The 282,800-nt window shown below is 52.1% G+C and overlaps 5 protein-coding genes, 1 long non-coding RNA gene and 1 pseudogene across 13 annotated transcripts in view; 3 read left to right on the top strand and 4 right to left on the bottom strand.

Annotated features, from left to right (window-relative positions):
• The window catches only part of MLLT6 (MLLT6, PHD finger containing), a 20,590-nt gene extending 2,197 nt beyond the window's left edge, over nt 1–18,393 (bottom strand). For 2 of the 6 annotated variants that reach the window (XR_002311254.2, XR_002311253.2), the window contains exons 1-18: nt 17,884–18,390; nt 16,576–16,655; nt 16,043–16,097; nt 15,680–15,789; nt 14,599–14,702; nt 14,251–14,344; nt 11,671–11,844; nt 10,665–10,760; nt 7,944–8,163; nt 6,790–7,404; nt 6,154–6,335; nt 5,812–5,920; nt 4,554–4,620; nt 4,198–4,343; nt 3,516–3,713; nt 3,324–3,412; nt 1,395–1,485; nt 1–228 (exon numbers count right to left, since the gene is read on the bottom strand). The exon at nt 1–228 is cut by the window's left edge and continues 129 nt beyond it. Coding sequence is in view for 4 of the 6 variants with exons in the window: in XM_020879579.2 (XP_020735238.1) it covers nt 1–228; nt 1,395–1,485; nt 1,839–2,188; nt 3,324–3,412; nt 3,516–3,713; nt 4,198–4,343; nt 4,554–4,620; nt 5,812–5,920; nt 6,154–6,335; nt 6,790–7,404; nt 7,944–8,163; nt 10,665–10,760; nt 11,671–11,844; nt 14,251–14,344; nt 14,599–14,702; nt 15,680–15,789; nt 16,043–16,097; nt 16,576–16,655; nt 17,884–17,992 (3,117 nt within the window). In the remaining 2 variants the exon portion in view is untranslated. Of the gene's footprint in view, nt 229–1,394; nt 1,486–1,838; nt 2,189–3,323; nt 3,413–3,515; nt 3,714–4,197; nt 4,344–4,553; nt 4,685–5,811; nt 5,921–6,153; nt 6,336–6,789; nt 7,405–7,943; nt 8,164–10,664; nt 10,761–11,670; nt 11,867–14,250; nt 14,345–14,598; nt 14,703–15,679; nt 15,790–16,042; nt 16,098–16,575; nt 16,656–17,883 lie in introns of those variants that run through there. The other 4 variants (XM_020879579.2, XM_020879580.2, XM_070479370.1 and 1 more) reach the window with 4 other exon arrangements.
• Nucleotides 18,394–42,894: 24,501 nt separating this feature from the next.
• EPOP (elongin BC and polycomb repressive complex 2 associated protein) lies at nt 42,895–46,147 on the top strand. Its single transcript, XM_020879582.2, has 2 exons — nt 42,895–44,513; nt 44,612–46,147. Exon 1 carries the CDS (start codon nt 43,372–43,374, stop codon nt 44,509–44,511), a length of 1,140 nt encoding a protein of 379 aa, XP_020735241.2. The 5' UTR covers nt 42,895–43,371; the 3' UTR covers nt 44,512–44,513; nt 44,612–46,147.
• Nucleotides 46,148–92,495: 46,348 nt separating this feature from the next.
• Nucleotides 92,496–92,932, bottom strand: LOC110128680 (small ribosomal subunit protein eS19-like; annotated as a pseudogene).
• A 16,314-nt stretch (nt 92,933–109,246) lies between these two features.
• On the top strand, nt 109,247–180,402 carry SRCIN1 (SRC kinase signaling inhibitor 1). The gene is given in 21 exon segments (XM_070479367.1): nt 109,247–109,460; nt 117,447–117,509; nt 133,095–133,396; nt 143,182–143,202; nt 147,204–147,399; nt 148,004–148,202; nt 148,632–148,725; nt 149,246–150,096; nt 151,324–151,416; nt 151,669–151,712; nt 152,003–152,190; nt 153,310–153,485; nt 159,772–159,902; nt 160,021–160,168; nt 160,492–160,672; nt 160,674–160,739; nt 161,187–161,421; nt 163,239–163,393; nt 163,689–163,841; nt 168,810–168,956; nt 176,978–180,402. Coding segments are annotated over 21 exon segments (3,702 nt in total). The 5' UTR covers nt 109,247–109,336; the 3' UTR covers nt 177,113–180,402.
• On the bottom strand, nt 135,748–138,581 carry LOC139039110 (uncharacterized). Its single transcript, XR_011492303.1, has 2 exons — nt 138,075–138,581; nt 135,748–136,253 (listed from the first exon to the last, which is right to left on the bottom strand). It is a non-coding gene; the product is annotated as an uncharacterized lncRNA (long non-coding RNA).
• Nucleotides 164,400–167,909, top strand: LOC139039109 (uncharacterized). The gene is made up of 3 exons (XM_070479368.1): nt 164,400–164,483; nt 165,607–165,746; nt 167,041–167,909. The coding sequence occupies exons 1-3, from the start codon at nt 164,477–164,479 to the stop codon at nt 167,818–167,820; spliced, it is 927 nt and encodes a 308-aa protein (XP_070335469.1). The 5' UTR covers nt 164,400–164,476; the 3' UTR covers nt 167,821–167,909.
• Nucleotides 180,403–189,802: 9,400 nt separating the features above from the next.
• ARHGAP23 (Rho GTPase activating protein 23) lies at nt 189,803–263,676 on the bottom strand. Of its 3 annotated transcripts, XM_070479364.1 has the most exons (24): nt 263,569–263,676; nt 238,071–238,232; nt 235,540–235,567; nt 234,235–234,330; nt 233,950–234,028; nt 233,732–233,786; nt 229,585–230,749; nt 227,764–227,919; nt 227,431–227,542; nt 227,219–227,276; nt 225,150–225,293; nt 219,734–220,051; nt 218,384–218,445; nt 217,986–218,116; nt 217,314–217,435; nt 215,214–215,369; nt 209,481–209,559; nt 206,828–206,901; nt 206,480–206,569; nt 205,688–205,813; nt 199,521–199,562; nt 198,900–198,996; nt 196,868–196,899; nt 189,803–192,303 (listed from the first exon to the last, which is right to left on the bottom strand). In XM_070479364.1, the coding sequence occupies exons 1-24, from the start codon at nt 263,629–263,631 to the stop codon at nt 191,278–191,280; spliced, it is 4,473 nt and encodes a 1,490-aa protein (XP_070335465.1). In that variant the 5' UTR covers nt 263,632–263,676; the 3' UTR covers nt 189,803–191,277. The 3 variants fall into 3 exon arrangements, with proteins under 3 accessions (XP_070335465.1, XP_070335466.1, XP_070335467.1); XM_070479365.1 differs by lacking the exons at nt 234,235–234,330; nt 235,540–235,567; nt 238,071–238,232; nt 263,569–263,676 and having other exon boundaries at nt 233,732–233,832; XM_070479366.1 differs by lacking the exons at nt 233,732–233,786; nt 233,950–234,028; nt 234,235–234,330; ... (1 more) ...; nt 238,071–238,232; nt 263,569–263,676 and adding an exon at nt 231,842–231,944.
• Between the last annotated feature and the right edge of the window lie 19,124 nt (nt 263,677–282,800).

The raw sequence follows: 282,800 nt of genomic DNA, 5'->3' as shown, positions 1-282,800 counted from the left end.
ACTTGTGTTGTTGCCGAGTGAGGGCGCCACCAGGGCTCCGGCGGGCAGCAGAGGTGGGGCAGATGCTGTGGGCAGCAGGCCAGGGGTGCCCGCAGACAACAGCGGGGTGGAGCTTCCGGCCAGCAGGCTGGCCATGGGCAGCTGGGAGCCCCCGGCCATCTGCAGCCGCTGCAGCTCCCGCTTCTGCTGGATCTGCTGGATCATCTGGTAGACAACAGTCTGGTGTTCCTGCGAGGGGGCCAGATGGCTTACTGGCCAGTGGTCCCCAGGGTCATCTTACCCTGATTGGCCTGGGCCCCATCCCATCTCACTAGTACTATGAGGCAAGAGACCCAGGAGACAGTCAAGGTCCCATCTCTAACTCCCTACTCTGGGCCTCAGTCTCCCCATCTGGACAAGAAAGTGGTTGCACACCATCAGTGTTTGTCAGCTGGGGTACAACCAGTCAAGTGCAGGAGGATTATCATCCCTCCCCCACCCCCACTAAGTCAATTCCTCAGTCGTTATGACAAACACAAATGTCCCCAGGGGTGGCATGACCCCAAGTTGAGGAAAACTGAATGAGGTTAATAGTTTTCAACTTCTCTATTTTTTTTCACTCATTTATTTTTGCTTTGAATAGACAAAGCATTCTCAGTGTTCCAAAACCCAAAATAATTTCTCAAGGCTTAAGAAATCTTGCTATCTTATTCCTGCTACCATCTGGTCTCTGTAGGTAACCAGTCGAGCTAGTTTATTGTATATCTTTCTCATGTTCCTTTATATAAAAATGAGTGCTTTTCTATTTTTTTTCAACTCTCTCCTTTTTATTTTTAAGTTTTTATCTTTTGGCTGCATCGCATGGCAGGTGGGATCTTAGTTCCCTGACCAGGAATTGAACCTGCACCTTCTGCATTGGCAGCAAAGAGTCTTAAGCACTAGACCACCAGCGAAGTCCCAACAACTCTCTTCTTTCTAGAAGGAAGAATTCCTTTTCTCCTAGGAATTCTTAGTAGAACTCAACAAACAAGAAAGACCTAAAAGGGGCTGCTCTGGTTGAGGACGTGTCTGTCACCTGCTCAGCCACCTCTCTGTGCAGACCCTGAAGTTCCCCACTGAAGAGCCTTGGGGCTGGGACTGGAAATGCTCAGTAACTGAGGGCTCACCTCCCTCCAGATCCTCTTGCTGGGATGTGATCTAGGGCCAATATAGCATTCCTTCCCCAGCACCCAGGGGTCCCCAAGAGGAACCCTTATGCCCTCTGTCCTCACATGATCCATAGGGGCCCGGCCCCACTCCCACAGGGGCAGTCTCTCCTTCCCAGCCTGGGGCTCCCTCCCCAGCCGGGGGCTGCCCTCCCCAGGCCGGCCCAGACCCTCTGAGACCTTTCGGGCAGAGCTGGGGTGGGGCATTACCGGGGTCAGCTGTGGGGAGGCCAGGAGCTGCTGGAGCTGCTGCAGCTGCTGTTCCTGCTGCTGCAGGAGGTGTCGCTGCTGCTCGGTGAGGCTGAGGCAGGGGGACAAAACAGACCATGGGGAGGGCCAGGGCAACACTGCGCCCTGCCCCCGAAGTTCCCACTCCCCCTCAGGCCCAGGTGGAGAGAGAACAGGCTGAGCTCCGAGAGGACGGCGGAAGGAGACACGTGAGCTGGGAAAACTTCCCCAGAGGGAAACGTCAGCTAGGGCACAAGGGGTAAACAGATGACTTTTGTCCCTGAAGAGCTGCCATCCAGAGGGCTCTCATGTCTGCATCCCAGGAGAAGCTGGGGCTGAGCCCTCCTGAGGGACTGTGGGTGTTGGTGGGGGGTCCCTCCCAGAGCCAGCCTCCCCGTCCCCTTCCCCAGCTGCGCTCTCCCTCACCTGTTGAGACAACCTGGCAGCTGTAGCGTGGGGGCGCCGCCAGCCTGGCTCAAGCCTGCAGGGTTGGGGGCGGCAGCCCCATTCAACCCCCCCAGGAGCCCATTGAGCGGCAGGGCCCCGCTGCCCGCCAGCCCCCCCAGCAGCCCCTCAGCCATGGGCACGGCCCCCAGCCCCGCTGCCCCGGGTGCCCGGCCCAGCCCATTCTGCGGCTGAGGCGGGAGCGGGGCAGGGCCCCCAGGCAGGGCCAGGGGCAGAGAAGCAGGGCTCTGCTGGAGCAGGGGCAGCGGTGGGGGCGTGCTGTGGAAGGACAGCGACGAGCTGCTGCGGCTCGGGCAGCCTGAGTGTGGGTCCTGGGGAGGGAGGGGGAAGGGAGGGGTCAGAGGGGCAGGGGGCCAGCGTGACCCTTCTGGCCCCCGGCCCAGCACCCACCAGCATCCTCACATGGTCACCCCCACTTTACTCCCAAGCAAAGCCACCCAGGAGGAAGAAGCAATGCCCAGGGATAAAGGCTAAGAATCCAAACAGTCTTCACAAATCACTTCCTGGGGCCCCAGCACCCACCATGATGCCCGTTTAACACTGAAGAGTGAAGTTGGTATAGTGACCACCTAGTGAATCAGACCCAAGCTTCAGTGCTTGACCTGTACTAACTTGCTACTGGTGTTTATGGGTGAAACCACTGGGTCTTAGACAGGCTCAGTAACTCTGCAGGCAGTTGAACTGAAAGACGGGCTCAAATCCCATGCCCGCAATTTAATGGTTTTGGTGGCTCTTCTGTTTCAGTTTCCTTATTCATAACACGGGGCTAATAGGAGAACCTATTCCGTAAACGTCTTGTGAGGACTAAACACACCAACGCTTGAAAAGTCTCAGGCCAGGACATGACAAAGGGCAAGGATTCAATTAATGTTTGCTGTTATTATGATTATTATTGCCCAAGTCACACAGTAAGTGGTAGGGAGAACAAGAACCCACTTTGTTTAATTTCAATAATAACCACAGCATAATAATAGCAACTGCTACCCCAACCACCACCAAATTACACAGGGATTGTTTTCTGTGTAGCTAAAATAAATTGTAATAAACTCTTCACAAACACTTTTCAGAGCTGCCTTTCCTAACCACCTTACACCCAGAGAAAAATACCACCCTCCATTCTTTCTCATACCCCTCAAATGATTTCCATCTTAGCACTTATCTCTATTTGTAATTATTGATTTTCTTGAATTGAGCCTGTCTCCAAGGGCAGGACTCTGTTCAGTTTGCTCACTGCTTGCTTAGCCAATGACTGGACTTAAGTAGGCACCTCCTAATTATCACTTATTTAGTAAAGGAATGAATGGGTCAGTCGACCAAATTACTCGGCCAATCGCTTCACTGCCCAGCCTCCGACAGCCCAGCAAGGTGGAAACGCGACTAGGAGGCCCTTGAACCTCCCCGCTCCAGCCCCTCCCCCCGCCCCTTGCCCCTCCCCATGGCGCTCACCTCGGAAGACGTGGACAGCGAGTTGTCCAGGCCCAGACTGTTCTTCCCCGGAGGGCTTTTGCTGGTGCTCAAGGAATCGCTGCTGCCGGCTTAGGAAGGGAGATCAGAGAAGGAGCTCAGCGGCTGGAGTCCGGGCCAGTTCCAACTGCAGAGCGGAGGCCCCCATTCCCGGCCTGGGTGGGGGCCCCTTACCTTGGGGAGGCAGGCCATAGGGCCCAGGGACAGGGCCGTTGGTGGCAGGCAGAGCGGCAGGCAGGGCGGCGAAGGGCACAGAGAGTTGCACGTTGAGAATCTGCAGTCGCTCCTTCTTGGCCGTAAGGCTCAGGATCTGCTCCTGAAGCCGCTGGTTTTCCTTCTGCAGCGCGTGCAGCGCCTTCAGCATCTCCACGACTGCAGACAGAGGGCGAGAGCGCCTGAGCCCCGCGGGCCTGGGAAGGAGGGGCGATGGCTGGGGCGGGGCCAGGTGACCAGGGGCGGGGCCTGGCAAAGGAACCAGGACCGAGACCTAGCAGAGAAGGCTCCGGCTAGCCAGAGACTCAGGTGAGTCCTGGGGAGCCAGAGGTGTGAGGACGACAGGTGGGGCCTAAGGCTCAGGGTTGAAGCCCAGTGCTTGGAGGGAAGGGGCGGTCGGAAGTTGGGGCTTAAGTTAGATCAGGGCCACGAGGTCGTGAGGGCCAACAGCCGGGCGTAGAGGGGGCGGGGCCTGGAGCAGGTCCCAGCGACGGTTAAAGGCTAGGCCTGGGCTGGTTCACAGTTAAGGCAGGGGCGTGGCCGCAGGAGGAACCTTAAAAGACCTCTGGGGACCTCGGGGAGAAAGGTGACCGAGTTTGGGGGTCCTAGGACAGTCACCCAGCCCGATGTCACCCTTGCTCACTGTTGACGCCGGCCTCGCCGTCGCCCTGCTTCTCCAGCAACTGCTCCATGTTGGTCGTTCCGGGGGCCGCTGGGTCTAACTGGCCGCCCCCGCAGGGTGCGGACGCCGTCTGGTCGAAGAGTGCCGGGAGGCTGCTGATGGGGGACCTGGGGTCAGAAGGGAAAACGGGCTCAGACTAACCTTACTCCCCCACTCCAGTCTCCCTGCCCTTCTCCCGCCTCGCGGGTGTCAGTTAGTTACCCGCTCTGGATCCCACCTCTCCGCGCGCCTGCCTCTTCGCACCGCGCCCCCCCCCCCCCCGACCTTGGATTCCTCCGCCCAACTCCCAGCTCCCCCTCTGCCCCCCTCTCCCTCACATGGAAGACAGACTCTCCTGGGGTGAGGTCCCCCGACATCGGAAGCTGCAGTCCTCCAGGTCTGGCTCTTGGAAGGAGAAGGGAGGCAGGGATCAGCGAGAAAGATGTGCAGTCGGCCCCAAAGTCCCCGCCTGGGAAGTGGGTGCAGATCTGGGACCTTACCGCCGACCTCTTTCCCCAGGATCTCCCAACCCCCAGACAGGCAGTTCTAGTTCTTGGGAGCCCTGGTTTGAAAACCCAGCCCCTGGGGAGGCAAAATCATGAAATCTCTTCCTCCTCCTCTAGGCATAAAGGCTCCTGCATCCTTGCTACTTTCAGCTTCTCCTCCCAACTTTTTTTTCCTGGGAAATTTATAACTTCATAGTCATAGAAACTTGGGGCCTAGACAGTCCTGAGTTGAACTTGGATACTTGCTATGTGACCGCGGGCTTAAAACTAACTTCTCCGAAGTGATTGTTATGAAGTAATAAGGTAATAAATGTGAAGTGTTAAGCTGAACAGTTTAGCTGCCATGTAGCAAGCCCTTAATTACTGTAGCTATTATAATCAGTTTTATATGACTTTTATATTAATAAACTCACAATTAGATCGCAAAACCCTATGTTGAGCCACAAAATTCCAATTTGGGTTTTGGAAAATACAGTCATCTACTCTGTACGTTCTTAATTTTGGAGTCAGATTCGCCCCCTTTAAGGCTTACCTGAAGTGGTAAGCCCCGCCCCTCAACCAGCCAGGTGGTACCTCTGCACCAATCAGCTTTCTAGGGCTGTGTTCACTCTACTTGGAGAGGGAGGAGTGCTTGCGATCCGCCCCCTTAACTCCTGAATACCCAGAGAGCCGGTTGCCAAACTAGTGGGATCTCTATAATCGCCATTCTCGAGAACTCACTACGCGGCCAGCAGGGAGCTTTGCTACAGTGGTATAAGAACTAGTCTTGGAGCCAGGGAGTCAGAATTACAGCTGCTGCTCTGCCTTTGCCTACTTCAACAGCCTTGAGCAAGTCATTCATCTCTCTTGCCTTTTGCTTTTGTGAGATGGAGTAGTAGTAATTCTTCCAGGTCATGCCCCAACGCCTAAGGGGGTTTTGATGTGAAAGTGATGTACCCTGGTTTGTTGTATATGGAATGTTTTTTGCAGGGTCAGCAATGGCCAGAGGGTGGGGGATAGCCAGAAAGCCCTCTAGTCCTTTCTGGGTTGACAAGCCGGTGACGGGTGCCCCTTCGGGAAGAAAGGGCAACAGGGTCAGAGACTCACGTACCTGTGTGGCTGCTTTCGGCTTGGGTGAGGAGGGGGTTAACGGCACCCATGGGGGTTCCAAAGATGTGGGTAGAAGGGAGGCTAAAGGTAGAGCCAGCCAGAGAAAACACCTGAGGGAAAGGAGGTAGAGTCCAGCCTGGTGGTTATTCCTGGATCTAGAGCACAACTGTGGGCACCGGGGTGGAGGGGACCAGGTGTGCTGGGGAGGAGAGAGGACCAGAAAGAGGGAGAAGTTCTGGTGGTGATCAGGCCCAATCTCTCAAGTTCCCATGGAAAGCTGGGGTCCTCGGCAGGCTGTCCCCCACCTGCCCAGGGATGGAGGAGCCCAGGAATAAGGCCTCACCTGAGTGGTGGAGATAGAAGCAGAGGAGGAAGGGAGGGTGCTGGTGAATGGGGAGCGACTGAGGCGGGGCAGGGCCGAGGTCCCCGGGGGCCCCAGGAGGCTGGAGGAGAGGGGGGTGCTGCAGACAGCCCGCAGCATTCCACCACCGTGAGAGATGGGGTCCTTATTACTGGTGTAGATGCCTACAGGCACAAGAAGGACACAGAGGGAAGCTTAGAATCACCTCTCCCCTGCCCCCTCCTCAGTCAGTTCTGGAGCAGCCAGTCCCCAAGGCCGACACTCCCCTGGATCTTGCCACACACCAGTCTCACCCTCCTGCTGCAAAGATGTCACTTCTTGCCTGAGTGACATCTGCTTGCCAAGCCTGCTTATTCTACTTCCCTGCTCAAGCCTGAAGAATTCCCAGTTTTTCTAATTCCCCAACCCAAACTTGGTTAAGTTCTGTTGGCAGTCTCTCCCACCACAACCATGCAGGAGATGGGTATGGGGGAGTGTCTCAAAGGTGACTGTCACCTCCATCCTTTGTCTTCTGGAGCAGTTTCTGTCACATTTCCTTCTAACTGCACGTTTATGCCTCTGTCCCCTCACTAGACTGGCTGGGCCCTAAGACACCCTTGGTCCCCAAGGGTCACTAACCTGCCCCCAGCAGGGGGGACTCCAGGCTCAGGCTGGGCAGGCTCCCGGAAGGCCCAAAGGTACGGGAAGCCAGACCACCCAGACCAGAGCTGACAAGGGAACCTCCAGAGAAGGGTGAGGCAGCAGTGGCGGTGAAGCCAGCCAGCTGGGCACCGGGCAGGGAGGGAAGGGCTGGGCCCCCAGTGCCCTCCTTGTTGCGGCTGCCCTTGGGACGGCCTGGCCCGTGTCGGCTCCTCTTGCTGGCTTTGTGCTTCTTCTCCTTCAGGCCTGTCTCGGGGGTCTCCTCGGCAGGCACAGGGGTGGCACTCAGTGTGGGCATCCGCTTGTGGGTGCCTGCAGAGGCGCCGGACCCCGAGACATGGGGAGACTTATAGTCCCCAGGGGATGGGGCCCGGGCCCGGCCTGAGCTGGAAGTGGTGGTGGAGAAGCGCATGATGGGCCCGAAGCCAGAGAAGACCACCTTCTGTTCAAAGAGGTCAGCCTTGGGGGGCTCGGGGGCTGAGGGAGAGGGAGGGGCTGAAGGGGGGGGTGCAGTGGGCTTGGAGTACTTGTCTTCTTCTGGCTGCTCCAGCTTGGGGAATGCGGAGAAGTCAGGGGAGCTCTGCAGGGACGAAACTGCAGAGAGGGACACGGAATTACAGCTGGACCCCAGAGCCCCTGCCTTCCTCCTGCTCCCAGTGTGTACTAGAGGGGAGAGCTTTGGTGGGGGGTGGGGAAGCTGGGTTTCCTGTCCCAGCTCTGCCACTGTCTCTGTGTCCTGGGACCAGTGTATCCCCACCTTCCAGCTCTTCTCACCTGTGAAAGTAGAAGAATAGCTCCCACCCTACTGACCTCACTGGATGACTACAGAGATTACAGGAGATTAGTGTCAGTGCTTTAAAAATGGTACTTGACAGCATCAGTGAGGGAATAATGAATACATTATAGGGGTTGGAGAGGTGGGCCCTGAGGGAGATGGGAGGGGAGTTCCACCCTGAGAGAGGAGGAAGTGTTGAGGAGTCACTGGCTGGGGATTCCTGCCCCACCAGGCAATTTAAGAAGCAAATGAGATGCAAACCAATATGCAAAGGGCCTCGCTAGAAAAGCTCATAGCCAAAGACTGTCCCATTCCCACCTCCTCCCCAGCTCCCACATCCTGGGGTGCCCATACTCACCTGCAGGCTGGAAGGGTCCTCCAGACGAGGAGGAAGAGGAAGAGGAAGAAGAGGAGGAGGCAGAGGTGAAGCAGCTCACACCTTTCCCACTGCTCAGCTTCTTCCCCTTGTGACTCAGGCTATGGCTGGAAGACTTTTTCCCCTTGGAGTCCCTGCTGCCTTCAGAAGTCTCTTGAGTGCTGGCCTCGTGGTGGGAGGAGGAGGAAGCCGAGGAGGAGACCTGAGGGAGGGAGGAGAGGAAGGCTGGAGCCAGTTCCGGGGGTCTGGGCTCACCCTGACTTGGGAGTGGAGCCCCGAGGACACAGGACCTAGGGCTCTATTGGGAGAGCTCAGAGTTAGCTTCAGGAAGGACTATGGGGCAAGGAGATAGATGGTGGTGGGAGCTCCGAGACCAGGGAGATGGAGAGGCAGCTCTGTAATTTCTAGAGGTGAAGAGTTGGGAGCTCTGAGCCCAAGAAGCTGTCTGTCCTTCATCTCATGCAAAGGAGAGATGAAAACAGTCCCAGAGTCTGTTCACAAGTATGCATCTGCTCAGTCATTCAGTTTAGAAACACTTAGGCCTAAGAGGGCTGGATTTGTGCTGGAAAGTGGTGCGTGCAGGGAAGAGGGACTCCAGGGAGAATGGGCTACCCTAGACCCATTCTTGGGCCCTCCAGTCCCCGCCATGCCCTCCCTGCTCACCCCCCAGCTGCAGCCACCTGGCTAACACTCCGCTCCCTGGCTACTCCCCGGCCTTTCCAGACAACCTGAGCTTCCATGCCAAGCCCTCTGCCCAGACAGCCTAGCCTCCCTCTTCCTGGGAAACATCTTCTTCAAAATTCAGCTCAAAAGCCCCCTCTTCCGTGAAGTCACCCGATAGCTACCTGTGGTGGAACAAATCATTCTGTCCTCTATTTCCTGGGTGCCCTGTACCCACCCACATCAGCCATGTCAATAGTTGCCACATTGTATTGAGAGACTGTCCCCCATGTCAGAGGGCGGCAGCAGTGGCTGGAAGAGCAAGGGGCTCTGGGGTCTGTGAACCTGGTGTTTCCTACCATGTATGTATGTTCTCCACCTCACCGAGCTTCAGTGTCCTTCTGGGGCTAATTATCCCTCTTTGGAGAGTTATGAGGAACACAATGGCAGATACATAGTATGGGGTTGACGATGATGGTTCTGATGGTGCGGCTGCTAGCAATACACTGCAGAGAGTGTCCTGTGGTAGTTGAGAACAGGTCTTCAAGCCAGACTGCCTGGGTGCAACTCTTGACTCCACCATTCCCTAACAGTTTGCTTTTAGGCAAATTATTTAACTTCTCTGTGCCTCAGTGTCTTTATTTATTAAATGGGGTTAATAAAATACCTACTTCATTGGATTATTTTGAGGCTTAAATGAGCAAATCCCCATACATCCCCTCCATCCCCCTGTTCCAGAAGGGAGCCTGGCATGTGGTGAGTGAGTCAGGGCTCTGTAGTAACAGTCAGGGACGGCTTTTCCTCCTGGTCTCCACCAGGTATCCAGTACATGAACAAATGCCAGAGGGAGGATGGAGAGGAGGATGAGCCACCCTGTGCTGCCCCTTCCTGGGCGGAGCCCTCGGCTCTGTCTTTTTCTTTGTTCTTTTCAACAGCTGGAGTTCTGAAGGGAGCCAGATGTGGTTCTGAAAGCAAAGGAGGAGAGGGCCCGGGGGAGGGGTGGCTGAAATGCTGGGGTGGGTGGAGGGGGATGGGCAGAAGGCTCCAACATGTCCAAAGGGAAGTCCAACCACTGGGGTAACTCCTAGATCTCTGGCCCACTCCTTCCCCATGCCTGCAGACCCCAGGGAGAGATCAGAGGGCAAGGACAAGCTTTTCCAGGTAAGCCCTGGGCAGCTGGGAAGGGAGAGGGTTACTGGGACAGTTGCCACAGCAACATCACCCTGGAAACCTGATACCCGAGTCTCCTGCTAAGATGCCCAGAGCCCTGGCAACCTCCTGAGGCTGGTGGAGGTGAACGGGCAATAATGGCGACAGGACGAAGCTGTATCTCCAGGCCCCTGTTTTTCTGGGGGTGAGGGGAGAACTGGCTGGAAGGAGGGGCTGGAAGGAGGGGCTGGAAGAAGCTGCTGTGGCTTGGATTAGCAACTCCCTGGCCTCGGGTAAGGCCTGCCAGTTGTTTATCCAGATGGTGCCCATTTCTGGAGTCAGGCCTGCCATGCCATGCCCCTGCTGGGAAGATGGGATGACCAGGGATCTCAGGGTATGGTCCATGGGTCTGCCCTGCAAGCCGCCACGGGCCACACTTTGAGGCCCTCCAACCTGCATGGAGTGGGCTTTTGGTTAGGTGACCAGGCTCTGAGCAGCCTCCTGATGTGTGTGCGGGGGTGGAAAGTGAGGGGGTCCTCTGCCTCTCTCTGGAGAAATGGGCCCCAGAAACTCGGAGAACTGCCCTAAGTACTGCATCTGCAGACAGGAACCCAGAGCCGAGGCCCTCTGTCTGGACAGAGGCAGATGTGAACATCTGGCAGCCTGCAGGAAGGCTGGTGCCCCCCCACCCCCACCCCTCCTGGTTGGTCAGTGTGACTAGCGGGGCTGAGGGGCAGAGGCCCCTCCTGGTCTAGAACAGGAGTAGTGTGGGGTGTGCCGCAGAGTCATGAACGTGAAATCGCAAGAGTTTCCCAGGGCTGCACGCCCCAGTCCCTCACACTGTGCCTCCCTCCCGCTGCCGTGGCCGCCCCTCCTGGGTGTAAGCCGTGCTACCTTGTCAGCAGCGGGGACCACAGGTGGGGTGAGGATGCTGGGTGACTCAGGCCGCTTCTTGTGCTTCTGTTTAAGGCGTTCTTTGTCCTTTCGGCTCTGGGGAGGAAGAAGGGACCAGACGCTGATGCTGGGAAACAGTCTTGGTGAGGATAAACATAACACACGCATGAGGGGAGTGGGGTCCTCTTAGGGACAAGGCTCTGTGGATGCCATCTCCCCTCCATGGAGGGACTGGGGGACTTTGGCTGGACAGGAGTGGCCCCGGCAGGTTCCTCTGAGAGCTGACAGCCCCTCTCTACCCCCATCCTCCGGTGTGTTGTGCTGTGCTAAGCTCAGGTCACGTCTGACTCTTTGCGACCCCATGGACTGTAGCTCGCCAGACTCCTCTGTCCATGGGGATTCCCCAGACAAGAATACTGGAGTGGGTTGCCATGCCCTCCTTCAGGGGATCTTCCCAATCCAGGGATCGAACCCAGGTCTCCCGCATTGCGGGCGGATTCTTTACCATCTGAGCCACCAGGGAAGCCCATCCTCACTGCGTGCTAAAAAGAACCTATCCCATTATCATGCCAGTGACACAGGACACCTCACACGGAGGCACACACCTGTACAGGTGTCCCCTTGGGACACGGAGCCGTGCAGAGGGACAGAAGCCAGGCACACTGGGACGTGCAGCCCCTGGGGACGCAGGCACGTGCACCACAAACACACACGGCTAGACGTGTGCAAATGTACAGGGCCATGTGTTGGGGTCTCTGGGGAGACTGTCATGTTGTAGGAACAACACAGAGGAACCACACAGATACAAACAGCCCCAGGGAAGCCAGGCCTTCACCTCACCCTCTGTGACCCTCACAGGTCACTTCCTCAGCACCCCCTCGGTCCTCAGTGGCCTCAGGAAGGAAGGGGGCAGGCACCATCGCCTCTGGGATACCTGTGGTGGCTTTGTGCAAGAAGCAGGTGTTTGTGAATGTGGGCAGGAGGGGCAAGGGGAGAAGACGCTTACCTTCTTCTGGCCCCTCTCGTGGTGGGAAGGGTGCTTCTCCTGCTGGGCGGATGGGGAGGCCGACCTGCTCCTCCGGCCAGCAATAAAGCTGCTGCTGCCTCCCCCTGCACCACCCCCTCCTCCTCCTGCTCCTCCGCTGCTGCCCCCGCCCCCGCTGGAGTGCCGGGATGTCTTCTGCAGAGAGAATTGAGAGGAACTGCCACACCCTCCTCTCTGTAGCTCAGAGAAAGGTTCTTGAAGATTAGGTGATCCTGGGGGCCAGTAGCCCCCACTGCCACCCTGCCTGTCACAAGAGGACCCTGTGTCCTTAATGACACTCTGCTCAACAGAGTGCATTCCCTGGCCTGAAATCCTAGAGTCTGCCCAGCTGGCTTACCCAGGGCACAGATTCAGCAATTGAGGCCCCGAAGAGGTGGGGAATCTCGGCCCCAGCCAGGTACCAGGCATAGATGGAGGTGGGCGTCAGGCCTGTGTCTCTCTCTCCACCACTTCTTTCCATGGTGCCCTCTTGGCCCTCTCAGGTGCTCGACCTCGGCCCACCTCAACCTCCTTCCCTGGGGTGGAGGATGTGCAGTGTGGCCCTCATGGGAGCCCCTGCTCCCCAAACCTCATCCTTCCATCCAGACACTATGCTCCAGCCATCACCCCTTCTCTTCTTTTCCTGGCCCTCCACCAAACAGTGGTTCCTTTTGTCCCAAAGGATCTGCTGCCCTTAAAAATAGGGCAAGGAAATATCCATAAGGAACACCCAAACAACCCCTGTGCTATCATTCCTCCCAGCCAGGGCCTTGGACTCCCCAGTGCCTGGTCTGATGTCTTTACCTGTCCTAGACTTAGAGCTGTTCTAAGATCACCCACAAACTCCCAACTCTCAAATTCAAGGACTAGTTTCAGGCCTCATCTGACCCAGTGGCTCCCCAGCAATGGGCATCACTCCTACTCTGCTAAGCTCTAAACTCCCCATTTCATGGTTCTCTTCATACCTTAGCCCCCAACCCCTAGCCTTATACACCTGGGGCTGCCACACCTATGGGGGCCTGAAATCTGAACACAGCCACCAAATCTAAACACCTTCACTTTGACACCTGCTGTATTCCAAACCAAGCTCGCTGCCTTGTCTTAGTGTCCTGTGAGTCATCCAGTCGTGTCTGACTCTTTGCAACCCCACGGACTGTAGCCCGCCAGACTCCTCTGTCCATGGAAGTCTCCAGGCAAGAATACTGGAGTGGGTTGCCATTCCCTTCTCCAGGGGATCTTCTTGACCCAGGGATTGAACTTGGATCTCCTGCATTGCAATGGGATTCTTTACCACCTGAGCCATGAGGGAAGCCCCCAAGTTGATGTCAAACCCTGAACCAAGGTGACCTTATGACTTATCCAAACCAGGACACTTTTGAAAATGAAAGAAGGAGCTATTAATAATTACACCAAGGCAACAGGCACAAACTGGGACTCTCTGGGGCAGACCAGGACGTATTCTCAAAGTCCACTCCACTGCCTGAGGAGCTCAAGCCCCATCTATCCAACATTAAGAGCCAGGATCCTATGTGCCACCCTCAACTCCTCCTTCTCAGCCACCCCCACATGTAGGCAAGTCTATCTAGAAATAATTCTAGAATCCAGCCTCATCCCTCCATCCCCCCTCTCTTGCAGCTGTCTCCCAGTCACCAGCCTCAGCCCTTTGGATCTGGCTTCACAGTGGCTGCCAGGGTAATCTTCCTAAAAAACAAATCTGATCATGTTACCCTCTTGCTTACAAGCAGCCTCCCAAGCCTGTGGCCTGGGGGTGAGGTCCAAGCTGCTTTCCTAGTCAGGCCACAGGCATACCTAGTCAGGACACCCTGAGACATGCAGGTCTCTCCACCAACATGGGTTAGCACTCCTTCTCCCACCTCTCCATGGGCCCCTGAACCTGAGGCAGAAGCAAGTCCAGCTCTGGCCCTGCCTGAGCTTTTTCACCTCATCTCTTGCCTTGTCCCTACCAAACATCCTGTTCTGTTGCTTATGAATGGTCTTTCTTATCTTGGGACTTTGTCCATGCCAATCCCTCTGCCTGGGATTCCTGTCTTTCTTGGCAGGCTCCTGAGGACCTTCAGACTGTTTTTTCTAAATCCCACATACCAACTGTGAGATAAGTCACATAACCTTAGTGGGTCTTAGTTTACTCATCCGTAAAATGGGTAAATGCAGTACACCTAGTTCTTAGGGAGGACTGCAAGAGCATGCACACCCACATGCACACGCACATCCACATGTAAAGAGATTAGTACAGAAGCTGGGGCACGGTAAGCCCCACAAATGTTGGCTCTAATTGTTAGCTCAGCTTAAACACTGCCTCTTTCTTCAGGCCTCCTGGACTCTGATAGGCAGGGTCTGAGCTCTGTCTTCTGGGATGGACTGCTTTGGCTCAACTCTGATTCACACCCCTCAGGCTGTACTTAAATTTATTCCTCATCCAACGGTGAGCTCAAGGGCAGGGACACAGTTCCTTCCTCCCATGTCTGTCAGCACCAGGCACCCTAGAGTCCACACCCTCAAAACCATGGCTGACCAACCCACTCACACCCAGAGGAAACTCACCATCTTGCTGAAGTGGTATTTGCAATAGCCACAGTACTTGACATTGTCAACCTCCAGCACTTCTTCCTCACACAGCAGGCCTGCCATTTGGGCACTAATCGAGAGAGGTCAGCCTGAGAAGGATGTGGTCCCAAACCAGACCAGCCACCTCCCTTGCACCCTCCAAGACCCCTGCTGGGGCAAAGCCAAAACCACCCAAGGAAAGTACTGCCATCATCTCCAGAGACAGCAGCTAGGATGAACCCATTTGGCAGCCATCCATAGCAAATCTCAGGAGAAGGTTGGGACAGCTGGCCAGGGATCCCAGAGAACCCTAAGGAGTGGACGCAGGGAAGGCAGGGGTCTCACCAGGTGACATGGAAAGCTTGTCGACATCCATGGCGGTTACAGGTCATGCAGGCTCCTGAAGCCGCCTTGCTCTCCCGGCCCTGCTCTTCACAGATGTAACATGTCTGCAGGACACAGGGCAATCATCCCCTCCTCCCTTCTACTTGAGGGATCCTTTGGCCTCCCTGCTCAATTTCATCCTCTCCCCATGATCCTACATCAGACTATCCGATAGCACTTTCTGTGATGATGGAAATGTTTGAGACTGTACGGTCTGATACAGGACCCATGAACTACATGGGTTATTGAGCCCTGAAAAAGTGGCTAGTGTGACTGAGAAACTGAATTTAAGTTGTATTTAACTAACTTACATAACCATTTGTGGCAAGTAGCTGGTACACTGGTTAGTGCAGTCCTTGGATGGTGAGTCCTGTGAGGCCAGGGACTGTGTCTGCCTTCCTCCCCAGCGAGCTCAGCCTCGCCTCTGGGCCTTTGCACATACTGTTCCTTCCACCTAGAACCTGGCCCTCTCCTCACTTCTCAAGGCTGGCTCCTTCTCATCCCCCAGGTCTCAACCAAAATGTCTTTCCGTGACAGCTTTATCTAAAATAAACTCCCCCCACACCCCCTGCCACCCCCGTGCTGGTATTCTTTATTTTAGTACCTTCTTGTTTTCTTCACCGCACTTACCACACATTGCATTTACTTTGCCTGTTTACTGATATCTATAGTCGTCCCACACAGGAGTGGGAGTTCTGTGGGGCAGGGAACACATCTGTCTTGATCAATACTAAACACTGTGTGTCCAGCACCTTGCCCCAGTTTTTGCACATAGTAGACCCTCAGTAAAATGTGCTCAGTGAATGAATAAGTGAACTGCTCGCTCAGATCTCCCCTCAGGCAGGACTACAAAAAAGCCTGCTATTTCACCTGAGCTCGAGCGTGAGTCTGTCAGTGGAAGGTGCCTAGCCACCTCCTGAGTTCCCTGAAAGTGTAGGTTGGAGAGAATCAAATTACACTGGGTGAAGAGAGGGTTGGAGAGGGACCCAAGAATGGTTAGGGAGGAAGGGGCCTGGCATGGGGCACAGCAGGGGCCGCTGACCTTGTTGAAGCGATCATGAGGCACGTACTGCAGCACGATGGGTTCCATGGTGAGCACGTTAGCAAACTGCACCTCAGGGATGTAGAGGGCACACACCACGTGGGCCCAGCCTGGGGCGGTGTGGGGCCAGCCTCAGCTGCGATGGCCAGTCAGAGACCCTGACCCCTCACAACCCCACACTGCAGACGGTCCCCTCCTCCATGGCCTTCCCATGAGACTCTCCACTGCCAGCCAGGGAAGGGAAGGGAAGCCCGGCCTCTGCATTCCACCCCTGCCCACAGGCTGCTCCTGCCTTCCCAGACCCTGCTCAGGGGGTCTGTCTGACCTCAACAGATGAGCCCTAGGGCTCAGCAACCCCCTCACCTCCATTGTCCGTCCTCTTCAATGCCCCGTCTTTGTGTGGGCACAGCTCACACCTCTGCCAATACAAGGGGGCACAGGGATTTGGGGGATGGGCTTTTCCAAAAGGGGGGGTCTGCTTGGCTGAGCCCTCCCTGAATACATTCAGAGGGCCCCAGGATGTAATGATTAGATGTCTAAGGGGGAACTGGTGGGGGTACAGAGAAAACAGGTTGACCATGAGTGATAGTTGTTGAAGATGGGGGAGCCTCATCACCAGGAGATGAATTATAGTATTTCCTCTACTTCTGTATAGGTTGGAAACTTTCCATGATAAAAAGCTCAAACAAACAAGAAAACAAAAACAAAAATGCCTGTGGTGGGGCAGAGTGAGGGTTAAGCAGAGGGAGAGATGGGGTTGGTGATAGAGGTGCGCAGGAAACAGGAAGTCCTGTGTGACACTCCCACCCCAGCCTCAGCCTCAGAGCCCCCTAGCTCACTGGGGAGGGAGGGGATGCTCAGGTGTATATGAGAGGAGAGGGAAGTTTCAAACTCACCACCCTGGCTGCTCGCTCCTGAGATTCACATTTCCGGCAGAACCAGGGTCCTGTTGGCACCTGGACGATGCCATAGCAAGCTGGGGGTGAGGGAGGAGAATCACCAAGCAAATCTGTCACCAGTGGTTTTTCTCGGAGTAACTGGGGTAGGGGGTGACTCTTAACAAACCAGAGCCAGTTCCAGCCAAGGGGCTGCTCCCTGCCCGGGGGTCACTCACAGACAGCAGGACCACAAGGAATGCCCAACAGCACACGCCCAGCTTTCAACCACATAACCAAGCACTCAGGCAGAGGTGGGAAGTCTGAGACCTTGACTTTAAACTTCTAGAAGATCCCACCCCGCCCCAATGCCCTTTCGGTACCCAGCTTTCTGGTTCCCAGCTCTTACCAGGATCAGTCCTTATCATCAGTAACGGAGAATATTAGAGGAACAACATTTAGGATAGTCAAACACGTTTTGTTGTTATGGGGGTGGGGGGGCATTTCTTAAAGGGCCAGTAATAGAAGAGGCGGGTAAGTGGAGGGTCTAAGGGACCTCATCTTCTGCTTGTAATTATAATAGGAACAGGTCAAAAGTCAAGGCCGAGGGCAGGTGCACGGCAGGTAACCAATAGGAGAGTGGCGGGAAGAGCCAACAGCGACAGGATTAAGGGCTGTCCCAGGAAGGGGGGGGCCCAGCTGGCTGAACCAGACAGGCGGGAGATGCCAGCCTGCGCCCTCGGCAAGATTCCTCAAGGAGTTAACTCCCGAACCATGTGCTGCTGGGGGAAACTCCAAACCTCCCTCTTCTCGATTCCCGGCCCCCTGCGCAACCTCTCTCTATCCGCAGCTCTTCCCGGGAGGATTTTAGGAGTCCCCTCTCCCCTGGGACCCTTCTCTTCCCTTCCCAATTCCGCTCCTCCCAGTATCCGGAAGCAAGAGGGGAGGATGACCCCCCCTTGACCTCTCCCTCCCAGAGCCGGGACCAAAATAACCGGGCGGGAGGGGACACCTCGCAGGTAAACATTCTCCTAGCAGCCCCGACACCGGCGGTGTGGGGCGCGGAGAGTGCACTCATTGCCCTCTAGACTGTCCCCAAACTCCCTCAACTTGGGGTGGGGGGCGCGGGACTGGAACAATAGGCAAGAAAACAATGCCTGACCCGGTCCTCCAGGACCGGGCGGGGGGAGCCCCCCGACGCCTCCCTTCTCTTCAGGTGGGGTGGGGGAGGGGCGCCCGAGCCCCAGGAGGTCTCGGGAGGGCGCGGCCGGGGGCGCCCTGCGCACGCCGCCCCCAGGGTCCCGCCGCCCCCCACGGCCACCCCCGTACCTTGGTGGACAGCCACGCTGCACGCGTGCCCATCACAGTAGACCAGCGGGTTCTCGGCCCAGCCCCTCTCGTCCGAACATACGCAGCAGCCTCCTACCATCTCCTTCATACTCCCATGAGCTCCCTCCGGGGCTGGGGTGGGGGCCCGGCCGGCGGGGGTCGGGGGTCAGGGGGGGAGGGAGGGAGCGGGGGGCCGCGCGCCTCCTCGCTCCCTCCTCCTCCTCCTCCGCCGCCGCCGCTTCTTTTCTTTGCCTCCTCCTTCCTCCTCCTCGGCGTCCTCCTCCTCCTCCTCCTCGCTCGCTCTGTCTGGCCGCCCCCCCCGCCGTGCTCTCGCCCTCATGCCCCGACGGGCCCCCCCCCCCGCAACAATGAGACCCGCGCGCCGGGCTCGCCCCCTCCGCGCCGCGCGCCCAGCTACCAGGGCCGCCCGGCCTCCGCGCAGCCCGGGCCCGGCGGGGGAGGCGCCGAGTGGCACATCGCGGGCGCTCGCCCGCCCCGCGCCGCCCGCTCACGCGCCGCCCCCCCGGCCCCCCTGCCCGGCCGCGGCAGCCATGGCCGCGCGCCTCCGCTCGCTCGCTCCCGGCCCGCCCGCCGCCCGCCGCCCGCCGCCGGGTAAAGTCTTAGGTTCAGGGAACAAAAGCCTGGCTTGGTAGGGAGCTTTTCGCTCGCTTGCTCCGCGCTCATTTTCCCTCTTTCTTTTTCTTCCTCTGGCTCTCGGCTGGCGCTCCTGAGCCCTCCCATCTGCCTGCCCTTCGGTCTCGGCCCCGGGTCTCCGATTCGCCAGCTCCTTCTGCCCAGGTCTTCTCTGCGACTGTTCAACCCCAAGGAAACTTGGAGATGGAGATCAGGGGAAGGGGCGCTAGAAAGAGCGCGAGCGACGTCGGCTCCTCACCCCTTGGTGTCCGGGGTAGGGGGGCTTTTTGGATGGTCGTTCAATGGCTGTTTTCTTGGAAGCCTGTCTGGAGGGCAGACACTTACACGCAGACATCTGTTCATTTCATTCTACAAATTTTTATTGAATGCCTACTATGCGCAGTCGTTGGGACAGAGCAATGAACGTACGAGTATGCCTGCCCTCGGGGAGCTTCCGGTTCAGCTCACACACACACACACACACACGCCCTCGTAAGCACAGCGAGGCACCCACAAATACACACACTCACTCAGCTTCATACAGCCACACTATCCGACCCTTCCAGAGGGGCACAGACCCCGGGTCCAACCCCTCAGGCGCGCTTAGAGACCTAAGCGAGTTAGGGAGCCACTGCTGCGGAAGTGCTCGCGAACAACCCAGTTACACTTGAACTCTATGCGTGTACCAAAGACACAACATAAAGTCACACACAACGCCCCCAGAGGACTAAAGTCCCAGAAATTGGGTCTGGGAAAGAAGTGAGGGGGAGTCAGTCCGAAGGCTTCATCCCCAAGACCGCTGTGGGCAAGGGGGAGGAAACTTGGCCCCCCTACTTCCTAAAGGGGGACGGGTGGACGCCCGCAGGGACCAAAGGTCACACTCCCGCAGCGCGAGATGGGGTGGTGGAGGGGAGAAGGCAGTCCTGGTGGCTTCAGCGACACTTCAAAGACGTCGGGGCCGAGAACGCTTCCTGCGGGGGAGGGGCAGACGGAGAGGAGAGGGGGAAATCGGCAGGAGGACTAAGGGTGGAGGAGGCTGCCCCCGCTTCAGCGCAGGCCCCCCGGCCGACTCTTCCGCCGGGACCGCCTCCTTTTCAACAGCACCTGTTCAACCGGAACATCAAGGGGCCCGGGCCGCCATCACCCCTCCCTTCGCGTCTATTTAGTACTTTTCATCCGAGAAGGGGGGTGAATCCTCGCCCAGGAGTGGGGAGTAGGGCGGGGGAGAACTTGTCCTTGACCTGGTCTGTGGCGTCAGGGATTTAGTCCCTTAATCCCGACGAGGCTGGAGTTTGGGGAGGTCGGGGACGCTGAGTTCTAGGCTGCAGTCCCCACCTCCCCTTGCTCCTGCAGGGACATAGGAATCCAGAGGGCTGCCAGGACGTAGAGGCTCTGTCTAAATGGGCGGGGAGGGGGGTTGGGGGAGGCCTGTCTCTGCCTCTTCCGTGTCTGGGGGAGGGGGCCAAGAATCAGGGTATTGTTGGGGATCCGTCCGAGGGTCGGGATCCCCGCGAGGACTGCTATGCGTCGATATCTTCATCTGCTTTGTGAACTTCGCTCATACGAAAAGTTAAAACAAGACACAGACGAGAAGTCTCACTTAGGAGTTTCTGACGAATTGCCTTTTCTGACAAGAGTAAAACATCAAGGAAATTAAACGCAAAAATATCAGCCCAAGCCTTGCGCCAGTTTTTGGAATATTTGAGTAATTGCTTTCGGAACCGATTTTGGCCGAGGTGGCCAAAACCGAGGTGGCCGACCGTAGTTTCGGGTTTCGCTGGACGAGGGTCACTAGAAGAACCGTCGGTCCCTGCGTTTAGGGATGGTCGACTTGGGGACTGGGGACAAGCAACCTTTGTTCGGGTCCTCACCGTTTGTGGGTGCACCGCCCGAAGCTTGTGGGATGGACGGGTTGTACGTTTAGTTTAGAGTACTAGGAACATGGTTTCGTTTAAGTCACCCACAACCCTTTAGGGTGTTAATACTCTCCATTTTATTGATGGAGTAACTTAGGTTCGTCACAAATGAAGTGACTTGCCCAAAGTCACACTGTCTGAAAGCGGCAGAGCGGGGATTTGAACCAACTCTGTTCTCTGCTAGAGCTGGGGCTCCACCACCGTGTGTTCCCCGAATGCCAGTGTCGAACTGGGATGCCCGCCCATCATAAATGTTCGCGTCTGAGGTCTGGGGAAACCCGGTGCCCCGCGGGCTGGGTGGGATTCGCAGGGGGTAATCCCAGGGCTGAGCTGTCAAGCTCCTTCTCCATCTTCCAACATCTTCCAGAGCACCTACTATGTGCCGATTGACGGAAAAATGAGCAAGAACAGCACTCGGCCAACAAGTGGTTCAAGTTCATTGCGCTCTCCTTGGCGTCACGGAGCACTGATCTGGGATGTCAGGCTAATCCTGGCTGTGCAGTTTTTGGCGTGTGACTTCACCTTTCAGAGGCTCAACTTATCCCTCTTAAAAGGGGCGTTAACCCCCTCTGGCAAGGATTGCAGTGAAGATCTAACGAAAATCCTTTTGTAAAGCGCTAGGGCACACAGTAGGCGATCAATCCTTGCTCTTCCCCCTCTCCACCCCTCTAAGGGTTCCAGGGCAGCGGGTTCCCGCTCTGGCTTCCCGCCTCCGGCACGCTCACCCGCCTAGCGCGTCCCGCGGCTAAGGGACTGGGGCAGAGAGGACCAAACAGAAAATTATTTCCGCCCGCTCGGCCCGCCCCGCCCCGCCCCGCCCCGCCCGTCCCCGGAGCCAGAAGGGGATTGTGGGGCCGCCGCGGCCGCTGCCGGAGCGGAGCGGGGCGGAAGCGCGCATCGCGCTGCTGATCGGGCCCGACCGCGCCGGCCCCCGCACCTCCCGGCCCGGGACTGCGGGCTGTGGTCGGGGTGGTCCTGGGATCCGAGGCGGCTGCCGCCGGTCGCATTTCCACGAAGCCTTGTTCGCTCGTTCCCGGAACCTAGCGGGGGAGGCTGAAGAGTGTTGAGGTTTCGCTTCTCCTAGCTGGCCGGGCGCTTGGTTTCGCCGGTCCCGGGGGCGCGCCCTCCCCACTAGAAAGCCCCGGGCTCCGGGAAAGGATTGCGCTGGCGCCCGCGGGTTTGCATTTTATTTGCGTCCCGTTTGCTTATCATTTTATCCCCCGAAAGCAAAGCTTCTGACCTTGGGGGCGTTCAGAGAGGTTAGGTTACTTTTCCGAGATAACCCAGACAATAAGAGGCCTCAGGTGGTTTTCTTGCGGTCTGGGAGAGCCTGGCCTGGCCAAGAAGAAAGATGGGACCCTAGAGTCAGAAAGACCTTGGTTTGGTACCCAGCTTAGTCGTTTACTGACTTTGACCATAGATTAGTAATGCCTTATCTGGGACCCTCAATTTTCCCATCTCAGAATGGGGACACAGTACCTCAGGGTTGATGTGAGCAGTGACAATGTCAAGTGCCTGGCATAGGGAAGGGTGATTTCCCCGTCAAGGGTTATGACTGCCACGGTCTCTACAGCAAGCTTGGTTGGGGTGCGAGGGTGGGTGAACAGGTTCTTTCCTAAGTTAGACATCCTGTGCAAGAGGAATAGAGGCTCGATTTAAAGAGGAACTGGTGGGAGTGAGGGGATTCCCCCAAGCATTAGGCGGCCAGTCGTCATGATTATTGTAACAAATAGTGACTCTACCCTGGTGGAATTTTTGGCTTTTCAGATCTTTCTACGGGAAGAACACAGTGCTTAGTGTCAAAGCCTACCTCTGCCATTAACTGGCAGTGTAACACAGATTCTCACTGTCTCTATTTGCCAGTCTGGAAAATGGGGATAATTGGATCCTCTCCTCCAAAGTGCAGGGCTTTGACAACTCCAGCCAGCCAAGGTCCCCGCAGGTGTTTTAAGAGCTTTGAGCCCAGGAAGTTCCTTTGGTCACTTAAGGCACAGGGGACTTCCTTTAGGGAGTTAAAATGGGTAGGAAGGGAAGAGGTTCATGGAATAAGGTAGCCATCTGCCCAGACTTTCCAGAGGTATTTGGAACCTCGTCCAGCCCTGCCCCTAACCAGCTGGGTGACCTTGGGCAGAGCAGTTGCCCTCTCTATCATTTGGTTGGGTGACTGGATCTTGAAAATCCCCTTGGAATTAACATTCTGTGGTTGATGAGTTTGCTGTTGGGGAAATTTCCAGGCTGAGGGGTGACAAATGAATAGCACATTTGCCCTCCTGTGTTCTTTTTCACCAGTTCCTCCTGAAATCTAATCATTCCTCCTGTTATAATTGCCATCAGGACAGATGTGGGAAAAGTTGTATTATTCTGTCTTTCGGCAAATTCTTCATTGAATCATTATGGGCAGGCCATAGGAAATACACAGTACCTGGGATGGTGGGAATGACAGATATAGACAAACAACTTCAGTTCAGGATGATAATGGCTGTGATACTGCTAAGAACAGTGCTAACACCGGCAGGAAGGAAGGAACTGTATTTATGGGGTTAGGGAAAGCCTGAGCTAGGACTAAGTGAGTGAGGGAGGGTTTGCAGGCAGAGAAGGGACAGAAGAACTTTCCAGGCAGGGGGGGAACAGCATGTTTAAAGGCACAGAGGTGGGAACTAGCAAAGGTGGGAACCAGTATATTGGAGTTGTACATTGTGGACACCCCATGGTGGTATGTGCAGTAGGAGAACAGGAGGGAGGGTTAGCGAGATGGCCAAAAACCAGATTAAGGGGACCTACGTTATTTTGCTAAGGAGTTTGGATTTAATCCTGAGAGCAGTGGGGATCCAGTAAGGGCTTTTAAGTAAAAGATGCTTAGCCTTATTTGCACGATGGTTGTCAAGTCTGGGATTGGTTAGGGTTGTGGGGAGGTTAGATGGATTAGGACAATTCTCAACCTTGAGTTCACGTGATTCCCCTGGGGGGTCTTGTTAAAATGCAGAGTATGACTCAGTAGGTCTGAGGTGGGGGTTGAGACCCAATATTTTTAGCCAACTCCCAGGTGGTGCTCCTCCAGAGAGCACAGTTGAATAGCAACTGGTAGGAGACTTCAAAGGATCCAGTTGAGAGATGAGGGTTTGACTCCGGCAGAAGCAGAGGGGAAGAGCAAAGGGCAGCAGATGAGGATGTAAAGAGGTAGAATGTTGAGACTGTGACAGGAACTGTTTGGCAAGGCAAGACCAGGAGGATGACTCCCAGAGGTGCAATGTAGAGGACTTGCTGGTTGGAGCTCTCTGCACTCACTGTAGAATTCAGGAGTGGGGGTGGGGTGGTGGAGCTGACAAGGAACTGCTCTGGGCCTGCTGACATCAGGTGTCTGTGACACGTGGGGTGGTGATGCTTAGCAGGCAGTCAGTTGTTTGGGTTTGGATCTGCAGTCTGGGTTGCAGAGACCCGGAGTGAGAGGCCCAGAAGGCTATCCTGAGGGGCAGGGAGCTCACGTCATGGAAGTCAGAGAGGAATTTTAAGAAAGAGGAAGTGATGCCAGGTCACATGCCACTGAGAGGTCAAGGGAGGAAAGGCTTCTTTGTGGAGGAGAGGAGGGGGTGCCTCCTTGATGACTTCCGCCTGGAACGTTCCAGGCACTAGCGGGGGTGGAGGCTGACCACAGTGGGTCAAACATAGATTGAGGGGTGAGAAGGAGGAAATAGTGGATAACAGTGCTAGGGGGAGGGACGGGTCAGGAGGCAAGAGTGGACAGCTGTGGTGTAGTGATGGTGATGACGACAATAGCCATGATAACAGCAGCAGCTCACTTTTGACGAGCGCCAATGTGCCAGGCACTGTGCTAAGCATCTAACAATCTTCTTGCAACGACACTGAGATAGATTTGATTCCTGTTCTCATTTTATAGGGAAGGAAACAAGCTCAGAGTGCACAGCCAGAAGGTGCAGAAGCAGGATTTAGACACTGCCTTTAACCATGTGGTCAGTCGAAATTATCAAAACGGGCTGCTCTGGGGACTAGCTAGCCTCTTCTCCCCAAGCCTCTCCCTGTCTGTCACCTCCTACTAAATCACTGTCATTTCTTTAATCCACTACCATTTGTTGACCCCTACTATGTGCCAGGTAATGGACCAGGCACTGGTGATGCAGAAAGGATCAAGGCAGGTTGCAGCCCCTGTAGGTGCCCGGGGTAGAGGGGAAAGGCTGGCTGGTGGGCAGGCAAACATCACCGTGCAGTTCGATATGTGTTATGATGGGGAATGGACCTTTTACAGAGGGAGCCCAGGAGAAGAAGTTCCAGTTTCTGTCTGGGGAAGTCAGTCAAGACTCTTTGGAGGAGGCAGGCTGAGCTATGACTTGAAGATGACCAGAAGTTTTCTGGATAGCCAGGGGAGGGAGAACATCACAGGCCAATGATGAGCGGATGTACATACCCTGGTGCCTCCAAGGGGTACAAGGGTTTCATGAAAGTGGGGTGGGAGGGAAGGGGTCAAGACACTTTACCTGTGGCTCAGATTTGACCCCAGGAACATGAGGTCCCGTGGAAGATGCTGAGCAGATGTACATGTTGCAAAGTTCAGTAGCCACAACACAGTTGGTGGTCAGAGGGGTAAAGGTGGAAAACAGAGTGACTTCTGAAATTAATGCAAGTTCTAGAATGTAAGTTCCACAGTGCAGTGATTTTCTTCTATTGAAGTAAGTTATTTCCAACATTGTGTTAGTTTCAGGTATACAGCAAAGTGATAAATATTCTTTTCATAATATTTTGTCCCTTATTACAAGCAATGAATATACTTACCTGTGTTATACAGTAAAGCCCTGTTGATTACATATTTTATGTATAGTAGTTTGTATCTGTTAATACCATGCTCCTAATTTATCCCTCCCCACTCCTTTCCCATTTGGTAATTATAAGTTTGTTTTCTATGTCTGTGAGTCTGTGTCTATTTTGTTAATAAGTTCATATGTGTCATATTTTATACTCCACTTATAAGTGATATTGTAATATTTGTCTTCCCAGGTGGCGCTAGTGGTAAGGAACCCACCTGCCAATGCAGGAGATGTAAGAGATACAGGTTCAATCCCTGGGTTGGGAAGATTCCCCTGGAGGAGGACATGACAACCTACTCCAGTATTCTTGCCTGGAGAATCCTGTGGACAGAATCCACACCCTCTCCAGCATTTATTATTTGTAGACTTTTTGATGATAGTCTTCTGACTGGTGTGAGATGATACCTCATTGTGGTCTTTATTTTTTTAATAATTAAAAAATTATCTTTGTTTATTTTTGGCTGTTTTTATTTAATATTTCATTGCTGCATGGGTTTTTCTCTAGTTGCAGCAAGCAGGGGCTACTCTTTGTTGTACAGGAGCTTATCACTGCCGTGGCTTCTCTTGTTGTGGATCACGGGCTCCAGGCACGTGGGCTTCAGTAGTTCTGGCTCCTGGGCTCTAGGATACAGGCTTAATAGGTATGGTGCACAGGCTTGGCTGCTCCATGGAATGTGGGATCTTCTCAGATCAGGGGTTGAACTTGCATTGGCAAGTTCTTGCATTGGCAGGCAAATTCTTTACCCCTGAGCCCCCAGAGAAGCCCTTCATTGTGGTTTTGATTTGCATTTCTCTAACAATTAGCAATGCTGAGCACTTGATCACATGCCTGTTGGCACATCTGTATGTCTTCTTTGGAGAAATGTCTACTTGGGTCTATAGGGCAATGATTTTTACCTGCTGTGTTTACTGATGTAACCGAAACACCTGGATCAGTGTTGGGCACATAGTGAGTGCTCAGTTAATACTTGATGAGTGAATGAATGGGTAAATGGATGAGTGCTGAAATATTTCTGGGAGTGAGGAAGAGGTCCTGGACTGGAATGTTGGTGGGGATGGAGAGAGGGAATGTGTAGGGGGTGAAAATGAGAGAAGCTGGTTGTTGACAGTTGGCAGTCATGGAGTGGGAGGGTGACTCCCAGGTTTCTGCCTCAAACTACTGGACTCCTGAAGAAAGGAGGAGGAACAGAATTGGGAGGGAGTTGATGGATTCAGGTTGGGCTTGCTGCATTTGAGGTTTAGTGGACCATCCCAAAAGAGGATTGGTTTTGTGTATCACTTTAAAAATTATAAAATGCTTTTGAAGCATATGTAATATTTTGCCTACCTCTTCTGCCGTATCCTTGATATTCTGAAAAATATTCAGAGATATCTTTGAGCATTGTCAGCAGTAGATAGTAACTGAAGTCCTGGTGAGGGTAAGGTCAAGCTGGAAAGCTGTGCAGGTGCAGAGAGCAGAAAGCCAAGGCCAGAGGCTCAGGGAATGCTGGCATTTAAAAGGGTGGGGGAGGAACCTCAAGGAGCATGAGAAGGAAACTCCAGAGATGGAGAGGGACCTCCAGAAAAAGTGGTGTCATGGAAACCAGGTAGGAGAGAAGGGGGAGGGAGTGGCCCACAGGGCTCTCAGAGAGGGGGCAACTGATCCAGCGTGGTGGGAGAGACATCCGCAGATTGGGTGAGAAAGGAGAGAGAGTGTGAGGGGAGACATCCTTCCTAGGGGCTGGGATGGGAGAGATAGGAAGAGAGGACCGCAGGGGAGGAGGACGCAAGGTCAGGGAGGTATGGCCTGCCGTCTCCTGGACAGTCTCTAGTACAAGGGCTCAGGTGGACCAGAGGGGGCATGTTGCTTCTCCCAGGGAAGGTAGGACATGAAGGATGGGCACAGATGAGTGTGTGTCTGTGTTTGTGTGTGTGTAGGCTTTTTCTGCTTGATCAGCTCAGTTCAGTCACTCAGTCATGTCCAACTCTTTGCGACCCCATGAACTGCAGCATGCCAGGCCTCCCTGTCCATCACCAACTCCTGGAGTCCACCCAAACCCATGTCCATTGAGTCGATGATGCCATCCAACAGTCTCATCCTCTGTCTTCCCCTTCTCCTCATGCCCTCAATCTTTCCCAGCATCAGGGTCTTTTCAAATGAGTCAGCTCTTCGCATCAGGTGACCAAAGTATTGGAGTTTTAGCTTCAACATCAGTCCTTCCAATGAACACCCAGGACTGATCTCCTTTAGGATGGACTGGTTGGATCTCCTTGCAGTCCAAAGGACTCTCAAGAGTCTTCTCCAACACCACAGTTCAAAAGCATCAATTCTTTGGCGCTCAGCTTTCTTTATCATCCAACTCTCACATCCATACATGACCACTGGAAAAACCATAGCCTTGACTAGACGGACCTTTGTTGGAAAAGTAACGTCTCTGCTTTTTAATATGCTGTCTAGGTTGGTCATAACTTTCCTTCCAAGGAGCAAGGGTCTTTTAATTTCATTGCTGCAATCACCATCTGCAGTGATGTTGGAGTCCAGAAAAATAAAGTCAGCCACTGTTTCCACTGTTTCCCCCATCTATCTGCCATGAAGTGATGGGACTGGATGCCATGATCTTAGTGTTCTGAATGTTCTGCTTGATAGCATGTAGTTTTTCCTGAAAATTTTTTTTTAGTTCTCTATTTTTTAATCAATGTTTTATGGTATAATTTACATATAGTAAAAATGCACACATCTTATGTGTATAAGTGATGACCTTTGGCAAATGTACGGAGCCATGTAACCATCACCCCCATAAAAATATAGAACATTTCCATCTCCCAAGAAAGTTCCTTCATATCCCACAGCAGTCATCCCCCCAGCTCCAGGCAACACGAATCCAATTTCTATCACTAATAGATCTTGGTAGATTCATTTTGCTGGCTCTTTGTGCGTGCGTACTCAGTGTGGTGGCTGACTCTTTGAGACCCCATGGACTGTAGCCCGCCAGGCTCCTCTGTCCATGGAATTTTCCAGGTAAGAATACTGGAGTGGGTTGCCATTTCCTATTCCAGGGGATCTTCCCGACCCAGGGATCGAACCCATGTCTTCTGCGTCTTCTGCATTGGTAGGTGGATTCTTTACCACTGAGCCACCTGGGAAGCCCTTGCTGGCTCTAGAACTTCATAAAAGTGGAATCTTAGATTCTTCTGTGTTCAGCTTCTCTCAGTCAACTCTGCATTTTCTTTCTGAAACAGGAAACAAAGCCATTGCTGAGCAGGGGGCTCAGGTGGAGAGCAGAAGAGGAGCCCCTTGGGGCAGGGGGATGGAAGGGTTGGGGGACAGCAAGTGGGCAGTGTCCCCCAGTTGTGGCAGAATCCGAGAAAGCAGCCACATGGATTTGGGTTCAGATATGAGGCTATGCTCAGGGTGCTAGGATTCTGGGGTGCAGCAGACCTTGGTCATAGCCGGGGTAGGGTGAAGCCTAGGGACTGGGGTAGGGTGAAGATGAATCCTGTCGCCTGGACTCAAGATAGGATGGTAGGAGTTGGGATTCAAAATCCCAGAGTCATGCCTATCATTGCCTCACCAGCTGTTGGCCGACCACCTCTTCAGTGGAACTGTTTCCTGACCCTGGTCCAAGCCCTTAGCCCCTTGAGGTTGACTCTCTGCTTGCCCTCTTTTTTTTTAAAAAATTTATCTATGTATTTATTTGACTGCTCTGGGTCTCAGTTGTATCATGCTGGGTCCTCACAGTATGAAGTAGATCACACTGGGATCTACTTCCATGAGCAAGGATCAAACCCCGGCCTCCTGCACTGGGAGAATGGAGTCTTAGCCACTGGACCACCAGGGAAATCTCTTTGCTTGCCCTCTTGTGGAGATTCTTTATCCCTACTTACAGGCTCTCCTTCACCTGCCTATTTCCCCTCAGCCTCCAAATGAGCTCAGGCCACCTCCATCCAAAAGGCCACCCCCTTCGCCTTGTCTGTCAGCCCCCTCTGTCTTCCATCCCCACTCTGCTTTGTTAATCAGGAAGCTGGATCAAGAACTTCATCTCCGTGCACACGACTTACAGTGACTCTCTGGCTCCCCATCTCCCCTGCCGAAATTGCTCTGCCGAAGGTCACCAGTCACCACCAGTCTTGGATATTTTCTGGAGGTTATGGCTGCCCAGTGTCCCCCTGTCTATTTCAGGGGACGACCCTAGATCTCTCGTATACCCCACCTAGGCCAACTGCTTTACCGCCAGCCTTCTCCATCTCAATTGATGACCACTAGACCTTTACAGTTGTTCAAGCCCACAGCCTGGGATTAGTGCTGGTTCCTCTCCCACATCCACTCTCTCAGCAGATATTGCTGCTCTGCCTCCACAATATACACGGAATTCAATGACTTCCCACCCCGCTCACCGTTATTCTTTCCCTGGGATTATCCTGGTAGCTTCCTAACCAGTCTCCCTGCCTCCATCCTTGCCCCTACCATCTATTCCCTACACAGTGGCCAGAATGATCCCCTTAAACTGTGTACTGGGTCACTTCTGGGTTCCAAGTTCTCCAGGAGTTCCCACTGTACGCAGGGGGAGGGTCAAGTCCTTAAAGGGCTGACAGTGTTCTAAATGGTCTGCTGCCCCCATCCCTCTGGCCTCATCTCCACTCTTCCCTTCCTTCTCGTGCCATGCCACATCACTTCCTTGTTGTCCTGTGCACACCAGGTACATCCTGCCTCCTCAGTTTGACTCTCCATGCCCACCTTATTTAAACTGCAATCTGTACCCTCCCCCGCCTCTCCCAATCTTCCTTACCCTTTTTTTTGTCCTTAATCTCCTATATTACTCACATATTTATATCTGTTGTTTGTTGTCAATCTTTCTTCTCTGATCTCCATGCCATGAAGACAAGGATCTTTGTGGATTTCGCTGCTGTTTGCAGGGGCCTAGAGCTGTGTCTGGCACAATGTTTACAGCAGGAACTGAAGGAAGGGATGCTGAGCCTCTGTCTTGGTGCCCTGGACACTGAGATGCAAGCACGTTATCCAGCCCTGCCAGTCTGAGGCCTTCATGCTCCACTCTAAGGAGCGAGTGACCAGGACAAAGGCTGCTGGGGGGCCAGGGGTGGTCCCCTCTTGATGGCTTTGCTCCTGGTGCCCAGTAGGTGACATGTCCTGTATCCATTCCCACGGAGTGACAGCTCTGCTTTTTGCTTCTCAGGCTCCACCTCCAGGTGATCCCCTCCACTTCTCTGTTTTTGCTAAGAAGCTGAAGTCAGTTTCGCAGACCCATGATTGATTCATCTCAGAGTCACAAAGGCCAGTAGCTCTTCCCTTACTGTCCAATGAAACCTCTCCATGACATTTGCTCCCCATGACTGCCCTGCATGTCTCACTCTCTTGAGATTCTCAGCCACCTTTGCAGGGGTCCTTTCCCCTTCCTGTCCTGAGGTGGGGTGGGGGGTCCTCTTCTGGATCCACAGGACCCTCCCTGGAAATGCTCACTCCTGCCAGGAGTTTCTCCCTTGGCCCGTGGGCCTGTGACTTAGTCCTGACAGCCCTCCAGCCCCCGCTGGCCTTTTCCAGGTCTCCTTAGACCATACCCACTTAGATTTGGCTCTTGGTTCAGACCCAAATTGAACTTGACCTCTCCCCATCCCTTGACCCACCCTTCCTCTTGTAGGTCCCCTCTTAGTCAATAGCCTCGACCTTCTCTCCTGAGACAAAACCCCGAAGGTCCTTCTCAACTGTTTCTCTTCCTTTTTCTCTGAGTCGGCCCCAAGTCCCATAAAATCTACCTTGTCTACACCTCTTAAGTTGAAAAGTTTCCCTGTTTCCCCTCGACACAGCCCTTTTTCAGACCAGAGCCTTCCTGTAGCCAACCTTGGCAGCTGCTTCCCCGCTGGCCTCTCAGTCCATCTTCCCCATCACTCTACCCTTTCCGTGGTTCCTGGAAGCCGCCTGGGGACCACGCTCCTGCCCTGCAGGTTCCAGGACCCCACCCTCAGGCAGCTACCCATCCGCAGGGGAGTCCACACTCCCAGGCTCCGGAGACAGACAGACTCTAGCCGAGAGAGCAGACAGCCCACACACCCTTGACATCAGTCTCTGACCCATTTGGGCTGAGCAAAAGAGACAGCTCAGCTCTGTGTTCCCACTCACCCTGGAACACTCAGGGAAAACAGGCCTCGGCAGAAGGAATGCAAGAGTGTCCTTGTTTTGAATGAAACACCAGTGAGGGATAAGTTAAGCTAATTATCGAGTCGTGCCAGAAGCCAAATTACAGACATTGTCACGTTATAAACACCATTTCTCAAGAGAGCGGCTTGGAGACATCTGGGCAGCTGGAGCCTGGGCTCCTCATCTTCCCCTCCAACCTGCTCCATCCCCTCCTGCATTCGTGCTTAGAGCTGGGGCTCCCAGCTGCGCTCCTCCCCACAGCCAACTGGTTACCAGTGCTGCTGATTCTCTTTCAATACCTGTCCATGCTCATGGTTACTGCCTTTCTATTGGTCTTTACTAGCTCTTACTGTGACCTTGGGTGAGTGACTAAATGAGTCCTCCATTTTTTTCGTCTGTAAGATAGACTTTTTCTTTTAAACACAGGGCAGGTTTCACTTATGGGCTTCCCTGGTGGCTCAGATGGTAAAGAATCTGACTACAGTGCTTGAGATACAGGTTCCATCCCTGCCTCAGGAAGATCTCCTGGAGGAGGACATGGCAACCCACTCCAGTATTCTTGCCTGGAGAATCCCATGCACAGAGGAGCCTGGCAGACTACAGTCCATAGGGTCACAAAGAGTCAGACATGATTGAATGACTCAGCACACACAAAAGGTTTCACATAGATCAAGTATGCACCTAGCATAGGGTCAGTTCAAGCTGAGCATTCAGAAAATACTAGTTCCCTGTTCCCTTCATGCCTCCCCATCCCTCCTGCTGATCGTGTGATTTCCTTTCCTTGAAAGTGGTCCACAATTCCCCATCCTACAGGATAAAGTCCAGATTTCTTATCAAGGCCTTCAGCTCTTTGAATTTGGTTCCTGTTCTCACCTCTGTTCAGCCACACTGATCTACTTCATTTATTAAAAGCACAATCATTCTAAAGTGTTAACCCACAGATTACTTACTGGCTTTAAAGGAAGAAAATGCAACTTTTCCCAGAGAGATGGGCTGTCCCCAGTGAGTCCTACCCATCAGCAGCATTCTATCAGTAAGAGCAGAGCTCAGGCACCGAGGACACCGTAATGTGTGCTCATGGCCCAGGAAGTGTTTTTGCTGATGTAGTCAACCTGAATCTAATGGAGCCTGTAAATCTAATTTCCAGTTTACAGGAAATACAGGGTAAACACCACCACAAGGAAGCAATCAGAGAAATCTAGATGGTGGGACATGATGTCTGTAATTTACCTGAAATGCTTTAGCAATTCAACAACTCGATGGCATAAGGGGGAAAAAGATTATTCTAGATTTAAATGAGATAGAAGAGAAATAACCAAATGCATTTGGTTATGTAGACCTTTTTCAGATCCTAGTTGGGACGAACCAGAAAGCATTTTGGGGGGACAATCAAAGAAAACTGAATATGGGCTGGGTATTAGATGATACATGGAATTATTATTAATTTTGTAAGGGGTGATTATCATATTGTGCTAAGAAAACTTCCTAAAGTATTTAGGGGTAAACTATCATGCAAACTTGAAAGCACTTTAAAATATTTTGGAAAATACAATAAATATGTTAATAATTACAGCAGCCAGCCACTATTGGGAACAGCGAAAGTAGAGTTATCATATGATTCTGCAATTCCACTCTTAGGCATCTGTCTGGAGAAAATTCCAGTTTGCAAAGATACATGCACCCCTATGTACATAGCAGCACTTTTTACAATAGCCAGGGCATGGAAGCAACCTAAGTGTCCATCGACAGATGAATGGACAAAGAAGATGTAGTATAGATATTACTCAGCCAACAAAAAAAGAACACAATGATGCTACTTGCAGCAATATGGATGGATCTAGAGATTATCATGCTAGGGTTAAGGTTAGTGAGGTAAGTTAGATAGAGAAAGATAAATACCATATGGTGGCTCAGATGGTAAAGAATCCACCTGCAATGCAGGAGATCTGGGTTCGATCCCCGGGTTGGGAAGATCCCCTGGAGGAGGGCATGACAACCCACTCTACTATTCTCGCCTGGAGAATCCCCATGGGCAGAGGAGCCTGGTGGGCTACAGTCCATGGTGTTGCAAAGAGTCAGACATGACTGAGCGACTAAGCACATCACTTATATGTGGAATCTAAAAAAATGATACAAATGAATTTATTTACAAAGCAGAAATAGATTTACAAACAGAAAACAAACTTGTAGATACCAAAGGGGATAGTGGGAGGAAGGGGAGAGAGAAATTAAGAGTTTGGGATTAACATATACACACTGTTCTGTGCTGGGCTTTCGTCGCTCCATCGTGTCCGACTCTTTGTGACCCCATGGACTGTAGCCCACCAGGCTCCTCTGTCCATGGGGATTCTCCAGGCCAGAGTACTGGAGTGGGCTGCCATGCCCTCCTCGAGGGGATCCTCCCAACCCAGGAATTGAACCAGGGTCTCCTGCATTGCAGATGGATTCTTTACCAGCTGAGCTACCAGGGAAGCCCAGATACACACTGCTATATATAAAATAGGTAGATCACAAAGACCTACTGTATAGCATGGGGAACTATACTCAATATCTTGTAATAGCCTATAATAGAAAAGAATAATAACCAGAAAAGAATCTGGAAGAGGAATATATGTTATATATATTACATATATGTTATAGATATATGTAACTGAATCACTTTGCTATACACTTGAAACTAACACAACATTGTAAATTAACCATACTTCAACTAAAAAAATTAATTCCTAACATAAGTAGTCATCTAGGTAATAGGGTATATGGGAGTTTGTTTTACTATTCTCTACTTCTCTTTAGGTTGAAATATGCATAATAAAGATTTTTTAAATATATTTGAGTACCAGTTATGTGGTAGTCACTGAGCTAAGGCACAATCTAATGTGGCTCTTGAAACAGAGTGTGATACATTTCAAGGGAGAGGAGAATAGTACTAATAAATGAATAGATGACAAGCTTTGAAGGAAAGGTATACAGGTCTTGAGTGGAAAATGGTGATGAAAATTGACCTGGTCACGGTCTGGAGTGGTGGGGAGCAGCTTCCTCCCAGGAAGGGGTGAATGAATCAGTGGAGCTCTGACTAGAAGCAGGTGTGGGCCAGGCACAGGAGGAAAAAGGAGAGTAAAGCGTATGGTCAGAGGGAATCATATGCGCTGAGAGCTGAGGGAGCTGGTTACTTGGGTGCTAAAGGGGGAGGGATCTGAGTGGCTGAAAGGAGAGTGGACAGCACAGGGGAGCTAAAAGGTGAGGGAACCGGTCCCCCTGCCCCCTGCCCCCCAGGAGGCCCTGTGGGAGGGTTATCGGGTTACTGCTGTACCCTACCTGTGAGCCAAGTTAATGGTTTCATTCTTCATCCCAAAGGCAATGGGAAGCCATCAGCGGGTTTTGAGCAGGGGGGTAGCACAATCCAGTTGGGTGGCTATATACAGGATAGGGCAGGATGTGGGGGTGCTGCCAGGGTATGCCAGAATGGAGATGGGGATAAGCAGACCTGGGGTGTAGTGATCACCTGACACCAGGGTGCCAGGCTGACACCCGGTTTCTGACTGTGGAAGGGGGTGGAGGGAGGAGCCGTACACTGAAACAGGTTTGCTGGAAAGCGGAACGTGTGGCAGATGGTTTGGGACAGGTTGGGTCTATGGAGCTTTTGAAATGCCTGAGGTGGAGGCCAAGCGGGCATGGCGTTTCTTGGTCAGTGCGGAAAGGCTGGATGGTGCCTGCGCAGCGGACACAGAGAGAGAAGAGGGAAGTTCTGGCTAAGCCTTAAGGAACCCTGATGTTTGCTTGGGCCAAGGAGGGGAGAGGGAGCCTGGGCTGAAGACTGAGTGAGAGGGAGCAGCGAGTGAGGCAGGAGGACACCAGGCAAGTGTGGAGCCCAGAAGGTGAGGGACTAGAAAATTCCTGGAAAGAGGAAGTGGCCAATCGTGGGAGGTCAAGACCGGAGGGCTGAGGAGAGCCTGCCAGTTTTGATGAGATGGAGGCCACTGGAACCTCAGCAAGAGCTATTTTGGTGGCTGGTGGGAGTGGAAGCAGATGGAAGCAGGTTGCGAAGGAAGTGGGAAGTGCAAAAAGGAAGACAGTGTGTAGACAGCTCTTGGGGGAGTTTGACTGTGAGGGGTTGGAGAGATGGATGGGGTAGGGGCTATGGGGTCAAGGGGGAGATTTAGCTCCCTAGTGGGAGAGACACGCTGATGGAGTTGGTAAGAAAAATAATGAGGGGTGCCTCTCAGAGGGCGTTTGGCACTGGACCAATGCCAGCCCCCCTTCAACTTAGCAGGAGGGACCATGTTGATGGCTGGTACTTGGCAGCACACGGGCAGGCACTTGCTTGCCTCTGGTCCTTGCCCTCACTGCTTCCTCAGCTGGAATTCTCCCCTGCCTCCTTTGAGTACTTTTGTTCATCCTTTAAGAGCCTAAGTGGAAGATTACCATCTTCCCCTGCCTCTATCAGTCCAAGGACCACGGTTGTCCTTTGATTACTATTTCCCAGATTAGCCTAGAATGTCCATCTCTCCCTCCAGACCCTGTCTTCTTGCCTCTGTGTTCCTAGGATCTGGTATGGGGTTTGCTACAAGGGAGGTCCTCAAGGAATGTGGAGGTGAATAGATAAATGAACTAACTACAGACATGCAGAGGAAGTCTAACAGGAGGAGGGCAAGCCCAGAGTAATGAGGTGGAGGAGGAAGGATGTGGAGCAGGGGTGGAAAAGGGAAGAAACAGGAGAGGGGACAAGGCTAAGCTACTGCCAAGAGCCCTTGCATTTATCACTAAATATATGGGTTTCTCTTTTAATCCTCACAATAGCCCCAGAAGGAATGTTGTCTGGGGCATGTTACCTGGCTCCTCCTAGTTAACTAGAATATATCCTCGAGGTGGAGTGGAGTCTGTCTTGCTCACGACTGTGCCTCCAACATAGGCACATAGATAAGGTGTCAGATGAAACAGAGGATATCCAGTTAAATTGGAATTACAGAGAAATAGCGCTTGCTTCAGTAGCACATACACTAAAATTGAATTACAGAGAAATAATTTTGTTAGTATGTGTTTTGTATTTTTGTGTGTGTGCTAAATTTGGCAATCTTGTACATAGTAGATGCTAGTAGATGCTTAATAAATATTGCTGAATGAACATTGCTTGATTAAATGACACCATGGGAATGCAATCAGTAAATTCCAGACAGTGGGAAATCTAGATGACCGTAGGATATCTTCACTGAATGGGTAAGTTTCAGGGAGAATATAAAAAGAGAGAAAGGAGGAATTTATAGATTAAAAGAGAATTAAGAGACATATCAACCACGTGAAACCCTTCCTTGGATCCTAGTTCAAATAAACTAAATAAATTGTAGAGAAAAATATTTTAAGATATTAATAATTAGAAATTTAAACACTGGCTACTTGATGAAGTTAAAGGATGACAATTCTTTTTAGATTTGATAATAGCATTGGGGTTTTTATTTTCAAGAGTCCTCATCTTGTAATAATATGTACTGAAATATTTTGGAATGAAATCATATGATATCTGGAATTTTCATCAAGATAATATAGAATTATATTCTCTATCTTACTTGTGGTACTTATAGGTATATTCATTTGTGAAAAGTATTCATTCAAACTATACACCTAAAATGTGCATTTTATTATATGTAAACTGTACCTCAGTGAAGAAGGAAATGAATGAGGATAAGGATGAAACAAGATTGACCATCAGTTGATTAGTTTTGAAGTTGAGTGTTGGGTACATGGAGGTTCACTATATTCCTCTGTAACTTTTGTATGGGTTTGAAAGTTTCCATAATAAGTCATTTTTAAAATTGCATAAAGGAAGATGCTATTTTGGGCTTCCCTTGTGGCTCAGTGGTAAAGAATCTGCCTGCAATGCCGGAGCCGCAGGAGATGGGGGTTCAATCCCTAGGTCAGGAAGATCCCCTGAGGGATGGCAACACACTCCAGTATTCTTGCCTGGAGAATCCCATAGACAGAGGAGACTGGCAGGCTACAGTCTATAGCATTGCAAAGAGTTGGACACAGCTGAAGCAACTTAGCACACATGCATTTCTATTTTATATACAAGGAACTAAAGCAGAAGCTGAGACTTCCCTGGTGGTCCAGTGGCTAAGACTCCACACTTTTAGTGCAGGGGGCTCAGGTTTGATCCCTGGTCAGGGAACTAGTTCCCATGTGCCACAACTAAGACCTGGTGCAGACAAATAAATAAATAAATAAATATAATACAAACAGAGGCTAAGTAACTTGCTCCCAATCACACCACTGGTAAAATGAGGAGTCTGGAATATGAAGAGCCCATTTGACTGCAGAACTTTAGCTATTAACCTCAGCAAGTTTCCAGAGTGAAGTGTAGATGTAGTCTAAGGGATGGTATAACCCTCTTGGTTGGCACAGTCTGACTTAGGGAATTCTAGAAGCAAGATGGACAAAAATGGTGGTGGCTGTTAAGTAATGGGATGAAAAATGTCTTCCCCCTTACATTCATCACCTTGAGGCAGACGAACCGTTATCAGCATCCACTTGGGACCCAGCTGACACTGACATTAGTCAGCACATGAACTCGGCCAAGTCACTTAAAATCTCTGTCCCTCATTAATAGACATTTTGAAAATTTCTTTAAAAGTTAAACATAAATTTACCCTAGGATGTTGCAAACCCACTCTTTATTATCTACTCAAGAGACATGAAAACATGTCTGCACAAAGACGTGTACACCAGAGACTTCCATACTCCCAACTCAGAGGGCCTGGGTTTGATCGCTCGTCAAGCAACTAGATCACACGCCACAACAGAGAGTCAGCATGCCGCAGCTAAGATCTGGCGCAGACAAATAAATAATAAATATTTTTAAAAAACTTGTATGCCAAAATTCATAAAATTACTTATAATAATAAAAAGTAGAAACAAGCCAAATGTGTTTGGATCAACAAAATGGGGTATATCCATACTTCAGCAATAAAAAGGATACTTCAGCAATAAATAGGAACAGACTACTAATATATGCTACAACACTGATAAATCTCAAAATGGTATATTTTTGTAAAAGAAGTCAGATGCAAAAGACCACTTGGGGCCTTTGCATTTCTATGAATGTCCAGAAAATGCATATCTATAGAGACAGAAAGTAGTTCCCTTGGGGTGGGAACAGGGAGGTACTGCAAGAGGGGATGAGGGATCTCTTAGGAAATGTAAATTTTTTATAACGGAAAAGAAAAAAATATAAAATCATAAGTGAGACATTAACATTTTTCTGAGAAAATTTTATCAAGTGCAGAAAAAAAGAATAGGAGCATCTTGAGTGATATCATTAATAATTTAAATATAATAGATTTATATTTGTATTAATTTATATTAATCATATTTAAAACCTTGCATCTCATACATTGTTATTAGATTTCCATAGGACATTTAGAAAAGCTGGAAAAAGATAAATATTACTAAATTTCAAAAAAGTAGAATTCTTTCTTTTTTGTGATTCAGTTATACATATTCACATATATTATTTTTGAAATTAGGGAATGTGAAATTGAATTGTTGTTATGGTTGTATAACTGTAAATTTACTGAAAATCATTGACATAGACATTTAAAGTGGGTTCCGGATAGTATGTAAATTTTTTAAAATTAAAAGTATCTACCTTATGTGTACTATCTCACACCAATCAGAATGGCCATCATTAAAAAGTCTACAAATAACAAAAGCTGGAAAGGGTGTGGAGCAAAGGGAACCCTCCTACACTACTGGTGAGAATGTAAATTGGTACAGTCACTATGGAAAAAAGTAGGGAGATTCCTTAAAAACTAAAAATAGCATTGCCATATGGTTCAGCAATCCCATTCCTGGGCATATATCCAGAGAAAACTATAATTTGGAAAGATACTTGCACTCCAGTGTTCATAGCAGCACTATTTACAATAGCCAGAACATGGAAGCAACTTAAATGTCCGTCAGCAGATGAATGGATAAAGAAAGATGTGGTATATATACACAATGGAATACTACTCAACCATAAAAAAGAATGAAATAGTGCCATTTGCAGCAACGTGGATGGACCTAGAAATCATCATACAAAGTGAAGCAAGTCAGAAAGAGAAAGACAAATACCATATGATATCACGTATATATGGAATCTAAAATATGTCACAAATGAACTTATTTACAAAACAGAAACAGATTTTAGACATAGAAAACAAACTTGTGGTTACCAAAGGGGAAAGGAGGTGGGGAGGGATAAATTAGGAGTATGGGATTAGCAGATACAAACTACTATATAAGAAGTAGATAAACAACAAGGTCCTACAGTATAGCACAGGGAACTATATTCAATACCCTGTAACAAACCATCATGAAAAAGAGTATGTACATGTATGTATAACTGAATCACTTTGCTGTACACTAGAAACTAACACAACATTGTACATCAACTATTATTCAATGAAAAAAAGTTGTTGTTCAGTCGATAAGTCATGTCCGACTCTTTCCAACCCTATAAACTGCAGCACACCAGGCTTCTCTGTCCTTCACTGTCTCCCGGAGTTTGCTCAAACTCATGTCCATTGAGTCCGTGATGCCATCCGACCATCTCATCCTCTGTTGCATCCATCTCCTCCTGCCCTCAATCTTTCCCAGCATCAAGGTCTTTTCCAATGAGTCAACTCTTCACATCAGGTGGCCCAAGTATTGGAACTTCAGTACCTCCTAGAATTATTACCGGGATTAACATAAAGTTCATAAAATTAACATAAAATTCTTAGGACAGAGGTTGGAATGACATCAGTACTATAGAAATTACTATTCCTCACTGTACCTTCCTCTGGTGAAAGTGGACAGGTCCCTCGCTCCCAAATCCTTGAACACAGGCCTTTGGATGAGACTCAGATGAGCCACGGAAAGGGAAGCCTGGCATCCAGGTCTTGAGGGGCGCTTCCTATCCCTTATTCCTAAGGAGTCATATGGGGTCCTGTATCCGGCCTCTGGGAAGGAGGACAGGTTTCTGAAGAAACCGGTCTTCTCACCCAGGCTGGGGATGGGGTCGAGTGTCCTCTACCGTAGGCAAGAGGAATTGCAACAGCTGGGCCAGCCCACACATCATTTCCACCCTCCTGCTAAGGTCTGTGAGGAAGTCACTGTTGTGTCTTTTCACTGATAGGGACACGTTGAGACAGAGTGCCCAGGTAACCCGCCCAGGGTCTCAGAGCTGGCACCCCTGGTCCAAGCCTTCTGACAATGGAGGTGCCACGACTCCGGGTTCTTTTAGCTGGAGAGTTACTCACTACCTCTGCTGTTTCACTGCTGGGCTGTATTCTGGGGTGTCTGATTCAAGGAAGGGGAAGAAGGGAAAGTGGAGGTGGAGGGAATTCCCTCTCCAGGGATGGCCTCAATGATCCCTAATAAAGTAATGATCCCCAATAAAGCTCCTAAATGCAGATTTGTGGGACTGGTGACTTTCAGAGTGGGAGAAAGGAGACCACTGATCTATTGCTATATAAGATTTATTCATTTATTTATACTAAAATTTGTGTGTGTGTTCTCTCCTGTCAACACTGTACTAGGCACGATGATGCAAATATAAGTGAGGCTCTAGGCCATAAAAAAGAGTTTCTCAGAGGTGGGAAACTCAAGCCCACTGGTGGGACCCAAGCCCACTCCCCTGGCATCTTAGCTTCAGAGTATGGAATAGGGTCAGATTGAAGCACATGCCCCCTCATCCATAAACAAAAGAAATCTGGTATTGCAGTCTCCAGGGTAAAAGTTTTCAGCACTGTCCACCAAAAGAGGCAACCGTGAAGATCATCATCCTTCCAGAACTTTCCTCCAAACCTGGCAGGATCCCAGGATCCTCCCTCATGGCAACTTCCCTGCAGACTTCCGCAGAAGATGCTAAGCGGTGAGTGCTTCGAGCAATTGAACATCACGGCTCCTTGTTCCTCAAATACTAGCCTTACCTTGGGGTCTTCACTTCCAGCTTCTGCAAAAGGGTTGTAAGGGAGGCAGAGCTTCCTGATCCCTTTCTGCCCAAATGTTACAGGATGACATGTCAGGGAAACAGTACTTCTGTTGTCATCACCAGAAGGACCAGGATACAAGCTGCATTATTTGTTTCCTTACAGAAACTCTCTCTTACCCCTGCCGGGGAATAAGATATTTCTCTCTCTGACCACCCTTCAGTTCAGTTCAGTTTAGTCACTCAGTCGTGTCCGACTCTTTGCGACCCCATGAACCGCAGCACGCCAGGCCTCCCTATCCATCACCAACTGCAGGAGTCTACCCAAACCCATGTCCATTGAGTCGGTGATGCCATCCAACCATCTCATCCTCTGTCGTCCCCTTCTCCACCCCAACACAAACATACCCTTATTCCATGTCATCGTATCAGTCTCTCTATATTTCTGGGGATGGGAAGCAGTCCAATGACCCTATTTTTATCAAGAGAGGAATATTTCAGGGATTCTTTCATTCACTACAAATATTTATTGAGCACCTATTAAGTCTGGGCACTGTTCAAAGCACTGAGGTTGCAGAAGTGATCAAGACAAACTTCTCATCAGCTCATTTCCAGACTAATGGGAGAGACAGACAATAAAGAGAAACACATTCACAGATTTTCATATAATAGTGAGCTCTACAGAAACTAAACAAGGGTAGGAGGATGGAATGTGCTGCGGGTACATGGTCCTCCCTTATCAGGGTTTTTAACGGGATTCACTTTTTCTTTGCTTTACTCTCCGTAGGGGAGATAAGAGTGAGGGTCTATGTATCTCCTCCTCTGGTCTCCTAAACCCATTTTGGCAGTTCAGGCCTCACAAAGCATAATCTTGGGATTTGAGGGGGTACGGCAGAGCCAGCCCCTCAGAATGTGCTCAAGGGGCCGGCTATAAGTTAAGTGAGAAATGGAAACAGGTACCGAGAAAGTCTATATATCGTCTTTCATGGGTGTAACGATACTCCTCCTTTCCAAATTTAATTCTTCCTTTTTTCATCTTGCACACACACTCACTGAATTCCTATTCATTCAACGTTTTTTGAGCCCACTGTGTACCAGGCACTGTTCTAGGCGACCGAAACAGAGAGGTAGGGAACATTCTCTGCCCGCAGGAGTCCTTGCTGTGCAAAGCTGCTAAACAACCTCTTTTCATCTTTTCTTTCAACTTCGCTTTGAGATTCACCTCTGTTTGACTCACGCAGCCTCAAGGGGGTAGATGTGAATGTTCCCATTTTACGGATGCGAAAACCATGACTGATGAGGGAAAAAATGACGGGCTTTGCGGCTACTAAACACTGGGACGCCACTGCGCCACGTGCAGCGGCGCATTTAGCCCGTCGGTATCCCACCCGCGCACGCACCCTCTTTTCCTCCCTCCCAGCCGCCGCAGCGCCGGGTCCACGTGTGTGTGTCTGTGTGCGGAATGGGGATGGGGGCGGTGCCGCGGGAGGGGTGGGGTCCCGGCTAACGTCACAAGCAGTGCCGCCCAATCAGCGGCGGGCTCGCGGCCCCGGCGCTGGTATTGGGGCAGCGAGGGGGCAGTTCTCTATAACGCGGTCTCCGGGAGCCAGCGGGGAAGAAAGAAGCCGAGCGGGCGGAAGGCGCCCTCCCCGCCGCCTGGGCCCCGGCACCGGGTGCCGGGCCCGGGGTCCTTCCCGCCTCCTGCGGCCGCCGGCCGCTTTGTTTCCCCAGCCTCTGCGCTCCGGGCAACTCAAGAGGGGCTCCCGCCGAGGCTGCACAGGGCTCGCGGCGGCAGGAAGGGCGGCCGACCGCGCCGGGACTCACGGGGACCCAGGAGTCCGGCCGCCGAGAGGGCCGCGTGAAGAGATCGAAGAGGGACCCGGAGCTCCGTGGCCCACGGGCGCGGGCCGGGGGCGCTCGCGAGCAGAGACCTCCCCGTCGAGGGGGGGCGATGTTCCCCTCGCCCGTGGGCTCTTCGGGCAGTCAGGGCATCCCGCCGCTGGGACCAGGGCCCCCTCAGTGGGCACCCCCTCGGAAAGTTCCATGGAGACTCTGTGCCCCGCTCCCCGCCTCGCAGTGCCGGGGTCCCCACGAGGGTCACCCTGCTCCCCCACACCCCGGAAGCCGCGTCGGGGGACCCAGGAGTTCTCTCCTCTGTGCCTGCGTGCCCTTGCCTTCTGCGCCCTTGCCAAACCCCGGGCGTCCTCTCTGGGCCTGGGGCCTGGGGAGCTGGCGCCGCGGGCTCCGGTGCTGCTGGGCCCTTGCGCCCCGCTGTGTACCGGAGGCAGGGCCCCGGATGGCCTGAAGCACCTCGCGGGACAGGCCGGGCGGTCCAGCGATCCCAACTCCCCGGCCCGCCAGGATGCCGACGCCGCAGTGTGCCGGGGCCGCGGCGAGGAGGAAGAGGGCGGAGGCAGTTTCCCGCACTTCAGCGCTCGCTTCGGCGTACCTCCCGGCCACTGCCCGGCGCCCCGGCGCCCTCGGGAATCTCCGACCAGCTCCGTCTCGGCTCCGCCTAGGCCAGCCCTGGCTCTCGACTCTCAGCCTGGCCCCGCCGCTAGCCCGCATCAGGAGCCAGGTTCTTGGTCTCCGCCGCCACCTGCGGGCCTCTCCTCTGAGCCCATGGGGCCTGGAGCCGCGCCGGAACCGCCCCCGCCGAACCAGACGGCCGCAGTCGATGGAAACCCTCCGAAGGTCGCCCCAGAGGCACCGGCCTCCAGCCCCTCGACGGCCAGCGAAGCTCCGGCCGCGCCCGGCGATCTCCGCCAGGAACATTTCAATCGTCTGATCCGCCGCTCGAAACTGTGGTGTTACGCGAAGGGTTTCGCCCTCGACACTCCGAGTTTGCGCCGGGGGCCCGAGCGGCCCCCAGCCAAAGGGCCCGCCCGAGGAGCCGCCAAGAAACGCCGGCGGCCGGCGCCCCCCCAACGCAGCGCGCAGCCCCGCCGACCTACCCCGACGCTTCCCACCACGAGCACCTTCAGTCTTCTCGACTGCTTCCCCTGCCCCCCGGCCCTGGTGGTGGGGGAGGACGGAGACTTAGGGCCGGCATCCTCGCTTCGCCTCCAGGGAGACGCTAAGCCCCCGCCTGCCCACCCGCTGTGGAGGTGGCAGATAGGGGGTCCCGCTGTCCCTGAGGCCCCCGGCCTCAAATTCTGGGGAATCAACTTGAAGCAGCCCTGAGCGTGAGACCTCTTCTGCCAAGGGGGGAAGAGTGGGGGCCACAGCCAGACTGCGGGCTCGAGGATAGAACGTCATTTCTCACCTTGCCTGTCCTCTTTAGGTTTTATGGGCTGTGGTCAGAAGGACCTCAAATGACAGTGATCTTCAAGCACCTAACTGGTTGCAGTGACACCCCCTCCCCCTCATCCTTTGGAGAAGAACCAAGGACTGGAGTCGGGAGAAGGCTTAACCGAAAAAGGCTTAAAACGTAGATTCCAATCCCTCCCTTCTTCCATCTCGGATCTCTGGGGGCAGGGCCTTCACCCCAGGGGGAGTCGAGGAGGCTACAACTCAAAGAGGAGGAAAAAAAAGAGGGAGAGAGACCTTGGTGATGGACAAACCGGTTGTTTCTGTGGGCGAGCCTGGGGATGGGGTGGGGGCTGTGGTGGGGGTGGGGAGGTGATTGGCAGCTCCCTGGGGGCATCCTCTACCCCCACCAACCAGGCCTTTAACCCTTCACTCCCCTCAGGCCTTCCCTAGCCTCCAAGCACCACTGTAGCCTTGGGGACCGAAGCAGCTTAGGTAAGGGTAAGATCACCCTCTCCCGGTTCTTTTCCTAGGGTCCCCCAAGTCAAGTGACCCCTAGTTACTGAGGTCTTCATTCTCAGCCACCAGTCTTTCCCCTTTGTCCAGTTTGGGAGTTTCCTTCAGTATTCCATTTGCTTTCAGGTTATAAGATCTGATGGGTAAAAGAGGACACCCCCACAACCCTCACCCCACCACACCACCCACCCCCACCCCTGCCTTGAGTCTGCCGCCACCTCTAGTTTAATCCTGGTATTAGGAGGGGCAAGGCTGAGGAACCTCCTGCCCTTCAGAAGTACAAACTGCCTGGGGAAGGAGCCAGAGACCATCCCAGGGAAAGTAATGGAAGGTGGAAGAAATCAATAAAATCAGACCAAACAAGTTGCCCTTCCTTCCAGGTCCTCTCCACCGTTTAAGGATGGAGGGCGTGGAGTTAGAGGGCACGCCTAGGGCCATTCTTTGGACACCCAAACTCAGCCTCCTTCAAGGCTAGAAACAAGACAAGCTGCTCTTTGTGGAGGGGGTAGATGAAAGGGCTCTTGGCCTAACCACAAGGTCCAGTGGGGTGTTTGAAGGGACTAAGTTTGAGTCTGGATGGGAACTGGGTTGAGAAACCTTTAGCATTCTCCCCCCACCCAACTTCAGGCATTTCGGGAGTTGTCAGGGACCTGATGGATCCGAAGGAGGCAGGGCCGGGGATTAGTTTTGAGGTCAGAAGTTCTGTTTTCCTGGGGGAGGGGAGCGAGTCAGAGGGGAGTGGACTTACTTTCTCCACCCAGGTGAGGTCTGGGGAGTTTAGCTCTTAGGGAAATTCCAAGTTTAGGTTTGAGGGGAACCTTAGGGTTGCCGATCAGTCCGATAGTGAGGGACCCGGTGACCCTTCTGTCCACACTAGTGAATATTGTTTTTTTCCCCTTTTCCCCCAAGAAGGGAGGAGGGAGGAACAATTCCCATATATGATACTGGGGAAGGACTTGTCTCCTTTTCTGTGAAAATGCTTTGTAAAAAGTTGTTAATGTTTGCATAGAGCAGATTCTTGGGGGAAAAAAAAAAACTGTTTTGGACCACAAAAGTTTTGTTTGTTTTAAAAGCTGTCTCTTTTAATTTTTTTGCTGGGGGTGGGAGTGGGGGTGGGGTGGGTGGGTGTGGGTTGGGCAGTGCTCTCTTTCTCCTCAACATCTGGCCTTTATGAACCCTGCTGACCTCCCCTCCCCCTCCAGCTGTGTTGTGGGGAGGAGGGAGGAGGGTGGGGGAGTGCCTTCCATGCCTGTGCTTCAGGGGTATCCATCTTATCTTGCCCCCCAAGAATGGGGAAGACTGAGGAAGAAGGCAGATGTGAGGGGTGGGGAAAGAGTTGCTGTGAAGTGGGGGTGGGGTGGGGGCATGCGCAAGGTTTGCAAGGAGAAATTGAGAAAGGCAGACTCCAGTTTTTAAAGAGCTCCTTGCTTTTCGTTGGGTCAGTGTGGGCCCTTTCGATCAGCCTGGGTGGGTGCGCGAGCTCTGGGCGAAGGAGAGGAGCGTTGGGTCATGAAATACTCTTTGGGGACACTTCCTTCTTCTCTGAGGAGTGGGCGAGGATGCTGTTCCTTTGGTTTTCCTCCTCCTCTAAGTCGAAATATTAATCTTCACCCTGGAAAAGGGCTGGGCAGTGAGTTAAAAAACACAACTTTGTCCAGACCTGGAACTCCTCTCCTTGCAGAATGGAGACTCTCAGAAGCACCCCTAGAATCTTTCTAGACAGTTTAGAGAGTAGGGCTTTTCCTTGGCTGCTCCAACAAACTGCCAAAACCTTGGGGGGCTTGAAACAGCAGAATTGTATTCTCTCACAGTTTTGGAGGCCACAAGTCCAAAATCAAGGCGACTGCGGGCTGTGCTCCCCTTGGAGGCTCTAGGGGAGAACCCTTGGCCTCCTCCCGCTTTGGGTGGCTCCAGGCTCCAGGCATTCCTTGGCTTGTGGCTGCCTTCCTCCAGTCTCTGCTTCCGTCTTCACACGGCCTTCCCCCTTCCCCTCTTCTTTTTCTTGAAAGAACACTTGTCGTTGGATTTAGGGCCCGCCTGGATAATCCAGATGATCTCTTCTTGACAACCTTAATTTAATTACCTCTGCACAGACCCTTTCTCCAAACAAGGTCACACTCACAGATTCTGGGGGCAGTGGGGTTCCGTCAGGGACTTACCTTTTCAGTGCCACCATTCAGCCCACTACCGAAACTTAAGTCCCAGGATGGAGAAACTTGCTCAGACTTCCCGGGTAAAGGAAGCGTGTGCTGGGTTGGTGTGGGGCACAGCCCCGCTAGAGCTGGGGCCACGAGCCTCCCTGAACTGGAGCACCCTGAGGAAAGGTGGAACTGGAGCCCTTGCTTTCCTGGGGTTGAACCAAGGATGCTGGGACTCTCCCTTCTCGGACAGAGGCGGGGTGGGCGGAATCTCCCCAGGAAGGCCCCAGGGAAGCTCTCCCTCCCTCCCTGACTTCCCCACTCTCACTGCGTGTCTCAGTGTCTCCAGCCCCTGCTCCCTCCCCTCTTTCCGTCCCTCCCCTCCCCCAGCTCTACCGACGGCCACCCTTGTTTTTGCCTGGATGTGGAGGTTGAAGGGTCTTGACTTCTGCCTGGGTCTCTAAGTTCCCTTCCTGGGTTGTCTCAGGTCCTTTAGTCCTAGAGGGTCTCTACCTCTCAACAGCTCTGGGACCAGTGTCTGCCCCTGGGCCACCTGCACGACCCTGAGAGGGGGTGCTTCTTCCAATTTTCTTTCCAAGGCACCTTGCCTGCCTTTAATATAGCTCTGCTCATCATCTTCTCTCTCCTCCTGAGAGCCTCCCGCTGCCCCACACTCTCTGCCTCTTGCTTCTTAAATCTTTGCGGCTTGATTCCTGCCCCCGAAACTGCTCTTTCCAGGGTCACCCATGACAACCCCCAATCACACATCCAATGGTTGCCTCTCAGCCGCCCTGGCCCCTGAATCACTCCGTGACCTGTGACGCTGCTGGACGTGCGCCAGGGTCTCCTGACTTTCTCTCTCCAAAGTCCCTTCTGTCTTCCTGGCCGCCTCATCTTCCTCTGTCCCCAGGAAGCTTTAATACGAGGCAGACCTATGACATGAGGTGACATCTGCCCTCTGTCCCCGTCTCTCCCCACATGACTTTTCTTGTCTTCTCCTAAGTCTTCCGCTGGCACAGGCATAAGTCGGTGACTCCCAGGTGACTGTACCTGCCCCCTCCCTCCAGTCCAGCCCCCTCCTGAACTTTGGTGCCACGTCTCCGCATGGACGCTGGCAACTCCCACTCATGCAGCTCACTGTCTCCACTCCCGGCTCACATCAGTCCCCTGGGCAAGTCCACCTTCTGGTTACAGCTCTCCTTATCATCTCAGCACCGTGAATTCTTCCCTGACTTCTCCCATTTGACCCACTTTTATAAATTCCCAAGCCTCCCCCTGCTTCTAGCCTTGCCACAGAGCCTATCAAAAGGAGCTTTTAGTTGCACGGGAAAAGCAGGACACATAGTCCCCTCCTTAGGATGTGTATCTCTTATTCTCTCCCTCATGGTGCCGCTCCCATGAGTCTGGTCTGGACTCTTGCCCACCTAACTTGTTTCTGAATCTCTGGTTCTTCTCTGATACCCTCGCATCATGTTACCTTCTAACTCAGTGGGTCCCCTGATTTATTAAATGCAGCCTCCTTGGCCTGTCTATTCTGTCTGATATGGCTCTAACTCTCCTGTCCAGCCCATCCCTGTTACTTCACTTTATACACCATGTGGTCCATCACACCAGAATGCCCTTCCTTCCCCAACCACCCACTCATTTTCATTTCCCATGTAGGATGCCACCTCCTCCATGCAGTCTTCCTTGATTCCTCTAGTTGGATGTGATCTGTGCCACTGCTAGACCTTCTTCATTCTTTTGTGTCTGGGGAGAGATAGTGAAGTGTGGTGGAAGAATATGGGCTTCAGAGCCAAACACTCCTGCTTTTCCTCTCCGCGGAGAGCCGGAAGCTAGTCGGGCTACTCTAAGGGAATCACCTTTCATTTCATTGCTTTGACCTTCACTGGGAGTCATTGACATGAAATGGCGGCCACTTGGAAACCACTCCTGTGAGTAAAAACTTCCCAAGAAGACACTGTTCAGTATGCCAAATCCCCTGACGAATTTTAAGATAGAAAATTAGGGTATTGATAAGGTTCTAATTGTGATTTTTCTTGCACCCTCTACAGTTATCCTGTGTATCTTGCTTCATTTTATTTAGGTCCTGTACACAGCAGCACCTAACGCATACTTGTCCAATGCAAAGTGGATATTACAAAAGGGTTATCAAACGGACTGCACCCAGCTTGACCAGTGGAAGTTGGGAAGCCTGCAGTTCCAGAAATATCCACTAGATGCTGCTGTCTGCTAGCGTGAGAAGGAGGAGGGACACAGGCGAAGGCTGGGTGGGGAAGGGCTCATTCTTCCAAGCAATTGAACGCCTCCCGGTGCTGGGGCTTGGGGAGAGAGATGTGGAAGACTTGGCCTTTGCACTCAGGAACTTAGCCAGGGGATTTGCAGGCATTATTTTGCTTTTATAACAATAGGTAGATATTATTATCTCTGATTAATAGACAAGGAAATGGAGGCTCAGGAAGATTAATCAACTTGCCTGAGGTGGTGCAGAGAGTGCAGCAGCAGTTTCACTCTGAACTGACTGCCTGGGTTTTTCTGCACGGAGGTTATCACAGCAAACACGTACATGGCTTGAGCCAGGTACTGTTCTAAGGGTTTTATACTTAGTCACTCATCTAATCCTCAGAACACGATGAGGTAGGTACCATTATAGTCCCCATTTTGCAGATGAAGAAACTGAGGTACAGAGGGATTAAGCCCGCACAGCTACAGAATTGTGCCCTTAGAGTTTGTGCTCTTTTTTTGTGTGTGTGCTCTTTTTAAAATTTATTTAGTTATTTGGCTATGCCAGGTCTTAGCTGCATCACATGGGACCTTCAGTCTTCCTTGAGGTATGCGGGATCTTGAGAATGTGAAATCTTTTTAGTTGTGGCATGTGAACTCTTTAGTTGCAACATGTGAGATCTAGTTCCCTGAGCAGGGATCGAACCTGGGCCCCCTGCCTTGGGAGCAGGGTGTCTTAGCCACTGGACCACCAGGGAAGTCACTAGAGTTGGTGCTCTTAATAACCACCCTGCTGCCATGTTTCAACACCCCAGTAGCAACCAGTTACAGACTCGGGGTAGTTCCCCCACCATTTGGAGACTGTTGAGCTCTGTTCCAGAAACACAAAGGCACCCCATGGAGCTTTTAGTTGCATGGGAAAAACAGGACACATAGTCCCCTCTTTAGGATGTGGGCTCTCCACAGACGTGCTGGGCTGAGTGGATTACACTCTCTGGGCTTCAATTAGAATCAGAAGAAACTGTAGCAGGAAGTGACTGTCAGACACAAGAGGGCTGTTATTCATAATTTTTTTTTTTTTTGCAAAATGATAGTACTTAAAAAATAGAGGTAAAGTTATCTACTTATTAAATTTTTAAAATTTTCTGTTGTGCTGGGTCTTCATTGCTACTCTCTGGTTGCTCAGGCTTCTCATTGTAGTGGCTCTAGAGCGTGTGGGCTTCCGTAGTTGTGGCACATGGGTCGCACATGTGGGATCTTCCTGAACCAGGGATTGAACCCATTTCCCCTGCACTGGCAAGCGGATTCTCAACCACTGCCCCACCAGGAAGTCCCCAAGGTATCTACTTCAAAGTGCATAAAAAACCCAGCTTGATTGATATTTACACATGGATATACCTGTATGATCACCACCCAGGTGTAGGTGAGTAACATTTTCCAGCCCTCTAGGAAGCTCTGCCAGTCAATAATCACCGGAGATAATCACCATGCTGCTTCTATTAACCAGAGACTTATTTTGCCTGTTTTTGATCTCCATAGAAATGGAAGGTACTTTCTGGGTCTGGCTTCTTTTTTTCAACCTTATGCATGTGAGCTTCATCATGCTGTTGTGTGTGGCAGTGGTTTATTCTTTTCATTGCCGTGCAGCAGGGTTTCATTGTATGAATATTCTACAATTGATGTATTCTGTTGATAGATGTTTGGGTCATTTCCAGTTTTTCGCTTCATGCATCAAGCTGCGCAGCGCAGTTTTAAATGAATTGGGAGAGACAGTGAAGAGAGCTAACATTTACTCAGGCATTAACTGTCCTGGACAATGGGCTATGAACTAGAGATAAGAAATGACAAAACTCCCATATTTTTCTCCCCAAAGCTCACAGCTTAGGAAGGGAGAGAGAAGAGTGCGCAAACAGTCATAGGACAGCGTGACCAACATGGAGATGAAGACCCATGTGGCTGAGGGGACAATGGAGCGAGTCAGGGAGGACTTGCCGGAGGAGGAGGTTATGTGAGTGGAGGCATGAAGGGTAGGGAGGAATTCATGGCTTGAGTGAGCTCTCTTGAACAGATCCTATTGCCTGGAACACAGGGCTTATATGACAAGCGATGAGGGCAGTGGTGAGCAGAATGGTAGGATCCTGACCTATGTGTGTGTGTGTGTGTGTGTGTGTGTGTGTGTGTGTGAAAGAGACCAATCATCAATAATCATGCAGCTGAGACAACTTTGAAGGGGATTAGTATAAGAGGCTGTGCCAGGAGGGCTTGCCCTGGTCAGGGAGACAGAAGAGGCTTCTCTGGGGGAAATGAAGCTTGAGATGAGCTTGGAATGATGGCTAGAGGTTAACAACAAGGAGAAGGAAGGAAGAGTGTTCCAGGTAGAGGGAACAGAATGGATAATTGTCCTGAGGCTGGAGCAGGGAGCAAGGCACATCAAAGAGCCAAGTATAGCCAGGGCCGAGTCAGGGGAGAGGCTGGGCAGAGGCAGGTATGGTCTTGGAGGCCAAGGTAAGGATCCTGGCCTGTTCTGCCAACACCAAGAAGATAGACATGGGTTTTAAGTAGGGCTGTGACAATCAGATTTATGATGTTTGGAGAGGATCACTGTGGCATTGGTGTGGACAAGGGGGACAAAGGCAGGTGTAGGAAGGCTGGTGAGGAGGCCACTGTCAGAGTCCAGGCAAGAGATAATGGTGCCCAGCCTTGGAAGGATGGATGTGGGGGGGTGTAGATGTGGAGCGAAGTGGATGCAGGTACAACTGACTGGATGTAGTGAGGGTTAGACCCAGGGGATGAGGGAGAGGGAGGTGACGAGAGCAAGTCCTGAGACTGTGGCTTTAGACGCTGGGTTGGCAATGAGACAGGAAACATTGTGCTGGGTGTGAGCAGAGGGAAGCCTCCTGAGCTCAGGTTTGGGCACGTAGAGTCCAAGTGGCTAAGTGGGTCTGATGGTCAGAGAAGCGGGCAGGGCCAGAGATGCACTCATGTGAGTCACTTGGGTGTCCTTGGGAATGGAGGCTGGGAGGCTGGATGGGGGCTCCGGGAAAGACTAATAAGTGGGGAGAGAAGAGGGCTCAGGGCTGGCAGCCTCACGTGGCACTGGAGAATGGTGTGAAGTGGGCAGAGGCAGGGAGATGAGTTTGGAGCCTGTGAGAGAAAAGGAGGGGGGTTGCGGGGAGAAGGAGAGGAGAGGCCTTTATAAAGCAGAATTGTAGGCCTTGTAGGGTGAAGCGTGGGGTGAAGGCCGGAGGAGTCTAGCTTGAATCTCAACTTTTGGCCCTGGTGCCCAGCTGGGTCTGCTGTTCAAGAGAGAGGTTTGGGCTGGGGAAAGAAGTGTTTGGAGTCATCAGTGTATGGTGCTGTACAAGAATGATCAGGGAATGTGTGTCTCGTAGGAAAGATCCAAGAATAGAATCCTGAGGGACATTAACTAAGATGACAGAAAGGATGGGGAGGGGCGCCACGGAAGCTTTGGCGACCCCTGCTGGTCATCCACCTAAGTCTGCGCCCGGAGGCTGCTCAGGTGGACTTGCTTCCCAGGTCCCCCCGCCAAGCCTGGCTGTGGGATTTCACCCCACCAGCGGGAGGCCAAGGGAGGCGGTGTGAGCCCTTCCCTGCCTGGGCTGTAAGACTCTAGGTGTATCCTCCCTACACTCCCTTTCTCCTTCCTGAGGCTGGAGCCCCACAGGGCGGTCACCCAGCTTTGGTCTTGAGTCACTGATAAGCCCTAGGGGGCAGCGCAGCTACACCACAGACAGAACCTGGGTCTCCAGATGACTGCGAGGGAAGTTCCTCACTGACCTGGGATATTCACTCAGAATGTGAGCCAGCCTAACAGTTTTTATTAGGCTAACTAGTTACATTAGCTGGGTTAGGCTAAATTGTATTAGCCTATTTAAGTTGTATTAGTTAGGTTAAACTCCTATGACAAAGAGACCCAAAAAAGACAGCAGCTCAAAGAATGTAAGGTTTCTTTCTTTCTCTGGTGGCTCAGCCAGTAAAGAATCCGCCTGCCAATGCAGAAGACTCCGGTCCGATCCCGAGGTCAGGAATGTTCCCTGGAAAAGAGAATGGCTACCCGCTCCAGTATTCTTGCCTGGAGAATTCCATGGACAGAGGAGCCTGATGGGCTACAGTCCACGGAGTTGCAAAGAGTCAGACACTACTGAGCGACTAAAGTTTTCACCTTTTCTTTTCTCACTTTTCAACCTAAATAGTACAACAGAAAAATAGAAAGCCAAACGAATACAATATAGCTTATCCTATCTAATAAGAGAACCAAGAGGAAAGTGCATCAAGAAAGAGACTGTGGGAAACCATGTTGAATGCTGCATGTGCGTGCTCAGTTGCTTCAATCATGTCCAACTCTGCCTCTACCACTTTGTGACTAGCCTACTAAGTTCCTCTGTCCATGCTTCTCAGACAAGAATACTGGAGTGGGTTGCCATGTCCTCCTCCAGGGGATCTTCTTGACCCAGGGATTGAACTTGCATCTCCTGTGGCTCCTGCATTGCAGGCAGATTCTTTAGTGCTGAGCCACAGGGGAAGCCACACAAGGATCAGCTCAAATAAGGGATGCAGAACATCCACCAGCTTTGGCAACCAGGAAGTGACTGATGACTCTAGTGACCCCTTCCAGTGCACCACTAGGGGGCAGGCTGGGGGATGGATGGATGAAACAGGCAGTAAAGAAGTAGATTCAGCAAGTTTAGACATCTCTTTGGAGGAAGCTGGATGTGAGGGAAAGAGATGGGGAAGGATCTAAAAGGGGACTCAGGATCAAGCATGATTACAGTGGAGCTCGGGGAGAGGGTAGGGTTAAAGATGCTGGAAAAATGATGAGTGAGGGAGTGGGGCCTCTGCTGATGGGGAGGAGCTGGGACCCAGAACTTGGTGACAGGGCAGGAAATGTGTGTTCTCAAACACGTGTGTGTGTGTGTGTACATGCACATACATGTGTACACTCAAGGCACGTTGGCAGCTGTGGGAGAGGGAGGGAGTACTTTCTGGAGAGTTTCCATTTTCTCTGAGAAGCGGGACTAGGTTAAAGAGTAGAGTGTGGGGCGGCGAAGAGCTGGGCGGAGGACTGAGGGGATCAGGAAAAGTAAAGTTGAGAGATGGGATCTGCTAACAATGCAGAGACAGCTGGAAACTGGGAATTGCTGGAGATACCAAACTTCTCAGATGTGGGAGCTTTTTCTCCGGCTGAGCTTGGGCTCTGGGGCTGGGGTCCAGGATTGCAGCCGGCAGGTGGGTGGGCCCAGCACAGAGGAAGTGCACAATGCCTTCAGGGGATGGATGGGACAAGGTTGAAGGCCAAGTAGGGGCAAGATCTCAGCAGAAGTGTGAGAGGGTGAGGGTGCCCAGCGGGCACAGGGCAGCTATGGAGGGAGCAGGGAGTGAGGGATGGAAGGAGGGGAGGGTGGCCAGAGGAGGCTGCCTACTTTTGGGGTTCTCAGGGCTGCCCAGGAAGACAGCAAGGCTTGAATTGGAGAGGCATTCTGGGAGTTAAGAGCCAGAGTCTTTGAAATTTGAGGGATATGGGCAAGGTGGCTGATGGCCTGAGCCTTCCCTTGGCCCACCACACAGACATTACATCAGCAGGCAGAATAAACAGTGACTTCTTGCATTTGTGTCATGGAGCCTAACCATTTATGGAGGCTTTCATTTTCCTACCTGTGCGATTTGGCATTTAACAGAGGAACAGCTGAGAGGGATTAAGATTCTAAAGGCCCCACAGTGCGGCTGCCTTACCCACTTTCTGTGATCGCCACAGACCCAGGTCATAGGACCTTGTCTATTGCCATGAAAACAGATGGGAAGTGTTCGCCACCTTTGGTTCTTTCCATGGAGGTACAGGGTCTTGTGGGAAAATAAGGTATAACTGCCTACAGTTCTAAAAGGTGGACGCCCTGGAGAAGGGAGGGGAGACTGGAGAGAGGATACATTCCCAGGTTGGGAGTGATCTGGATCTCATGACCCGAGAAGCCATGAGCCTCCTTTGGTGGTATTATGTCTAAGAGGGTGGGGACTCAGAAGCAGGAGCTGGAGGCAGTGGGGCTGTGGGGAGGCCCCTTGGTGCCCCTGTGGGGAATTGTTTATGGTTTATGGGGACCTGTATGCCTGTCTGCAGGTCTGTTAGTCCTGTGTGTGTCTGTGAGCGGGTCCCTCACAAGTTCCTGAGTTGTGGAGGTGTCTCTAGACGTGCGTGTGGGTACGCATTGAATCTCAGCATGTTTGAAGGAACAACGTAAGTTCCTGCGTCAGGCTATCCTGAACGCATGGAGCATGCATTTCTCGGCCAAGCACGGCTCTACGTGTAAGGATGTGTCCCTTCTGCACTGAGGCAGAAACTAGGTCAGCATGCGGCGAAGTGGAGCTAGGAATCGATTCTCCAGTAGTAACAGGCTGAGTGGGGAACGGAGGCAGGGTGGAGGAAGGGGAGAGGGCAGAGAAAGGTACCGTTGGAACCTGGGAGCCTCCTAGCCTCTTTGTAACACCTGCCCTTGGGGGAGGGCACCAAAGAAGGGAGTGTGAGCTGTGGAGGACCTCACCACTCAGGGACCAGGACTGGGGGTTGGGAGGCAGGCCCAGAGGCAAAGATGTCTCCACAGCCTGGGGCTGGTGGGATTGGGGGGGTGCAGATGTTGCATGGAATAGCCAGCTGCCTGGGGGTTTGGTTAAGAAAAATGTCTTTTTCCCTGGTGTTCCTCCTGCCTGACACCACCAGGTCTGCTGTAGTAAGAACCCATAGCAACACACCTCCCTCCATCCCTTCCTCCTCTGCCTCCCCGTGGGCATAAAGAGAAGCTGCAGGTGGACCCGGAATAGCCCCTCACCTGGGTGGGGAAGAGGGCTGAGGGTCGTCTGATCAGTGGGAGAGTGAGGTTAGATTTGGTTAAGAAAAAGATGGTCAGCATCTGCCTCCAGATATTATTGGGGGGTCTTGGGGGACCTGGGGAGGTGGAAGTTCCATTTTTTCCCTGGGGAAGGGCACAACAGTGCAGGGCACCCTGCCCGGGGCCTGGTTGCATGGGAAGGGTCTCTTACCCCAGGGAGAGAGCATCTTTACTCCTCTGGGACCTGAGTCCCCACCAACCAAAGGAGATGCTCTTTTGTTGGCTCCCCTAGTGCTAGACACCCCTTGATCTGGGATCCCTAAGCCCATGACTCCCCACGTCCTTGTGTATAATGGGATCAGGGAGTGTGAATACCAGGGCCCTGGGGAGGTCAGTGGGCCCTGCCAGGCCTTTCTAGGGAGGATGTGCTCGCCCGTGTCAGGGCCCCGTGCCTACCCTGCCTCCAGCTTCCCACTTCCTCCTCCGTCTGAGCTGTTGCAGCAGCAGCAGCAGCACCTTCTCTCTCAACACCTTCCAACCCGGGGCCCAGCCAAGTACCACCCAGCCCACGGCAAGCAGGCACACAGCAGCCCCAGAGCTGGCACGCTCCTTGGCTCCTGCCCCTCCCCTCTGCAGGCTCCTCCATCCCCTCCCTTCCTCCTTTCTGCATCTTGGAGCGGCTGTAAAGAGCCCCCTGCTCTGTCAGGGCCCCACTTCAGGTCTCTTTCGAGCTGGGGCTTTGTTTCCAGGGCCATGCTAGCCCTTGTGAGCTCCATGTCAATCTGGGCACCAGTGTGGCATCACCTTCGTCCTTTATGGTCCCAAGTCAGTGCAGACCCCTGTGACTACTGTGGCTCCATCTCACTCTGGGCCAAAGCAGGCTCCACTTGGAGCTACTTCCTTGTGGGCTCCATGATATTCTGGAACAACATAGGCCCTGTATTAGTTAGTTCAAGACCACCCCCCATCAATGAGCAACCCCCCCCAGCTCCATGTCACTCCAGGTCCCCTGGGTGCCTTAGGGTGGACTGCTGTGGGCTCCTTGACATTCTGGACTAGGAGTTCAATGTTAGCTTGGGCCCAGGCAGGTGCCATATTGTTCTAATTCCTTGATCTACTGGACACCATGGATAAGCACTATTTTTATTAGCACCCTGGGCCTCTCAGGACTACTGTGGGTTGTTTGTCCATTGAGCCAAAGTGAGCTCCATGTCCTTCCTTGCAGATCATGGTTGCTCAGTTTGACTAGTAGCACTGGCATCACCTAAGACTTGCTGCAAATGCAGAATCTCAGGCCCCACCCAGACCATCTGAATCAGAACCTGCATTGTTAACAAGACCTTTGATGCATTTGCACATTAAAATTTGAGCAGCACAGTTGTCAAGTTCACGTCAATCTGGATCAAAGTGGAATCACACTGACCCAATGCTATGTGAGCTCCATGACCCCCCAGGCCAATGTGGGCGCCATATTAAAGAGCCCCCAGTGCCACATGGGAGTTAAGGTGTTCTCCTTGTGGGTCCCCAGGCCTCTGCTTCCTCCGTCTCTCACCTTTCTTTACTTCCTCCTTGAGACCTCATCTCTAACCAACATCCTTCTTCAAAACCAAATGCTCGTTCCTCTGTCCTGAGTCTCTGGCCCCCTCCGCACAGAACCCAAGCACAGAAGGCTTTTGTCATCCTCCTCTCTGAGCTGGGCTTTGGGGATCCTCCTGACCCTCCCTCCCCACCAGCCTCCAGCCGACCTCAGGCCACCCGAGCTGGAGGCTGCTGCTGTAGTTTTCCATCCCTGCTGTTCTCTGCCTTATACACACGTTGCACGGATAGATCCAAAGTCTATATCTATATATACTTCTCACCCCCCCACCCCCGGACGGCGTGCGTCTCCTTTGCCAGGCTGTGGTCGTGCAGTCTGTCGCTCGTTAAGGCACTGTCTCAGATTTGCATCTTTAATATTTTATCCAGGAAGCGCTCCTGGCTGGGGCCCTGGGAGCTGGTGTGAAGCCGACAGAATGTCAGGCCCCGGAATGGTTGCTCACGGGTGGTGGCGGTGGGACGAGCGTCTGGGGGACAGGAGAATGGTGACGCCAGTTCTTGGCTGCCGGTCTAGACGTCAGTATTAAGGTGGGGGTGGGGAGAACACATCAGAGATCAGCAGCTCCAGCCTGCACAGAGAGCTGCCTTCCTGGGGCAGAGCCATCGACCTCTGATGTGAACTTGCTGTTTAGGTTCAGTGACTCCTCCAGGTCTTGGTCAATTTCAGTGTCTGGGGATTTCCCAGAGGGGAGAAGCCCTTACTCCATGGGGAAGCCACAAAAAACTCATCCTCTTTTCTGGCTTCCCCCAGACCCAGGGTAAACCACGGAGGACGACAGAGTCAGAGGGAGGAGCCGGGCAGGAGAATGGCAGGTCTGGCTGGTGCTGTGTGACCTTGAGGTGTCATTGAGCTGGCTGGTTTCTGGGAGTGACAGGGAACAATCATCAGCATCTTCCTCCCCTCCCTGGCATGTTGGAGATCTGAGTTAGTAGCAAGCAGTGCAGAATATTGACAGCGATCCCTTCTGTTCCCAGATATTTGTAAAGAATTTAGCTGGCAGGAGGGGGAGAGGAGGAAGAAAGATGAAGCTCTGGCCCTAGGGCAGATGGAAAAATCTGAAGATGGAAGAGGGGGAGGGGAGAGCAGACAGACACAGGCCTTTCATTCTGACCCTTACGAGGCATGAAATGCCTGATTGTGCCTGTGTCCTGAGGGTTCAGGGGGGCCTGGAGGTCGGGAGGTGGGGGGCAGGGGAAGGAGAGCCTGCTCCATCCCCTAAGCCTCTGGGGAACAAGATCCCCACTCTTTCTGCTGCAGTCTGGCAAGGCTACTCTAGACAGGGCTTCTCAGAGAAGGAGGATGGGGCGTGGTCCCAGGCCCTGCCCCCCCACCTCTTTGCCAACTCTCCGGGCCTGGAGGTTTGTCTGTGTGGGACTCAGCCCTGGTTGGGGGCAGGGGCCAGTGTGTGTGAAAGGGTGTGTGTGATTATCCCTCAGCCTGCAGCTGGGACACCCCTCTGCCCCAGAGCTGGCTGTTCCGCCCCCAGGGGCTGCATGGGAAAGTTCTTCCTGGTGTCTTGCTTCAGTTCTTTGTGCTGCCACGTCAGAACAATTACTCTCTATTTTGCTCTCTGGGGGGATTAGAGCCCTCAATTCCTGAGGTTTATTCTGCCTCCTCTACCCAGGAAGAGGCATCATGATCTAATAGGGAAGCCTGAAGGCCTGGTCTGCTTCTCTGGTCCATACCTACATACCTAGAGGGCTTGACCTCTCTGCAAAGTGATATCCTCCAGTGAGCATCCCCAGCATCCATTCACTAATAAGGAGCTGGGAGGGAAGCTTACATGGCCTCAGACGCCCACAAAGGACAGCACCAAGCTGCACACCAGAGCACAGACATTTTACATGTTAGGGAGCCCTCCACTTCCACAGTGCCCCCTATCTCCATCAACAGTTTGCAAACGCCTCTTACCTTGGGATTTTCGGTCCAAAGGATATCACATAAAAGCAGAGAGAAACTAAACTGAGAAAAGTATAGCTGCTGTGGTAGAAGTCAGGGGTAGTGGGCCAGGGAGACCTGCCTGCCCTGCTCCTTGGAAACCTTCCCAACCGCTCCCACCATCCCCTAGGGGCTCCTGAGAAGCCCTGCAGGACTCCCAGCGCTTGGCAGAATGCAGTTAGAAAAACACTGATCTGCAAATCTAGTTTCTTAACTCTTGGAAGCTGCCAATCAAAGGGAATGGGGGCCGGCAGAGATAGGAGTGTATGTGACAGTCCCACAGGTGACAACTTGATGACAAAGGAAAAAGACGTAGAATGATGCTAAAAAGCAGACATGCAAAGCCTGAAGGGCTCAAGGCTGGGGTCATTTAGTTTTGGGGCAATCTTGATTGCTCCTCAAGAATCTCCGGGGCCTGAACTCATGCTCAGAGTAGGGGCCTGGTACATCTGGGAGTCTGCATGCTTGGTGGAAAGGAATTAGAGAAATTTGAGAAATTGCTCCCCACAATGGTTAAAATATGAAAATATGGAACAATGTGGATCCTTGAAGGTGAGCCCTGAGCTCACTGAGTATGTTGATTCATTCAAAGAGCTCACGACAGTGGTTCTCAGCTGGGGTGATTTGGGTCCCCCACCCCAGCCCAGGAGACATTTGGCACTGTCTGGAGACAGTTTTGGGTTTTCACAACTGGGAAGAGGGTGCTACTGGCATCTCAGGGGATAGAGAGAAACCAGGGATGCCGCTAAACAGCCTATAATGCGCAGGACAGTCCCCTCAATAAAGAATTGCCCAGCATATCAATAGTGCTGAGGGTGAGAAACCTTGGTCTAGTCTCAAGATGATACCAGAGTCTTTACTGTATCTATTTATCCCCCCACCAGAGTATGTTCCCAGAAGCTGGAAATAATGCCTTCTCTTTGTCTAGTGCATCGGCCTCTGGACTTTATGCAGAGTTAGGTGTGTTATGCTGTGCTCAGTTGCCCAGTTGTGTCTGACTCTTTGCGACCCCATGGACTGTAGCCCACCAGGTTCCTCTGTCCATGGGAATTCTCCTGGCAAGAATACTGGAGTGGGTTGCCATGCCCTCCTCCAGGGGATCTTCCCAACTCAGGGATCGAACCCAGCTCTCCTGCACTGCAGGTGGATTCTTTACCATTTGAACCACCAGAGAAGCCCAAGAATACTGGAGTGGGTAGCCTATCCTTTCTGTAGGGGATCTTCCTGACCCAGGAATCGAACCGGGGTCTCAGGTATTGCAGGTGGATTCTTTACCAGCTGAGCTACCAGGGAAGCCCCAGACATAGTAGGTGCTTTACAAGTATTTATTAGGTGAATGTGCGAATAAATGACCTTCCTGGACATGGTGAGCAGTCCTCTTCTTCTAATCCAGAGCCCAGTTTGCCTTGGAGAAGACTTATGCTACTTCTTCAGTTTAGTTGATAGATCTTGCAGGGGATCTTGACCCTGGGCAACCTGGGGAGAAAGCTGGGGAGGGCTCACCCAAAAGTGCCTGAGCTGTTGACTCAAAAAGAACAGATGCTCATTCGCAATGCAATTTACATATCATTTGCATGTTGCTTTGAATATAATTTACATGCTGCTCCTTTAAAGTCAAAAGGCCCAGATCTGGCCTGGGCCTGCCTTTTCCACCTCTGTCCCTCCACTCTTTTTGGCTCACTCTCTGGGGAAACATTCACCTGTTGGGCCCATATTTGCTTAGATTCCCCAGGGCCTGACACAAAAAACTTAGGAAACCCATTCATGGTGAGGTGCAAAAAAAAAAGAAAAAAACCAGCAGACCCCTTGCATTTTGCCCATTTCTTGTGGTCCAGATTCTGGCCTTTGGTGTCCCACATGTTTGAGTTTCAACTCAGCCTCTGCTGCTCCACATACTGCATGATTTTGAGCAAATTATTTAACCTCGGCCCTTCAATTCCCTCACCTGTGAAATGGGAATAATGATGGAGTTAATGGGATGATTCAATGAGAGAATCTATTAAAGTGCCAAACATCTGGTAGGCACACAAGAAATTGTGACTGTTATACTCACTATTAAGCCTGAGTTCTTTGAAGCAGCTGTCACCAGGAGAGGCTGCTTTTCTGAACTTCTTGCTCTGCTGCTGGTCCCTTAGCTGATCTCTTTTTCCTTTTTGAAACTCTCCCTGCTCTTGGCTTTGTATTCTGGATTTCCTTCCACCTTGCTGGCCACTCTTTCTTATTCTGAGTCCTTCTTCCCTGTCTACCTCTAAGGTTTGGAGGGTCCTAGGGCCCCTCACCTTTTCTCCCTGGGTGTCCCTGGCTTCAACCACTGGCCCCCTGGCAGGAACTCTCAATTATTTTTCCAGCCTGGAGACTTATAGTCCACACCTACATGGCATCTCCACTTGATGTCTGAAAGGCATTTTAAAATCAACATTGTGATTTCTAATCCTTTTCCTTTCCCAGGCATCTCTACTTTGGAAAATGATGCTGTCATCTCCCCAGTTGCTCAAGCCCAGAAGCCCAGAATAAGTCTTTGATTCCTGTCTCCCTCATCCCCTGTTTTAGTTATCTCTTGCTATGGAACACATTATTCCCAAATTCAGTGGCTTAAAGTAATAAGCATTTACTATCTCAAATAATACATGTTTCTTTGAGTCAGGGATCTAGAAATAACTTAGCTGGGTTCAGGGTCTCTCATGAGGTTGTACTCAAGGTGTTAGTGAAGGGGACTTCTCCTGTGGTACAGTGGTTGAGTCTGCCTGCCAATGCAAAGCACATGGATTTAGCTCAGTTGGTAAAGAATCCGCCTGCAATACAGGAGACCCCAGTTCGCTTGTTGGGTCGGGAAGATCTGCTGGAGAAGTGGTAGGCTACCCACTTCGGTATTCTTGGGCTTCCCTTGTGACTCAGCTGGTAAAGAATCCACCTGCAATTCGGAAGACCTGGGCTCGATCCCTGTATTGGGAAGATCCCCTGGAGAAGGGAATGGCTGCCCACTACAGCATTCTGGCCTGGAGAATTCACAAAAATTTGGACACAGCGGAGTGACTTTCATTTCACTTCACTTCCGAGAAGATTTCACATGCTGTTAAGCAACTAAGCCTGTGCACCGCAACGACTGGAGCCCGTGTGCTCTGGAGCCCGTGCTCTGCAATAAGAGAAGCCCCCACAGTGAGAAACTGGCACGCCGCAACTCGAGAAAGCCCTCACACGGCAACGAAGACCCAGTGCAAAGAAAAGCAAATAAATAACAAATAAAATTTTTAAAAGATGTCATTGAGGATGCAGTCATTAAAAGGCTTGCCTGGGCTGGAGGATCTGCTTCCAAGGGGACTCACTCACATTTCTGTTAAGTTGATGCTGATGGTTGGCAGGAAGCCTACCTTCCTTGCCATGTGGACATCACAGAGCTGCTTGAGTGTCCTCATACCATGGTGGCTGGCTTTCTCAGGACGAGTGATCTAAGAGAGAGCAGAGAGCAAGACGCAGTCCCTTCTCTGATCTTACCTTGAAAGTCTCACACTGTTACTTCTGTCATGTTCTATTCATTAGGTTGGAGTCACTAAGTCCAGCTTGCATTCAAGTGGAGGAGAATTAAGTTCTGTTTCTTGAAGGGAAGCATGTCAAAGAACTCACGGGTGTATTTTAAAATGCTACCTGAGTATATCCTGAATTATCTACTTCTCTTCATCTCTACTGCCGCCATTCCAGTCCTAATCACCCTCATCACTCACCTCTGCTATGACAGTGGTCTCTGGACTGACTTTTTTTGGAAAAAAATTTTAAAACTTTTAATTTTATATTGGAGTACAGCCGATGAACAATGTTTTGATAGTTTTAGGTGCATAGCAGAGCGGTTCAGCCATACATACACACGTATCTATTCTCCCCCAAACTCCCCTCTCACTCAGGCTGCCACATAACATTGAGCAGAGTTCCTAGTGATAGACAGTAAGTCGTTGGTGGTTATCCATTTTAAATATAGCAGTGTGGCTACGCTGATTGACTTTCTTGCTACTACTCATGCCCTCTACAATCCATTCTCCACAAAGCAGCAGGAAGACTGTGCGACAGTTTCACTCCCATATGGGGGTTCCAGTTAATGATGATGAACTGCATCTCCTTTCCCTTTTAAGATCCCACTAAGATGGTAGTAAAGAAAGAAGGAAAGTATAAATCCATAAGGACAGAGAAAACGATATCTCAGCAGATAAAGGATTTCAGCAACGTTTTGGAAGATTAGAAGTGGATTGAGGAATAGTCATAGATTTAGTGATGAGGACAGAGGAAGACAGATGATAATAAGGGATAAGGGGATTCAGAAGTATCAGTGCAGGCAGAGGTGAGTCATGGGGTGGATGAACAGTTGACCTTCTGTGCAACTGCTCTGCACAGAAAGGCAGAAGATCAGAATTTTCTCACCTGGAGAAACTGAAAGGCTCTGAAGAAAAATTCCATAGAGGAATATTTGGAGCGTTTCCAGCAAAACAGTTGGCTCTTTGCCCAATCACTAAAAAGCAAAATCCACCAGTAAAAAAACCCTTACCCCTGCCTATGGCATTTCCAGTCTGCTTTTTAAAGCTTTTCATTAAATAGAAATGGTTGAGCAAAGATCACCTGATGAATAAAGAAAACTCTGTGTCCTAGGAAGGACATCAAGTGGAGTCAGAAGTGCACGAAATTTATTGTGGGTAGTGCTGGTGGAAAATCTTCAGACTGTGATGTAGGACTGACATGTGAGAAAGAAGTGGCAGAAGGAGACAGGACTGGGGAGGGTTAGTTTCAGTCTGTGGTGGGACACACAGTCTCAGCCAGAGCTTCAGAGTGACAATTGCCCACTAGGGGAGACCCTGCTGGGCTGAAATGTCCCAGTGGTAAAACCCCCTGCTGTGCTGGGTAATTGGTTGGAGTTGCCTGAGGAAAGTGTGTCCTCAGTTTAAACACTGCAGTTGATTCAGAAATTGTGGAAGCTGAAGTTTTTCAGCTGACAGCCCTCGTCAAAGAGGGCTTTCTTGAAGTGAGATCTGAGTGGTATATTTCCATGGCTGCTACAATCCCAGCATGAAAGAGAAAGACAAAAAAGGAAGAAAAGCTGAGGAAATGGGGAAAAAACCCAAACCAACTTAAACACACCTCTCCCGATAATTAGTATCCTCTAATAATTATTTTAAAAAGAATAGAATGCAGTGAAAAAGAGCTATAAAGAACAAGAGAGAGTTCTTTATTAAATAGACAACAGAATGGTTGGGAAGTAAAACAGACAAAAATCACTTGGAGAGTAGCAGAACAAAAAGACAAAGAGACGAAATTCAGTGAGCGCCACTATGTTCTAGTCTCCAATGATAACCAGCAGACAGAATCCAAAGTGCGTGCACTTGACAGACTCCCAAGAAAAGAAACAGGTGGGGAAGAAGGTACAGAATACTTGAGTGGACCAGTCCAGGAGGTTCAATGTTCGACTGATAGGGGTTTCAGAAAAAGAAGGCAGATATGAAGAGGGAAGGAAATAGACAAAAAGTTAATACAAGAAAATTTCACAGACATGAGGGACATGAATGTCTGAAATGAATAATCTGAACTTCCGCGTTGGCCTAAGATGGAGTAACAGGGAATAGGTTTATTCTCCCATCTGTAACACCTGAAAAGCCAGACAAAACATGAAACAATAAAGTTCAGATGTTAGAAATCAGGACAATGATTCCTGAGAGAAGAGAAAGCTATAAGCTCTACAGTTGTCCCAGCCTACTGCCTGGAGTGTTTCCAGGCCACAGGACACGGAAGGGTAACTCAAGTAGAGCCTGGTGGTCTACTTGAGTTTTAGTAAATTTATACAGTTGAGTACCTGAGATGGTAGGTTTAAACTCAACCATTTCAATAACTGCAATCAACATACAAGGTCTAGGGCTTCCCTGGTGGCTCAGTGGTAAAGAATCTGCCTGCCAATACAGTAGACTTGGGTCCTATCCCTGGGTTGGGACGATCACCTGGAGAAGGAAATGGCAACCCATGACAGTATTCTTGCCTGAGAAATCCCATGGACAGAGGAGCCTGGCTGGTTAAGGCCCATGGAGTTGCAAAAGAGTAGGACACAATTTAGTGGCTAAACAATAGCAACAATACATTGTTTAGATAACCTAATTAAAAGGCAGATGAAAGGAAAGACCCAACTATATGCTGTCTATAGGAAGCCCACTTAAAGTCACAAGTAGATAAAAAGTAAGAAGATATACTATGCTAACACTAATCAAAAGAATGCTGAAATGGCTATATTAATAAAGGATCGTCATGCTAATACTAATCAAAAGGGCTATATTAACATCTGATAAAATAAATTTCAGAACAAAGATCATCACAAAGGACTAAGAGGGCCATTTCATAATGATAATAGGGTCATTTCAACGAGAGGACGTGTGTTAGTTCTTAGTTGTGTCCGACTCTGTGCAACCCCATGGATTGTAGCCCACCAGGCTCCTCTCTCCATGAGATTCTCCAGGCAAGAACACTGGAGTAGGTCGCCATTCTCTTCTCCAGCGGATCTTCCAGACCCAGAAATCGAAGCCAAGTTTCCTGCATTGTAAGCAGATAATTTTTTAATTTAACCATAGTTGATTTACGATATTATATTAGTTTCAGATGTTCGACTTCAGGTTCTTTTTCATTATAGGTTTTTACAAGACATTAAATATTGTTTCATGTGCTATACAGTAAATCCTTGCTGTTTATTTTATATATAGTGGTGTGTATCTATTAATCCCATGTTCCTAATTTATCTCTCTGCCTCCTCTTTGCCCTGGTAACCATAAGTTTGTTTTCTATATCTGTGAGTTTGTTTCTGTTTTGTAATTAAGTTGATTTGTATTATTTTTTCAGATTCTACATATCAGTGATATCACACAATATCTGTCTTTCTCTGTTTGACCTGTTTTACTTAGTATGATAATCTCAAGGTCTGTTCAGTTGCTACAAATGGCAATGTTTCATTCTCTTTCATGGCTGGGCAATATTCCATTGTATATGTATTCACTACATCTTCTTTATCAGTTCACCTGTGTTTGGACATTTAGATTGTTTCCATGTCTTGGCTGTTGTAAGTAGTGCTGCTATGAACATTGGGGTATATGTATCTTTTTAAAAAATATTTATTTATTTTTGACTGCGCTGGGTCTTAATCGCAGTACACGGTATCTTCATTGAGGCGTGTGGACTTCTGTCTAGCCGTGATGCAGATGCTCCAGAGCGCGTGGCCTCTGTGGTTGGTGGCATGCAGGCTTAGTTGTCCCACGGCATGTGGGATCTTAGTTCCCCAGTCCCCCTTACACTGGGAGGTGGATTCTGAACCACTGAACCACGGGGGATATCCCTGAGGTATATGTGTCTTTTTAAATTAGAGTTTTCATCTTTTCTGGATATATGCCCAGGAGTGGGGTTGCTGGATCATATGGTAACTCTATTTTTAGTTTTATAAGGAACCTCCATACTGCTTTCCATAATGGCTACACCAATTTACATTCTCACAAGTAGTTTAGGAGGGTTCCCTTTTCTTCACACTCTCTCCAGCATTTATTATTTGTAGACTTTTTGATGATGATTCTGATTGGTGTGAGGTGATACCTCATTGTAGTTTTGATTTGCATTTCTCTAATAATTAGTGATGTTGAACATATTTTCATGTGCCTGTTAGCCATCTATATGTCTTCTTTGGAGAAATGTCTATTTAGGTCTTCTGAGGAGGACATTATTCTAAAGGTTTATTTGCAAAGCTTCAAAATACATAAAACAAATACTGATAGAAATGGACATTTATAAGTACAGTCAGAGATTTTAACATTCCTCTCAACAAGTGATAAAATGAGAGAAAATCAGTAAGAATATGAAAGGTTTGACCAGTACTATTAACTAATTTGACATATATACATAATACATATTTATGTTATGCTTGGGCTTCCTTGATGACTCAGTCAGGAAAGAATTTTTCTGCAATGCAGGAGACCTGGGTTCAGTCCTTAAATTGGGAAGATCCCCTGGAGAAGGAAATGACAACCCACTCCAGTATTCTTGCCTAGATAATTCCATGGACAGAGAAGCCTGGCTGGCTATAGACCATGTGGTCACAAAGAGTTGGACAAAACTAAGTGACTACCACTGTCTTCATATTTATATTATATAGTTTTCTATGTGTGTATTAAAAGATGCTCGCTCCTTGGAAGAAAAGCTATGACAAACTAGACAGCATATTAAAAAGCAGAGACATTACTTTACCAACAAAGGTCTGTCTAGTCAAAGCTATGGTTTTTCCAGTGGTCATGTATGGATGTGAGAGTTGGACTGTAAAGAAAGCTGAGCACCGAAGAATTGATGCTTTTGAACTGTGGTGTTGGAGAAGACTCTTGAGAGTCCTTTAGACTGCAAGGAGTTCAAACCAATCCATCCTAAAGGAAATCAATCCTGAATATTCATTGGAAGGACTGATGCTGAAGCTGAAGCTCCAGTACTTTGGCCACCTGATGTGAAGAGCCAGCTCATTAGAAAAGACCCTGATGCTGGGAAAGATTGAAGGCAGGAGGGGAAAGGGATGACAGAGGACAAGATGGTTAGATGGGATCACTGACTCAATGGACATGAATTTGAGCAAACTCCAAGAGATGGTGAAGGACAGGGAGACATGATGTGCTGCAGTCCATGGGGTCACAAAGAGTTGGGCATGACTGAGCAACTGAAAAACAACAGCATGTGCACTGTTATATTATCTGTGAAAATGATTATTCCTTCTATTTTAATCATTATACCTGTTATATAATTTTCTTGTATTATTGCATCGACTAGAATTTCCAGTACAATGTTAAGTAGTGGTGATAGAGACATCCTTGTCTTGTTTCCTATCTCAGAGGAAGGCTTTTGATAGTTTGGCATTTATCAGATTAAGGATATTTTCTTCTCTTCCTACTTTGCTAAGATTTTTTTTTTTAAAGACCATGAATTGGTGTAGAATTTTTTCAAGTTCTTCTGCATCTACTGAGATAATCATATGGGTTTTGTACTTTATTTTGATAAAGTAACTATTTGATTTTCTAATGTTAAATAAGTCTTGTACTCCTGGAATAAACTCAATTTGGTAGGTATGTACTATTCTTTTATATATTATTATATTGGCTATGCTAATATTTGGTTTAAATTTTTTTCCATTTCTGTTCAACAGAGAGACTGACTTGTATTTTTCTTTTCTTTGTAATATCTCTATCATGTTTCAATATCAAGTTTATAATAGCCTCATGTAATGGATTGGGAACTGCTTCTTTTCTTTCTCATTTTGGAAGAGTTTCTTGAATAAGTTTTATATCTCTCCTTTAAATATTTGGAAGAATTTACTAGTGAAGCCATCTGGGCCTGGGGTTTTCTTTGTGACTAGGCGTTCAATTACTGATTCAATTTCCTTCATGGATATGGAACTAGGCAGATTTTTAAATTTATTCTTGTTTCAGTTTAGGTAAGTTGTGCTTTTTAAAGAATTTTCTCATTTTTTCCAAATTTACAAATTTAGTCATATAGTAATTAATAACACCCTCATTATCTTTTTAAAACTTTTTAGTGGAGGCACAACATGCAAAGTGCACACATCTTACAGCTTGATGAATTTTTCCCTTGGTATATGGTGTAATCACTCTTGGATCAAAATGTAGAATTTTTAAATTTATTTGTTTTTTGGCCACATGCTGTGCAGTGTCTGAGATTTTAGTTCCCTGACCAGGGATTGAACCTGGGCCCTCTGCAGTGACAACATGATGTCCTAATCACTGGATAACCTGGGAATTCCCTTCTTTTCTATTATATCCACTAGTTCATTTTATTATTTCAGTTCAGTTCAGTTCAGTCGCTCAGTTGTGATCAACTCTTTGTGATCCCATGGACTGCAGCACGCCAGGCTTCCCTGTCCATCACCAACCCCTGGAGCCTACTCAAACTCACATCCATCATGTTGGTGATGCCGTCCAACCATCTCATCCTCTGTCGTCCCTTTCTCCTCCTGCCTTCAATCTTTCCCAGCATCAGGGTCTTTTCCAGTGAGTCGGTTCTTTGCATCAGCTGGCCAAAGTATTTGAGTTTCAGCTTTAGCATCAGTCCTTCCAACGAATACTCAGGACTGATTTTCTTTAGGATGGATTGTTTGGATCTCCTTGCAGTCCAAGGGATTCTCAAGAGTCTTCTCCAACACCACAGTTCAAAAGCATCAGTTCTTCTGTGCTCAGCTTTCTTTATAGTCCAACTCTCACATCCATACATGACTACTGGAAAAACCATAGCTTTGACCAGACGGACCTTTGTTGGTAAAGTAATATCTCTGCTTTTTAATATGCTGTCTAGGTTGGTCATAGCTTTTCTTCCAAGGAGCAAGCATCTTTTAATTTCATGGCTGCAATCACCATCTGCAGTGATTTTGGAGCCCTCCAAAATAAAGTCTCTCACAGTTTCCCTTGTTTCCCCATCTATTTGCCATGACGTGATGGGCCCAGATGCCATGACCTTATTTTTCTGAATGTTGAGTTTTAAGCCAACTTTTTCACTCTGCTATTTCAGTTTTATCAAGAGGCTCTTTAGTTCTTCTTCAATTTCCGCCGTAAGGGTGGTGTCATCTACATATCTGAGATTATTGATATTTTCCTGGCAATCTTGATTCCAGCTTGTGCTTCATCCAGCCCAGCATTTCTCATGATGTACTCTGCATATAACTTAAATAAGCAGGGTGACAATATACAGCCTTGACATACTCCTTTCCCGATTTGGAACCAGTCTGTTGTTCCATGTCTAGTTCTAACTGTTGCTTCTTGACCTGCATACAAATTTCTCAGGAGGCAGGTCAGGTGGTTTGATATTCCCATCTTTTCAAGAATCTTCCACAGTTTGTTGTGATCCACACAAAGGCTTTGGCATAGTTAATAAAGCAAAAGTAGATGTTTTTCTGAAACTCTCTTGCTTTTTCAATGATCCAGCGGATGTTGGCAATTTGATCTCTGGTTCCTCTGCCTTTTCTAAATCCAGCTTGAACATCTGGACGTTCATGGTTCATGTAGTGTTGAAGTCTGGCTTGGAGAATCTTGAGCATTACTTTACTAGCGTATGATATGAGTGCAATTGTGCAGTAGTTTGAACATTCTTTGGCATTGCCTTTCTTTGGGGTTGGAATGAAAAGTGACCTTTTCCAGTCCTGTGGCCACTGCTGAGTTTTCCAGATTTGCTGGCATATTGAATGCAGCAATTCCACAGGATCATTTTTTAGGAGTTGAAATAGCTCAGTTGGAATTCCATCACCTCCATGAACTTTGTTTGTAGTGATGCTTCCTAAGGCCCACTTGACTTGGCATTCCAGGATGTCTGTCTCTAGGTTTGTGATTAAACCATCGTGTTTATCTGGGTCATGAAGATCTATTTTGCATAGTTCTTCTGTGTATTCTTGCCATCTCTTCTTAATATCTTCTGTTTCTGTTAGGTCCATACCATTTCTGTCCTTTATTGTGCTCATCTTTGGATGAAATGTTCCCTTGATATCTCTAACTTTCTTGAAGAAATCTCTAGTCTTTCCCATTTTATTGTTTTCCTCTATTTCTTTGCAGTGATTACTGAGGAAGGCTTTCTTATCTCTCCTTGCTATTCTTTGGAACTCTTCATTCAAATGGGTATATCTTTCCTTTTCTCCTTTGCCTTTAGCTTCTCTTCTTTTATTAACTATTTGTAAGGTCTTGTCAGACAACCATTTTGCCTTTTTGCATTTCTTTTTCTTGGGGATGGTCTTGATCTCTGCCTCCTGTACAATGTCACGAACCTCTGTCCATAGTTTTTCAGGCACTTTGTCTATCAGATCTAATCCCTTGAATCTATTTCTCACTCCCACTGTATAATTGTAAGGGATTTGATTGAGGTCATATCTGAATGGTCTAGTGGTTTTCCCTACTTTCTTCAATTTAAGTCTGAATTTGGCAATAAGGAGTTCATGATCTGAGCCACAGTCAGCTCCCGGTCTTGTTTCTGCTGACTGTATAGAGCCATCTCTGGCTGCAAAGAATATAATCAATCTGATTTTGGTATTGACCATCTGGTGATGTCCATGTGTAGAGTCTTCTCTTGTGTTGTTGGAAAAGGGTGTTTGCTATGACCAGTGCATTTATTATTTAGATTCCACATATCAATGATGCCATATAGTATTTGTCTTTCTTTGTCTGACATTTCATTTAACATAACACCCTTGAAGTCCATTCATGTTGCTGTAAATGGCAAAATTTTGTTCTTTTTTATGGCTGAGTATTAATCCATTGTATATATATTCCACAACTTTTTTATTTATTCATCTGTTGATGGACACTTACATAGCTTCCATATCTTGACAATTGTAAACAATGGTGCTATGAACATTGAAGTATGTATATCTTTTCAAATTAGTGTTTTTGTATTTTCTGGAAATATGTCCAGGAGTGAAATTGCTGAGTCATATATTAGTTCTGTTTTTAGTTTTTTTGAGAAACCTCCATTTTGTTTTCCACAGTGGTTGCACCAATTTACATTCTCACCAATAGTATATGAGGGTTCGTCCATATTCTTTTGAATCTTGTTTCTTTCATTTAACATTATGTTTGTGAGACTCACCCATTTTACTATATGCAGCAAAATTTCATTCATTTTCATTGTTGTATAAAATTTCATTGCATGAGTGTTATACAATTTATCCATTCTACTATTGATGGGCACTTGTCTTTTTTCCCCAGTTTTTGGCTCTACATTTTTTTTACTAGAAATATACATTCATATTTCTCATGTATCTAGGAGTAGAGTTGCTATATCATAGGGTAAGCTATGTTTATCTTTCATGAAAGCTGTCAAGTGATTTCCAGAGTGATTATGTCAATTCACACTCCCATCATAAATTCTAAGTTTTAAAAATTTTAGCCATACTTGCAGATGTGCATTGGTATTTCACTGTGGTTGTAATTTGCATTTTCCTGATACCTAGTGATTTGAGCACTTTTCCATATGTATCTGTTGATATTTGAATATTCTCTTTTGTGAAGTGTATTCAAGTGTGTTTTTTTAAATTGAATTGCTTGATTTTTAAAAGTATTTAGTAAGAATTGTTCATGTGTTCTGTGGTTTGCATTTTCAACTTTCTCTATGGGGTCTTTTTTTATTGTTCAAATTTATTTGTTTATTTATGACTGTGCTGGGTCTTCATAGCTGCTTGAGGGCTTTCTCTAATTGCATTGAGTGGGGGCTACTCTCTAGTTGAGGTGCACAAGCTTCTCACTAAGATGACTTCTTTCATTATGGAGCATGGGCTCTAGGCACACAGGCTTCAGTTGTTGTGGGTCATGGGCTCCAGAGTGCTGGCTCAGTAGTTGTAGTTCACGGATTTAGTTGCTCTGTGGCATGTGGGATCTTCCTGGGCCAGGGATTGAACCTGTGTCCTCTATATTAGCAGGTGGATTCTTAACCACTGGACCACCAGGGAAATCCTATGGTATCTTTTGATGAACAGAGTTTTAAAATTTTTTTATTAACTTTTTTTTGGCTGCAGCATGTAGCATGTAGGATCCTAAGGTCCTTGACTAAGGATTGAACCTGTGCGCCCTGCACCGAAAGTGTGGTATCTTAACCACTGGACCACTGGAAAATTCCCGAGGTTTTTAATTTTAATGAAGTCAAACATATCAATGCTTTATTTTATCTCTAGTGTTTATTGTGCCTGGTTTAGGAAATGTTTGCCTTCCCCAAAGCCATGTAAATTCCTTTCTTTTTTTTCCCAATTATTTTCATTAGTTGGAGGCTAATCACTTTACAATATTGTAGTGGTTTTTCCATACATTGACATGAATCAGCCATGGATTTACATGTGTTCCCCATCCTGAACCCCCCTCCCTAAGATTTTTTTTTCAGAAGCTTTATTTGTTTTCTCTTCCACATGTATATCTATGATCCATCTCAAGTAAAATTTTGGATATGTTAGAGGTAGGAGCCAAGTTTCATTTTTCCTATCTGGATATTCTATTATACTAGCACAATTCATTGAAAAGTACTCTTTTCTCCCACTGAATTGCAGTTGTGCCTTTGCTGTATATTAGATAATGATATCGGAGAAGGCAATGACACCCCACTACAGTACTCTTGCCTGGAAAATCCCATGGATGGAGGAGCCTGGTAGGCTGCTGTCCATGGGGTCGCGAAGAGTTGGACACGACTGAGGGACTTCACTTTCACATTTCACTTTCATGCATTGGAGAAGGAAATGGCAACCCACTCCAGTGCTCTTGCCTGGAGAATCCCAGGGACGGCAGAGCCTGGTGGGCTGCCGTCTATGGGGTCACAGAGAGTCAACACGACTGAAGCGACTTAGCAGCAGATAATGATACATGTGCTGGTCTGTTTCTGGGCTATATTCTGTACCAATGGTCTATTTTCCTACCCTTGTGCTAGTATATTACTGTAGATTTATCTATCATCTATCTCTTTTTTTTAATTAATTAATTTTTGGTTGTGCTGGGTCTTCGTTGCTGTGCACAGGCTTTCTCTGGTTTTGGTGAGTGGGACTACTCTTCGCTGGGGTGCACAGGTTTCTCATTGCAGTGGCTTCTCTTGCTGCAGAGTCTGGGGGCTCCTGGCACTTGGGCTCCAGTTGTTGTGGCTCTCGGGCTCTAGAGCACAGGCTCAGTAGTTGTGGCACACCAGTTTCAGTTGCCCACAACATGTGAAATCTTCCCAGACCAGGGATGAAACCTGTGTCCCCTGCTATGGCAGGGGGATTCTTATGCAGTGAACCACCAGGGAAGTCTTAAAGTCCTGCCATCTGATCCTGTAAGTCTTCCAACTTTGCACTTCAAGATTTCCTTGGTTAATCTAGTGCCTTTGCATTTCTACGTAAATTTTAGAATCAATTTGTCAATATCTGCAAAAAGAAGTCCTTTCAGGATTTTGATTGGTATTTCATTCAATTTATTAAAAATTAAGAGAATAATTGACATCTTTATAATATTGAATCTCCTGATTGTTAACATGGTATTGCTATTTAGGTCTTCCATTTCTCAGACCAGTTTCTACTTTTCATTAGTATTTTGCACATCTTTTGTTATGTTTATTCCTATGTATTTGATTTTTTTATGTTTTTGTATGTTGTACTTTCTGTTAAACTATTTTCTAATTATTTATTGTCAGTATATAGAAAATGATTGGATATTGATCTTGTATCTAGAGACCTTGCTAATTTTACTTATCAATTCTAGTAGTTTATCTACAGATTCGGTTAGATTTTATACATATAAAGTTATATCATCTATTAATTACAGTTTTGCTTTTTTCATTCTAACATCATATCCTTTCCCTGCCTAATTGCACTGGCTAAAATCCAATGTCATGTAGAATAAATGTGTTGTTCTTAAATTAAGAGAAAGAAGAGCTTTCAATATTTTTCATTAAGTATGAAGCTAACCTTGGTTTTAAGCTCCTTGAGTGAGTGGAAGTCGCTCAGTCGTGTCCGAACTCTTTGTGACCCCGTCGACTATTCAGTCCATGGAATTCTCCAGGCCAGAATACTGGAGTGAATAGCCTTTTCCTTCTCCAGGGGATCTTCCCAACCCAGGGATGGAACCCAGGTCTTCCACATTGCAGGCAGATTCTTTACCAGCTGAGCCACAAGGGAAACTGAAGAATACTGCAGTGGGTAGCCTATTCCTTCTCCACCTATCCCTTCCCAACCCAGGAGTTGAACCGGGGTCTCCTGCATTGCAGATGGATCCTTTACCAACTGAGCTATCATATCCTAAAGCAATTTGTATATAATTGACATGCTACTTATATATATGATTAAATTTTTATTGAAGCCTAATTTGCAATAAAATGCACAGATTTTCAAGTATATAGTTTTGACAAAAGTATATATATCTCCAAGCACTTGTCTCATGCATCCAACCTGGACTGGCGATCTGTTTCACACTTGATAATATACGTTTCGATGCTGTTCTCTCAGATCATCCCACCCTCACCTTCTCCCATAGAGTCTGGGATGATCCAGAGGGATGGGGAGGGAGGTGGGAGGGGGGTTCAGGATGGGGAACACATGTAAATCCATGGCTGATTCATGTCAATGTATGGCAAAAACCACTACAATATTGTAAAGTAATTAGCCTCCAACTAATAAAAATAAATGGGAAAATAAATAAATAAAATCAATGGGAAAAAAAGTATATATATCTCATATGTAAACCACTACCTCCAATTAAAAAGTAGAACAGTTCCATCACCCCAGTAAGTTCCCTCATGCCCCTTTTCAGTTAATCTCCAGAGGAGGACTTTCCTGGCGATTCAGTGGTTAAGAATCTACCTTGTAATACAGGGGACAGGAGTTCAACCCCTGGTCAGGAGAGTTCCCACATGCTGCGGGGCAAGTAGGGGGCCAGTGTGCTGCAGCTACTGAAGTCTGTGTGCCCTAGACCCTGCCCTCTGCAACAAAAGAAAGTCTGCAGACTATGGCTAGAGAGTAGTCCCTGCTCACCGCAACTAGAGAAAGCCTGCATGCAGCAGCAAAGACCCCAAAATAAATAAGTAAATAAAATAAAACAGTAAAAATAACTAAAAAATATTCAGAAGAAACTACTGTTCTTATCCTTCTCCCCACAGATTGAAATTTGCCTATTTTAGAACCTTATATAAATGGAATCATTCAATATGTACTCTCTGTGTCCAGCCTTTTTACTAATTATAATTTAAAAATTTATCATATTCTTGCATGCAACAGTAATTAATTCCTTTTTATTGATGAGTACTTTTCCATCTTATGAGTTTCTTATAGTTTATTTATTCACTTACATGTTGATGAACCTTGAGTTGATTCCAGTTCGGGACTATTATGAATACAGGTGCTATGAACATTCTTGTACAAGTCTTTGTGTGGACATATGTTTTCAGTCCTCTTGGATAAGACCTAGGTATGCTGGGTTATAGAGTTAACATATGTTTATTTGCCCAACTATTTTCCAAAGTGGCTGTACTATTTTACATGTAGGAGAGTTCTAATTGCCTGCATCTTCTCAATGTAGTATTTTCAGACTTTAATTTTAGTTATTTTGATATGCATACTGTTGTGCTTTTAGTTTGAATTTCACTGGTGACCGAGGACCTTGAACATTTTTTCATTTGCTTATTAGCCATTCCAGTATCTTTCATGAAGTGCCTCTTCCAAGTCTTTTGCCTATTTGAAAAATGGATTGTTTCTTTCTATTACTGAGTTATGCAACTTATTTATTTTTTCTGTATATAAATTCTAGATCAGATATATGTTATAGTTATTTTCATCATCAAATCATCACTCAGTGGCTTAGTTTTTATTTGGATGATATCCTCATTTGGTGAGCAGAAATTAAAATTTTTAAAGAATATTGTTTGACCACCCGGAAACTAATCCCATCACCATAAAATCCAAGACTGCAAGCCACGCGGGAGAGCAGTTCTCCTGGGTTCCCTTACCTACTGCTCTCCACCCGGGTGCCCTTTCCCAATAAAATCTCTTGCTTTGTCAAAAAAAAAAAAAAAAAAGAATATTGTTTAATTTGGCTGTGCCAGGTCTTAGTGGTGGCATACAGAATCTTCAGTCTTGGTTGTGGAATGCAGGATCTTTAGTGTGGTAGGTGAACTCTTAGTTGCGGCATGTGGGATCCAGTTCCCTGACCAGGGATGGAACCCAGGCTCAAGGCATTGGGAGCATGTAGTCTTAGCCACTGGACCAACAAGGAAGTCCCAGAAATTTTAATGAAATCCATTTTATCATTTTTTTTCTCTTTTATGGTTAGAACTTTTTGTCCTAAGAAAATTTTTCCTTTCTTCTATGTCTTCTTGTAGAAGCTTTATAGTTTTAGCTTTTGATATTTCGGTTTATGACCTATTTTGAATTAATCTTCGTGCATGGTATGAGATGAGGGCTGGGGCTTGTTTCATTGTTTCAGCATCAGGACTTTCATTTTCCCATTAAATTGCCTTTATGGCTTGTCAACAACTGATTTTCATTATATGTCTATGAACATGCTGTTCCATTGATCTATGTGTCTATCCTACACTACTACTACACTATCTTAATTGTTGTATCTTTGTAGCAAGTCTTAAAATCTGATAGTGTAAGTTTTCTAAGTTTGTTCTTCAAAATTGTTTTGGTTATTTTAAGTCCTTTGTATTTCCCTACGCATGATAGAATCAGTTTGTCAATTTCTATTTTTTAAAAATGTGCGAAGATTTTGTTTATGATAGCACTGAATCTATCGATCAACATAGAAATCATGACACCTTGACAATGTATCTTCCAATCTATGAACATGAGGTGTCTCTTTATTTGTCTTTTATTTCTTTAAATAATATTTGTATTTTTGGTGTAGAAGTCTTGCACATTTTCCATGAAATTTGTTTATTAGTATTTTATGTTTTTTTAATATTGTCAATGGCATTTTTAAATTTTAAATTTTCTGCTGTCAGCTTATAGAAAGACAATTGCTTTTTGTATGTTGACAATGTTGTTCCTAAGTTCACTCATTAGCTCTAATAGTTTTGTAGATGCCTTAGGATTTTGTTTGTATGCAATCGTGTTGTATAGAAGTCCAGATTTACTTCCTGCCCAATCATTTCTTCAAGTTGTTTTCTTTCTTTATTGAGCTAGCTAGGATAATGTTGAGATAGAAGAAATAAGAGTAGATATCTTCATTTCTTCCAAATATTAGGGAAAAAGCATTCAATATTGCACTATTTAATATGATGTCAACTATAGGGGTTTTTCTGATACAATGGTTATCAAATTGAGGAAATTTCCTTTTATTTCAGTTATCTAAGAGTTTTAAGGTTCATGAATGGGTATGAAATTTTGTCAAGTGCTTTTTCTGAGTCTATTGAAAATGGTCAGGTAGTTTTTCTCCTTTATTTTGTTAATATGATGAGTTACATAGGTTGATTTTGGAATAACAAACCAACTTTCATTGCTGGACAAAACTGCATTTGGTTATTACTATGAATAATAATAATAAATAAATATGAATTTGATTTGGTATTTTTGTGTAGGATTTTTGTGTCTCTGTTTATTAGAGATATTGGCCATAACCTGCCTATCTTGTAAGAATCTTATCAGGTTTTGGTACCAAGCTTATTCAAGTCTCAGAAAATGAGATGATAAATGTTCCTTTTTTCTCTATTTTCTGAGTTTGTGTAAGGTGGTATATGTCTTGCTTAAATGCTTGGAAGAATTCTCCAGAAAAGCCATCTGGGCCTGGAGTTATCTCTGTGGGAAGAGTTTAAATGAAGAATTCAGTTTCTTTACTAGATGTAGGCCTCTTGTAACCTCAAAATTCAGCATATTCTTTTGATATTCTTGGATATTCCTGTGACAGTTTTGGTAAGTTGTGGCTTTTTCTTTTGGAGGAATTTTCCCATATTAGTAAAATGTTCAAATGTTGACATGAAGTTGTTTTTAATATCTTTGTATTATTTTTTAACATCTGTAGGGTCCATAGTAATGTTTTAATTTTTATTCCTAATATTACTTATTTGTGCTACCCCCCACCCCAGTTATTTTTCTTGCTAGGTTTTTTTTTTTTAATCAATTTTAGTGGTCTTTTCAAAGAACCAAATTTTTGGCCTTTGTTGACTTTTTTTTAATTGCATTTTTTTTCTATTTTGTTGATTTCTACTCTTGTCTTTACCATTTCCTTTCTTCTGCTTTTTTTGGAAGGGTGGTTAATTGCTGTTTTTTGTCTAAAGATTCTTTAAATGGAAGCTTGTCATTGATTTTTATCTTTTATGCTTTTCTAATACATAAATTTAAGTCTATACATTTCTATTTAAGCATGGTATACCATTATGATTCAGTTAAAAATATTTTGTAATTTCCATTGTGGTTTCTTCTTTGGTTCCATTGGTTATTTAGATGCTTATTAATTAATTTCTAAACTTTGATGGAGGGAGGTTTCTAATTATCTTTTAGTTACTGATTTCAATTTCACTGAGTTCAAAGAATATACTACACATGATTTTAATAACTTGAAATTTGTTAAGATTTGTTTTATGGCCCAGCATATGGGCAATTTTGTTAAGTGTGAAAATTGCTATTTGAGAAGAATGTGCCTTCTGTAGTTGTTAGTTCCCTCTTTTTTTAATAGTAGTCTATAAATGTCAGGGAAATTCATTAATTATGTTGTTCAAATCATCCATTTCTCTACCAATTTTTAAAATCTACTTGTTCTATCAGTTGCTGAGAGAAAGATGTTAAAAATATAAACTACAATTGAAGGTTTATCTATTTCTCCATTAATTCTGTCAGATTTTGCTTTATGTATTTTGAAATTGTATTATTAGGTGCATATAACTTTAGAACTGTCATGTATTTCTGTTGGATTAACCCTTTTATCATCATAAAATGTGCCTGTTTGTTTTTAGTAGTACTACTAGTCATAACATTTACTTTGTCTGACATATAAAAATATCTTAATCAAAATAAACACCAACTTTATTTTGGTTGGTGCTTGCATTGTATCTTTTTTCATCCTTCAACCTTTCTGTATTTTTATATTTAAGATATGTCTCTTGTAAATAGCATATAATTGGATTATTTGTTATAGTTTCACATCTGTCTCTTTTAACTGGAGTATTTAGCCCACTTACATTTCACATAAGTACTAATGTGTGTTTGTGTGTGTGTGTGTGTGTGTGTGTGTGTGATTCCATGGTCTGTAGCCTGCCAGGCTCCTTTCTCCATGGAATTTCCCAGGCAAGAGTACTGGAGGGGGTTGCCATTTCCTACTGCAGGAGATTTTCCCAACCCAGGGATCAAAACCGAGTCTCTAGTGTCTCCTGCATTGGCAGACGGATTCTGCACCACCTGGGAAACCCAAGTATTAATATAGTGAGGTTAAATCTATCATAATCTATTTGTCTCCTACTTGGTCCTATATTCCCACTGGCAAAGGTCACAGATTGAAATGTGAGGATTTGACTGGAGAAACACTTGAACAGAACAGAAATAGGAATACCAGTTAAGAGATTGTAGCAGTTGTTTGGGTGAATAAAAAGGGCAGCTTGGATTAGATTCATGGCAATAAGTTTAGAAGAGATGTGGCCAAATTAGTTTTTACAGGTAGGAAATACAGAACTTAGTGACTGGATTTAGGTGTGGGGTGAAAGAGAATAAAGAATCAAAGACGACTCTTAGATTTCTGGTATAAGCAGCTTGGCAGATGATAGCTACCATTCAATTTAAAGATTCAGGAGGAGAAAGAGGATTAAGGGAAAAGATGATGAGATTGGTTTTAAGAGAGGCCTGGTATGCAATTGAATATGGGCTTCCCTGGTAGCTTAGACGATCAAGAATCTACCTGCATTGATGGAGACCTGGGTTCAATCCCTGGGTTGGAAAGATCCCCTGGAGAAGGGAATGGCAATTCACTCTAGTATTCTTGCCTGGAGAATTCCATGGACAGAGGGGCCTGGTGGGTACAGTCCATGGGGTTGCAAAGAGTCAGGCATGACTGAGCGACTAACATTTTCACTTTCATGAAGGACTGGAGGTAACATCTGATCTGGAGATATTTTTAAAATGTTTATTTATTTATTTGGCTGCACAGGGTCTTAGTTGTGGCATGTGGGTGTTTTAGCTGCAGCATCTGGGATCTAGTTCTCAGACCAGGGACCTGGGCCCCCTTCATTGGGAATGTGGAGTCTTTTTTTTTTTTTTTTTTTTTTTGTTGACATTTTGTCTTTTTTTTTTTTCACAGTTGACATTTTGAATCAAATGATTATTTGTTTTGGGGCATTTTTGCTGTGCATTTGTAGACACTCAGTTGTGTTTGACTCTTTGCCACCCCATGGACTGTAGCCTGCCAGGTTCCCCTGTCCATGGAATTTTTCAGGCAGGCATTCTGGAGTGGTTTGACATTTCCTACTCCAGGGGGAGTCTTTCCAACCCAGGGATTGAACCCACATCTCTTGTATCTCCTGCATTGGCAGGCGGATTCTTTACCACTAGCACTACCTGGGAAGCCCAGTGGAAGTGGGAGATGAGATAATAACAAATAGTTGATTAAGTCAAAGAAGGAGAACAAAGAATACAATGAATGGGCCAAATGAAAAACAAACATTAATATGGCAAATAAAAACCCAGATATATAGCAATTATGTTAAATGTAAATGGCCTATATAGTCTAACTAAAAGGTGTATCAGAGTAGATTTTATCAAAAGTCCAACTGCCTAAGGGAGATATACTTTATTTTTTTTTTTTTTTTTTTTTAAATTTTTTTAATTTTTATTAGTTGGAGGCTAATTACTTTACATCATTACAGTAGTTTTTGTTATACATTGATATGAATTAGCCATGGATTTACATGTATTCCCCATCCCAGTCCCCCCTCCCACCTCCCTCTCCACCCGATCCCTCTGGGTCTTCCCAGTGCACCAGGCCCGAGCACTTGTCTCATGTACCCAACCTGAGCTGGTTATCCGTTTCACCCTAGATAATACACATGTTTCAATGCTGTTCTCCTGAAACATCCCACCCTCGCCTTCTCCCAGAGTCCACAAGTCTGTTCCATACATCTGAGTCTCTTTTTCTGTTTTGCATATAGGGTTATCGTTACCATCTTTCTAAAGTCCACATATATGTGTTAGTATACTGTAATGGTCTTTATCTTTCTGGCTTACTTCGCTCTGTATAATGGGCTCCAGTTTCATCCATCTCATTAGAAGTGATTCAAATGAATTCTTTTTAATGGCTGAGTAATATTCCATGGTGTATATGTACCACAGCTTCCTCATCCATTCGTCTGCTGATGGGCATCTGGGTTGCTTCCATGTCCTGGCTATTATAAACAGTGCTGCGATGAACATTGGGGTGCATGTGGCTCTTTCAGATCTGGTTTCCTTGGTGTGTATGCCCAGAAGTGGGATTGCTGGGTCATATGGCAGTTCTATTTCCAGCTTTTTAAGAAATCTCCACACTGTTTTCCATAGTGGCTGTACTAATTTGCATTCCCACCAACAGTGTAAGAGGGTTCCCTTTTCTCCACACCCTCTCCAGCATTTATTGCTTGTAGACTTTTGGATAGCAGCCATCCTGACTGGCGTATAATGGTACCTCATTGTGGTTTTGATTTGCATTTCTCTGATAATGAGTGATGTTGAGCATCTTTTCATGTGTTTGTTAGCCATCTGTATGTCTTCCTTGGAGAAATGTCTGTTGAGTTCTTTGGCCCATTTTTTGATTGGGTCATTTATTTTTCTGGAGTTGAGCTGGAGGAGTTGCTTGTATATTTTTGAGATTAATCCTTTGTCTGTTGCTTCATTTGCTATTATTTTCTCCCAATCTGAGGGCTGGGAATGTGGAGTCTTAACCACTGGACCACCAGGGAAGTCCCAGGGCTGGAGATATTAAATTGGGAACTACTAGAATATGTGGTAATTAAAGCCACAGAATGTTAGGGAATGAGGATAGAAGCAGGAACTTGGAACAAAAACTTGAGGAACATCTAATATTTGAGATGAGCCAAGGAAATTAAGAAAAAGTGGTCAAAGAGATAATAAAAGGAGAACCAAGAAAATATCGTGTACAGGAGGCTAGGATGAGAGTATGTTTTAAGACGAGCGCAGTAGGGACTTCCACGGCAATCCTGTGGTTGCAACTTCGCCTTCCAGTGCAGGGGGCACAGTTTGATCCCTGGTGAGGGAACTAAGATCCCAGAGGCCTCAGGGTGAAGCCATAAGGTAAAGAAAAATAGAAGTGGGCAGTAGGCAATTGCTGCATACTGCTGAGAGTTCAAATTAGACAGGAACTAGAACAATGGGGAAGTCCCCGGTGGTCCAGTAGTTAGGATTCCAAACTTACAGTGCAGGGAGCACAAGTTTGATCCCTACTTAGGGGAACTAAGATCCTGTATACTGCAGGCACAATTAAAAAAAAGGGGGGGACTAAAACAGGTATTCTACAGCATTAGAAAGAGTAGTTTGATTGGAGTCAAGGGGAAGGGGAGGTGTGGCACAAGCCTGGAGTAGGTGGTGGAGGGGGAGGTGAGGAAAGAAGATACATTGAGATCACTACACCAGGCAGAACAGTCAGAATAGGCTAGGTTTTACTATGGCAATAAACAACCCTCAAATTGCAGTAGATGCTTTTGAACTGTGGTGTTGGACAAGACTCTTGAGAGTCCCTTGGACTGCAAGGAGATCCAACCAGTCCATCCTAAAGGAGATCAGTCCTGGGTGTTCATTGGAAGGACTGATGCTGAAGCTGAAACTCCACTACTTTGGCCACCTCATGTGAAGAGTTGACTCATTGGAAAAGACCCTGATGCTGGGAAGGATTGGGGGCAGGAGGAGAAGGGCACGACAGAGGATGAGATGGCTGGATGGCATCACTGACTCGATGGACATGAGTCTGAGTAAACTCTGGGAGTTGGTGATGGACAGGGAGGCCTGGCATGCTGCAATTCATGGGGTCGCAAAGAGTCGGACACGACTGAGTGACTGAGCTGAACTGAAAGCAGAAACTGGCAACTTTTCCTGCCAAGGGTCACCTAGTAAATATTTTAGGATTTGCAAGCTGCAACTACTATCACAGGCTACAGAGATTATAATCTCTGTCACAACTACTCAACTTGGCCATTGTAATGTAAGAGTAGCCAGAGCGTAAGCAAAAGGGTGTGGCTATGTTCCAACAAACCTATATTTAGGAAAAAAGGCAGCCGGGTGGACGTGGCCTGTGGGCTGTGGTTTGCTGACCCCTGGGTTAAAGAACTCTGAGTATCACTGAAAAGTGCTGCTCAGATTTCCTTCAGGTAAACCTGCCATGTGGAACATGGTTGATGGACAGCACCAGCTGCCACCCCTATGAATCCTTCTTTGCATTTATATTGAGACCGTGTTTCCCCTCTGCTTCTCAGTCACTGGGGTACTGGTGCTGGCCCATCCCTGTGGGGTTTGGGACTCTTCTAATGGGTAATCCCTCCATCAGATTTCTAAAAGCTTCTCTTTCTGTCTAATCCTTCTTGCCTCTCGAGGTGTCCGAATTTCCTTGTGGTCTGATGACTCTCCACACCTACTGTAGCTCGTAACCCTTTCTCCTTCACAGGCATTTGCCCCAATAAATGTCTTACACATTTAACCATATCAAGAATTCTTCTTTTTAGAGAAACTATCACAGCATCATGGCTTGTGTCTTGCTTGGACTTTGTGGCCATCATGGGTTGACATGAGGCTCTGATTCACAGCATTCTCACATCAACCCTGGTTGGATGGAGCCTCCATCAGCTAGATTACTGATGGTCACTCTGGCAGAGGGAATGGAACATGGCAAATTTTGCATTAGTTCTTAAAAGCATCCACCTGCAAAGTGTTAGTTGCTCATTTGTGTCCACTCTGCGACCCATGGACTGTAGCTCGCCAATCTCCTCTGTCCATGGAATTCTCCAGGCAAGAATGCTGGAGTAGGTAGTCATTCTCTTCTCTAGGGGATCTTCCCAACTCAGGGATCAAACCCAGGTTTCCTGAATTTCAGGCAGATTCTTTACCACTGAGCCACCAGGGAAGAAGCCCAAATAATCCACCTGGAAGTAACACATGTAACTTCCATCCACCATTCATTGGCCAAAGCAGGTGACATGGCCATCCCTAACTTCAAAGACTGGTGCAGTGGAATCTTACCATGTGCCAGGAAAAAAGAGACACCGAATAACGATCAACTGTCCTCGTGACAACTGCAATCAGTCTTCTAGAAGTATAAGGAGAAGTGGCAGACATTGAAAGTGCTTTAGAGATCAAGAGACCATCAAACATAGGAAGATTGTCAAACCATGTTTAGGCTCCATGTAACATCAAGAACCATCCTTTTCTTTGGTCCCTGTCTTTTTGGCTCTGTGTTTTTGTCTAGTAATACTCAGCTGCTTGGATGCAGGCATAGTGAAAGCAGAGAGTTGGATTCATTCATTTTTTTTGATACTTTTTAAAAAAATGATGCCTCCACCTACTATGAAATTGGGGGTTTTGTTTGTTTTGTTTAATTCTATGCCCCAAGCCTAAAACAATGATTGGTCAGTAAAGGTACTTAAGGGTTAAAAGTGGATTCCCTCTCATTGCCACTTTCTTAGGGATTACAAATTGTGTGGTGTATGTGTCCTTCCAAACCTTTTTATATGTATAGACATGTATTTTAAAATTAAAAACAGAACATTTATACAGTCTTCTGAAACCCCTCCTTCCAAAAAACTGAGTAAACATATTTTTTGTTTTTTACATGCATGCACTGCTTTATTTTCTTATTTTATTTATTTGGCTGCACTGGGTCTTTGTTGCTGCACGTGGACTTTCTCTATTTGCAGCGAGCAGGGGCTACTCTCTAGTTACGGTGCACAGGCTTCTCATTTCGGTCGCATGGACTTCAGTAGTTGCAGTACTTTGGCTCATTAGTTGTGGCTCGCAGACCCTAGAGTATGCAGGCTTCAGTAATTGTGAATTGAGGGCTCTAGAGCATGGGTTCAGTAGTTTCAAGGCATGTGGAATCATCCTGGACCAGGGATCGAACTCGTGTCCCCTGCCAATGCAGGGGATTTCTATCCACTGTGCCACCAGGGAAGTCCCTGAGTAAATATTTTAAAGGATAGATTCAATATTAGAATTGTTTTGGTTTGCAAGGGACAGAAATGTCATTTAAATGGGCTTCAGCAGAAAAAAACTTGGGCGAAAAGGCTTTATTTATTCACATACTAAATTCCTACAGACAGCTGACTTGAGGCCCAATTGGGTCCAGCTGCCCAAACTCTGTCTTCATGAATTTTTCACCAGTTCATGGCTTTGATTTCCTTTGTTTGGCTTCTTGGATCAACTGTTCTATGTGAAGTCAAGATGGCCCTTGAAGTTCTAGATGCACTCCACTGGCTCTTCTTTCTGGAAGACTGGAAAAGTCACAAGGTGTTTTCTAATTTGATCCTCATTCAGATCGTATGCCCTCCCCTAAACCATTCAATTTGGTTGAAGGAGGATGACTACACTGATTGATCAAGCTGAAGTTATGTGCCTGGGACTGGGAGGTGGGGCCGGCCCCACCTAATAAGGGGTCTGTGAATAGGAGAGGAGGGGTTCTTCAGAGAATGTTGGGTGGTCGGGGGCTGTTTCTAGCAGGAAGGGAAACAAGTGCCGGAAAGCTGAAACCACAGATTTCCATTAAAAGTGGAGTTGTTTTTCTCAAAGGATTTATTTAACATTTTGATGAGTACTAATAAACACCTTCCAAAAGTGTTATACCAGTTCATAATCCCACCAACAACAATATATGTATTCTTTTTTTATCCTTACTCATGTGAACACTGAATGTTATCAGTTGCGTTAATTTTTTTTGCCAATTTAATGGACAAAAATGGTAGTTCATTATTGTTTTAATTTGCATTTCCCTGAGCCTAGTGAATGTGAGCAACCTATGTTTATTAGCCTTTTGGATTTAGTCTGTAAATTGTCTTATTACTTTTGCCCTTCTTTTCAATTGGGTTTTCTAACTTTTTCTTGCTGACTTACAGGAGCTTGTTGTATATTAAGGGTAGTAATTAGCCTTATCTATGTCTTAAATGTTGCCAATACTCCCAGCTTAGCATTCAGTTTTTAACTTTGTGGGGCTTCTTACTGTAATCAAATCTGTTGATATTTTTCCTTATGGCTTATGAATTTTATGTCTCGTAGAAGTCCTTCCCATCCCCAAATTATAAAAAAAAATCCTTCTATATTTCTTTCTGGTGCTTTTATAGTTTGACTCTTCATACTTGGATATTTAATCCATCTGGAATTCATTTTTATGTGTGGATTTCACTTTTTTTTCCATAGATAGATAGCCACTTGTTCTAGCACAGTCTCCTTTCCTTGCTGGTTTGAAATGCTGTTTTTATCCTGTGCTAAATTCCCATGTGGTGGGAGGGGGAGACAGAGACAACTCAGAAGATAAACTGAATGGGAGTGAGGGGGAGAGAGGGATTCAGGGTGTCCACAGGGCGATGGTGTAGAACTGTGAAATAGGGAGAGGAAGATGAATAGGGAAAGGGAGTAAGGTGCTTAGGTCAGTTTGGGGCATGTTACCTTGAAGTGCTCGTGGACATGAAGGACATTTTTAATAGAAAAACATAATAAAGCTTTATCTTATTATACAATATTCACCATACACAGACTGCTTCTGGGTCTTTCTGTTGACCTATCTGCCTATTCAGGTACTTGGTCGTTCTGAGACAGGCTGGGACCCGGGACCTGAGACCTTTGGCTGCAGTGCTACAGTGCTTCCGCCTGGACAAACCTCTCCTTGGGCAACAAAATACAAAGAAATTATAAGGAACTAAAAATAACTGCATACATGCACAGATGGGGCAACAAGATACAAAAAGATTTAAAAAAAACCCAAAACCCAACCACCACTTCTGAAGAGCTAGGAACAAAAGCAGAGTACTGTGAATGCCCCTGGCTTTCAACACCACCTAAGGGGTGGGCACACCACCTAAGGGGTGGGCAAATCGCCTAAGGGGTGGGCACACCACCTAAGTAACTCCTCTGCACCAGCCCCTAGACACATTCCCAACCCCCTCCCCATATAAGGAACCAGCCTGCCCCCTCCTCGGGATGCAAGCAAGGGAAACTCTCACTTGTTTTCACTCCCCGCTGCTAGAGCAGGGGCCCCAATAAAGCCTTGCCTGAATTTCTTGTCTGGCCTCTAATAAATTCCTATTGATTGAGGAAGGCCAAGACCCCTGGTCGGTGTCAATTCTACAAATGTTTGGGAAGGATCTACTATGGATGAAGATAAATCTTGTTCTTACGGCAATAGCAACTGCTTGATGGTACATTTCGATTAGTGGTGATGCAAGCAATCTGCACCCAGCCCATTATCCACATTTTTAAAAAACAATTTTTCCTCTTGGTACTCATTTATTCTTCCAGATGAATTTTAGAGTTATCTTTCTAATTTTCATCAAAGGAATTGGAATTTTAACCTGAAGTGCATTGGATTTATAGACTAATTTGGAGAGAATTGACAGCTTTACCAAAGTTTTCTTACATTGTAAGAAAGTGGCATACATCTCTCCATTTATTCGGGTCTTCTTGTAAGTCCCCCGTAAAATTTATTCCTCTGTATTTCAGGTTTAATTGCTGTTATGAATAAAATCATTTTTCTAACATTTTAAAATTGGTTTTTGTTGGTAAAAAAGAAAGCTATTGATTTTTCTATATTTTTCTCTTAACTGGCCATTTTACTGAACTTGCTGATAAGATCTACAAGGCCTCAGTTGAATCATTGACTTTTCCAAGTAGATGATAATATAATCTGCTTGTAGTGATGATTTTACTCTTTTTCCAATACCTATATCTCATTTCTTTTTTCAGATTAACTCTTTTGTTTTATTTGATTATTACTTCTTTTTATTGACCTTTGTATAGCTTTATTGATGAATAATTGATAATACAAAGAGCTACTTGTATTTAAAATGTACACTTTGATAAGTTTTCATATATACCTGTGAAGGGGCTTCTCTGATGGCTTAGTGGTAAAGAATCCACCTGCCAATGCAGAAGTCTCGGGTTTGATCCCTGGGTCTGGAAGATTCCCTGGAGAAGGAAATAGCAATCCACTCCAGTATTCTTGCCTGGGAAATCCCAAGGACTGAGCAGACTGGCTGGCTACTGTCCATGGGGGTCACAAAGAGTCAGATATAACTGAGAGACTAAACAGCAACACCTGTGAAGCTATCACCAAGTCAAGATAATAAGCATATCCATTGCCCAAGAAGATTATTGTTTCCCCTTTTCATCTCTTGCCCTTACTGTCCTCCATCTTTTCCGTGCATCTGTTCAGTTCAGTTCAGTTGCTCAGTCGTGTCCAACTCTTTGAGACCCCACGAACCACAGCACGCCAGGCCTCCCTATCCATCACCAACTGCCAGAATCTACCCAAACCAATGTCCATTGAGTCGATGATGATCCAACCATCTCATCCTCTGTCGTCCCCTTCTCCTGCCCTCAATCTCTCCCAGCAACAGGGTCTTTTCAAATGAGTCAGCTCTTCGCATCAAGTGGCCAAAGTATTAGAGTTTCAGCTTCGACATCAGTCCTTCCAATGAACACCCAGGACTGATCTCCTTTAGGATGGACTGGTTGGATCTCCTTGCAGTCCAAGGGACTCTCAAGAGTCTTGTCCAACACCACAGTTCAAAAGCATCAATTCTTCGGCACTCAGCTTTCTTTATAGTCCAACTCTCACATCCATACATGACCACTGGAAAAATCATAGCCTTAACTAGACGGACCTTTGTTGACAAAGTAATATCTCTGCTTTTTAATATGCTGTCTAGGTTGCTCATAACTTTTCTTCCAAGGAGCAAGAGTCTTTTAATTTCATGGCTGCAATCACCATCAGCAGTGATTTTGGAGCCCAAGAAAATAAAGTCTATCACTTTTTCCACTGTTTCCCCATCTATTTGCCATGAAGTGATGGAACCGGATGCCTCGCATTTGTAGGCAACCACAGATGTGTTATCTGTCGCTATAGATTAGTTTGTGTTTTCCAGATATTATTAATTCATGGAATCATACTGGGCATACTCTTTGTTGTCTGGCTTCTTTCACGTAGCATAATCATTTTGAGATTCATCTATGTTGTTGTGTGTATCAACAGTCCATTCCTTTTTGTTGCTGAGTAGTATTCCATTGGTGTTGGAGAAGACTCTTGAGAGTCCCTTGGACTGCAAGGAGATCCAACCAGTCCATCCTAAAGGAGATCAGTCCTGGGTGTTCACTGGAAGGACTGATGCTGAAGCTGAAACTCTAATACTTTGGCCACCTCATGAGAAGAGTTGACTCATTGGAAAAGACCCTGATGCTGGGAGGGATTGGGGGCAGGAGGAGAAGGGGACGACAGAAGATGAGATGGCTGGATGGCATCACTGACTCGATGGGCATGGGTTTGGGTAAACTCCGGGAGTTGGTGATGGATAGGGAGGCCTGGTGTGCTGCAATTTATGGGGTCGCAAAGAGTCAGACACGACTGAGCGACTGATCTGAACTGAACTGAGTATTCCATTGTATGGATATTATAATTTGTTTATTCATTCACTTGTTGATGGGCATTTGGGTTTCCAGTTGTTGGCTATTACAAACAAAGTTGCTGTGAATGTTTCCATAGAAGTCTTTGTGTGGTTATATGCTTTCATTTCTCTTGGGTTGATAACTTGTGAGTGGAATTGCTGGTCATAGGGTAGGTATCTGTTTAACATTTTAAGACACTGGCAAACTGGTTTCCACAGTGGTTGTACCACTTTACATTTTTGCCAGCAGTGTATAAGAGTTCCATTTGCTCCACATTCTAACCAACATTTGGTACTGTCATTAAAAAACTTTTAAAGCTATTCCAGTATTGATATTTCACTGTGGTTTTCATGTGCATTTCCCTAATGACTAATAATGAACATCCTTCCATATGCTTATTTGCCATCTGTATATCTTCATGGTCGAAGTGTTTGTTCAAATCTTCTGCCCTTTTAAAAAAAATTCAGTTGTTTGTTTTCTTATGACATTTTAGAGTTCTTTATATATTCTGAATGAAACTCCTTTATCACATACATGCTTTGAAAATACTCTCTCCTAGTCTGAGACTTGTCTTTTTATTCCTATAACAGTGTGTTGCAGATAGCAGACAGCTTTAATTTTTATAAAATCCAATTTCTCAATTTTTTCTTTTAAAGGGTTTTATCTAAGAAATCTTTGCCTAACCAAAGGTGGCAAAGATTTTCTCTTATATTTTCTAGAAATTTTACACTTTTGGGCTTATGTTTAGGTCTTAGGTCAACTTTGAATTAATTTTTATATATGGTGTGAGGTATTTTATTTTGAATATGGATATCCACATCTCCCAGAACCATTTGTTGAAAAGATTATCCTTCTTCCCCTTAGACTGCCTTTGCATCTTTGTTAAAAATCAATCATATGTGTGTGGGTCTACTTATAGACTTTCTACTCTCTTCTTTTGGTCTATTTGTCTATCTTGATGCCAACATGCAATAGCTTCCTGATAACCTTGAGTTTACATAGCGTAAGTGTTTCAACTTGTTTTCTTTTTTATTTATTTATTTGGCTGCATTGGGTCTTAGTTTCAGCTCCGGTTGAGGTACGTGGCCTCAGTAGCCCTGCAGCATGTGGGATCTTGGTTCCTTTGTAGGGAATCAAGCCTGTGTCTCTTGCACCTAAAGGAAGATTCTTAACCCCTGGACTACCAGGGAAGTCCCAACTTGTTTTCTTTTTAAATGAGGCAATTTATTAACCCAGCATTTGTTCTGGAAAAGTTTTTAAAATTTTATTTATTTATTTATTTTTGGCTGTGCTGGGTCTTCGTTGCTTCTTGGGCTTTGCTCTAGTTGCAGTGAGTTGGGGGTACTCTCTAGTTACGATGTGCAGGCTTCTCACTGCACTGGCTTCTCTTGTTGTGAAGCAAGGGCTCTAGGGCACAATGGGCTTCAGTAGTTGTGGCTCGCAGCACAGGATCCATAGTTATGGCCCATGGGCTTGGTTGCTCTGAACCATGTGGGATCTTCCCTGATCAGGGATGGAACCCCTGTCTCCTGCATTGGCAGGTGGATTCTCTACCACCGAGCCACCAGGGAAGCCCCCAAGCATTTGTTCTAATGCTTCTCATTGGCAGCTGCCCTGTCTGGCATTCTATCCATATCTCTCTATCTCTGAGGTACCAGCTTGTGACCCCCATTTGCTCCTTGTCCACCATTTTCAGCCCTTCCAGGGCTTGGAGGAATTGGCAGGCCACACTCTTGGAGCCCCAGTGAAGTTGCTAGATGTAATATGGCTTCTCTGATGCCCCCATAGATCTTGGTCATGGAACCTATCTAGGACATCTCCAGAGATAGAGGTGCAGACTGTGGAAGCCATTCCACAGCTCTCACTGTAGTTAGTAAGGTCTTTATGCTTGGCTATCTTGATGGTGTCTGCCCATCCAGGGACTTTCAGCTTCCCGGAAAAAGGCTGCCAAAGCCCTGATGAACTCCTGCTGGTTCAACTCTTTTACAGCAACTCCAGGCACTGTGGTTTCCTTACTGCCAGCCATGGGGACGCGCTCTCCAATGTTCCCCTTCTTCTTCCTTTTTGAGGTTGTTTTGTCTATTCTAAGTCCCTGTGTTTCCCTAAGAATTTTAGGATCAGCTTTTCAGTTTCTAAAAAAATCCTGCTGGGAATTTGACTGGGGTTGTACTGAATTTATAGACCAATTGGGGGAGAATTGATATTTTAATAATATCAAGTCTTCTGATCCATGAGCATGGTATATCTCCATCTTATTGAGTCTCTTTTGATTTTTCTAAGCAGTGTTTTGTAGTTTTCAGTGTACAGGTCTTGTGTATCCTTTGTCAAACTTATCTCTAAGTAGTTCATATTTTTTGATGCTACTGTACATATTTTTAAATTTAAAAACTTTTATTATTATTATTTTTTGGTGGGATCACATGGCATTCAGGATGTTAGTTCCCCCACCAGGGACTGAACCCACATCCCCTGCAGTGAAAGCATGAAGTCTTAACTACTGAACCGCCAGGGAAGTCCTGGTATTTTTTTTTTAATCGTAATTTCCACATATTCATTGCTAGAATATAGCATTGCTAGACTATTGATTTTGTAGATTGGTCTTACATCTCATGTGCATGAGTGCTAAGTCGCTTGAGTTGTGTCCAACTCTCTGTGACCTTATGAACTGTAGCCCCCAAGGCTCCTCTGTCCATGGGGATTCTCCAGGCAAGAATACTGGAGTGGGTTGCCATGCCCTCCTCCAGGGGCTCTTTCCGGCCCAGGGGTAGAACCCAAGTCTCTTATGTCCCCTGCATTGGCAGGTGGGTTCTTTACCACTAGTGCCACCTGGGAAGCCCCATCTCACAGTCTTGCTAAACTCATCTATTAGTTCTAGTATCTATTTTTTTAGGTTCCATCAGATTTTGTACATGGACATTCACACTGTCTTCACATAAAGACAGTTTTAAGTCTTCCTTTCAATTCTAGTTGCTTTTTCCCCCTTGCCTTAGCACACTGGCTAGAACCTCCAGAACACTGAATTGTGATGATGGGAGTAATATCTCTGCTTTGTTCTTGATGTTAGCAGGAAATATGAGGTCCTGTTAGGAAAATTCACACTTTGAGTAGCTCCTTCTATGGGGTCTTGGATTCCTCTTCTCTGTTGAGTCTTCCGATTAGTACAATGCAATGTGCTTTAAAACTCCAGTATATTTTTTCTCTGTCATTTTCAAACAGATTTTTAAAGATGGTGTGGTAAACATATATAGCCTTCCTGAATCTGAAAGCCAGGGCTTTATCAGGCAAATGTAAACACAAAAGACTGAAGGTAGAGAGTTAGATGATCTTATAAAACAGAGACTCTGGGCTGAAAAAGGAAGAAAACAAGACAGAAGGGAGCTGATGGATGGGGAAAACATCTCTGGGTCAGTTGTCAGGGGGCTGAAGAACAGTTGTCCAAAGAATAAGCGAACAAAAGGAGCAGAAATGAGGTCAGAGAGGAAAATGTGAGCACTTACAGGTTGGTGAAAATGTCTAAGATGTGAACAAGGGTGTAGGCAAAGGAGGAAGTGATTAGACATGTGAAGGCTGTAGAATGCAGAGGCTGGGACTTTAGAGTTACCCAGGGTACACTAGGAGGTGGGATGCCAAAAGACTTCAATAAACTGAAAAAGGCAAGGTCAGTAGACCACACCAGTGAAGAGGGCACAGGGCTTTTACAGAAAGTGACAGAGTGATGGAAGCAGCAATGGGGAGCTAGAAGGACCTGACCTCACCTTCCAACCTTGGCCCTACTTCCTGACCCTGAGGTTGGGGATGAGATTGAGTGGGTGGCTGCCCCAAGAAGGGGTGACAGGAACAGCAATACCCTGGGAGGTGCAAGACTTTTTCCCCACTTCTTGGGTCCCAGCTGCCCTGCCTTTGTTTAGACCTGAAGATTGGCGTCCAGCCCTGTCTCAGAGCCCAGGGACAGCAGGGCTGAGCTCAGCTGGCCGGCAGCTAAAAGCAGAGAGGAGCAGGGTCTTTTGTTTCCCTCAGGGGCTCACTTCACTTTTCTGAGCCTTAGTTTTATCAGCTCTAAAATGGAAAGGTTTTAGGGAACTCCTTGGCAGTCCAGCAGTTAGGACTCCACCCTTCCACTGCAGCGGGCAGGGTTCAATCCCTGGGTGGGAAATTAAGATCCCATGAGCCATGTGCTGTGGCCAAAAAAAAAATTTTTTAATTGTTTTTAATAAATAAAATAGGATTTCATATACACAGAAGATTAAACAAAATAAAATAGTGTCCTAATTGCCTAAGAATGGCCCCAACTATGATTATGTTATATTCTCCTTTTCCCTACAAAGAGCGCCCTGATTTTGACCAGAAGCCCATCCACACTGACTCAGGCTGAATCCACCTCACCTCTTGACAGTAAAAAGCTGGGGCCCATTTCTCAGGGCTGCTTTCGAGCCTTGAGGGTCATCCCTGAACCACCAGCTGTCACAACCTCTAAGATACTAGCATCAGATTTGGGGCTGGACTCAGATGGAGTCCACCACAGGACCAGGAGCCGACGCTGCACGTCCCGCGAGGAGAGGGACCAGGAAGCAAAGTGCCCATCCAGGCCACAGGGGCAGTCTAGGCCGGCGTGGCGGGGGAGGAAGGAGCTTCGCTGGTCTCACAGCCGGTTGAGGAGGGCTGCTCACCTAGGGCCTGGCAGTGACAGAGCACATGGCTGGTTACTCCCTGTGAAGCGTCTCCTCTCTGCGATCCTCATTTTCTAGATCCACAAGCAGAGAAGTCCAGAGAGAACTGCCCAAGATTAGTGGGAGCAATTATGGAGTCTGGTCTCTGTGTCCATGGCTCGCTCCCCTCTCAGTCCTTGCCTTCGTGTCCACCTGGAGACAGCAGACGCTGCCTTCTTTTCCTCTTACCTCTCAATGACTAGAAGAGGGTCCTGCATCTCGTAGATGCTCAGAAAACATTTCTTGGTCATTGAAGGACTGTTGGGCACTGTACCAAGTGTCTTATATCTGTATGCCCTCTCTCTAATCTTCCCTCACTTTACAGATGAGGAAACTGGGGAACAAAGACGCTAAGTGCTTAGAAAGGTGAGTAGGTGTGAGAAGAGATCTGGGTTTAAATCCTGCCTCTGCCACTAATTCTCTTTGTGTCCTTGGGCAAGTCACTTCACTTCTCTGAGCCTTGGTTTTCTCATCTGAAAGTAGCTCATCTCATGGGATTGGTGTGGGGCCATAGAGTCCTGGCCCAGGGTGGAGACAGTGAGAGAGGGCTGAAGATTAGGGCTTGAGTCATTTCTTTGGGAGGGAGCCTTGCTTCTTTCCTGGGAGGTGGTGCAAGGTAAAGGAGACGGGTTTGGTGAATGGACAGACCTGAATTCTTATCCCATGCACACGTTGTGGGACCTTAAGGAAAGAACTTATACTTCTTTCTACTTTTCTATTGAAATTTAAATTCAGTTTCCACATCAGTAAAAAGGGGGAAAGCCTCTTGGGTTTATTGTGAGGATTAAATGAGGCCATCTTGCGAGTGCCCATAGTAGGTGATTAATAAACATAGTGACCAGGTGTCCCCTCTACCAACCTTCCAGAAGAATCTCTCCAATGCAGCCTCTGTCCTGACCTTGTCTCCTTTAACCTGGCAAGTCTCTAACAGCTCTATAAAAAGTTCATTTCTCCTTTTGGTCTCCCCTTCCCCAATCTTGTTTGCTCCCCCAACCAGCCAACGGGAAGAGGACATGGTCTGGGTGGCTGGCAGTTCAAAGAGAATACTCACTCACTCACTCCCAGCTCCCCAGCGCCCCCTTGGGTGACTTCTCTCTGTCAACTGCTATGGGTTCTTTCTGAATCATGGCACTTAAAAGCCTCATGGGCATATGCAGGGCGCACCCCAAGCTTCTTATCTGGGCATTCACCATCAACAGTCCCTTCCCCAATGTTAGGAGAAGGCAATGGCACCCGACTCCAGTACGCTTGCCTGGAAAATCCCATAGACGGAGGAGCCTGGTGGGTTGCTGTCCATAGGGTTGCAAAGAGTCAGACGTGACTGAGCGACTTCACTTTCACATTTCACTTTCCTACATTGGAGAAGGAAATGGCAACCCACTCCAGTGTTCTTGCCTGGAGAATCCCAGGGACGGGGGAGCCTGGTGGGCTGCCGTCTATGGGGTCACACAGAGTCGGACACGACTGAAGCGACTTGGCGACAGCAGCAGCTCCAATGTTAACCTACCCCCATCCAGTCTCTCTTGCTGCCATTCCTGCTCAGCCTTCTACACCCCCCATCTCCTACCTCAAGCATGCCCCTCGGCTGAGAACACGCTCCTCCATCTTTTCCACCCAGTAAAGTCCTGCTCTCCTTTCAAGGCCCACCTCAAATATCAATGATCTCTCTCATAAAGCTTTTCAGACCCGTTTCCCTGCAGGAAATTGCTCAACCTCCGGGCTGGCCATACACACTGTTTACAGGGGCAGCGGGATGGTGTCCACGGGTGACAGCTTTCAGCTCCTGCTTCTCTGGGAGGAGGGCAGATATGACTGGCCTCCTGTCCATTCCCCTTCGCCCCTACCCCTGTCCAGGCAGCTGAACACTTGCCCAGAGCCCTCCATGGCCTCCTGGGCTTGTCCCCACCCCCATGTGGGCTCTGAGCCCCAGAGGTAGCAGGTGTACCTTTCATCCGGCAGGAAGGCTCCGACTCCACCCCACTTGGCTGGGTGCGAAGCTGTGTAGTACAGATGGGGATGTTGAAAATATCCGTGACATATTCCAAACTGGCCTACTTTCCTATCACGAGAGTCTGAGACTGAGACGGGCGAGGATGAGTGAGATGGGAGCTTGGGACCTGTTCCCACCTCCTTCTTCCTCTCTCGGCTCAGTTGTTAGACAGGAGAGGGGTTTGCAACCTCTTCCGGCCATCTCAGCCCGGTTCTGGGGCCGTGTAGTTGGGGTGTTGGTGGGGAGGCGCTATTGGAGGAGTGAGGCTGCAGTGGGCCTGGGGAGGTGGGTGGAGGAACCAAGGCCTGGGTCCTATCTTGGGAAGCTTCCAGCCTCGGAGGCAGGACAGTGGAGGCCACCTCATTGGACTTGGGGTCTGAAGGCTTGGCTTCTAGTCCTGGTTCACCTGTGAAGACTCAGGCAAGCTTCTTAACCTCTCTGGACTTCGCTTTTCTCATCAGCAAAATGAGCTAGTCAAACCTTGCTTCCCCTCCTTGAACCCTTGAGTATGGGGTTGCTTTGAAGACTGTTAAGGGCCCTGCCTTAATTAACCTACTTCTCTGCCTTTCCACCTTGGCTAGGCTGTGCCCTGACATAGTGGTTTAAGGGGTCACCAGTTCCAGCCTTCTGCCTCCCAGCAGGCCTGGCAAGGCCTCCACCCTTAATCCTGACTTAATGATCCCTGAGTAGGGAGTCACCCACTGTCCCTGCCTAGAACCAGGACTGTGCCTTGGACAGGAAGTTCACAATGGGAGCTAACTTCAGTCTCTCTTGCTGACATGGAACACTTCGGGTGTCCTCTGGCTTGTCTCCTTCATATATAAGGTGATCTTTATTTTAGTTTTTCTATTTTGGGGCTAGAAAGTGAAAGTGAAAGTAAAGCCACTCAGTCATGTCCAGCTCTTTGCAACCCAATGGACTGTAGCCTGCCAGGCTCCTCCATCCATGGGATTTTCCAGGCAAGAATACTGGAGGGTTGCCATTTTCTTACATCCCCTCTTTCCCTGTTTCTCAAGATGGGCAGGATCCTTGGAGCAATTTTCTGACTCTGGGGAACTGAATGTCTTCCTGCTTACAGATCCCTTTCCTAGGATCTGTTATTTGAATTCTCCCAGGAGCAGGGTAGGGAGGTTGTTTGCATCTCTGCCTCGGTTTTTCCAAGTCGCACACCACAAGAGAAATAAGTGGCCAAATTGGGAAAAACTGGTTGCCATGGTGCCATTAGTCAGAGCAAAACCAGAAGTAATGGTTCATATTTAAAACAGTTATCATGCACGTATGCTTTATCCAGCTATTCTGCTTCTAGGAATTTATTGTACATATAAACTCACATTGTGTAAAATAAAATAACTGGCAGGGTATCTCTTGCACCACATCTGTCAACAGGGCACTTTCATATGTGCTTGCGCAGAACAATTTCTAGTTTATGTTGCTGAGTGTGTATTGTCTGCTGCCATTTGGATAAAACAACACAAAAGAAATGCCTGTGAACAGATAGGCAAGCCTTGAAAGACCGAAGAAGCTGGGAATGATGTTTGTTTCTGGGCCTGGAGCTGGGTGACTGGGAACAGAGGCAGTGACAGGGAAGTTGACTTTTCTTTTTGCACCTTTTGAATTTTGCATCACATACAAATAGAATTTCCTATTAAACAACAAATCAAGGACTTCCATGGTGGTATACTGGATAAGACTATGTCTGCCAATGCAGGGGACACAGGTTCCATCCTTGGTCTGGGAAGATTGCATGTGCTGCGGGGCAACTAAGCCTGTGCCTCGTGACTACTGAGCCCGTGTGCCTAGAGCCTGTGCTCTTAAATAAGAGAAGCCACCGCAGTGAGAAGCCCGTGCACAGCAATGAAGACAAAACAAAAAAGAAAACCAGTCAAATTAATTTTTCCAGCCCTTAGGAAATAGAACTGCCATATGACCCAGCAATACCACTTCTAGGCATACACACTGAGGAAACGAGATCTGAAAGAGACACGTGCACCCCAATGTTCATCGCAGCACTGTTTATAATAGCCAGGACATGGAAGCAACCTAGATGCCCATCAGCAGATGAATGGATAAGGAAGCTGTGGTACATATACACCATGGAATATTACTCAGCCATTAAAAAGAATTCATCTGAATCAGTTCTAATGAGATGGATGAAACTGGAGCCCATTATACAGAGTGAAGTAAGCCAGAAAGATAAAGACCATTACAGTATACTAACACATATATATGGAATTTAGAAAGATGGTAACGATAACCCTATATGCAAAACAGAAAAAGAGACTCAGATGTATAGAACAGACTTGTGGACTCTGTGGGAGAAGGTGAGGGTGGGATGTTTCAAGAGAACAGCATCGAAACATGTATATCTAGGGTGAAACAGATCACCAGCCCAGGTTGGATGCATGAGACGGGTGCTCGGGCCTGGTGCACTGGGAAGACCCAGAGGGATGGGGTGGAGAGGGAGGTGGGAGGGGGGACCGGGATGGGGAATACATGTAAATCCATGGCTAATTCATTTCAGTGTATGACAGAGACCACTGCAATGTTGTGGGGTGATTAGCCTCCAACTAATGAAAATAAATGGAAAAAATAAAATAAAATAAAATACTTAGTATGTATGGCCTATTCAGATAACTCCAGAATGAATTAAACTTGTTTGAGTAATTGTAAAAAAAAAAAAAATTTTTTTCCAGCCCTTAAAGTCTTGTATGTATTAATATTTGGCCCCAGTCATTTACCAGTGGTTTTTACTGAGAAAGTCTGACCTCTAATAAGGAGAGTAAAGCCAGGGATGGATGGCGCAGGGAGTGGTATACGGGCCTGGATCCTATCTTGGGAAGATGCCTGGAGCTCCCCCAGCATGGAAGCGGGGCATATGGAGGCCCAGCCACAGGAGGACCCCAGAGAATCAGGACAGCAGGTTGCCCTGAATCCATAAGCACAGATGCTCTGGAGGGTGGAGAAGACAGGGGGGAACCAAGAGGACGAAAGCTCTGCCCCCAGAGAAGCAAACCAGATGGTCACAAATAAAGCTAAGTGAGTGTTAAGAAAACCCAGGGGAGAGGGACTGTCGGCTAGAATGTGTTTGTATCCATGTGCCTGTGTGTGAGGAGGGCAGGGCTGGAATTGGGAAGGCTTTATTGTGAGGACATGGAATTTGAGCTGGGCCTGGAAGTGGGTGTCAGGTGTCCACAGGTGCAGAGGAAGGAAAGGACAACCCCAATGTGGGGAACAGTATGGACAAGGACATGGAGTGTGAACGGAAGACACAGGACGTGTGTGTATGTGAGTGTTATTGCTGGAGGTAGCCAGAGATGAGGCTGCAAAGAATGGGGCTAGAGCAAAACATTTCCAGCTGTGAACTCAGGTTGTTTTTTCTAAAACACCACAAAAATGATCATGCAGTAGGATATTTAGCAATGTCAAATCATGATAAAGTTTTCTCAAAGATGATTCTTCACTTCTGTACTCATCTTGTGGACCACACTTTGAGAAGCCCTGCCCTAGGGGTTCTAGGATGGGCTGCAGAAGTCAGGGAGGCCCACAGATTTCTTGCAGCTGGTCATGTATATTTATTTATTTAGGGAAGGGGACAAAGCTTTTGTCAGGACCTCAAAAGGTTCAAGATCTCCAAAGGACACAACCCTCTGCTCTAGGGAGTGGTCACTGAAGGTCTTTGAGCAGAATGATCTAGTGAGGCTTTAGAGCTGAGGGGAGCAGAAAATGTTCCTGATTCAGCCTGAGACCCCTCCTTTCCCTGCCCATACCCAGAGAGGCTAGCCCAGGGCCAAGCTCAAGGGAAAAGGATTTGGGGGGAGTGAGAGATGCCAGAGAACAAGGGGCCCATTTAGGGGGTAATTAAAATAATCTGTGGGAAAGAAAACTGGAGGACTTTTTCAAGCTATGTTTGGAGCAAGATGATCAGGGAGGGGTGGGCCAGCCTCGAGGGCAGATGGCACGATGTTAGCTGAAGATGGGAAGCTGAGCTCCTCAACACTTGATCAGGCGTCTGCTGCCTGCCTGGGAAGCAGGAACCTGAAAGGGAGGCTCCCTTGGGATGGGAGCCAGGCAGAGCAGGAGGCTGTCAAGATGCAGTTTGGGTCCAAAAGAACTGCATCCCAGGGTCCTGTGAGCATCTTCCAAGTGTTCAGAGTGGATGTCTGGTGCCCCAAAGCCTGGGGAGTAGCTGTAACTCACGTGGGCACAAACTTCTGTTTCCAAAAAAAGTAGACTCTGAAATCTGCAGATGGGTCTACTTAATGAACTCCCTGGAAAATGCCTACTACATTTTTTTTTTTTTGAGGTGAAATTCACATAACATGAAATTCACCATTATAAAATGAACAACTCAGTGGCATTTAGTGCATTCACCATGTTGAGCAACCACCACCACTATCTAGTTCCAAAACATTTTCCCAACAGGAAACCCCATATCCATTAGGCAATTGCACCCCATTTCTTCCTTCCCCAGACAAATATCTATGGATTTACCTATTCTGAATATTTCCTATAAACGGAAGCATACAATACCTGACTTTTTGCATCTGGCTTCTTTCACTTAGCACAATGTTGAGGTTCATCATGTTAATCGTATATTAATACTTTATTCCTTTTTATGAAAGAATAATATTCCATTGTATGGATATATCACAAATTGTTTATTCATCCATTGAAGGACATTTGGGCTGTTGGGTCATATAGTAATTATATGTTTATCTTTTTCAGGATCGCCAAACAGTTTCCTATAGCTACTGAACCATTTTATACTCCCACCAGCAATAAAGGAGTTTCATTATCAAATAGGTAATTCTGTGACCCTGGAAGGTGGAGAGGGTTTCTAGGTACTACCATGGGTAAAATAAGTGAGAATGATCCAGTGCCCACCATAGGCTTATAAGACTGGTTGGCAAGTCTGGGAAGGATGCTGGGTAGAGTTGGAAGGCTGTCTTTCCTTTCTTTCCCAAAGCAAGTAGATCAGGTGGTGAAGTCTAGAGCCTAAAAGCCAGCTGGGTACTGTCCTCCAGGAGTTGGGCTTGTGGTCCACCTGGGCCCCAGTGGCTCACAATATGGCCTCTCAAGGGGAGATGCAGAGTGCCTTCTTTCTCCCTGCTCTAGTCTCGTCTTCTCATCTCTCTTCTCTCTTCACTTTCTGTGTCTAGGCAACTGAGTAGGAAGGAAGGAAGTGGGATGCTACATGCATGTTTGTGGACTCCATCCACAAGGCCTTCTCTCTACTTAGGCCCAGGAGGTCATCCCAAAGTTAGGTGGGGTGCTGGGACCCCTCTCCCTCACCTTTATTCCCTCCTCCTCCCACGAGAGGGGACCCACTGGCTTCTGCAGCACCAGCATGGCGCATGCAGCTGGGCCATGAGATCCAGCTCTGGCCATCTCCAGCCCTCAAAGGTCAAGGTCGGCGGGGGGGAGTCACCAGGGGCACCTCCGGTGGCCGGGACTGGCTTTGGTGTTGGTTTAAGGAAAGGAGCGGGAGGTCCATTCACCTGTGTTACAGAGTTCTCCTGGACACTCCTGTGCCAGGCCCTGTGGGGGCTTGCCAGCTGAGCTCCACTAGCAGGCAAAGCCTGAAACTGGGCAAGCAAGAAGGTGGTCTCGACCCCACTGGTTCTCAAAGCGTGGTTCCCCCCCCCCATCAGCAGTAGCCACTCTTGAGAGCTTTGTCAAAATGCAAATTCTCAGGCCCCTCCTCAGACTTACTAAATCAGGAACTTTGGGGGGTGGGACCTCCCCCGATTTTCACAAGTCCTCCAGCTGATTCTAATTCTTGCTTTGGTTTAAGAACTGCTGCCCTGCCCTGAGAGTCCTAGTAACAGAGAGGGACTCAGTGCTCCCAGTCTGATGGAAGAGATAGGACCCTCGCTGGCCATCTGACAGGGAAGACAGTCTTGTGCTCAGAAAATTCTCAATCAGAGGGGGACATCTAGGTTTCTCAGTGCAAGTCCTTCAGGTGGGGTCCCTCCCTGCTGGAAGCACCACCATGAGTTTCTTTGGAGGGAGCTGGCTACAGTTAGGACCCCAGAGAAACACCCTCTCTTCCACTTTTTCTCTCCATTCCTCAGAAAGTGGGTTTGATGTGCTAATGAGGACATCAATTATTGAGCTTCATTAGCATTCATTACAATTACAAGCAAGGGAGAGGGGACCGCAGGGAACAGAGGAGGGTCTTTTAAAACTTACAGCCTTTTACTCCTCTCCTTGGGGTGGGAGGGGGGATGGGAGAGTGAGACACACTGGAGGAGAGGCTTGAGGTTCCTGGAGACTGGGCTGTGGTCAGAAGGAAGCAACCTCCAACTCCTCGGCTCCCCAACCCAAACCAGCCCCAGAGGCCAGCTCGCTGCCCTGGTCACTCTTTCCTGGGAAGAGGGCTCTTCACAGCCCCCTCACTGCCTTTGGGTCACCCTGGTGGAGTCTGGATGGTCCAAATGGGGCTTATGATGTGCCCTAGACTGTCACCTTCCTGGCAGGGTGCTTTCTCAGGGATCTGGGTTGGGGCCCTCCATGGTGGCTGAGCGAGCAGTTTGGGGTGTCCCACTATCATTTTCACATCACCTTTTCCCTCGTGGCTTTCCCTAGGGGCCTGTGTGTCCCTCGGCCCATAACCAGGCCCTTTCTCCCTCTTCCTGCCCAGATGTTTGTCCAGGTGAAGCCCCGGCTCTGAACCCCCTTGGGGAAGGAGGAGTGATGCTGAGAATTCTCACTTCCAGGGTGCTCCCTCATGACTTTGCTCCCTTGGTCTCCCGGGAAGAGGTGAGCAGGCTGGGTGAAGTGAGAAGGGCCAAGTGGGTGGTTACGATCTGCTGCTGATCTGTTCCAACATCGCAAACAAGCCAGCAGCCCCCTCCCAACCAAGATGCAGCCAGTAACGCAGGGGAGGAAGGCCAGAGAGAAGTTACCTGTTGAGGAATGAGGGTGGGGGTGGGGTGACACCTGAGGCATCTCAGGTGGAGGCAGCTGGCACATTTCTTGTGCCTGGGCACCACGCCAGCTTCCAGGAGCAATTCTGGCCTCTCAGCTGGAGAAATAATACCTGTGTTTCTCTCGCTCTGATCAGAGGTGATGGCTTCCTCCAGACTTCTCCCTAGGAGAAGGAGCTTTGGCTTTTGAGATTGGATAGGAAGGGGAGCAGGCACCTACCTTCCCTGGGGGGTGGGGGCAGAGGATTTGTTGCTGCTATTGTTCGGTTATTAAGTCCTGTCTGACTCTGTGACCCCTTGGACTGCAGCACACCAGGCTTCCCTGTCCTGAACTTCCCAGGAGTTCGCTCAAACGCCTGTCCAGTGAGTCGGAGATACTAGAGGATTGGGCAGGGTCAATGAGGGTGGCTGGTGTCAGGCCATCTGCCCTCAGGCTCAACTCAGGCCTCAAGGATCTTTGTTTCCATTCACAAGCTGTATTCCTTCTCACCTCTCCACAGGACCCATGGAGTCCTGGATTAAGTGGAGGAAATCCTGGATTGAGGGGAGGGGGGCTTCAAATGAGCTCACAGCTATGAAGATGATCAGAAATGTTTAGGATCTGTCTCTAACAAGTGAGCCACACAAAAAACGCTACCTGAATCTGATTTAAACCCCTCACTATGGAGTGGCCTTCGTGATGTGGGAGGTCACCCTAGGGTAGTGACTGATGGATGCACTGTCTTGCTGACACGTTTGAAAGTATTCCCAATCTCTGGGGGCTAATTCCCAGAGTCCCCCTCCCCAAACCCCCAAGCCCGTGGCTTATTGGAATCTAGTGTAAAGGCCAGAAAAACCTCCATGTGACAGGTCAAGCATCTTTCCAGTCTTCATCCAGGAGATTATGCCCAGTTCATCAACTCTGACATAAATAACTAGTCTTAAGCTTCAGTCACGTTCCTGCGCCCAGTTCTCTTCCTTTCCTTTAAGGTCATGAGAGTGCGTCACATGTTAGGCCTCATCTTCAGGCAGCCCACCAGGTTAGGAGATGGTGGTGGTGATATAAAAGGAAGCTGGGAGCTTTGGAGTCAGGCATGTCTGGATTTGAATTTCACCTTTGCTACTCTTAGATTAGGCAAGTGGTTATGCCTCTCTCTATGGGCTTCCCTTGTGGCTCAGCTGGTAAAGAATCCGCTTGCAATGCAGGAGACCTGAGTTTGATCCCTGGGTTGGGAAGATCCCCTGGAGAAGGGAAAGGCTACCCACTCCAGTATCCTGGCCTGGAGAATTCCATGAAATGTATAATCCATGAGGTTGCAAAGAGTCAAACATGACTGAGCGACTTTCACTTATGCCTCTCTGAGCCTCAACTCCTTTCTCTCCGAAATGGGGCTGAGAACAGCCATTTTTGCAGGGTTGTTGAGATGCTTAAATTAGAGAATATGAATAAAGCATATTAGGTGTGTGTGGGGGGCTTCCCCAGTGATTCAGCAGGTAAAGAATGCACCTGCAATGCAGGAGCCACAGAAGACACAGGCTTGATCCTTGGGTCAGGAAGATGTCCTGGAGGAGAGTATGGCAACCCACTCTAGTATTCTTGCCTGGAGTATCCCATGGACATAGGAATCTGGCAGGCTACAGTCCGTGGAGTTGCAAAGAGTCGGACACGACTGAATTGACTTAGCATGCACGCATATTAGGTGGGCACAATATGGAGAAGAGAGGAGACCTTGTCTCGTGGGCGGGGTAACCTGAGGGGGAAGGGAGAGGCAGCACCCTGTGTGGTTGAGTTGGGGGACTGGATGGAGGAGGAGCAGCAGCAGCATCAGTCCCTAGCCTCTGGGCTCTGAGAGGCTTGGGAGGTGGCGTCCACGCAGCTGAAGGGAAGCCATCCCTCCCCTTGCCGACCCTGCCTCTACACAGGGCTTGCTGCTTCCCATGCCCATCCTGGGCAGGCAGCCAAGCCGGGAGCTGGATGAGGGCCCACAGCACGCTCAAAGGCCAAAAGATGGGCACCGTCCAGTTGGCAGAGGGAGAGGCAGCTGGCCCAGGAGGGGAGAAGTCAGGGAGCCGACTGCTGGGGTCGTGTGCCCAGACGGTGTGTCCAGGACGCGCTTGGCTGCGCTCCTGAGCTGTCTGACTGGGGTCCCTCCTCTTCCTACCCTGGCTGGGCCACTTAAGTTACTGTAGCTGGAGGGAAATTTCTAAGGGGCATCAGGCAGTGTGCTTGGCTCAGGGCAGGCCTGGGGGCGGGAAGGAAAGTGGAAGAGAGAGTCTTGGATTAAGGCTGCAACTGGGTAGACCAGGAAGTGGGGAAACCGGTTTGCCATTTGGGCCACTTGGGGGTGGGGTCTCCTTTCCTGCCTCTCTGCCCCGCCTGCCACTCTGCCCGGTGGCCTACAGCAGAGAGGTACTGTGTCCCTTCCTTGCTCATCTAAGCTGGCTTTGGGAATGCCAGGAGAAAGCAAAAGGGGCAGGGGTCTTGGCCCACTTTCCCCTCCCCAAGAGACGTTTGGGAGAGAGGGGACAGGACAGAGAACCGGAGGGAGAGAGGGAGCAAACAACCAGGAGAGGAGGAGGGGACAGAGTCACCTGGAGAAGTCTGTGGAGCCAACAGGTAGGCTAAGGTGGGACAGGGAGGGGGTGGGAGTAAGGCAGGGGTGAGGTAGAGCTGAAGCTTTGCAGGCTTCTTGGAGGTGACCACGGTGTCGCCAAGTGAGGTGTGAGAAGGGGCAGGAGCTGGAGCGCCCTCTTTTGGAGTGCTACTTGGCCGATGGGCAGAGACTCCCCTCACTCACAGCGCCGGCCCCTGCAGTTTCAGCAGACGCCTGCAGGAGGGGCCGCAACCCGAGCGGGGGGGTGGGAGGGGACGGGTGGGGAGGGGGGAGGAGACAGCCCAGCAGGGGGCGCCGGGGGACTGGGTCCCCTTGGCCCAGCCAGGTCTAAGGAGCGGACGAGGGGAGCGTCCCAGCAGAGGAGGGTCCAGACTCTCTCTGCATAGGGAGCTGTGGCTTTCGGAGGTCACCTTGGCTGAAGAGTAACCCCTGGTCCCTCCCTGCCCGTACCTCCCCCAATGTTTCTTCATCCCGCGGCGCGCCAGGGCTTGGAGAACAAGTTCCCACACCCTCGAGATGCAGCCCCCTCCTTCGGCTTTAGGCAATTGTCTCTATCATTGCTTGAGCATTGCTCAAGGTCTGAGAAGCAGGTGCAGCGGGGCGGGAGGCCTGAGCGCGCCCCGCACCCGCGGCCCGGCCGCGAGCCGCCGGATCCAGCCGTGCAACTGGAGGGCGGGAGGCGCCGGCCCCCTCCCCTCCCAGCTCCCCGCCACCCCAGAGGCCCTTTGTACGTTCCAGCCACACGCGCGTGCCCGCGCCGCGCGCGCTCCCGCCCGCAGTGACACACCCGCACCGGCCCCCGCGCGCGCGCACACACACACACACATACACACTCGCTCTCGCACACTCGGTGACACGCCCGCGCGCGCGCGCGTACCCACACGCCCGGCCGCCGGCGCCCTCCCAGCTGGTCCACCCCGGCGGGGCTCGCGCCCCCGGCCCGCCCGCCTGGCACCGCGCCCCGGGGCTGGGGCCCAGCGAGGAGCCCGCGAGGCGGCGAGAGGGCAAGCGCCAGGCAGGCCGGCCCGGGGCCCCCGCCCCCCGCGCCCCCGCCCGATGGGGAACGCTCCGTCCCAAGGCATGTCCCTGTCTCTCTCCTTCCTAATGTGCCTCCATGCTTAAGTGGAAGGTATTTCTGTTTTCTTTGTGTGTTTTCCCCTCGGCCGGGGGCGGGGGCGGCGATCGGACCGGGGGAGGCGGCGGCCGGCGGGGCAAGGGGTGCTCGGGTCGCAGGTGTGTGGGGGGCAGGGGACCGCGGCGCGCCGGGCTCGGGAGAAGGACCGGGCGAGAAGAGTGCTGGGTCCAGAGAAGGGGTCCGGCATTGGCGAGGCTGGAGACCGGGTGGGGAGGGCTTCGTGAGGCCCGGGGAAGGGAGCCCCGGAGAGGTGGGCTTCAATTTTAGAGGTTTGTGCGGGGCAGAGAAGGAAGGAGAGAAGAGAAAGGGGGATGGATGGTGAAGGGAGTGGGGGAGGGAGTGGTCCATCCGAGGTGGATGAAGAGGAGGATGCAGAGAGGCGAAGGGGATGGAGAGGTGGTGGGAGCATCAAGGGCCTCTCTTTCCCCCCAGGTCCCAGAATGGGGTGCACGCCCTTGGATGGTGGTGGTAGGCGCTTTGCGCCAGCCCCCCAGGGAAGGAAGGGGATGAATGTATTCTGGGATTGGCTGTGTTGCCAGGATACCAGCCTATGTTCCCGCCCCCTTCCCCTTTCCTTCCCCCCCACACCCCCCCCCCCCTCCCGTCACCTCGAGGCCCTAGCCCTGGAGACCTGGGAGCCTAGGTAGCAAGGTAGCGGTTGCAGAAACTGGGGACCCGCTCCCCTCTCGACTGGCGGGTTGGGAGGGGCCACGAGAGGGAAGGACTGGGGGAGGGGCCATGTGATCTTAAGCCCTCCGGGTGAAGAGGCCAGAGGGCGGGAGAGGGCGCCCCCAGCTGGGGAGAGCGTCTAGGGTGAGTGAGGAGGTAGGGACTGAGGGAAGCTGAGCGGCAGAAGGCGGGGCTGGGGAGGGGCCCCGCTAAGCCCCCCCCTCCCCTCCCACGCACCCCCATGCTACGTCAGAAGCTCCTGGGCCAGCTCCGAGTCCTGTCGGTGGGGGCAGCAGGATGCTGGTGGAAGCAGAGGGGGCCGGCCGGGTGCCTCCGCAGCTCGGCTGGCAGGGCCCGGCGGGGCGTGTGCGGCTGCCGGTGCAAGCCCCCCCGCCCCACCCCTCCCCATGCAGCCCTGGCAGTGCCTCCGGCGCTTTGCCCTGGCCTGGTGGGAGAGGACAGCGGAGGGCAGAGCCCGATCTCCCAGGGAGGAGGCCGGACCGAGGGACCCCGGGGGCCGAGGGGAGCCAGGTGAGCAAGAACGGAATGTGCGAGGAGATCCCGGACTGGCAGCCCCTCTTCTCCAATACTAGGGAACCAGCAGGTCTTGTTGCCCCCAACTTGAAGGGAAGTGGGTTCCTGGCTGGAGCCTTGCAGAAGATGTTTGAACTCCTGTTGTTTTGGGAAGGGAAAAACAGATGAGGGCTGGGAGAGGGGATCGGTAACCAGACTTCCAGGCTTGTGAGTCTGAATATTCATTGGTGTTGAGTTTGAGCACTTGGGGGCGGGGATAGGATGCCTTCTTTTCAACTCTGAATATCTTGGTCTGGGTGACCTTGAGCCAACTGCTTTGCTGTCTAACTCCATGCCTCAGTTTCTCATATTCCCTTCCCTATCCCTCTTGCTGTCTTAAACAACTGATGAGGCGTTTGATGGAGACTGTCACTGTGAAAATGTGGGGCTCCGTCATCACTGGTGGCAGCTGTGGTGGTGGTTTCTGGCATGGTTGTGCATGTGTACGAATGTGGGGGGCAGTTTATGGTTTATGTGTGAGGTCTTCTGCGGGTTGGGGCCACTGTGGGCAAGTGTCAGGGTCCGGCATTCATACAGGAAGGCAGGCTCCGGGCAAGCTGGGAGTTGTTGAGGCAGAGACTTAACTGGTGGCCTAGTGTAGGAGCAAGGGATAAGGCATAAGGGGTGAGGGTTCCAAGAATAAGATTCCCCCTCCATCCAGACTGCCTGGCACCCAGGCACCGTTGGCAGCGAGAGCAAAGGCTTTGCCCTGGCTTCCTGCCACCGTGCCTTGGGGACAAGAGGGTCTTTGTCCAGTGCCCCCCCACCCCAGCCTTGCTCCTTCCGTCCTCACCATAATGTCCAGTTCTCTGCGATGACCCTCAGGGCTGGGATGGAGATGCAAGTGTGCTCTGGAGATCTGTATGAAGCAGCTGTATGAGATCTGTCTTCAGGCAGTGCTGAGTGGAGACTAGGAGCCCTCCTAGGGGAAGGTCCCTGGGAATTGGGAGGCTTGCCCCCCCCGCCCCTTACTTTCTGCTTGCCTCCTTGTCTCCTTGCCTAATGAGGAGGGGATGGTGTCTGGGGTCTTCACGGCCTGATTCCTGCTGGGAATCCAGGGTTCCAGGTCTCTTAAATATGTACAGGGTACAGAGTTGGGTGCTGTGATGCAAAGCCTCAGGTGATCTCTCTCTCTCTCTGGCCAGGGACCCACCCTGGAAAAAAGGTTTAATTAGAACCATTGATTCCTTCTTTGGCTGTGGGCATCGATCTCACCGGTGCGGTCAAAGCTGGGGCTGATGGTGGCACGGCTGCCCAGTTCGAACAGGGAGGGGGCTGGGCTCTTCGAAGTATCACATCTGTTTTAGTCCCATCTCCACTCCAGGTTAGGTCTTGGGGAAGGAAAGGAGATGGACTTGAGGTTTTGACCTGAGGGAGCTGTGTTTGGAGTCCCAGGATCATCCCCGAGTTGTGGGCCAGGCTCGGGAAGGGAGGGGCTGCTCTGTTGGAAGAGAGACAGTGGGCCCTTGAGGGGGCAGGCAGAGAGTTCAGGGACAGATCTGGAGCTTGCCATGAAAGCTTTGCTTTCGAGGAATCCCAAGCACTTATCTCCTCCAACCCGTGGCAAGGAGATCTGATTTCTTCCTTCGTGTGTGTCTTGGAGGCCCAGAGAGGGACAGAGACTGCCTCCGAGGCCCAGTGGGCCTGCGATTAGCCTCTGAGCCTAGCAGTCTGACTGAGCAGCCCCTGACTAGGCACAGGGGGCCGAGAGTGAGGCTTCGGCAGCCTCCCACTGGTCTCTGGGTTTGGTGGGAGGTGGTGGACACGTTGTGCCCCCTAGGCCCTGGCTGCCTGTCATGGGTGGGCTGGTGCAGGTGCAGGCTTCAATGAGCCACTCAGATGCTCTTTGAAGAATCCCTTGCTGGCTTCCTAGGGCCCATTTGAGCAAAGATAATAAAAATCTGGCCGTCAGCGGGTTTGAGGGCTGCATTTGCTTCCCCTTCTTTCATTCCCAGCTCTGAAAAGCGGAGATGAAGGCTTTGGATTTGGCTGGGAAGCTGCGCTTGCCTGCCCCGAGGGAGGGAGGGGAGGAGAGCGGAGGGAGGCAGAGAAGGGAAGACCGATTTCCTGGCAGCCGGGGGATTTGCTGGGGAGGTGGGCAGAGGGGCAGGGACATGGTCCCGGACTCCCTCCGGCCTCGATGGGGCTCCCATGCCCCTCAGCCGGGCTCCAGCCTTATCCTTCAGGTCTGGAGACTGGGAGCCCCCCCTCAGCGCCACTGTTCCTACATTCACCCATTCACTGCTCTGCTCCTCAGACTCCCCACTTTCTTCCCCAGTCCCCTCCACCCCTCCATCCCTCCCGCTCTGCCCTTCCAGCGCTCTCTCCTCTTTGTCTCCCTCACTCGACTCCTGAGTCTCCCCTTTTCTCCCCGGCTGCCCCCTCCGATCTGTCTGTCCGTCTTCTTTCCATAGCATCTGTCCTGCTTTCTAGGACCGACCGGAAGGCTGAGAAGCCAAGTTGGTTGGGGGCTGGGGAGGAAGGGGAGCTGCAGCCACAGAAGGGATGGGCTTGAATGGAGTATTACGGTCTGTCAGGTGTCACAGTTACCAGAGGCCAGGCGGAAGGGGGCTGCTGAGCACTTAGAGATGTGTGTGTGGTGAGGGCGCTGTCCCCCTCCCCGCACACAGCGGGCACCTTGCCCTGACATTGGGCTTTAGACACTCAAGTTCTCCTGCCACCTTCTACTGTTTGGCTGCCGGGAATCCAGTGCCTCGGCCTCTGGCCCCGTCTCCCCTCTGATCACCCACTGCCCCAGGCATCATTGCCGCCCTGGCCCAGGGTTCCCCCACACCCACTACTCAGGCTCAGATGGGGAAGGGAGGTGGCCAAGGGAACCCCGTACAGACCCTGGAACCCCTTCACCATCATGTAAGCCCCCCATATGGAAAACAAGACTGTCATGGAAAGAGCACTGGGCTGAGTAAAGAGACCTTCTTAGGATCCTTCGTTAGCGCCCAAATGTCCGAGTGACCTTGAGCAAGTCCCTTCCTGGCAAGGGCCTCTTTCCTCACCTGTGAAATAAGGGGGCGGGCTGGCTCCTCTCCAAGGTCTCTTCTGTCATTCCACCGATGTTGTGTCTTTCTTCTGGGTTATTTGCATATGCTTTGCATACATTAATGGTGCCTGCTTGAAGGGGGAGGGTGCCGCCCACAGGGACCAGAGTCCAACCCACCACTCAAGACTCCCCTTGCCCATTGGCCCAGGCTGTCACTGCAGGAATCTCCCAGAGGGATGGAAGCCGGGGTGGGTGGGGGACGTGGTGGTGGTGGGGGGGCTCTGAGAATTCCCTAGGGAGGTGGCTCCTGTGTTCCAACCCTGCTAGAGGCAGAATAGGGGGGTAGCCCTAGTGGAGGGGACCCCTATCCTTGTCAGTCCTGCTCCAGAAAGTCCAAACAAGAAAGCCAAGTGGGTGTGAATTCCCTGCAGTTGCTTGTGGCTACCACTGGTTGTATGAAACCCCAGTGAGACGGGCAGAGGGGCTTGGGGGTCTCCGTCCTCTGTTCTCAGGGCCTAAGTACTCTCTACATGCCAGGAGCTTAGCTAGGTGTAAGAGTCCCTCCCTCTGGTTTCAGCTGCCTCCCACAACCCAGGACAGGTCCTGCCATCTTATGCCCCTACTCACTTCTGCTCAGGCACCTGGGCTCTAGCTATATGTGGGTAGGAATTTGGACCTGAGAGATGGTCACTGAGACCAGGATCATTGCATGTCTGGGAGCTGCCCGGTCAGCACACTGCCTGACCTCGTGGGCCTCCTCCCCTGCCACCTGCTAGGTGCTGTGTTTGGTACAGGCCAGTGTCCTGCATCTCAACCCTCCACCTGCCTCAGTTTCTTTGACCCATCCCCTCATAATGCCCATCACATGGGGCAATACTGGGGTAAAGGTTGGCAGCTTGGGCAAGATAAGGTGGGCCACTGAGTAAGATGGATGTTTCTGAAGACAGGAGCAAAAATCACCTCTCCACCGCCACGGAGGACGGACCAGAGGAAATGCAGCAAGAGGGATCCAGGTTAGATTTAGTCTCAGGGAGGAACTGACCCAGCAGGCAGATTAGTTTCTGACTACAGAATCGTTGTGACGCTTAAGTGAAACAACGAATGAAAATGTCCAGCACAGCGCCTGTTACATAAGAAACAATAAATGGTATGGGGAGGGAAGAGTTGTCTCTGAACGCAGTGGAGACCCTCCCCTAACCTGAGATGCAGGAGTTTGCAGGGAATGAGAAGCTGGAAGGACAATTCCAAGAAGAGCTGTTTCTCCCACATTCAAGCTGCCACTGCAGTCCTCCTGCCCCTCGCTCAGCGCACTGGGCCCAGCCACCCTGGGACACTCTGCCCTCATCCTCTCTGCCGTAGGTGGGCAGACAGAGGGTTCGGAGGCTGGAAATCCTGTTCTTCTCCCCCTCCCCCTGTCTTTGCTTAGGACAGCTTGAGAGGAAACAGGCCCACGCTGCAGCAGGAGGAATCGAGGTTAGATGGGAAGGAAATCTCCCGGTGCATGAAGGGTGGCTGCTCTGAGATGCTGTTTGTGCATCTTTTCCCTCAATGATAGGTGTATATGAGCACAAGTAGGCTAGTGTTGTACCTAGGTGCAGGGGACTGGTTAATATGACCTTTGAGATGACCTTTGGGCTATTGTCAGGAGCTTGGTAGGTCCAGTTTAATCTCGTGTGGCTGTGGTGGTTGGCAGAGTGCAGGGGGCCATGATGGAGAGGGGTTCAGAGCTGCTAGGGAGGAGAAGGGACAGGGAAGTCAGTCTGATCCCCCAGGGCAGAGAGGTCAAGTGCAGGGTAAAGAGCAAGCATTGGATGGTGCCAAGTTGCCTGCCTGCCTACCGCTGTGTGACATTGGGCAAGTTAGTTGCCTCCTCTGGTCTTCAGCGTCCCTGGTGTGAGAAAGAGGATGGAACTAGAGAATCTAAGGTCCCTTCAAGCTGTCACAGGTTCTACCCATCTCCTCTCTCCTGAGATAATACAGGCCTTGCCGTACAGAGAGTGGGAATAATACTTCCCAGCTCCAGATAAACCAGAAAAAATGGAGATTTGGCCCAAGAGAATACTGGTTCTTTCATGTGTCTGCACATGCCTTACAAACAGTCCCTCCTGCTCCAAAGGCACACCTTGTCTAAATCTGTCCGATAGGCCCAGAGGATGGATAAGGGATAGGCTATAGGATTCAGCTACATCCATTTTCCTCCCACCCCAGAAAGGCTTTGCCGCACTCCATTCCAACCAGGGACTATAATCCAGTCCATATTTTCTTCTGCGGAGGCACTTCCAGCTGGTGGCTCATCTCCCCCACAACATTTTCCTGGTTCCTGGTAGCCTCAACCACCTGGCCCAGTTGCTTGCACATCCCGGAGTGGAGTAGTGTTAAGACTGGGAAGGAACTGGGTTTTTCACGTGCCTGCCCGCCACACCTTGGCAAACATCATCATCCCAGCACCCTGGCCTCTTTTCCACTCCAGCCACAGAGCGTGCTGGAGACCTCAGACCCAGGGGCCCACATCGGCTGTGGGGGAGCCCAGAGCCAGAGACCCCCATGTAGTGGCCCTAGCTGGAGATGTTTGTGCAAAGCCTAGGAGGCAGAGAGGGTGTGTGTCCTGCCTTCTCCTTCCACCCCTGGGTGACTGATAATTGCAGACACAGCGGGCATCTGTGGCGTCACCCCAGGCCCAGCATCTGCCTCATTGGGGAAGAATTAACGATCCCAGTTCATTGGGAAGGCATGCCACGGCTCACTGAAGCCCTTGCAGATACATCCGGGCCTCTCTGCCTTCTCTCCTGGGCTGTCCCCATGCCAGTCCAGCCCCTCCCTGTGGTCAGGCTGGCCTGATGAGTCCCCATTCTTGCCTCAGCCTCCTTCTGAGTTGAAAACTGGAACTCTGAGGAAAAGCCAAGGCTACTAGGACTGACAGTGACTCTCGCTTTGCTGCCCCCTGACTTTTTAGACTCTCCCTAGTCTGGGTGCTCAGGAGGACTTCTGGATGTCAAAATGAGAAGAGACCTCTGAGGGGCTTCCTGGAGCTTCTTCCATCATGTCGACTGGAGAGTAGAAAAGGGCTCCTGGAGAGCCAGAAGTCATTTAATGATGAAGCTTGGGAGATCCTGAACCCACTTCTGAACCCAACAGCTCATCCCCTTCCCCTGATCCCTGGTCCATCTGCAGCTGAAGGTTAGCGTTATCTGCCTCCCACTCCTAGGATGAGGCAGAAAGGGATGGAAGCAAAGCCTTCTCTTCCCCTTCTGTCCATGAAAGATAGTTTATCCTGGAGCATGGGATGGAAGGAAGTTAGACTTTAGGCAGAACTTCCCAGATGGCACTGAATGGGAGGCAAACTAATCCAGGGGGAGGATGGATGGGAAGCAGTTCAGATCTAGAGTCAAGAGCTCAGGCTCTGGATTCGGAAAGATCTGGGCTGGCTGGCATTCCAGCCCTGACACTCACTGTGTGTCTTGGGGCAAGTCACTTTACCTCTCTGAAGTTCAGTTTCCTCATCTGTAAACTGGGGCTGATCACAGTGGTTTCCTCACAGGGTGGGTACCAGGATTAAAAGAGATAATTTAGGCGTAGTTCCTGGCACATTGTGAACTTTCAGTAAATAGTAATCTCTGTCCTCATCCTCCTGACTGTCCAACTGAGAGTGAATAACGGGTGGCCGTTCCCCCAGGAAGAAGGGGCATATATGAGAAAGTCTCTTTAGTCTTACTTAAAACTCAGATTCTCACCTCAGCCTGTTTGGGGCTGGGCCCCTGGAGCTGCCACTTAAGGATAGTGGTGAGAAGGGAGCTAGGGCTCTTGAGGCCCCCAACTCGTGCCCCTCTCTGTTCAGCTGCCCCTTCTGGGCCCCACCCCTAACCCCACTGCCTTGTCCAGGAAGCCCTCTGGGGTTAGATACGTTAGTGAACATTTTCGATTTCTTCACCCAGTCAAGGTCCCAACATCTGGGTACAACAGTTGCTTCTCCCCAGGGTGCCTGCGTCTTGGGTAATCAGTGGGAAAATTGGAACCATGAGATTGGCAGGGGGCTCTGAGGATGCTTGCAGCCAGACATGATGTGGGTGTGGATGGGTCTGAACCAGCCCAGTGAGAGCTGGGCCCAAGAGGACAGCCAGGCCACAGTGCCTGCATGCAGGCAGGTCATAGTGCTGCATACCCCAGGATGAAAGGCAGAAGACGGGCAGCGTGGCCCTGGGGGAGGCAGCACAGTTAGAAGGACTTTCTGCGAGTGAGAGGGAGGCAGCAGGATGGACAGCTGAGAGGGGCCCTGCTCTGGCAGGTTGAGGATTGGGTGAGCATGGAAGCAGGAACTGGGCACAGGGCTTTGGGCGGTATGGGCAGGAGTGCCATTTTCCGGCACAGTCCCCATCACAGTGAGTGTGCGTGCGCGCTTGTCGGGTGTGAAGTACCTCTGCTTTCTCTGTTGCAGACAGAGGAGGGGGCCTTCCTCAAGGTTAGAGGGTGAGTGGAGCCGATGGGGGTCTCTTGGGCTGGGAGGGCGTTTCAGCAGAGCAGTGAAGGGAGGCCCTCAGACTCTGAACCCACCAACCTTCCCGAATGGGGTGGCCTTGGCTGGGGGAGGCAGATGGGCCCTCCAAGGCGCTCTCATCTGGGGTCTTGTGTGGGCCCCCAGTAAAGAGGCTGTCCCCATGTCTGGGAGGAGAACCAGGCCTGGCTTGTTGGCTGTCTGTCCTGGGGACCCCACTCTGAGGAACCCCATGTTTTTTGTGTTGTCCTGGTGTCTGTCCTCCTGTCTGTCTCCCACCAGTGTCTGTCCCTTCAGCCCCAGCTCTTGACCCAGCACCCCATCTCTGTCCTGCCTGCCCCCAGCCCTCAGGGACCATCCCGATTTGGGAGCCCTGCCCCCAGCCCATCCGTTCTCAGCTCCTCTCCCCGGCTCTGGCCTTCATTCACACTTTCCTCCTTTCCTGTCCCTCACCCAGGGCTCCAGCGTGCAGCGGGAGGGAAGGCTCCAGGACTCTGTTCCCTCTGTTTAAAGTCTCCAGGTTGGTAAGCCAGGAGGGGGGTCTCTCCCTACCATCCTGCCTCCCACTGCTCCCCGGCGCAATGGGGGAGGGGGCTATCCCTGGTGGGCCCAGGCCTTTGCTCGGGGAGAGGGCAGCAGAGACTTGACTCTGGGGAGGGCACCTTGCCTGGCAGAGAATGTGTCCGTGTGTGCACGTGTGTGCATGTGAGTTAGTATGTGCGAGCAAACACGTGTGCATGTATATGTGTGTGCTGGCTGCAAAGCTCCGTGTAGTGGGGGCTGGGCAGGGGGAGGAGAAGGCAACCCTCTGTGGAGGGACCTGGAGACCTGGGGAGAGGGGTCAGGAGCAAGGGGCCTTTCTTATGGGGGACAGCCCGTGATCCAGCATCAGCCAGTGGAGGGGGATGAGAGAAGATGGGACCATGTCGACTTCAGCACAGCTTTGTTGAGTTTATAGGTGCTTGTATATCTGTGATCTCATTTAATTTGTTTAATGGTTTATTCGTTTATCCATGCATTCCTTCATTCAATATGGACTTATTGAACACCTTCCCTGTGCCAGGCACTGGGCTAGGCTTAGAGGCCAACAGTGACGAAGACAGTGAAGGTTCTTCTGTTGGTTAAGTGATGTGGGGATAGAGGTTAAGGGGTTGGCAGAGTTCACTGGCTGTGGGGCCTGAGGCTGTGGCCTGGCCAGCTGACTCGGAAGGGCAGTGACCCTCTGTCCACTGATGCTCATCCGCCCCTGCTCCCCCTGCTGGCGGCTTCTCCTCACTGCAGGTCAATGTCGGGCATCCCAGTGGCACTCCTCTCATAGTGTGTTCCCGCCAAGCAGGCAGTGACTGGACGTCCCAATCCGGCAACCTGGGGACTGTGAGCAGCATTGTTGGGCCAGAGCTGAGGCCACTTCAGAGGGCCCCTGGGAGCCCACCTCCCACTTCTGTGCTCGGGACCAGCAGCCTAGAGCACTGGACTTGATAATCAGCCTGATCTGGGTTCAAATGCTCACTTAAGCCTTGTCCGAGCTGCTGGCCTTGGAAAAGCCACTTTGCCCCTCTCTGAGCCTCAATGTCTTTGCTTATAAAATGGCAGGCTGGTTGAGAAGAATATAGGAAAAGCAGCAGCCGGACCAGAGCTTGGCCCACAGCAGAGGCTGCCCCATTGCAGTTCTCTGTCTGCGCCTCCCCCAGCCCCTCCCTGGGGTGGGGCAGCTCCAGCCGCGTACTGTCTGAGTGCTGCCCCTGTCTCACCTTGAAGAGGGGTTGAATAGTCCCTGTCTTGGCTGTTTGCAGGCTGCGTGTCCCCCAGCCCTTCTCCACTCTCTGAAGGATGCTTCGGCTCTAATCTGGGTGGGCAGATGGGGCAGGCAGCCCTCCTTGCCACTGTGGCTGCTGCCGCCTTGATGGCTTTTTAATAACTTTGCTCGGAGACAATCTGCAGAGCGCTCGTTTGTCTGCCTCTTAATTAAAATTACCGTTTTCCTAAAAGAGCAACGACGCTGCTCCCTTCCCTCCCCTATCAGTGGCTGCTGCCAGGAGAAGGCAGGAGTGACTTGAAATTGCTGCCTTTCCCCTCAGCCCCTGTCCTGGTCACACAAGCCACCCCCCGCCCCTCACCACTTCTCCACACAAACAAATGGGCCAAGGCTGAGGGTCAGGAACTAGGAAAAGATGATAGAGTGAATGTCTTCTTTTTTCACTTACCCTCTTCCGGAATACTCCCAGAAACAGGGAGTTCGGTCCCTCCCAAGACTTACTTTCTACGTCTGTAAAGAACCAGAGCAACCCCTGTCCAGCTTTACCACCCAGAGTGGAATAACATGTGGGGAGGGGGGTTGGAAATGTGCTGTGAAGGGTTATTAGATTGTTTGTGGTGGGGCAGGCATCATCCGGGGCCAGAGGCCTCCGTGGATGTGGGCCCTGTGGATTCAGCTCCTCTCTGCTGACTCTGGTTAGAAGACACCTCCACGCTCCCTCCGTGGCTCAGAGAGAGCAAGGGAGTGCAGGGCTGGAAAGGTATGGGGGGTTCATTTAGTCATTACTGAGTTTGGGGGGGAAGTATTCCTGGTAATAATAAAAGTACAGATGACCACATTTACTGAACATTTGCTGAAAACTGTATGAGCCATATGCTGGATCAAGCCCTGAACCTGTGCTCCCTCATTTCATCCTCATAGCTGTCGCGTGAGCTCGATGCTGTAGTCTCTATTTTACAAAAGTGGTGACAGACCAGAGAGGTTAAGTGACATGCCCAGGGTCACACAGCTGACCCACCGTGGTAACTTCAGCCCTACTCCCCCTACCCCCCCTGTTGTGCCTTCCACCAGAAGTCTTCCTGAAGTCTAGCCTCTGTCCCTCATGCTGCAGGAGAGAGCTGTGCCTCTGCCTCACTCTCTGCACCTCCGCAAGCACGGTTCCCTGTGATCCAAGTCACTGGGAATCCACTTCCCTCCCACTGCCGCATTCCTGGGTCCACCCCTGGGGGAGTCTCAGGGGCTTCCTGACCCTGAACTCAGGGGTCAGAAGTGGATTGGAGGTTAGAGAATTCTCATGTGCATACCTCCTTTCGGCTCTAGCCAGAGTCCTTCTCCACTCTGGTGGGGGTGGGCTATGTTCCTCTCCGTGGGGCCAGGGAAGAGACCCAGTGATAGGCTGGGGCAGCAGATGCTGCTCGTGAGGCGTGGGGACATGGTCATACATCATAGCTCCACCAGCAGGACCCGCCTGGGAAACGTCCTGGAGGAGCAGAAGGCGCTGTCGCTGGAAATCCAGCACTGGGAAGGACCCCTCGAGATGCCTCTGTCTCCATCAGCGCCCCGTGGGCCCCGCCTTTCCCTCTGTGACCCTCTGCTCCTGCGCCTCCTCTTCCAGGAAGGCCCTCCCTTTGTCACCTGCCACCTCTGCTCCTCCCTGAAGTGTCCCTCCCTGACCACCTCCAGGCTTGCCCCTCTGAGCACCACAGATGTCTGGTGCCTTAAATGTAATGAGCTTTCTGTTTCTAGAGGTATCCAAGTCCCAGCTGGGTGGCGTTCCTGGAATAGGGAGGACTTGCAGTTTGGTGTCGCCCCTCTGAGTTCACATTCACTCCTGGGGCAGCAAACCCAGTGCTTTCAGGGGCCAGAAGTGAGTGAAGCAGTGGATGAGGACCATAGGGAAGCATGCTTATGTTCCTTAAAGGCATTAAAAATCAAAGAAACGAAATAAAATACTACCAGCCAAACAAAATACCTACACCCCAGTGTGTCCTGGACCCATGCCTAGACCCAGTGTGGTCTTTGCTAAACTGCGATTCACTTACCTTGGCATCTTCATATTGCCCAGCACACAGTAGGTGTGCACGCATTGTTTGTTGAGTGAATACATGATCATATGTGTGTCAGCCACTGTGCTAGATACTCTATATATTTATTTCTTCCCGTCTGCTCAAGGTGGGCACTATTTCCCCCGTTAGAGAAACTGATCTCCAGTGAAGTAAAATAACTTGTTCAAATGTCACACTTATGGGAAGGGGCGTTTTTTTATGTGAACCTTGGTGTGCTGTGTCCTTCCTTGACGCACCTGTGTGTGACCCGGAGCATGTGCATTCCGTACCTGGCCTGGCTAACAGGGAGCTCTGCTGTGGCTAGTGGGCACCTGGTTGACACGCGCTGCACCCCTGTGGGGAGGTAGGGTTGAAGGAAGTGAGGACTGCGGAGGCGAGGAGGGAGTGATGCCCCTCACCCCAGTGAACCCTTCCTCCCTCCGCTTCCGGTCCCAGCCCAGCATCCTGGGGATGGTGGCGTGGTGACAGGTGCCGAGCTGCAGAGATGACAGTGCTGCTGATTCCCCCATAATTACTGTCTGATGAGATGCCAGAATTAGCCACCGTGCGAGCATGGCATGCAGATACGGGACAGAGTGCTGGGAAGCAGCGGGGGGGTGAGGGAGCCTCTCCTTCCAATCCAGGGCCCTCTGGCAGTAGGGCAGAGTCTGGTGAGGAGGAAGTAGGTTAACAAGGAAGAAGCACTGTGTGGTTAACATGCTTCAGATGTTATTGTGTGGGCTGTGGTTTTCCAGTCCTTAGAGTGGCTGGACACACCCCTGCAATGCCTGGCTGTTGGACAGGGTATCAAGGGCCTCAGGCCACTAACCAGAGAATTATGGGCAGAGCACACTGCCCACTCAAACTCCTAGGCAAAGGCTTTGGTGTTTGGAGCTGGGATATGCCTGGCTGGGGCTGACAGGGCCATAGTTGCTATGAAGGGGCTAAGACCCCGAGCAGACTCCTGGAATCACATTAGTGAGGCCAGGCATCACAAGGCAGAGGGAAGTGCCTCGAAGGAGCCAGCAGGTTGAACTCACCTTGCCAGGAATCATCCATCCCCGGCAGGAAGAGTCAAGTTAGCCCTGAGGCCCGAGGTCAGGGGAGGCCCGAAAGTTAGGAGCAGGGGATAAGGAAGGTTCATCATGGTCCCAGAGCAGGCCTGTGTCTGCCCTGGCATTGATTTCTCCTGGCACATGTGCTGGGGGCAGGAGGAGGGCTGGTGAATGCAGACGCAGAGGGCTCACCTGGGCTGCTCAGACCTCGTCTGGACAATCGGGGCAGTTCTGAAGGCCGCCAGCTAACAGGAGCGGTTCCAGCATGAGGCTGACCCAGCAGAGGGCAGTGCGGGGAGCCCGGGGCTGAAGCCAGGCCACAGACGGAGGGACTTGAGGTGTTGGGCTGGGGAGAGAAGATTTGGGTTCAGGAGCCTTCATTCTGGCCCCAAGGGAGAAGTCATGACCTACCCCGGGTCCCTCTGAGGGCCGTGGGCACAGACTCTGGCTCACTTTAAGGAAGGAGGGGCCCCACAAGGTGTCTGGTACCTTGGACATAATGAGCTCTCTGTTTCTGGAGGTATCCAAGTCCCGGCTGGATGGCGTTCCTGAAATATGGAGGACTTGCAATTTGGTGTTGGCACAGCCTGTGGCAGGGGCTGGGGGTGGGGTTCTCCACCAAATTGAGGTGTGGGGGAGGGCTGTGGAAAGGCGGGACCCCCTTCCCATTCTGGACTTCGGGGGTCTGGGGCTGCCCTGCTCCCTGCCCCTCGTCCTCTGTCAGCCTTGCCCCAGGGAAGGGTCCCTGCTCTTCTGGCGTGCGGTCTCCCCAGAAAGGATGGTGTTGAGGGTCTCTGTGCTTCACTAGGGAGGGGGCTATTCGAGTCCTCCTTCTTAGGAAGCTAGACAGACTGAGGGGATATAAGGAGCTCTGGCCCGGGGGCTGAGACAAAAATTCAGGGATGAAATCAGCAGGGCATAGAGGAGGGAAGGGGGATCCAGGCTGAGAACCCCACAGTCGAGACCAGGGCTTCTCCACTTACCAGCTCTGGCCATGGGCAAGTCACCCCTTCCTGAGTCTCTGCTTTCTCATCTGTATAATGGGAGAGAGCAACCTCACAAGGTGTGTCTGAGAACTGAATGAATAGCAGCTATCAGAGCCCCTTGGGAACTGTCCTGAGTGTGTGCCTGGTGGGAGGGTGGGTATCAGGAGTGCTGTCTTTCATGGTTGGTCCGTTTCCCGCAGAGCACCCAGCAAGCCTGGTGCTGAGTTCACATCTCGTCACTCCACACGGATGGGTGGATTTAACTGAGATGGGAGGTTGGAGTCTTGGAGTCTTTTGCAGATGGAAGGAGAAACTGTGCATTTCTCCCCTGCCTTCCAGCTCATGCGCCACCTTCCCAGGTGCTGCTCTGGTGGGACGGTTCAGGCTAGACACCAGGGAGAACCGAAAGATGCCCCTGGAATCCAAGTAGGCTTCCAGCTCAGGGTGGACCCAGAAGTCAGGCAGGAAACCCTGAGTCTCCTTCTGCCTTCTCAGGCTCCGCCTCTTCCATCCTCCAGAGTCTCTCCCAGTACTAACCTCAGCATCCCTAGGGAGGGAACCTAGTGGGATGCACATTTGCTCTTTGTTCTCAGTCTCGTGCGGGACAGTAGAGTAACTGACCTGTGAGGTGAGGGCTGAAACTTGCAGCCCTGTCCTTCACCCTCCAGCAGCAGGTGGAAGTGGGTCCAAGGCCCGCCAGCCCCTTGCAGGAGGCTGAGCACCTGTAGGGGGAGACAGGGCCGGGTGTGCCAGGTCTGGAAGCAGCCTCTTGGTCCTTGGCATCGCCTGGCTGGGCAAACATTGGTGAGAGTGGAGTGGCCTTTATGTCAGGACAAAATGTAAACACTTTCAGAGACCCTGAACTTGGCAAAGCAGGAGAGGGGCCACGGAAATTGCGTCTCTGAGAAGGGGTGGCTGGATTCAGGATGGCAGATGGGGTCCCCAGTGTCTCTCACTCCAAACTGGAGGTGCCTCAGACTAACACTCGAGGGAGCTCCCACGTGCACGGAATCTGTCAGGGGATGGTAAATGTACATGATGCGTGTGCGGGCACCATGCCCTGCCTGTCCGCGTGGCATCAAAGATGGCAGAGTGGTGGGTCAGGGTGGCGGCTCTGTGGTGACCCAGTCCCAGCTGGGCCCAGGTGTACCTTTCTGTGTGTGAATGCCTGTGGTGGGTGCCGGGGAGCCCCTCATGACTGGGCACATGTCCGTGAGTCTGAGCTGGGCATGTGGGCCTGTGCCACGGGGCACAGATGTTGACAAGCGGAAGCATGGCCTGTGGTGGAATACTGCAGGCGCCAGGACCCCATCATCCTGATGGCTGAGGGAGCTGTCTGGGTGCTGGGGTGTGGGGCTGGAAAAAGCCTCCCAGAGAGAACCTGACCCCACGAAGGACGGTGTCTCAGAGGAGGATGTGGAGGAATCCAGTCGGGCTGAGTCTCCTGTCCAACAGCTGTGAGACCCTTGAGGAAGCCTGGGTGTTGATGACACTTCCCTGTGGGGAGCTGGGATGCATGGTGGGGCTTCCACTCACCTCCAACAGATTGGGGTCCCTCTTCCTGGGGACAGGATGCCTCCCTCTGGGCTTGCTTGCAGCCCGAGGCAGCTTCAGGGGTGTGGTAAAGGTCCCCTCGCCCTACCCGCTGGCGAGGCCTTAGCACCCCGAGGCTTGAGCTCTCCCCCAGGTGATGGAAGGTGCTCCGGCAGCCTCCCCGGAGCAGTGGCAGAGCTGGTGCACAGGCTTCTGCTCTCCCGCCTCCCCCCTCCTCCCTCCGTTCCTCCCTGCCTGTGTTCCTCTCCGCTGCCTCTCCAAGGATATGTGGGGCTGACAGGACACCTTCCCTGGGCGCGTGATGGTGGTGGAGATGCCAGGCAGGAGTCAGCTTGTTAGCGCGGGCTGTGTGGGCATATGCCAGGGCTGTTCCCAGCTTCTCCAGTGAGGGCTTCAGACTAGGGCTGACATGCTCCCCTCTGCATCCCTGCCCGCGCCCTTCCTGGGGAAACAAATTAGCCAGGTCTTCATCAGTCACTAAAATGCAACCCCCTACCATCCTGGTTGTGATAAAAGCCTGGCTGTGGAGTGAAAGGAAATCAAGGGATTGGGCAGATCAGGAAGGGACTGTCCCCCACCCACGCCCCTGGCTGGTGCCTTTGTGCAGTGTACAACCTGCACACCCGTCTGAGTGTTAATAGTTTTTCAAAAAAACAAAAACAAATGAAATGACTGAGGCTCCAAGAGGCTGCTAACATTCTCAAGGTTACACAGTCAGACAGTGGCAGAGCTGTGTTTGAACAGAGCTCTTTCTCCCCTCCAAGTTGAGTGATTTTTGGTCATGCCATAGCTTCACCTGCTTGGGGGAGGGTTTCATATCTGAAATTCTGAGCAGGAGGCTGGCTTGTCAGCTTTCACCAGGAGCGGCGTCTTGTCTGAGGAGTATGATTCAGGTGCCATGTGGGAACCCTGGTTTCTGTGCGGTGAGCAGCTGCTGGGCCGGGATGGGCACCTGAGGGGGTGGCTGGACTGGGACCCATGGCCCTTCTCCCTCTGGGGCCCGGGGTGCCATGGCGTTTTCCTCCTCACTGCTGATTTCTCCTAAGGAGCTTGTTAGTCTTGCCCTCTTGGGGTTTTGGGCCTGGAGAAGGGATCCCCTGGTAATTGCTTTCTGGGAAGTGGCAGAGAGGGGTGGGAAAGTCCTTGTCCCTGGGGGCCAGGATGCTCAGGTTCCATTCCTGGCTCTGCTTCTAGCTCCTGTGTGACTCAGGTTCACTCTCTGGGCTTCGGTTTCCTTCCCCGTGAGAGGCATTTGGCTGGGGTGAAAGAAGACGCGGGCAGGGCTTAGCTGAACAGTCTCGAGACATCACTCTGCTTTGCTAAGAGAGAAGAGCCGTCACCTTGCCAGGAAGAGGGCTGTCTTATGGTTGTGGGGAGTCACGGAGAGAGGGCAGCAGGTCGAAGGGGACAAGGACTCCACAGCCATGCAGAGCCAGGGCCCTGAGGCCAAGCCTGGCATCCTCGACTGTCCCCAGGCCCCACCCCACTCCTGAGGTGGCCTGTGAGTCTCTTCACCCCACCTAATTCTGTCCTGCAAGACCACCCAGTCTGGGCGGGGGAGGGGGTACCTCTGCCTTCAAGGAGGCCCCAGTCTAAGGGAGCCTTGCCCTGAGGGAGCTTCTAATCCAAAGAGGTAAATGGGGGCCCTATCTAGTGCCCCCAAAGAGGAGGCCCAGGTCTTGGCCAGTCTAAGGGGAGACAAGGCTCTGTCCTAGGCGAGCCCCTAGTCTGATGTGGGAGACAGGGGCCCTGCTCTGGGGTGTCCCCAGCCTAAAGGGGGAACACAAGGGCTCTAGTCTGAGAGAGGAGGCATGGGCCCTGCCCTGAGAGGTGCCCAGTTGGAGGGAAGAAGCCCTGCCCTGCGGCGCTCCCTGCCTGAGCAAGTGGACAGTCACAGGACAGAATCAGCCTGTGGAAGGGTGGGAGGGAAGAGGTGGGGCAGGGACCCTCTGGCTGGGGCAGGGCCCGCCCCACCCCCAGGGAGCCCGACACCCTCCCTTTCTCAGATGCCCTCTCCCTGGGGAAAGCTCCAGAACCCAGGCAGGTGAGCTCTCCCTCCCCCAAGCCTGACAGGTCCTTTAATTAGATTCCGACTCGTTTACAACTAAGTGGCCTTTGGTGGGTTTTAAATCTGTGCAAATTGGTTTGTGTTTTTCTGCCTGCATGAAGCTGTGACTGGCAGTGCCCTACACCCTCCCCTGCCTCCCGGCTCCCTCCTGGGCGGACTCTGGTCCCCACCCCACTTCCCCCCCCAGAGTCTAGATGCCCAGCTTCCCTGGGGCTGGGGAGTGGGGGAGCAGGGTTCCCTGAGCAAGGGGTTAGAAGAGTCCAGGGGGGTCACAGTCCTCTTCCCCCTCTCCCCCAGCCAGGGAAGGGAGTCCGCACAGTTAACTCACTCAGCCTCCCCCATCCTCGGTTTCCCTGCTGTACTGCCAGGAGAATCGACCCAACCCAGGCCCTTCTCCACAGTGGCTCTGTAGATTAGTGCTGGGGGGTGGCGAGGGGGCCATCCGTGTCACCAGCCAAGGACCATCCTGCCTCTGATACCCTCTCGCCTTGCACCCATCCCCCAGCACTGCCCTGCCTTGCGGAATCGGTCCATCGTGGGGATGGTCTCCTCCTGGCCTCTTCCCACGTCTATGCCTTCCTTCCCAACACCTCAGGAACAAGGGAAATGCCTTCCCTGGGGGCCCAGCGATGACAGCTTGCCTGGCCTTGCCCCTGTGCTCCCAGGTTCCAGGGAGTCACCTTTATTGTCTGACCATCGCCCGCATGCTTTCAAGTCCTCTCCCTTTCCTCCCAGGCCTCCTTGCCATGGGATCACCTCCACCCTTCTTCTTTGTCATCCCTCCTGGCCCAGGCAGAGTCTCCTGAGGAGGCCTGGCCTTCAGGGGAGTGGGGCTGGGTTGGTGGGGGATGGGGGAACACGGCGGGGGCAGGTGTGGGGGTTCGTGCCAGGAGCTGGACGTGAAGCCCCGTCCTTAATCCTCTCCCCCTGATGCCTGTTCCTCCCTCTGCCCGCCCCCACCTCCGAGGCTCTGGTTGGAGGGACAGGGAGACTCAACAGGGTGCTGGGCATTAGCAATTTGGGGGGATATTACACAGGAATGTTTACAGAAAGGCAATTGCCCGGAAAATGACTTTGGTTGCTGTGGTATGGGGCGGAAAAGATGGTTTTAGAAAACAGACACAGATGGGCTTCTGCTCCAAGGACCCACAGACAGACAGCTGAGTGAGGGCCGTGGGCACACAGGGGGCTAGAGCCAGGGGCGCCTGGAGACTGAGGGGTCAGCTTCTTCACCGAGGGAGGGGTGGGAAGGGATGATCCCTTCACCTCATCCAGGCTCTTGAAGCCGCTGCCAAGCTTGACCTCTGTCCTCTGGCCTCTGACCTCCCAGCACAGTGCGGTTCCTGACTGCGCAGCCAGCCGCCCAGCAGGATGAAATTGTCAGGCACAATCGATGGTGGCAGTCGCCTCAGGCCTCCTCCTGGGTCACTTGGGCTCCTCTTGCTTTGGCTGAAGATGGTGGGACTTGTGCTGCCTGTATTCAAGTGTGTGTGTGTACGCGGACAGGGCATTTTGGGGTCTGAGCCAGGCCCTCCACCTTTCTGGCAATCTGCACGCACACCCCCCACTTCCCCACTGCTTGCCCTGCCTGCCAACCTCACTGGGATCTAGCCCCAGGCCCTCTGGACTCCCTGAGCTGGTGCCCAGGCCACGGCTGGGGTCACACCTGTGAGACCTCAGGTCCCCGTGGGAGGGGCCTTGTCCAGCCCTCCTGATCTCTGGGGAGAGGGACCCAGAGACCTGAACTCTGGTCCTCCCAGCAGGGGCCCCAGTGAGACCCTTCTCTTTTCTGTGGCTCGTGGCTTTGTTCTTCCCTCTATTTCCTCCCCTTCCTCTTTCTTCTTCCCTCTCCCTCCCCCCTCCCCTTCTCCACACTCTCCTCCTCTGAAGATGATGTCATGTGTAAATGTTGCCCAGTGGCAGCCAGAGGACAGAGCGATGGTGACATCTGGGGTAAAGATGCAAGGTGGGGAGGGGCTGGATGGCTTATGAGACAGTGTCACTGAAACCTTGGGATCTTAATTCTCATCATGAGTTACAGTGATCTCATGTGAAAGAATGCAGTGAGGATAAAAATAAATTGGGCTCATAAATAAACGTGGAATTTGGAATTGGTGGAGCAAATAACAATGTCTCTCTCTTCCCAAGCACCTGCGCCTTTATCCGCAGCTGGCCACTGGGGGGCGCCCACTGCTCCCTGGTCATCCCAGCGTCCAGGCAGGTTCACTTCCCCATCGCTCAGGCGGGGAAGGCAGAGCTGAGGGAGGCGACAGCAACATCCCACTTCCCCACTTTCCCTTTCCCTTCATTCTGAGCTGGATTCCACTAGTCCTGGCCATCTCTCCTGTAGCTTGAATCTCTGACTCAAAAATTATAGCTGGTCTTGCACACAGGATTCTTGGAGAGATGATGGCAAGACCTCCAGCTTACCTCTCTGACTCCCCCAACCACCATGTCTCAGGGGCTGTCTGTCCCAAGCCCCTTCCAGCAGTCTGCCCCAGCTCTGCTTCCCCATCCAGGGTCTCCCACTTTTCCCCTGCATCCCCTGTCTCTCACCCTGCCCCAGTAGAATCCAGTCTGCTTACCGCCTTCAGGCCTCCCTGTCCCATCTGCCTCCCCAGGTCCCCCCAGCCACAAGACCCCTGCCAGATAGATCCCTCAGCAGCCTCTGCCAGTGAACAGAAGCATCGATCTGCTCAGGGCCGCTGCCACCCAGAGCCACTGCTGGCTAGATTGGAATCGATCTCCTTGGCTTTTCACCAGGCTGCTCTGTCTGGGGAGGGTCAGGGCCACTTGAGGCCTTGGTGGTGTCTGGAGCAGGCCCGGGGCAATAGGAAGGCTGTCCTGGTGTCCCGACAGCCCAGAAGCCAGGAATGTCTTTAATTCAAAACAATGTGCTTTCTCCTCATTGTCTTGCCAGCTTCTCACCCACGGCCCAGGAGGGGGATTTAGAGATGTTGTCCCCATTTTACAGATTAGTACCCTCAGGCTCTGAGAGAGAAGAGGCTTTTAGAATGGAGAACTAAAAGAATGGCTAACCTAGGACCCCTCAGAGGAAGAGTTGACTCTAAATCCAGGAGGTCTCTGGTCTGGGCTTTTGTTCTCCCAGTGTCCTGACCTCGGGCGCCCGGGGCTGAGTCAGATAAATTCTTTCCTGAGCCCTCTGAGCCCCCAGGGGCCCCTTTATCCCCGGCAACAGGATGGTCCCCCAACCAAGAATCCCAGGCCAGTTGTCTCAGTCTACTGGGGCCCCACAGAGAGGAGAGAACTCTGCACAGAGCAGGGAGCTAGGACTCCTGGGTCAGGCAGCTACCTCACCTCTTTCCCTGAGTTTCTTTGTTAAGCCAAGGATCTCAAAGGTTCTTAGTTTTCAGAAGAGTCTAAAGATTTCAAATCAAAGCCCCATCTCCCCTCAGAGACAGCCCATTGTCTCTCCTACTTCCTCCTCCCCCCCGCCACCCCCCAGAATCCAGGTCCTGCCTCACCCATTACCCTGCATGCACCTGCCCGTGTCCGGGCACCTGAGACTGAGCCCTGTCTTGGAGGAGGCAGGGAGGAGTTGGTCCTTGCTCCACTGTCTCTGGGCCTGCTCAGCAGCCTCCTCCCTATCCCCAGTGCCATCCACTCCTGTGAGGTTTACGGGGCTGTAGTCATCAATAGGGCTGTGGGCACACGTTCACTGTCTGGAGCCTCCGCCTCCCCGCTGCCTGCTCTGTCGGCCTGGACCCGTACCTGCCAGCCCCACCTCAGCCCCTTTAATCGACCTGGGAGAGCCTGGGTGACCCTGGACCTCCCCACTGTCCCTGCTTCTCTCAGGCTGGCATACTGCCTGCCCCACCTGTGTGCACTGAGACCGCGCCCCCAGGAGCCAGGGAAGGACGCTGGCACAGCTCCCCAGGAGCTGGCACAGAGGGTGCAGGTGGGCATGAGGAGCTCTTCTGAGTCCAGGGACGTGGAAGGGCAGGAGGGCAGATGAGAACTGACCTTTCCAGTGCACCTAGGTATCCAGAGCCCTAGGTGGCACAGCGAGCCTGGCTGGCTGGCGCAGGCGGGTGGGGGGCGCCCTCTGGCTCAGGCAGGGCTCAAGCTGGGCTTGAAAGCTGGGCTTCCAGCAGTGAGGCTGTAGGCAGAATCTACCCCACACTGGGCAAAGGAAGATAACAAAGTAAGTATCCAGGGCGCTCCACCATGGAGGGTCTCTTCCAGCTCAGCAGTGTCCCATGAGGTAGCAATCCTCCTGTTGGTGGTGAGGGTGAGTGGAAGACAGAGTTTAAGGGTCATGGGAGGCAATCCCCTGACTCTGGTTGGGGCTATTTTTCCAGCACCCAGAGCACCAACCCCCCATCCCGGCCCTCCTTCTTCTGGATGATTTTCAGGTCACTTCTTTTCAGCCATATTCACTGGCCACCATGGGGTGCCACTAGCACCTCAAGAGCAAGGGCTGGGTCCCCATCAAGATGGCCCTGGGGCTCCCAGCCTCAGCCAGGTGCTAGCTTCAGGAATTTTCTCGCGAACCTTCATACTGTATTAATGCAAACTCAATTTGCTCTTTGTTAACTCACTTTGAATTTAATGCATTCACTTAAAAGGAAACCTTAGCTCACTGCCATCCCAAGGAATGATACCCATGAAATCAGGAGTTGGGCCTTCTTGTTTTTTTTTTTTTTTTAAATCCTTGAAAATAAAAATAGAACTATTAATCTCTGAAGCAGCATTCCTCCCATAGTCATCTCTTGAGTGTCTGGACCTCACTTTGGGGAGCACAACCAAGGGACAGATATCTGGAGGAGGGAGGGACCCCAGACCCAGCACCAGGGTGGGGAGACAGCAGGTAAACAAGGAGTGCCAGGGGTATCATTGTTCTAGCAGTAAACAGTTGTCGTCTGGCCAGAAGGTATGGTGAGAATGGGTGAGGTGAATCTAATAAATATTGGAGTTAAATCTGGCCTCTACCACCTACTGCAGCTTTGGGCATGTCACTACACTTCACTGACCTCAACAGTCCCATCTCTGCAAAGGGATTACAGTAATACCCTCATAGCGGTGCAGCGAGGTTTGAAGGCCATGATAACTGATCAGTCAGACCCTTGGAAACTTCAGAGCGCTGGGTCTCTGGGAGCCATTCTTCCCTTGGTTTTGGTGGGAGGTGCTGGGTCGACTGGGTGTCTGTCCTGGAGATCTACACGCCTCGGCCACATCCAGGGAGGAGTGTATGTGTGTGTTGGGCAAAGGGTGGCTTTCCCTGGAACGTGGCTGAATGTCCTCTTGCCTCCTGTGGTGGACAGGAGGGGCCTGAGGTACAGTGGATGTGTGGAGGGAGGGGGCCAAGAGAGGTTGCACTGGAGGGAACCTGGCCGGGTGCCAGAATCCTCAGCGCCCCCACTTGTGCCCCCATTGGCCCCTGCATTGGGCTGCCTGTGTCTGCTACAGTGCTGGATGCTTTCCAACCAAGGCACCCTGAGGGTTTCACCTTTGAGACTAGTGAATTGTGAGGCTGGGGTTATGCTGGGAAAACCGTGTTTGTCTGCTAAGTGGATGATTTCTGGAAATGAGGGAGGGCAAATTCGTGTTATGACCAGGAATATGGCTCAAGTAAACCCCAGCAGTTCCTCCCATCCCTGGAGTAGGTGACACCTTGGAACCGCCGTCCCTGCTGGCTATGGGAAGGTCAGCATGGAGGCTGGAGGGTGGGAGACCGCAGAACTGGGCCTGGGGAGGCCAGGGGAGGGCTCAGGGCTGGTGGGCAAGTGGGGACGGGCTTCAGAGTTCTGCATGGAGACCTCAACCCCCGGCCTTCTCTTTTTTTCGCTTCTGTACTGTCCTTTGTCCCCTGTGCGTCCCTTATAGGTCGTGAACTTGTGTGTGTTGGGAGGGAGACTGAAGGAAGGGAGGGGGTGGGGAGGGTCCCAGCGGGGAAAGCTTGAGCTGTTCTGTCTGCTTTCTTTGAGTTTGTCCCCAATCCATCTCTCACTGTCTTCTCTGTGCCCAGCCTCTCCTGTCTGTCTGTCTGTCTGTCTTGGGGATAGGGAGGGAAAAGGGGGTCCCAAACCCCAGACCCTGGACCTGCATCTTCTTGGAAGTGTGATTTTTGCCCTCACTCCCCGCCCCCCCCATTGTTTCCTAGTCCTGGCCCTTTTCCAAGCCTACCCCCAGCCTAAAGACAAGTGTGTCCTAGACATGCTAGTCTGAGGGAGGAGGTTAGCCTCCACCCCACTCCCAAGAGGATGCTCTTGAAAGAAAGACAGTGCAGGTTCCTTTCCACAGTTTGCAGGAAGCATCTAAAAGGAACCCCGCTTCCCTCCCCTGTGCACCCTAGCTTAAGGAAGGAGGAAGGGGATGTGCGGCTGGAGAGGTGCCCAGGACCCCTGCTCCCAGCCCCTTCTTGGCTCCTAAGGCCAGCACCTAACCCGCATCATTATCCTCCAACCCTGCAGAAGACCAGAAAGCTGGACACTGCCTTTGGCCCCCAGCCTTCTTGCTTGCCCCGTTCTGCCTCTTCTGTTCCTAGTGCCTGTCGGGCAGTCCCTGCCTCACCCCAGGGGCCTCTTGCCGCCCCTCCTCGCAGTGACCCCAGTGGGGGATGGGCAGTCCCAGGCCGAGCACGCACCGTGACCCCGCCGAACCCCCTCTCCCCCTCGCAGATCCGGAGCGGAGCAGCCCCCCCATGCTGTCTGCAGACGATGCCGAGTACCCTCGGGAGTACCGGACCCTGGGGGGCGGGGGCGGCGGGGGCAGCGGGGGCCGGCGCTTCTCCAACGTGGGGCTGGTGCACACGTCCGAGCGGCGGCACACGGTGATCGCCGCCCAGAGCCTGGAGGCGCTCAGCGGGCTCCAGAAGGCGGATGCCGACCGCAAGCGCGATGCCTTCATGGACCACCTGAAGAGCAAGTACCCGCAGCATGCCCTAGCCCTGCGGGGTCAGCAAGACAGGATGCGGGAGCAGGTGAGTGGGGCCGGCCGCGGGCTGGGGAGGGGGTCTGCCTTGTGTGCCCCTGACGCCAGGCTCATCCTGATTCTGAGACGCCTCTGGAGCAGAGTGGGGGATGTGGAAGTCTGCCGGCTGGCTCCGGGGAGCCTGGGGAGGAAGGGGGTGGGGGCTCAGCTCCCAGACTTCTGCCGGCAGTCTTGGAATTTGGAGCATGGGACTGGGCAGAGAAAGTCCAGCCTCCAACTGGGGCTGGTGGGCTGAGAAGGAAGGCTGTCTGGGAGCTCAAGAGAGTGGTGGGGAGGAAGAAGGGATGGCCTCCAGGGCTGACTGTTCTGAGTCTGAGAGTCCATCCGGTGCTGGAGTACCTTGGGGTGGGCATCTCTGTGATATGGCCCCTAAGGGAAGGTCAGGCCTTGGGAGCTTGAGAAGGCTGGGTCTCTTCCTGGCGCCTTTTCCTCCTCCCCCATTCTTCACCTGTTCCTTCCCCCAAGACTTGCTGTGTGAGTTTGAACTAGAGGACTCCCCACTCTGCCTTGTTTCTCTCCTGTCATCAGTAAGCCTTAGAGGGCAGCTCCCCTGGTCCAGGACTCGTCTCCTTCTACATGAGGTGTGATGTTTCCTTTGTAAAGCTCTCCCAGATCCTTGGTTCCTGGATGCATCTCTGCATCTGAGTAAGGCCTTTTTGTCTGCAAGGAAGTTCTTTCTTGGGACTGGACAGTCCCACTTTGGTGCGGGGCCTTGACAGCTGCTGCATGTTGGTTGTTGAGACTCAGGCGTTATCTACTCTGGGAAAAAGAGTGGAGGGGAGGGGAGTTGTTCCCATCAGCACGCCAGCATCCTTTCAGTCAAGCCTTGGGGTGTCAGTCCCTGCTCCCACAGATGTCTGGCTCTGTCCCCCTTTCCAAGTACTGCTGGGCATGGCTGGGTAGGGGGAAGACTGTGCCCACCTCCATCTTCACTGCAGGGAACAAAGATACATTGGAGCATATCTTGTACCTTATCTGCCTCTCATATCACCTCCAGTTCTGTCCAACCTTTACCTTTTCCCATCTCCAGAGCGCTCCCGGGAGCAGAGTTCCAACTGGGATAAGGGAGAGTTGCAAATGAAGGTGATCAGGCCTTCCCCTTCAGGGGTCCCTCTCGGTGGATTCCTTCTGCTGCTCTGACTTAGGAGGAGGGGGCAAGGCCCTTTGTGATCTAGATGGGGTGAAACCTAAGTATAAGGAGCACAGTCAGTCGGAAGAGGGTTTGGAAGAAGGGAGATCAGGTGGACAGCCCTGGTCAGGGAAGGCTTCATGGAGGAAGAGGTACTTAAACTAAGCTTAGAAAGATGAAAAGGGTCTGAATGGTCATGGAGAAGGAGAACAGATTTAGGAGGTAGGAAGATGGGAGGTGAGTATAGATCTGAGTTGCTTTGGGGACTGGCATAGAGGTCCAACAGGCTGATGCAGAAAGCTCAGGGTGGGAGGCCGTGGGAGGCGTGGGGGCCAGATGGTGGAGACTAGGAGGGCCATGGTTGTTTTTAGATGGTGAATAGGAGGGGGCAGGGGGAGTGTCTGGAGGCAGGGGCAGGAAAGCTGGAAGAGAGTGTGTTAGGGAGGATGAAGGAAAAGGATGGGGTGGGGGTGGGGTGGAAGGAAGATGAGCAAGGCTTGTTTGCTGTCTGGATCCAGAAGGCAAAGACAGAAAAACCTGGGTGACAAGGAGATGTTGGTGGTGCTTAGGGGGAAATAAAATGGTTGGGAGGGAAACATTTGGGAGGGTGAGGGACTGGAAGAGGGGAGATGAGTTAGAGGGGGCATAGGAGTGTTTCTCCAGGATGTCTGTTTAGGTACTGAATATACAACTCAAGACTCTAGAAAGGGGGTTGAGCATGAGGTGGGCAGAAATGGAAGTGGGACTTGGGATAAGTGTAGTCACCAAGGCAGAATGGAGTCTGAGAAGAGAAAGGGCTCAGGATGGATGGGAAGAGGGGACCAGGAATGTCCTATATCCCCGAGGAAGGGGAGGAAGGCCCAGCAGGAGGGCCCCCTGCACTTCTGAAGTCTGGAAACAACCCTTGGGACCAGCCAGGATCTGTGGATCCATAGGGTATAGAGAACTCCTTTCTCGAGCTATGATGATGTAACGGCCAGTGTCAGGGGTTGGAGGTGGCGAGGGAACAGGACTCCTGGGCTGCAGACCTGTCTGGGGAGGTCTGGCCAGAAAAAAACATGAAGACAGACTGGATGGCAGCCTCAAGGGGCAGCAGGCCTGGGAGAGAGGATGTGGGCATGTTTGAGGGCCTCCTATGTGTCTGGCACATTCACTGGCACAGAGCAGGCGCTCAGTAAATACTTAGTAAATAAATCAAAGCACAGCCACTCACAAATTCATTCCTTTATTCCTTCACTCTTTCATTCCCTGCCATGCGTGCAAGTGGGTAGGATCTACAGACGTTTCACTTACATCTAGTGCTCAGTGCCTAAGCCTATCTGGGGCTCAGTACATGTTTGTGGGGTGACCGAATGAGAGGTGGACGACTTTGAGGATGCTGAGGGGGAAGAGGGCCTGGAGGAACCAGGAAGGGATGGGTTTCCAGTCTCAGGTGTGGTGTGGGAGAAGAAAGCGGCCTCCCTGAGATGGGGGGGAGGAAGGCAGTGCTGCAGGGCAGGGGTACACTGGGATGAGGCCCCCTCCTTCCCACGTCTGTGGGGTAGGAGGTGACAGCTTCAGCCAGGAGGGAGTGAAGAGCTGGAAGAGGGGAGAGGCGAGGGGCAGCTCCCTTGCAGAATGTCCAGAGAGGCAGTGAAGAATTGACGAACAGGACTTCAGGAGTATCAGTTGGGGAAGGCTTTGCCCTGGGCTCAGAGAGCCCCCAGCCGGGGGCTTTCTGGAGAGAAAGACCCGGAAACAGATGGAGGGCCCTAGTTAGAGGCGTAGACTTGGTAAGGGACTAGCCAGTGTTGCAGGGTCCCTCTGCAGTGTGAGCTCAGCGCCAAACTGGCCCCCGGAACTCCCCGCCCCGCCCCGTCCCAGTGCCCCAGCGGCTCCTGCCCGCTCCCCCTAATGGGGTGTCCCCCGCTTCGCACACACAGGTTGGCGGCTGGACCGTGGACCCCGTGTGCCTTCTCAGCTCCCTCTGCTCTCACCTCCACGGCGACTCCGCCCCCTCCGGGGCTGGCCAGCCGGCCCAGGTGAGTCACCCGCCTCCTCCCACCCCCCAAACCCATGGCAGACTTGGCCTTTGGGGAGGATATTTTTTGGGAAAGGGGAGATCCAGGATTTTAATTTTGCACCCCTTGCTCTTATGTGGAGCCCACATTTTCAGAAGACTCCTATGCCCTGTACTCTCCCCCGATAGTCTAATTCCTACCGTTCCCGCCCCAGAGGGAAAGGGAAAGTGTTAGTCACTCAGTCGTGTCTGATTCTTTGCGACCCCATGGACTATAGCCCACCAGGCTCCTCTGTCCATGGAATTTTCCAAGCAAGAATACTGGAGTGGGTTGCCATTTCCTTCTCCTATTACCTCCCCAAACCTGTGCCAAAGCTTGGCTCTGGGGAAGGAATTTTTTTGAAGGGCATTTATTTCCTCAAATTAAAAAAAAAAATTTTTTTTTTTAATTCTCTCTTTTAAACTGTAATATGTCTCTCCTACCCTCCCCCACTGGTTTTCAGGAATCTCTTGTGCCCAATTCCCACCCCCACTGCAGACCATCTCATTTCTCTATCCCCACCCGCCCTCCATCTCTGAGCAGACCCAGCCTTTCCCTGATGTCTCATCAGCAGGAGGTCCTTCATGATGTCTTTCTCTCACCCCTCTCGCTATGTCTGATGCTTAATTTCAAAATTTGAAGACAACCTTGGCATCTAGCCACTTGTTCTGAACTGATTGCCTGGTTCTTCATCATGCCTCAGTTTCCCTGATGGGAAGATGGACAGGGACACCCAGAGACAGTATCTTAAGGGCTCGGCCTCCCAGCTCAGGCCTAGACATTTCCGTGGGAGAAAAACAGGCATCTGAAGCCCCAGAGGGGAGGAGGGACCAGAGAGTCAGAGTTGCAACAGGCCAGGGGCAGCCCTGAGGAGGCCTTGACTTGAGGGTGGCAGAGGAGGCACTGTGGCAGAGAATCTAAGAGGGAACCATTTCTCTCCCTCGTGCATCCTGCTTCCTTCCCCTGGAGAAGGGCAGGAAGTCTTGAGTTTTTCAATGAGAGTGAGGAGAAGGAAAACGTGACATCCTAGGAAATGGCTCCAGAGCAGGGACTCTTAGCTGTGTATAACTCAAGTCTAGCATGAGATTGGCGTGCTTGGCATCACTCACAGGGCACCCAGCCCACTGTCCTTCTCGGCTCTTGGCCCAGTATTGACTGAACTTAGGGACCAGAGATGTGTCTGCCCCCGAGGCTAGACAGCAAGTGGAATGGACTCATCTAGAGTGGTCACATGCGCGATAGAGGTCAGGCTGGGACAGGGATGGGGATGAGGTGTGAGCCCCAAATGGAGCAGATGGAATGTCTTGAGTTGGAGTGGCGGAGGGAAGTGAGGCTGGATTTCGTGAACTTGGCGTCCCAGGTTATGGGGCCCAAGGCCTGTCCACATCTGGACTCTACTCTGTTGGAGGGAAGGGGAGAGCTTGAAGGGGTCTTCACCCCCAGGACTTTGAAGTACAGAGAACAGTGGCCGTGCACAGGATCTTGTCATCACTTTATACCTAGTCCTTATTGAACTTCTCTTTCCGGATGGCTGTGTCTGAGGCCCCTTTTTGTGAAGTGCAGGACCGGAGACGTTCAGCAAATGCCAGAGTCACACAGTCGAGCAGGATCAGACGTCACCGAGGACATTTAGGCATCCTAGGTCGCCCAGGCTTGGCTCGGAATTGAATCACTGGAGAGCTAGAAGGGTCACGGTGCACCGCGGAGACCCTGGTGGGGAGAGGCTGTAAGCTCAGAGGGTGGCGGGTCCGGGAGACCAGCCACTCTCCTCCCCGCCACCCTAGGCCAGATCGTTAGGGGTGGAGGCCTGAAGAAGACCCTGGGAGGGGACAGAAGGCCAGACTTCAAGTCGCAGCCCCTCCCCCGCTTCCACTAAGCTGTCTAACCTCCCTCTCTCCTGCTGCAACCCGAGTCCCGGGCGGCGGGCCGGCGTATCGGGTGACCGCGGCGACGCAGCCACCAGCCTCCGCCGTTCCTCGGCGGGGCTGCGCCGGCGGGGCCGCGCCGGGGAGGGGGCCGGGGAGAGGATGTGCTCGGCGGCGCGCCGTGCCGCGCCAGGTGGAGTCGCGGTTACCGGGGCGACCGGGGCCCGGGCCGGCTCGGCGGCGGCGGCTCTCGCATTGCAGTAAAGGGCACCGGCGGCGGCGGCTGCGGAGGCGGCCGGGGGAGGGGAGAGCCCGGGTGGGTGGGAGTAGGGGGCCGCCCTCCCTCCCCCTGCCCGACGCGCGACCTGGGGCTGGGGGCCCCCCGCGCATACACCTGTGGCCGCAGGTAAGGGGGAGCGGCTGCGGGGGCCGCGGTCGCCGCCTCGGGTTCCGCGGGGCTGGGGCGCGGAGACGGGAGGCCCTCCCACCGGGCTCGGAGGGGCGGTCTGGGGCTGGGGGCGCGCAGGCAGCTGAGGTTCCCGATCCCTGAGAAACGCCCCCTCCCCTCCCCCATCGCGTTCGCCGCTTTCCGCAGGGGACCGGCCCCTACCCCGACATGCGGCTGGCGCCCCCTCCCCCAGCCTCAGAAAGTCATGACCTTTTCGGGGTGCGCCCTCGCCTCCGGTTCAGCGCAGGTCCCGCAGCACCACCACCCCCGCCCCCCACCCACACTCTGCATGGGGAAGGGGTAGGAGGCGGCCGTGTTCGCAGGGGAGTCAGGCACGTGCGTCGCGGTGAGAGGCTGGAGCCCTCGGGGGTGGGGGTCGTTAAGGCGCCCCAGCCTGGGGCGGGGTGGGGGGGCGAGTGTTTACGTGGACGCGTGTTCACTGGAGTTGAGAGGTGGGTGTGTGCGCCGGTGCACGCGGAGCCAGGGGACTGGAGCTAGGGTCCGACCCATAGGGTGCCCTCCCTCTCCCGAGCCTGCGTGGTCGTTGGGGCTGAAGGTCAGGGAGGGGTCATGCACTCACCTAGCCTGCAGGGGACGTCTGCCCAGGGGAGGGGAAAGACCTCAGCTGGCGGGGCTGAAGCTCCCAGGGGACAGGGCCCCGCCCTCCCAGGGCAGGAGTTGGGGTGAAAGGACCAGCTGCAGGGGGAGGGAAGAACCACCCCCCACCCCCCACCAAGGGTGCCTAGGGTGGAGGAGGCAGGATGTTAATTCCTAACCCCCAGGAGGGAAGAAGTTGGTTCCTCTTCTCACCTGGGAGTTTGAGGACCCACTGGCACTGCTTCCTTGGGTCTCCAGGAATCTCCTTTCCCGTATTACTGAAAGCCTGGTCCCTATAGAATGGATGGTTGACTTCCATATTATTCTCTTAGAACCCTCTCATTTTGCCCCTGCTCCCCTAAGACTCCTCCCTACATGTGATGACCCTCAAGTGGCTTTCCTGTGCAATCCTTCCTTTTTTCCACAGTCTCACTGTCCTCTGGAAAGGTGAGACACCCCCTTTCTGAGTCTGGGGGAGGGAGACAGCTTTACCCTTGGGTTGGGGAGCCAGATCTCTCTGGGCCCTTCCTGCCCCCTGACCTCCTTCCAGGGGTTTCTGGTGCTGGACAATTCCCAGGGAGAAGACGTAGAAGGCTGAGCAGTGCAGGGTACCAGGAGATGGAGAGTGGTGCCAGGGAAGAGCATACAGAGATGCACCACCCCACCCCCCTGCCCATGGCTGGTCCAGAGTTCTTGGCAATGATTTGTGGCCAAATATTTGTTGAGAGGGCCTCTTACACCAGGCACCGTGTGGGGCAGGGCGGGAGGAGCTGACACCAGGGAGAGGGTGAGGAGGAAAGGGTGCTGGCGACTGCACGAGGAGAGTCCTACCTTCGCAAACAGGAGGAGCCTCTGCTCCTCTCAGTCACCCAAGGCTGTCCCAGGGGGTTAATACCCTGGAAAGAGACAGACAGGGATGCACGACATCCCCAAGGCCCCCTCCCTACTACGGTTTTCCCCTCCAAGGACACTGAGTTGCCAGGAGACTGTCTCACCCTAGTGAGGACACCCTGAGAGGACCATCCTTCCCACTTTCCAGGGGCGACTGAGGGGCAGCATTCTGCGTGCCCTACCAGCCAGCGCCCCAAGTCCCGGGACTCTGGTCCCAGCCTCACTCCAAGTTCACCAACACAAAGACAGCTACTCTTCCCTCTGCCCGCTAGTGGGGCTTGGCTGGCCCGTCCTGTGGCACTGGTGTCACCCAGGCCTCTCCCCTGGGCCCAGCTGGTGATCTCTCCAGGTCTGAGTGTCCCAGGGATGTGCCTAGCATTGCCTGAGGCAGGCCCATGTTGGGGGCCCACCTAGCATGGCTGTAGCCGGGACCCATCCCTCTTCCGCTCCCAGAGATGTGAGGTGGGCGCCAGTCACATACTGAGCCTGGTATGTTGACTTTTGGGGCTGGGTGGGGGAGGGGCATTTTCTGCTTCTTTTGAATCAGGACACATGATTGTCCTACCTGACACATGACGTCTGGGACATCACAGGCCTGGTACAGTGGCTGAGGTGGCCAGAGGCACTGTGACCCGGCTAGTGGGGGGAGGGAGGCATGTGACTCTGTGTGTGTGTGTGCATAGTATGTGTGTGTGTGTGGCTTTGTGTGTCTCTGCAGTTGTTGTGTATGCGTACGCATGTGTGTGAGTGGGCATCCCTGTCTCTGTGTGTTTCCGTGACTCCCTAGGGGCTAGGGCTGGGGTTGGGGGGTGCCTCTGTGATTCTGCTTGTAGCAGTGTGTGTGTGAGCAGGTCAGTGCCTGGTGCAGGGTGGGGGTGGGAATAGGCTGTGCATGTTTGTGTGGTTGGGGTTGGTCCACCTATGGATATCTCTGTCTGAGTTTCTGCGTTTCAGACTGTGGCCGGCTCTTCTCTGAGTGTTTCTGTCCCTTTGTGGGTGTGTCTGTTGCTCTGGGTGTGTTTGTGGTGAGGTTCTCATGGGAGGTTGTCTGAGAGTCTGTACACAGCTCCGTGGGTGGTCTGTGTGCACGCCGGGGATGTGCAGCTGGATGAGGGACGGCGGCCTTCTCTGCAGAGCCGTCCATCACCACTGGGGCCGCAGACACGACTCTCATCATAAACCTTCCCCTGCCCTCTGCCTGGCTCTGCCTCCCCGCCCCAACCTCGATCACATGTCCACTCCCTCTGCTCCCCGTTCCCTTCCCCAGGCCACGGGCAACTGTGGCTAGAGCCTGCTATTCCAGCCCCTTGCACCCCACTCCACTCAGCACCCATGGGTGGAATGTGTCCATAGATGGTTCTAGTTACTGGTGAGGGCACAGACTTCGTTGTCCCCTTCCTCTGCCAGGCATGTGATTATTATTTTGCATCTCTTGGAGGCAATGCCGGGGGGATGGGTGGGGCTGTGGCCCAAATGGGATGGTCCTGGTGAGTAACCCTCTTCATCCCAGCTCTAGTGGCATCATCCCCACCCTAAAGGTCTGAAGCCTCCTCCCAGCAGAATCCCTCTCCAGCTCCTCCTTGCCATGAAGTATTCAGATCCACAGGACACCCCACCGAGGTGCCCTCTGCCATCAGGGAGCCTTGGTGTCCCTCTCCTCTGCCAGCAGCTCTGAGGCCTAGGGAATCTCATCTGCTGGTGCCAGGCACCCCAGGCCCAGGCCATCTGCTGCCTCTGTCTCCCTGCTGAGGCTGGCACCGGTCAGCAGGGTGCCCTCAGCTTTGCCAAGAACCAGCCTAGCCTCCGGGCCACTCCTCCCTGTCCTTAGCCATCTGGAGGGGCCTTCTGGTCTCCAGAGAAGGCAGGGTGACTCTAGGTTATTGTGAATGAAGAGAAGCCTAACACGCCCATTCTGGGGGAGCAAGGAGCCCTACTCTCTCATCTGTCCACCCACAGGACATCGCCAATGATCCCTTGCTGCCCGTGGCTTCCCATCCATTGCCCAGGGCTGTGGGGTGACAGGCATCTGTCCACTTTCCCTGAAACCTGGGTCCATCATGTCACACAGGCCTGCTTGCCCTGGCCTTGGCTCCCTGCCTCCCTCTTCCATCCCTGCCCCGTCAGCCTTCCTGTGGTCCACTTCCCATCCCACCTGGTTTCACTCAAATGCTTTCTGCTTGTCCACCTCGTTTAGTTAAGTCTAAATTCTTTTGCTCGGCATTTAAGGGTGCCACTCTAGCCCCAGCCCCTTCGCAGCTTAATATGCTACTTTGCAGGCTCTGCCCCAACCAAACTGGACTGTCCCCTTACCACACCCAGCACATGCCTGCCCCAGGCCCTCTGCCCATGCTCTTCCTCCCAACCTCCAGCTGCTCATTTGTTTATGCCCAGCTCCAATGCCACCTCTTTCGGGAAGTTTCCCTCAGCTGGCACAACCAGATGCCATTTCTCTCACCCCGCAGCTCTGATTCATCTCTGCCAGCATCTCACGTGTTCTCATATCATGGTCATCTGCGTCTTTTCCTGCCTGTAACTCTCTGAGGACTGTTACCGTGACTAGATTGCGTGACTTAGAAACATCTGGAATGGCTCTCCCCTCCCCCGCTAGCAGGCCTGGAGCCTGCTCAGGGCCATCCCCGGTCTCCATAGAGAGTGGGATGTACCAGGCATGGCTTCCTTCCTGTTCCTGGGAGGGTGGAGGGCCCAGGGCTGAATGCTGAGCGCCAAGGGTCTCTAACCTACCCTGGCCCTACTCTCCCCTCCCAGCCCCCACATAACCATCTCTTCTCTTATTTCCATCAGCAGCCAAACTACTGGAGTTTCAAGGTCAGTGGTGGTGCTTCTGCTTCTGTGACAACTGCATGTGCTGTCCCGCCCTCACCCCTCCCTGCACATGCTTTGCACAGGGGTGTGCGTCTGCAGGGGACCATCTGGTGTGGGCGGTGGGCCTTGGGGCTGCAGGCTGGGGCTGCTGCTTTGAGAGAGCCTGGGTTCGCCTGCCAGGAGCTTGTGGAGCCAGTGTGACAGTTTGGGCCACCCCTACTGGGAATCTGGGTGGGGGATGCTCAGGCTTACCCTGAGACACAAGGGCATTTGGGAGCAAGAGAGGCATTTCCCCCTGCTTGGAAAGACAGCTGGCTCAGAGGGAGGGACTTGGATCCCATGATCTTATTGAGGGCCTTGTTCTCTGAAATCAGACTTCATTTTCCAAATCTGGAGGAGGAAGGCCCCTCCAGACGGGAGGCCCCGTGACTACAATAGGTCCCTCATCCTTTTCTTACTTTCCACTATGGAGAGAGCTGGTCATGCCAGGCAAGAGACTCACAGCCCTGCACCCCCCAAACCTGTTGCCCAAGTGGAGGACTGAGCTCAAGTATGGTGCTCTCCTGCCTCTTCTGGAGAGTTCGGACCATCCACAGCTGGATCCGTCTGTGCCCTCTAAGGACATCCTGCTGACCCCTGGGGGAGCACACTCTGGGACCTCCCCATCTTCTTTGGCACCAGAGTTAGAACTGAACCACGTTAGCCTGCTGCTTGCATCCTGGAGTCCCCGGTTCCTCAAATCCTGGGCATTATGACAGGGGGTGGGAGGCATACATTCCAGACTCCCCCAGTGCCATCTTGCTCCAAACATCTTGTTTGCATGCATCCTCCCAAAGAGAAGTTCTTGAATCAGAGAACCACAGAATTGTAGATTCGTGGTGTCAGGCATTATAGGCTTTTTGTAGGAAGCAGTAGCACATAGTGGTTCAATGCATGCAGCCAAGGGCCTAACTGCCGGGTGGTGAATTCCAGTCTGCTACTAACTAGCTGAGTGACCTGGGCAAGTTATATAAATTCCCTGAGCCTTGGTTTCTCTTCCATAAAATGGAGCAGTATCTATGTCATAGAGTTGATGTAAAGTGAAGGGACAAGAGACTGCATGTCCTAAATACAATGCCTGGCTCATGGGGAGCCTTACCTCGTTAGCTGTTAGCATCGTGGATGCTGACGTGATTCTCCACTCAGAATCACCTTGGGAACCTGTCAAAAACCTTGAACCCCAGGCTCTCACCTCCAAAGATTTAGATTCAGTGAATGTGAGCCCTGGAGATAGTATTTTTAAAAGCTCCCAAGTGATTCTGCCCCCATCTGTGGACAGCCTGTGGGAACCTCAGGTCCTAATCTGACCACCCCTACTCAAAGTTCCCTCTGTCTGATGTCTGACTAGGAGTCATCAGTTCCTCCCTGGAGCATCTCCGGGGACCAGTGCTCACTGCTTCCCATCTTTGGGAAGCCCTTTCCTATCTTTGCGGAGCTCTGTTTGAATTACTATTTTGTTCTCTTCCCATCTCCCTTGTAGTCAGGAAATCCTTCTGGATGTCTCACTTTTTCTCTGCTCTATTGTCCCAGCTCAGGGCTGGAGAGAAGCACTATTGCGCTTTCTCTCTTCTCAAGAGGGTTTTCTACAAAGGCTGTGAGAATGGAATAAGAGCCCAGAAGACCAGGATGGAGACTGGAACTGGTGGGGCAGGGAATGTGGTGTGTCTTCTCCCAGGGTTCCCTGGGCAAGGGGCTGCCTTCTCAGTCCCTAGGATCCCTAGTCCCCTTCATCCTGGCTCCTGTTCTGTCTTCTTATTGGCAACTCATTTGTGTCCCCCCGAGGTGATGTGGCCACCCCCTACTCTTCATCCCCACTAGCTGCCTCATCTTGCCTGAATTCTGTAGCCCCTCATCCACACTAGCCTGGCAACCACTGACCTTCCAGTTGCCTGGCAACCTCATGACCACCAGACCAGGCCTGGTTCCCCACACTGTGAGGAAAGAGAGGGGCACAGGCCGGCCCTGGTGATCAGCCTAGAACTGAACTGCAGGCTCCGAAGTCTGGGCCCAGGCATCCCCCAAGTGGGCCCAGTTCCTCTGCAGCCTCCCTCCTCCCCAGACCCACACCCACCCGCTGATCAAAGCATTACGCTTGAAGCTGGATGCCCACCGATGTCCTTAAATCTGATCTGCAGCATCCTGAAGCTCTGAAGCCACTTTGGGGACAGCTGGGCACATTGCTCATCAGAAGAAGATGCTTTCTCTTTTGAGAGTGCTAATCCGATTGGAACATTAGATTGAGTTAATAGGAAGATGGAGATTAATTAGGGGTTAATCAGGATTTAGGGAAGGCGGGAGCTGAGGAGGAGAATAATTCCTTTTTAGAGATACTTTTACTGTTTGTTGGTTTTTTTAATTATAAAAATGAGGACTTCCCTGGTACTTCAGTGGTTGAGAATCCACCTTCCATTGCAGAGGATGCAGGTCTGATCCCTGGTTGGGGAACTAAGATCCCACCTGCTGCAGGGCAAGCTAGCGGGCTGCTGCAGGGCAAGTAAGCGGGCGTGCCACAACTACTGAGCCCAAGAGCTGTAACTAGAGAGCTCCAAGTGCTGCAATGAGAGATCCCTGATGCTGCAAAGACCCAACTCAGTCAAATAAATACATAAATATTTTTAAAAGACACTAGCATTATAAAAAACAAAAAATATAAAAATTATATATTCTGATTGTATAAAGTTCAAACAGCCAGGCAATGTATAAAGTAAAGAGAAAGGTGTGTTTCAGCCCCAAGATAACCAATGTTAATGGTTTTGAATGATTTGTGGTTATTAAACTAGGTAATTTATTTTATAAAAAAAATACAACTGGGCAACATGATCGTTTTCTTGATAACACGTATATGTGATACATCTCATATATATATATATAATGTTGCATAACAGAATGATGTAGATCTGATTCATTATCTTTCACCCTTAAATAAATGAGTTTCTGACAGCAGCCAGGTTTGAGGAGAGGAGCTGGGGCAGACAGGAAGGAGCTGTGGCTGAATGAGAGTTCCAGCCCTTCAGCCAAAAGTAGGTTCTTGAAGTGCAATTGAAATCAGGGTGTCCCCTCTCCTAAAGAGAGGGTAATCAAACTGTCCCTGGGGCAGGGGATGGTCATTGGGTGACACCCTTCCCTAGCCCCAAGCAGATATCGCCTTCGGCTGTAGCTTCAGGACAAGGGCTGCTGTGATGAACTGGAGGAGGCCTTTCTGGGCTGCTAGCCAGGCACGTTGGCCATGTGGCAGCATGTGCCATGCAGGGAGGGGCTAAGGCCTGGCACTTAGGCCATGTGCTTGTGTGGGCTGAGCATGTGCACTGCATGTACTAGGCAGGTAGTCTGTTTGAAACTGGCATCCAACTGGTTTGGGGGGTTTTGGGGTGGTTCTAGTCACCCTAGGTCCAGGACATTGTGCCCAGTTCTGTGAGGGGCCATGCCTCCAAGACCTGGGATCTCGGGGTCCCTAGCTCTCTGCTTTCTTCCTGGACCCTGTTTCCCACCCCCACCCCAACCCTCTGAACTCCACGAAAGATAAATTCATCACTCACAAAACCGCCGCTTAATTAATGTCTGGAACTAATGCCCCAATTTGCTCAACGATTCTGCTGCTCACCTCGGTGACAAATTTGTGTTGTTGTTGTTCTTTGGAAGCTTAAAATAGCAGGCGTGCCCATGGCTCCCCGCTCAGATGGTTTCTTGTCTGGCTTCCCAGGGTGCCTGAGTCCTCTGCCCAGTCCTTACCTGCTGGGTGTCCTGGGGAGACCAAGGCCCCAAGAGGTTGGGGAACTCTCCTGCACAACAAGTCTGAAATCCAGGAGACCCTCCTCTGTGTGTGTGTGTGTGTGTGTGTGTGTGTGTGTGTGTGTGTCTCGCTGGCTGGCTGGGGCTCCCCAGGCCTGGATGGGGGCAGGGGGCAGAGCAAAGGGGCTGATGCCTGGTTCCTTTCGTTTCCCCCCCCGCCCCCCCCATCCCTGCAGACCCGCAGCTCACGCCACACTCAGGGAGCCCAGCCTGGGCTGGCAGACCAGGCGGCCAAGCTGTCGTACGCCTCGGCCGAGTCACTGGAGACCATGTCAGAGGCCGAGCTCCCCCTAGGCTTCAGTAGGATGAACCGCTTCCGACAGAGCCTGCCCCTCTCCCGCTCAGCCAGCCAGACCAAGCTGCGCTCACCAGGTACTGCCTGTCCATCTTCCGTCCTGGCCACTGGCTCCTCCCTCTGGTCTGCCCGTCCCGGCATCCTCTCCCTCCCCTTGACCGCTTCATCTCTCAACCACCTTTCTAGGAAGACTCTGGCTCCCCTCCCCCATCCCATCTTCCCGCCCACCCCTCCGCCTCCAGTCTCCTCCCCTCAGGGCTTCTCCCTCCTCACAGCTCTCTTACCGGCTTCTCCACCTCTCTTCCCTCACTTCTCTCTCCCTCCGCACCCCCTTCCCTGTCCCTCTCTCCCTTTCTAAGCCTCCCCTCTCCCACCCCCTTCAGCAGCCCCCCTTTCCTTCACTCCCCGCTTCCCTCATCTCTCCCGCTCACTCTCAGTTTCTGCCCCAACTGTTCCGGCCCGCAATTCCATTTCCTCGTCCGGACTCCAACCTGCCTGGGGTCGGGGAGGTGCCTTGAGAGGCCGGCAGCATGAGGAGTGCCTGGGTGCACCTGCACTCCGGGGCGGCGTCCAGCCTCAGACCCTGCCTCTGCGGGACCAGCGCGACTCCCGAAGGCTCCCCGAGCCGCCGGCGTGGTGGCGGTGGCGGCCCCGACACCAAGGGTGGCGTCTCCTTTGCAGGGGTGCTGTTCCTACAGTTCGGGGAGGAGACTCGGCGCGTGCACATCACGCACGAGGTTAGCAGCCTGGACACGCTGCACGCACTCATCGCGCACATGTTCCCGCAGAAGCTCACCATGGGCATGCTGAAGTCGCCCAACACAGCCATCCTTATCAAAGATGAGGCTCGCAACGTCTTCTACGAGCTGGAGGACGTCCGGTGGGCGTGGCCCCGGGGGGAATGGGGTGGGCTCCCCGATAGTCCTCCTCCGAGGGGGGCTGGAAACCACAGGTCATTCCCCAGCCTCCGCCTCACCTAGCCTCAGCGCTTTTCCCCTGTCCTCCCGGAGCCCTACCGCCCCGCCCCCTTCTTCGGTCATCTCGGCCCCACCGCCTCCCCTTTAATTCATCCACCCCTGCTGGTTGGCCTTGGCTTGAGCCGAACTGAAAATAGTTCGTGAGGCCGAGGTAAACGGGTAGAAGATGCTGGTTGTGTGTTGGTGGCAGGCAGCCTGAGATCCACTGAGCAAGGAGTTAAGGGGTTGGACCTCGCGGCCCCTCTTGCCACCCCTCTCCCCTTTGCCTGGAGGTGCCCCTCTCATCGCAGGGCTGGGGGATGGTGACCCCATGCACCCCTTCCTCCCCCCAGGGACATCCAGGATCGCAGTATTATCAAGATCTATAGGAAAGAGCCACTCTACGCCGCTTTCCCTGGCTCACACCTCACCAACGGGGACCTTCGGGTATGGCTGGGGAGGCCCAGGGCATGGGGGAGTTTGGGCAGATGGGTCCAGGAGCAGAGTCTAGCCACTTGTCACCAGGGACCAGGGCCAGCTTTGGGGAAGGGAACGTGGAGGCTTAAGCAGAGGATGGCCTTCGTTAATTGTGGAGTCCTGGAGGTGTCCCTCGCCTCATCTGCTACTTTTCCCTCTGGTCAGATCAGGATTTCTCAAACCTGCCTCTAAATATCCTAGGAGACCGCTCTCAGGAACCGCCCCTTCCTTCTTGGCTTTCCATCCCCCACCATGGGGTGGGCTGGAGGTTTCTCCCCTCTCTGGCGCCTGGCCCTCTGCCACTTCTTCCTCCGTCCTGGGAGCCCTGACGGGAAAGGGGTAGAAGATGCAGCAGGAGGGTGGGGAGGCAGAGAACAGAAAGGACTTCCTCAGCGTCACGGGGTGGGGGGAGCTGCTGGCTCCTTAAGCAGGAGGCAAGGGATCCCCTTTGTGACCGGTTTGTGGGGTTCCGGGATTGTCTTCTGCACAGAGAGAGATGGTGTATGCGTCGCGGGAGTCGTCGCCCACCCGGCGCCTCAACAACCTGTCGCCAGCGCCACACCTGGCCTCAGGCTCTCCGCCGCCGGGGCTGCCGTCGGGGCTGCCGTCGGGCTCGCCGTCGCGCTCGCGCCTCTCATACGCCGGGGGGCGCCCGCCCTCCTACGCCGGCAGCCCGGTGCACCACGCGGCTGAGCGGCTGGGAGGCGCCCCCGCCGCCCCGGGCGTTAGCCCGAGCCCCAGCGCCATCCTGGAGCGGCGCGATGTGAAGCCGGACGAGGACCTGGCGAGCAAGGCGGGCGGCATGGTGCTGGTGAAGGGCGAGGGCCTCTACGCCGACCCCTACGGGCTGCTCCACGAGGGCCGCCTGAGCCTGGCGGCGGCCGCCGGCGACCCATTCGCCTACCCGGGCGCCGGTGGCCTGTACAAGCGCGGCTCGGTGCGCTCTCTCAGCACCTACTCGGCCGCCGCGCTGCAGTCCGACCTGGAGGACTCGCTGTACAAGGCAGCGGGCGGCGGCCCGCTCTACGGCGACGGCTACGGCTTCCGCCTGCCGCCCTCGTCGCCGCAGAAGCTGGCCGACGTGACCGCGCCCCCGGGCGGGCCCCCGCCGCCGCACAGCCCCTACTCGGGGCCGCCCAGCCGCGGCTCGCCGGTGCGCCAGTCCTTCCGCAAAGACTCGGGCTCCTCGTCGGTCTTCGCCGAGAGCCCCGGAGGCAAGACCCGCAGCACCGGGGGCTCCTCGACGGCCGGAGCGCCCCCTTCCGAGCTCTTCCCCGGGCCTGGGGAGCGCCCGCTCGTTGGATTCGGGCCACCTGTGCCAGCCAAGGACACGGAAACCAGGTGAGGGAGCTGGCGAGGCTCGGGGATGTGCGGGTGCGGTGGGTTAGAGGGGACGCGGCAGAGTCCGTGGCAGGCTGTGTCCTGGACTCTGAGACCCGGGAGTCCTTCTAGACCCGGAGTATCCTTGAGGGGTCACCAGGGTTATCTTGGCCGCGGCCGGGCAGGCACTGGACAGACATTTCATCTGCAAGCCCCAAGGGATGGATGAGAGGGCCCCAGACAAGGGGCCTGGAGATCTGGGTTTGCAGCTGGTCCCTGAGCTTTAGTTTCCTCAACTAGAGTTGAGGCTGAGACAGAACTCTTTATTTAATGCGTTTCCTGCTCAGGCACAAAACGTGCCGCCATGAGAGCTGTCCAGCACATGGCCGGCTGAAATCCACTGGGAAGGGGGTGATGGTAAGAAGTGGGGATGAAAGAGGTACATTTCTTTAAGTAGCCTCCGAGTTGGGGAACTCGTGCCTATCACCCAGCTCCTTGCTAAGGGTGCAAGGCTGGAGGAGGTAATCATGGCACCTGCCCTCCTCTGCCCTCAAGCAGCACTGCTGAGAGGTGAGGAGAAATGATTCATTCACATAGCTTTCTTGTGGCCTGTGTGCCAGGCACTGCAATGGGCACTGTTTATGCCAAGTTGGACAAACCCAGCTCCTGCCTTGTCTAGTGGGGGAGGCACAGTTAAAAACAAACAAACTTGTTCTTCCCTTGGGAGGGTGTATTCCTCAAGGCAGTTGGGGACTCTGGGATGGCTTCAGAAAAGAGGTAGGGAGAAGCGCGTGCCTAGCAGGGGGAATATATGTGCAGAGGTCTAGAGGGGGCCTGGGTGAGACCCATTAGGGAGCTAGTGATGAGAGTTGAGTCTGGAGAGGGAGGGGGTGACTGTCAAATGCTGCTGCTCCTGCTAAGTCGCTTCAGTCGTGTCCGACTCTGTGTGACCCCATAGATGGCAGCCCACCAGGCTCCTCCGTCCCTGGGATTCTCCAGGCAAGAACATTAGAGTGGGTTGCCATTTCCTTCTCCAGACTGTCAAATGGGGAAGGGCATTTCCAGTGTTAGGTGTGTGGGAGGGCTGTGGACTTGATCCTTAGGTGTTGAGGCCCTTTGAATTGTCTGTGTGCTGGTGGCTGAGGAGGAAATGGTTTTCCTCTAATTATCAATCTTAGGAGAGGGGGGCTGGGCAGGAGGGACCCCATGACCAGAGATGGGGTTGATCAAGGCCACTGTCTTCCCTAGGGAGCGCATGGAGGCCATGGAGAAGCAAATTGCCAGCCTCACAGGCCTGGTGCAGAGTGCCCTACTGAGAGGTTCGGAGCCTGAGACGCCCAGGTGAGGTTCTTTTCCCAACACCACTGCCAAAGGCCTGTGGTTGGGGCAAGAGGAGGGGAAAGTAAGCAGCAAGAGCCCTGGGCTCAGCCCTGCCCATGTCTCGTCATGGTGCCCTGGGTGAATCCCTTCCCTTCTCGGACACTCTATCCTGAGACCAGGAGACTGGAAGAGTTTACGTTAAAGTCTCACCCAGCTTTGACAGTCTGGGGCCAGCCTGGACCCCGTGATGGCTATCTTTTCCCTGTACCACAGTGAGAAGATTGAAGGCTCCAATGGAGCAGCCACCCCCTCAGCACGTGAGTGACCCTTTCTTCCTCCCCCAGAGGTCCTTGCCCTGTCTTAGCCTCTCTGGTCTTTTCCCAGTCTGTAAAGGGGCTACATCACCAGGCTTCAATGGGTAAATGAGTAGTCACCTTAGCCTGAGATGTCTCCCCTCAGAAAGGCTGACCACTGGTTGGGGCAGGGAGCCAGAGCTACGCTTCTCCCTGGCTACTGTGTGGGGCCACGAGTGGGGAAGATCTTACCCCAATCTCTCCCAGCTCACGATTCATTCCCTTTCTCCCATCTTTGTGGTCCCTGTCTGCAGCCTGTGGGTCAGGCAGCCGGAGCAGCGGGGCCACCCCAGTGTCCGGCCCTCCCCCGCCTCCGGCCAGCAGCACCCCTGCGGGGCAGCCCACTGCCATCAACCGTTTGCAGATGCAGCTGCACCTGCGTGGCCTGCAAAACAGCACGAATGACCTGCGCAGCCAGCTTCAGCAATTGCGAAAGCTCCAGGTACCACCACCTCTCCGGGGCCCCGCCCCCTCAAACCACGCCCTACCAGAACCCACCTACTTGCCGAAACTCCTTCCCAAGAGTCTGCCCCATCCCGAGTCCCTCGCCGTTTACTGAGCTGCTCTCCGAAACCCTCCCCGAATTCCCGTCACCTCGCTGAATCTCTAGTCCCTCACCAAGCCACCACCCCTGGCCCGTGTCCCCCTGTGGGCCCTCTTTCCCTTTCCCTGAATCCTTCCCGCCTTCCTGGAGCCCCAGCCTACCCCACTGAGCCCCCTCCTCCTGTCAGTATCCCTCAGGGCAGTCCCAGTCCCTTCCCTTCTCTCATCCCCTCCCTTGGGCGGAAGCTTTTCCCCCAGATCCCCTCAGCGTTACCTTCCTGAGCCCACACAGCCTTCCCCAGCCTGCCCTGCTTGGCAGATGGTCCTACCAGTCAGGAGCCTGGCATCCCTGTGCCCGCTCCTCGAGAGTGCCCCGGGGCCCATCAGGTGAGAATAATGAGTAGAGACAGGCTGGAGAGGGGGCAGAGAGTTGCCATCTGGGCAATGGGTAAGATCTCGGCTCCCCCCACCATTGCCTCCACTCGGCCTTAGAACTAGGTTCAAGTGTTAGTTATGTTCCGGTCCCAGCCAAGGAAACTGTCAAACCACAGTGCTTGAGTCCTTCATCGAAGCCACAGCCATGCAGCCCCAAGGTGGGCAGGGCCCTGGTAGGGTCATCTCTTGCCCCCAAATATCCCCTACCCCGTTCTCCAGCCTCTAAGATATTTCCCCAGAAAGAAACCTTGTCCTCCTCCCCCGACCCCTTCGCTGCAGCTAACTGCCACAGCCAAGCAGCCGCACCTTCCGCACGGCCCAACTTGGCACTCCTGCCTCCCTCCACCATCCCCAAGCCATTCTCCTCTTGCCTCTATGCTTCCCCAGAAAGTAACCCTCGGCCTGTGCCCCACCCCCACCCCACTCTTTCGCTGCTGCTCACGGCCACAGCCGAGCAGCAGTATCGTCTGTGGAGTTCGTCCCGCGGTCGGGCTGTCCTCTGCCCGCCTCCTCCCAGTCCTCTCCCCGCAGCGCGCCTCCATTCCCTCCCACCCCCGTCCACCGGCCCATCTGCGTCCCGCAGCTACAGAACCTGGAGTCGCTGCGCGCGCTGCTGAAGGGCACGGAGGCGGAGCTGAGCATGCGCGTGTCGGAGGCGGCGCGGCGGCAGGAGGACCCGCTGCAGCGGCAGCGCACCCTAGTGGAGGAGGAGCGGCTGCGCTACCTCAACGACGAGGAGCTCATTACCCAGCAGCTCAAGTGAGGCTGGGCGCAGCGGCTGCGGGGAGGGCTGGGAGTGCGGCCTCGGTGGCCCGCAACCTGGTATTACGGGGAGGCGCAACTCCCTTCTTTCTGACTCCCAGGTGACGTGGGTCTGTTCCGAAGCCTGATTTTCGTCTCCTCTGTGGTCTGATGTCTCTGTGACCCACAAACCTTTGACCATCTGTCAGGAGTCCTATTTTCTTTTGTTCTGGCTTGATGCCTGCTTTTCCTGTGGTCTCACTCCCTAATGGTCCAAGGTCCGGCTTCCCCGTGGCCTGCAGCCTTACTCTCATGTTTCCAGATGCCCGGTTTCATTCTGTCTTCTGCCTGCTTTCGTTCTGGCCTGTGATCCTTGCATACTGATCCTCGAGTAGAGTTGCGGTGGGCCAGCTTGGTCACTGTTGCCACCCTCACCACCATCTCTTAGACCCGATATAGCCAAGGAGAACCCTCCTCTCATCCTACTGCCGCTGAAACAGGGCTCCGGGAATAGAGAACACCCTGCCCCCAAAGACTTAGACATGGAAGGGTTAACAGAAGACAGTTCTCTGATCCAAATTTAGTAAATAGCTGTCTGGCCAAGATTCGATTGTCTGGCACCATTGCAAGGAGAGGCTGTCTTCCGCTGTCCATCCACTGAGTGAGCAGCCCCAGACGCCTGCAGCTTTCTCTGGTCAGTCCCTGAGTCTGAGACAGAGACCCTGCTCCTCCGCCTGGTCTCCCTCTTGGCACAGGGCAGAGGGGCCCGAGCTCCAGCTCCAGCTCTGAGCAGCTGGGTGATCAGAGCAGTTTCTGCCCATCTCTGTGCTTCAGCTTCGACACCTGTGCCCAAGGTTAAGCTTTTCACAATTCTTTCCAGAAGGGGCTTTGGCTTCTACGGGTCAACTACTCAGAACTAAGGAAGACTGCTCAGAGGAGCCCAGCTTTCTCACCAAAGTCATAATTGGCTGTATCACTTGCAAGGGGCTCCTTGAGAAGGATCCCTGCTCCTCAGCCTCGGGCCCACACAGCCTGTAGATCCATGTGCATTTCAGTGACGCACAGGGCAAGATTCCCATGACCCCTTGTGGTCGAGATGAAGTAAGGGGCCATCCCACTTGGAAATAAGCTGGCGTGGCAGTCAACTGCATCACCCCTGGTGTGAAAGCTGAGTGACAGCTCCCGTCAGATCTCCAAGTAGACGGATGGCTACCATCCCCCCTCACCCAGGGAATTCCATTTACCTGACTTTCCTGTCCTCTTTTCCCCCTTTTTTGTTCAGCACAGAGGAACTGGATTGGAATTTTCAAAGGGAACTTTACTGAGACATTAAAGGAAAATAAAAGGAAGTATAAAAGTACAGAGGAGGCAGGAAGGATGAAAGAACGTATTTATGCTCCTGTCATATGAGTGTCTGGTCCTCAGCCTCCTGGGGCCTCAGTTCTCCAGGAATACCAGTCTCCCTATGTGTTGCCCTGCTATCAAACCCATTGCTCTGACTGCTCACTTTAGAGAACTTGGGGGCTGATACATTGCTTCTGGCAGGCTTCTCCATCTACTTCGAAGGTGACTTTTTGGGTGGAATCTGGACTGGGCTGCACATCAGTGCTGCAGTGGCTTTGGTCTGACCAGGAGGGGCCTCCCTGCCTGGTTTCCATAGCCTCCCCGGGATTGGATGGCCCTGCTGGCCCATCCATACCCCTGCTCTAGCTTACCAGCCTCTGTCCACTTCCTTGGCTTCACTCTACCCCTTCCTTTTGCCCTGGCATCTTGCTGGAAGTCACAGCTGATTCTGTGCTTCACTCAGCTTGGCTTACTCACCTTAGCTCCAGCCAAGCACATTGTTTAGATGTTGCCCTTAGCGGCAGGCTCCGCTGACTGAGACCTTTGACCTCCAGAGTGTAACGCAGCCCAGCCCAGCACCAGCTTCACAGGCTGTGACCTGTTACTCACACAGGGCCTCGTGCTTGTGCGGGCCCGTCCTTGGCTCAATGCTCTGCTGTCATTATCTTGAAATTCTTAATTTTTATACTAGGGGGAAAAAAATCTTCATTCTGCTTTGCGCCACCTCACATTTTGTGGTTCTGCCCTGATCCTCACCTCTCAACTGTTTCAGAACTAAACCTGGGTCTGGAAAACCCCACCACTTTCTGACCCCAGTGTCTAGACTTGCGCTGGTTTGGACTTTCTTGCAGAGTCTGCTCAGGTTATCGGCCCCCAAACTTTGGCAGATTGCACAATCAGAGGACTGAGGTGCTCATTGAGCCTGGGGGGGGCCTAGTGGCTTTCCTGCATGCAGTCATTCGGGGGCCCAGGGTAGGGGAAATAAGTGTCTTCCAATAAGGCACGTCTTCGATATGTGCCTTCCAAGATTACCCTCAGGGTCACTGTCTTTCAGCCAACAGGACGGGGAAATGAGTATGGAGGAGCTTACATAGGAGGACTCTAGAGAGCCAGACCTGGAAACAGCATGTACCACTACCACTCATATTCCACTGGCTAGACCTTATTTGAATGGCACTTCTACATGCAAAGGAGGCTGGGGAATGTAGTTTAGTATCCGAGCTGCTTGTTGTTGTTTAGTTGCTAAGTTGTATCTGATTCTTTGTGACCCCATGTGCAGCACATCAGGTTTCTCTGTCTTTCACTATCTCCCAGAGTTTGCTCAAACTCATGTCCATTGAGTTGGTGATGCCATCCAACCATATTATCCTCTGTTGTCCCCTTCTCCTCCTGCCCTCAATCTTTCCCAGCATCAGGACCTCTTCCATTGAGTAGGCTCTTTGCATCAGGTGGCTAAAGGACTGGAGCTTCAGCTTCAGCATCAGTCCTTCCAGTGAATATTCAGGATTGATTTCCTTTAGGATTGACTGGTTTGATCTCCTTGCAGTCTAAAGGACTCTCAAGAGTCTTCTCCAACACCACAGTTCAAAAGCATCAATTCTTCCATGCTCAGCCTTCTTTATGGTCCAACTCTCACATCCATATGTGACTACTGGAAAAACCATAGCTTTGACTATACGGACCTTTATTGGCAAAGTAATGTCTCTGTTTTTAAATATGCTGTCTAGGTTTGTCATAGCTTTTCTTCCAAGGAGCAAGCATCTTTTAATTTTGTGGCTGCAGTCACCATCCGCAGTGATTTTTGAGCCAAGAAAATAAAGTCTGTCACTGTTTCCACTTTTTCTCCATCTATTTGCCATGAAGTGATGGGACCAGGTGCCATGATCTTAGTTTTTTGAATGTTGAGTTTTAAGCCAGCTTTTTCATTCTCTATCTAGGGATTCCCTGATAGCTCAGCTGGTAAAGAATTCGCCTTCAATGTGGAAAGCCTGGATTTGGTCCCTGGGTTGGGAAGATACTCTGGAGAAAGGAAAGGCTACCCACTCCAGTATTCTGCCCTGAAGAATTCTATGGAATGCATAGTCCATGGGGTTGCAGAGAGTCTAACATGACTGAGTGACTTTCATTTTTCACTGTCTTCTTTTACCCTCATCAAGAGGCTCTTCACTTTCTGCCATTAGTGTGGTATCATCTGCATATCTGAGGTTGTTGTTATTTCTCTCAGAAATCTTGATTCCAGCTTGTGATTCAGCCAGCCCAGCATTTTACATGATATATACTCTGTAAGTTAAATAAGTGGGGTGACAATATACAGCCTTGACATACTCCTTTCCCAATTTTGAACCAGTCCATTGTTCCATGTCTAGTTCTAACTGTTGCTTCTTGGCCTGCATACATGTTTCTCAGGAGACAGGTAAGGTAGTCTGGTATTCCCATCTCTTTAAGAATTTTCTTCAGTTTGTTGTGATTCACACAATCAAAGGCTTTAGTGTAGTTAATGAAGCAGAAGTAGATTTTTTTTAAATTCCCTTGCTTTTTCTATGCTGCAGTGGATGTTGGCAGTTTGATCTCTGGTTCCTCTACCTTTTACCTGGAAGTTCTCAGTTCATGTACTGTTGAAGTCTAGCATGAAGGATTTTGAGCATAACTTTGCTAGCATGTGAAATGAACTTAATCATACAGCAGTTTGAACATTCTTTGGCATTGTCTTTCTCTGGAATTAGAATGAAAACTGACCTTTCCCAGTCCTGTGGCCATTGCTGAGTTTTCCAAATTTGCTGGCATATTGAGTGCAGCACTTTAACAGCATCATCTTTTAGAATTTGAAATAGCTCAGCTGGAGCTATTTGTTCCACTAGCTTTGTTCATAGTAATGCTTCCTAAGACCCACTTGACTTTGCACTCCAGGGTGTCTGGCTCTAGGTGAGTGACCACACCATCATGGTTATCTGGGTCATTAAACCTTTTATGTATAATTCTTCTGTGTATTCTTGCCACCTCTTGTTAATCTCTTTTACTTCTGTTAGGTCTTTGCTGTATCTGTCTTTTATTGTGTCCATCTTTGCATGATTCCATTGGTATTTCCTTTGGTATCTCCAGTTTTCTTGAAGAGATCTCTAGTCTTTCCCATTCTATTGTTTTCCTCTATTTCTTACTCTGAGCTACTATTTGTATGTAAACTGGAGATAATAATGGTTCCCACTCCCAGGATTTGTTGTGAGGATAAAGTGAGGGGCTGAATGTGCACCTGGCACGCTGTAGGCACTTAGTACAAGATACCTCTTTAACTGGTAGTGCTGACTCACAGAATTTTGGCCTTGGCTCCAGTGTGGTCTGTTTTTTCGCCCACTAGTTGGATGAAGATATATAAAGCATGCTGATAAGTTTTGCTGATGACACAGAGCTTTGAGGGGGAGCAAATCTGTTGGATGGTAGAACTGAGATTCAAAAGTTGTTCCTCCCTGGATTGTTGAGCTGAAATCCAACAGATGGGATTTGACAGGAATATATGTGACGTCCTGCATGTGGGTCAGGGATATGAGTGACTCAGGTGCAGAACTGGGATGACCTACCTGGGCAGTAGCGCCTTCTTTCACTTATTCATTCCTTCCATAATTACTTACCAGACCTCTGTTCTGCTCCAGGCACCATGCCAGGTGCTGGGAATCAGAGATGAATCAGAAAGACAGGGTATCTTATTTTCTCCCTAGAGCTGCTTAGCCCAGCAAACAGGAGCTCCAGGCAGGAAGCAGACCCCGAACACCAAGTGTAAAGGGAGAGTTTCCCACTGGGACCTGGGGATGAGTGGGAGTTAGTTACACATGTGCGTGGGGGGGGTGGGGAGATGGTGGTAATGGAATGTTCTGGGCAGAGGAAATGGCATTATAGAAGCCCAGGGAGAAGGACTTTCCTGGTGGTCCAGTGGATAAGGTCCACGCTCCCAATGCAGGGTGCCTGGGTTTGATCCTTGGTCAAGGCAACTAAGCCTGCGTGCCGCAGTGGAGACCTAGTGTGGCAAACAAGAACAACCAACAGGGAGAGCAGCACATACAAGGACCTCAGAGAAATTCTGGATGGTTTGAAACAGAAGCAAACCAGATGGAGAGGAAGTGGATTTGGCTAGAGAGGAACTAAGAGCAGCCCCCAGGGACTGACCCCATGCATTAGCTCATTTAATTGCTTTTCAGCTCATTTAATCCTCATAGTGGCCCCAGGAGGGAGGAACTCTTACCATCCGCATTTTCTGGGGATAAGGAAACTGAGATCTGGAGACAGTTGGTAACTTCTCCAAGATCTCTTCTGGGTCAGGCAGAGTGCGGGTTGGAATGTGAATCTGTCTGACTCCAGACCCAAGTTTTCAGCTACTACCCTCATGCCTTTTGTGGCTGCACTTGAAGAGTTTGGATTTTAGCCTCAGAATGTCGGGATCCATTTCGGGTTCAACACAGGCGGTGGTGACTTGGTCTGATTTACATTTCAGAAAGATGTAGGGTGTTAAAATGACACAAGCTCAGCATAAGCCATCTGAAAATAGGAAGCAGCTTTGTCATTGAGGAAAGAGGCTGAGTGTCTGGATCATTTGAGAAAAGGTGGACGCTTCCCCGAAAAAAGAAGAGGCGCTTAGGGGCACACACACCTGCCTCCAGTTCTTTGAAAAGCTGCCAATTTCTCTGCTGTGTCCTTGGCTAATGAGAATCAGAAGATGTGAGTCCTAGGGAGGGAGATTCTGGCTGATACTGCTAAAGATGAGAACTTCAACACGGGGACCTGGGGCACCTGTTATGGAGTGCTTCTGAAGTCTCATCTCTGAGGTCTGACTTTCTGATTTCACTTGGGCTTGTGGCCTGGTGGATGGCTTTTAATTTTGATCTGACCAGTGGCCTGATTTGTTCCCAGCTGTTCAGTTTCAGGGGGCTGGGCTGGGGCCAGAGGGGCTGAAAGGGTCTTTCTGTGACTGCAGTGACCTGGAGAAGTCGGTGGAGAAGATCCAGAGGGATGTGTCCCACAACCACCGACTGGTGCCCGGGCCTGAGCTGGAAGAGAAGGCGCTGGTGCTGAAGCAGCTCGGGGAGACGCTGACCGAACTCAAGGGTGAGCCTCGGGGCACCCCCCAGCCCCACCCAAGGCATTGCACCCCCACCCCACTGCCTGTCCTCCCCGCTGTCCAGAGCTGCTCCCTCCTCCTGCTCACTCCTTCCCTTCGCCTCAGCTCACTTCCCAGGCCTGCAGAGCAAGATGCGGGTAGTGCTGCGTGTGGAGGTGGAGGCGGTGAAGTTCCTGAAGGAGGAGCCCCAGCGCCTGGATGGGCTACTCAAGCGGTGCCGGGGGGTCACGGACACCCTGGCCCAGATCCGAAGGTCATTCTATCCCTGACCTCCTATCTCTGACCTGCGATTTCCCATGGGGTCACACACCGGGCCCAGATCCCTTATTTTGACTCCCTGCAGAGGTCAGCGGTGTGCTGACTGGCTGTGACCCAGCACTTTGACCTGTGACCCCTTGCATGTTGCAGGCTTGGCGCTCCCATTTCCCAGATGCAGTCACCCCTCCCCAGGCCCTTCCATCTGTCCTGCAAGATCCCAGAGCCCCCCTCACACCCCGCCTTCCCCAAGCTAGGCTTCCCTCCCAGGGAGCCACGACTCTGCTGACCTCACAGCTGCCCCCAACTCTCCCACCCCAGGCAAGTGGACGAGGGTGTGTGGCCACCCCCCAGCAACCTCCTGAGTCAGTCCCCCAAGAAGATGACGGCCGAGACGGACTTCAACAAGAGCTTAGACTTCGAAATGCCACCCCCTAGCCCTCCGCTGAACCTCCACGAGCTGAGTGGGCCAACCGAGGGGGCCCCTCCAGCCCCCAAGGCAGGGCAACCCCACCAAAGGCCTGGACGCTCCTGGCAAGAGAAGCGTGGACAAGGCTGTGTCTGTTGAGGTGCTGGGCCCGGGATGGGGGGGCCGGAGCTAGGCTCGCACATTCTCACCACCGACCTATGTTGGCCAGTGCCGACACGTAGGGACTTGTTCCTTGGGGACAAGGGAATCTGAGAAGTGTACTGAGGGTGACATCAGTCCTGCTAGGCAGGAAAACATATCATAAACCTGTGATAATCAAGGCAGTGTGGGGTTAGCACAAGAAAAAATTATGTGCTCAATGAAATAGAATAGAATGCCTAAAAGCAGGTCTAAATTTCTCCTGAGAGTACTTGGTTATGAAGGTGGCATTCCAGGCTCGCAGCAAAGGCATGTAATACTCAAGAGAAGCCCGAGGCTCGGATCAAATGGAAGGCTTCCTTTGCATTCCTTGCATGTGTGGCTGAGGCCCCAGAAGTCCAGGAGCAGGGCAGCTGCTTCAGTGCTGACTGTTGGCCCTCCTCTCAAGGCTGCCGAGCGGGACTGGGAGGAGAAGCGGGCAGCCCTGACCCAGTACAGCGCCAAGGACATCAACCGGCTGCTGGAGGAGACACAGGCGGAGCTGCTGAAGGCCATCCCTGACCTAGACTGTGCGAGCAAGGCCCACCCGGGCCCAGCCCCCACCCCGGACCACAAGCCCCCCAAGACCCCCCACGGCCAGAAGGCAGCCCCCCGAACGGAGCCCAGTGGGAGGAGAGGTTCAGGTATGGGGCAGGTAGGGGGTTGCAAAGAGCCCAGAGGAGGGGAGCCTCAGCCTCAGGAACTCTCAGGTTGATGAGGGAGGTGCTTGGGAGTGAAAATATTTGTGGGTGGGCTATTAGAGAAGGTGGGGTGCTGGCCTGACCCTTGGCCACTCAGGGGAGACTGAGACAGATGGGATAGTCCTGGACTGCATCCAGGGATTTTCCCACGGCTGCTGAGAGGACCATGCTGGGAGGATGAGAAAGCTCAGACAGAGGGTCGTCCTCCTGCACGTTTTGTCCAAGCTTGTGTGCCAGGAGCCAGGCTGTGCTGAGATGGGGTGCAGCACTGAGTGATGCAGACATGGGTCCTGTGCTCCCCAAGCCTGTGAGCTCACAGGGGAAGCAGAAACCCGAATAGGAAACGGCAGTTGTCACTCATTCATTTATTCATCCTTGCCACCTGTATATTTGTTAAGTGCCCACTATGTGCTAGGGCTTTCCAGGTGGCGCTAGTGGTAAAGAACCCGCCTGCCAATGCAGAAGACATAAGAGATGCAGGTTCAACCCCTGGGTCGAGAAGATCCCCTGGAGAAGGGCATGGCCACCTACTCCAGTATTCTTACCTGGAGAATCCCATGGATAGAGGAGCTTGGCTGGCTACAGTCCATAGGGTTGCGAAGAGTCAGACACGATTGAAGTGACTTAGTATGCATGCACACGTGTGCTAGGTGCTGGGGATAAGGATATGACTACTTTCGAGGAGCTTAAAGTGTAGTAGGAGAATAATACTAACATCTGTGTTTATCAGGCACTTACTGTGCAGCAAAAAACAACCCCAAATGCTTTCTGTATATTAATTCATATAATTTTGCAACAAGTCCAGGAGGTGGATACAGTAATTATTCCCATTTTACAGGTGAGGACACTAAGGCTCAATGTGGTTAAGTAATCTGTCCCAGGCCATACCCAGCGTGTAAACCAGAAATAGGAGGCAGGTGCTAAATGGTGTTCTACAGGAGACCCTGAGAGGGCAGGAAGTCCTTCTCATGGGAGGTGACTTTTCACTGGAGTCTTGCATTTCTCTGGCCAGTGAGAGAGGGCATTCCAGGGAGAAACATCATGTACCAATGCCTGGAGATATGTGTTTGGTGTTGCCCAGCTGGGTCCAGGCCCGAGAGTAGCAAGCAGAGCTGAACCTGAAAGGTTGGCAGGCACGGAGGTTTGGGGTTGTGGGGACTCACTGGGGGATCAAAGGGCGAGGAATGTCAGGCTTGAGTGACTTTTCTGCAGGTTGCCCAGGAAATAGCCCCCACCCCAAGGAAGAACTGGGGGCAGGGAGAGCCTGGTGGGCAGGGTCAGACTCTTGCAATAGTACTAACTACTCTCTCTCTCTCTTGGATGGAGGAAGGATGAAGATCTGTGCCAGGGCAGAGCTGAGGGGTGGGTGGGAAAGTGGTGGATTAGAGTAGCGATTCTCAAACTTGAATGTGCACGTGAAATCACCCGGGATCTGCTGGCACGTGGATTCTGACTCAGCAGCTCGGGGTGGGGCCTGAGCTTCTGCATTTCCAACAAGCTCCCAGGTGCTGCCAGTCCCCGGACCAGGCTTTGAGTAGAAGGGATGAGAGTGCTGTAAGCGAAGGAGTGACAGGGCTTGGGGCTGGATTGCATGGGGGGGAGGAGAGGAGGAGGAGGGGGCCTGTGTCCTTTCCTCGAGATTTCCCCTCTCCTCCTCCCTGGAGGAGGAAGCCAGGTTTACCCTAACGTTGAAGTCAGATGTGGCGCACAGACTCCAGGGTTATGGGTCCTCTGACCCCCAGCCCCTTGGCTGCCCACAGATGAGCTGACAGTGCCCCGATACCGCACCGAGAAGCCCTCCAAGTCACCCCCGCCACCCCCTCCCCGCCGGAGCTTCCCCTCCTCCCATGGCCTAACCACCACGCGCACTGGTGAGGTTGTGGTCACCAGCAAGAAGGACTCGGCCTTCATCAAGGTACCACCCCCCACCTTGGGTAGGGGACAGGTACGGGGGGTTGAGTGGGAGGGATGCCTGAGAGGACCTCTGGAGACCCTCTGGAGTGATCCCCTAGCTCAGAGGAAGTGGAAGGAAAGAAAGGAGGCTGGCCAGTGGAGACTCTGCCTCTGGCTCGTGCTTCCTCCATGGGAAGGGGCCTGGCAGATGTGGAGCTGGGTGGGCAGGTGGGAGATAGTCTGGAAGGGATAGGACCTAAGAGGTGAGCTGGCTGGAGGCAGACAGAGCCTGGTCTAATGAGGCCTGGGCCTTGCAGAAGGCTGAGTCCGAGGAGCTGGAGGTGCAGAAGCCCCAGGTGAAGCTGCGCCGGACTGTGTCCGAGGTGGCCCGCCCCGCCTCCACACCCCCAATCATGGCCTCTGCCATCAAGGATGAGGACGATGAGGACCGCATCATCGCAGAGCTGGAGGTGGGTCAGGGGTCCCCAGGTCATCAGCCAGGCACCCCCCTTTCCCCACCATGTGGATCTCAGGGTGGGGTGCCCAGGCTAGGATGAGGGGCTGGATTCCTGGCTCCCCCCTGAGGCTGGTTCCGGATTCTGTCCTTTTTGCCCCAGTTTCTTCTCCATTGTACAATGGGGGAGGGAGTGTAAATCCCTCCCTGCATGTTTGAGTTTTTCGTTGCAATCTCTGAGATCCCTACTGCCCTGACACCTCCTCTGCTCTGCAACCCCACCCCCTAGTATTCTGAGAAGGAAGCTCTAACAACCTCCATCCATGTGCCTTGAGCCCCTCCCAGCTGTAAGTCCCCCAGACTCGAGTGTTCTCAGCGCCCCTCCCCGAGAGGCTGGAGACCTGCACCACCAGGGCCTCTGGGAAGAGACAAATCGCAGGGCAGAGTGACCGGTGGCCACGATGAGGGGCCAATGAGTGAGGCTACGGTCCCCGTGCCCCCTCCTCCAAACCTGCCCGCACCTTCTGCTCCCCAGGTGTTTGAGAGAAGCTCAGTGTCTCCCCTCCCCCCCACGCCCCGCCGCCAGCCGATCCCCACCTTGCTGTCCCCCCCGGACCTGGGGCCCCCCAGGGGCTCAGCCCCGGGCCCTCCATGGAAGGTAACGGGCTGCCCCCCACCTCTCACAGCGCTCTCTCTGCCTGTGCCTCCACGCTTCCTCTCCTCACTTCTCACGCTAACCCACCAGAACGTGTCATGTGCCCGAGTCCCACCACTGCCACAACCTCACCCCGTGGACCACCCCTCCCCGCTCCAAGGACAGGAGCATCACCCTTCCTTCCCTCTCGAGACTCCAGCAGCCTGGCATCTGGTGGCCCCTTGGGTCTGCATTTCCTTACAGGCTTTGATTCCGCGCCTGGCCCCTGGTGGCTTGGGTACTTTATTCTGATCTAGAGCTAGAGTTTTAGGTCTGGCTCGAAGCCCAGGTTCTGTCTGGGTCCAAGATTGGAGTTTGGATCTTGCTTGTTACATGACTTTAGGCCCAGCTCAAAACCTGACTTTGTCTTGAAGCCTTGCCTAGTCCCTGCCCCCATCTCCCCACTCGGCTGCCTGTGCCAGACGGGGGCTGTTTCTCTGCCTAGAATCTATGCCTTGTGCTGGGGGCCAGGACACCCAGGAGGAAGGCTCCTTTACAGCCTCTCTCCCCAACCCATGGTCCCACCTGGTCAGAGAGCTTGGGATGGAAGAAGTCCATGCGCTTCCTTGGCTGCTGGTTCCGTCTTTCAGCATTGGGAAGTTCTACCTTCACTCTAACTTCAGTCCTTGCTGCTGTCCTGCTGCACTTATTTCCTTTTTATTCTTTCTTGGGAATTTGTGGGTGACCTGCTGTCTGCTCCCCAGGGGACTGTGCTTGGGGAGGGGGAGTCGGGGGGCAGTGGTCTAAGCATCTCTCCCTCTGCCCAGTCAGGTTGGAGCAGGAGGGCCTCTGGTCTGGGGAGGCACACACGTGGTCACCTGTCTTGTCTGGCTCTCTGGGCCCACACTGCTGGCTGCCACCTGATCTCTAGCCTGGCTTGAGGCCTGGTGGTGCTTTGGCTCCCTGGCCGGGGGAGCAGATGGGCAGTGAACAGGTAGACAGGCTGTCTGCTGGTCAGAGGATGGGCACAGAGCAGTCCAAGGAGCTGTCTGGGGGTGAGTGGTGTGGCAGCGCTGTGCTAGGCCGGCTGTGCCCTCAGCACCTGGGCACGCTGCACCCAGCCACTATTCCTTTCTGGCCCTGGAAGCTCCTGAAGGGGTCCAGCGGGCAGAGCCCCTCCACTGGCCCTTTGGGCTGGCTGCCCCCCTGCATCCTGAGGAGCCATCAGGCAGTGGAGCCGGGTGGGTCGCCCTCACTGCCTTCCCAGTCTGCACCTCCCGCATCCAGGTAAGCAGGTGGCAGAGCTGGGTGGGTTCCCTTGGGAGGGGGGCTGGGGGTCCCTGCTGCCCCCCACATGTCTCCTCATGACTCATTTTAGTGGCAAGAGCACTGGACTTGGAGTCAGAGTTCTTGGGTTCAAGTCCTGGCTCTGCCACTAGCTAGCTGTGGGTAAGTGATCTTGAGTAAATTACAAGACACCCCCTCACACACCTGTTTCCTCATCTGTAAAGTGATAAGAATAGTAGCTGTTTCATGGGGAACAGAAAGGATTAAAGATGAAGGCGTATGTGGCAGTTCCTGGTATAAGACTGCTCAGAATTAGACCAGAGTTTACTTGACTGGGGTAGGGGTGACTGGGGGCCTCTCTCTGTGCCCCCATAAAAGCCAGAGCCAGGGGTGCTCACCCAGAGGCGGGTGCTCTAGCTCTGCCCAAGCTGGTGCAGCGGAGGACTTGGCCAAGCCCTGCCCACTGTGGCTGTGAAGCCCTCAGAGAAAGCTCAGAAGTAGGGGGTGGGCATGAGGAATCTGGTCTAAGATGAGGATGTCAGACCCATGCTCTGAGGCCAGAGGCCAACACCTGGTCTCCACCCCCATGGGGCTGCGGGCCTCGGACATTCAGTTCTATGTTACGAATAGCTAACATCTATCAAACACTTACACCGTGCCAGGCACTGTTCCGAGCACATGCCGACGTGAGCTCACTTCATCCTCCACTAGCCTTGTGTTATTGTTACCCCATTGCACAGACAGGCAAACTCCTGGCAGTAACCATGAGACCTGCTCCCAGAACTTAACATGGCTGCTGAGAAGTAAACATGTATAGTGGGACTTCCCAGGTGGTCCTAGTGGTGAAGAACCCACCTACCAATGCAGGAAACGTCAGAAGCTCGGGGTCAGTCTCTGGGTTGGGAAGATCCCCTGGAGGACGGCATGGCAACCCACTCCAGTATTCTTGCCTGGAGAATCCTCATGGACAAAGGAGCCTAGCAGGCTCCCAGTCCACAGGGTCACAAAGAGTCGGACACAACTGAAGTGACTTAGCACGCACGCATCTGTGCTTCTAAGTAAATTGGCATCTTTGCCAGGAGGTGGAGACAATAGAGTGTGGTGAAAAGAGGCCTGAGTTCTAGTCCAGCATTGCCTCTAACTTGCTGGGTGAACTCAGTTGGGAATCTTCCCCTGCCTCAGTTTCCCCATTGCAACAGGAAGGGACTGGGCTCACCCACATGCACCCGCCTCCCAGCTCGGGGGTGTTTGGTTACAGGGATCACACCCTCCCTCATCTCTCTTCTTCCTTCAGGCTGCCGCAGGCCCGAGGCCCTTCTCTGTCCCCCGGATCATCTTGACGGAATGTGCCCCCCACCCTCCCTCCCCACCAGAGACCAGGCTTGAGGAACCTGGTCTTGGAACAACCCCCACCCCACGACCCCGGACCCTGGCCAGCGGCCTCCTGGGCCAGGATAATCCACCAGCCCCGCCAGGGGTGGTGGCTGCAGCTTCCCAGGCCTGGAACAGCCCGATGCTAGAGAAGGAAGGGGCGGCCCTGAAGACACTGGTGACAGGGGACTGCAGCCCAGAAAGGGGAGGAGCTGGGATCCCCAGTCCTTGGGGACCTGCCCTAGAGCGGACCCAAGAACCCTCCACTGCGGAGACCTCCCCAGAGGAGACCCACAAAGACTCTGGGCACCACACCCCACCCTGCAGTGGGGAGCACAAGGCTCAGCGTGCTGCCATCACCCAGCGGATGGACAGCCTGGAGGAGACACTCCGGGAGCTGGAAGCCACTCTGAGCCAGATGGGCATGGCCTCTGCCACGGGGCCCCCTGGCAGCCCCCCACCTCTGCCCCCTGGCCCCCAGGTGGCTGCCTGCCACTTCATCCTCTCCACTTGTCTTCCTGCTCCAGTCTCTCTGTCTTCAGAGCTGGAGGGAGTCGGGGTCTGCAGGAGCACCATGCCAGCTCCCCTCTGCCTACTGGCCTCTCTCAGCCCCGCCACCCTCTTGGGAGCCTGGTGCCAGGCTGGGTTTGCAGGCAAAGCCCCTGGCAGGCTGGGAAGCTGGCCTGCCCAGGGATCAGCCTAACCAGCCCTGGTGGGGACCAGGGCCTCTCCCCTTTGTTCTGTATCTGTAAACCAACAAATAAAGTTCTTTCCCCCTTTTCCATCCCTACACTCCCCTTCTCCTCTCCTGTCTGACTTTCTCTGTCTCTGTGGTTTCTCTGCCTGCGCTTCTGGATCCCCAAAGCCCTTCTGGGCAGGCCTGGTCCCTGGAGTTGTTCAATGGGGCTGGACTTGTCCGTCTCTAGGGAAACTTCGCCCCTATCCTCCCATTCAAAGGAAAGTGTGGGCCTGGGGCTGCCAATCCTACTTTGGTGGCAATTATAAAGACTGCTGGGCTTCCCTGATAGCGCAGTTGGTAAAGAATCTGCCTGCAACGCAGGAGACCCGGGTTCGATTCCTTGGCCGGGAAGATCCGCTGGCGAAGGGATAGGCTACCCACTCCTGTGTTCTTGGGCTTCCCTTGTGGCTCAGCTGGTAAAGAATCCACCTGCAATGCAGGAAACCTGGGCTCAATCCCTGGGTTGGGAAGATCCCCTGGAGATGGGAAAGGCTACCCACTCCAGTATTCTGGCCTGGGGAATTCCATGGACAGTATAGTCCTTGGGGTCGCAAAGAGTTGGACAAAACTGAGCAACTTTTACTTTCATAAAGACCCCTCTCCCAAATCTCGGGTGTGTTCTCCAGGACCCAGGATGGAGCCCCTTGCCAGGAGTGAGGATGATGCCAGGGACCCTCCCTTTAAAAACGGTACCCCCAGAAGGGCACCAGCTGCCCCTGGGCCACCTAAGGAAACCACCAAAGAGCTCTCACTTGGGAGTTTATGGGAATCTGGCTGGGGTTCTGTCCCCTCCCCTGCGGGGAAGCCTTAACCCTGGCCTCAGAGAGTGGGCCTGAGTCCTGGATGGGGGTATGAAGCTCTGGGGAGGGCTCTCCAGGTCTCAGAGGGCCTACTGTACCTAGGGCGCCTGTGTGATCCCATCTCCAACTCTGACTCTGTTCCTCTTCGTGCAGAGCGGCGGTGGCAGCGTGCCCCCCATGAAGGTGGTGACTCCAGGGGCCTCTCGGCTGAAGGCGGCCCAGGGCCAGGCAGGCAGCCCCGACAAAGGCAAACATGGCAAGCAGAGGGCCGAGTACATGAGGATCCAGGCCCAGCAGCAGGTAGGCCTAGGCACCAGGGGGCAGGGCCGCGGCCCACGCAGACCCCACTCCCCACCTCACCTCCAGCCCCCGGCGGTGCTGTGCGCTCCAGATGGGTGCTGGCTGTCTCCTGCTGGTATTCCTGTGACCACCCTCCTGCGGCTGTCGAGGGAGGTCCTCCCGGCCAGGACTACCCCACCGGTCCCTCAAACCATTTTCTGCTTCCTCTCTCCAGTACCGGTGCTCAGGATCTGGTTGAGAACATAGCCAGATCACTGATCACTTCTCTCGCAGAAGGCCCCTCACTCAGGGCCAGAGAGGGCCATGTCCCCTGCTGCTCCTGGACAAGGCGGAGTGAGCAGACTCCAATGCCCGGGCCCTTCTGAGGCCGGTGCCCTGGGGCGTGGGAGGGGCCTTTACTCCTGGTCTTCCGGCCACTCTTCCCCCTCCTCTGCCTCCTGCCCTCCGCCCTCAGGTCCCACCTGCTCCTTGGCCCTCTTCTCTCAACTCGGCCTCCCTCCTGGCTCTTTAGGCCACCTCCCAACTAAGGGAGAAACCAGTCTTGCATCTCCTTTTCAGTCTTGTGTTTGGGTTGTAGCGGGATGCATAGAAGTGGTGAGGGTGCTGTACCCTCTTTGAGATTAAAGGATGGTATGTAGAGGTGACAGCCTCACCCATGGCCCACCTGTGGCCTGATCAGAAGATGCAGGGTGGTCTAGATGTCAGACCTTTAGTTCACTCATGTGGTTCAGAATTTCCAAGCATCTCCTGTATTCTAAGTGCTAGCGGGGGTTGGGGAAAGGAAATGTCCAGATGTTATGACTTGGAGAAGGGTCTAGGCTCAGAGGCAGGAGGTTAGAGATGGGTAAATCCAGTCACCTCCTTGACAGAGCAGGGGACAGCTCAGAAAAGGAAGGGAACTTCCCAAGGGCCCACAGCAAGGCGGCATCAGAGCCAGGACTGGGACCCCAAAATCTCAAAGTTCTTCCCCCTGCACGGCTCTGCTCCGCCTTGGGCACACAGGCCTGCTGGTTCTCTCAGAGTCCAGTGGAGACGGGTCAGCCAGGCCTCCACTAGCTCCCTGCTGGCCTGCTGTCTTCCTCACAGGTCCCCAGACACACCCAGCTCTTTTTCATGTCACCACCGTGTATGAGTTCCCTTGTCCTGTGCAGGCTGGTCTCTCCTCAGGGTCTAGAATGGCAGCTGACATTCTGCCAGACACACATTAACCCCCTGCACACTCCCCACTCTGAGGAAGGGCCTTATTATCCCCATTTGACAGATGAGGAAACTGAGGCTTTACCGAAGGTCATATGGCTGACAAGTGGTGGAGGGGGTTTCAAATCCAGACTGTCTGACACCTCTGTCTCTCACCCTCCACCCCTGCCACCCCTCTACCCTGGCACACATTTGCCTCATCTCTTCAGCGGGCGTCTCCTTCCTCTGTAAGTAGGTTCCCCATCTCTCCCCCTGGCTCCCAACTCCCCCGGCACCCAGCTCCTCTGCCTGCTGCCCTCTTTCCTGCCCCTCCAGTCACTTCCATCGCCTCTCCTCCATTCATTCCTCGGCCCAGGCCACTCTGAGCTTCACGCCTGGGCTCGGCTAGGTCTCCAGAGGCCTCTTTACCGCCCTGCAGTCTGCTCACCTCTCTGCAGCATGCTGGGTATACAGTCTGCCCCCACACACTGGGGGCCATGGGACCCTCCTCTCCTTGGCACCCCCCCCTCCCTTGCCAGCCCTCACCCGCCTCCTGGCTCCTTTCTGGGAGACTCTCCCATGCCCACCTCTTCGCTCCTCTGTGCCCAACTTCCTCCTCAGCTTCTCACACCACACACTCCTCTCCTTGGGCACCACCCGCCATCTCTTCTGGCCCAGGTCTCTGTTCTGAGCTCAAGCCTGCCCCCTTGCTCTCCCCTCAGGAAAGTCACCTGCCCCAGGCATCCACCCATGCCCCATGGGGGGCTCTCCTGAGCTACCCCCTCCCTCAGGGATGCGGTGGTCCAGACCACATGACTGGTCTGGCTCTATCTCTCTCCCTTTCACTTCTCTAGTAAATGCTTTTTCTTTAAAAAAAAAAAAAGGCATCTTCTCTCTAATGAAGTATTACATGTTTCTTGTAGAGATGTTTTAGTAAAGAGACATCATAAAGAGGCAGGGAAACAAATCACCCAATGTGGCAGTACCCCAGTGCAAGCCTTCCTGAGGTTTCCCTGTGAATTCTGTGACCTCTCTCCTATCCTCCCAGACCTGCGGGGTGGGGAGGGCTATTTTAAAATGCAGATTGGGTTGTATCACTGCCTCAGCTTACCACCTGTGCCCTGCAGCCCCAGCTGGATTTAAAAAAAAATCAAAACTCCCTCACTGGTTGCCCTGACGCTTCAACTCTATTCGTTCCAGCTGCCCTGCATCACCTGGCCTTCTGTCCTCCAGCTGGGGCACCGCTTCTCCCAGCTCTGTTTGTGACCCTGGTCAAAGTCCTCTGCCTTCTGCAGGCTCTTTCCTCGTCTGTACAATGGGGACAAGAACCCAGGGGCAGGCTTCTGAGCTCCTGTAATACTGGGTGTGGAAAATAGCTTCGAAAGCCACAGCGTGCTCTCCAAAGAGGAGTCACCACTGGTCTCGACTGCACTGTCCCTTTGGCAGGGCCGGGGCTGGGCAGAGGCCTCTCCCTCACTTCTTGGTTCTAGCACTAGGAGCTCCAAGCTGCCTTGGCAGTGATGAAAGGGAGAGGAATAGAAGCGCCAGGATGAGACACAGAAATTGGGGTAGAAGAGTGGAGAAAGGGGTACAACTGTGCCTGGTATTACAGGGAAATCAGGGGAAATGATTGAGGAAAAGCGCTTGGATGTTGTGCTCAAGGGAGTGGGATGGACTTTCCTGATGGTCCAGTGGTTAAGAATCTGCCTGCCGATGCAGGGGACATAGGTTTGATCCCTGGTCCAGGAAGATTCCACATGCCTCAGGGCGACTGAGCCCATGCTCCACAACTGCTGAGCTTGCCCTCTAGAGCCTGTGTTCCACGACAAGAGAGACCACCTCAATGAGAAATCCTAGCACCGCAACTAGAGAGTAGCCCTCACTCGCTGCAACTGGAGAAAGCTAGTGTGCTGCAACAAAGACCCAGTGCTGTCTAAAATAAATAAATAGCTACATTAAAAAAAAAAAAAGATTCAGGAGTGAGATAAGAACCAGATTCCCAGGGGACAAGGATCAAGGGCTTGGTGCGAGCATGAAAACTGAACACACCCTCTTCTACTTGGGCTAAGCAATCTGCTGAATACTTAGTGTATCTCCTTGGATGACTCCAGTGATGAGGCTGTAATGAAGTGAACAACAGGAGATGTTCAGGCACTCAGGGACCAGTGAGAGCTGGAAGCTGGACCTCCTTGGGGAGAGGGACCTGGGAGCTTAGGGAGTCCTGTGAGAGCTAAACAGTAGGCGCTATGTTTACAGAGGGCACAGCATGTCTGCAACACACACCGAGTCGGGAGGGAGTAGAGGAGAAACTTTACCCCCTCTCTCCCCCTGCCCCGTCCTAACCCCCATTGGCCAAACTCAACAAGAAGCCAGTCAGCCAAGGGATGGCGGGGTCGACCAACCTGGCCGCAGAGTAGAAATCAGATTTGGGGAATGCGAGGAAAAATAGAAAATAACACTCCTTTTCTGTACCAATTTTAAGCATGTGTATCTTATTTAATGCTCAGAACAACTTTATATCTTCATACGTGCATTAACCACTTTGTCACTGCTACATGCCTACGGCACCTAGAACAGTTCTCGGCACATGCAGGCACTCAGTAAATATTTATTGGCTAGGTGAATGAGTGGATGGATGAATGAATGAATTTGCTAGTGATCAGGCCCAATCCAAATGGAAATATACAATGCAGACTTGAAATATTAATATACTAATGATATAGTAATAATACCAGCTACCATTTATCACCTGCGTCCTGAGAGCAGGCACTGGGTCTTGGGCTCTGTGTACAGTATCTCAACCTGATTCCAATGCTGTAGGGTCTGTTATTCTTGCTTAGTGGGTGAGAACATGAAGATCCAGACAGATACCTGCCAAAAGTCGCACAGTTAGGAAGTGGCAGAGCCGGGCTTAAAGCGATTTGCCAGGTACAAATGCTGCTGTCCTAATGCTGCATTCTGCTGCTTTGGCGGGAAGCATAACTTTGTGGCTGCCACCAAGCTTTGGGGAGCTGCTACTCATGATGGGGATGCTGTTGATGAGAACATCAAGGGAGCAATTTTGGCCTCACTTGGGGCAGTCTGAGTAGTTTTAGCCACAAATAATAGAAACTCCAGTTCAAAATAGCTTAAACAGCAAGGAAAAGTTTTATCAGAACAAGTAGCAGGGAGGCTCCGGGGTTGGGGAATTCATATACTCAAGGACATCAGGACCTGGGTGCCTTCCGTATTTTGGTTCTATTGGCACGTCCTCCCACCCACACCCCAGCACAGCTGCCTTCATTTCAGGGCTGTGAGTATATGGATCATTTCTTTTTTAAAGCTTGATTTAAAAAAATTATTTAATTATTTTTGACTGCTGGGTCTTGGTTGCTGCAAGGGCTTTCTCTGGTTGTAGCGAGTCAGGGCTACTCTGATCGCACTGTGCGGGCTTCTCATTGTGGTGGCTTCTCTTGTTGCGGAGCACAGGCTCTAGGCATGTAGGCTTCAGGAGTTGTGGCACACGGGTTTAATTGCCCTGTGTCTTGTGGGATCTTCCCAGACCAGGGATTGAACCGGTGTCCCCTGCATTACAAGGCAGATTCTCAACCATCAGACCACAAGGAAGGCCCCCAAAGATCATTTTAGAAGCAGGAGGACCTTCCCCAGAGACTCCCAGCTGATCTCCCCTCTCTTCTGATTACCCGTGCCTAGGTCATCATTGGCTAGAAGGGAACAGCCTGAACTGCCATTGGTTCTATTCCCCCTTGGGCTAGAGGAAACCCTGCCTCTTCTGGCAGCCCAGTGCCTGATTGAAGCAAATAATAAGGATTAAGGGCATGTGGGCAGGGGACAGTGGCACCGGGAATGACCTTGGAGGAGGCACCAACCCCGGCTGGCAACATCAAGATGATCTGTTATTATGTGGGTGATGGTGCTCAGTCGTGTCTGACTCTGCCCCCATGGACTGTAGCCTATCAGGCTCCTCTGTGCATGGGATTTTCCAGGCAAGAATACTGGAGTTGGTTGCCATATCCCACTCCAGGGGATCTTCCCAACCCAGGGATTGAACCCAAGTCTATTGCATCTCCCACATTGGCAGGCAGAGTTTTTACTCTTCAGCTACCTGGGAAGCCCCAAGATGGCCTATACTTGCGTGGGAATCTTGTCTCATAGCCTGGAGGGACAGGTCAGCATGCTCAGGGTGCCTCAAGAGAGCTACACTCTGGCCCACAGGAAGAGGAGGGGTGTGGGGTTCAGCCCTTTGAGTGGGTCTGGCTAATGGTTCCTGTTTCCCCCCGCTAAAAGCTGACCATCTGGGTATGAGGTTTCTGCCTGTCACAAAGGTGGCAAAGCTCTTTCTCTGGACATAATTAAGAGCAACGGGGGAGGACTGGCTGGTGACAGGGAAGCAATGAACACCTTGAGAGGCAGCAGCTCTATCAGCCGGGAACTCTGAGCGGCATAGGGTCACTGGGGATGGTTGGACACGTTCCCTCAGCTTCAGAGGAGTGGGGGGCACTCTCCTGGAAGGGAAGAGGGCCTGAGAGGATGTTACAAAACAGATGCTCACAGAGCAAGCAGAAGAGGTGTCCATGAAAAGCAGGGGCTTCCACGTAAGCTGGTGACTGCTGCTGCTCCATGAAGCTTAAAGGCCTTGCACCAGCTATGGGAGAAGAGGGAGGGGGCATCTTCCCAATGAGGACACCTCGCCTGAGTGAACGCAGGAGTCAGGGGCAACACAAGCTGGGGGGGAGGTGTTCAAGAGACCACAGTTCGGGACAGAGTGAGGCTCTTGACAAATGCTAAAGGGAAGGAACAGGAAAGGCTCGTAACTAGAGAGGCGAGCTGAGACCAAAGGGGACAGCCAGGAGGGAACCAACAGCTGACTTGGGTCGCAAGGGGATGTGAAGAGACTCGGGAGAAAGTGGACAGGTCCCCTTGCCCCCCTGGGTTTGGGAGAAAAAACTCTAAATGGGAAATGGTGGGAGGGGAGGGGCGGGACTGGAGCCCACAGTAAATGATGAGGGAGTAAGAGAGCTCCTGGTTGTCTTTAAATGAGTCTGTCTCCAGGCCGGGGTGCCGGGACCCCTGCAACACAGGCCATGCCAGGCACATGGGTTCCACAAAGGGCTGAGCAATTCGAAGTATGTGGGGGCTGCGGGCCTGGAACCCCTCTGAGAAAGGAGTGAGCAGCCACAGTCAGGATGAAAGGGGTTAGAAGACCCAAACAGTGAACTCATGCCTGGATTTTCATAAAGGGGAAAATGTAGACCGCAGACCACAGTGTGGTGAGCAAAACCCAGAGATAGTTTGCTGTGAACATGTGGATGAAGAAATGTGATCAGCAACCTCAAGGGCAGGTTCACTGTCAGCCAGTCAGGTGCCTGTGGTCACTTCCCTTCCTGGTGGCAGGGGGCATCTTGCTTTCCACTCCCCCACCCCCCCGCAGGGCATCTGCTAGAGGCTGCCAAGCAGCCAGATAATTATGTAGGTCGAGGAGAAGTGGCGTGGCCATGCCCAGGCGGGACCTGCAGGACGTCTCTGGCGGTGTGCCAAGCACTCTGCTTCCAGTCCACGTCCCTCTTTTCTTTAATCAGGGCAGTTTGGTTATCACACGAGTAGTGGCTAAGCAAGGCCGGGAGGGACAGTGGATACAGCCACAGGGAGAAAACCTGGTCTATGTTACCCTAACCCAGTGATCTCAGAGTTAACTGTGTGGCAGGATCACGTGGGGCGCTGGCCTAAAACACGGATTCCTGGGCTCACAGGACAGATGGATCCTGGGGCAGGGTCCAGGAATCTGCATTTGTCAGAGGTCATCCCCTCAAGGAGATGCAGATGGGTCTAGAACTCTCTCACATCTCCAGGGCCAGTGTAGGTGCTAGGGGTCTGCTGGAGGTGGGGAGGGGGCACGGCTATTTCTAACTATCAGAGGTGACCAGTGAATGCCAGACACGTCTTGAGAGGGTGGCTCCCCATTACCCACAAGGCACAGCTCAACGCTGGAGGAACACTTGTGGGGCAGGAGGTGGGGGTGGGCGTGGGGGTCCTGAGGGTTCCAGGAGGGCAAGTTCACTCTTCAGCTGCCACCGGAAGACCTCCTGCTGAAGTTGGAAAGGGCCCTGGTTGGGCTGCTCCTCCCCTCCTGCCTCCGTTTGGGCAGCTAATGTTTCATTTCTTCCTTCCCTTCCTTGCCCTCTCCCCCTCCCCACCTGGTCTGGTTCTGCTCCCTCTCCTGCTCCCCATTCTGGTCCTGGGCTGGCCTTCCTTGTGCTTCTCCGGTCTCTTCCGCCTTCTGTCTTTCCTGTCAGTAACTGTGGACTTAACCGCCCACCCCAGGTCCTTTGTTCCAACTTCGTGTTCCCCTTTCTACCCCTGCTCTGACACCTTCCTGCCCTGTCTCAGAAGACCACTGTCTCCAGATGCTCCTCTGGTTTCTGGTTTTTGCAGTTAGTTTTCTCTTGTATTTGTGGAGATTTTTCACTTTTTAAAACTGTAGGGTGGGATAAATTGGGAGATTGGGACTGACATATAAACACTACTATGTATTAAAGATTGGGATTCCCTGGTGGATCAGATGGTAAAGCGTCTGCCTGCAATGCGGGAGACCCGGGTTCAATCCCTGGGTCGGAAAGATCCCCTGGAGAAGGAAATGGCAACCCTCTCCAGTACTCTTGCCTAGAAAATTCCATGGATGGAGGAGCCTGGTGGGCTACAGTCCATGGGGTCGCAAAGAGTCGGACACGACTGAGCGACTTCACTTTCTATGTGTAAAACAGATAACTGAGAACCTAAAAAAACTAACTGGGGGCCAGCACAAAGGCTCCCCTTCTCTCTGACCCCAACTTCTGTTTTTGTTCTAGGCCACTAAACCATCTAAAGAGATGAGTGGTTCGAATGAGACCTCAAGCCCAGTCTCAGAAAAGCCTTCGGCTTCCAGAACCTCCATCCCCGTATTGACTTCCTTTGGAGCGAGGAATTCTTCCATCTCCTTCTAGAAGCTTCCTTATAACCTCACCCCAGCCTGCCCTCCTCCCTCTTCCCTTCCATATCTCTCTTTCCTCTGCTTCCCTTCATTTCCACCTCATTGTCCAGAATCTCTGAAGAGTTTGCCATGGATGTGGCCCTCTCAGCTCTCTCTGCCCATCCCCTGTTGGTGTTTTTGGTTTTTTGAATGATTCATTTTTGTCTTTTTTTTTTTTTAAGGGGAAAAAAAAAAGCAAACCAGTAAAACTAAAGACCAAAACACACCACCTTCCCTTGATTTCTTATTCCAAAATGGCGCACTTCCTGTCACCATCCTTCCCTCTTCTCTTTCCCCATGCTCCCTCCCAAGTCCATCCTGAAGTTCCTCCACCCCTGCCCTCCCTTCTCACTTCCCCCCCCCCCCATGCTTCCCAAGAGCACTCCAAACAAACTCTGAGCCACGGAGACTTGGAGGGGCAAGACACCCCCTTTTTCCCCTTCTTCAGAAACCTTCCTGGAGGAAAACCTGGACATTGGACCAACCCCAAATTCAGGCTAGAAAATTGGACATAAGGAGACTTTGGCCCGGGAGGTGCCACACCTGCCCACCCTCAGGACATGACTGAATTCTGCTGCTTCTCTGCTCCCATCCACTCATGCCCGGGTGGGCCTGGAGTCAAGACAGGTGGGCTGGAGAGGAAGGCCAGAGTCAGAGGGGCCTCAGGGTGGTGTGACGCCACTGAATCTGTGTGTCCCTGGAGAGGAGCTGGCTTCCCGGGACCACCTCCCTGCGGTGAGGAGCTGCCTGGCCCGTGCCAGTGGGAGGAACGGGGCACCTTTGGACTGCTGGCTGTGGACGGTGGGTTGAGCAGAGAGCCTGATGCTGGGGATACTGCCTTGGGAGAAGGCAGCCCCGAGGAGGGGTATCTGGTACTTTTAGTTTCCTAATTTAGCACTTTAAATGACATTAACTTATTTAATGGGGTGGGATGGATAAGAATGAAAGGCCTAGCAAATTAGACTTGGAGGCCTGGAGGGTGGGAAGGGTCTTGTTGTGAGGGAAGAGGGGGCAATATAGAGGGGGTTGATGGGGGGCAGTGAGGACAGCTCTGACCCCACAGGTGGGCTGACTTGACCTTTAACCATCCTCTCTGAGATTTGAGGGTTTTCAGGGAAGGCGTTAGAGATGGTTTTTAAAATGGGGAGCTGGTGACCCTGGTGAGATTCTCAAGGGTCCTTGAGGCCTGACCAGCCAGCCAGTGCCCCCAACCTCCGGCCCGTGGGCGCCGGCCTTGCAGAGGCTCTGGGCAGTGAGGCTTTTGGTGGGGGTCCTGAAAAGGGGAGGGAGAGATCAGTTTTGACTCTCAGCAACCACCCCCCCCCCACCCTCAGGGCACAGTGAGGGGCCAGCAGGGAGATTCTGTGGGTGGGGGAGGAGGAGGATGGAGAGGGGTCCCCAGGGAGCAGGATTCCTGTTTGGAGCACAAAGTGGAGTAAGCACAGGGGAGGAGGGGGTTGGGATTAGTCACCAACCCCCCAGAAAGCACAGAAAGAAGGAGCCGTTGAAGGAGCAGAGCCTTCTGGGGCCTGGCGCCTGAGGAGAGCCAGGGGGAGCTGTTGAGGGTTGGGGAGGGAGGAGACACTGGGTTGTGTTACTTCATTTTCTTTTTTCTGTTGCTGTTTTTGTTGGTTCATCCTTGTTTTCTAGCTTTGGATCATTTTTGTACAAAGGCAAGCAAGCCTTTTTGAAAAATAACAAAAGAAGAGGAAAAAAAAAATCCCTCCCCCCCCCAAAAAAAAAACCCTGGAAAATAGGAAAAAAAAAAAAAGGACCTCATAAATGATGCAATTACTTTTAATTGCAGGCAACTCTTTACATTTAAGTGAAGTGTCTTAACATTTTATATTGTTTTAAAAATATATTTACATATTATATATATATAATATACGTAATATAAATATATATAAATATTTAAAAAAGAAAAAAAAAAAAGAAAACCACAGCACTCTCCCTGGCCGCTGTTTTGGCGGGGGAGGGGCTGGAGGGTGGGCGCATTGGCCTGGTTTCTGTGGTCCAGTGAAATGGTTTGGTTTGATTCGGCTGTACAGAGACCCCTGACTTGGGAGGGGAGGGGGGAGTGGTGCCCCCTCCTCCCTCCACTCCATTACTCTTTGCTTGCTACTTTTCCCTTGCCCCACCTCCCACCCTCAGCCCTGTGCCCTGTATGTTTGCCTCACCGTCATTGTCCTGAGCTGAATGTCCCTTTGTGAGGGAGGGGAAGGGGGCGTGTCCATCCAGGAGGGGGCAAATGGAGGGAGTCGTGTGCCCCACCCCACCCGCTGCTAATGTGGAGCCCAGTGGAATTTGTACCTTTCACTTTGGTGCCAGTACATTTATAGGAGGAGTTGTGCACAACTTCTGTGTGTGTGTGTGTGTGTGTGTGTGTGTGTGTGTGTCCACGGGCACTAGTCCATTTATCGGTGTGCAGAGGAGAGGAGGCATAAGCATGCACAGACATGGCCTCCCGCCTGTGTGTGCAGGGAGGCACGCCCACAGTGGTGCATGTAACCAGCCTGGGTGTTGGCACGCAGGCACCGGCACCTTGGCGTGGAGAAGCTTGGAGTGTAAGAACGTGTGTAATATGTGTGTGCAGACGCAGCAGCTGTGAGACCTGTATGTGTACATGGAGGGGTGTACATGGAGGTGCGTGCGTGCACATGTATGTAGACCCCAAGTGTAGAAGCGCCTGAGTGTGTGTTCCCTCATCCCTGCACCACTGGCTCTGGCACTCCTCTCAAGCCCCCAGCCCCTGGGCCCTCTCAAAGTCCCCAGCACGTCAAAGCCCCCCAGCTGCATGCGCCTCACTGCTCCGTCCATCAATGTGTGCTTGACCAAGAGAAAACCAAGACGTCTGGGGGGACCCCTGTACCTGGTCCCCCCAGCCCCTGCCCACTGTGCTGTGTTACTCGCATGGGGGGTTTCTCTCCCACCCCTTCCACAATATGCTGTTTCCCCAGGAGCCTCAGGCCTGAGGCTCTGCAAAGGGTCCCACCTGGGACCCCCCAGGGTGAGCCTGGCTCATACCCCACCCTGTCCCCCGTAGGGCCCATGTTGGTGTAGCAGTGATGGCTTCTGTGGGTATTCTGTGACCTCTGTCAGTGTAACTTGACAATTTCTAAATGGAAAAGGGTTGCTGTGTTTTCTCTGTCTCTTTTCTAATGTCCCTTTTCTTCCCCCACTTTCCTGCTCTCTTTCCTTTTTGGTTTTTCTAGCTGAGTGTTTGGGGCTTAAATAAAATTTGTTTCTTTTTCCTCTCCTGGATCTCCTTCCTAGAGGCTGCTGTCTCATTATTTCTCATCTTCACCCTGGAAGGTGCTGGGGCGGGTGGGGGGAGGGGGAATTCCTGGCAGCCAACTGCCTTACGACTTAGGGGGCAGAAGACCAGTGGGCAGAAGACTTAGCAGGCAGGGCACGAAGTGGGAGAGGTGGAATCAGGGCCTGGGGGGGCTGTTGCTGCCTGCAAGAGCCCTTGAGAGCCAACATCATCTGGACACTGGAGAGGAACCCCACGAACTCATGGGGTGCCAGCTCTCCTCCATCAGCGAGGATGCTGCTGGCATCACTGATACCTGCAAGTGACAAAGCCAGGCATGTTAGGTGTCTTAGCGACCGTCACACAGCTAGTTAGGTGCACAGTCAGCATTGGAGTCCAGCTCTGCCCGACTCCAAAACCAATGCCTCCCCCCAAAAACTGAATCCAGTCTGCTTACCTCCAGCTGTTCCCTGGATCAGGCCTCAGCCTCCTGCCCTTTGGGTGAACTGACCCTTTAATGGTCTCCACCCATCCTATCAAGAACAGCAGCTTTCAAATTGTTTTTCTTCAGCTGTATCTCAGTAAGAAATTCATTTTACATCTCAGTGATTTAGACGTGTCCACACACATACAAACACCCACATATTTAGTGAAATAGCACCTACTGTACACTATGCACTCCACTATTTTCTGTTAAATTTTATTATTTTCTGTTAAATTTTAAACATTTGGTCACAGCCCACTCTGGATTTCATAACCCTTGAAAGGGTCAAAACCCACAGCTTGCAAAATACTAGTCTGAAGATTTAGCCCCAGTCACATAGCATTTCTGCTTTGTCCTCCTCAAAGGCCTACTGGTTCCTCTTACACCATGCTCGCCTCTGAAATTGGAAGACCCCTGACAGGAGATTTACCCTAGATGCTGGTTGGGTGGAGCCCTGGACCCTGACCCTATAGCCAGCAAGCTGCCTGAACCCTTCCAGGCTACCACGTCAGAGTCTAGCCTGCCCTGCCATCAAGTGGGCCAGCTGAACTGCTTTGGTTTTTCAGGTTTCCCTGGAATTCTGAAGGCTGTGCCACTGTCGCAGCGTGTTCTAATCATCCTTGAGGCTGCCCTTCTAGGCACTGCCCAGCGTGGCTGAGACCTGGGATATTATTCGGTTTCCTCTACCTCCTCCTATAAAACCATCCCTTCCATCCCATGAGATAATGACAGTGCCCTAGAACCACGCTTTTCCAGGCCTCGTTGGAACCCAGTGACACTTAGGTTGAGGATGTGCTCTCTGTCTGCAGGGAATGCCCCCTCCCTGGGTCACCCACCTGCCAAGTAGCCCTTGAGGTTTGACTGAAAGTCAGACCCCACCCCTTTTGTCCTTTTTAAAAGGCAGCAGATCTTGCCTTCTCTCTCCCATCCTATTTCCAGAAAGCTGGGCAAGTAGCCAAAACCCCTTCATCTTCCAGAATCACCCCGTTCACCATCAGTTCAAGATCAAGTCATAAATGGGATGCATGGCAGGAGTTACGCCAAGCACTTCATTCGTCCTTCAGACACCTCCCCGCTGTCTACTCCTGGCTGGGCACTGCTTACTGATTCACTGGGACCATGGCTCAGCGCCTAGGAGGAGACCCAGCCAAAACAGAAGTTCCTGAGCAAAATCATGACGGACAGTGAGCCGTGCCCCAGGAAGGCAAGCAGGCCTGCAAAGGTGGTGGTTGTGAGTAATGAAGTCCACCTCAGAGAGTGTGACCAGAGGCCCTGAGGTCACATTTGAGGGAAGGTCTTCAGTACCCACAAGGGGACTGTCTGGGAGCTGGTGGCTGGGTGTCCCACACAGAAGGCCCTGAGGTAGGAAGTCATCTGTGGGTTCTAGAAAATGAATGAAACCCAAGTAGATTGAGAATTGGCAAGGGGGCGCAGCGTCACAGGAGGTCTTGGTCTTGGGCAAATGTAGCAAGGAAGGTGGGTTTCTTCTCAGAGCCATTGAACCAATAGGAGGGTCAAGTCAGAAGGTGACATGATCTGACGCTGTTTTTCAGAGTTTACCTGTGGCTGTGGTGTGATGAGGTGGGGTGAGGGTGGGGTGCAGATGATGGCTGCCTGAACTCATTCACAGTGAACAATCTGATGGCTGAGGGAGGGGAAACTGAGTCTTAAGAGACTTTGTAGCTACAAAGTGATGGAGTTAAGACTCAAACCCATGACTCATCTCTCCTGTTAGCCATGCTTTCTTGGTGCTTTTAATACTCATCATTACACATATTAAGGACTTCCCAGGTGGCTCAGTGGGTAAAGAATCCATCTGCAATGCAGGAGATGCGGAGACACAGGTTTGATCCCTGGCTCGGGAAGATTCCCTGGAGATAGGCATGGCAAACCACTCCAGCACATGTGCCTGGAGAATCCTATGGACAGAGGAGCCTGGCAGGCTACAGTCCATGGTTGCAAAGAGTCGGACACGATTAAAGCAACTGAGCACACAAACACACATAGTAAGTGTTCATTTAATCCTTACCATATGTGCTATCCTCCTGTCTACTGATGGGGAGAGTGACTGAGCCAAGGATTTGACTGACCTCAGGTTGGTCTCAGAACCAGATTCTAATTGATAGTAGAAAGGGGGCTTCTTTACCAATAAGAACCTGGGAAGTCCACATATTTTCTCCCTCACTGTCTGCACATCTCTGAGTCCCCTGGGAGTGTTCTTCCTCTTTGATCTGAGTGGCTTATGTGATCCTAAACTCACAGGGCAGCGAAGCATCCTTTACAGTGCCAGGGCCTTGGGCCCAAGGCCACCGTACCCATTAGCTGACATAGGCTCCCTCAACATTCCCTAATGCCAACTGGTTGACAGCCCTCTTAACGATATCTGGCAGGAAGCTCCACCCCATACCCCTGGCCACCTGCCGGGAATTTCACTCAAACCCACAGACTCTCTGCTTCAGCTCAGGCCCACTACTGTAGTCCTTCCATGGGCCCATGTCAGAGAAAAATCCTTATTCCTTTAATTCAACCTAAACAGATTTGGAGTTTTCCTATGAAGTATATGTCTATCCTCATGCCAGTACCACAGTGTCTTGATTGGTGGTAAGTTTTGAAACTGGGAACTTTCAACTTGGTTTTCTTTTTCAAGATTGTTTTGGTTGTTCTAGGTCCCTCACATTTCCATAGGAATTTTAGGATCAGTTTGTCAATTTCTGCCGAAAAAGACAAAAAAAATGGGGATTTTAATAGGGATTGTATTCAATCTGCATCTTAACAACGTAAGATCTTCTGAAACATGGAATATTCTGCCGAAAAAGACAAAAAAAGGGGGATTTTAATAGGGATTGTATTCAATCTGCCATCTTAACAACATGAGATCTTCCGAAACATGGAATATCCATTTATTGAGATCTTTTAATTCTTTCAATGATATTTTAATTTTCTTGTTACAAGTTTTGCACTTCTTTTATTAAATCTATTCCTAGGTATTTTATTATTTTTGATGCTATTATAAATAGAATTGTTTTCTCAATCTCATTTTTAGATTGTTCATCGCTTATAGAAATAAAGTGGGAGGCGTGATAAAGACTTCTCTATTAGAGATACAGTTGACACACAACATTGTATCAGTTTCAGGTATACAACATAATGATGGAATATTTGTGTATATTGTAAAATGATCACCATGATGAGTCTAGTTAACATCTCTCACCATCCATAGTTAGAGAAAATTTTATTTTTGTGATGAGAGCTTTAAGATATTCTCTCTTAGTAAAGATTTACTCTTTTGCTTTCAACTATGCAATACAACAGTATAATTAACTATAGTTGCCACACTGTACATTACATCCCCAGGACTGACTTAAAATATAACTGAGAGCTTATACCTTTCGACTCCCTTCTCCCATTTCACCCCATTCCAACCCCCACTTCTGTCAACCACTATTTGTTCTCTGTAAGATTTTTTTTATTCCATATGTAATGAGTGCATATGGTACTTGTCCTTTCTATCTGACTTGTCTCGTGTAGCATAATGTCCTCAAGATCTATCCATGTTGTCGCAAATGGCAAGATTTCTTTCTTTCTATGGCTGAACAATATTTCATTTTATGTATATACAATGATTTGTTTATCTATTTATGGTATTTGGGCTATTTCCACCTTTTGGTTATAATGAACAATGCTGCTATAAACATTCAGGTACAAGTTTCTGTTGGGACGTATGTTTTCATTTCTATTGGGTATAAAGCTGGATGTGGAATTGCTGGATCATATGGTAAGTTTATTTTTAATTTTTTAAGGAACCACCAAACTATTTTTCATAGTAGCTGTACTGTTTTGCACTGCCTCCGGCAATGTTCCAGGGTTCCTATTTCTCCAGATCTTCAGCAACACTTGTTATTTTCTATTTTCTTGATTTAATCTATCCTGGTGAGTGTGAAATTGTATCTCATTGTGGTTGAGATTTGTATTTTTTAAATGACAAATGAAAATAGAAAAAAAAGAGAAAACTAATTAATTAAAAATTATAAAACTAAAAGTTAGTTATTGGAAAAGATTGACAAAACTGATAAACACCTAGTTAGAATGACCAAGAAAAAAAACTAAATATTTGTCAGTACAAAACTGACCTTCTCCAAGAACCAACTTTTAGTTTTATCAATTTTCTCTATTTTTTTATATTTTCTGTTTCATTTATTTCCATTCTTTATTATTTCCATCCTTTGGCTTGTTTTGGATTTAGTTTGTTTTTCTTTTTCTAGTTTCTTAAGATGCAAGGTTACAGTGTCGATTTGAAATCTCTCTTTGTCAATATGATATTTACAGCTATAAAGTTCCCCCAGAGAGCTAATTTAGCTGCATCCCATAAGCTTTGACATGCTGTGCTTTTGCTTTCATTCATTTTAAAGTATTTCTAATTTTCCCTGTGATTTCTTCTTTGACTCATTAGATATTTAGGAGTGTGCTTTTATATTGCGACATGTTTGTGAACTTCCCAAAATCTTCTGTTGCTAACTTCTAACTTAATTCCCTTGTGTTTGGAGAACAAACTTTGTGTGATTTCAATCCTTTTAAACTTATTAAAATTTAAATTGTAATTTAAATGTTCTGGGCATGTTTTATGGTCTAGCTTTTGGTCTATCCTGAAGAATGTTCCATGCACACTTGAGGAAAATGTATATTATGTTGTTGGGTGGAAGCTTCTTTGGAGATTGTTAGATCTAGTTGGTTCATAGTATTGTTTACATTTTCTACTTCCTTATTGATCTTCTGTCCAGTTGTTCTAGTCATTATTGAAAGTGACAATGTCCGACTATTGTTTTGATTTTTGTTTGCTTGTCGGTCACACCACACAACTTGAGGGGCCAAGGACTGAATCTGTGCCCTGGACAGTGAAAGCATGGAGCTCTAACCACTGGAATTTTCTCCAGCTATTGCTTTGGATTGTCTACTTTCCTTTCAATTCTGTTAGTTTCTGCTTCAGGTTTTGTTGTTAGAAGCATATATTGTTGTTGTTCAGTCACGCAGTCATGTCCCAGTCTTTGTGACCCCATGGACTGCAGCATGCCAGGCTTCCCTGTCCTTCACCATCTCCCAGAGCTTGCTCAAACTCATGTCCACTGAGTCGGTGATGCCATCCAACCATCTCACCCTCTGTTGTCCCCTTCTCCTCCCACCTTCAATCTTTTCCAGCATCAGGGTCTTTTCTAATAAGTCAGCTCTTTGCTTCAGGTGGCCAAAATATTGGAGCTTCAGCTTCAGTATCAGTCCTTTCAATAAATATTCAGGATTGATTTCCTTTAGGATTGACTGGTTTGATCTCCTTGCAGTCCAAGGGACTCTCAAGAGTCTTCTCCAACACCACAGTTCAAAAGGATCAATTCTTCGGCATTCAGCTTTCTTCATAGTCCAACTCTCATATCCATACATGCTACTGGGAAAACCAAAGATTGACTATACAGAACTTTGTTGGCAAAGTAATGTCTCTGTTTTTAAATACGCTGTCTAGGTTTGTCATTGCTTTTCTTCCAAGGAGCATACATCTTATAATTTCATGGCTGCAGTCACCATCTGCAGTGATTTGGGAACCCCAAAAAATAAAGTCTGTCATTGTTCCCATTGTTATCACATCTATTTGTCATGAAATGATGGGACCAGATGCCATGATCTTCGTTTTTTGAAGAGCGTTTTTTGAAACATATATTTATAATCATTTTATCTTCTTGATAGACTGACCCTTTTATTTTTATAAAACATCCTTCTTGTCTCTAGTAATGATTTTTTTTTTTTAATCTTTAAAGCCTATTTTATCTCATACCTGTATAACCACTCTGGCTCTCTTTCATAACTCTTTTCATCATTTCGTATCTTTTTCCATTCTTTCACTTTCAACTATTTTGTGTCTTTGAATCTAAAGTAAAGGTTTTATGAACAGCATGTAGTTTGAGCATGTTTTTAAATCTGCCAATCTCTGTCTTTTGATTAGGGTGTTCATTCCACTTATATTCAATATAATTACTGATAAGGTAGGATGTATGCCCACCATTTTGCTGTTTTTCATATGTCTTATGTTTTTGTTGTTCTTGTAGTCCTTGGTTCCTTCCCTTTTTTGTGTGAAATAGATATTTTCTAGTGTGCCTTTTTAATTCGCTGTTTTTTTTAATTTATAATATTTTGAAAGAGTTATTTTCTTAGTGGTTGCCCTGGGGGTTACAATTAGTATCTTAATTTAAGACAGTTTATTTTAGATTAATACTAACTTAATTTTCATAACATACAAAAGCTTTGCTTCATTATAACTCCATTCCCTCCTGACTCCTTTATGCTATTATTGTCATAAAAATTGATCTTTATACATTATAAGCCTGTCAACACAGTTTTGTAATTATCATCTTATGCAACTACCTTAAAAAAAAAACAGAGAGTTAAGGACAAAAAATAGAAGAATTACAAATAAAGATGTTTATGGGAATTCCCTGGCAGTCCAGTGGTTAGGACTCCTTGCTTCCATTGTAGAGGGCATAAATTAGATCCCTAGTTGGGGAACTAAAATGCCACAAGCCATGTGACATGGCCAAAAAATAAAAAAATAAAAATGTTTATACTGTCTTTTACAATGCCTACATGTTCCCTTTAATGGTGTCCTTTATGTTTTTGTATGGATTCAAGTTACCATCTAGTGTATTTCATTTCAGCTCACCGGATTCCATTATTTCTCATAGGGCAGACCTGCTAATGACAAATTGCCTGCTTTTCTTTACTGGAGATGTCTTCATTTCTCTTTGGTTTTGAAGGAAAGCACAGGGTCTTGATCTGTCATTATTGTTTAGTTGCTAAATCATGTCCGACTCTTTTGTGACCCCATGGACTATAGCCCGCCAGGCTCCTCTGCTCATGGGATTTTCCAGGCAAGAGTGCTGAAGTGGGTTGCCATTTCCTTCTCCAGGGGATCCTCCTGGCCCAGTGACCAAACCTGTCTTCTGCATTGGCAGGCAGATTCTTTACCACTGAATCACCAGAGAAACCTGGTTTTTAATCTATTCTCACGCAAAGCCTACTATAGCCTGAAGGAAGCCCAGTGGGCAGTAACCCTGTCCTTCTGTCTTTCCGGGCTTAGATTTATCCTGCCTTTACCACTTGTTAGCTGTGTGACCCTGGACAAGTATGTCATCTCTCTGTGCCTAAGATTTCCTCACATATAAAAATAGAGAGAACAATGTTGTGACCATAGCTCCAAAGAGTTTTGGAGGATTAATTAGGACATATAAAGCTCTTGGGGGCTGGTGTGAGCCCAGGATAACACTAGCTCTTAGCTCATGTGCCAATCAAAAACAACCTCCGGGACAGAGGTGGAAGAAGGAAGCAGATTTCAGTGAGTCACTAAGCTCTTCCCAGTTTCAAGGCTCCTCCCTAGGTTCTCTTTGATGACTGTCATCTGTTTTTTCTACAGATGGCCACCAGTGTCATCAGAGACAGCCTGAAGCTGGCAGGAGCAACTATAGAGACATGACATGGAAGAAAGCCCATCCCAGGTTGTAAGCTTCAGTTCAGTTCAGTCGCTCAGTCGTGTCCGACTCTTTGTGACCCCATGAATCGCAGCATGCCAGGCCTCCCTGTCCGTCACCATCTCCCGGAATTTACCCAAACTCATGTCCATTGAGTCGGTGATACCACCCAGCCATCTCATCCTCTGTCGTCCCCTTCTCCTCCTGCCCCCAATCCCTCCCAGCATCAGAGTCTTTTCCAATGAGTCAACTCTTCGCATGAGGTGGCCGAAGTATTGGAGTTTCCACTTCAGCCTCAGTCCTTCCAATGAACACCCAGGACTGATTTCCTTTAGGATGGACTGGTTGGATCTCCTTGCAGTCCAAGGGACTCTCAGGAGTCTTCTCCAACACCACAGTTCAAAAGCATCGATTCTTCGGCACTCAGCTTTCTTCACAGTCCAACTCTCACATCCATACATGACCACTGGAAAAACTATAGCCTTGACTAGACGGACCTTTGTTGACAAAGTAATGTCTCTGCTTTTTAATATGCTGTCTAGGTTAGTCATAACTTTCTTTCCAAGGAGTAGGCGTCTTTTAATTTCATGGCTGCAATCACCATCTGCAGTGATTCTGGAGCCCAAAAAAATACAGTCAGCCACTGTTTCCCCATCTATTTGCCATGAAGTGATGGGACCAGATGCCATGATCTTAGTTTTCTCAATGTTGAGCTTTAAGCCAACTTTTTCACTCTCCTCTTTCACTTCCATCAAGAGGCTTTTTAGTTCCTCTTCACTTTCTGCCATAAGGGTGGTGTCATCTGCATATCTGAGTTTATTGATATTTCTCCTGGCAATCTTGATTCCAGCTTGTGCTTCCTCCAGCCCAGCATTTCTCATGATGTATTCTGCATATGTTAAATAAGCAGAGTGACAATATACAGCCTTGACATACTCCTTTTCCTATTTGGAACCATATGTGAATAAGACAAAGGGCAAAATCCACACTGTCCTCTTTATTGTCTGGATCCGGAGTGCCTATGATGACAGCTGGCCAGGAGGGACCCTGGCCTTTCCCAAAGCCTCCTCTCTGCTGGCCAGCACCTCTGGACCATTCTGAAGGTCCAGAGAGACCTGAGAAGGAAGGTGCCTGTGCCCTTCCTGGACTCTGCAGGAAAAAAGAGTAGGTGCGTGAAAATCTGCAGCGATGAGGGTCAGCACCCTTCCATCTTATCTTCTGTGCCCAAGTCATTGCTCAAGCCAGTCTCCCAGGACACCTCCAAGATACCAGGAAGCATAGGTGTGTCTCCACTCTGTCACCACCTGGCCCAGCCCCACTGCCTCCGCTCCGTGGGCCAGGTACCTCACTTTTAACCCCTCCCAGCCCCACTCTGTCCCTCTCCTCCCTCCCAAACAAGTGAGACAGCTGACTCATGCCTCAAGGAAGGCCATTTATTTCCAAGATATAGACTATACTGTTCAGACAGGACTTTTCAGAAGCAGGAAATCTTAGTTGTCGCCTAGAGAGGTGTGTCAAGGACACAGTGAAAGGAGACATGCGGACGTCGGGCAGAGGCTTATCCAACACTGTTACAACACTTTTTTAAATGAGCAAAACATCTTTAAAAATCCTTATAAATTCTTTATAATATGTTACACATTTAGAGACAATATTTACAATAAAGGATGAGGGAGGGAGGATCAAGAAATCTACTTTACAGCAAATCTTTGCATAAAACAAGAGGACCGATAGACGTGGCAGTGGGTTCACAACCCCCTGGGCTTCCCTGGGATGAGTGAGGACATGGGTGGAGAGGCCTGTGATCTGAGATCTATTTACAACTGTGGGGGGAAAAGGGCGCTGGGTCCTGCCCTTCCTGAAGGAGCAGCCCAGCACAGATCCCATCCATCTGTGTGTGTGTGTGTGTGAGAGAGAGAGAGTGAGCGAGTGAGAAAGAGTGTGAGAGACAGACACTCAGACACCAGGGATGTTTTCTACCCTCCTTCTTAAAGGGAAGAAGGCGGGGCCCGTGTGCCTGAGCTGTGGAAGGAGCAGGCACAGCTGGAAGAACAAAAAGATGGGCAAGAGTTCTAGCGGGGGGACTCTGGACCCTTCCCAGACGGTCTGGGGCATGGGCAGCTCCCCATGGTCGTAAGGTAAAGATTGGAAAAAGATTGGTGTGGGGAGTTACCCTGTAAGTGTCAGTCCTGCCTCTGTGGAGGGGCCCCAACCCCCTTCTCTGGCTCTGACCAGCAGCCGGGGAGCAGGATCCCTGTGCAGGGAAGACGGGGAGCCCTGATGGGGATGGGGGAGGAAGGGGCAGGAGTGGCAGGAGTTGCTACTGGAAACACTTGGATAGTGAGGACACACACTCGCACACACCACCCCCCTCCCCCCACGGACACTATCACCCTACCTCCTCTCCCCCAACTTACATACACACACACCCCCACCTTAGCTGGCAGCTAGGAGCTAATGCGGGGCGGGGAGGACAGAGGAAAGGTGTGAGGAGCCAGCATCACCCAGTGTCTTCTCCTTAGTCTGAGCCTTAGGGGCTCCCTATCCACACCCCATGGGCCGATAAGGGTCCCTAAGGGCAGACACAAGGGCCCAGAAGGGCACACTTATCCAGGGGCCAGAGACCTTCACAGCCCTGCACGGAGCCGCAGTAGCCTAACCCTTCTGGGGCTCCTCAGCTTCGGAGCCCCTGCCCGCCGCTCACACTCCAGGTCCAGCCCCGGCTTCTCCGCTGGCCACTCCCGACCAAATCCAGCGCACAAACCAGAGACTCAACCTCAGCGCCCCCTCTACTTGCACCCGGAAGCTCCCATGGGCGACCAGAGAAGGGGTGCAGGCAAAGACGACTCCTGGGAAACCAAGGAGCTCCGGGGGGTTGGCCGGCGCGGGCGGTGTCACAGACACTGATGGAGGCGGGAGGCGGCCGAGCGGCGCGGGGGCTGGCTCTGCGGGGCTCCCGGGTCCCCGGGCGCGGGCGGCAGAGAGGCGGCTGTCGACGGGGCCCGCGCCTTGGTGGACTCCAGGCTGCTGAGGCCCGAGTCCTTGTTGTCGCTGTGCGCCCGCGGGCCCGCGGCCTCCGGGGGACCCCCGCCTCCCAGCTCCTTCCACTCGTTGAAGTTGAGGTCGGTCAGCGGGCTCTGCACCACCACTGTGTGGCGGCGCCAGCTGCTCCGGCGCCGCCGCGTCTCGGGGGACAGCGGCCGCCGCAGCCGCACGGCCAGCATGTCATCGGCGGTGCCGCGGAGGCGCAGCCGCAGGGCCTCGAGGCGCGAGGGCCGGGAGCCCAGCGCCGCCGCCGCCGCCACGGCCGCCGGGGGGCGCAGCGACTCCTGGCTGCTAGACGAGGCCGAGCCCGGCAGCCCAGCGCCCGCGCCCGCGCCCTCGCCGTCCGCGCGGCTCCGGGCCAGGCGGCGCCGCGCCAAGGTGTCGCCGGGCATCAGGTGGTGCGAGCTGAACGAGGGCCGGCGCGCCGGGCGCCCCCCGGGCCCCGCGCCGCCCTCCGTGTCCGTCTCCACGTGGCTCAGCTCGCTGCGCTCGTCGTCCGCCTCGTCCCCCGCGCCCGCCCGCCGGCCCCCGGCGCCCGAGCACACGCTGCGGTCCATGGTGGACAGGGTGGAGTAGCCCGAGACGATGGAGCGCGTGTCCGCGGCCGGCCGCTCCTCCGGCGCCGCCTGGGGGCTGAGGCGTCCGGGGGCCTCGGGGGCTGCGGCTCCCGGCCGCTGCCCCTCCGGCCGGTCCTGGGCCCCCGGCGCCGGTGCCCCCGCCTCAGGCTTGTGCGCTTCCTGCTCCGAGTCGTCGTCTGTGCTGCTGCCCAGTCCCCGCGCCTCCCGCCGCTTCTTCCGCTTGCGGTTGACCGCCGAGATGAAGGAGATCGCCAGCATCTCCCGGGTGTACGGCTCCTTCTTGGGGGCCCATGAGCCCTGTGCGGGAGACAGGTCAGTGTGCCGGAGGCGCCCTCCAAGCTCCAGCCCCTACACCCCCCACACCACAGCACCTAATCTCGACAGGGCCAAGCCAAGCCCAGCACCCCCACGGGCACCGTCCGCTGTTCCCCCCGGGACGGCTGTCCCAACCAGATCCGCCCTAGAGCCTACCACCCCCGCCCCCTCAACTCTGAAGCCTCCTTGGCGCCTCCTCTGGCCTTAATCCAGACTCTGAGCTTTTTCCTGCGAGCTGGGGGCTGGTTTCTCACCTCGCCCCAACTTTCATTCCATTCTCCACATCCAGTGTCGCATAAATCGTTTTAGACTCCAGCTCTACTAATAACAGACTCTAAACAGCGAAATGACACTTGACAGTTTGAACCCGTTTCACGTGTACTACCTGGGTTATGATACCAGAGCCTGCACCTTTCTCTGACAACAACTGTTCCCTCCCTTCCTCTCCACTCAGTCTCACCAGGAAACCAGCCTTTTTACCTATTCAGTGGGAACAGCCTCTCTACGGCAACCTGCCCAAGTTCATGTCCCTTCCCACCGCACCCTAAACATCTCTGTGGTCCCACCAGCACCCTGCTGGTGGCTCAGATGATAAAGAATCTGCCTGTAATGCAGGAGACCAGGGTTGGATCCCTGGGTCAGGAAGATCCCCTGGAGAAGGGAATGGCACCCACTCCAGTATTCTTGCCTGGAGAATTCCATGGACAGAGGGCTACAGTCCATGGGGCCGCAAAGAGTTGGACAGGACTGAGTGACTAACATTTTCACTTTTTTTTTTTTTCCCCACCAGCTCTCCACCTCCACAATCCCCAGCTCCAGATCAATCCAACCACCAGTTCTGCTGCCAAAAGTGGCTTAAGAATCCTGCACAATCCGATGGTTTGGATTGAAGCCACTCCCAAATTGTGATTTACAGCTGCAACGTGGGCAGCTTTCTGCCACTGTTCTCACTGCTGAGCCCGTGGGTGTTTTTTGGTCCTGGCCTTCCATGATCCCCTAGCAGAGCCCAAGCTGCCCATCACTGCCTCCTCCACTTGGTTTTTAATCCTGCCTTTCTGGCCTGTCCTCTGTCTCCTGAGAGGCTCGTTTTCTTCTTCTTACCCCTTAAGAAGCCATGTTCTCAGGGCTCTGTTCTCAGCCCCCTTTTTCTTCTCTCTCCCTGGGAATATCCTGCCCCCGAGGTCTCCCTCTCCAACACCAAATTCTTTATTTCTCGAGCTCCATCCAGAACTCCTCTTCCAACTGCAAATCTGTCTCTACCAAGGGGTCTGCCAGCACCTGAAACTCACCTACCTGGAGACACATTACATTCCCTACCCCTGCCCTAGACTGCCAACATTTACGTCCTCACCTCAGATGACTCTTGACTCCTCCCTCTCCCCTCCTCCCTCTAGATTCTCCAGGAATGACTCCCAAAGTGGTTCATCCCCATTATCCTGTGTTCAGACCCTCACTCTGCCTTTTCTAGACCTCTCCAAATAGGACTCCCTGCCTCCACCCTTACGTCATCCCAGCCCCTTCTCCTCAAGAGCAGTCAGTCCTTCTAAGGCAAGGCAAGAATCTGACTGCCTCCAGCCTCTGCAGGATGAGACCCCCATGAGGATAAAGCACAGACACAGGGCCCTCAAAACCTGCCTGGGGTCCCTCTGCTCTGTCCCCAGTTGAACACAGCCGTCACTCAGGCGATGCAGACCCTTCCCTTGATAGTGCCGCACTTTAACACTGGCAGCTCTTAGTTGCCCCCCCCCCCCAACCCTATTTATGGGATGAACTCTTACTCCACCTACTAGGTACAGCACAAATACAGCATCCTCTGTACAGCAGCCTCCCACCCAGCTCCTTTAGGCTGAGCTGGGAAATCCCTTCTCTACCTGTTCCATAGACCTTTGAAAATACACATACAGCAGCTGTTTCTCACATCAGAATAGCTTTGTTTCCACATCATCTGTATCAAACCCTGGGTCCTCTGAGAGCAAGGTCGCGTGGCTCGTGTTTGCACCCATGACTCCTAGCACAGTGCCTGTCACATAACAGGCACTTGAGAAATGTTAAGTGATTAAACAAATAGGTGAACGAACGTAGGAAGCTCAGTAGAAGCAGATGCTGGGACTGGTCCCCTGCTGGGCTGGAATGAATGACCTGCCCTGCCACCCCTTCTCACAGGCCACCTCCTGTTGCAGCCACAGTGTAACAGGCACACCTCAGAGATACTGCTGGCTCAGTTCCAGACTACAGCAATAAGGCAAATACCGCAATAAAGTGAGTCACATGAATTTTTCGGTTTCCCAAAGCATATGAAAGTTATGTTCACACAGCAGTCTATTAAGTGTGCACTAGCACTAATGTCTAAAAAAGTGGACATACCTTAATTTAAAAATACTTCATTGCTGAAAAACACTAAACATTACCTGTGCCTGCAGGGAGTCGTAATCTTTTTGGAAAAGTAACATCAAAGATCACTGATCACAGAATACCATAAGGAATATAATTATCATGAAAAAGTTTCAAACAGCACAGGAATTATCCAAGTGTGAACACAGACACGAAGTGAGCAAATATTGTTGGAAAAATGGTGCCAATAGATGTGCTCAACATAGTGTTGCCACAAACGTTCAATTTGTTTTTAAAAAAAAAAAAGTGCAGTAGCCGTAAAGCACAAAGGAAAGTGTAAGAAAACGAGGTCTGCCTGCAGGGGATGGAGACACGGCGCTGCATCCCCTGACCGCCGCCCTCTCTCATATCAGTTAGCTCTGAGAAAACCGGAGTCTGTCAGGGATTCAGGATTCACAGGCCTGTGGCTCCTGGGCCATAGCTGCCCACATGGTGTGACTCTAGAAGGCACGACCTGAAGCTGTGTGAAGTGCAGCACTGCTATAACCAGCCTGAGGCACATGGTGGCCTCTTCCCTGGCCTTCTTTCCTGGCCTGTGCTCTCTGGGAGACTTGAGAGACCGCTGGGCTCATCTGATCAAATTACACTCTCATCCTGATGAGTTACAGAAGCAATGACGTCAGAATGGTCACTTCTAGGGAATACAGAGGTCAGCAGGTTCACATAAACGTAGGGCTCAGTCCAAAAGAGGCTACAGGAAAACCAGGGGTCTGGCATGAGCAAGGGGTGGGAGAGATAAGGAACTAGATTCAGCTCACTATAATTAACTTGCTCCCTGCCATAGCAGTCATGTGATGGAGTGAGCTCCCTATCACCAGAGGTGTGCAAGCAGAGGCTCTATGAAGAGGTTACAGTGGACTTCTGCACCAGACTGGAGCAGCATTCCTTCCTTCTGGGCTTTCATCTGACATATAATGAAATAACAAATATGTATTATAAATAATGAATATATAATATATGGATGTATATGTTAATATATAATGAATATAATGACTAGATAACATAATGTGCTTGGTGTCAGGCACACTGATTTTGCTGAGACTCAGCCAGGGCTTAGAGGTCCAGAAAGAAATGAGCCCAGTTTGACCAGCCAACATTTAGCTGATTTCACCCACTACTATGGACAGAGCTATTCCCCCAACCAAATTCATGTGTTGAAGCCCTAAGCCCCCAGTGTGATGGTACTTGGGGTATTTGGGAGGTAATTAGGTTTATATGAGGTTATGAGGGTGGGGCCCTTATGGCTGCATTAGTGCCCTTATAAGCAGAGAAACCAGAGAGCTTGCTTTTTCTCTCTCACACACACACCTGTTCACTTTCTCTCTGCCACATGAGCACATGGTGAGAAGGCAGCCATCTACAAGCCAGGAAGACAGTTCTCACCAGAAACTGACCATGCTAACACCTTGACCTTGGACTTCTAGTCTCCAGAACTGTGAGAAAATAAATTTCTGTTTTTAAGCCACCCAGTAGGTGGTATTTTGTTATGGCAGCCAGAGTTGATTAAGACACACCCCTGGCCTTCAAGCTCTAACCTAACAGTCGGGCAGGGCTCATCTGGGGCAGGCATCCTTGCCTTACTGGCGGGCTCTGGAACAGGCAACTAGCTGCCTATGAGACCTGGTTCAGAGAACCAGCTTAGGCTTCATTGTTTTCAATTTCATTGATTTCGGTTCTTATCTTTATTATTTCCCTTCATTTGCTTTGGGCTCTGCAAAGACCTTAAAAACAATCATTATATCACTCATAGTTGTTGATAACCCCATTTATGAGGAGAAATATTATCCTCATAAATAGTATGAGGAAGCTGAGGATCTTAAAGAAGTTAAATAACTTGCCTAATGTCCCAAAGCTACTAAGTGGTGGAGCCAGGACGCGGGCCCACAACTGTCTGTGCTCCTAACCAGTAGGCAACACTGCCTCGGGCCACCAAACTCCCAAGCCAGAGCTTCCACTTCATCAGTTATCTCCCCAAGCACTGCCAAGGTGAGCAACCTCAGCTTACCTTGGTCACTCAGGTGTTTCCCACCTTCCTTCCCAGTGACTAACAATCTTCTTCAAGGCTCCAATCACAACTCTCCCAATTGTTGTGATCAAAAAGGAAATGGGCTGGCTTGTACAGGGATATAACTTTCAGAATCACTGTGGCACTTACCTTAGACTTGGCTGAACTACAGGTGGTGGAATCTGTTGGTAAGAAACCAAAGAACAATGAAAGTTGGATTGGGCAAGAGAAGGCTGATTCTTGTGAACACAATTCCCTTTCCTCAAAGGCTTCAGAAACCAGGGAGTTCAGAAACCTGAGCTCTCCCCAGGTCCTGGGAGTGTGGTGAACTTCTGATGTCATTTCCTGGGGGATAAGGATGGAGCAGAGAAGGAAGTCAATCACCACTTCCTTTTGAGGCAGGAAGTGACATCAGGCCACTGGACCTGCATTTGCCCAGGGTTAAGGGCAAGGCGGACTTTTCTTTGGCCTCTCCCCTGACCTCCTATCCCTGTTACTCTGAAGTACTAGAGAGAAAACGCCAAACATCAGATGCAGTTCACAGAAACCACAACACAAAACACAGCAAATCACAGATGCTCTGGGGAAATGGAGAGCACACAGTGCAGAGAGGTGGGTGCTCTATACCTCCCCTCACCCCCCAACTTCAGGGACGTGAGAGGGCAGAGGGACATGTGAATGATGGGGTACAGGGCAGACAGGAGATGAGCGGGGCAGGAGGTAGAGAGGGCTGGTGATTGCAGCCTGGAAAGGGTCTACCTCCAGACCAGAGGTCAGGCTGTCCTCAGGGGCAAAGCTGCTGTTTATTATCAGAGTTATGAAGGAGTGCGGAATCCACTCCCTTATTAACACTGGGGTGGGGAGGGACCCAGAAATAAGTCTTGCAGTGCTGTCCCCAGGACTGGGGAGGGAGCAGGCCCACCCAAGGACCTCTGGGGGTCAGAAGGGGGGCAGGTGCAGTTAATCCACACTCTCCAGCAAGCAAGTTAGATGCCTCCTCCCCAGCCCTCCCCTGCACACAGTGAGAAGAGCAGATGGGCTGACCACACAGCGACACACACGGGCAGGAGAGTGGCAGCAGGTGATTAGAAGAGACGGGGGGCTCCTCTCTGCCATCCCCACCCCCATGTCCTCTGGCCCCCTCCCCAGCCTGCCTCTTGCAACTAGGGGTGCTGTGGTATGCCTCTGACAGAGACACAAGGCGGGGGGGTGGGGGGGTCACCCACAGAGTGGGAGGAGTTAGTGGCTAGAGCCAGAAGGCTGCCCTCTTGTCCCTGGACTCCTCTGCTATGACAGCCAGGGGCCTGGGAGCAGGACTTAAGGACTGAGTGACCAGGGGCTCCGATTTCAGGAGCAGGAAGAGCCAGCCCTCAGAAGCGGCTGAGGCAGAGCTATAGATGTACGTACAGAAGCTTCTGGGGTGGCATCCCTGAAGTCTGGAGATGCTAGGTCCCACTACCAGCCAAGCCTCCTCCACCCAGATAATCAGAAGTGGCCGAGCTCAGCACAGAGAGAAAGCCATAGAGTTGGGGGGGGGTGCTGTCGGGGGGCAGCCATGTGGTGCCCAGGCTTCCTGACAAGGGGACCCAACTTGGCTCTAGCAAGTGCCTCCTTCATCCTGAGAACGGGCTTTCAGATGGGAGGCTGGTACACTGTTAACAAGCATGGGGAGCTGGACTGTCAGGGAGAGGTCCTCACTGCCCCAAACAGCTCTGCCTGCCCCCCGCCCCATGCCTGCCCAGCCTTCTTATAATCACCCGCCACTGTTAGTGACCGAGGTCGCGATGCCACACTGTACCCTTTAAATCTCCAACAGGTCCGCTGGAGGAGGGAAGGGAGGAGAAGAGAAGAGCAGGATCCAGGGGATGGGGGAGAGCACAGGGAGAAGAGAGAGGAGGGGTGCAAGGAGAAAAGGAAGAAAAATTAAAAAGAGGCACGTGCCCAGGACACAGCCCTCGAGAAACAAAAAGCTCAGGAAAGAAACCGGTGGAAACAAAGCTCCTACCCAGCCCAGGGCAGCCGAGGAGGCAGAAGCCCCCGCCACAGCCCAGCCCAGTGGTGGGGGCGGGGAGGGGCCCCGTGGGGCAGGAGCAGGGCAGCTGGGCACCTGGCCAGGCATCCGGGACCCTCAGGAATGCAGATCCCACGGCCTCTCCACCCCTTCCTGGGCCCGTGCTCTCACCTGAGCCCGGCTCTCCAGGCGGCACGGTCCTGCCAATGTTAGGCAGGAGGTACTCGATGTTTGGCACTGACTGAGGCTCCTTGTCATCCACAGGGGTCTGCAAACAGGAGGAGGGTCAGGCCTCACAGCCTCAGATGGGTGGCTGCAGACCCCTCGGAATAGGGAACCCTGAAGACAGGGCGCAGGTCTCCTCCATCAGACTGGGGCTCTCCAGGGCAGGTCCTACATGTCCCCGCCTTCCCCAGCACCTCGGCTGAACCCTAAAGGCCGAGCTGCTCCCTCCGCTGAGGGTAGGATCTGTGTCTCCTCCATCAGACTGGACCTTCCTAAGCCCTCTATCCTTATAAGATTGGAGGGCATGGTCTGCCTTTGCTACTGGACTCAGATTCCTTAGGACACGGCCTTTATCTCCCCCTCAGACTTGGGGTTCATGAAAGCGAGGACTATATCTCCCATCAGACTGGAGGCTCCTGAGGAGAAGGCCTATGTTTCCTCCATCAGACTGGGATGTCCCAAGGGCAGGAACCTTCTCCCGCTTCGGACTTGCTGCCCACCCCAGCCACCTGGGATGAGGGCCCACCACCAACCTGACCCCACCCCACGGCCCCCTGCGTCACTCACTCTCTCTCCCTTGTCCTCGCTGTCGCTGAAGAACCAGTCTGACTGCAGAGGAGACAAAAGGAAGTGATGGAATCAGCGTGGGAAGGGGCTGAGGGAAGACAGCGAGGCGAGACAAGGGCTCCCAAACTGCTCGGTTCAGAGGACCCACTCAGGCACCTGATGGAAAAGCTGGGACCCAGTGTGGAAAGGAAACACAGCCTGGAGTGGGAGAGGGTCCGGGTACAGAGAGATGCCCGGCTCAGGACATCACCACATCACTACGGCCGCTCCCTATTGCAAACCAGAAGCGAGGGGCGCAGCAGCGCCATCTAGTGCCAGCGAGTTCCGCTGCAGGGAGACGACCAGCCCCAGCGGCCGCACCTGCGCGTATCCCACCCCAGCCTGGGCTCCACGCTAACAGCAGGGCTGGTGCCCCAACCCCAGAAAAGGCAAGTGCCTACAGTGAGGTGTCAGGAGGGTCCCTGAGGGTCAGGCAGGCAAGGGTTTTCTCATATATGCCAAACAGAATAGAAAATAAAAATCCCACTCAAATATGTTTTGTGAAACTTGAGAATCTTGATGATAACACCCTAAAAGCTTTCTGAAAAACAAAAACGTTGCTTACACGTGAACAGGTATCAGCTTTAACTAGAACTTTCGGCAGCAACGGATACAGGAAGACAGGAAATACTTGATGTGTTTCTGAACTAAAATTTAAGGGATTTTGAATCTAGAATTTTATATCTTGGTAACCAACTCTCATTTGAGTGTGAAATAAAGCTATTCTAACACATCAGAAAGTTTGCTACATGAAGAGTCTCTTAACTGAGTACATGAGCAAGTAAAGAAATGAATCCAGGACAGAACAGGAAGTTCTAAGAAGTAAGGATGCATAATAGCGTAGAAAAGTCAATTGTTATCAAACTAAGCAATGATGCACACATACATACACAAACAGACACCAAGTATACCCATGACAATGTGGACTTCAAATTCATAGGGAGGAACCAGTGACAGGTTGAAAATATACTAAGGTACTTGACTCTTAGATGTGGTGGAAGGAAGACAGGGATACCGATAAATTTTAGAAATTGATAATAAAAATTAAACATGACTACAGGCTTTTTGCAATTGCATCATTCAACATAAGTATAGGTTTTATAAACTGTGTAAGTTTTATATCAGGAAAATAAAATCAACCCATACAAAGGTAGGAAAGACCCAAAAAAGCAAATAAAATGAAAATGCAGTAGACAGAAAATGACATTTAAGATGGCAGAAACAAGTCCTAACAGTACAGAAATTACAAAAAGTAAATGAGCTAAGCTCACTAACTCAAAGTTAAAACACACAGAATATTATTTATATTTATATTTATGGATATCTTGATACTTAAAATTAACATGTAGAAGGTGGATTGAAAAGACACAGGTCAACCTATTAGAGTGGTAATTATTGGGGCCTGGGCAGAGTGGGCTTTGGAATGAAGGGAGGAAACAAGGAGACTTACAAAGTTGATTATGATCTTGGGCCATGAACTTCAGTTATTATTCATCATAATCAGGCATATGATTAACTCAAATAAGCAGCCCAGAACAGAAGCAAGGAAGAGACAGAAGAAAAAGAGTGAGCGATGATGAGAGAAATGCAAGGTCTGGAGTCCGTCACTTCAGGCTCCAGTTCACCTCAGGTAAATTACCTCTCTGAGTCTACTTACTTATCTTTAAAATGGGCATGATACATCAGTATCTACTTTGAGAACTGTGCTAAGGATTAAAATAAAATACCATACGGCCATTATCAAAACGACAAAAATAACAAGTGTTGGTGAGGATGTGGCAAAAACGGAACCCTGTGCGGTGTTGGTGGGAATGTAGATTGGTGCAGCCTCTATGGAAAACAATATGGAGGCTTCTCAAAAAATTAAAAATAGAATTACTGTATGATCCATAAAATTCACTTCTGGGTATTTATCTGACGGAAATGAAAACATATATGCACCTCCCTGTTTGCTGCAGCCTTATTTACCATAGCTAAGACATGGAAGCGACCTAAGTGTCCATCAATGGGTGAACAGATAAAGAAAATATAGCATATATACACAATGGACTATTATTCAACAATAAAAAAGAAGGAAACCTTCCCATTTGAAACAACATGGATGGACCCTGAGGGCACTATGCTTAGTGAAATAAATCAGGCAGAGAAAGACAAGTACTGTATGATCTCACTTACATGTGGAATTAGGAAAAAAATAATCTAGACTCATAGATACAAACAACAGATTGTTGGCTGCCAGAGGAAAAGGGATGGGGAGGTGACTGAAATGGGCAAAGATGGTGAAAAGGTATAAACTTCCAATTGTAAAATGAATAAATAAGTCATAGAGATGTAATGTACATCGTGGTGACTATAGCTAATAATACTTTATTGTATATTTCAAAGATGCTAAGAGAGTAGATCTCAAAAGGCTTCATCATAGAAAAAGTTTTCTATGTATGGTGTTGGATGTTAACTAGACTTATCATGCTGATCATTTCACAATCTATACAAATATTGAATCATCATTTTGTATACTTGAAACTAACAGGTCAATACATCTCAATTTTTAAAAAAGCAAAAAAGAAATACTGTATGTAGAGCATTTAGTACAACACATTAGTGTATAATAAATGTTAGCTATCATTAAAAGGTGCAGTCGCTGAAGACAGACTGACCAGAAGGAGCCCTAAAAAGCCAGCCTCTAACTCAGGTTTGAGAGTACCTGAAAGTGCTCTGAGAGCCCAGAAGGCTACAGGAAGCTTCTGGAAGTCTACAGGAAGCTTCCGGATGGCCCGCGGTTCTCTGGAAGAATTTACACTAGCTCAGGCCACCCTGCTTTTGCACATGCTGTTCCCTCTGCCTGGAATGCTCATTCTCCCTTCTCTGCCTGGCTAAATTCCTAGTGTCTTTCAGGAACTCCCTGACTCCGGTCCCAGCCCTGCACCCAGGGCTGGGCTGGGTCCTTCCATGCAGCTTCCCTGGACACAGCCCAGAGCATGGAAAAGTGATGCCCTCACTGGGCAGCATTCCTTCAGAGAAGGGTCTGAGTTCCATTCATCTCTGTGTTGCCAGCACCTGCATTTGTATCTGGTATGGAATAATGACAATGATGGTGATGGTGACGACAATGGTGATGACTAACCCTTATACAACACTTACTACCTGCCAGGCACCATTTTAAGTGCCTCACAGATAATAACTCATGCAACCCTCACAATAACACTGTGAGACAAACAGGAGAGGAAACAGAGGCACAAAAAGGGTAAATAACTTGTCCAAGGCCTCACAGCATATAAGGGACAGAACCAGGGTTCAACCTCAGGCAGGCTGGCCCAGGGGCAGTGTCCTGAACCCTTGCATCAGTACTTCTCAACTGGAGTGACTGTGCCCCTCCAAGAGGGCATTTGGTGATGTCTGGAGACATTTTCAATTGTCACAAGTGGAGGGAGGCTCCTGGCATCTGGCCAAGAGATGCAACAAAACATATCATCAGCCACAAAACAGCCCCCAACAAACCATGATCTGGCCCCAGTGGTCACTAGTGCCGGGTTGAGAAGTTCCAGTGCACACACAGTAGGAATCACCACATTTGCTGAGTGAATAAATGAACAAATGCCTTGGCATGGTCTTCAGATAGGTTTCAGTTGGCTTAGTAATCATGGGTATGAGCTGGCTTCTGACTTGCTGCTGGGTGGCTGAACACTTAGGTTTGCTCATAACTCGGCCATATGTGCTGTGGGGCCCTGAGCAAGTCACCGTTCCTCTTCAAGCCTCGGTTTCCACTCTCTGTACAATGCAAGGTCAGGCCTCACACCTTAAGGCCCCTTCCAGCTCTGCTGCCCAAAAGTTCCATGGAACGCAGGAGCCCCAGGCAGGGAGGCAGGGGTGGTCACAGCTGAAACTCCCAGTGGAACGGGAGGTCATGTCACCCATGAACTCCAACCACCCGCTCACTGGCCAGGGGCTCAGAGCCAGAGCAACTGCTGCCACAAGTTCTGCCCTGCCTGCGCTCGGGACTCCACTGGGACTACCCTGGCTCAAGAGTCTCTGTGCTTGACAGACCCTGGCCAACTTGGGTGGGCGGGCTCAGTGGGCTCTACGTGAATGAGCAGGCAGCTCACTCTCTTGACAATTGACAATCATCCAGAGCTGATTACTTCAATGCCAAGGGGGCAGAAAATGGAGAGGTGCACTTTTGGTCATGCCCCAGGAATGATTCCCTCGGTAGGAATGCCCAGACTGGCATAACCTCAACAGCAATTCATTTATTCATTCATTCATTCATTCAACCAACACTGAGGGTTCACTCTATGCCAGGCACAGGTTCAGTGCTGGGGTCACACCTATGAAGGAGACCAATGTGCTCCACCTCCCCCACCCTACCCAGAAAAGATGCTGCCACTGACTGGAGATGTCCCCCTGAGACCCTAGGGTAGGGGATGTGGACACACTTTTGGCCTCCCATGTCCCTGAAGGTCCTGACACTCCAGCTGACCAAGGCTTTGGGCTTCTTTGGACTTCGCTAAGAGTCAGGGGGCTGGTCTCCCTCTCTTCCTCACTGCCTTCCCCACCAAGCATACACTCATGGGGGCTGCATGGGTTCTTCGTTTGGGGAGCTGAACTTTTCCAAGGGGGGAAAGCTTCCCCAGACCAAGGCCTCATCAGGATCCCTGATACTGCCCAGCAGCCTTGGCCTCCCCAGCAGATCAGGAGTGGGCCTCCGGGCTGGTGGTCCCAATGTTAGAGTGAGAACAGGCCTCGACATACCCTCCTATGGCTCAGAGCTCTGACATGCAGTGAAGGAAGAAAAGAAGCAGGCAAGGCCAGCCAGCATGACCAAAGTCTACCCATGGCCTCAATCAGCTAACTCTGACCACCTTGCTCACTCAAAAGCCAGCTCTAGGATGGACCCAGGAGTCGGCCCTCCCGTTCGGTGGGGTGTAAAGCAGAGGAGTTGGTCAGCCAGATCTGCCTTCAAATCCTGAGGCTGCTACTTAATAGCTGTGTGATCTTGAAGAAATCACTTTTCCTCTCTGAACCCCAGTTTCCTCATCTGTAAAATAGGAGTAACATGACCTGGCTTCCTCCCTTCCCTAAAGTGTCTACGAGGTGGGGGCAGCTGAAGTTCCTTTCCCTTGTTTGTTGTTGTTGTTTGTTATGTATATGTGTTCAGTTGTGTCCGACTCTTTGCCACCCCATGGACTGTAGCCTTCCAGGCTCCTCTGTCCATCGGATCTTCCAGGCAAGAATACTGGAGTGGGTTGCCATTTCCTACTGCAGGGGATCTTCCTAACCCAGGAATCGAAACCACATCTCCTGCATTGGCAGGTGGATTCTTTACTACTGAGCCACCAGAGAAGCAAACCCTTTTTTTTGACCAGTTGCCCATCTTATTTCTCCTGGCAGGAGGGTTCTGATTCCATTCTTTGTGGGTTAAACCACAGGTCCCACCAAGATTTGGAAATGGAAAAATCAATGATTCATAAAAACATCTCTGAGTGCCCCCAGAAGGGGGCAATGCTGCCCTGGGTTTGGCGCTTAAAAAAAAGGGGGGGGGGGGGGGGAGGCCTCCTGCGCCCTCTGCTGGCCATTCTGGGTTCTCATCCTGTGGTGGATAATAACACTCCTTAGAAACCACAGGCTCTTGTGGGGCCTCCAGGCAGCCTTAAGGAGGAAGGTGAGCAGCCCAAGACACAGTGACCATGCAGCCAGGATCCTGCCCCAGCCCATCATCCGCCCTGCCCCATCCGCCTCCCCCTCCCCCAGGGAATCGCCATTTTCCCCCTGAAGTCTCAGTGGGCCTGCAGGGACAATGCTGTCCCACCTGTCTGCCCGGTTCTGCTTGGACACCTCTCCCGCGGTCACCTTCTGAAGGCACCCGTTTTTCCACCTCTTCTGCCTTCCAACCCAGCAGCGCCTCTCCCCGACCCTCCTCCTCCCTCTGACCTGCACATGCATCCTGGAAACCCAGCAGCCTCCTGGTTCTCCTGCTGGGGACAGGCATTCAGGATTCATACCCGCCTGGTCTTAAAATGCAGCCTACTGCTTCTGAAGGGCCTCCTGCACCCCTGGAGCATCTTTCATATCCTTCCCTGAGCACACCCACCCCGGCAAGCAGGAGCCAGGTGCCCAGGGAGGCTGCTTACGTGCTGGATCAACGTCTCTACAATCTTGTAGCGGTCAGGCATGTGGGTCACCATGTCTGCCATGTTGTCCTCAGACGTCCTCACCAGCGTTGGCCCGAAGACCAGGGCTAAGTTTCGGGGCTCCATCTGGGCAGGGGAGGGAAGCGGGTCAGTGTTAATTAATCCCTGTGAGCTTTGACCTCCAGTCCCCTGGGCCTCCCCTACTCTGGGCCCCTCTGGCCCCCAGCCCGACCACATCCTGAGCTGGCCCTGGCCTGGGGCCATGTGCCTCCTTGCTGGGCATGGAGGTGCCTGGTAAGTAGAGAATAGGTCGGATTTCAGCCCCACTCAACCCCAGGCCCAGCTCTCACCGGCAGTTCCCCACCTGCACACCCGTACTATCTAGCAGTGGGAGAAGCCAGAGTGAAGACCCACTGGACGTCCCAAGAGTGTTTTGGACTGGCGGGAATCCTGTATGTCCCCTCATTCTCCCCCCCTGCAGAACTAAAAGATATAGGGGTTTGCTTAGGAAAATGCAATGCAAGGGATCCAAGCTCAGTCAGAAGGTAGATTCCACCAGACACGGAGTCTGAGGCTCTCCGCCCCTGAAGACCCTCAGAAATTCAGAAGCCAGCTCAGGAAGAAGTACTGGCCAGTATGTGGGGGCAGGGGGACAGAAGGACCCCCTAGGTAGGAGGGCAGGGCCAGTGAAGCTTCAGGTTATCTGACCTGGAGGAGCTTATTGAATAGAATATGCTGAGGAGACCCCACTAGGCTTCCCTCCACCACACTTCACACTGGAGCCTGACCCACCTTGTTTTTCTCCGAGTGGTCGGCAATGGTCTTCAGATGACTCACGAGGAATTTGAGTGTTTCATAGTAGTGTCCTGGGAGATCCCGGATCTGGGTGGGAGAAAGAAGGGTGTGATGGCTTTTCCGCCTCCCCACCACACCCCAAAGGGGCTCTGTTGGCATATCTCAGGGGTTCTGGAACCCACTCTCTAACTGGCCACCGTGCACAGATGGAGAAATTGAGGCCCTGAGTGGAGAAGGGCTTGCCAAGGTCACAGGGGAAGCTGGCGGCCCTGGGCTTGGGCTCCTGGGGCTGCGAAGCTCGCCTGTCCAGCCTGCCCTTGGCCCAGCAGCAGCCCCTGTCCTTACCAGCTTCCGCAGCGTCTTCAAGCGCTCCCTCGAGTCTTCAATGCGATTGGCCTCGATGAAGTCGTTGTATTTGTCTAGAACAGTGAGGATTCTTTAGAGAGGGGGGCTTCCAGGCTGAGGAGGCCCTGCAGGGAGGTCATGTTTGTGCTGAGGTTGTTTCAGTTGGTGGGAGGGGGGCTCCAGGGCCCCGTGTTCATGTGACCAAACCCACCGGAGCTGCCCTCAGGCGTGCACCTGACCCGGAGTAGCGAGAAATAAGACCTCAGCTGCCTGTTGACCCTGGAGAAGGGGTCCCTGCCCCAGGCTCCAGGACAAGGACACCACGAAGTTAGAAGAGAGGGTACCTAGAAAGAGGGGGGCCCTTTCAGCCTCCAAACACCCCTCCCCATCTGTATCAGGGTTCCCCCAACTCCCCTCAGAAGAAGTCCCCGGGGAACTTTAAAAAAGGGAACGTGGTAAGTTTATCCTGAAATACACCTGGATGAGAGAATGTGCAAAGACAGCCAAGAATATTCTCCAAGGGAAGAATGATGAGGGAGGATTTGCCCTGTGAGATACTAAAATGTACTAAAAAGATAGTACAGCTCAGGCAACCTGACACTGACCGGGAAAGGGGATGAAGGGTCAGGACTGAAAGGACGGAGACAGGCCCTGTGGATCTACATGAAAAAGCGTTAGTCGCTACGTCATGTCCGACTCTTTGTGACCCTCTGGACTGTAGTCCGCCAGGCTCCTCTGTCCATGGGATTCTCCTGGCAAGAACACTGGAGTGGGTTGCCATTCCCTTCTCCAGGGGATCTTTCTGATAGCACTTCAAGTCAGCGGGGAAGGATGGTGGTATCGATAATGTCCCAGGGACTATTAGCTATCTTGTTGGGAAAATAAATCCATTTCTAGCTCACGTAATACACAAACAAATTTAATTGCATTACAGAGTCAAAAATAACACTTATTCAAGTATTGGGAAAAATAAGAAAATATTTTTATAATCATAAGGTATTCCTAAACACTCATGTTTATGTATGTATCTCAGTACAGAATCCATTAAAGGTTAATCTCCTAGTAATGACAGAAATGAAAATGAAAACAATAGTGAGATGCCATTTCCCCTCTCTGATCAGCAAAACTTTAAAATATTAATAACATCATCCAGTGTGATGGGGATGTGGGAAAACAAAATATCTTACACTGCTAGTGGGAGTGTGAACTTGGGTCAGCTCCCCAGCATGCAACTTGACTTTAGCTTTCAAAAATGTTTTCCAGGACTCTGACCCAGCCAGTCCACGTCTAGGAATCTACCTCTGGGACCCTGGCCCAGGCATGCAGGGACACAGTCAAGGAAAGTCATTGTTAACATGTATTGAAATAGCAAAAATGTGAAGACAATCTAAATATCCATCAGTAGGAGAGTGACTGAGCTTCCCAGGTGGCTCAGTGGTAAAGAATCTGCCTGCCAAACAGGAGACATGGGTTCGATCCCTGGGTTGGGAAGATCCCCTGGAGAAGGAAATAGCAACCCACCGCAGTATTCTTGGCTGGGAAATCCCATGGACAGAGGAGCTTGGTGGGCTATAGTCCATGGGGTATCAAACAGTGAGACACGACTCAGCAACTAAACAACAAGGGGAGTGATTAGACAACATATTGTCTATTCAGGCTGGGAAACACTATGTGGTTGATTTAAATGGAAAACAAGGTCGAGCTCTTTGTACTGACACGAACAAATCTCAAAATTAATGAGCCTCCTTCTGTTGAGAATCGCTCAAGCAGTGGAGCCACTCGCTCACAGGACTCCTGACAGTTGGCTGTGTCTGTCTTGTCCCAGCTCATGTCGGTGACAGCAGATTGGGATCCTGAAGCCAGCCATGGCAGGAGTATCTATACTCTAGAAACTGGAAAGTGCTATCATCACAGCTTTATTCCTTTCAGAGCCAGATGACACAGCTACCAGCACGCCACTCAACTCACCCAACTGCAAGCCCTATGTAGGCACATGTGTCTTTGTCACGCATGAGAGAGGGAAAAGGAAAGTGAAAGTCGCTCAGTCATGCCCAACTCTGCGACCCAGGCCAGAATACTGGAGTGGGTAGCCTTTCCCTTCTCCAGGAGATCTCCCAACCCAGGGATCAAACCCAGGTCTCCCACATTGCAGGAGGATTCTTTATCAGCTGAGTCACAAGAGAAGCCCCGTGTAAGAGGGTCTGGAAGCAAACACAGCACACTGTTAACAAGGAGCTCAGCAAACAGCCAGGAGCTGGGCTCTGGGGACAGATGCTTGGGGTCAAATTCTGGCTCTAACACTTACAACCTCTGTGACCTCAGGCAAGTCACTTAACCTCTCTGTGCAGCTGCTCCGTCATCTATGGGGTGGAAATAATAGTACCTACTCATGGATTTGTAGGGAGTAGTGCCTGGCACACAGTAAATGCCCAGAAAGTGTTAGGATACCCTCTGTGGACAGGAAATGGGAAGATGACAGAGACCTCTGTGTTCACTTTATTTATATCAGTACTGAAGTTTTTTACAAGCATGTGTTTCTTTTGTATTTTATCACCCAAAGTAAAACCACACACTCAATTTAAAAAGCAGTCAGGATGCAGCATAGACAGGTATTCCCTCCCCCTTCCGTCCCCCACATCTGCCCCCAACTCACCATCGGTGAAAAGAGGCTCAGGTAGCTTTCGAAAAAAGGACTTGAGCAGGCTGCTGATCACGTTGAGGTCTTGCCAGCGCTGGGGAGGGGGCAAAGACATAAGGCTGCAGTCAGGCCCTGCCCTGGTGCCCACGCCTCCATGCTGGTCCAGCCCTAGAGCCCAGGCCAGCCTGGTTCTGCCCTTCTCTGGGATCTACTGATACCATACCCAGCTCTGCCCAGACCAGGGGTCACTGGGCTAAGAATACCCATTACAGCAGAACAGAGTCCCCAGCTAGGTCCAAGCCCCTTGAGCCCCTAGCCCCAGCGCCCCCTGCTCCAGCCAGCCCAGTGGGCTTGGACATTTGTCCCTCCACAGAAAGGAGAACACACCTTCCCTGGTGCAGGCACTGTGGGAGACAGAAGTGAGCAAAACCCACCCCCACATGAGCCTGCCCATCGGACCTGCTGGTGCCAACTCCTGCTGGTCTAAATCACGAATTCTCAAGCAGGGACGTTGGAACTGTTCGGTTTTCACAACTGGGGCACGCCACTAGCATCCAGTCGACAGAAGCCTGGGATGCTGCTAAACTTCCTCCAGTGCACAAGACAACTTCCCACAAAAAAAGAGTTATTCTGCCTGAAGTGTCAAGGTTGAGAAACAGGGCTAAACAAATGATTGTTGAACACAAAAATGAACAGCTGGGTCAGTGTCCCTTCTGTGCACCAGGGGGCGCCATCACCCAATGCAAAGTCCTCCCTGGATAGGAACTGCTCAGAACAATGCATGTTCAGAAAGCAACAGAATCCTCCGGCAAAGACATACAACTCAGCAATATAGTACTCATTACAATGGGTCCATAGCTCAACGCTTTTTTCTTCTTAACTGATAGTTAATTGAATTTTCATCGACAAGCCCAAGTGCAACGGGTTGCTAGTTGACACATCCTCTTGCCCATCCTACACCCCAGGTCTGCCAGGGACAGATACCACCAGTCCGTAGCTCAAACTTTTGGCTCCTTTCCTATCCCTCCTTCTTCCCTCTCATGCAGCCGAGTCCTAGAGCTGCTCCCACCCTCCTTATCCCCCTGGGACCACTGAGTCCTCCTGACCGCACCCACCCTCCACAAAATGGGTAATTTCTTCTCTAGACAGCCTGCTCTGGACCTCCTTAGTTTGCATCCATTGAAGTGAAGTGAAAGGTGCTTAGTTGTGTCCAACTCTTTGCGACCCCATGGATATACAGTCCATGGAATTCTCCAGGTCTGAATACTGGAGTGGGTAGCCCTTCTCTTCTCCAGGGGATCTTCCCAACCCAGGGATCGAACCGGGATCTCCCACACTGCAGGTGGATTCTTTACCAGCTGAGCCACCAGGGAAGCCTGCATACCCACGAGGCATACGCTAAAGCCCGACTTCTCCAACCCGACTCTCATGGATGCCTCCCCAACTGAAGAAACATCCAGGGCTCCCCACTGTCCATTAGCTCAAGGTCAAAGGCTTTAGTGAAGCCACCAAAGCCCTCTGTCCTCAGCCCTGGGCCTCACCCTCTCCACTGCCAAGTCCAAGAGGTGGGTCCACTCTCCGTCCTGACACTCAGATCCCTCTCTGGGATACACAATCTGGCCCCTGATGAGAACCAGCCTTTTCTCTTGTCCACTATTTCACATGTGCTCATCTTGTCTCCCGAGCTCCTTCCCAGGGGCAGGAAGACTGTCTTATGTCTTCGCATACAGCTTCAGAGTACGTGACTCATAGGACTTTACTGCCCAAATTCCTGGTTTTCTGAAACATCTTTTCTAGCTGAGTCTCTTTTGTCCAGTAAAATGATCCAAGAAAACCCAATATGAAAAAAATCGACATTATAAAGAGCAGACAGAAGGACTTCCCTGGTAGTCCAGTGGTAAAGAGTCTGCCTGCCCACGCAGGGGAGAGTAGGTTTGATCCCTGGCTCAGAAGGATTCCACATGACGCGGGGCAACTAAGTCTGCGTGCCGTGGCTGCTGAGCCCACGTGCTGCAACTATTAAAGCCAATGCTGCTACAGCCTGAGCTCCCGAGTCCCTGCTCCGCGACAAGAGAAGCCACGGCAACGAGAAGCCGGCGCACCACAACCAAGAATAGCCCCTGTTGGCGGCAACTAGAGAAAGCTCACCCAAAGCAACGAAGACCCAGCACAGCCAAAGATACAATAAATAAATAAAAAGCAGACAGAGCAAAGCAGGTTACTCTAGTTCAGGCAGGGATGCGGGTCCTGGCCTGCCCTCGGCCTCCCACAGCACCTCTGGGGAACCTTAGGATTCTGGGAAACACTGGCCCTACTGCAAACTCTTTTTTTTTTTTAATGAAAATGTTTATTTGGATATTTCCCCCAGTTTTATTGTGATATAATTGACATTTAACCTGCTGCAAACTTTTTTTTTTTTTTTTTTTGCTTAAACAACAGAACTTTCTTTTCTCACAATTCTGGAGGCTGGGAAATTTAAGATCCAGGTGCTGGCCCATTCAGTTTTTGGTGAGGGTTCTCTTCCTGGTTTTCAGGCAGTCAACTTCTTGCTGTGTCCTCACGAGGTGGAGAGGGTGAAGACAGGAGCTCTTCGGTGTCTCCTTCCACAAGGACACTCACCCTATCATACCGCAGCCCTGACTTCATTTCACCATAATTACCTCCCAGTAGGCCCTGTCCCCAAATACAGTCACGTTGGCAGTTCAGGCTTTGATGGATGAATTTTGGGAGGACATGATTCAGCTGACAGCACAAGAGAAAGGGGAGATGATAGAGTAGAAATCTGGAGGAAATACCAAAACAGGATTGTGAACACTAGTTAGAGACATGAACGTTTCTCTCTGTATCTGAAGAGGACAAGTTGTAACGAAAGCACAGAAACAGTTTTAGACAGGACAGACATTTTGGGAGTTTGCATTAGATGGCCTTGACCTCTGGAAGGCTGCACTCTTCCTCCCCAGTCTGCTGTTACCCATCTTTCAGAGTTATTTGACATTTACTTTATATACTCTGTCCAGGATTTTTAGATGTAATCACTAGGAAAAATTGGCCAGAGTGTGCTTTCTCTATCTTAACTGGAAGCAGAGTCCTTCTATGTAATTTTTTACCTGCTTAAACACGTCTTTTCATGAAAATTGAGATCTAATTGACGTTCAGTATTATATAAGTTTCAGGTGTATAGCATGTGTGTGCCAAGCCGCTTCAGTCATGCCCAACTCTTCGTGACCCCATGAACTATAGCCCACCTGGCTCTTCTGTCCATGGGATTCTCCAGGCAAGAATACTGGAGTGGGTTGCCATGACCTCCTCCAGGGGATCTTCCCGACCCAGGGATCAAACTTGTGTCTCGTGTCTCCTGCATTGGCAGGTGGGTTCTTTACCACTAGTGCCACCTGGGAAGCCCCCAGGTGTATAGCATAGTGATTCACAATTTTTAAAGGTTATCAGTTCAGTTCAGTTGCTCAGTCGTATCTGACTCTTTGTGACCCCATGAACCACAGCACACCAGGCCTCCCTGTCCATCACCAACTCCCAGAGTTTACCCAAACTCATGTCCATTGACTTGGTGATGCCATCCAACCATCTCATCCTCTGTCGTCCCCTTTCCTCCTGCCCTCAATCTTTCCCAGCATCAGGGTCTTTTCCAATGAGTCAACTCTTCGCATGAGGTGGCCGAAGTATTGGAGTTTCAGCTTCAGCATCTGTCCTTCCAATGAACACCCAGGACTGATCTCCTTTAGGATGGACTGATTGGATCTCCTTGCAATCCAAGGGACTCTCAAGAGTCTTCTCCAACACCACAGTTCAAAAGCATCAATTATTCAGTGCTCAGCTTTCTTTATAGTCCAACTCTCACATCCATACATGACACTGAAAAAACCATAGCCTTGACTAGATAGACCTTTGTTGACAAAGTAATGTCTCTGCTTTTTAATATGCTGTCTAGGTTAGTCATAACTTTCCTTCCAAGGAGTAGGCGTCTTTTAATATCATGGCTGCAATCACCATCTGCAGTGATTTTGGAGCCCAAAAAATACAATCAGCCAGTTTCCACTGTTTCCCCATCTATTTGCCATGAAGTAATGGGACCGAATGCCATGATCTTAGTTTTCTCAATGTTGAGTTTTAAGCCAACGTTTTCACTCTCCTCTTTTACTTTCATCAAGAGGCTCTTTAGTTCTTCTTCATTTTCTGCCATAAGGGTGGTGTCACCTGCATATCAGGTTATTGATATTTCTCCCAGCAATCTTGATTCCAGCTTGTGCTTCCTCCAGCCCAATGTTTCTCATGATGTACTCTGCATATAAGTTAAATAAGCAGGGTGACAATATACAGCCTTGACGTACTCCTTTTCCTATTTGGAACCAGTCTGTTGTTCCATGTCCAGTTTTAACTGTTGCTTCCTGACCTGCATACAGATTTCTCAAGAGGCAGGTCAGGTGATCTGGTATTCCCATCTTTCAGAATTTTCTACAGTTTATTGTGATCCACACAGTCAAAATAGATGTTTTTCTGGAACTCTCTTGCTTTTTCGAAGATCCAGCAATTTGATCTCTTGTTCCTCTGCCTTTTCTAAAACCAGCTTGAATATCTGGAAGTTCTCGGTTCACGTATTCCTGAAGTCTGGCTTGGAGAACTTTGAGCATTACTTTACTAGCGTGTGAGATGAGTGCAACTGTGTCGTAGTTTGAGCATTCTTTGGCATTGCCTTTTTTGGGATTGGTTATATTCCATTGTTATTATAACCTGCTTCAAACTCTTAAGTGTGGTTGTCAGATCCCTTCACAAGCTAGTCTTGTCTCATCTGATCAGCCACCCACATTGCTGGCCACTCCAGCAAACACCATACACTCCCTTTCTTTTAACCAGGGGTCTGCAAACCATGGCGCGTAGGTCAAATCCAGCCAATGACCTGTTTTTGTGTGGCCCTTGAGGTAAGAATGGGTTTTGCATTTTTAAAATGTGAAGAAGGGCTTCCCTGGTGGCTCAGTGGTAAAGAATCCACTTGCCAATGCAGGAGACATGGGTTCAACCCCTGATCCGGGATGATCCTACGTGCTGTGGTGCAAATAAACCTGTGTGCCACAACTATTGAGCCTATGCTCTAGAGCCTGGGAGCTGCAACTACTGAGCCCACGAGTCCTAGAGCCCATGCGATGCAACAAGAGAAGTCACGGCACTATGAAGCCCACACACCACAACTAGAAAGTAGCCCCCACTTGCTGCAACTAGAGAAGAGCCTGGGCAGCAACGAAGACCCAACATAGCCAAAAATAAGTAAATAAATAAACAAATAAACATTGTGAAGATGAAGAAGGAAGAGAACAAGGAGGAGGAGGGTGCACAACAGACCACATAACCAAAGCCTGGAATACTTGCCACCTGGACCTTTACAGAGAAGGCACGGTGACTGCCAGCAAGCCTTCAGAGCCACACTTTCCCCAGGCCATTTCCCTGCCTGGACCGCCCTTTCCTGGCTTTCCCTGGCTTTCATGAACTCTACTCATCCTCCAGGCCCAAAAACCTGTCACCCACCAGCCTCTGCCTCGGGGCTCCCAGGCCCTGACTGCATCCACCTGTTGGGCCGCAGCCGGGTGAGGCCCATCCCTGCGGCTGGTCTGCAAAGGCAAGTCCCATCGTGCCCATCTTGGTGCCCTGGCCCAGTGCCGGGCACATCACAGGGTACAATGAACACACCACACTGGCCCCCTTCCATGGACCAACGCCCGACACCCAAGTCAGACTCACCTCATCCTGTAGGTTGATGTCCCCAGGGCCACGGTTGAGCTGTTCCTGCAGGCTGGACACCACTGCATTGTTGCCTGGGACTCGGTAAATGCCCGTGGACTCCAGCCCCCGTGCCTCCACGATTCGACAGCATGCAGCCACAATCAAGGGGACACGCTGGAGACACAGGCAGGGCAGGGGTGTTAGGGAGGGTAAGAACAGCATTCTCCAGGAAAGGATACTTGCAAATGATACGACTGCTCAATGAGGGATATGAGCCAACATACATAAACAGCTCATACAACTCAACATCAAAAATACAAACAACATGAGAATTCCCTAGCAGTACAGTAGTTAGGACTCCGTGCATACTGCTGGGGACCCAGGTTTGATCCCTGGTTGGGGAACTAAGATCTTGCAAGCCACAGGTCAAGGTCAAAACCAATACAAATGACCCAATTAAAAAATGGGCAGAAGAATTGAACAGACATTTTTCTAAAGAGGAAACGCAAATGGCCAACAGGCACATGAAAAGATGCTCAACACCACCAGTCATCAGGAAAATGCAAGTCAAAACCACAGTGAGATATCACCTCAGACCTGTCAGAATGGTTGTCATCAAAAAGACCACAAATAACAAAAGTTGGTGAGGATGAGGAGAAAAGGGAACCCTTGTATACTCTTGGTTGGAGTGTAAATTGATGCAGCCATTGTGGTAAACAGCACGGAGATTTCTCAAAAAACTAAAAACAGAGTTACTATATGAGCCATCGCTGAAGAATTGATGCTTTTGAACTGTGGGGTTGGAGAAGACTCTTGAGAGTCCCTTGGACTGCAAGGGGATCCAACCAGTCCATCCTAAAGGAAAACAGTCCTGAATATTCATTGGAAGGGCTGATGCTGAAGCTGAAACTCCAATACTTTGGCCACATGATGCGAAGAACTGACTCATTTGAAAAGACCCTGATGCTGATAAAGATTGAAGGCAGGAGGAGAAGGGCACGACAGAGGATGAGATGGTTGGATGGTATCACCAACTCAATGGGCATGAGTTTGAGTAAACTCTGGGAGTTGGTGATGGACAGGGAGGCCTGGCATACTGAAGTCCATGGGGTTGCAAAGAGTCGGACACAACTGAGCGACTGAGCTGAACTGAACTGACTGATGACCCAGCAATTCCGCTCCTAGATATATATCCAGAAAAAAAACAAAACACTAATTTGAAAAGACACATGCACGCCAATGTTCACAGCAGCATTATTTAAAACTATCAAGATATGGAAGCCACCTACATGTCCATCAATAGATGAATGGATAAAGATGTGGTACATGTATACAATGTAATACTACACAGTCATAAAAAAGAACAAAATTTTGCCATTTGCAGAAACATGGATGGACTTGAGAAGCATTATGCTCTGTGAAATAAGTCAGACAGAGAAAGGCAAATACTGTATATCACTTATATGTGGAATCTAAAAAATAAAATAGTGAATATAACAACAAAAACAAAAAGCAGACTCAGAGATGTAGAGAACAAAGTAGTGGTTATCAGTAGGGAGAGGGAAGAGGGCAGGGGCAAGGCAGCGGTAGGGGATTCGAGGTACAAATTACTGGGTATAAAATAAGCTACAAGGATATATTGCACAACACAGGGAGTATAGCCAATACTCCATAATAATGATAAATGGAGTGTAACCTTAAAAAATTGTGAATCACTACATTGTACACCTATAACTTGCATAATATTGTACAACAACTATACTTCAATGAAATACAATTTAAAAAAGAACAGTATTCTCCACCAGTGGGCCAGAGATGGGAAGGACAAGATGGGGGTAGAGAAAGGCCAGAATCCCATGGAGGGTAGTTACTAAAGGCTCTCACTGCTTCCCCAGTCTGGAAGCCAGAAATCACACCAAAGCCTTGCCATGGTCTGGCAAGCAGCACCAGCTGGGAATCAGGGACTCTGACTCAGCTCTCTGCTCCCTCCCTGGGCAGCTTCCCCAGCTGTGCCATAAGCTGAGGTGGAGAGCTGGTTCCAAGGCCCCGGCAGCTCTGACCCTCTGCGCCTCAGCCGCCCCCCTCCCCTGCTGGCCCCAGAGTACGGCAGGAACCCACCTGGTTCTCCGTGGCTGGCTGGCACTCCTCCAGCCGGACCCCAAAGGCCCTGGGGGCTGCCTTCTTGTTCTTTTTGATGATGTTGATGCCCCAGGGGGTTTTGGAGGTGGAGACACTGTCATCTGGTGTTGGAGGAGGCAGAGAGAGCAAGGGTGAGCTAGGGGCCCAGGGAGGGGCAGCAACCACACTTGGTCACAGACACTTGCATATCACATTCACACACTGGACGTAAGGGGACTCCTTCAGAAAGGCAACCAGGATGCTGAGGGCTGATGGGAAATTATACTATCCCAACAGAAAAGGCCAAAGTCATGAGGTGTTTACCCCGGGGAAGAGAGGCCTCAGAGTAATAAGGGGACTTCTGTATGGGCTCAGGGACTGACAACAAGGTGGGTGCCATAGATTCTGGTACAACCAAAGAAAGAACTTTCTAATGGTCAAAAGTGTGTGAAGATGAAAAAGGCTGCCTCCTGCTCCTGAAAGGACACAAGCAGAGACTGAAGGACCACCCAGCTGGGATGTCCTGGAGGGAAATCAGGTTCCAGGCCCTTCCACCCCTGAGACCCTCAGAGCCCCCAGACCCTCACAGGCATACACACATGGGCAGATACATGAGGATAACCACGGCACACACCCACATGCATACCACCCCCTTAGCAGCCACCTTCCTACCCTTGCTCCCTGCAGGCTGGTCCTGAGTTCTGAAGCCACGTGCCGTACTCTGTTTGAGGAACTCAGACTTGAGTCCCCCCAGGCCACGAGAGCCTTTGGGGGAAGAATCAGCTTTGGGCCCAGAGCTATGGCTGTGTAGGAAAAAGGGAGAGGTCTTCACCAGGGTGGCCCAGCATGCCACCTGCCCTGGCCTCCCATCTCTTCAGACCTCTCCTCCATCCCTAAGCCCATTCCCCCCATGCCCTTCTGGGGACTGGAGGCCTCAATGCCCCTCTGCCCTCCCTGCCCCCAAGAGAGGGCAATTTAGGGGCTGCCCTCAGGTCTGGAGGTGGGCCAGGAGGGTGACCTCTGCCCTGGGGGTCCCCCACCCTGTGGCCAGGACAAGGACTGGGCCTTACCTCACTTTGCGATAATCATTAAGCTTCTTGCTGATCAGAGCTTGGTTGGCACAGCCGGGGTCCTGGAGGAGGGGAAGAAAAAGCAGACCCCATCAGTGCCCATGGCCAACCCACCAGGACTTCTCCCTGTCCCCTGCCTCAGCTTCGCCTCCCCTGTCCTCCATCTGCCAGCTGGAGGGGACAGACCCCGGAGCAAGAAAGGCCAGGGCCGGACTCCCGAGCACCCCGTCACCAGCCGTGTGACTTTGGGTAATCCACTTAACCTCTCTGAGCCTCAGTCTCCTCCTTGGAGAGATAATATGGCAACCTCAGGGTTGGTGTACAGAATTATGCATGTGGCATTCATCACAGTTCTGGCAAGGCACAGCACAGCTGCCGCAAGAGGGAGAGCTGTTGCAATAATGCAGGTGACTTGGGACCCTCAGCTCATGCCCTGTTGGGGACAGCCCAGCCAGTTCCCTCAGAGAAGGGCCCCAAATTTCAGGTGCTTTTCTCCCTGCAGCGAGGACAGACAATGTCCTGGGGCAGCAGAGCCTGGATCAGTGAGATGGTGTGTCCTCAGTGGACACTAGGACCCCCTCCTGTGGTCAGAGCAGATGAACATCTGGACCAGGGCCCAAGCCCACCATCCTCTTTGGCAGAGACTAGCCCCCAGCCCAGGACCCCCACATAACTACAGAGGTGCAGAGGCACCTTTGTGCAGCCACCTAGCGGGTGGAGTCAGCAGAGGCAGATATTCCAGCACCGGCCCCTGGCGTGCAGCGGCATAGTGGAGGGGCGCCATTTAAAACTTCTCCTGGATTCCCTGCCAAAGCCCTTGGCTCAGCCCCTGCTGCCTGCTGCCAAAGGCCAATCCCCTTGGCCTCCTCCCAAGGTCAATGTGTTTTTGCCCCATGCAGAAAGGCCAGCCCCGGCAGGGGGGTCCCCCACAGCTCTGGCCCAGGGGGACCTCTTTCTGTAATACATTTCACAGGAGACTCCCTGCCTCCCAAAGCTCCACCAAGAGGCTGAGGTTTGGCCTGGACCTGACCCCTCTGCGCCAGAGCCTGCCCAAGGCAGTCATAACAACGATGATAATAATAATAATTACTGTCACTCTGACAGCTATTATTGTTACTGCCAGTCGTGGAACACTAAGGACGCCAGGCCCTCGGTGAGCCACTGTCCCATGCATCGTCTCTTCACACCAAACCCTGGGCGGGCAGAGTCTCCAGGTATACACCTGTTGGCCCATTTTATGCAAGGGGGGACTGAGGCTCTGAGCAGCGAAGGGAGGAGCCCGGCTGGTGAGAGGGGCCCGGGGCCTGCCCTGCCCTCCCTGGCCCGCCTGGGGCCGGGCCGGGCCCTCACCTCGCCCTCGGCCCTGCTGTTCTCTCGGATCGCTCTGATCCAGCCCAGCATGTCATCCCGGTCCTCAGCCTGAAAGAGATATTCACAGAAGTCAGCGGTGGTCAGCCGGAACACGTGCCTCCTCTTGGTCTCGCTGTAGGAGATGTCCACCAGGCAGGAGCCGATGCAGACGGGCGCCGCCTCGTCCTCACCTGCGACGGCCGCCGCCGCCCCCGCCGCCGCCGGCCCGGGCTCCCGCCGCTCCTTGCTCAGCGAGAGCGAGCGCGCCCGCAGCGCGGCGTACACCCGCTTCCACTGGCGCAGGCCGCCGCCCGCTTTCTGCAGGGAGACACGGGGAGGGGGAGAGAGGGGAGGGGGCCGGGGTGAGAGGCTGCGCCTGCCCTCCCCGCCCCCGGAGCCCGAGGGGGCCCTAGGAGCTGCAGTGGACAGCGGTGGGCCCTCCACCCCACTGCCCGCCGGGAGCCCCTGCTCTGCGCCACTCCCGCCAGCACCTGCGGCGGCCTCCTGCCCGCAGTCCCCCGCAGCGGCCTGGACACCCCTCTCAGAGCCCCCAGAGGGTCCCCAACCTCTTCAAGCGCTAGCATCCAGGCTCCTGCGGCATCGGCATTGCCCCCAGAGAACCGGCAGGGGGCTCCAGAGGGCAATCAGGCCCCCCACCAAGCAGGACCCACCTTCCATACAATGCTCCTAAAGCCATTCCGGGTCCACATTCTGCTCCCCTTTGCCGGCAAAGCTAGTCAGAAGCTGTCAACCACGCTTGCTGTCCCTGCTTCTCTGCCTCTCATTCAAGACTCCGCTCCGTCTCCACTTCTGCCCACCAGGCCACCTGGGCCCGGTGTTGCCAAAGCTTGCGGCTGTGTCCAGGCCCTTCTCAGCCCTTTGCTTGGCCTCTTGGTGGTGGAGGACCCAGCCAGCAGTCACTCCTTCCCTCCCCAAACTCTCTCTTGGCATCCAGGATCCTATGGTTTCTGGTTTTCCTCCTAATTTCACTGACTCCTTTTCTACTCCTCCACCCGGCCCCTCACCAACCAACATCCTCTACACCAGCAGTTCTCAACCAGGAGATGTTCGTCTGGAGACATATTCAGTTGTCACACCTGGGGAAGTGCTATGGCACCTAATGGGCAGAGGCAGGCCGAGGATGCTGCTAAACATGCTGATGCCAGGCCAGCCCCACAGCAAAAAGTCATCTGGCCCAAAATGCCAACAATGCTGAGCTGAGAGTCCCTGCCCTAAAAGGAGGGGGAGCTCCAGAACTTTGTCCTGGGCCCCCACCCCCTGCACAGCTCCCCCATGACACCATCCACGCTCGTTTTTAAAAATCTTGTCTGTCTGCTGATGCTGATGTCCAGACGTAGCCCTGGCCCAGCATCTCCCCAGAGCCACGCTCCGTACATCCCACTGTCGGCTCAGTATGTCCACTTGCATGTCCCACAGGCGCTGCAGATGCTGCTTGCTCACTACGGGGCACTTGCTTTTTACGGTTCCTCTTCCATCCATCTTTTCCAGCTCAGTAAATCCACCCAGTTGTCTGTCCAGAAACCTGGGAATTTCTCTTAATTCCTCCTTGTTCCTCAACCTTGACTCCAACCCATCAGGAAATCACAACTGTTCTGCTTCCAAAATATCACCTCTGTCCATCTTTCCTGCCACCACATCAACACCTCTTGCCTGGACCACTGCACAAACCTTCCCAGTCTCCACTCTCCCTCCTGCAACCCACTCTGCAAGCAGCAGCTGCAGCCATCATTTGAAAATGTAGCTGAGGTCCTGGCTGCCCCGCTTGGTGCCCTCTCCTGGCTTCCCATCACCGCTGGAATCAAATCTAAGGTCTTTTGTGATCAGGTCCCTGTTTCTCCTAACCCATCCCTCTTTTCTTCTCATGACGCTGAGCCACAGGGGCCTTTTCTAGTGCACAAGCCAAGCCTTTCCTTTCTCCGGATCTTTGCACATGCTCCTCCTTCTGCCCAGAGCCCCTAGTCTTTCTTCTTCACGTGGTTGCCTCCTTCTTACCCTTACGGTCTAAGCTCAAGTGTTAACATCACCTCCTTAGCAAAACCACCTCTAAGCACTTCTCCCCTAACGGCAGCTCCTCCTTCCTCCCCACTTAAAGGCAATCACACCGCCCTGTTCATTTTCTCTGAGTGCCCACTGCAGCCTCAGATTACCGGCCATGGGCAGCTTTCTCCATATCGGGAAAGCTCAGAAAAGCTCCTGAGCCAGGGAGCTCATTTGCTCTCTTGCCTCCACACTCCAGAGCCTAGAGCCATGCTGGCACAGGGGAAGTGCTCATCGATATTTACTGAATAAATGAATTAGTTGTTCTCGGAACGACACCCTGCGGTCTGGGGCTCCATCTCCCCCATTAGGTCGAGGGCACCTTTCCTCTGGCTCACGGCCTACCCACGACTCTTCAGCCAGCATGAGCCTCTGTCCTCAGAACAAACCAGATGAGACTTCACGGCTAGCAGGTGAACACAGTCACGTCTGGCCATGAACCCTGCCCATCATCCCATACCTACTGGACCCAGGCAGGGATGTTCACAGCAGGAAACAGCAGGGCCCTCCAAGAGAAGTTTAGTGTCAGAGTGAGATGGTGACAAGGAGCCCTACTGGGACTAAACCAGCTAGGTGACCTTGGACAAGTCAGGCCCCCTGCCCCTAGCATCAGTATGCTGTATTGGAAAAATAGGTCTCCAAGGTCACATCCAGCTCCAATGATGGGTCTGGCTGCAGGGATATGTCACACCCACCCATCCCATCCTCTGACCGATAGTCAGTGGCCTCCGAAAGAGCTGGGGGCCGGGGGCAGGCTGGACTTGGCTGGAGCAGATAACATCTGGCTGGCAATCCGGATCCTGGACAGACCAAAGGGCCCGGGAGGGGCCAGGTCCTTTCCTTGCCCAGGAGATCCTGCGGCTGGGCTGCCAGAGGCCTCCCAGAGTGGGGGGCAGCCTACTGGCAGGCAGGAGTCAGCAGCTATCACCTCAAGCCTTGAGCTGGACCATTTGTCCACACCTGCCTACTCCTCCTTGGTCTCCATCCTCCACTTCCTCCCGAGGCCCAGCCATCTCTTGCTTTCTCCCTCAGTGTTCCTGCTCCTGTGGCTGCAGATGCCCGTATCCTCTCTGATGGACAAGCACCCTCTCCAGGGGACCTCCCTCCTGACGCCACACCCTCTGAGCCTCTGTCACCAGGACATCTCCACCAGGGGATGCCCCAGGGCCCTCGGATACCATAGGCCCCCAAAGAACCTCTTGGCTTCCTCTCCCCAGACCTGCCCCTCCGGCTGGGGGAAGGGCCCCACCAGTCACTGACCCTCCAGCCCGTGCCGGGACCCCAGGAACCAACACTGCCTCCTCCACCCTCCCTCACCTCCCAGCCTGCAGCCCACCCAGCTTTCCTTCCCCCTCACATCTCTCTAAATTGTCCCCTCTCCTCCACCCCGCTCCCCTCGCTCACCTGGACAACAGCAATGGCCTTGTCTCCGCCTGTCACAGATGCAACACTTACCTCCTGGGCTCACACCTCCACCCCACGCCCTCATCTGCAAAGCCTTACCCCAAGGGATGGGCCTGCGAGCAAGTGGGCACTCAACTCCACACCTGGCTTCCAACTCTCATCCTGGCTCCCAGCCTCCCAGCACTCCCTGCCACCTTTCCCCTAGACTGCCCAGGAGGGCATCTGCCCTGTCAGATCACACCCTTCATGCTTCATGGATCCCCAGACACCCTTCACAGCTTTCCAGACACCCCCTCCCATCCCGCTGAGATCAGGGTCATAGGTTAAGACACATTGCTCCCCTGAGCTCCCTCATCACCGCAGTCAAGCACTGTGCTCTCTCTACCCAGCATGAACCCCAGCAGGGCAGGACTGGCCTGGCTCCTTCACCCCTGCGTCTGTAGAACCTCAGCAGAGAACTGGAGCCGAGCAGGCTGCCCAGCATCATGAACAGGCTGGACAAGGGCGCAGAGGAATGCTGGCCCTGCCTCAGCTACACTCTCACTTCACTTTCACACGGGCCCTTGGAGTAGAATAACATTGTCCCCATCTCACAGATCAGAAAAGTGAGACTCGGACATTTAGGGGGTTACCAGTTGCCTTGTGCCCGATAAGTGGCTGGGCAGGAATTCTAAGTGTGTCTGACTTTGAAGCTTAAGTTCCCGCCAGGTACAAGACACCCTAGAAGGCAGGATAGAAAATTCAAACAATAGCAATACGCAGAAGAGCAGCTCCCAAGGGCCAGGCACCCAGGTAAACTCTTGCTTAGATCATCTCATTTAATCCTCAGCAAAGATGCATGATCTGGGGATTAGCATTTGCTCCATTTACAGACAGGAAACTGGGTCATAGGTCAGCAAGCAGCCTGAGCTTCACCAGCAACTCGTAGCACAGTTAAAGTCAAGCCCAGGTTCACACTAACCGCTCTTCTGGGCTCTGCCTGTGCTGCTGGGGGGCACAGCAGTGGGGTGGTTCCTCCTCCTCCTGCTTCTGCGGCCCATGGTGCTGCCTGGAGCCAGGGTTCATACTCCATAGATCCAGGGGCCCCGCCTTCGCCCCTTGGGGTCCTGCTTGTTCCCCCACCCAGGCCCAAGCCCCCTTCATCTCTCACCTGAATCTCCATAGCCGCCCTTACCTGGCCTTCTTGCCTCCCTTTGACCCTGTCTAATTCACTCCCCCCAGAAGCCCAGTGGAAGGGGCCCCAGGGGCTTTTGGTTGCCACTTGTTGTTCAGTCGCTAAGTCATGTCTGATTCTTTGAGACCCCATGAACTACAGCCCTTAGTATAAAGACTTCCCTGGTGGCTCAGATGGTAAAGAGCCAGCTTGCAATGCAGGAGACCTGGGTTTGATCCCTGGATAGGGAAGATCCCCTGGAGAAGGGAATGGCAACCCATTCTAGCATTCTTGCCTGGAGAATCCCATGGATAAAGGAGCCTGGCAGGCTACAGTCCATGGGATCTCAAAGAGTCAGACACAACTGAGCAACTAACACTTCTCAGGATAAAGACTAAAACCTCTGATGGCCTTGAAAAGGCTGGACTCTGCTTTCTTCTGGGGCTTCAGCTCCCCTAAAAGAATCACCCTGGCCTTGCTCTGTCATTTTCCATGAGCCCCAGTGGCCATTCCGGGTGTGATCTGCCAACCAAGGATCAACCATGGGATAGTATGGTCAGAATTCCAAGCACAACTTGATCAGATCCACCCACAGCAAAGACCATCTCTCTGATTAATTTTTTTTCATGAGTTCTTTAGGATCCCTGGGAAGTTCTTCCTGGCATCTAACCTCTACTCATGCGGCAGTCTTAGCTGGCTCTCTTTAGCTCCAGAGGCAGTGGGGTGGGTGTAGGAAAAACTGGAGAGTTCTGCTGGAGCCAGCTTCCATTCACCTCCAGCTCATTCCTCCAGCCATCTTACCTTCCCTTTCTTGGTGAGGACCTGCTTATAATACAACCAGCCTTCTCTCCTGATGTCACTAAAGGTCACATCCGAGAGGTCAGAGGTTGAGTGTCGCTTGGAAGGAGCGTCAGCATCTTCAGAAGTGCCCCAGCTATCCAAGGACTAAAGAGAGACAACAGAGAGCAATTTAGGGTGGCTCCCATACTACCAGCATCTCAGAAACCCCATGGCCACTTGCAGCCCCACGGGCCTGGTGCATACTACACTCCTCTGTGCTGTGTGGCCTCAGAGGCCTTGCTTGCCCTCTCTGATCCATCTGTGTTGATGTCATGAGACGTATGTAATGGAGAAGCCAGAAAGGAGGAAAGGCTATGTGACCTGCAGGCCACCTGCCTCAGCACATTTAACTTTATAGACTTGAAGGAATTAAGGAAACAAGGGAAGTGATTGTGTCCACATGGAGTTACATAAACAGGGGAAGTAGGAACATCAACAAAGACTGAGTTAGTGGGGCAGGTGGTCATGCCCACAAGGAGTTAACAGAGGAAGTGACAGTGTCAGCAGGACTCCAGCAATAGCAGTGACAGGTTAAGGGAGGGTTAAGTGAGCAGAGGAAGTGATAAGGAGGAAGCCAGGTGACAGAATCATCAAGGTGTTAATGAAATCAAGATGCCAGGAATTCCCTGGTGATTCAGTGGTTAGGACTACTCGCTTTCATTGCTGAGTGTGCAGGTTCAACTAAGATCCTACTAAGCCACAGGGTGTGGCCAAGAAGAAGAAAACAGAAATCAAGATGCCTTTTCCAGCCCATCTATAATAAAAAAGATTTAAGCCTGGACTTCCTTAGTGGTCCAGTGGTTAAGAATCTGCCTGCCCTGTATAACACAGGGAGCCCAGCCCGGTGCTATGACAACCTAGAGGGGTGGGATGGGGGTGGTGGGTGGGAGAGAGGCTCAGGAGGGAGGGAATATATGTACATATATATAGTTACAACTGATTTGTATTGTTATATGGCAGAAACCAACACAATGTTGTAAATTAAATTAAAAATTTTAAAAAAAAGAATCTGCCTGCCAATGCAGGGGACATGGGTTCAATCCCTGGTCCAGGAAGATTCCACGTGCCAAGGGGCAATTAAGCCCATGTGCCACAACTACTGAAGCCCGAGTTCCCTACAGCCCAAGCTCCACAACAACAGAAGCCACTGCAATGAGAAGCTTGCACACCACAATGAAGAGAAGCCCCCACCCACCACAACTAGAGAAAGCCTTCACACAGCAACAAAAGACCCAGAGCTGCCAAAAATAATAAAAAATTTTAAGACAAATAAAATACTAAAAAAAAAAAAAAAAAAGACCACTTCAGAACTGACCCTGTGTCTCCCAAGGTCCTGAGGCTGGAAACTTTGGCCTCTCCATCACTCTCAATCCCATGTTCTTGCCCCCCTTTCCAGGGTGTTCGCTGTCCCCTGAAGACACCACACAAATACTGATCCAGTGCCTCCCACTATGGGCACTGTGTGAGATACTCAGTAGGGTCAAACAGTGAATAAGACAAATGAAACCCCTGCCCTCATGGAGCTTACATTCTAGCTGGGGAGACAGGCAAGAAAGGAGATGAGTGCATAAAGTGCTTAACAGGAGAAGTGCTCAGAGGAAAGCACAGTGATGGAGGGAGGCATGAAAGTCAGGGCTAGGCTGAAATCTGACGGAAGGCCTAACAAAAATCTAGAGGGAAAAAGTAAATCTAGAGAAAGTGAAAAAGTGAGTCCTGCAGCTATGGTGCTGAGCATGGACAGGACCTTCCAGACGAGAGGTGGGGGGTTGGCAGGACAGTGCAAAGGCCTTGGGAGGGGGTGCTCACAGTGTCTTTAGGGGATGACAGAGCCCCCAGAGAGGGTGGGTCTCGTGGCTGGCACAAAGTGAGTGTTGGGAGAGCCAAGGAAGGAAGGAGACAGGACCCCGGGTGACCCATTTGGGATCGCAGGAGTCCCAGGCCAGGCCCTGCTGCCAAGGCCAGGCTCCAGAGATGAAGGGTGGGACACCCCAGCCCTCCGACACCCTCACCAGCACACACGTGCCACTCACCCCATCAGTGAAGAAGCTTCGAAGCATCCGCAGGCTGGGCACGCGGTTCGGCAGGCGCCTAGGGGTTGAGGATCAAGGATGAGGCGTATGAGAGGCACCACTTGGACCTCCCACAAGTCCCAAGGCTCAGAGGTCCTGCAGGGGGAAGCCCGCTGCCCCCCCCGTGTATAGAAGACCCCAGGGCCAAGAGCCCTGCCACACCCGGTCCTCACCGCAGAGCCCGGCCCTCATCCCGAAAGGTGTTGAGCCCGTCGTCGCAGGACTTGGAGCGCTCGGTGGTAATGGCCAACAAGTAGGAAGAACGGCGGCCGGCCTTGATGCTGCCTGCAAAGCCGCCCAGAGGGGCCCTGGATCAGTGGGGCAGCGGAGGGGGCTTCCCCGGAGCCCTCCCATCCGGCAGGGCCCGGGGGCCTGGTCCCCAGGGTACCCCAGGAGGAGCAGAAGCCAGTCGGGGGAGGCCAGCCATCAGGCAGCAGGCCCAACAGGCACCAGTGGGACCAGGCGGCAGGGGAGCGGCTGGGGCGGGGGTTGCGGGAAGCACTCACTGCAGTCCTGGGAGTAATGGCGGCCCAGGGCAAAGGTGAAGGTTGGGGAGGATGGGCTGGTGCCCAGGACAGGGGCGGAGTTCATGGCGCTGGAGACCACAGCAGAAGCAGGGACGTGCTTGGCTTGGAGGTCAATGCTGGGGCTGGTGGGCTCGTCTGCGAGAGCGGAGGGGGCGGTGGGTGAAGGCCCCAGAAGCCTGAACCTACCTGCCACCCTGGGCCCCAGCCTCACATCCAGGCTGGGACCATATCCCCAGACTCCAAAAGCCCTCCAGGGCCCTCCTGGCAACACGCCCACTGCCAAGGGAACTCACCCACCACTGTGGTCACGCACGCTCAGCTTGTGCCTCCTCCATCACACGGAGGGCACTCAGGACGGGGGGCAAGTCACCCCTTTAGACCTGGCTCCTAGAGGCAGGAGCTGTGTCTGCCCCACCAGACTGGCGGCTCTCCGAGGCCATGGAGTGTGTCTCCCCCATCAGACTGGGAGCTTCTTGAGGATAAGGACCATCTATCTCCCCCATCAACTGGGGGCTCCTTGAAGTGGGTGCCACGTCTCCCCCTCAGACTGGACGTGCCACCTACCCTCAGATTGGGAGCTCACTGAGACGACGGGCTGCGTCTGCCCTGTTAGACAAGGCTGGCTCAGCAGACTCGGGGGCTGGGGTGCGGGGGGCAGGTCGTGCCTCCTCTCCTGGCCCAGAGCTCTCCCCGGGGTCGCTCCCATGGCTGCCCTTGGGTGAGCTCACCACCCTCAGGTCCGGTTACCACCTCTGGGCTCCAGTTCCATGAACTTGCAGCCCAGTTTTCCCAAGCCCCCAGACCCAGCCCAGCTCATCCTGCTCCCACATGTGCACCTCTTATCTGGCAAACCCGAAACCTTTTCCCATTTCGCTCCTTTTCTTTCCTGATACGGAGGTGAGGCTCTACCCTCCAGCAAGGCCAGAAACCTGGGAATCACCAACCCTTCCACTGTCCCGTCTCTCCTTTATGCATCTATTCCTAACGAGTTTGCAGTATTCCCTCTGCTCTCAGAGTGAAGTCCGAACTCCTCATCAACTAACGAGGCCCCTCCCGACCCATGCGGTGACCTGGAAGGACATCCTAACTCACACTCCGGGGTCTTCACATATTCTCGTCTCTCTCCCTGAACTTTCTTCCCCTGACTAACTTGTTCGTCTTAGCCAAAAGCTGCTTTCTCTCCTTGGCCACTGTGCCCTAGCCCAGCCCGCCTCTGTCTCTCAGCGTTCCCTGTACTCCTATCACACACCCGTTCAACTGGATCATTCTTGTCTGATCACATATTCCCATGGACCATGCACTCCAGGAGAACTCAGAGCCTACCATAGTGCCTGACACAATAATGTGCTAGATGCGTGGAAGGACGGAGGATGGATGGAAAGAACAAAGGGTGAAAGGAACAAAGGAAAGATAGAAAAAGAATGGAAGGAAGGGTGAAAAGAAAGAAGAATGGAAGAACAGAACAAAGGAGGGAGGAGAAAGAGGGAGGGAAAGAAAGAAGGAACGGAAGGGAAAGAGGGAGAGGGGAAGTAAAGGTGGATGGGAAAGAAGACTGGACGTGTCAACGAATGGAGGGAGGATGACAGGATGATGGGAGAGAGATGGATGGACGAATGGATAGATGGATGGACAGACAGATGGATGGCCACAGAAATGAGTTGATCCCATTAGCACCGACCCCAGAATTTTGCCCGGATGGCAGGTAGGTGGAGTACAACAGGGGCACAGAAAAGCAATCTCTCAAAAAAAAAAAAAAAGAAAAGCAATCTCCCAAGACAAGCCACCTGCACCATCACTCACCGATGAAGGGAATGGAAGCCAGAGAGTCTTCAGTAGTGGCCAAAGGAGCCACCTTCCTGGCCGGGCGTTCCCCTCGCCCACTGGCCTCTGGCTCTGGGGACTCATCACCAAACCCAAGGTTCATCTGTCTTGCGGGGGGCAGCTGGACCTTGCGGCCCGTGGGGGGCTTCTGCCTCAGGATCACTTCATCACGGCGATCCTCGGCGGGAGGCTCCGGGGCCCGGGTGCTGGGTTCTGGTCGGACAACTCTTGGTGGTTCAGAGGCCTCTGGTGGGAACGGTGCGGGGGACTGGGCCAAGTTGAAGGTGGGTAGCCCCCCAAAGGGGGAGTCCCGGAAGGAGAGCGCCTGCAGGAGGCCAGTCCGGCGCTGGAATGATGGGCTGTAGCTCCGGTACCCGATGTACCCGAGGTCATCCAGGCCCTGCAGGCCAGGCGGAGCTGGTGCCTGGGGCCCGGGCAGGTCCCTGGGTGCGCAGGCAGGGGTGCGGGCAGAGGAACGCTGGGAAGCCCAGCCGCAGCGCTCAAAGCGGGGTGACACCAGCGCTCCTGGCCCCAGCGCCTCGGCAGAGCGGGTGGCCCGGCTCAGGTAGTCGTCTGAGCGCGCTCGGTGCCAGCCCTCCTGGCCCAGCTGGCTCAAGGCACCCTGGGAGGTGGAGCAGGGCCAAGGGCGATGGGCAGTCACCTCCTCTAGTCGGTCCTGGGAGGCACTGCGGGCCCGGGGGGGCATGGCGGGGCACCGTCTCTCCCCCGCCCTGCGGGGTACCTGGTTCGACAACCAGTGTGACAAGGCCTGCTGGCACTCCAGTCTGCTGGGGGGCGCCCGGCTGCCAGGCTCCGGGAAGGCACGAGGCGTCCGGGGCTCTGGGGGGAGGCGGGGGAAGGCACCAGGGCTGGGGCGGGGCTGGCTCATCCCCAAGGAAGGGTGGTCCGGATGGGAGCGGGCAGTAGATGGGATGCGGGGCCCCGGGTCACTCCAGGCAGCAGGACTCCGGGGGTCACCGGGCAGTGCTGAGAGCGGCTCAGGAACCATAGTGGCCCAGGTGGAGACCCGGGCTGGCGGGGCGTAGGTCTTTCGGGGGTAGCAGATCGGGGGCGGCTCGGGGATGCTCCGGGCCTCTCCAGAATACGGCTCGTTCCCCTTCAGGTAGGCGTCCTGGGAGTAGGCCTGCCCGGGGACACAGAAGCAGGTGAGCAGGGCTGAACAGGCCCCACAGGGCACGGTTACGGCAGCCCCTGGAAATCAAGGCCCCCCATAAAGGGGCCTGAAGGAAGGGGACCAAGCTGTGGGGGGTGGCCCTGAGAGGGCGGGGGTGAGAAGGCATGATCCAAAGACAGTCAAGGGGAGGACAAAGAAATAAGAGGCCTTTGAGTCTTACACACGCACACACACACACACACACACACACACACACATTCACTCGAAAAAGAGCCAGGATTTTTCTAAGGCTTATGACAAGGACTGCCTTTAGCCACAAACATTCCAACATCTGTTTTCTGGGGTCCTCCCGTCGTGCTGGCCTCAGCCGCCTCCCGGCTTCCTTGTGTCCCACGATGCCCACAGACCCTCGGGCGGAGCTGGGCAGCCCCACCAGAGACCAGTCAAGGAGGCAGATGACAGGGGAGGGAGCCGCCTAAGGGGTGTGTCCAGGGTGGGGTGGGCGGGGGCTGGGAGAGCCCAGCTGTCCCTCCATCCCCCTGGACAGGAAGCTGAGGGCCTGGCTCCTGGGCCACTGGGGGGCGGGGGAGGGACTTGCTCACCCCCTGCTTCTCTGGACCAGGCTTGAGGGAGAGGCCAGACTGGTTGAGGGACCTTGCGCCACCTTCTACCACCCCGGGCCTGGAATTTGGCACTGGGAGCTGAGGCTGACGCTGCACTGCTGAGGAGTGGCAGGGCCAGCGCCCAGGCCCGGCCAGGAAAGGAGGCAGCCCCCAGGGACAGCGGCCTTGTGGCCCCGGCCTTGCCTGGCCCCCGAGGGGGCCACCCAGGGGCCCGACTCCGGGTGAAGTACCAGAGAGGGAGGGTGAGACCAAACACACACACACACACACACACACACACATATCACAAGGAGACACAGGAAAACACACGCCCAGAGACACTCACACACACACAGAGAAGCACAATGAGACACACACACACACACACAAATAACTACAGCTCCAGTCCCGGGCACACACATCACGTGCCGAGGGTGAGTAAACCGCACCCCGTACTCAGCCCCCTGAAGACCCACACACAGCCAGGACACTCACGTACCTCTCCCTCCTGCCATCCTGCCGGCTCCCCGGACTGCCCGCATCACAGCGGCTGCGGCGGCATCCCAGCCCGCCTCCACCCTCCCCGCCCCCACTAGCCCCCACTGACCACTGTGCCGGCCCTGGCCTCGGGGGGCCCCCCAGCCTGCTCTCCCGGCGGCTGCCCTCGGCCCCCACCGACTCTCTCTCGCAGGCGGGAGGAGGAGGGAGGGGAGGATGGGTGTGGAGGGGCCTCGCCGCGTCGGCGGTGGCGTCAGCAGCTGCCGCGGCCCCATTGGCCTCCAGCCTTGGCTCCCAACCACAGGAATGCCTGGGCCCCACCCTCTGGCTAGCCAGGGAGAGGGGGGGCCGACGGAGGCCCCCAGATGCTGACAGCTGGGGCTGCTTGCCCACCAGAGCTGGGGCAGCAGAGCTCAAAGCTGTTGCCACACCCTGCCCAGAGGGGAGAGCAACACCCTAGGTGCCGCCTGGTCACACACAGTCCCCCACCACCACAGCATGCCTCCCTCTGCCTGGAAAAGGGGCAGGGGCAGCGCCTCTGAGACTTGGGAAGAGCCGTCTACCTACCTCTCTGGGCCCCCATCCATCCCTGCCTCCCCCTCCCCAGGAAGGGCGAGGGGACAATCGAGGTCATGGGGTGGAGGTTCCCAGAGGGGCATGGTGCCAAGCATGGCACTGAGATTACAGTGATTATGAGCGCACATCCAGGGCAGAAGCCGGCACGGCGGCTCCCAAGGCCTCCAGGCTTGGCCCGCAGCCCTCTCCTGGGGGGCAGTGACCTTGGGGGCAAGCAAGCTGGCTTCTGGCTGGCACCCATGAGACCAGGGAACTGGGCACTGGGCAGAGAGGACTGCTCTGGGCTCTGGGTCAGAGCTGGGAGGGAACAGAGAGGCAGCGTGTGTGTTTGTGTGTGTGCACATGTCATGCATGGAGTGTGTGGTATAAACGGGTACACACGTGAGTCCAGGGTACATTGCGTGCCCCGTCTGTGGTGCCTGCTCTGTGAGCAGTGGGGTGAAGGAAGGGGCGTCTGCACTGCGTATCATGGTTGTGGAAGTTCACGTGGTTGTTGCCCTGCTGAGCGCACACGCTGGTGCTGGGATGGAGCAGGCTGGGATGTCTGTGGCCACATGTGTCGTGACAGCAGCAAGCATCCGTGATGCCCTAAATATTCGTGCTGCGGTGGTGAGAAGCCAAGCGTGTGCTGTGACACCCTGGTGGTGTGTGGTGGGGATCCGAGATGCTGAGGAACTGTGTGGTATGCTGTGATGCCTGTGGTCGTGAGTGTGGGGCAGTGGGTGCCTGCATACTGAGGGTTTGTGTGTGTGGTGTGTTGTGTCTGGGGTGCCTTATCACATAGGACAGGCTAGATGGAGGGTGGGCTGCGGGCTGTGTGGCGTGGCTGTGTACCGAGTGTGTCTGCTTGAGTATGGGGTGGTCTGTGGTATGCCGTGTGAATGGGAGCACACAACAGTATTGTGTGTGTGTGTGTGTGTGTGTGTGTGTGTGTGTGTGTGTATCTACAGGAGACGTGCTCACACGAGGCCAGGCGGGAGGGGGTGGGGAACAGACATCTTACAGGAGCCACAGGAACATGCCAGTCAGGCAGGGCCTGCTGGGCCACCTTCCTCCCAGATACCCTGGCAGGAATCCTGCCAGTCAAAGCCAGTGCCCTCCTCTCCCAACACAGCACAGCCCTGAATGAAGCAGCCAGCAGCCCCAGCCCAGGGACGGGCCTGGCATCCCCAGTGGCGCATCGCCGGGCTGGTGGTGCCCCCACACTCTCTCTGCCTCCTAGAGGGGCCAACGACGTGGGAGAGAGGCCGAGGAGAAGGGCTGTATCCCGCCCCGCACCCAGGGTCCTCCACCTCAGACAGCGGGGAGGACTCACCAGCTGGAGGATGTCCTCGTCCTTGGGCATGATGGAGAGTTCCAGAGTGTCATCGCTACGGAGACAGGGCAGGGGGTCAGGCCAGGCTGAGGCAACAGGGTCTGGGAGAACAGGGATCCTGGTCGCCAGGGCACCACCAGGGCCAAGGGGGAGGGTGTGGAGGGACTTGGGGAGTGGGCTAGGGGCTCTGATGGGAGAAGGGAGACAGGGGCGCTCACCTATTCTGGATCAGAGCTATGACCTGGGAGTAGGTCTTCCCAATGACGCTTTCCCCATTCACCTTCACCAGCCGGTCTCCTGGGGACCAGGGGCAGGGCCACAGGTGAGCAGGTCAAAGGGTGTCAGTAGCCCCACCTGAGACCCCCTGCATCACATATGGATGACAATGTGGGGCAGGAACCTCCCCAATGGCTGGATGCCAGGATGGCTGGATCCATCCTAACCAGGGGCGGGAGGAGAAATTCCAGAGAGGTGCAATGAGCCAGGTAACTGGGACAGCTCACCTGTGCGAAGGCCCGCCCTATGGGCTGGGCCATCACCCTTCACATGCTTGACAAAGATGGTGTCCATGGGCTCCAGGCGGTGCCGGGGGGAGGGTCCTGCTGAGCATCAGTCAGGTTAGCTGGGGGTGGCTACTGAAGGTCCCACCCATGCACAGCTACACACACGGGTGACACACACTCAGAGAATGAGCACACTCACACGGACACAAAACAGAGCCACACATCCACAGGATCAGACAAAACACATTGCTGGGAGGATGAAAAGCTACATGGACACATAGAGTTGCTCCTTAAATGGCTCCTGTGTCCTAGCACCATGCTAGAAAGTAGACCTCAGAGCAAGGACAGACGTGGCCGCTGCCCTTCCCGAGCTCATTGTCTAGTGGGGCAGACAGAAAGGCATGCGCGCGCGCGCACACACACACACACACACACACAGAAACATCACAAGACAAAAGAGGGGTGCCATAATAATCCAGTAGGGAGAGACACCTGCACGCTCAGAGAGTGTCCACATCCAGCCCCAGGGAGCGCTGAGCAACGCCCCGAGGCTCACAGACACCCTGACCTCCCCCCCCACTCCCGTCCCCGGGGTCAGGGCTGCAGAGTCCTGCGATCCCAGGGCCGGCACTCGCTCCTCCGTGACATCACGCTACAGCCCAGCAGTACTCCTCTGCTGCTAAGTGCCGTCTCCATCAGAGAAACAGGCCTGCGCTAGGTCGGCCGGCTCCTCCCCCATCACGGGCCTCTGCAGTGGGGATGCAGAAAGACAGAGTCCCCATGCGCGCCCAGTAGAAGCCTCAGCGGCAGAGAGGGAAGCCTGCCTGTTCAAGGAGTTCTGCCTTGAATACCCTGCGGAGCCATCTGGGAGAGCCAGGGTGACAGCCAGGGGAGTTAGTCTCACATCTGGAAACAGAAGGACCTCAGGGCCGCCCTTATACCCCGAGAACCCTAGCGTCTCTGCCCCCAAGGACAGCCCTCAATCAGCCTTCCCAGCCCCAGGGCCCTGCACGTCCCGCCTGAGCCTCCATCTAGGCTGGGAGTAACTCTAGGGCAGGGGCCAGGGCTTAGAAACCCATCTGCTCCCCAGAACAGCACCCCCAGTGTGAAATGGACAGGTCCAAGGAAGACAAATGTGGAGAAAAGAGGAGCAGAGAGTAAGCATATGTGCAAGTGAATACACAGGAAAGAGCAGACAGGGGCCGCAGTCAAGGGCGAGGGTGCAGCAGAATCCACACCGATCTGCAGGAGAGGGCCAGACACAGAGCGGGACCCCAGCCCAGCCCAGCCCAGCCTGCTCCTTACCTCCTCCTCGGCCTCCATCCTCTTCTTCCTGCAGGGGACAGAGGCGGGTGTGGGCCCTCAGCAGCACAGGGGGAGGCCCAGCTTCGCCGGGGTGGGCCCCTTCAAGCTCCCCCACCCATCAGCCTCCCCTCTTATCATCCTTTAACTAACCCAGAAGAAAGAGGGGGAGGGAAGAGTATCCACAGGGAGGTCACGTCCCAGGCAATGTCCCCCAGTCACAGAAGCCCTCTCTCATGCCTGCTCAGCATCTCAGCCATCTGAAAGCCCCCAACCCAATGGGGGACTCAGGACCCCTTCCCTTGGAGAGCTCGAAGCCCAGTGGAGGAGGGGCCAAACCCACTGACACACAAACAGGACCCAGGCGGACACAGATAAGCAGGTATGACAAGTGCAAATAGTGGCTATCAGCTCTCAAAGAATGGGCAGGGGAGGCCTGATTAGTCCCTCTGGGAGGGGGCGGTTTAAGGCAAGTTTCAGGCCGGCTGAAAGGAGGCATTGGGGTGCGGTGAGCAGAGTATGCAGGCACTCGGTGGCAGAAACAGGACTGGGTCAGCTGAGCTGAAGCAGAAAGAGAGTCAACACCAGCAAGTGGCAAGAGTCAGACTCAAGCTTTCAGGTCCGAAAGGAAAGAATGAGGGAGCCAGCGAAGCTCTTGAGTGGGAGAGAGTAGATAGGAAAATGTTTCCAGTATCTAGGTGTAGGGCTAAGAAATGGCCTCAAAAAGACCCACGAGGGAGGTCTCTGGGCTTATCCTCGTGAGTGAGGGGGGAAGGGCACTGCATTTGGGGAGAAATCAGGGAAAAGGCAAGAAGTCAGAAAGACAGTCCAGGCCAGTGGGGTGCAGCATTTTCCAGCTGGATGGGACCTTTGGGGTCATCTTGTCTAATCCACTCCACAGATCATCCACGTTACAGACAACAGGGTGTGATTTGTCCAGGGCCACTCAGAGACAACAGAGCAGCCAGTGCCGGACCCCAGGAGTCTGGGGCACCTCAGCCAGGACAGGAAGCCGCGGGGCTCTGCTGGAAAGCAGTCCCTTGGCGCCCGCCTTCCTGAGCCCGGCGCGTGCCCGCTGATATGAGCTGACAGCACCGTGAGCGGGAGGCAGCGGCAGATGGATGCATCTAGACGGGTGAGCGCCCTGCAGGCTCCCAGCCCTGGGCATGTTCTGGAAAGGGACAGAGCCCATCCCTGGCTTGCCCTGCCCTGGGGTCTTCCACGTGAGCGAGGTCTCTCTGAGACACAGGCTGACCACCCAGCCTAGACCACTCAAACTGCATCTGCAGGGCCACCCTCCGGAGGTCCCCTGAGAGATGGAGGAAGGTCCAGGAAGGGGGAACTTTCTGGGGAAGGAAGGACCCGAGGTTCCAGGGAACCGGGAGGCTGGTGTCCTCAGGCATAACGGGTGAGGCGGTGCCCCTACCACACACCATCAGCCCTCTTACAGCCAATGAGAAGATTTGGCTCACACCCAGACTCAGACACGGGTGTGAGAGTTATGCAGCAACATGTACACATGAAGCGTATATATAGACACATGTCTAGATATACACACATGCATGTACATGACTAGCATACCATGCACGCATGTGTGCATACAAAGAAACATGAGCAGGCACACGGACCCAGGCAGAGAAATCCAATGCCTTGGTTCTCTGGCAGGTGGGACTAAGCTCCCTGTCCCTCAACAGCTGTGCAGGCTGGTCCCAGCCTTGGGGGAGGGGAGAAACAGGTTCATGGGCCCCAAAATAAACCTTTCTCCCCTCCTGCTGGCAGAGAGGAGGGGAAGGGAACTGGGCCCTCCTGGGGAGTCCTGGTTGCTGTCTAGGCACCCCTCAAGCCTTCCTGTCAGGGACCACACCCCCCGCCCCCAGCCCATACAGTGGCTCAGTTTGAGTAACCCCCGTTCCTGGACTCAGAGAACCTGGTATTTATATTAGGGCTGGAAGGGTTCCTAGGGGTCAAATAGATAAATACCCTCAGGTGACAGCAGCAGGCATGGGGCCCAGAGAGGGTGAGACTCCCCGAGACCCACCGTCAGTTAGGAGTTGTACCAGCACTGGGGCCCAGGTCTCCAGCCCAGCGCAAGGCTCTTTCTAGGCCCAGAGCTGAGGCCAGTAAGGGCCTGGGGCGCTCTGGGAGGGGTCCCAGAGGTGTGTGAGGACAACTGCTCCAAAGCTCAGGCTGGGGAGGGTCAACTAACCCAGCTCAGAAGTGGCCAGTAGACAAAGGGTCCTTGGAAGCCCATCTCCTGAGAAGTTGTTCACCTTTCAGAGGGCAAGAGTCCCGGGGTTGGGGGAGCATCCTGACTCCCCCACCTCTAGCTCCTTGCCCCAAGCCAACCACCCCGTTCTCCTTAGAAGACTGAGCCCAGAGCGGATAGGGGGCTTGTCATAGCTCACAGATGACCCAGCCAGCGCTGCCCCTGCCTCTCGGTGGTCCTCTTTCCCAGGCACAGAAGCACCCGGAGGAGAGCACAAAGGAGTGAAAGCTGAAAGCTCCCTCAGAGCAGCCCCGGGGTGCGGGCCTACCTTCAGGCTGCAGTGCACGGCGGACTCGGGCGGGTACACGATGAAGTGGCGCAGGGTGAAGCCGAAGCCATCCTGGAGGCTTTTGTGCAGGAGCAGTGTCCGTGGGCCCTGCCAAGGGAGGGGGCGCGCGGGAGAGCACCCATCTCTTGGGCCCAGGGGCAGCTGTGGGAGCAGAGCGAGCAAGGGTGAGATGCCAGTCCTCACACAGCCTCCTGCAGCCTGGAGGACCTGGGGGGACGGCCAGGGCCCACCGACCCAGCTGTGCCCAGACCCCTGCTCCCCTCTCCCTTCCTCTCCCACACTCATCAACCCAACAGCTGCCTTTTCTTTTTTCCCTCAGTCCCCTCAAGACACCTATGCGTCCAGGGAAATAACAGTGCAGCAAGTCAGGTGTCCGTTCTGTTCAGTTCAGCCAAAGTTCACTGACTCTAGACACACAGCCTTCCTGCCTGGGATGTGCCCCGCTGCACGCGTGCACGCGGACACGGGCACAGACACACCCACACACACTCACGTAGACAGGACACACCACAAACACCCAGAAAAGAACACTCGTATGCAAAGGTGCACAGACATACCGATGAGCACACACATGCTCACCGAGACACAGACATGCGCACACAACACACACAGGCACAGACAGACTGACACACACATGCATCCTTCAAGAGCAGCAGTAAGAAGACGGGAGGGACCATGAGTCGCAGGTGAGTGGACTGGACAGCAGACAGTCCGCTGGACGGACCGAGCCCATGTGTCTGGCTGGCTCACCAGAAATGAGTGCAGAACTGGGCTGAGGAGACACTCCACTACCCTTTGGCCACCCCACCTGAGTACTTGGGATTCCCCAAGATGGCAGGGCAGAGGGTGTCTGAAGACAAAGGTTTGGGGGCACATGGGTCTGTTTCTGGGACAAGAGGGAGAGAAGGAGGTTAGTGCCCAAGAGGAGGCTCCCTTCAGGTGCCCTACTCAGACACAGGGAAAGTGGGTGACAGGAGGGCGGTTCACTAACCCCTGATCTCGGGCAGCCTAACCTACCTGGTGCCCCTAATCCAAACCCCTCGGAGGGCAAGAAGCCCCTCCCCTCCCTCAACAGTCCTCATCCCCTCGCTCTTCCTTGGCACCAGGCAGGAGGAGCCTTCAGCTGCAGGAAGAAAGGTGCAGCTGGGTGCAGAGGGAAGAAGATTCGGGGGTGAGGAGCTCCCACTTCATTACGAAATCCCCCTCACTCCCCACCTAGAAACTGCAACTCTAATGTACTCATACAAAGAAGTCCCTGCCTGCATCCAGCCACCCTCCAATTTACACATCTGGCAGGAGTGGATCCTGTGCCCAGCCCTAAGCTGCATGGGGTGGGGGCTGGGCTCCATGGGGCAGGAGGTTTGGGGAGGGGATATCCTCAAATCTCAGAAGATTAAAGTGCCACAGAAGTAACAGGCTTGCTTCATACAGTTCCAGAAGACACAGCCAGGAGGAAGATTTGAGAAGGCCGAGCGAAGCTCCTAGCCAGGGAGATCATTCTAATCATATACATCTGGAAAGTGACCCAGATGGGGCTGTGAGCTCTCTGTCCTCACAAGGGCCCAAGTGAAAGCTGGATGACCCCCATCAGGGAGGCTCTATGATGCCTCAGCTGGTTTTCTGGCATCAGGCGGAAGGTCCAATGATGCCCCCTCAGCTCCTGCCACTTGTGGCTATAGCCTGGACACTCCCACTGAGCCCCACACCCCCACAGGGGTCTGAGGAGCCCAGAAGAGAAAATTCTCTGGGAATTCTGCTGAGATCTGAAATCCCCTGGATTTCCTATCTCTGCTGATCTGGCAAGGAACAGATGAGGAAGAGAAGAGGGCCTCTGGGGACCCTCCCCTGCCCCCTCCTACCAAAACCCTGCTACTGCCCAGTGTGGAGTGCGTCTGCTGCACGTCCTCCACCCGGGCTCTGAGCTCAGGCTGTGTGCAGGGCCTATTGTTTCGCTGGTGTCCTGGATTAAGGTTTAAGCCACCAGCTGCCCCAGTGATGAGAAGTGGCTGGGACAGGTCCCTGCACGCCCCCCGCCCCTCCCCCAGCACACATCCTGCCTGGAGCTGCCAGCTGCCTGGGGGTGCCACTCCCCGGGGAGGAGGGGCCTGTCATCAAGGGCAGTGGGCATGCCTTTCTCTCTCGGGTCCTCTCCTCACCCAGGCACCACTGGCGCTCCCTCCCTTATCTCTGCCTCTCCCTTTCCTCTTTTCCTTCCTTCCAAGGCCCCTTCCCCCATCCCTGCCAACTAGGCGCCTGAGAATGTCAGTGTGGTAATCCCCTTGCCACAGTAACCACAGCCCTGCCTGAAGAGAAGACACTGCAGCCCCCATCAGTGACCAGATTTGGCGGCCCTCCTGTGGGAAGTTCTTTCTTAGGTTTAACCTCAATCCTTCATGCTATTACACATGCATGTTTCCTCTGCTCTCCTCCCATCTGGGACAGCGCTGGGTCTTGCTCTCATCTCGAGGGGGAGGGAGGTGACAGATGAAGAAGCAGAGAAGGGATCAGCAGTGGAATGTGATTAGACTGTGAAGAGGCACAGCTCACACACACATCCCCAGCTGTGCTATCTGAGGTAGGTACAGAGACAAGGGGAAGGAGAGAGGGAGGCTCGGGGGACACAGAGACATCACCAAGTAATGCCCCCTAGCCCAGATCCACTTCCAAACGCTCCCACCCTGAGGTCAGGAGAGACATCCAGAAATTCCCACTGATGGTGGGAGAAGGGCAGGTGGCCCCAGGGCCGCAAATTAGACAGACCTGGACATGTGATGGGCTGGCAACACCAGGAGCTAGAACCCAGGAGTCCGGCTCCTCCCCTCCCCCAGGAGCATAAAGAGGTCACTGCAGGGAGCACAGCATTCACGCTGGGCATGGCGCCCACTGTGACTCACACCCTGCCAGCCTGGTCCATCTCGGACCTCGAAACACTGTCCCCACCCCCCCACCCCCCAGCCATATCAGTCCTCACCCTGAGGTCACTCATTACCTCCTTGGCCTGTTTGAAAACCCTGTGTGTCTCTGTGCCCAGGTCCCCTACCGGGGAGAGGGCAGAGTTCTGACTCAGGATCACAGTCAGCCCAAACTCTCCAGGATTCCATACCCTGGCATCTCTTCAAACAACCCCGGTCCCTTCCATCTTTCTGCCACCTGTAAACCAAGAGGCTTGAGCCCACTGCAGGCCACCACCAGACTGGGGGTTGTCATCCAGCACCCCCAGAAAAGGTCTCAGCCACCACTCTGCCGCCCTCACCTGCATTTCTCCAGCTCCTCACTCCCTCCCCACTCCGGGGCATAGGTCCCGGAAGACTGGGCGGCGCACACAGCTCAAGGGTCGCAGGGATTTGTTGGTGACCCGGTCCCATCCACCCTGCCCTGCTTCAGCCCCCGGCCCCGCTGGCCCCCGCGGCGCTCACCCTGGCCGGACGCGCCCCCGGCGCGCGGCGGTCGCTGTGGCTGAGGCAGGGCAGCCAGAGGCAGCGCGGCTCCGGGGCGCTGCAGTCCACGCCGACGGCGCGCTCCCAGCGCCAGCCCCCGGCCCCCGCGCGCTCCACGCGCCACACCGCGCTGCCCACGAGAGCCGCGGCTGGCGGGGGCCCCCGGGGCCGGCCGCCGCCCCGGCCCCAGCGCACCGCGGGCCCGTCTTCCGGAGCCCGGCGCGCCGCGCGGGGGCCGGCGGCCGCTCCTCGGCGCCCGGCGGGCGGCGTCCTCGGTCCCCTCGGCGGCGGCAGGCGGGCCCCGGGGGTCCCCGCCCGCCCCCCGGAGCCGCGGGCCCGAGGCCCTGGGGCCCCGAGGGGACGGACGGCCCGCGCGGACGGAGGCAGGACGGCTGTAGCGGCTCCGCACCTCCCACGCCTCTCCGCCGAGGGCGCCTGAGCCCGGACACACCGGCGAGTCGCGCAGGGCAGACGCCTCCCCCTCCGGGGCGGCCCCTGTCCGCGGCCGCCCCATCCCACACACCCACCCACACAGGAGAGGCCCTGCGCAGTGCCCCCGCAGTCACACACTGCACACCCCGTGCAGGCGCGGGTGCATGCACACACACACTCACGCACACACCCCACTCGCAGGAAAACTCTCCGTACCCGCCCGCACAGGCTTTCCTTCCAGACCAAAGCTCACGCATTTTGCTGCGCCCCAGAGAAATACACCCTTGCATGGGTACACATGTAAACACACACCCAACCCACCTCACTACACACACATCCTGGCATCCCACACTCTCCCCCCACAGGCACACTCCTTCTCCCTATGTCCACATACCCCACAGAAACACACACACAAACACACTACACCCCGCATACACAGGGTGTGCATGGACACCCTTCTTTATGCACACAGGCTTTGGACGCCCTCCCATGGGTATAATGGCCCCCCACCCCCCACTGAGACACATTTGCAAGCATATCCACTGTGCCCTTAAAAGCACACCAGGCCCCCTCCTACCCACCCATACCTACCCACACACACAACCCCCACAGGGAGACCCACAAAACCCAGAGGCACACACCTATAGGACTTGTACACACCAGTCAGCACAGACACTCAATGCATTACTGCTGTGCCCCCTCAGGTCTCTCTTTCTCCCTCTCTCTCTCCCTCTGTCTCTCTCTCTCACACACACACACACACACACACACACACACACACACACACACACTGCCCTGCAGAAAGCAGCTCTCTCTCATACCACCCCATTTCACAGTCATGTTGTACACTTCCCACCACCAGCCATGGGAACACGTAACCGCCCCTCTTCCCCAGGACCCCCTGCCTATTAGCTCGACCCAGAGGGGACACCACAAGCCGACAATGGGCTCCAAGCTGCCCCCACTTCACCCCCAGCACGTGAGTCAGACAGGAAGCTGGAGTCATGGCAGACCCTGTCCTCCGCCCCTTCCTGCTCTCTCTCTTCCCAGGCCCCTTCCCGGGTGGGGCCGGCAGAGGCCTTGGCTGGTAGGTGTGTTGTCGCCACCACCATTTCTATCCACTTGACTGTTCACCGTGTGTTTGCCCCACACAGCGGCTCACTGGGGCCTGGGGCCACTGCCCTGACCCAGTTTTTAGAGAAGGAAACAGCAGAAGCCCAAGAGCACCCTGTCTGTGAGGACGGCACTGGGACTCCAAGTCCGGAGCCCTTCATTCCAACTTTGATCTTACACCTAAGCTCTAGCCAACACCAGGGAAGGAAGGCTGAGGGCAGCGGGGAACAGATCCAGCCAAACTCTTCTCTCAAATCTAGGAGTCGGGGAGGAAGAGTCATAGGGTTGGGCCCTTGCGGGGGAAGCCACCAGAAGGGAGAACCAGGCAGAAGAGCCAGCATCCCTTCCCTCCCTCATCCCCATCACCTGCTGTCCCAGGAAAGGACAGGCCAGGATAGACGATCATGAGAGACGGAGGGGCACAGAGGAGGCGAAACCAAGGGGCAGAGGGAGGAGAAATGAAGGACCGAGGGAGGGAGGAGGAAGGGTGAGGGTGAGGCGTGTGGGGCTGGGAGCGGTTTTGTTCTCCTGTTTCCTGTTTGCTGCTAGCTGGGCCCCCAGTGCAGGAGCCAGACCCCCACCCCCTCCCTGGCGGAAGCCAGACGGGAAGAGGGAGGCTGCCATCAGCGCTGAGTCAGGAGGGCTTGGGGCAGAGCTGGAAAGGACCATCCATGGTCAGGGGGAGCAGGACTCCTGGCATCTCTATCAGCAAGCTCCCCATCATTAGAAAAGCAAGGCTTTTGGGTCAGGACCACTCCTGCCTTTGTCATGCCCTCCAAAAGCCAGGGCCTCAGACCACCTGGAAGCACTGCCCAGATGTCCTCAGACTCTGCCACCCCAAATGAAGGGCTGTGACCATAGGGACGTCCTGACTCAAAGCCTGACCTGCTTTCCCAGAAGGCCGCCAGTCAGTCCCTCCAGCTGCCTGGTTTCCTTTCCTCTTGCTGCAAGTCTGGTCCCTGGTTCTGAGAAAATGGACTCACTCTCTCCCCTCTCGTACCCCATGGAGTCCCTCATGGCCAACAGGTGCTGACGTGTCCGTGTGTCCAGATAAGAACCCACCTCCCTCCCTGGAAACTGGTGAGGCTTCTGAGGGCTGCGGGGAGCGGCGAGGTGGACGAGCAGCACCACGTTTCTGTGTGCAGAGACCTGGGAAATATAGGCCATCTGTGACACCCATCTCCTGGCAGGGGCAACAAGGCCCCCAAAAGCAGGTAACAGCCTCCTCCAACACAAACCGACAGCTTCCCCACCCCACCCTCTCCACCCCAGCTTCCTCTGTAGGGATGGCAGGGGCAGGGTACATACAGCAGGGCCTAGAAACCTATACACAGTTTGAATAAATGATCCTCCAGGCCTGGGGAGCCTCTCAGCCACCTCTCCCATTTCCTTTGGGAAAGGAATGTGGGGTGGGCCCCAGAGTGCAGTCAGGGAGGGGGCCAAGGGCTGGGAAATACCAGGCGTAGCTGAGATTCTATTCCAAGCCTTCCTGCCTGGTGTGAGTCCTCCCCAACACCCTCCCGGCTTCCTCCCCCCAAATCAGGAATTACCCCGCTGAGCAGTCTCTCCCATCATCCTCTAGTTTGACCAGCTTGCAAAATCCATTCAACCTTATCTTCCTGAAGGTCCCTGGGGAGGGCTTGGGGACTACACTCCCAAAGGGAGGGCATCCAGTCTTCCTCTCTCCAGATGAGCTCATCCTTTACTGTTTACAAGTACTTTCACTTTATCTCATTTGATCCTTACCCTAAGAACTGAATATGTGAAATTATTTTTATACCCATTTTTCAGATGCAGGAACTGAGGCTCAAAGAGGACAAATGACTGATTCAAGGCTCACTTTCACTAAGCTGGGACCATCCCAGGATTCTAACTGATTCAAATCTCTTTCCATTATCCCCCTTATTTATCTATTGAGGAACTTGAGTGCCTGCTGAGGGCCAGGTGCTATTCTGGGGGCTGGGACACCTTAGGAAGATAAGACAAATGCATACCTCACCCTCAGGGCACTTACAGTGCTATAAGCTCCTGAAATCTTCAGGGGTCTCCAGCTCTAGATTCAGGCCCAAGCCAGCTGCCTTCACCCCCACCAGCAGAGACACCCCACACACACACCAAAGGAGCCCCTGTGTCAGGGATTCAGGGCCTCTTCTCTCTGGAAGGGGACAGCTTGTTTGAGGGTGGCATTCGGGGCCTCCCAGGTTAGCCTTTGAACCAGAGGGTGGATGGGGCTGGTGGAGCGGAAGGCTGCAGGGGCCAGCCTGACAACTGGGAGCTGGGGAGAGGAGAGCGTCCTGGGGCCCAAGGGTCAGATGAGAGGAGAAGGAGGGAACAGATACTGCTGAAAGGCATGTGGTTCAGGAAGAGACAGGGAGGGTCTCTGGGTCAATTCCCCGGCTTTTTCTTCCTCTGGCTTGCTTACTGCCTCCTCCCAGAACACAGGCTCCAAACCATGAGACAAGCAATGCAACCACCCCAAGAGAATCATGTGGAATTTCCAAAGGTCTGACTGGTTCCATAGGCCCACTGCACATGACCAAACTGGGACCCATTGACACAGGCTGGGACCTGGGACCCTTTGCTGCAGGGCTCACCCCTGGACAAAACTCTCCTCCAGCAACAAAATGCAAAGAAACTATATGGGACTAAAAATAACTGTACACATTCACAGTTGGGGCAAAATTATGGACTAAAGATACAAAGAGACCAAAAAACCCAACTGCCACTTTTGAAGAGCCCAGAAGAAAAGCAGGAGTTGGGGAGAAAAAGAAGGGTATTGGGAATGCCCTCGATACTCAACACCACCAGAGGGGTGGGCAAAATACCTACGACACCCCTCCAGCCTGACTCCTCCCCCCATATAAGGAACAAGCCTGCCTCTTCCTCAGGTCGCAGCAAGCAAGGGAACTTGTTTGTTCTCTCTAGACCCTGCTGCAGCAGGAGCCCCAATAAGGCCTTGCCTGAATTTCTTGTCTGGCTTCTAGTCAATTTTTATTGATTGGGGAAGGCCGAGAACCCTGGTCGGTATCACCATAACCACCCCACAACCTCACATACAGACAGAGCAAATCCTCTGCCAGCCGGTCCATCCCAGGCATGCAGGCAATGTGATACCAAGGCATGCCCGCCCGCCCACGCCTGGGCCTCTGACCCCTGCCCCAGTCTCCTCGCTCAAGGGCGGCCGCCCCCTCCCTCCTCCTCCACCCTTCTGCCCCACTCGGATGCCTGCTTCTCAGCACCGCTTGTGTGCAGCCTGACATGCCCCAACAGGAGAAGCTGACAAGCCGGCCAGGCAGGCCCGGGTCTCCCCAACATTCCTCAATGTGCAGATAACCCCACGTCACTGGGAACCTGAGGACCCCATACTCGGGTCTAGCCTGCAGGCAGCTGCAGGGGTGGCTCAGAGGGTCTCTCCCTATCCAGGGTCAGTCTTGCCCTGAGTAGGGGTGTGGTGACACTCCTCTCCTACTCTGAAACTGGGCCCGCGGATGGCTGGGGGAGGGGAAGGTGAGAGAAAAGGGAGGAGGAAGCACTTGTGATGCCAGAAATCCAAGAGAGACCGACAGTCTCAAGCAGCATGCTCAAGCAGCACCAAATCCCCTAGTTCTTCCAGTGGCAGTGTGGCTCGGGCTTAGCACGTGGACTCCAGGGTCCTCTGGAGTCCAGAACTTTTTTCTGGGCCTGTGTCCTGTCTCTACTACTTCCTGGCTGTGAGACCTTGGGCAAAATACTTAACCTCTTTGAGCCTCAGCTCCTCACCAATAAAAAGGGAATGACACTTAAGTTCCACCTCATAGGTTGTTGGGAGAATTAAGTCAATTAAAGGAAGTCCTGAGTAGGAATTCAATAAATGCAAGCTTTTGTTTGTTGCTTTTTCTTTTAAAAGGTTTTTTTTATTGAGGTATAATTGACATGTAACATTATATTAGTTTCAGGTGTATAGCCTGATTGGATGGCTAGTCACATACTGGATAGTCACATATATTTGAAGTGATCACTACAAGTCTAGTTAAACATGTTACCACACTTTGCAGATTTTTTTTCCTGTGATGAGAACTTTTCAGATCTACTGTCTTAGCAACTTTCAAGCATGTAATACTCTATTATTAACTATGGTCACCATGCTATACATGACATCCCCAGGACTTTACTTTTTTACTCCTTCCACCCATTTCACCCACCCCCCACTTCTGGCAACCACCAGTCTGTGAACCTGGTTTGGTTTATTCTTTTTGTTTGCGGGGGTGGGGGGGTGTTCTTTTTAGATTCCACATATAAGGGAAATCATACTTACAGTATCTGTCTTTCTCTGATTTATTTCACTTGCCCTCAAGGTCAGTGCAAGATGTTTTCAGCATCTTTTGGATATTCACACTCTCACATACCCAACCACACTCACATTCAGAAAAATAGCTCGGCCCCACATACACAAAAACACAATGACATGTACAGGTGCCCAAGGAGGTCTGTACAGACCCACGTGAACCTAGTCATGTGGGCATCACCATCATCTCCACTGCCAGCCCCCTTCGTACCCCACTTCCCCCTAATAAGCAGGGAGGAATCATCAGGAGCCCCCCACTTTTGCAGCAGAACTTCCTCAGGCCCTGAGCCTTGTCTGTAGGCCCTTTGGGAATGAGGAAGGGGCGGCCAACACGAGACCCCAGCAGTGAGCCTGCTCCCTGCAGACAAGGAGCACGGTGAAGATGCCAGGCTGGCAGGGCCTCCTCCCAGCAGGACAGTCAGTTACCTCCTCAGGGACACCAGAGGGAGGTGGGAAATGAGCACTTACAGAGCAGGGTGAGTCTGGAGCCAGCCACAAAGTAAACAGCAGGGCCATCGCCCAGGCAACCGTGGCCCCGGCGTGGGCCCCGGCGCCCCACGGGCCCTCTCAACCCCTGATGTACTTCCCTCAGCAGCCCCTCGACTGTCTCAAGGCATGCCCTTTCGGTAGCCATTCTGGTCTCAGGGTCTGTCTGGAGACTCGTCAGAAGGAAGAAGCCATGCTTTCTCCATCAGACTGGGCTCCTTGAGAGCAGGCTTGTTGTTGTTCCGCCCCATGTTAGTCCAGAGTCTCTTCCCAGCAGTCAAGCCCTGCGTCCTTCCCTCAGACTGGACAGTGTTCCAGGGCCTGGCCTGAGTCTCTCCCACAAGACTGAGAGTTTCCTAAGAATCATAGCTACTACATTTTCAGAAATGTATTTGTACGGCTAGAGTGCTTTGTCTGTAGTAGGCTCTGAAAAAGTATTTGCTGATGGTGAGAATGTGGAGAAATTCAAACTCTTGTGGTGGGATTCCTTTTGCTGGACTCCACCAGCAAATTCCCTTCTCTGGTGGGAATGCAAAATGGTTTATTTGCATTTCCAGAGCCCAGACTTGTGGACAAAGAAGGTGAAGTAGAGGAGGGGATGAATTGAGAGAGTGGCATTGACACTCCCGTGTGTCAAACAGACAGCTAGCAGGAAGCTGCTGTAAAACTCAGGCAGCCCAGGTCCAGTGCTCTGTGATGACCCAGAGGCATGGGATGGGGGCGGTGGGAGGGAGGCTCAAGAGGAAGGGGCTATATGTATATCTATGCCTGATTTCTGTTATTGTTCATCAAAGATCAACACATTGTAAAACAATTATATTCCAATTTTTAAAATAGTAGAAAACAATATGGTGGTTACTAAAAAAAATTAAACATAGAATTACGATATGACCCAACAATTCCACATCTGGCCGTGTACCCAAAAGAAGTGAAAGCAGGGACTCAAAATTTGTACAATGATGTTCACAGCAGCATATTTCATAAAGATTCCCTTTATGGAAAGGTGGAAACAACCCATTATAGATGAACTGTATAAACAAAATGTGGTATATATATACACACACAATGGAATTTTATTGTCTTAAATTCTGACATATGCCACAATATGGATGATCTGTGAAGACATTGTGAATTGAAAGTGAAAGTCACTCAATCGTGTCTGTGACCCCATGGATTGTAGTCCACCAGGCTTCTCTGTCAATGGAATTCTCCAGGCAAGAACACTGGAGTGGGTTGCCACTTTCTTCTCCAGGGGGTCTTCCCGACCCAGGGATGGAACCAGGGTCTCCTACATTGTATGCAGATTCTTTACCATCTGAGCTACAATGACCCGGTCGGTGAAGACATTATGCTACATGAAATAAGCCAGATCAAAAAGACAAGTATTGGAGCTTCCCTGGTGGTCCAGCGGTTAGGGCTCCACACTTTCACTGCAAGGGGCACGGGTTTGATCCCTGTTCTGGGAACTAAGATCCCACATGCCACGTGATATGGTCAAAAAGTAAAAAAAAAAAAAAGAAAAAAATGAGAGAGACAACACTGCTTTAAAAAAGAAAGACAAATATTGTATGATTCTGCTTATATGAGATACCTAGATTCACAGAGGCAGGAAATAGAATGGTGACTACCAAGGGCTGGGGGAAAGGGGACTGTAAGTTATCATTTAGTGGGTACAGAGTTTCAGTTTGGGAAGATGAAAAGGTTCTTGAGGTTTGTGGTGGTGACAGTTGCACAACGATGTGGATGGATTTAATGCCACTGAACCGTGCACTTAAAAATGATCAATTTTGAGCTGCCTATATTTTAGCATACACCAAGAAAATGGCAAAGTCAGAATTCAAATTAAAAATATATATACTGTTGAAAGAAAATAGAACAAATGAACGGGTCCTCCAATGGGGCCCAGGAGCAGGCCCTGCCCACAGTGGATGCCTAGGACAGCTGGGCACCTCCTGCAGAGAGAACCTTTCCCTCCCATCCCTTTCCATTGTGTCCTCTCAGAACCCCCACTGTCATCTCTGGGGCCCTAGTAGTCCCCATGCAGGGGGTGTTCTCAGGCCCAGGGGACCTCGCACACAGCAGATCCTTGGCGTTGATGAGGACCTACCACATATCAGGCTCCACTGGTGGCTCAGATGGTAAAGAATCTACCTTCAATACGGGGGAGCCAGGCTCGATCCCTGGGTTGGGAAGATCCATTGGAGAAGGAAATCGCAACCCACTCCAGTATTCTTGCCTGGAGAATTCCATGAACAGAGGAGCCTGGCGGGCTATAGTCCATAGTGTCACAAAGAATCGTACATGACTAAGCAACTAACGCTTTCACTTACCATCTATCGGAGGCCAGACATACAGATGCGATGTCTTGAAATGCCACATTCCAAGGTGCCAGGACTTTGGAAGAGCTTTTCTAGCAAAGCCAGGCTGAGTATGGGGCTCCTGATCCCCTGAGGTCCAACCCTCCCCTCAACACACACGTTTTTCCCAAGCCTACATACATATGGTTACACACTTGTAACATGTACACACACACCAAGGTGTGCACAGAGAGGCAAATCCCTGTTCTCCCATACTCTCTCAGGCACAGACTCCAAGAAAACCACGCCTGCACGCTGAAGGATGCAGACTTGGCAGAGACGCAGGCAGGTCCCGCATGCGGCAGAGCCCCCTGCTGGCCCAGGTCTGGCACACTTATCTCCTTTCACACAGCCCAGAGTGGGCAGGGTGCCCGCACTCCCCTTGCCTGCTGCATTGTCCAGGCCCCTAACCAGGCCCCAGGGTCAGACTCCCCAGGGTCAGACAGAGAAGCAGAAGGACAGAGAGACCGTGGACCCTTAGGAAGGGTCTCGCTTTGGTTGGCCAAGGAGGCCTGGAGAGAGGCCAGAGCCCTTTCTCAGACCAGATCGTGTTAGGGGCAGCCATTCCTGAAGGCCAGAGGATGCCTGCAATGAGTCTTCCCCAGAGTCATCATATCCGTTCTATGACTCCACACTGAAAAGCTCATTTCAGAGGAGACTGGGAGAGAACCCTGGGCGTGGCTCTTCCTGTGGCCCCCCACACCTCTCTCCAGAAGTTCTTCCCGTTGTCTGACCACCTGGGCAGACAACAGGTGCACCCACTGGTTTCTTTCAGGGGAGCACTCAGTCCAAGTCAAGCTGAGACCACATCCCCTCCCAGGGCAGGTCTCAGCAGATTCTGAAAGTCTCCCCAAGGGCACATGGGGCTCCCTACAGGGAGAGGTTCTCAGCTCCACCCCTGAAACCACCCACCCCCTCAGCCCAGGCCCTGCTCAACCAGGTCATCCTACGCCCAGCGCCCAGCTGCCCAGCGTAAGAGCTGAACCTCTCCCTAATCCAGCCCAAGTTGCCCCCGAGGCAGCTGGAAGGGTGGAGGGGACGGTGGCTCTGCAGGGACAAACAACCTCCCCTGGCTTCTGCCCAGGAGGGAGCCGCGATGGTTTCTGGGCTGGGCTCTGTGGTCTGGAGAGGACAGACGGCATTGCTTTCAGCCCCAGATCCTCCCCCTCACCAGGTGCCAGGCTCTGCACTTGGGGACACTGTGACAGCCGCAGCAGTAATTAATATTTGTTGAGCCCTTGCTATAAGACAGGCACACTTCACATGCATTACCTCATTTAACAGCAGAGCAGCTTCTTAGGATAAGTGAGACACACACCCACACACCGCCTTGGCCTCTTGGGCCCCCCACCCAGTCTGGTGCTGAGCTAAACTATAGGGCACCTAAGGGCGTGGGATAGAAGGCTGGCGAGGAGACTTCTGGCCCAGCCTTGAGAAAGCTGACCTGGAGAAAGGGTCACACTTGCCAACGGTTTTGACTCTAGTCCTTTTCTGGCTGTGTCCTTGAGTTCACACAGGTTTTCTTATTTCTTCAGTTACAAAACAAAGGTAGGTATAGCAGTCTGACAAAGTTGCTGGGAAGCATCCTGGGAACCGATAAGTGGGAGGGGTTATAGCCCCGGCCCTACCTCCCACCATCCGAGAGTGGACTCTGTTTCCCAAACGTCTCCTGAGTCCACCCACTTCACCATGTCCACCACTCTACTCAAGTCCCCATCATTCCTCTGGCCCCTGACAGTCCGGATGCGTTGTTTTAATATAAGGACCACCAGGCCCTGTGCAATGAGCCTCTGGGTTCCATGCCCAGCACACCCCCTTCCTCTGTGCTCCGGTTACCCTGGCCTCCTTCCAGTTCCTTTGAAGACTAGGCACCCTTCCAGCCTCAGGCCCTTTGCACATGCTGTTTCTGGAATGCTGTTCCCTCTTCCCCAGCTCCCTCCCTGCCTCATCAACCCACACCCTAATTAGTTCCAACCCACTCTGCAGTTCTCAGCAAAAGAGTCACTCCCCAGAGACACCTCCTCTGGCCCCTGGACCAGGTCAGATCTCACAGTACTCTCGAGATGGTGCCTATATATTTATGAGGTTATTTTGACCAACATCTCCCCCCTGGGGCTGCAGGTTCTAGAAGGCTGGGACCCTGTCAGCTTCTGGCCCAACGTGGATGCTCAGCACACTTGTTTCTGAATGTTCAGGAATGAGTGAGCCTCTCCTCAGAGAGGGTGGATGGTTGGCAAACTCCCATTCCCAGGAAAGGTCTGTCTGGGGCAGAGGCTGCTTCAGATCTTTGTCCATCTTCTTGTACAACTCCCCCCCCCCCCCCAACACCTTCCTCAGTAGGAACCAGATCCAGAAAGTGGGGGTGCTGGACGAAGAGAGTCAGGGGTAGGTAGAAAAGGGAAGCTGCTTCGTCTCTTTTGCAGGGTCCACTGACCCCTTACCCCAGCTGGCCAAGCCCTTGTTCACTCAGCGCTGGCCCACCACACCCACAGCTCTTGCTCCCTGGAATTTAACATTTGTCTTTCCCTCCCCCACCTTCCTTTAACTTTTCCCTTACCCTCCAGGTCTCAGCTTGACTGTTTGTGAAAAGCTTCCCGGACTGCAAGCTACGGGACTTGCCAGGGAGCCACTGCTAGCAGCCGCTCAGATTCAAGCCCAGGTCTGTCTACCGGCAGAATGCAGGCTCTCAGCCACCTCATCACACGCCTCATTACTACGTTTCTCCCTTGAGGCCCGGCTGAGAGACACGCCCCCTCTCTGGGCCTCAGTTTCCTCCCGAGGGTTCGGCTACCCCCAGACTTCGGGAAAACAGAGATGGAAAGTGGCGGAGGAGACACAGTGAGAAGTTCAAGGAGAGGAAAGAAGAGTGGAGGGAAGCAGGAGCGCAGAGGGTGGCAACCTCGGACCAGCCAGACGTGAGTAACGCCAAGTATGCGAACTACGCCAGCCCCAGAGCTATGAATAGGGCGGTCACGCTGGCCGCCCAGGTCGGCCCTTCACGCCTGCAGCCCCCGAGCCCAGCCCTGCATAAGGTCCCGAAATGGGGCGGAGGCCAAGGAGTCACGCTTGGGGGCGGAGGCTGAGTGGCAGGATCTAAGAGGTGTGGCCACGCAGATGAAATGCAAATAGAGAGCAGTTGGCTTATCTGATTGGTGGGTCTCTGCCCTTCCGGAAGCGTGCTCCGAATGGGCTCTAACAGCGCGCTGGGACCCTGCTCACACTTGTTTTTGCCCCGGCCGTCGCGGTTCCCCAGCGGTCCTTCGGGTCACCCCTTGGATGAGTCGCAGTGATATGTGCAACCTCTCAACCAGTTCAGGGCTTCCCTGGTAGCTCAGACAGTAAAGCGTCTGCCCACAATGTGGGAGACCTGGGTTCGATCCCTGGGTCGGGAAGATGCCCTGGAGAATGAAATGGCAACCCACTCCTATATTCATGCCTGAAAATCCCATGGACTGAGGATCCTGGTGGGCTACAGTCCATGGACTCGCAAAGAGTCGGACTCGACTGAGTGACTTCACTTCAACCAGTTCTGTCGAGGCCCTGGTAAGGCGCTGCGGTTGAGATACCGTTCCTTGCTCACCCCAGGGCCAGGTCAGCCTCTCCTCCTTGGAGCTCATATGTCTGACACCTGGTCTTTTAGAAAAGTACAAGAGCCCACCCCGGCCTCCCCCTTTCTCATCAATGACCAAAGTGGGGAGCACACTAGGCCACGATCAGGAGACTCAGTCCCCCGCCCAGAGCAACCCCTTGTGTGCCCCCAAAAGATTCAGTCAACCTCAGAGCCTGGCTCCTCTTTCTTTCATTCTGGCATGATTGATTAGGTGTCCCCAAGGGTGAGGAGTCCAAGAGACCTAAGATCAGGTCCTAGCTGTGTGACCCCAGTCAAGTCTCTTCCCTCTCCAAGCCTCAGCTGTGAATGAGGTCCCTGAGAGGGCTCAGTGTGGAATGCCTAGCACATAGAAGTTTTTTGATAAATCTTAGTTCAGTAGTCCACAAAGGATTTTTTTTTTCATTAATAAAACAGCTCCTGATTTTATGAAGAGACAGACATGAGAGAAAATTTAAAGGCCGCAGAGCATAGTGTTTAAACATTCCTAAACAAGATTCAGAAGAATCTGGCTTTGAATCCCAGTTTGGTCACACTTCCTAGCTGTGTGTCCTTGGACTAGTTACTAACCTCTCTGAGCCTCTGTCCGCATTTATAAAATAGAGATACTCTAAAAATAAAATATAATAGAGATACTCTATTCTTATTGTACACATTATAAAACAGAGATACTCTATTCATTGTTATACACATTAAAGAGATAAATGTGTATAAAGTGCTCAGTACAACAGTGCCGGACACTGAAATGTTCAATAAAAGTTAGTTGCAACCAGTACTCTTATTGTTATTATTATGTAGTTTTTACAAGGCAGTGTGAAGTACTATGGTAACTTTCAGTTCATCAGTCAACAATATTCATTCAATTTGGCCAGGTCTAGAAGCTGAAGATAAGAGTAGTGAACAAGACAAAGTCCCTACCCTCGTGGGGCTTAAAGTCTAGTGCCCAGAGGAGGAAATTCCTGTATATTTGAGGAATTGGTGGCTGATACGTGTGTGTGTGTGTGTGTGTGTGTGTGTGTGGCAGATTTACAGAGAAGGATATTTGAACTGGACATTGAGGATAAACAGGAGTTTATGAAATGGAGAAGGCAAGGAAGTTCTATCAGACAAGGGAAAGAGATGGTATGGCATGTTTCTGGGAAGGGGAGGACGGTGACACATCCCACTTGCATCCTGTCCTCTCCGTCTCCAGTTCCACATTCAGCCCTCATCAACTCTCACCTGGTCTGCTGCCTCCACTTCCTGACACCTCTCCATGGCTCCACAGTATCTATGGGAGCAAGTCAAGTTCCATAGTATGGAATGAAGGATCCTCCATGAGATGGAGAAGAGGGCCAGGATCTGGCCCTCATTGGCCTTGACAGCCTCAATCTCTCTTTCCTCTCAATCTTGCACTCACTGGCCCCGTAAGAGGCCAGGCTATTTGATACCTCCTTGCCTTTGCTCATGCTGGGTCCTTCTGGCTAGAATGCCCGTCTCTCCCTTCTTCACTTTCCCACTTGTCCCAGAAGGCATCTTTCAAGCCTTGGCAAGCCTCACCTCCTTGGGGAAGCCTTCATCCCTTCAGAGCTGGAGCATCTTTAGCGGGGCAGGGACTCAGCCCACATTTATTGACAGAGCCCTGGGGTCCTCCATACCACTCACGAGCAGTCTCAGAGACAGGGGGAACCCCTGTGCATGCAGGGTCACAGAGAAGCAGGACATAATCGTGCTGCCTGCATCCACCAACTTTCCTTCATTATGCCAGCCCCTACCTGGACTTCAAGGCTCAGCTGGAGGCAGGGAGAAGTGTCCACCTTTCCAGGATGGGGACTGTGCTCCCAGGCTCTTTCTTGTCAGGGAAAGTAGCCATGACACACAATAGCCTTAGTTAGAATTCAGAAAGACCCAGATTTAAATTTGGATGCCGGATGACCTTTGGTGGAGTAATTTAGCCTCTCAGGGTCTTGGTTCTTGTTATTTGTAAATGTACAACCACTTCATGACAGTCCTTGAAAATTGATCAAAAGAGGTTTCACCAAAGAATTTTCAACAATAGATTTGGAAAGAGGAGATGAGAGAAAGGAGATTGATCACATCACCAACTGGTTTTTAACCAATCCCGACAGCAATTCTACCCAGGGGCATTGTTTCCATCTTTCAACTCCCGTCACCACTTTTGTGACCACATTTACACTGAAATGATGTCGTAGTGAAGACATCATTTGTATCTGCTATAGGTCTGTCTCTCTGGTTAGATCAGGCCAATTTTCATGGTAATATTTTTTTGGGGTGGCAAGGGGTGTCTGCACTGGTGGATAGTATGCATGCACATCTCAGAACCCCTTATAAAACCTTAGTGGAGCTTTTGGCTGGTGGGGAAGCAGACAAGGAACCCCTTGAGGGCAGGGCTATTTCATATTCATCCACAGAGAGAGCCTGGAACACAGACAGTGCACAGGAAACGGCCACCAAATGAACAAAGTCCAGTCTGGTCTGCATTAAGATCTCGCCACTGCCTGATTTTCCCAGGCACTGAGCCTCCAGTTCTTGGCATCAGGTCCTTCTCCTGCCCCAGGCTGAAATTAGGGAGAGGGACACTCTCAGGCAAGCCAGGCCTGGGAATGTCCTCAGCACCCTGGGCCACACCCAGTCTCAGAGAATGCTTTCCCTAGCACTGTGGGGATCTAAGCACCTGGAAGCCACTGGAGGAGGAAAAGGTCCCAGTGGGACAGGGAGGGGGACCCGTTTCTCATCCCACCAGCAATCCTGGCCTTGCTGTGTGACCCCCATTGCTTGACTCCCACTCTCCCCTCTTGGAGACATGCCATCCCCTCCTGGGCTGTGGGTCCAACCTCAGCTGCCCCCTTATCCCTTCACCCCCACCAGGTGCTGCAGGGCAGAGGGGGGCACAGAGCCAAGGCTTCATTAGAGCTAATGACGGCTCAGCCCTTCAGATGCCAGTGCAAGATACAGGAAAGTACCAGAGCCACCCGCAGCCCTCCCCCCATCACAGCCTGGTGCTCAGCTCCCTCCTCCCCTTCTCTTGGGGAGGCACCAGGGGCCACACCCTCGGAAGAGGAAAGGGAGATTGAGAAGTGTCTTCCCAAGTACAGAGTGCGTGATGCCAGGGGAAGATGGGGAGGAGGGGCCTGAACCAGAAAACAGCCTCAGGGTGGGGGAGGGGTCTCACCTGGGCTCCAAAGGCTCCATGGTCCACCGCTCAGTCCAAAGCAACCCACCAACAGACACTCACCCCTTCCTTTCCTCCCTTTCACGGAACACAGCAGGTCAGAGCTGGGGAGACCATGGGCTCTTGTCCACTCCCCTCGGGTCAGAACTAAGCAGCCTGAACCTGCCTCTCACCTGGCGTCCAGCCTCCCTCTTCCTCCCACTGTTGCCGGTCCTCTCCCCTCTGCTTCTAGACCCTCGGCCTTGGACTTTCTCTAGGCCCAGAGGTGGTGGCGGCCTTTAATATCCATCCAGCTAAAACTTACAAAGATGTTCCCTCTGGGGGGTTGGCTCTCCCTGGCCCCTCACTGTCTTTCAGAGAATGATGGAAACTCTGAGGTGGAGGGCAGGGGTCTGCACTGCAGCCTCCCCTTCCAGCCTATTAGGGGCACTTAGACACACCCTCTAAGTCCTGCATCTACACCCAACTCTTTCCAAGGAGCTCTCACACACTTTGAGGAAATTAAAAAGGAAGAAGCTGCAGATTTAGGAGCCCAGAGTCAGATAGAAATCAAGCTAGGGACTGTCGGAAACCAGGACAAAATGAACTCTGTCCTTCCCTAATTAACCCCCACTTGGCAGCCAAGACCCTGGAGCGGCTGTCCTTCCACATGGCTCCCACATGTCCCCCCAGCCTGGCCACATTCCTCCGGCCCACACACCTCCCACCAGCCCGCCCACCCGAAGGGGCCGGCGCCGGGTCTGTTTCCATCCTTGGCTGTGGGTCTGTCATCCCCGTGCTCCGCCCCAGTTCTCTCCTCCCAGGGACTCAGGCTGAGCTTTGAAAGGGTCACTTCAAAGAGGACCTGCCTGCCGAGGGCCCAGCCAGACCCAGGGCTGGCTGCTGGGCCAGATTCCCGGTGGCCGGGGACAAAGGCCCCACTGTTCCCCCGACCCCCGGACGCCCCCAAATGCACTGGCATGAGAAGTCTTTCTTTCCCCAGTTCTGCTCCTTACAGGCCCCGGCTCTTTGCCACAGGGAGTAGTCCTGATCCCTCGTCCAGCTAAGTCTCGAGGGTGGGGAGGTCAGGGAACTACCTGTTTCCCACCCCCACCATACACCCAATACCTTTGGGCAGCCAGGATGTGGAGGCAGCTTTGGGCTGACCGCAGAGCCCGCGGTCCAGACACCTCCCTGCTCCTCAGTCACCAAGCCCTGCCCAGGCCGCTTCTCACACCCATCAGAACCATACTTATCCTCCCAGGCCTCCCCCAGGCAGCCTTTCAGGGTTCCCTTTCCTCAGAGGTGCCTCACAGCCCAAACCACAGCAGCCAACCTCTCCCTCTTCTCCCCAGTTCCTGACAGTGGGGACCACATCTCACCTGCTCCTCTAATTTCTTACCATGCAGTGCTGATCCCAAAGCAGGGTCCTTAGGTTTTTCTATGTCGACTCCTCACCCAATGCCGGAATTCTCTCTAGTCCAACCTGTGCTTGCTTACCTCCACTGATGGGGGCCTCATTACCTCCAAGGACAGCTCTTCTGATTACTCCAACCATACAGGGTTCTCTTTATTGAGCCCAAGGTGTATCATTCTCATTTCTAGCCACTGATTATTGTTTGTTTAATAACAGTTTCAGCTAATAGTTGCAATTATCAAATGTCAGCCACTTGGTAAAGTATTACCTCATTTAATCCTTTCAACAATTTTGAGGGATTATTTCAGGGATAAGAAAATGAAAATTAAAAAAAAATAATAATGAAAATGGAAACTAAAAACAACTAAGTGAGTTGGCCAAGGTCATACAGTTAATAAGGGGTAAAGCTGAAATTTGAACCCACTCAGGCTGAAGGCAAGGCCAGACACCCAAGGTGCCTCCCAGTGCCAAACCTGGGGCTCTCATCGCCCGCGTGGCCTGTCTATATTAGAAGGCAGATCACACTCCCCACACTTCTTTTTTCCTAGTTAGCTCCCACCAGCCTTTGTCAGCAGATGAAGTGTGGCCTGCGGATAGTGACAGTTTGATGCTAATTCAAAGCAGTCCGTGGGGAACAGAGGGAGTCAGAGGGGAAGAAGTCACCTGATTAGGGGTACACAGGCTGGAGGAAGCTGGAGGAGGTGGCCTCGGGCTTCAGGTTTACAACTCGAGGTGACTGGAAACCCAACACCCCTTCCCATGAGAGATGGAGAATTGGTAGTTGTGACAGGCCCTGTCCCAAACCTGCTACTCCGTCCACCCTCCAACTTAAAAGGGAAGGAATCTTCCACCAAGATTGTACATTGGGCTGAACATCTCAGGACCAGAGAGATGAAAAGGGAACAGATATCTTTAATCCAACCTGTAGTCTTTTTCCCACCTGCCCATTGCTCAGCACCACTCCCTTAGAACTCTGGGGAAGGAAGGAAGGGAGGGAATGAGAGCAAGAGAGAAGTCAGAAAGCTGGGGGCCCTCAATGGCCTTGGAGGGCAGGTGTGATAGGGTGTGGGTGAGATTTTTTTTTTTGGCCATGCCACACGACTTGCAGGGTCTTAGCTCCCATCTAGGGTCAGGAGTGCAGGCTCCTAACCACTGGACTTCCAGGTAAGTCCCCAGGGTGAGCTTTCCTTTCCTCTCTAGCTTTGGCTCAGGCAGTCCTGAAGCAGAGAATAAGATGATGCACCTCTAGGCTACCTTCCCAAGACTCTAACCCAGTTACTTCCAAAGGATTAGACTACAGGATTCCATGGTTTTTTCCACACCGTCGTCAGTCAGTCAGTCAACAAACATTCTCAGAGCTCTGGCTGTGTACCAGGTTCTGTGGACACTAAGATAAACACAGCACCTCTGGGGCTCCTGGAATAAGCATGGTCAACTCCCTAGCTCTGCCGCTTACTAGCTGGGTGACCTCAGGAGGCCATATAATTCTTTGTGTCAGTGTCTTCATCCGTCACATGGGATGGGGACTGCGCACCCCCATGCAAGTGGTGGCCGTGATTATTTTTCTTGCCCTCAAATAACTCCAGTCTGGCAGGGAGACTGATGTGTAGACCAAGCATCCCGATCCTGGGCGGAGCTGGCCCAGAGCACCCTAGAGGTCCAGGGGAGGGGCTGCTCCCCGGCCTGCATTTCACAAACATTTATGGAGGGCTGGCCGCTCTGTGCCAGGCACTGTGCTGGCCACTGGGGACACAGAGATGAACAGGACACATTGTCCACTTGTCCCTGCTCCTCCCTGCCCTCCCTTATCCCTCCCAGTGTTGGAACCTTGCACTGGAACGGGGCACCCAGGACAGAGCTGAGTAGGAAAAGGCACAGCCCGGGAGCCTGGGAATCAGAACGCCCTGGGTTCACGTCCACCACTCTCAGGTTGTCTGGCCTTGGCCACTCTCTGGCCTCAGGCTCCCCACTGCTGGACAAGATGGGCCCTCTGGTCCTGACCCACTCTGACAGGTGACAAGCTCCACCCCGACAGAGATTTCAACTGGCCCCAGAGTCCACCCCAGACTGCTGTCCCACTGAGGCAGTGAGGAGGAGACGCCAGCCTGGTACTGACTGGCACTGCCCTGCTGACAAGCTGGCATAATTTCACATGAAAAAGGGGGGCCTGGATCTGAAGGCGGGTGTTTGAAGTGGGTGGAGGGTGCTAGGGGAAAGGCAGAGCCAGCTCCCACAGGCCCTATTCATGGCTCTCTCTGGGGAGGGAGAGAGAGCAGGATAATTAAAACCAGGCTTTGTCCAAACCCCTGACCAAGCCAATATCTCACCTTTGAACCCCTGCAGCCAACAGAGCACAGCTGATGCCCCTTTGGAAGGAAAACACCAGTGAACCAAGCCACAGACCAAGTGTGGTGGGTTGGCATGGGGTGGGATGGGGGGCTGGAGGAGTAAATGAGCCAATTCTCCATCCACCAAACACAGATGGACACCTGAGGCTTGGCCATCCTGAGGCATCTTTGTCCCCATTTCTGTCTCAGCTGAACAAGCCATCAAGCTCCAATCCAGCAAGAGACTGACCTTGATCTTGGCTTGTATCCAAAACAGACCCAGATTCAGGGTGGGAGTAACAGCAGACAAGTCAGGTCATGAGACGTAGGGTAGTGGAGTGAGATCATGAACTTAAGCCAGACTGCTGGGTTCCTATCCTGGCTCTGCCACTCATTAGTAATGTGATTTTGGCCAAACTATTGGTTCTCTGTGCCTCAGTGTCTTCAACTGAAAACTGAGGATAATAAAATAATAGTACCCACATCACTGTGGTTTTGTGAGGACTGAAAGAGGTAACATATAAATCCTGGCCCAGAGAAATTGCTATCTATGTCTTAGCTATCAGCTCTACTATTAAAGCAACTCCTCATCCTTACAACACATTTTTTTCAGGCACTAATGTATATGCTCATTTGAGTATATTTGCATCTCCCATGAATCTCTCCAGATTTTTACACTGGAATCCATCATAGGAATCTGCCTAGCCCACTACACCAGAGGAAATTTCCCTGCATGATGCTCCAGGCTAGCCTGGGATGCTACAGCTTATAAACTTCTCCCTAGAAGTTCTCCTAAAGTGCTAACTGCAGTCCTTCATTTGGTAACTTATTCCATTCTCCTTTGTAGACTCTCTTTTAATCTGATACATCATGAAGTCCTTAAGTATCCCTGCAATACACGATGAAGCAATAAATGCCTCTGCCCACTCCTGCACTCTCTGTTCTCCAGCACCCTCCCTCATCCCCCACTCTAGGTCAAAATGCTGCAACCATGGAGGGCCAGTCAGGCCTCCTGCTCGCCTGGCCCATGAGCTCAGAGCTGGCCGGAGGCAGGGGCACAGAGGTCCCCATCAAGGCTGCCTAAACACAGGGCCTATTCCCAGAGTCCAGTCCCTTTCTGCTTGAGCTGAGATCCTCAAAAGCCTGCCCCATTCTTCATGGTGTCCCAAAGCCACCTTCCTAATACTACCCCCCTCCTCAGAGTTTCATCTTGTGCCGTGACTCCCATCAGAAGATTCGGCACTATTGTTGTATAGTCTCAGCCGCTAATATCCACCCTACCTGCTCCCAGGGCTTGGCTTTTGAGGCCATCATATCCAGCATTGAAGGATTTATGCATTGAAACCTAGGGTGGACCCAAACACTTTCTGAGCAAGTAGAAGAGTCTGGGGCTGGGAGCCTTTGGCCTGTGTTTGGAGGTGAGATGACTGGTTATGTAACTGAGATTCAAACTGCATGCCAATGAGTGCATCTCAGTGAGAGCGGCCACTCTGAGGAATGGGGTTGTTGCCCTGGCAGAGGGGGAGAACCCCAGGGGATCAAATGCCATCCACCCCCAGCAGAGCCACAGGGTGGGGCTGGGGGTGGAGATAGTAGGGGGGGTGGGGATGAAGTAGGTGGTGGAGCGTGTGTGGAGGGGGCGATCCAAGGAACTCAAGGATAATGACCTCTACTTACACCCCCTGTCCATCCTGAAATTCAAGTTTGTAATTAGGAAACACTTTTGGCTGAAAGGTAGAGGGGGAGTCTGGGATAGAGATGCAGATTAAGGGAGAACTGTGCACACATCCAGCTCCCGAGGAACACACCAGGCTTAGAGATTCCAAAGCACCAGACTCCCGCTCAACACTGAGCGGATGGTTGGGAAGGAATAGCCCTAAATCTTCCAGCCTCCGATAAAAGAGCAAGAGACCTCGGCCCAGGCCTTGATCCCAAGCTGGACCCCCCAGAGAACTTTTTCCCCAGCTCTGACAGTATTCAACTCTTCAGCTTGGAAAGAGGGGGATTGTGTTTTGGGGTGGTGCTCCAGCAGAACTGGGCAGTCAGGCTCAGAGGTAGGGAGGGGGATGGCCCCAATGGAGCCCGAAGGCCCCTGCTGGCCCCTCCCCAGCCTCAGCAGCTGGCAGATGAAAGAACCCAAGCAAAGCAGCCCAGCGCTGAGTAATGCCCCTGGCACCCCGTGCCCAGACCCACCCACAGCCAGCCTGAGAGGGCAGAAGGGAGGGCAGTTGGCCTGAAGGACTGGGGGTCCCGGCCCTGTTTCTCTTCCCCAGGACCCAGTGGGGCGGAGGACCTGCACCCGGCAGCTTGTCGGGTGGTCCGGCCCGGCAGGAGGGGAGTGTGGCCCAGGGAGGGGGTGTCCGGCCACAGTGGCCAAGGACATCCCGCTCTGGGAACCCCCTCCCCCACTCCCTCTCCCTCCAGCTGTGCCGGGGCCTCGCCAACGGAAAACGAAAACTTGGGCAGAGGAAACGGCGGCAGGCGCCCCGCCTGAAAAACCCGGACAAAAGGCGCGGGCCTCCCGCCCTCGCTGCCCGGCCGCCGGGGGCCTGGCACCGCTGCCCGGGTCGGTGCCCCTGGCCCTGGCAGCCCGGAGCGCGTCCCAACCCCTGACTACCTTCCTCCTTCCCGTCCTTTGCCCAGGGCAGCTCCCGCTCCAGCCCCCTTCCCAACCACCAGCGGATGTCCCCTGCGGCCGCGCCTCGCGGTGCCCGCGCCGTGTGCCCCAGGCTGTGCCCACGGAGCGGGGACGCCGCGACCCCGGCCCTGCTGCTACCTCCCCGGCAGCGCCTGGATCCGCCCCCTTTCCTGGATCAGCGCCCTCACCTTGGGGGGCCGGGGCTCCGGGCGAGGCGGGATCCCGACCAGGCAGAAGGCGACTCCATTCATCGGGCGGCAGGGGCGGCTCTGTGGCCAGGGCACTGCTGGGGGCGCAGGCAGGGACCCGGGAGGGGCGGGGGCCGAGGGGGCGGGGTCGAACGCGGAGGGTGGGGCGTCTCTTCGCTCCTCCCCCTGCGCTCCGGACAGGGCGCACCCTCTGCCTCTTGCTGGGTTAGAGATGCGTACAGGAGGGCTGAGGTTGGGGTTGGCGCTGACAGCCAGCGTAAGAGAGACGGTCTCAGGGAGACAGTTTGGGCTGGCCCAGCCCAGAAAAGACGATGATCCAGGCAGGCCAAGCAAAGAGGATACGGGCACAGAACACAAGATTAGCACCTAGAGAGGGAGGGAGGGAGGGAGAAGAAACGGAAAGGGAAGCAGAGAGAAACAAAGCCAGACAGAGATGATCAGAAACAGAGACGGAGAGACTCAGAAAGCAGGAGAGAGGCTGAGACAAGATAGAGACAGAGAGAGGCAGAGAAAATGAGAGACAAAGATGAAGAGACTCAGGTTGGAAGAGAGGGAGAGACAGAAAAAAGACTTAGGGAGCCTTCCATTCAGAGACTCATGGCAGTTGAGACAAGGGCAGAGATGGGAGACGGGGGAGGGTAACAGGGGAGCTTTCAGGAGTTTTTATGCTCCTCAATCTTGGACTCCCTTCCCAGTCTCAGCTCATGCAGTCAGGGGAGAGGAAGCTGTAAGAGAGAAGCAGACCTTCAGACCCCCACCCAGCCAGCCTGTGGCTCACGCCTTTAGACAGCTCACAGACCCACTCTGCAGTGGGTGACAATAAAAGCAGAGACCCTTCAGGCCTCCCAGTCACAAGCTCCCACAGCCTCCTTTCCCAACCTCATTCTGAGCTAGGCTCAAGGAACAAACCAGGGTCCTGAGTCCATTTCTCATTTCCGTGCCCCCAAGCAGCCCATCCCCTGATGACCTTGGAAGGGACAGTCTCTCAGGCTTTAGTTTCTGTTGGAAAGTTCTTTCTGCTGTCTAACAACATCCTTCCTATCTCCTTTTTTTTACATTCTATGCTTACCTCTTTTCCTTGCCTTCTTGTAGTTCTAAAGGACTCCTGTATTCCTTCAACCAAATTGTGAAGAAAGGAAGGCAGAGGTCACAGATAAATAGGAATATGATTTGGATGAAGAAGGCAATGAAAGCAGGAAAGCCAACTCTGCCTGCTGAAGTGGCCCACTCCCTCTGGGGCAACGAGCCTCATAAAACCTATTTGCTTTACCACCACTACCCTGACTCCTGAGAGCTGATCAGCCTCAAGTCCTAGACCCTCAGGATCAAGAACTCAGACCCTATAGGGGACAGTGTTGTCCAGACACCATCTAGACCATCCCTACTCCTATAAACCTGAGGAAGGAGATGTTGACTTGGTAAGTCTTTATGTTTTATTTATTATTATCAAATCCTCTGGAAGTCAGTAGAAAAGGATGCTTTTGTAATGATGGAGGGGCAGTTAATGACTCCTCTTCCTTCCTCACCTCTCTTCATCAAGGTCATATGCAGCCGGAATTATGCCCCACTTCTGAGAAGTCTTTCCTGCTATCTAACTGTAACCCATCACACCGCCTGTATTTTCTTGCTTAGTCTTCAACCAGGTCCCTCTGTCTGACTTTCTGCTCTGAAGCTCCAACAGTCCAAGGCTGGCTCAGGGGTTCTTTCCTCTCAAAACAAATGGGTTGTCTGTGTACGGGGGGAAGCAGTGACATCTGAGATCCAGACTGGACTGAGGGTGTGGGGAAGTGGGGAGGGTGGCCCCTGGGGTGCCCCTGGCTCACTTTTTCCAGAGCCTCATGCCCTCAGACACTGCAGGAGGCGGTGAGAGGAAATGAGCTCACACTGGCCGGCAGGCAATTCCTCCCTCCACAATGCACTGCGCTCACCTCCCCCACCCTCTCCCACTTCCCAGAAAGTGCACTCTTCCCCCACCCTGCTGCCCTTCCCACCTCTTCCTGCACCTTGACCTGCACCCCCATCCTGTCCTGCCCTCCCCCATCCATCTTCTCCAGCATCTCTCTCATCTTTCCTTTTCACCTTGGTTCCCCATCCCCTCTGACATCTGTATCCCATTACCTGCATCCCACCATCCACCCCGGAATCGACTCTATTCCTGGCACACTCTCTGGGGAAAAGGGCAATAAAGTCCAACATGGGATGGAGGGTGCCCCTCACTGAGGACCCTCTTTATACTCCTCCTTTTCTAAATTCCTCTCTAAGCCCACTCAGCTTCTTTCCTTCACAAATGCTTATTGGGAATCCTAATATACCCTGGGGTAGGAGAGTGGAGGTGGCCCCTGGGGATAAGAGATAAGGCTTAGCTCCTTCCCTTTAGGAGTCCTGGTCTTACCAACCCTGACTCTAGTGTGAGATCCCAGGAGAGGAGCCATGGAAGGCTGCAGAAGCAGAGGAAGGCTTCCAGAAGCAAGCGGCCCTGATCTTTGGAGGGGGTCATGCATGGGACAGGGTGGGGTGGGCCATGGGAAGAAAGGAGATCGTGGACAAAAGCAGGGAGGCAGGAGAAAGCAGACTCCAGCAGTGTGGCTGGAGCCAAGTGGAAGGATCATGGGCAGGAAGCACAGAGGGATGAGGAAGGAAATGTGGGTGGGGATGTCACCGTGGAGTGACTGGGCCTGAGGCATTTAGATTCCAGCCTAGCTTGCGGCAGGGATGTGCCAGGGCCACTGTAGTATGATGTGGGAAAGAACGGAGGTGGGGGAGGGCAGTAAGGAGCCAGGGGTGGGGGATCAGATGGGAGGGTCCTGCACCTGGGTGGGGGCACCAATCATCAGAGGCCCCCAGATCTTGTTAACCAACTAGGTATTATGGAAAGGAAATGAAAGAGTCTAGAACAACTCCCAATGGGCTCCCCTTGTGGCTCAGCTGGTAAAGAATCCACCTGCAATGCAGGAGACCTGGGTTCGATCCCTGGGTCAGGAAGATCCCCTGGAGAAGGGAACAGCTACCCACTCCAGTATTCTCACCTGGAGAATTCCATGGACTGTAAAGTCCATGCAGTCCCAAAGAATCAGACATGACTGAGCGACCTTCATTACATTTCAGAACAACTTCAAGTTTTATGGCTCAGAATATGAGATAATAGTTGTCCAGAATGTTCTCAGGGAGAGGGGACATGCCAGGCACTGCACTAAGTAATCCTTTGTGTATATTATTCCAATTCAGCCTTATAAAGGGTCTATGAAATAGGTATTATAATCTTCATTTACAGATAAGGAAGCTGAGGCCCAGAGAGCTTCAGCATCTTACCCGAGGCCACCCAGGATTTGAACCCAGGCATTTAGGCTCCCCACTCCAATATTCTTGCCTGGAGAATTCCATGGTCAGAGGAGCCTGGTAGGCTACAGTTCATGGTGTCACAAGAGCCAGACACAACTGGGTGATAACACACACCATTTGGGCTCAAGTCCACACACTTAACATACAGGCTGTGCTGCGGGTGGGGTAGTGATTGGCAGCTTGAACCCTGGATCCTTCTCCCTGAAGAGAGGCCTGAGCTAGAGACGTGGCTTTGGAAGTTATTTGTGGATCAGGAGTGGGGTTCGGATTCTCCAGGGACACTGCAGAGAGGAGATGAGATGTGGGATGGGACCCGAGGAGCACCCACCTTTCAGGGCAGGCAGGAAGGAAGAGGCAGCAAGGAGGACTGAGGAGAGAGAGCTGGAGGAAGTGACACTGTGTCGTCGAGCAGGGGACAGGTGGGGTGGAGGCCAGACTGTGCAGTGAGGAAGAGCATCAAGTGTGAAGAAATGGAATTGGGCCACTGAGAGAGTTAGCAGGAAGGGACGGGGGATAGCACAGGTGAGTGGGGTTGAGGCACAGCTCCAATTCCGGGGGCGGGGGGGACACTTGAGCAGACTTTTTGGTTGGGGAGCAAGGAGAGAGAGCCTGAGGGTGTGATAAGTGGAACAGAGGAAAAGGAACCCAGTGTCCTGCCAGTGGAAGAACCTGCCTCCCCCAGGCCCAGGTCGGGCTAGGAGAGGAGCGGGGAGGGAAGTCAGGGAGGCCCCAGACCAGAGCATTCCAGGGCCAGAATGAGGCCAGCCTAGGAGCCACTGAGGGGTTTTATTGTGTCAGCAAGGAGCCCCGAACCAAGAGCACATTCAAGTTCCCATCCTGCCCACGTAGTAGCTGAATGTCTGAGGAAAAGTACATCCTCTGAGCCTTAGTTTCACCCTCTGTAGATAAAAACAATAGGCCTTCTCCACCAGTCTCCAATGGAGAGCTCACATTTGATAAAGAATCAAAGCAATGAGTGGAAGACCATAGGGGTGATGACCACAGGGGCTACGGTCACAGGGGTTATAGGGGTGATGACCAAGCATACACCTGGCTACAGCTTCCGGCCTTTCCACAGAAGGGGAGAGAGCACCCCCTGGTGGAGAAGGGCAGGAGGGCAGGACTGGAGGGACGGGCTGAAGAGAGACCTGACCTGTTCCTCTGGCTTTCAGCCCCCAGGTTTTCTGCTTGCTCCCTTGAAGCAACTCATGCCCACCTAAATTTTCATCTCCAAAGAAGGTGGTGGCCCATAGGACTTCCCTGGTGGTCCAGTGGCTAAGACTCCGAGCTCCCAGTGCAAGGGGTCCAGGTTCAATCGCTGATGGGGGAACTATTAACAGATCCCTCATGCCACAAATTAAGAGTCTGCATACCACAACTAAAGATCCTGCATGCCTCAATGAAGATCCTGGCACAGCCAAATAAATAAAAACATTAATTAAAAAAAAGAAGGCGGTGGCCTAGTCCGGTCAAGTTCAAAGACATTTATTGAACTCTGGCTACCTGCAAACTGCTGTGTGGGGTAGCAGGGAATGAACCTGGTGATGTGTTTGTCCTCAAAGAGCTCATTTTCCAGGCAGAGCAACAAGCACAGCAAAGGTGGCTGGGATGGTGCTACAAACAGGGCACTGGACAAAAAAAGAGGGAGGCTTCCATAACGAGGGGAGAAGGCAGGGGCCTTGGGAGGTAATGTTGCCTTAGACCTCGAAGGCTGGTAACAGACAGGTGGCAGGAAAAGGAGGCCTGAAGGCTGAGGCTGGGGAAGGGTGGGGGGCCCAGCTCTGGCAGAGCCCCAGGCATCCCAGAGAGGGGACCTCAGACCTCATCAAGCCCGTTGAACGGTGTAGGGTAGGACCTCAGTCCACTCGAGACCATGCCAGTCCTCACCCTCATCCCTGCTGCCAGATCCCTGAGGAATCCTGGACAAGAGGGATCCCATTATCTGAAACTCCCTGAAGAGAGAGGCACAGCCCTCTGGCCAGGTGAGGGCTGAGAGGCACTGGAAACCTGCCAAACAGCTAGGGCCCCAGTCCAGCAATTTCTGGACCTCTGACCCTGGTGGAGAGAGAGGTGGCTGCTTCCCTGGGCCGGCAGTAGGGCAAGCAAACCACACTCCGTGAACCCTAGTGTCAGGTCATCAGGTCGGGGTTGGACAAAAGACGCCCACACCTGCCACTCTCAACTGGCAGCACCTCCCCGGGGAATCATGTTGGAAAACTTATGTTATAGTTTGGCCCTGGGCTGGGGTCTCAGCCCCACAGGCTCTCCACTGTGTGAGAACTATGTGTGTGTGAGTGTGTGTGCAAGGCTAAGTGACAACTGATGAAGACTGTGACATCACCTAGCAGGGGCCTGCAAACACCAAGATGGAGAGGAATGGAGTTAAAGTATGTTGAGCAACTACTATGTGCAAAGCTCTTTGCAAACATTATTTCTTTACTAACATGACTCCCCATGACAACACTATAAGGTAGGTATTATTAGTTTCACTCTATAATGAAGAAACGGGCTCAGGGAGGATAAATAATTTGCTGAAGTCTGACACTGAACCCTTACTCTTTCTACCAAGCGCGATACCTCCGGGAGGAGCTAGACCAGGTTGTCCCTTTTAGCTCCAGGATGCTAAATTCATGGTTCTAGGTGAGGGCTTTTAACTGCTGCCAGCAACTGGCCTGCATCACTTCTGCCACAGGCCACCTGGACCCTGCCTCACACTACCTGGCCCGTGCACATCCCTGCATGGAGCAGGATTTGCTCCATCTCCTCCCAGTCTCTCTGCCCTTCTGGGAGGATGAGGGGTGGTGAGAGATGGAGAGAGGAGGGGAATGTAGGAGCAGGGAAGAGATGGCAGGAGGAGAGGAACAGAGGGGAGCGAAAGGAGGTGGGGAGGGGTGGCTCCCACCTCCCCCTGGAAGCTCTGGAAATCCCCGGCAGCTGCTCCCCTCTCCTCTGTCTGGCGCCGAGCCAGCCCGGGGAGGGAGCGAGGGGAATTAAATGGAGAAAAAAAGAGGGGCAGGGCACGGACCACAGGGGGCAAACCCCTCTGTCCTGGCACTCACTCCACCCGGCCATTCCAACCCCTGTGAGAGATTCCAGGCATGCTCCCCTTTAAGGAAACCCTCCATGCCAAAATCCACACATACCAAACAGACACATCAGGGCGGTCCTTGCACTATAAAAGGATTCTTTGCTTTACAAGAGGGCTCCGCACATGGGAAACTTAAAATAGGAGCTTCCCCTGGGGTGGTGAAAGAAGCTCTGATTTCAGAAGCACCCCATACACCCCATGCTTCTGACACATTCAGGAAGCTGGCGACACCCACAGGGCTGGCAGGGCCACGGCTGCCTCCAGGCGCTGACATCAGCGTGGGCACCTCCACGGTTGTGTTGATCGGCAGAGTCCCCTTGTGGGCTGTGGGGAGGAGGGCGTGTCACCGTCTAGGGCACAGGCTGCCTGCTGTGCTTCTCAACAGGGCTGTTTTAGGACACCGAGAAAGGACTCGACTAGAGGACTAGAAAGGACCGAGAAAGGACTCGAAAGCCACCGCTCAGCACAGCTGGCAAGGATTTCACGGCAGCCCCGAGAGGACAGATGTCCAAGGGCTCCGAGTGCCCCTTTGATGTCCTGACTCTCCTCCGTGTTCTGTCCTCCCTTCCACAATGCCAGGGCGCAGGAGAGCCAGGCTCTGCCTCTGGGAACGGAAAGCACCTGACCCCCAGAAGAAGTACAAAAGGCAAATGGAGGAGCAGCTCAGACTGAGCTACAGGCCCACTGAGATGTGTTTAGCGTCCACCAGGCAGAAAGCAGGGGTGTTCCCTAGCCCTCCCTCTCCTTTCTTTAAAAAAAAAAGAAATGGAGATGAAATTCACACAACATAAATTTAACTGTTTTAACGCGAGCAATGCAGGGGCACTTAGTCCTGTCCCCCCACCCCTGCTTTTGTGTGCTCAGAGTGGAGTTGAAGGTAGAGTCAGTAACGACAACAGCAGAGAATGACGAATGGACCCCTGCCAGGCCTGGTGCTCCAGGGAGCTGCCACGGGCCATTTAAATTAACAGCCAAGATGCCCAGCAGGCCTGGAGACTAGACCTGCCCCCAGCCCTCCCCACACATATAGCCCAGCCCAGGGAAGATGCCGAGAGCCCTTCATGACTCCTCAGAGCCTCCCTCCAGCCCCCAGAACTGAGGATCACCCCATCCCCTGACTCCTCACCCTCCACACCTACACGCCCCTTCTCACCACTGTCACAGGCAACCCAAGAGTCCCTCTGCCACCCAGGGGAGGGGTCTCAGAGCCCAGGCCCCAGATACAGCTTTAAGCTGAGCCTGGGAGCGTGGACATGGAAAGGCACATGCAGGAACAGAAAACCTTTCCACTCCAGACCCTACCCCACGACCTCTCACTGAGTCGTGACCAGGAAGGGAGCAAGGCAGCCCTCTCCCTCCAGCCCACCTCAGGATGCTGCCCCTCTTAGAACTGGGGGCGGGCCCCTCCCACTCACTTAAGGGGACCAGCCCCTCTTGTCCAGGATTTACTGAGCTCTGTGGAGGGAGTGAGGTGCTCTGACCTAAGGGGGCCATCACCAGGACCCTTCTGATGGAGACTGGGTGAAAGGAAGCCACCCAGGGCCTGGCTGGGGAGGCTTGTCTGTATCTGGGGGGCATGCAGACAAGCTGCCCAGCCCACCCCATCTTTTCACTGCCGTGAAATGGTGGCAGCAGCTGCTGCAGCTGCTGTAACTGGGACTGGAGGGGGAGCCTGGCAGGGAGAAGCCCCTTGATGTGCAAGGGGGGAGGGGATGGTTGTATCGCGAGGTCCCACGGTGGGGAGGGGACAAGGTCGGGAGGGTCAGCGGTAGTTACATGCCCCGGGAGAGCCACCTCCTTCTCTGCCACTCCTTATTATGCAGAGCTTGCTAGGATCCTGGAAGGGGGCGCCGGGATCTTATCGAGTGGGAGGGGAGATTCTAAATGTTCTCGAGAAGGATGGGGAGCGAGGGAGCGTGTGAGCCCTCGGTGAGCGCCTCCCTCGGTGTCAGTGGTGGGAGAGTACTTGTGTGTGCGTGTGTGTGTGCGCGCGCGCGCGCCAGCTCTATGTCACACCAGCCCTATCCCCTCCCCAGAGCTCTGGCCCCGCCCGGAGCTCCAGAGCCCCAAACCCCTCCCGCCGTGGCGGGCCCCGCACCTTCTCGGCGCGCCCACCCTCGCACCCGAGCCCCGGGCCCCGCACCCACTGACCTGCTCCATGCTGCGTCCAGCTATGCGGTCCTCGCCGCGCCAGCCCGGTGGAGCGCAGTGGGCTGCGGCCCCTCCATGCGCCCAGCCGGTGTTGCCGCACCCGCACCCGGCCACCGCCGCGCGCGAGGAGCGCCCGGAGTCCGCCACTCAGGCCCCGCCCGCAGGCCCCGCCCGCCCCTCCGTCCACACCCCACCCGCGGGTAGGGGCACCGCGCGCGCGCGCGCGCGCACACACCTCACACACCACACACGCACACACTCCTCACACATCCAGGGGCGCGTCCCTGCCAGCTTCTCCTGTTCTGCCTGTCCTGGGGGCACTTAGTCCAGAGAAGATCGCCTCCAAAGGAAGCCCCTCTCCTCATTTCTGAGGTTACCAGAGTCGGATGGGCCCCACCCCTTATTTTACAGAGCCCTCAGAGGGGCTGGCCCAAGGTCACAAGCAGCTTAGTGACAGAGCTGACCCCCTGGCCCAGACCACTGTGATTGCCCGAGAGCGGGCCAGAGAGAGAGAGCCTGGACCACAGGAAGACCCCACCCTGATGAGCAGGAGGTCAGGAGCTGATGGGGAGAGGCCCCTCCCTGTTGCCTCTCTTCACATGTGCTCTGAGGCCCTTGGGTGGGTGTGGGGAACAGGAATGGAAATTCCTGTCGCCTACCGTGTTCTTCGCCCCAGGCATGTGCCAAGCAGGAGGAGGAGCTGAACTGTTTGTCTACTGCCACAGAAGGGTCCCCTGGAGCTCCAGATGCCAGTTGGGGACCTGCCTTGTGGAGAGCGGAGCCACCGACTCTGGTGAAAGCCAAGGCGGTGGCAAAAAGACTGCCTCCCACACTGAGACCCCCTACCCCATTAGGGGTGGCTCATGACTGCCTGCTGCCCCTCTGTCCTGCCCCTGTGAGGGCAGGGCCACACCAAGGGGCTATCGCGTGTGCAGCCATGTGAAATGCAGGCATGCTCTCCCGTACAGGAATGTGGAGTCCTGGGTGGACAGTGGTGGGAATTAACCTGCCCTGAGGTGGGCAATGGGTCTGGGGCATCGGTGTCCAGGGGCTGGCGGCCCAACACCCATGGGCCAGTGCTGGGAGGCATGAAGGGGATTGCACGCTTCCCACTGCACCCTGGCCTCTTTGTTAGCACCAGGGGGTGAGGGAGCGGAGGGCTGGAAGCTGAGATGGGGAGAGTTAAGATCCTCAGTGGACCCAGACAAAGGGGGCTTTATAGGCTGGGTGTAGGGGGCATGCTAGGGGGAGGAATTCAGGAATGCAGGCCGGGGAGGCCCTGAGCCCCCCGGGCAGCCCAGTTTGGGGCTGGGGTTGGACTCCCCCTGCCCTCCCAAGCTTTGGCCCTGCAGAGCATTTGCTGCTTTGCTCCTGGGACTGCAGCCAGGAGTCCCGGCAGACCTTCATCCCCGGCCACCCCTCCTCTTGGGGATCTGGGGGGCACTACCCACACACTCCCAGCCTGCTCCACCCAGCTGGCAGCAGACTCTCTTGGCTTCCCAGCCATGCCCTCTCAGCGGCCTCGTGGCCCTGTCTGCTACCAGAGTGAGTGCCCTGCCGGCTGCCAGGGGAAGGGAGGGACAGACTTGGTGAGGTCACAAGGCTATGGGGTCAATGGGGCCCTTTGTCCCTTCAAATGGAGTCTGTCTTGGGCTAAAGAGATGGGAGACAGAGAAGCATATCATCCAGACCCTGACCTGGCCTCTCCCAGGCTGTGGTGGAGCTGGGCTCTAGGCTGTGGAAGGCAGGCTCCATTCTTCCCAGAACTCTCTGGTTCTCTTTCAGGGCTGAAGTAGCCACTGGAAGTAAAAACTAAGAGGCGGAGGAGATGGCCCAGTGGCAGCAGCCACCCATGCTGGCCTCTGAAACAACTGTTGCTTGGCCAGGCCTAAGTTCTAGGCTTGGGCTTTGCAAGGTTGAGAACTGTCTGTCCCCAAAGATGCTGATTTGGCCCTAAAGAGTGGACTCCTACTGGCCAAAGTCATGGTGTCTAGATTGCTAGACAGCAAAGCTATTTTATCAATGCAACCTGAGCACTACAGGAAACCTCGCAAACAGAGAATCCCAGTGCACCGAAGGGAAGGGATGATACTGCCCACTGTCTCTGCCCCAGCCTTCAGGATCCACATGTGCAGCCTCCCTCTTGTCTGGCAGGCTGGATCTCTGACAAGCTCCTCCTCCAATTCCTGATTCTACACTGGCCATGGTTCAGAACCTTCAACAACAGCAGTACCTCAAGGCAGGGCGGGGGGCGGGGACCGGGGCCCAGCTCAGGTTGTCTTACTTTATCTGCTTCATAAGATTAAAAAGAGGACAGTCTTATCTCTTGAAGAGTGCCTCGGGCAAAAATCTCCTTTTAGGGGGTGAAAAAAAAATGTCCAAGGCTGGTCAGCATTCTCCTTTCCATCTCATTGAGAAGTCGGGCTGGGGGGAAGCAGACTGAGATTCCAGTCCTGGGTCTGCTCTTCAGTAGCCCTGTGGTCTCTGGCAGGTAATCTCGCCTCTCTGAGCTCCAGCTTCCACATCATGGGGTCAATGAAAGATTATATGAGATGGGAGTATAAAATGCTCGGTCCCCTGAAGGCCCCATAAATGATCAATGAAAGTTAAGTACCGTCTACAAAGAGCTGAATGAATTCATTTCATGTTGATTACTAGTAGCCTTAGTTCAGCCGGTGACAATTTTTTACCTTGTTCCCAAGTTCTGGGAGGCCAAATGCTGTCTACAACCAGGTGGTCCTTTGGAAGGTGGCACCTGCCTTCAGCTGGGTGGAGGAACAGAAATGAAGGGCGGTTTCCAGCCTGGTGCTGATCCCTGCCCCCCAGCCTCCTTCTCTTTGCCTCAGCAGCCTCCAGGGCTCCTTGGGGAGCAGGAGTGGAAAGGGAGCTGAGAGTCACCAGGTAAGGCAGACAATCCCCAGGTGCCAGGGGCCTGAGAAGAGAGGAAGGAGGAGGAATACCCAGGAGAGAGCAGGAGATGAGAGGGAAGGGGGGCTGTGGGCGTGGGGGGGGGGGGCCCACTTCTCCACCTGCTGCTCTGCAAATAAAGCCAAGAATGATGCAATCCTGGCCTGGTGCAGCTGAGGCTACAAGGCCCTGAGAGGGAAAAGTGGGCTTTGGGGGGCAGGGAGAGCAGGAGCAGCAGGGAAGATGCAAGGGCCCTATGGATGCTGGATTCTGGTTCCCTGCCCAACATGTGACTGCTTCCTGTGGCTCCTGGCTGCCTCCTGAAGCCCCACACCCAGGGTCAGGCTCCGCCCCAAAGAGTCACAGCTGCCTTCAATGCAGAAGGCAGACATGATGCAATGAGGACATCATTCCACAAGGGGCAGGAGATGACAAGAGACCCAGACGCCAGGTTGACTCGGAAGCCCCCATTGGGCCCTTCACCAGCAGGTCTGGGGCTGCAAGTCTCAGTGTCCCCTTCCTCCCTGGAGACAAAGGGCAGAATCCTCCAGAGATGTGGGATGGGACGCCCCAGGAAAATCTCACCCAGGCCCTGCACAAAGTAGTATATTTTTATAGAATTAAAGAAAAACCCAAGGCAGACAGTGATCCAGGTCTGGGTCCCCAATGCCAGGAAACCCTGGCATCCCCCTGGGGCAGGTGTACCATTAGCAACCATCAAGCCAGTGGGGGTGGGGGTGAGGGTGGGGTGGGAGGGTACCCCTCCCAACCTCGCTGGGTGTCTGCCTCAGCTTCCCAGTCTTTCTGGGAGCCAAGAGAACAAAGGCTTCCCCCTCTTCCACCTGGAGAAAAGGGGCTTGTCCCATCCTCCAGGGCCATGGGAAGGATGGGTCACTGGCCAGCGTCCCCAAGGGGACAGCGCATATTAAATGGGGGCAGCAGAAGAGGATTGCTGCAACTGTGTTCAGGATATCTTAGCCCAACCTCCCCCCACCGTCACCCAGACCAGAGGGGACAGCTGGGTGGCCTAGCCCAGAGCAGCCACTAGGTGGCAGGAGAAGCCCAGCAACTCAGCCAGCTCCACCTGCTCCCACCACCTGCTCCCACCGCCATCCCCAGTCCTACCCATCCACAGCCTCCCCTCTCCTCCCTCCTCCCTCCAGCCCATCCCTCACTGCCTTCTCCTCCCGGGATGGGGCCCCTGAAGTCTTTTCATTCTTCCTTTTTGCCTTTGGGAAGGGAAAATGCCACTAATAGCAATGATAATAATTAGTGCCCGTGATTGTTTGAGTGCTGAAGGGGTCCTAGGCATTTCACATGCATTATCTCATCTACTCACACATGAGGTAAGTAAAGCAAACCTCTCTCTCTTTTCAAGAGGAGATAGGGAAAGCATAAATAGATTGCTCTCAAACCCAGGGTCCTGACTTGAGAGTGTTATCTAGTGGTGTAGGCGTGGGGAGGAGGGGAAGGACCCCTCAGATGCATCTGAGCTGTGTCTCTACTTCTCCCCTCCCCCACCTCTCAAGATTCTAGGAGGATGCCTTAGTCTTGGGGTGAGTGTGAGGTTTGAAAATGTTACACAAGTGAATCAGGCTCACAAAAATGCCTCCCTGGCTGAGAACCACTGCACCTTCACCCCCTGCCTCTCCTCCAGGCTCCACAAGGCATTCTGGGCTCTCCCCTTGCCCGCCTTGCTTCCGGTGTGTGTTCGCATTGCAGTGTGCCTGCCCCCCACTCAGGCCCAGAGGTAATCCCAGCCCAGAGGTCCTTCCCCCACTGCTGCTTCCACTTCAGCCTGGCTGTCTTTGACCTGCTCCAGGGTTTTCAACACACATTCATGGGGGCATCTCTCAGTATGCTGGCACACCACTAGGTTGTGGGGGTGGAGGACGAGTTGAAGATGAACAAGACCCAAAACACTCCTTCCATGTGCAACAATTGTTTCAGTTGTCTAAAGCTGGTCCTACCATCACTTCTATGTATGGTGTCCCTTTCAAAAACTAGCCTGATATCCAAAAGAAAAGAATATCAATCTCTACTGCTGTTTTCATCACAACATTAGGACATTGGAAAAGGTGGAAGCTACAGGGAAGGGGCACAAGAAGGTGACACCCAATCCACAGTGAAACTTCTTGAAATCTTCTTTAACTCTGCCAATCTCTCAAACAAGATAGCTGCTGCCTGATGCCCCTGCCCCATTCCATATCTTCCAAACTCCCTCAGGCTCAACTGTTAACCTTCTCATACTTACTTTTCTCTCTAAGGATAAATCTAACTAGCCTCTTCTATTTTCCTGCTCATCCCATCACCCCTCATGATTGGCAGAATAAAGGCCCAGAAACAAAGCCATATCTCTCAGAAGCGGGAAGGGGGAAAGCCAGGGATGAGATGCCCAGGTGAAGGGCACCTGAGGTGGTCCAGTGGTTAAGAATCCACCTCCCAATGCAGAGGACACAGGTTTGATCCCTTACAGGGGAACTTTTATATGAAAAGGCAAAAAGTTATGACACTGAAAGATGAACTTGTCAGGCTGGTAGGTGCCCAATTTGCTACCGGATAAGAGTGCAGAAATAGCTCTGGAAAAAATGAAGAGGCTGAGTTAAAGCGAAAACAATGCCCAGTTGTGGATGTGACTGTGACAGAAGTAAAGTCTGATGCTGTCAAGAACAATATTGTTTAGGAATCTGGAATGTTAGGTCCATGAATCAAGGTAAATTGGAAGTGGTCAAGCAGGAGATGGCTAGAGTGAATATTGACATTTTAGGAATCAGTGAACTAAAATGGACCAGAATGGGCAAATTTAATTCAGATGACCATTATATCTACTACTGTGGACAAGAATGCTGTAGAAGAAACAGTAGCCCTCATAGTCAACAAAAGAGTCTGAAAAGAAGTGCTTGGGTGCAATCTCAAAAATGACAGAATGATCTCTGTTCATTTCCAAGGCAAATCATTCAATATCACAGTAATCCAAGTCTATGCCCCAACCACTAATGTCGAAGAAGCTGAAGCTGAACAGTTAGTTCTATGAAGACCTATAAGACCTTGTAGAACTAACACCAAAAAAAAGATGTCCTTTCCATTATGGGGGACTGGAATGTAAAAGTAGGAAGGCAAGAGATACCTGGAGTAACAGGTAAGTTTGGCCTTGGAGTACAAAATGAAGCAGGGCAAAGGCTAACAGAGTTTTGCCAAGAGAATGCACTGGCGGTAGTAAACACCCTCTTCCAACAACACGAGACAGCTCTTCACGTGGACATCACCAAATGGTCAATACTGAAATCAGATTGATTATATTCTTTGAAGCCAAAGATGGAGAAGCTCTATACAGTCAGCAAAAACAAGACCAGGAGCTGACTGTGGCTCAGATCATGAACTCCTTATTGCAAAATACAGGCACAAATTGAAGAGAGTAGGGAAAACCACTAGACAATTCAGGTATGACCTAAATCAAACCCCTTATGATTATACAGTGGAAATGACAAATAGATTCAAGGGATTAGATGTGATAGAGTGCCTGAAGAACTATGGATGGAGGTCCGTAACATTGTATAGGAGGCAGTGATCAAAACCATCCCCAAGAAAAAGAAATGTAAAAAGACAAAATGGTTGTCTGAGGAAGCCTTACAAATAGCTGTGAAAAGAAGAGAAGTGAAAGGCAAAGAAGAAAAGGAAAGATGTGTGTGTGTGTGTGTGTGTGTGTGTGTGTGTATAGCAGTCGCTCAGTTGTGTTCAACTCTGCGAACCCATGGACTGTAGCCCACCAGGCTCCTCTGTCCTAGGAATTCTCCAGGCAAGATATACCCATCTGAATACAGAATTCCAAAGAATAGCAGGGAGAGATAAGAAAGTCTTCCTCAGTGATCAATGCAAGGAAATAGAAGAAAACAATAGAATGGAAAAGACTAAAGATCTCTTCAAGAAAATTAGAGATACCAAGGGAAAATTTCACGCAAAGATGGGCACAATGAAGGACAGAAACAGTATAGACCTAACAGAAGCAGAAGATATTAAGAAGAGGTGGCAAGAATACACAGAAGTATACAGAAGAGATCTTAATGACCCAGATAACCATGATGGTGTGAGCACTCACCTAGAGCCAGACATCCTGAGTGCAAAGTCAAGTGGGCCTTAGGAAGCATCACTACAAACAAAGCTAGTGGAGGTGATGGGATTCCAGTTGAGCTTTTTCAAATCCTAAAAGATGATGCTGTTCAAGTGCTGCACTCAATATGCCAGCAAATTTGGAAAACTCAGCAGTGGCCACAGGACTGGAAAAGGTCAGTTTTCATTCCAGCCCCAAAGAAAGACAATGCCAAAGAATGTTCAAACTATCTCACAATTGCACTCATCTCACACACTAGCAAAGTAATGCTCATAATTCTTCAATCTAGGCTTCAACAGTACATGAACCCAGAACTTCAGATGTTTGAGCTGGATTTAGAAAAGGCAGAGGAACCAGAGATCAAATTGCCAACATCTACTGGATCATATAAAAAGCAAGAGAATTCCATAAAAACATCTGCTTCATTGACTACACAAAAGCCTTTGATTATGTGGATCACAACAAATTGGAAAATTTTTAAAGAGATGAATACCAGACCACCACCTTACCTGCCTCCCGATAAATTTGCATGCAGATCAAGAAGCAATAGTTGGAAATGGACATGGAACAACAAACTGGTTCCAAATTGGGAAAGGAGTACGTCAAGGCTGTATATTTTCACCCTGCTTATTTAACTTATATACAGAGTACACCATGCGAAATGCCAGAATGGATGAAGCATGACCTGGAGTCAAGATTGCTGGGAGAAATATCCATAACCTCAGATATGCAGATGACACCACCCTTATGGCAGAAAGTGAAGAGGAATTAAGAGCCTCTTGATGAAAGTGAAAGAGGAGAGTGAAGAAGCTGGCTTAAAACTCAACATTCAGAAACCAAAGATCTTGGCATCACTTCACGGCAGATAGATGGGGAAACAATGGTAACAGTGACAAAATTTATTCTCTCAGCCTCCAAAATCACTTCAGATGGTGACTGCAGCCATGAAATTAAAAGATGCTTATTTCTTGGAAGAAAAGCTATGACCAACCTAGACAGCATAGTAAAAAGCAGAGACATTACCGACAAAGGTACATATAGTCAAAGCTATGGTTTTTCCAGTAGTCATGTATGGATGTGAGAGTTGAACCATAAGAAAACTGAGCACTGAAGAATTGATGCTTTTGAACTGTGGTGTTGCACAAGATTCTTGAGAGTCCCTTGGACTGCAAGGAGATCTAACCAGTCCATCCTAAAGGAAATCAGTCCTGAATATTCATTGGAAGGATGCTGAAGTTGAAGCTCCTATACTTTGACCACCTGATGCGAAGAACTGGCTCATTGGAAAAGACCCTGATACTGGGAAAGATCAAAGGCAGGAGGAGAAGGGGGTGACAGAGGATGAGATGGTTGGATGGCATCACCGACTCAATGGGCATGAGTTTGAGCAAGCTCCAGGAGTTGGTGATGGACAGGGAAGCTTGGTGTGTTGCAGTCAATGGGGTCTGAGCAACTGAACTGACTAAGGGGAACTAAGATCCACATGCTGTTGGGCAACTAAACCCGTGCAACATAACTACTGAGTCCACACGTTGCAACAGAGACCCATTGCAGTCAAAGTTGTTTAAAATGGAATAAAATAAAACTAAAAAAAGGAGGTGTCTGAGCTGAGCTGTTTAACTGCAGGCTTTCTTATCCAGTAGGGGCCAGTGGGTGGTTCAGTGCAACCTCTGGTCACTGGACAAAGCCTGCTGACCCTACATTGGCAGCAACTTCCACCTAAAGGGCAGCATCTTTGTCATTCTGTCCGACACCACTGACACAAGGAGGAAGCAGTCCACATCCCCCTTGAAATATCTTACATTACAGCTACACCACTTAATCCATGCTCTTACTCCACTCACCAAAAGTCCAGTCCCTTCCTTAAAATTCTCAAGAAGCCTGACATTGAGGGTCTAAAACCCCCCACCCCCATGACTCCATACAACCAAGTTGTCCTATGCAAATGATGAAAATCCAGGTTCAAGCCTGGCTGACTAGGAACACGAGGCTGCACTCCTGGGAGGGGGGCTGATCTCACCTTTCCTCAAGCCCCACCACCTTGGCAGTGTACCAGCCCGGAGGCAGGGAGACAGCTGAATAGGACACAGGTTCTGTCCTTCACAGACCAGAGGTTATAGTCAAGTAATCGCAGACACACGAACAAATATTTTAACAGAGAAAGGAGCATTTGTTTGGCTGAGAGTCGCTGGTGAAAATTCCAGAGGTGACTGTGGAGGGAAATCCTTGAAGGATGAGCAGTTCTGCAGGTGAAGAGGGTAAGTAGTAGTGGTCCGCCAGGTAGACAAGACAACATGAGGGAAGATGGAGTGTCAGGAGAAGGGATGCCATGATCTGGGAACTTCAAGTCATGCACTGTGACAAGTGCATCCTGTGTGGCGGGAGCAGGAGAAATGGCCTTGAACATTAGGTTGAGGAGTTAAGGTTTTTGTATCTAGTTTAAAAGTCATCAGTAATTTAGGGAAGTGACTTGAGCATATCTTTATTCTGGAAGGACTGGAGAGGGGAAACAGGGAGCAGGAAGACCAGTTGGGAAGCTGCTTAAATTGTCCAGGTGAAAAAGGGGAAATGCCTAAACTAGGGCAATGGAGGAAGGATGCATGACAGGTCGTAGCATAAATGGGGATTGTGAACAGAGTAAAATTGCAGTCAAAATTCCTCTTGAGAACCTCTGGGGAAGGGGCTCCATTAGAGGTTAATGGACTCTTCAGAGCTTTTAGTACTTCTTCAGAGCTGGAGTCAACTCTCGTGCCTTTGGCTGAGCACCAAAGGAAAACGGTTGGTCTTCAGAATCCATATGGCACAAGATGCTTGCACTCTAAGAGACTGGAGAGGAACCAAAACAGAAAATTCACTTTTCCCATCTCACCCTCAATCGGAGGACACAGATGAAATGGAGGAAATCTGCACAGTTACTGTCATGTGCTTATAACTGCATTCAAGGAGGTTAGGAATAGGCATGGTAAGTAAGACACAACTGAGGTGAGATGGAATGAAAAGTGGAAGCTGAAAGTAGACAGGAAACATAGGAATTGAAGGAGGTGGTTTCAGGTTTTGGGGGTGAGGAGGGAGGGAAGGGACTATTTTATTTGGGGCTCCCTCTTTCCAAAAAATGCCTTTTCTTCTATGGCTTTATCACTCAAGCCAGAGGGGACTAGTACCTCTTTCCCAACAAACCTCACACATCGTCACTAACATGAACAATGTTGATTTGAAATGATGAAAACCTATGTCTTCACTTTCAAGAAATGCCCACTAACACTCTTGACTGTTGGTGTTGGCAAAGATCTTTATGATTGACAGACTGTATCCAAATGGGGGACATTAGAGCACTGGAATTACTGATTCCAAGTTAAGCATTTTCCTTTGTAATGTTCTTCTTACTTCATAGTTTGGAGCATTTTTTTCTTCCAAAAGGGAAGAGAACTTTCATCAGGAGTTCATGCCTTCACAGAATAGCTATCAATATTGCTAAGACATTGTTTCATTCTAATATGGACCTGCGACTTGGGTGTGAGCTGAGTGGGGACAGCTGGGATCCTAGGACCCCCTCCTGGGGCACTCTAATCAACCCTAAGACAACACCACGGCTGAGAACTAGGGTTTCAGCTCACTTGA

Source organism: Odocoileus virginianus, chromosome 17 (assembly GCF_023699985.2).
Source record: "Odocoileus virginianus isolate 20LAN1187 ecotype Illinois chromosome 17, Ovbor_1.2, whole genome shotgun sequence".
NCBI lineage: Eukaryota > Metazoa > Chordata > Mammalia > Artiodactyla > Cervidae > Odocoileus > Odocoileus virginianus.
The sequence above is the reverse complement of the archived record's forward strand: the minus strand, read 5'-3'. Positions and strand labels throughout refer to the sequence as shown.

Coding starts and splice junctions, on each gene's coding strand:
- EPOP (XM_020879582.2), top strand. CDS start 43,372: ATGGAGACTCTGTGCCCCGCTCCCCGCCTCGCAGTGCCGGGGTCCCCA.
- LOC139039109 (XM_070479368.1), top strand. Junction 165,747..167,040: donor TCTGCACCTCCCGCATCCAG/GTAAGCAGGTGG, acceptor TTCTTCCTTCAG/GCTGCCGCAGGCCCGAGGCC.
- ARHGAP23 (XM_070479364.1), bottom strand. CDS start 263,631: ATGAATGGAGTCGCCTTCTGCCTGGTCGGGATCCCGCCTCGCCCGGAG. Junction 217,436..217,985: donor CCAGCCTGCAGGGAGCAAGG/GTAGGAAGGTGG, acceptor CTCCAACACCAG/ATGACAGTGTCTCCACCTCC. Junction 206,902..209,480: donor TGAGCCTCTTTTCACCGATG/GTGAGTTGGGGG, acceptor TCACTGTTCTAG/ACAAATACAACGACTTCATC.